At 34.6% G+C, this 288,358-nt stretch overlaps 6 protein-coding genes and 1 long non-coding RNA gene across 21 annotated transcripts in view; 5 read left to right on the top strand and 2 right to left on the bottom strand.

The window, feature by feature from the left end:
- Positions 1 to 64,038: 64,038 nt before the first annotated feature.
- On the top strand, positions 64,039 to 188,745 carry LOC128858937 (uncharacterized protein CG43867). Of its 9 annotated transcripts, none has more exons than XM_054095538.1 (11): positions 64,039 to 64,097; positions 164,045 to 165,265; positions 165,335 to 165,572; positions 166,828 to 167,219; positions 167,286 to 167,708; positions 167,802 to 168,084; positions 169,610 to 169,722; positions 169,809 to 169,988; positions 182,810 to 182,905; positions 183,173 to 183,514; positions 185,284 to 188,745. In XM_054095538.1, the coding sequence occupies exons 2-11, from the start codon at positions 164,054 to 164,056 to the stop codon at positions 186,604 to 186,606; spliced, it is 4,602 nt and encodes a 1,533-aa protein (XP_053951513.1). In that variant the 5' UTR covers positions 64,039 to 64,097; positions 164,045 to 164,053; the 3' UTR covers positions 186,607 to 188,745. The 9 variants fall into 9 exon arrangements, with proteins under 9 accessions (XP_053951513.1, XP_053951512.1, XP_053951515.1 ...); XM_054095537.1 differs by lacking the exon at positions 64,039 to 64,097 and adding an exon at positions 94,733 to 95,769; XM_054095541.1 differs by lacking the exon at positions 64,039 to 64,097 and adding an exon at positions 94,736 to 95,769 and having other exon boundaries at positions 167,059 to 167,219.
- A 9,438-nt stretch (positions 188,746 to 198,183) lies between these two features.
- Positions 198,184 to 245,396, bottom strand: LOC128858940 (uncharacterized). 7 transcript variants are annotated; one of them, XM_054095549.1, is made up of 17 exons: positions 245,162 to 245,396; positions 243,335 to 243,767; positions 238,550 to 239,507; positions 237,215 to 238,243; positions 235,594 to 237,130; positions 226,803 to 227,186; positions 215,504 to 215,915; positions 214,715 to 215,439; positions 214,298 to 214,430; positions 214,103 to 214,234; positions 213,848 to 214,012; positions 210,424 to 211,011; positions 208,645 to 209,046; positions 203,313 to 203,470; positions 202,265 to 202,776; positions 201,983 to 202,191; positions 198,184 to 199,278 (listed from the first exon to the last, which is right to left on the bottom strand). In XM_054095549.1, the coding sequence occupies exons 2-17, from the start codon at positions 243,734 to 243,736 to the stop codon at positions 199,231 to 199,233; spliced, it is 7,794 nt and encodes a 2,597-aa protein (XP_053951524.1). In that variant the 5' UTR covers positions 243,737 to 243,767; positions 245,162 to 245,396; the 3' UTR covers positions 198,184 to 199,230. The 7 variants fall into 7 exon arrangements, with proteins under 7 accessions (XP_053951524.1, XP_053951522.1, XP_053951523.1 ...); XM_054095547.1 differs by having other exon boundaries at positions 198,185 to 199,278; positions 238,517 to 239,507; XM_054095548.1 differs by lacking the exon at positions 245,162 to 245,396 and adding an exon at positions 244,562 to 244,788 and having other exon boundaries at positions 198,185 to 199,278; positions 238,517 to 239,507.
- On the top strand, positions 244,465 to 245,895 carry LOC128858946 (uncharacterized). The gene is made up of 3 exons (XR_008454075.1): positions 244,465 to 244,643; positions 245,438 to 245,497; positions 245,840 to 245,895. It is a non-coding gene; the product is annotated as an uncharacterized LOC128858946 (long non-coding RNA).
- A 1,068-nt stretch (positions 245,896 to 246,963) lies between these two features.
- Positions 246,964 to 248,411, top strand: LOC128858945 (vesicle-trafficking protein SEC22b). The gene is made up of 5 exons (XM_054095558.1): positions 246,964 to 247,328; positions 247,444 to 247,553; positions 247,730 to 247,985; positions 248,054 to 248,099; positions 248,169 to 248,411. The coding sequence occupies exons 1-5, from the start codon at positions 247,254 to 247,256 to the stop codon at positions 248,315 to 248,317; spliced, it is 636 nt and encodes a 211-aa protein (XP_053951533.1). The 5' UTR covers positions 246,964 to 247,253; the 3' UTR covers positions 248,318 to 248,411.
- On the bottom strand, positions 248,014 to 250,889 carry LOC128858943 (box C/D snoRNA protein 1). Its single transcript, XM_054095555.1, has 5 exons — positions 250,594 to 250,889; positions 250,006 to 250,521; positions 249,171 to 249,765; positions 248,948 to 249,113; positions 248,014 to 248,886 (listed from the first exon to the last, which is right to left on the bottom strand). Exons 2-5 carry the CDS (start codon positions 250,182 to 250,184, stop codon positions 248,582 to 248,584), a joined length of 1,245 nt encoding a protein of 414 aa, XP_053951530.1. The 5' UTR covers positions 250,185 to 250,521; positions 250,594 to 250,889; the 3' UTR covers positions 248,014 to 248,581.
- Positions 250,890 to 257,383: 6,494 nt separating this feature from the next.
- LOC128858942 (folylpolyglutamate synthase, mitochondrial) lies at positions 257,384 to 272,269 on the top strand. Its single transcript, XM_054095554.1, has 7 exons — positions 257,384 to 257,675; positions 257,936 to 258,115; positions 268,279 to 268,595; positions 270,865 to 271,045; positions 271,120 to 271,376; positions 271,470 to 271,547; positions 271,628 to 272,269. Exons 1-7 carry the CDS (start codon positions 257,400 to 257,402, stop codon positions 272,028 to 272,030), a joined length of 1,692 nt encoding a protein of 563 aa, XP_053951529.1. The 5' UTR covers positions 257,384 to 257,399; the 3' UTR covers positions 272,031 to 272,269.
- Positions 272,270 to 272,372: 103 nt separating this feature from the next.
- The window catches only part of LOC128858944 (homeobox protein B-H2), a 31,557-nt gene continuing 15,571 nt past the window's right edge, over positions 272,373 to 288,358 (top strand). Inside the window, exon 1 of the mRNA XM_054095556.1 lies at positions 272,373 to 277,079. Coding sequence (XP_053951531.1) covers positions 277,001 to 277,079 — 79 coding nt within the window. The 5' untranslated portion in view covers positions 272,373 to 277,000. The remainder of the gene's footprint in view (positions 277,080 to 288,358) is intronic.

Raw genomic sequence — 288,358 nt, forward strand, 5'->3', positions numbered from 1 at the left:
CCTTAGGCTGATATTATCCTTTGGGATAAGCAACTTGAAGAGCAACCAAGATTTCTCTTGTCTTCTTAGCAATTGCGTATTGTGTTCTTTGGATGCCTTGTAGAAAGACTATACTAAGCATCCTTAAATATTAAATCATATGTGTTGTCCAGATCAAAGGAACTTTATAGCTGCAACTGAGTCTTAAGATTAAAAGCCCAACCGTGCTCTCATTGTATTACCGGGCCATCGCATTGATTTTCCAGTTCGATGACTCTCAGGAAGTAAGGCTAAAGAACTCTGCGCTATCTGTTAGTGAAGTCGAAAAAGACTCATAGCTCTGGGTCGTGGGCTTGGAAAGGGCATACGAACGTGTGTTTAACGCCATGCATCCCATGCAGAAATTTGCTCCATAGTCATGCAGTTTGTATAGGTAACAGAACCGAGTGGAGCTGCACGAAGGATGATACACTATTCTCTTCGTCGTGGAGCTGAACTTTTCCAACTGCATTAGCTCAGTCTCGTAGCGAGGTGGTTCATGTACCACTCTCGCACTCGCCAAGTAGTACTAAACGCCGCTTTGATACCATCTCCAACAGGCAGATGTCTACAGCTAGCCAAAGCTGCCGAGGTAATGGAGAATACTGATGGGATTTAGGTTGAGTGACCTTGAGCAGACGCCACACCTGGATGCTTACAAGGAACGTGTTCAACAGTCGCCTTCTCTGAAAAGTCCCCACAGCTTCTGCAATAGGGATTAAAGGGTAAACTTAGCTTTTGCGCGTGTGTGCCGATCGTCCAATAAGTTGGAGAATAGAATGGCGTGGAGTCTCCTGCACTTTCTGACTCCTCAGAGAATCTCTCTTGCCAAGAAGTGTTTCTTTAGACTGAGTAAGGAATTGAGTAGAAAATTCCTCTCTGGACGAATTAAACTAACGCTCCACAAGGCTCTCATCATGCCAGTCCTACCGTGTGGCGCAGAAGCTTGGACGATGACAACATCCGATCAGGTGTATCTTGGCGTGCTTGAGAGAAAGATTCTGCGGGAGAAATCCAGCGGCTTCGTGTTGTCCGAATGGATATAAAAGCTCCAGTTCTCAAAGTACTCGATACGATAGCAGCTGGTGGTAGCCTGCAATTGTCCTTGGGACTCGACGCAATTAGTTTTTGCTATTGTTTGCAATGCTATGAGTGGATACCAATTCCATTCCGCTTTTGAGTCCAAGGAAAACCTGGAAAAGAACTATGGAGAGACAGAGACGCGATACAGCTCAACTCGGGTTAGGCTAAAAGTAGGTAAATACGTTATCCAGTAATTCGATGAGATGGCGCGCAGGTGTTGTTGGTGCCATATGTCCTGCTAGGGATTCAAGACAACAATGATGATAAAGACCGTTTTCAATGCTTGTAATTTCTTTCTATAAGGCTGTGGGAAATAGCACGAGTTAGTATTCTTGAGTGAGCCACGAGCGCTGATAAGACTAACTACGTAGCTCAGTCCATGGGGACGATGTATGGTCACCTTAGGCATCATTGGTGTTCCAATGTGTGCATCTTTTTTGGAGGATGTCGGAGGTAGAGATCATTTTCTCTGCCACTAATCAGTCCTCGCTAAGCTTAGATGGTATATTTTTGGTTCAGATATATTGAGAATGGACGAGTGGCATCCTATTTTCCTCTACAAACTCCGGAGATTCATAGAAGAGAAGGAGATATATTAAAGATCACTTACTACGCATCCCACCTGTATTTCCTTTCCATTTACCAGGTCTCGTCTCTAGTGAAATATTGCCTGGATGATTGGAAAATTCCGGCCATCAACAACTCCATTTCCGTGGAGTGGAATTTCCATGCGTTCGAATGGATACATTTGCGCTTAACTTGCTGCTGAGGCAATGTTTGAAAGCCCGAGACTGCCCCAGAAATGTGTTTTTTTGGAACGCCCATCTACTTTAGTTTTACTTCTTGACATTTGCTTATTCCACGTCTTTAGAGTCTTCCCTTTCCTTTCGCCTACTTTCCACTTTCATTATGAAAAAATGTTTACATTTAATAGCTTTTTGCTCTCTCTCTCTCTCATTCGCTTTTACTCTGCTCCCACTTCTTTGGCAATCAAAATAGCGAATCATTTGTGAGTAAAAAATCTACTACCAAATACAACCAGCATTAAATTACGCCACTCAATTGATGCTAAAGAGCATTATGAAGTTCAAAAAGTCATTCCACTCACCCCTAAAAATATTTCGTTCTGAAATTCTAAATATTCTTCCTACCCCATAACATGTTAATAAAAAAGTTATGCAGCTTCACTTGATGAGTTCCATGGCACGCAAATCCCTCAATTAACTCGCCTGCTATTTTTAAAGCTATTTCCGCAAAGCTGCCTAAATCAATTGCCGACATAAATTTCAATACTTTATGAGCCAATTTTCAGTTCAAAGTCTATTGCGTAATTTTGTTATTTTATACAGCTATGGAAAAATGAGTTTCTTGAAGCATGCAGGGATTTTTGAATATATAAAAGGAAGCAAGAAAAAATAGCAAAGATTTTGGTTAAGCGATTTTTTACGGTAGCGAAGGTAGATTTAGTTATTCGAAGAATGATTTTCGGCAATGAGATATTTTAACTAGAAAGTACGCACCTCGTAATACAGTATTTTGAGACATTCCCCAGCCCTCACCCCCCACTTTTTCAGACTTCCCAAGCGTAAATAATTTTTGATTTCAGTCAAGTTTTTTGTTCTCAACTCCTGAATGAAGAGAGGAGGAGCTAACGTCCGCGAATGATTGAATGCAAGATTGCGCCCATCAGAGAGGTGTAGCGTCACAATACTGCAGTTGGGTGAAGGAAATGTGAAAATGTGAAGAAAGATGCAAGAAGAAAATGAAATTATACAAACAACACAAAAATAAATTGCACAAATGTGACGTCATGCACACAGCGATTCCCTCAAATTCGGAATACCGATGCAAAGTGAACGGCATCTTTGACTTTTGTACACCTTTGCTGACGTCACTTCTCTAGAGGAGGCTGGAAAGGTTTAGGAAAGCTAACTTATCTCATCCCGATCCGGATTCCCCAACTCGGCTCTTTCTTTGGGCAGTTTTCAGACAAAACTGAGGTTACTTTAGCATCAGAATTTGGTTCAAGAAAAAATTACTTATCTTCAGCTATCTCTCTCTCCCTCTCTCTCTATCTCTCTCTCTCTCTAGTTCTACGACTTCGTTTATTCTCTCTCACCGTTCCTTTTTTGTGATTCTCTAAAGCTAAGAATGCCAAACAATAATTCCATTCACCATTATTTCTTCAAACCTTAGTCTCCTCCAAATATCACTGCAATTTGAATGGCTTCTCACTGGCTTCACATTCATAGAAGTATGAAGTTATATTTCTCTACTCTCAGCGACGCACTAAAGTATGCAATGCAACAATTGTTATGAATAAGAAAAAAATTCCCGGGAACAACAAATACTGCTTTTATTCTTTCTATTTATTTTAGTAACTATTCAGTAGCCCATCACAATAGTTTCTTGAGCAGCGCATTTAGCGAACAAAGCCAATGAAGTGTATACATTAAGGCGCACGGGACAGGGCGCACAACTCACCCATGCTTGCCTACATGCCAGAATTTCGAAAAGTGATATCTTGACGTAGGACACAGGACGCCTTTGTTGCAGTTGAAGTATATAAAAAGCGCAAATAGCAGCTAAAGAAAAGTACGTCAAAAGCTTTTGTAGGGCTTAGAAGCTCATTAAATACTCAAGAGAACTTAATGGAGGCTCACACAAAAGGCTCAGAGATTTGTCATTCATTTTTTCACAAACAGATTTCAATGCAAAACAAAGAGCTTTTTAAAGTAAAACTATAATTAATTTTTCAAAAATAGATTTCAATGCAAAAGCAACAGCTTTTCAAATTAGAAAATATAATTCTTTATCGTTTAATGGCTTTGAGAAGGCGCGCACACAGCATTTCAAAAAAACTCCTCCCCTATCTGCGCTTTGTAGAGATCATAAATTATGCGCTTGTATATTCGCCTCCTAAAAGTATGCTATGCTTTATGTGTAACTGCTTGCATGTAACCACGAATGTGACTTAATCTGAAGCCTCTGTTCACTCGCTCGCGTTCTCAGCATAGCGTTGAAAAATATCACAAATTCTTGCTTAACTACTAAACAATTAAGTTAATTAATGTAAACGCGCCTAAAAGGCGCATACAACTCAGAAAGCAACAAATATGTATCCTCTTAACTTGCCGAGTGCGCTGAAGAAATTTATTTATTTTTATTATTTGCTTGCTTTTCCACTGGTAAGTCCACTTATCGCGCGTTACACCTACTTTTGAACTTATACACGGCTATTAACTTGATTGCTCCTATAAATATGCCACACTTTGCAGTGATCATTGCTTTGCTGTAGGCTATTAAAAGAATTGCATAAAGTCTGGGTTTGTGTTAATTTTCTGTGTTTTTTGCAATTCCACTTTTACCTAGGCATATATTTTTGCATTGCACGCTCGCCAAAGTTAATGCCTACTTTTAGGCGCATCCCAAAGCCGCACTAATTGTACGCTAATCCTTTATTCCGCCACTTTCCGCACCGAAGGTGGCAAAAATGAAATGAGAACAAAAACCGTCAAATAAACATTTTTCGCACGCCTAAAAGCAAGCTACTGCATACGTAATTAGTTGGCATTAACATTTGCGCTAAGTGCTTTTCGAGGTGTTTCTCCCGAAAAAACACATGTGAAAGGAATGTCATGCAATGGCAAATATTTTCTAGCCTACTGCCAACAAAAGTTTAATTTTTAAACACCGCCTAAAAGTATGCCATGTACGCTTTCCATGCAGTGAAAGGGCTGCAAAAGGTCAACTGTCAAGCCGAAATTAAAATGTACAACGCATACAAGTGAATTCCGATGTTCTACGACTCTACACACACTTGCCATTTCATTTTCTGTCTCGTTTTCTCTTCATACGCTCCTACAATAGCGATAAAATATTTTTCTTCTGTCGCCAACAACAGCAAAATGTGAAGTTAGAAAAATCTGTTGACAACTGAGAGGACAGTTGCAACATTGATATCTGACCTTGACATGTTCCAGCGAAAGGGATAAAAGAAGTATGAAAACAACATGGATTGAAAATGAGAAAATAAAACAAATTTGGTAGGAAAGTAAAATTTAACGATTCGCACGTGACAAAAATTAATGAGGCATAAGATTTTTAAATTTGTATGGCTTTAAAAAATAAAATCAAAAGTGGGGCTAATTCTGGATTAGGATTTGTGCAACGCAATGTGGCAGAGAATGCAGAACCACTTAAATTAGATAATGAGAGAATTCGCAACATTAAAGGTCTTTCAATTTCGAACTCTTTTTTCAATCTGCAGTCAAAAGTCAGAGGTTTCAAACTCATCCTTTTTTTAGTACGTTACATGGTCGGTAGGATCAGAAAAATCAAGCAAGTCTCGAGTCTTGGGATGCTGAATCCCTCGTAATTCGTTAGGATTATTCGATGGACTTCTTTATCAGTAGTCGGGTAAGCTGCGATCTTACGGCACACTACTTTTTTTTAATATACAATATTACGTGGACGGTAGTATCAGAAAGTAAAGCAAAGCTCCAATCTTGATGTGATGTATCCTGCGTAATTCTTTCTGTAGTTAAGAGCCGAAAACCCGAAAAATTAAACACAGCTCGGCTGTTTTGATGAACTTCCTTATCTAATCCGTTCAAGAGTTGGTGAACGAGCATCAGAAAAGCTGAACACAGCTCTAACACAGCTCCTAATCCGTGCAATAGTAAGCACGTCAGGCAATGCTCGGATCTGAGGCTCTATTTTTCCTACTCCGTGCGGTATTTGGTACCCAAAGTTCAACAAAAGGTAAATTAAGCTGACTTCTTTCGGTGGCCTACATTTTCTTATTCCTTCCGTTTGAAACTTCGCTTCTTTTAAATGAACGGAAAAAGACAAATTTCCAAGGAGTTCGCGAGGAGAACGAGTATTGAGGTTGAATGGGTTGAGTATCCAGAAGCGCTAATAATCGTCAAGAGATCGTTAATTGTAGCTGTCATTCGCAGTTTCATCCACCAAAAGCCTTGAGGCACTAGCAGTAGTCTACCATATACTATCATAGAGAAATACTGAGCTCTATGGATTGATGACTTCATGGGGTCTACCCATAGAAGGCGTTAGTCTGAGTTGTGCTCCTGCAGCGTAGCTTTGTGCTTTGTGAAAGAGCCAAATAAGAAATTAGCGACTTTTCCCCTAAAACTTAGTAGAAAGGATCTGAGCGTACTGATCACTGTAGAGCAGTTTCTCTGTAGCTGTCCGACGTTCTCTAGAACCAACTTAGGCTGTTGGGGTGCGATGTTCTGAGCATGGATAAAGTTCATATTGTTCCTCTTCCTCATCTCTTAAAATTCATCAATGAATACAAACGATTCGCGGAAGAGTGATCGCTAACCAATTTCTCCGTCTTACCATCCATATTTTATCTATCCTGTCATTCAACAAATCTAATCTAATCTAATCTACTGAGTTCTAGAGTTGCTTACATTCGCACAAGGCTCCCACCTACCCTGAAAGAAATGGGATTTCGAAGTATTTAGAATTTTTATTGAGTATCTTTTCAGAGATTTCCTAAGCTTGCACAGATATGATAGTTCCTTCTAAGTGGAGAGCCACAAAATCGAAGGTGTTAAGAAAAACCTTGACCTCACAATATATTGCCTTTACTGAACAAGTGGAGTAACTGAAGAAGATCGTTACAGGAAGCTATTTCGAGCAAGAAAAGCAGCTGTAAGAAAGTTTCAAGCTTTTGCGGACTATGTACGTTTGAGCCCATTCATAAATTCACAGTATCAAATGAGCAATATTCAGCTCTGGCATTGCTGCTGTACCTCATGGCAGATGGTAATACTAATAGAGAAAGCCAGCTTTCGAAGAGATAAACAGAAATACGTTATCGTGGGGCACTTGAAATCACTGCAAGAGAAAATTTTCTCTGACGTATTTCGCATTGATCTTATATCGAACGTCTGCGCTTGCTTTTTGCCCTGTGACGTGATGAGTAAGAAATGAAAAGGATTCCAAAATATCTAAGACTTATTGGTATTAACGTCATAGAACTATTAACACATTTTACAATAATAAGTAATAGCAGAAATTAGATTTCCCTAAAAGAGGCTGGGGCAGAAAACGATGAGATACTTCGAGTAAAATGCAAACATAGAGGCCGCTAGTAGGCGCGCATTTCTCTCAATTGGGAGCAAAAGTTTATATTGACAGCTTTTGTATCTTCGGCAACACCCACTGAAATTTTCTGACAAATATTTTTCTAGAACAAATTAATACTCAAATATTCCATTTAAAATCAGTTTTTAGCCTTTTCTTAAAAAACAGGTGAAATTGACTCGCAAAAAAGGGAAGCTGTAGGGTTAGATTAGCTTAGGTTCAACTGGCTGGCTGAAAGCCATCACATAGACCTACTGGGTAGACTTCTTGTAATAAGCCTGCGTCCTTTGCGAATCTAAGTAAACACTGAAACTCAAGCCCAGAGGGTCATTCTAACTTCTCATTTTGTAGACCTCCTAGGCATGGGGTCAAAAAGTTCTACTATGGAACAATAGTAATAATATTTCTATTAGAAATCGACTTATGAAACTTATTTTGTATAACATATAATTTTATTAGACCAAAACTTGGAAACTTAAATCCACTATAAAAAACAAGTATGACATGCTAGACCATAACTTTGTTTTACAAAAATGGTCTACTTATGCTGCTGCTCTGAACAGTCGCAAACAAAAAATAGACTATTCTATTCCTAGAACTACCTTCGAGAAACTCTCCAAGACAAGTATACCGTCAAAAAGGGAGTGACAGACACCGAGGCCATGGGGAAGGGAAGAATTAAATTTTTATACAGATGGTTCCAAGCTAGACGATAAAGTTGGCTATGGAGAATTCTCGAAGGAATTAGGACTGGAACTATCCGTTCGACTACCAGACTACTGCAACGTTTATCAGGCAGAGGTTCTAGCTATGAAAGACATACCTAAATACTCATTCCGTAATCCATTAAGTCAATGAATGCGGCTATATATAGATCAAACGTTGCACAGAAATGCCGGGCGGCCCTAAATGATATTAGCGTCGTATTCAAGGTCAGCCTTATTTGGGTTCCGGGACACAGAGATATTGAGGGAAACTATAAAGCTGATGAACTAGCCAGAAAAGGTACTGTTCTTCAACTGTTCAGTGATAAAAGTATCATTGGAGTAAACTAATAATAAAAAACAACATTACCAAAAAGGCCAATAGGTCATAGGAAGATGAAGATACATGCGAAACAGCTAGGCTACTATGGCCGCAAATAAACCAGTAAAGGACAAAGGAATTGCTTGCAAGAGATGATATCTCGAAGGTCGTGGCTTGTATAGCCGGTCATTGGCTATTTGACAGGCATTCCTCGAGACTTAGAGTTTTCTCCCATGAACATAGCAGAAGTTGTAGAGATGAGGAAGAGGAAGAAACAGCTGAACACTTCCTTTGCCATTGTCCAGCCTTAGCTAAAATCAGAGCATGTTGTCTAGGTAAACACTTTTTCAATTTTTACTTACAGAACTATCTGGCACGGGGATTAGACCAATCCTACGCTTCATAAGAGTCTCAAAATGGTTTGATGAAAATAAATAAACAAGGATGTAAAGTATCAGTGAGTTGGTCAGACGGACCGACTACCACCATAACCTAACCTAACATATGCTTCTTTTTCATGGTTATACCAAAAGTGCTATAAGATAGTAGTTCTATTGAATTAGAAAACTCCGGTTTCATGGCTCTGCATCTGATTGATTCTTTTTTTCAGTTTCGAGACCCTCTCCATATAAGCTTCCAAAGAGAAAATTATTTTTCGAAAATTTTTAAATAACCACCAGATAAGCACCTGCAGCCGCTGCGCCCAAAAGCGAGCTACAAAAACTGTATGGCTGCATGAGACCTTTGTTAAGCTGACATTGCTCTTTTGGGCTTTGGTTGGTTGCCAAATTTTCATACGCGGCTTAACGCTAATACATACATGAGTACACACACACAGTTGCTTGTTTATGGGTGTGTATGTGTATGTATATGTCAGTACGCGCACGTGCGTTTGCACGCAACTTAAAATTATACAAACTCACTGCGCTCGTTAACGGTATTATTTGGCCATTATGGCGCAACTTTTGGTAATTTTCGATTTCTCTTGCTTGTTGTTTTTGGTGTTTTTGTTGTTGCTGAGATTTAAATCAGCGTACAACAAACGTGCGAAAAATTTTTGATTCGTTGTTTTTGTTTTTGTTATTGTATATTGTACGCTAATCTTTGCATAGACATTATCGGCATGAACATGAGCAAATAATTATAATAACGAGTGAATGGCAACAACAAAGTTATGCAACTATTCGATATTGGTTTTGCGCAAAAAAAGTCATTAGAGTGGGGATGGAAGCTATGGGATAAGGGGGAGTGAGGGGTGATGAAACGGTTTTAGCCACAAATTGTACGTGGGGATGTGTGAGTGCACATGTTTTGGTGGGCAAATGTGGGCAAACTAATCAACCAGCTCGAGGCCACTCAAAGTAATCAATATATGCCCGGTTGGCAAAGCTGCACGAGATCTGCTGTATGAATTTCTGGTGGCTTGGAGCTATGGGTTTGAAGAATTCAAGCAGAGCTTGGGTTTAAATAGTTTCAAGGTATGCAGTATAGGCTACTTCTAAGGCTTCTCTAAAAGAATGTATGCTTTTTACTTACTTCTCATTTCATTCGCTTATCACACATGTCTGCACTTCTCAACCGGCTTACAAGCAAAAGCTCATTGCATCCTGCGCTTCCCCTGTAAGCTCAATACTTTTCTCAAAGTCTGCGAGACTCAAGGCCCAATCTTTTGGGAATAAATGTTGAGTAGTCATAACATAAATAAATAAATAAATATTGGCATGTACTTACAAGCCATATGGTCTCCCATATCTTTCCTTTCTATAGTAAATAGCCTCGTATACCCAAAGCTTTTTAATTTAATTAAATTTTTTTTTCTTGTTGACTTCTCTCGGGAGCATAGGGTCTCGACAAGACTCGTTCTTGCGTTGGTTTCGTTAATATGTTTTGATTTATGATAGGGTAGGTGATTAGCCTGCCGCTACCAGTCCTAAGTAGCAGAATGCCCACCTGTCGTTGCTTAGGAACAACGCCTTCTTACTGCTTGGAGCGACATCTGTGTCTCACATTTTTCTTGCAGAAGGATCGCAAAGATGGTTGAGAACTTCGCTAAATTTGGTGTGTCTGCGCTATTCCTCTTGCTGGCGCCACTGCTGCATTGTTTAACTGAGTGGTTTCCTTTGTTGTTTTTTATTTTTGCTTGTTTTAGCAACCACAATGCAAATCATGCGCGGACTATTGTGCATGAGTAAGGATGGAAAGCATACGTTTTTGGTGTTGAGGAATAGAACTGGAGGAAGTTTTTCTATTTTTTTTATTTTTATCTTTTTTTTAGAAACAGGGAAAGTAGGTTATTTTGGAAAAGTGCGAGGGCTGTGCTTTACGTGGGACTCGAACCCACAACCTCTGGGATGGCAGGCTGGTGCCCTTTCGCTAGACTACCGAGGCCGAAATTCTTTATTATAGACATAATTTTACTTGTTTTTTATTTTGGAAAACTAATTTTTAACGAGTTTTTTCTGAAAAATTTTTGTAATTATTTTACGATTTTCGAAAATAATTTATGTAATTTAATAATTTTAACTAATAATTGATATTTCAATTTTTAAGAATATTTTTACAAATATAATTTTTTTTGCATTTTATTTTTAAAAAATAATTTTGCACAACAAATTTTTGATCGAGATCGCTGCAATTTTTTTAGTTTTTTCGAAAATAAGTTTTATTATATTTATATCATATAATACTATATTTTTTAATAATATTTTTTATGAACCTTTAGGTATTTGAAATAATTTTTTATTCTGTTTGTATATCTACTAATAATACTAACTAATAATTTATATTAAAATTTTGTATTATATTTTATTATTAAAATTAATAAAATTGTTTCCTTAAATTACTATTTTTTGTTTTTTGAAAATGTGTTTTATACAGAAATGTTTTTTTTTGTTTTGTTTTTCATACCTGGAAAACTATTTTTCCAAAATTTTTTTATCTTTTTCAGTTCTGAAAAATTACTTTTCAAAAGCTTTTTTTTCGTATTAAAATTGTTTTTCATTTCTGGGAAATTATTTTTCCAAAAAAAATTTTTTTTTATCAAAAATGTTTTTCATTTCTGAAAAATTATTTTTCCAAACATTTTGTTTTTGTATCAAAATTGTTTTTCATTTCTTTCATTTTTTTTATCAAAATTCTTTTTCACTTCTGAAAACTTATTTCTGAAAAAATTTTTTTTAACAAAATTATTTTAAGTTTTTCGAAAATAATTTTTCTGCCAAAATTTCCAACAATAATATTATTTTTATATTTCATTGAAATTAGTACTTATTATATTTTTTAATAATACTTTTTTGAGGTTTTTGTTTTGAATTTTTTGATAATATTTTTTCATTACTATTAGTAAAAATGTTTCACACATTTTTTTGTTTGTAAATATTTTTTTCTGTTTTTGCGTGTAATTTTTTTTATATTTTATATGCATACATAAATATTAAATAAAAATTGTACTATAAACAAATGAGTTATCTTTCATAAGCTGCGTTGTTTAATATCTAAATTTTTCCAGTATTTTTGTATTAAAATTAACCCTTTAGCGCATATGAGCCCATAAGTGGTATTCCAGTTTTGATTCAATTTTATTTCCAAACTAAGTACTACAGAAAAATTGTTTAAAGCTCTTAGATTTTTTTATATATATTTTTAAATATTTTTATTTTTCTAAATTTATCCGCCTTTTCGTCTCCTTTAAGCTGATATTCTAACGCAGCAACTGTATTTATTCTTCATTAATTTTGCCCCAGATTTATTTCTTTTCAACCTTTTTCTCTACAATTGTTTTCTTTTTTTTTTGTCTACAATCCCCAATTTTTCTTATTTCTGCTCTTCTCGCTTTCGCACGTAACTCACAATTTATCGATTTCTATGTACGATGCTCAATTTCACAGCATTTGTCATTTATTGCTAAATTGTAGGTAATTTGAAGAGACAGACAGAGCCGCCCATATGCAGGGCAGCACACGCACACATGCAAGCAAATGACTTGAATCCTTGAATCACAGAATTTCGTAGTCTGCGTTATTCTCTCAAATAGATAAAACCTTTTCTTGTTATTGCCTTTTTTGTCATGCTAATCCCTGACGGCTGTACAAATTGCTGTCACATGCGTGAGATTAAGGCTGACTTACATTGGGCTGCATACACATACGAGTTTATATGTCACAGTGTATGTTTTGAGTACATACTTTTATTTGTTTGAAAAAACGTAAATTCATATATACACACACACTTACCAGTTCACGAATAATTGCCATGCTAAATATGTAGTTGCGCACCATAAACAAACCACCTTTACTCACTCTAGTGCCAACAAATAGTTAGTTGTCGGCTTAAGTTTAGCATACTTTTGTGTTGCAGCTTTTTAGTTGACTTTGACAACTTCATTCTACACAGCGCAGCATCTCCTTTGCAAAGCGCATAAGTTTATGTGTCGATTTGGTAGAGTAATACTGTCGGCAACTAAGAGAAGAAGCTTTAGTATGATTGCAGTCTGCTTTTAAGCTCTTAAAACGCGACAGGTACAAACTCTTCTTAAACGAGAATACCCAACTTCAAGCTCGAGAAATAATTTTGTTCCGTATTTACTACTTCTTTCTTACGTTTAGACGCTTCCACTGAAAATTGTCCATAAAGCAACTTTGCCTCCATTCAACATGTAAAGTTAATTTTACTTCTCTAAGCATCTTCCAAGCCAATCTATGCGAATATTTTTGATTTAAGTTAAGTTCTGTTAAACTCTCTATATGGCACGTGTGAGTTTTGCAATATGCTTTTAGGCGCATTTACCGATTTTATATTTTTAGCCATACAATTTTTAAAAATTGCATATTTAATATTTAAAGTAGCAAGTTGACTACTGCAAAAGCGCTTTCTATTAAAGAAATTAAGATATTAATGCAAATTGCAACAGTAAATTTTTCCATAATCTTTTTGTCCATTTTTCTACGCTTAATTACAGCTCACATTACCAAATACACAAGCTAAAATTAATTAAAAACAAAGCAACTATGTAAATATTTGCATTTAGTACAACACGGCGTATACGCAACGCATAATTAAGCATTAATCAGGCTGCACAAGCAAATGTACGAGTAGACGTGTAATTTTTGTGTTTTTAACGAAACAATAATACATTGTGATAAATGAAAAGCTGAAGAGAGTGGAAAAAGTAAAAGAAGAAACACACAATAAAATAGTTAGGTGAATCAAACGTTAAAAAAATATATTACATTTTTTTTATATAACTTCGTGTGCATATGTATATGTGTCCATTTTCGAAGCTAAAAAGGCACTTTAGTGTAAAGCGAAAAATAGTTTTCAATTATTTCACTTAGGAAAAAAGTTGCATCCTATTTAAATTCCCCTTTTTCGAAAAACCATTTTGTACTTGGACAAATGTCCAACTGAACTTGTGGAACGGCAAAAAATAGAAACATAGAACTAACAGAAATTACATAATTGGGCTTGTGAAGCAATAATAGCGGGCTACAGAACTTGCCTGGTAGCATAGAAAGCTATTCAGGTCACAATTTTCCTCAATTTGTATATGCTGCTGTTCAAGTTTACAGGCCCACAGTTTCAGTGCACCCTTTTCCATTTATTAATGGAATACAAAAGTATCGAGAGGATCTCACCTTTTCTATAGCCCTTGTTCCGCCAACCATATTGCAAAGTTTTGAGCCGCTAAGGATTTTGATAATATACAATAGATATAGTTTCTTCATAAAGTATCTTTTCTTGCTTTTTCACAGCGCATCTTACCTCGATGCTGGCTTTCAGTCACTTTTCTTCTTCTTATCGAGGCAGAAATGCTCTACAATTTGCTATTACTATCGAGACACTCTAATAGTAGACATTTCAATATAAATATAGGAATCTGTGATATATTGATGTAATATAATAAACTACTTTAACATAAAACTTTGCTAAAGAAAAATGTTCCTCGAAGGCTAGTAAGAGCCTCGTAATTTCCTGGTGATTTCACATGATTCATTCCTCTCACATTTAGCTAACAATTATGGAGCTGATTTTCTGGCCGGTAGGTACACACTGCTGAACTTGTGGAATAACAAGAGCAACACAACCTAACTTATGAAAATTTCATAATTGAACCTGTGGAACGGAGCAGTTGCTTTGCATATTATTACCTTATTTCTGCTGCGTTTTTTAACCAGTTTGCCAATTATTACTCAGTTGAACTAAGGAAACACTTCCCTTTTTTGTACTTCGATTTTTAACTCACTCACTTCCCCTTTTTCTTCCGATGTTTATGGTAATGGCAATGGTAATGGTTGTACGGGTTAGGCTAAGGCCTTTATGCACTGCGACCAGATTGGTCTGTTGTGCGCCCCTAATTACTTAATTATAATTATTTCGTATACCGAGGAATCGAACCAGCTCCTTTGAAGGGAGAAATTGTAGGTCTTGCTCCTCCAGTACGAGCGCAGGATTATGAGTCTCCTGTGGCCTAATGCCTCACAGTTGGTAATAAAGTGTTTAATAGACTCCTCTTCGTCACAGCAGAACCTGCATAATCTTTTATTAGATAACCCTATTGTGTTGAAGTATTTAATACAGGCAAAGTGACCTTTAACTTCGCCATAGAGTAATCTGGGGCCCTTTTTATCTATGGTTAGAGCAGATTTTGCTCTGTTGGCATTGAAGTTCAAAAACTTTTTGGAGTGATTAAGTCCGCTTGTGCCGTTCCAGTGTTACCTGATTTTATTGGTTTGGTTTCCTGTGTTATATTATTTTTGTTAAAGCCGAAAAATTAGGTTGGTCCAATAAATAGCGCTTCTGCCCCTTTTTTGGCATAAAAGTGTGCCTTCTCGTTTCCTTCGTGTCCCTCATGTCATGGTACCCAAATTATGAGTGGCCACTTTGTTGAGGGCATTGTTACACTCTATTAGGACTTTTGACTTGAATGTGAAGCTATTCAAGGCTTTGAGAACCGATTGGTTGTTCGAAAGTATTTTAATTTTTTCTTTCTGGAACCCTCTTTTGGATATAATTTCCACTGTTTCCATTATGGCGAAAAACTCCGCATGGAAAATTGTGGCATCTGTCTTTAGATTATACTTGTTTTTAATATTCATTTTTTTTTTTTTTTTCAAATAGTCCGTTGTATATAAAGTCTCACAACTGAACTTGTGAAACAGTAAAAATCCTCCCAATCCAATTTATAAAAGCGCAAAACTGAACTTGTGAAACGGCAAAGCTCCAACAATTATTTCATACAGCTGAACTAATGGAACACTTCTCATTTATTATTAATATTATTATTTATTATTTTATATTAATTATTAATAATAACCAATTCACCTTCCTTTTGCTTCTGAAGTTATTTCCCAATACTTTTAATTTTTCGAGTGGATTCAACTTCACTGTATTTCACGCTTCTAACACTTTTTCAGACAGTGGATGTGTTTTTTGTTTCTTTTTTTTTTGAAAACCGTCCATTCTTTTTTTTTAATATTTCAACTTTAATAGCAAACGCAAAGCCCAGTCCAATTCGTAAAATCACACAAGCGAACTTGTGAAACGACAGAGCTCCAACAATAACATCCCACAACGGAACTAGTGCACTATTTTTCCCAATAAAAAGATTATTTTTAATTGCACATTTTTATTCGTTCCTAACTGGTACGCAACACATTTCTCCATTTTCTATATTGCCATCAGAGTACATCATTTAATTATGCTAATGCTCGCTAAAGCTAGCAGCAGTAGTAGCTCCACATTAAGGCAGCCGAGTGCGCATTGTCACAATTTCGCAACTATCACCCCGCCGCACTGCCTCGCCTGCTCGTAAACCCCTCACTTGCCATCACTCTACGCTGGATTTGCTACGCAAATATGCAATTTTATCTGACTATCTGTCTGCTGTTGATCCCTATGGATTATGTTAATTTTTATGCCTGCGAAATGTACCCCACCCCAGCCTATTAAATAGAAAAGCCGTTACGCGCTCGCTGTCATCCTTTTTGCATAAATTTTACGCATCCATTTGTATTATATCTGTATATATCTTTTTATATGCGCATAATAGCCGCACTGCATTGCAATTTTGTGGCAAAAAATATAAATGAATGCAACAAATTGCAACATCAACAACAGCAAAAAACCCACCATCGTCAACACTGCACATGCCATCAACAACATCAACAGCATTTGCACGCACAACAAATGCCACCGTTTAAGTCAGTTTGGCTTGTAAATTATAAATCATTTTCTGTGTCGTTTAATTTTGCCATAATTAATTACGCACACACACACACAATCGCATACTCACAAAGCAATTAAACGAGCGCTTAGCGCAATTGCAGTGGCATTTGGTGTAAATTTGCGGCAACTCGTTCGCGTCCTTTCATCGCTCGTTCGCCTTTATGGCGCTACAGCGACACTCCGAAGTGGGTTAAGTGTCGTTTAAAGTGTATTAAATGACTTGTTTGGATTGTGCACAGAGTGGCGGTGTGCAATAACTCCTTGAAAGAACTCGCTGCTGGAACAAACGAGTTGCAGAAAATAAATTTAATGAAGTTCAAGATAATTAGTAAAGAGTTAATATACAAATAGTTCAAGGAATTATTGTTAATAGCGAAGTGTTTTGAAATAATGAAGTAACTTTATGCACTCGCTGAAAAGTAGCGAGTATCTACACTTCAGCAATGCTTACAGATAACTAAGTAGGGATAGCAGTAGCAAGCCCTAAGTGATGTCCTTAAATAAGCTAAACACATTATTTCATATTTCTTTCCATTAAATACTAATCTAGTATTATTCCCTGATGATCCAACGAGCAGCCAGCACCAAGATATTTGCGAGCATTCCAAAAAGCAATTGTAAATAGAAGAAATGTAAAATGCTTAAATGCCTAAATGGTAAAAGAACCTACCAGCATTTTTATAAAATATTTTACTTGGCGTACGATATACTTGTATCTCGCTACTCGTTGAAAAAGTGGCGAATCAATATACTACTATTTTTAATGAATTTTCAGTACTTCTGAGTGAATATTTGGGTCTTTAACATCAGTCAACTTTTAATATTGAAATTAAAAGAAAATGGTTCCTATTAAATCGCTCGTTGCAAATATTTTAAATATTAGGTATTAAGCAAATTAGACTTATTTAAAGTGCAAATTTTTGATTAAAAGTAATTATTCATTCTCATTCTCGTTTTTAACATTAAAAATATGCTTTCAGTAAATAACTCGCTGCAAGAACTAACGAGTAGTGATTGCAGTAAACAATTCATAGTTGTTTAAAGTTCAAATATTCCATTCCATGGCATTAAACATAATTTTCTTAATAAGGAACTCGTTACAAAACTAATGAGTAGTGAATAGCCAAATAATAAATAACTCGTTCCAGAACTAACGCGTAGTAAAATATTTGAAGCAATGAAGCATATAGCGAAGTAAAAAAATTAATATTTATTCCTATTATCATTTTAAGCTTTAAAAATATGTTCTTAATAAGTAACTCGGTGCAAGAACCAGCGAGTGGTGATAGTAATGCAATTTATATTTGATCAAAGTTAAAATCTTCTGTTACATTCTCATTTTTGACATTAAAAATCATTTTCTTAATAAATAACACGTTCCAGAACTAACGAGTAGTGAATTACTTTAAGCAAGCTAACGGGGTTGAGAGCTGTGAAGCATTTAGTGACGTAAAGAAATGAATATTCATTCATATTGCCAATTTTAGCATTAAAAATATATTCTTAATAAGTAACTCGCTGCAGGAACTAACGAGTGATGAGCAATTTAAAATTGTTCAAAGTTAAAATCTTCGCTCAATAATAGTAGTCTACTCTAATTTTTGACATTCAAAATCAATTTCTCAATAATAAAATCTAACTCGTTCCAGGAGTAAAGAGTGGTGAAATATTTTAAGCAATGCAGTGTTTAGCGAAGTAAAAAAACAATATTTACTCTCATTGTTATTTCCAGCATTAGAACATATATTCTTAACAAGTAACTCGCTGCAAGAACTAGCGAGTTGTGAAATTTTTAAGCAAACTAATGTCGTTAACAGCGGTGAAGTATTTAAAGCAAGTTACAGATACTTAAAGTGCAAATTTTTTTGCAAAAAATAATAATAACAAGTTAAAATGGCTATATTTTTTATCTAAATTTATACTTGCCTTCGAGTTATCGTCTTGAACAAATTTGTTTTGCATTTTTATTGATGTAAAAGGAGATCTTTAGCATTTATTAAAATATAAAAATAAAATTAACACTCATATATATACTAAATAATATCGAAATTCACTCGTCACTCGTTACATGGAAACTATTTAATTATTAAAAAATATATATAATCACTTTTTATAAAATTTTGCAGTCATAAATTGTATGAAAATTAAGGCAAATTTACTCTCAACTCACTATAAACTATAATAAATAAATAAAATAAATAAATTTTCACCCGTATATTTAATCACAATTTAGTTAATATGTTTCAAAGCACCTAAAAATATGCAGCTTTATATAGTTATTGCAAATGTGTACCTGTCAGCCGCCTATAATGTATTTCATATGCTTTCTAACAGCCATATCAGGAGATACAAATGTCATTTGACATTGACAAAGCACCGACTGAATTTGATATCAACATGTTGTTGTTGCGCACGCTCTTAGCTGAAATTTCACACTTTTTCTCACACTTCCTCCTACCAACTTATTGATATCTATTATTGTATTTTTTGTTTTTGTTGTTGCATTGTGAAATTACTCCTTACTGGCTAGACATTACGGGCGAGTGAGCACAAAGCTCACATTTGGTAAGCAGGCGCTCCGGTGATTTACCGCCTGGCTGATACCGTTATGGGTTCAAGAGAATAACGATTTATAATTTAAAAAGCCGCAACCAACACATCAAAAATCAAGTAGTTTTTTTTTTTTTTTGAATATATTAAAAATTAAATGCTTGTTTCGAAAAGACCTTCTATAAGGTGGAGTATATATGTATAAATGCTCGCTGGATTTCCAGCGAGTAGTCAGAAAACATGCCTTTCTCCCATAAAAATGTTTAGTTCTAGGTGTCCTTGTCTGGGATTTTTTTAAAAGCTAGCATAAGAGTGTATTAAATGAAATAAAAATAAAACTCTTTGGCAATTCTAAATATTCGCTAGATTTTTCTAGCCAGTGCAGCGAATAAGAGCTATACATTTCATTGCTTTACCTTTCATTTTCATGGCTTTCAAATTTCTAGAAAAAACTATAAATCATTATTTTTGATCACACTCGTTAGTTTTGTCTAGCGAGTACGGCAACATTTTTCTAAACGTCAATTTACTATCGTAATTGAAACAAAGTAGTTTGTAATATGGTAAATGCGGAAAGTTTTTAATATTTCGAGCTCTACTCGCTACTTCTTTTCGGCGAGTTTTCGTAAGTTTACAAAATTGCCTAATTCAGCACTGCTTGCTTGAACATTCGCATTTATTAGTTGCATAGAGATTCATATTATTGGCATAGTAGAGTGTAACGAGTGAAATAAGCGGGTTATTCACGTTTTGAATTCAGTTGAAAAAAAAATTGGTATCTGCTTTAAATTCAGTAATAATAGCTATTAAGTAATATAAGCTCTTAGATAATTGTTTGTTAGGTAAATATCAGACTAAAACTTATAGCATGCGGAGCACGTTACTTTTTTCACTCGTTACTTTTTTCACTCGTTACTTTTTCTGAGCGCGCTCTTTAAGGTTTAGCTACTTAAAGTTGAAGAACTTTCACTCCACCTTTTTTTTCTTTAAAGTTAAAGTAAATTCATTAATTTACAGCAAAATATCTAAATAAATTTTATTCCTTAAGCCACTCGTTACTTTTCCACATGGTAATACCCGAAAATTTAATTAACTCTCTATGGGAACAGTCGGCTGTGTCTGTTAGTATGAAAAAGTACGTCAAATTGTTGAAATATTCTGAGTTTAGTAAAAAGCAGCGAGTGAATTTAGCGAGTACGATACAATTTAGAATTTTTATTTAAGAGTTTCTTCGGCCAAAATTTTTAATTTATTTGCCGCCTGCGGTGTTCACCGATCACTAGCTTATCGGAATTCATGCGGAGTAGCTTGGACTTCCGTACAACCCCATTGCAGAAGCTGTAAGGATCCTGCAGCGAAAGAGGTATCAAAACGTCTCTTTAGTACTACTTTCAGTGTAGCTATGGTACTCTTGCCATCGAACCTATGTATGTACCTTACCTCCTTATATGAATTAAATAGTGAATCCTAAAATTTAGTTCCACTTTCAACTACATAGAAATATTTATTTTTAACAGCAGCAGCTTCTAAAATAAATAAAAAGCTACTCATTAGTCGCTTAATTAGCATGCGGTAAAAGTATTTGCTCAACTTAATAAAAGAAAAAAATAAATAAAACAACAAAGTCTCAGCTTCATTTAGATGTCCTCCAAACGCTTCTCGCTGCAGCGTAAATGATATACCTTAAGCTGTATGTGATTTACGCATTCGGGTTGCTTTTTCCTCACCACCGCTGCTCTTGGTTTCCCCCATTTCTGCTTACATTCCCTCACCTCTACAGTTAATTAACTTTCTCAAACAACAATTAAACTCTTTCATTTCCTTTTCCTTCGGACACTTCCTCTTCCCTTACACGATTCCACATTTCCTTGCATTTGCTTGAAGCATAATTTAGTGGCATTTGTCACTTTATAAGCTATCGAGAAAGCTACCCAGTGAAACACGCCCATCACTCAATTACTTGAACCCCTGCTCACTCACTCCCTCACTCACTCTCCCACTTACTAGTTTAGTTAGCACTCATACGATTGACTTCTCCCTCTCGCCCAATGCCTCTACTTACTTCGCCTCGTTTATTCACACTCACTCTCTTTCTAGCACTTTTCATCTCGCTCTCTCGCTCTTCATGCCTTCCCACCTTTTTAATAGTGATTACCCAACAAACTTCAATTAGCTTGCGCATACATTTCGACTTCCATGTAAATCCACTTACCTATTTCAAATATCCACTTTACCTATATCAGCACGGCCTCCATGGCCTCTCCCACGCTCGCTGCTCACTGCTCATTACTCTTCTCAACCAACCTTTTAAATATTTTGCCAAAACGTCAAATGTTCAAATGCGCGCTTTGACTGTTGACAGTTACAATAATAATATTAGCACAAGTCCCCAGCCTCCCTACACTTCCCACTCCTCTTTTTTGCACTACCCATCGCTTGCCTTATTTACTTCCAGCAGGCAGCAAGTAACCCTCTCGCAACCATCTCACTGCTCATACCAATCACTCATACATTTAATTCGGCATTGTCAAGTTCCATGGCAACCGCTTTGATGAACTCTGCCCTTTTTCGCTCAAGCTCAACTCTATTAATTGCTGAGTTGTGTGTGTCTTTTTCTACGAACGGAAGGTGGCTGCTGTATTCAACGCTTGGTTGGTCTTTTCATTCTGTATTTGTTGCTCTTATAATGTAAATATATATGTATGCTTGTTGGCGTACTCGTTACTATTGTTTTGATTTCTAATGCACAGCTGAAAGGCAACATGATATGTCTATTTGCTGAGAGCTTTCAAAAATTGATCCCTCAAATTGTTCGCGGAAGCTGTGTTGGTTTTTTGGTATTTGAAAAAAAAAAAGGATTTCTACATTTGTAGGTCACTCGCTATTCGTTGGAGTGGGCACTGTATGAGCAAGTAATCAGTAAAGTATGGGACTTTGAGGCTTTAATGAGTCTGGGCATTTTTTGTATACTGAACAAAATTCAAAATTAAATTATTTGTATATTAAATTACCCAAAGTTATTACGCTTTATTCAACTCTTCTAACAACTACGCTCAACAGGGTTAAAAAATAAATAACATAAAATAATTACCCACATATTCTGAGGAAACTTCAGTTTAGTGGCGCTTTCATGCCAACTCTCACCGCTGGAAGCTGAAAGTTTGGACTAGAGCTGCTAAGCCACTGAACGCAATCTTAGTGTAATTTTTAATTAAATATAATTAGTAAACATGCAATTCATCATTGGTTTCTGTTTCTCTTACTGGAGGATGGGCCTCAGTGAAACACCTCCATCTGATTCTATTATATTTTTTTCAAGGAGCTTGATTTCCTTCCAAGTTTTTCCTGACGTTTCAACTTCCTTCTGGACGGTTCTCTTCCAAGACATTTTTGGACGGCCAACCTTGCGAGCACCTTGCGGGCTCCAATCCAGTGCTTGACGACAGATTTTATTTGCGTTCTTGCGAAGCGTACGCCCAATGCACCTCCACTTTTGCAGTTGTTGCAACTACCACTCCGCTAATTTGCGCGTAATTAATTTTCAGTCTACCGGAAACTCAATGCTTTACAGGCACATGAAATATAAAATATTTTTTTTTTTAATATCGGCAGCCCCTCGACAGTCACCGGCAAACCATCGAAATTACTTCTGCCTTGAAAAAGAAACAATTTTTCAATTTTTTATAAAAAGTGTTTAGTTAAATGCTCTACCGTTCAAAGGCGGCATAAATTATTGGTTTCGCGCTCAACTACGTCTCGTAGAAATCCAAGGAATTAAAATCTTCGAAATTTGGCGGCCATAAATTCGGTGGCCTCAGGTGCTTCAAGGTGTATAATTTTGTTCTGACGGCGTTTCGATCGGATAATTTGCTATTCTCGGCTTTGCTCCGGCATAAACTGTCTTCGGCGTAAAACGTAGGATTTATACCCGAGACCTTCATGGAAAACTCGGCGGATAAGACCCTCAGAAACATTAAGCTCGCTCGCAGGTATCGTCATTGATTTTGAAGGGTCCTCCTTAATGATCGCTTGCACTTGTTGATAAATTCTGCAGATCGGACAGGGTCAGAACTTTCCTCGTGTTTCTTGCGTTTTGTATCAGATTCTGCATTGCCGTCTGTTGTTTCTAATTAACGGAAAAGCTTATGAACGGGCGCTTTAAAGAAAATTAGAGGTCTTTAAATCGGTAACGCCATGTCTCTTCATTTTTTGAGTTAAGTTGTAGTCCTCCATGTCTTATCTGAAAAAGAGCGAAAAGAAAAATAATGGTTTCGGGAAGTTATAGCCACATATATGCATGTCGTCAAATACCTTTCGCACCCTGTATATACAAGCCACTTATCATTTATTAAAGGCATTAGACTGCGATTTAGCTTACATTTTTTCTATATTATTAGTCGGCTTGCAAGCGCAATTTCACTTAGTCGAATTTCGAACAATGGAGAAAAATAATTTTTTGAAATTCACAAACAAATTTTCAACAAACTACTCTTACCCTTAAACTAAATTTTACCCAATCCGTTTATGAGATAGTCGCCATTTGTGAGCAACTGTCAGCGGAGTCTTAGAAAATAGTGATTGATGGTATGCTTGACTGCAAGGCCAGCAGAAGCAGCAGGCCACCGTAAGCAATGGAAATATTTACGCTGGCTAATGGCAATAAAATTTATTTAAAGTTTTAAGCGGAAATATTAGCTGTTTGCTCAATTAATTCTTCTTTTTTGTTGTTGATTTTTTTGTCAGAATTAAGTGCATTAAAAATTACTCAACCACTAACTACATAACAGTCAACCGTTGATGAGTTCCTCACATTAATGCTATTAACTATTTATGTAAATGCATATACAAATATGTTCGTGTATGTGTTCAGCTGCGCACATGCTTTATAAACAGATATCTCTTTGTGCATTTCCGTTATTCAAATGGGCTCACAACAATGGTTGTGTAATCAGCATACGCTTCAATGCCTCACCAAATTCGCATTACATCGCATAACAACAACACCAAAGGCAAATACAATAGCAACAGCTTAACAGCAGCAACCAATTTTCGGGCAACTTTAACAGTATATACATTGCAGCAATATCACATAAATGGTTTTAGAAGTGAGAAATGTTTAGAGGAGGTAGGGTTGTACAGGGCGTATGAGTAACATGCGAATCCCAACATATGTTGACTATCAACTGCTGCTAAACAATGACAACTGAAGCATCACACATTTCCGTTACAGCGGTGTAATAAAACGCATAGCGCGTGTAAGAAAAGCAGCAGCTAAAGTGTTTGTAAAAAAACGGCAACAACAAAAGCTACTCACTTAGGCGCTGCAGTCAGTGTCACTTGAAGTGCCTGCGATGCCAAACAACATTGCCTGTGCAAATATTTTCATTGCGGCTTAGCAATTCCGGTTGTGTGGCAACAGACAACACTTAGCCAGACAAACACATGCGCGCGCACACTCACATACAATCACACATGCACCCCTAACGAATTTCTCTTATCACCAAGCACCAATGCAACTTGTCAGACTGCCCGAAAGCCAACGGCCAAGTGCTTGTCATGCATTGTATTTGCTCATATTTTGTTAGTGTCCAAGTGCAATGGACACTCTGATTGCATTTGATGGTGAAGTGTCCTTTTCGGCCAGAATTACGCATAGTCGCAGCTGCTGTTGCAAATTCACTTATGTTGTACTTGTGGCACTGTCGCTACTCGTTACTCGCTGACATTTAAGGCCACTTCACGGGTACGCAGAATGAGCAGAATTGTCTGACGAGGTGGGCATAAGGATATGAAAACCATTCGAGTGGGCACAGAGCCCACTTAGACACATACTCGTGCATGGCTTGTCATCCTCTCTGTCCAAGTGCTTTTGACACTTTGAATGTGTTTGGAGTACTCTAGAATTTTTACCAAACATGACTGCCAAATAGAAAATAAAGAGTGGAGGAAGTGCCTAAAAGAAAAAAATTTTACTACTCGCTACTCGTTCATGTTACCCAAAATATTTTTTAGCTTGGTTTTATTAAATTATTCGCACATCTATATTATATGTATAAGAATGCAACTTTCAAAAGAAAATGCCTAGAAGAAGAAAAATACAATATTATTACTCGCTACTCGTTTATATTACAAAGACATCTTTTAACTTGCTTTTGCTGAATAGTTCTTACATATATAAATGTATAAGACAGCCTTCAGAAAGAAGCGCTAGAAGACGAGAAATATTATTATTCGCTACTCGTCCATATTACAAGGATTCAGACTTAACTCGCTCTTGTTCAATAATTCATACATAAATATGTATAAGACAACAGCCTTCATAAAAAATTGCTTACGAAACGAAAAGAAATATTACTTGCTACTCGTTCGTATTACGAAGATATTTTTTAAACTGGTTTTTAAAAATATTTGTTGAAACAATTTCGGCAACATAAACTTCCAGAGCAAAGTGCATATAAGCCATCATAATATGTTATAAATATCCATTTTTATTCTTTCTCCTAACTCGTTGCTCGTTATTATCGAAGTTAGGCTGTTTTTTGAAAAACTGATTGATGATCAGTAATTTAAATAAGAGAGAGATTTTTATGTTTGCTTTTTTACTCGTTACTAGTTACTCGCTGAAAATATTTCTTAGCTGGTTTAAAAAAACTCAATTCGGTCATGGAATTCTCTACAGAAAATACCTCGTTAAACAAACAAAAACATTTGGCTACCGTAAAGTTTGATTTTTTAGCTATTATCTTTTTGAACAGTTGGTTTAAACAACTGACTCACGTTTCGTGTTTTGTTTCACTGTCAAACATCTTCAGTTTGGTCTATAATTTAACCATGAATCGTTTTACAAACGAACAACGATTGCAAATCATTGAATTTTATTATAAAAATGCGAGTTCTGTTAAGAAAGTTTAAAGTCGAAAAATTGTGTTCAGCGACGAAGCTCATTTTTGGATCAATGGGTACGTAAATAAGCATAATTGTCGATTTTGGAGTGAAGATCAGCCAGAAGAATTGAAAGAGCAACCAATGTATCTAGAAAAGGTCACAGTTTGGTGCGGCTTATGGGCTGGTGGTATCATTGGACCGTACTTCTTCAAAGATGCTGCGAATCGTAACGTAACTGTGAATGGTGAGCGCTACCGTGAAATGATATCCAACTTTTTTTTTGCCCAAAATGCAAGAGCTTGACTTGCATGGCATGCGGTTTCAGCAAGACGGTGCCACATGCCACACAACACGCGTAACAATGGACTTGTTGAGAGGCGAGTCGGTGAACATTTTATTTCACGTTCGGACCTGTTAATTGGCCACTCAGATTGTGCGATATAACGCCTTTAGATTATTTTTTGTGAGGCTATGTTCAAGCTCATGTCTATTCAGACAAGCCTGCTTCAATTAACGCATTGGTAGACAACATTAAAGCATTTATATGTGAGATACCGGCCGAAACATTAGAAAGAGTATTCCAGAATTGGACTACGCGGATGGACTATTTGAAGCGCAGTCGCGGTCAACATTTGCATGAAATAATCTTCAAGCATTAAATTATATGGACTGTACTATCGATTTAAATAAAAATTTCATGCATTTTTCTGAATTTTACGTGTGTTTTTTTGAAAAACTTTCCTATAGCTCTTAAAAAATCACCCTTTAGTTACTCTAGTTCTAGTTACTCGTTGATTTTACGCATTTTTACGCATAGCTAAAACTATTTCCAAATTTTCCCAATTTCTTCAAAATATATAATGCTTGGATTTGTTCTTCATACTCGCTGAGAATAAATATTAAAACAACATATGTATTTGTCTTAAAAAGTTCAAAATTTCATACCTAATAAACTAAAACTTATAGAACTCCTTCCTCTTTAGTTGTTGATGTTTGATTAAATTTCATGTAAAGATTTAAATGTGACCTTCTCTATTTACTCGCTACTTTTAGAAAGCCTTTCAATTGTCCAACAAATTGACTGCAACGCTATTAAAAATAACTACTAAAATCAAAATAACTCTTAAGGCAAGTTTTTCGAGAAGAAAATTTTTTTTGGAAATATTTCTTATTCGTTACTATTTGGCTACTGCTTTTCTTCACACAAATTCTCGGAGCACACAGTTGTTAGTAGTTTTTGCTCAATCTGCAAAATCTATGTCTACTTAGAATAAAAATATTTGTAATATCTACTCGCTACTTTTTCAAATTCACTTTAATGCGTTCTTTAAATATTTTAGATGTATTTTTACTATTATTTATTAAAGACAAGTGAAGTTTAAGCTTAACTACTCGCTACTCGCTGCTTTCATAAATTCGCTTAAATGTGTTTTTGTAATGTTTGAGATGCAATTCTACTACTATTTCTTACTATTTATTAAAAACAAGTCCAGTTTAAGCTGAACTACTCATTACTCGTTACTCGGAGCTTTCACAAATTCGCTTAAATGTGTTTTTGTAATACTTCAGGTATGTTTCTATTACTTTTTATTAAAAACAATTTAAATGTTGTACATTACAAATGTTTGGTGCCAAGGTTGCAAAAATCTATGCTACTCGTTACAATCAATATCAACTTACGCTGCCTTTTTTCTGCAAATCGTTTTAAAAATTAGACAAATTAAGCGCTTTCGCATGAAAATAGTTGTTGTATGCAAAATTTACTTTCTTTTTATAAAATTTCTCACAAATTAAGTATGAGTTACTGGATATTGTACTTGAGTGCCATTTCTTCCACACCACTTTGTATGTATTTTATCAATGAGTAAGTACCTTGACTTCCAATTTTCAAATCTATATTTGTTCACATTAAGTCTTCATTTTGTTGGTACATTGCACTTACACTTGCCTTTCCAGAACACCAAATCGTTCAGCCTCTTACCACTAACGAATCGCAACTATTTGCAAGTCCAGAGACGTGGAAACAAATAAATATATCACAGCGTTGCAATTAAGTCATTCATTTGTCCAAATAGTTGGCATACCATATGCCATGTTGACCAGTAATTACGAATTAAATTAACTCGCTACACAACACATAGCAACGAGTATCGCTGTCACCGCACTCACATAAACTCACAACATCAGTTGAAATATAGGAATAGTTGCTAGGTTGCTAGCTGATGTGTGTTGCTGGTGGTTGGAGAATTAATGAGCTGGTGTTAAGTTAACACACATTCACACACACACACAACATACTCACAAACTTACTCGCTACTCGTTTGTGCTGGCTTTTGTGGTTGACAAACGTAATTTAGTGTCGGCATTGCACCTTTTTCCATATCATTTAGAATTTCGTTTTGTTGTAAATTGTTATTCGAGCGGAATTTTACACAACACAATACAAGCGCAGTCAAACGTACACACAACGTATCCATATATGCGAGTGCTACTTGAATGCATACCGCTGCATACTTGCAGGCGTCCTACTGCGTAAGCCACATAGTTGCTTGCATGCAATTGCAGTTGGGGTAGGAGAGGTTCCGGTGAGCTATACCGCAGAATATATTGGATAACACAACGACAGTTGCTTATTGTTGTACTCGCTCGCTTTATCTCTAGTCCCAACAACCATATTTTCACCTCTTTAGCCACATCAAAGTCGAAACCAAAATTGAATGTGGCGTTGATTTGATGGAAATTTGATTGAAATTTGTCGGTTTGCTTTAGTCGTCAAATTGTGCAATTTTCATTTGGCCCTCTGCATGACAGTCGCTTTATGTAAGGGCGGTGAAAATAGTTATTTATGGTTGCGATTTTATTGCAATGCGCCTCACTGACGCTCAATATGTCATTTGTCAACATTTTCAATACACAATTTTAGTATCGACTGATTGGTGAAAGTTACTAGTTACTCGTTATTGGAAAAGTACTCTAATTTGAGCATTTTGGATACAAAAGTATTACTCATTTTTCCTTAAATTTCTAAATCATTTTCCCAACATTCACTAATTTTTCCTTACATTTTTAGTCGTTGAGATTTAATCATTAATCAAAGCCGATAGTTCATGAGAAATTTTTCTAACTAATAACGATAACTTTTCAAAAATATATTCACTTCACTGGCATTGCAAATCCCTTACTAATGATTGGTCTTTCTTAGTTCTCATCAAATAAGCAGCTAAACCAAGATATGTTGTATATTTTTATGTACTCGCTAACAGCTGTTATTCTAAACCTATGTCTTCTATTTCGAAGAACGTATGAAAAGTAGTATTTTTCCAAACAAAGTAATTAAAAGTTCTTATATTTTGATTCAGAAAGACGAAATGCTTTCCTATTCGCTACTCGCTGCTCTCAAAGGACTAAATTTAGTACAAGAATTCATGTTGTTATAAATGTTTGATTTGGTGACAGTGTTACGATACCATATGTTCCTATATATAGTACCTCTTAACTGCAAATTTTCAAATCACTCGTCACTCGTTGTAAAAAAAATAATTTCTGATAAAATTCAAATTTGTATATAAATATATTTAAATATATTCTTCATAAACAACACTATTTGTGGTTATAAAAGCATTTAAATCTAAAATTTGTGTTACTCGTTGTTTTTTCACCCCTCGCTAAATATCACTATTTGCCTCAAAGAAAGGTTTTCATGCCTTAAGAAAACCATCTTTTAATTATTCACTCTAAGAAATATCAAATCAAATATATTGAACAGAGCAAAATTAGCAACTCGTTACTCGTTGTTTCTAGAAAATGATTTCCACACTTATAGTAAGCATTTTATTTAGCTAATTGTAGTATGTATATTGATTTTTTTTTTTTGTTTTCAATCAAAAAGCATTCGTCGCTTCATATGCTCTTTCTCGCCACTCGTTACTGGCTATTATGAAATTCAATGCTATTTTACTGTACTACAAAAATTTGTTTCCAAGAGCTTCATTGTTTATATCTATCTCCTACAGCTACTACACAGTTTTCCATTATGATACATTTTCCCTTGTTTTTAATCTTTTATGCTACTCGCTCTTAAATGAATATATTTATACTCATATTGAGTATATTTAGCTTCTTAGACCTACGGCAGTGCTTACTCGCTACTCGTTGGTTTTGAAAAATGCTTACCATTGTATATTTTTATTGATCTAATTTCTAACTGGGTAGTTTCGCTTTCATTTTTAATTAGCTGTTTTCACAGTGGAGTCGATATTTAATTAAATAAATGATCTCGCTACTTTTTTACTTTCTGGCTACTCGTTACATTTGCATGCATTTCGTTATTTGTTAACTAAGTGCAAAGCATAGAACAAATAGTTTATAATAGAAGTTATAATGGGTGCCCTTGTATCTGCAAGATATGAACTCATTTACTCGCCACTCGTTAATTCTGAAAAACATAATACTCTTTTTAACTTAATATTATATATTCGCTTTCCATTACCAGTTTTTATTGTTCATACCAAACATATTTTCTTTTCATACGCCTGCCTTCGCTGATCGTTGCTCTCCACTTGTTAATTCTGGAAAGCGTAGTTCAAATTTTAACTAGATATATTCGCAAGTCATTGCTAATTCCTTATTTTTATTTATACAAAATATATTTTCTCTACATACTTCTTCGTTCTCGCTGCTCGTTCCTCTCCACCTAGAATTTGAGACTAATTACAAAATAAATTAAATTAATAATTGCAAAACCTTTTTACAACAAAAGTGTGTTTTCAGGAGTATTTTCGGCTTTGTACAAACTCGGTTTTCCAATTAAGTTTTTACTCGTTGCTCTTGACATACATTTGCTTACTGTAATGTTAACGAGAACTTTTTGCGACAATACAAACATTTGTTACCTATAAGAATTAAGTGCAATGGTCATATTGAACTCTGAAAAGCAACTACACTACTTACTCGCTACTCGTTGATTCTGAAAAGCGCTTACCGTTGTGGAAAAAAATAATTTACTGCTTCAAAATACTTTTTTCTTGCACTTGTCATGTAAAATTGCACTGGTCATGCAAATGCCAATTATTAACAAATTACTCGTTACTCGCTACTCCCTGGTGCTACAAAGTCTATTAAATGCTTATGCAAAAGGTTTTAATAACATTGTGCGCAACAAAAAATTTTATTTTATAGCTTTTATATGAATATTTTGTTAACCTTTGCTTTTTACTCGCTACTCATAAGCTGAAATTTAGATATTTTTATTTAAAATAAAAATAATACGCTGCAAATATGTTTAGCTTAAAGTATTCAGTACACTGCTAAACTTAGCTCTGAAAAGCTACTAAACTACTTACTCGCTACTCGTTGATTCTGAAAATTGCTTACTGTTGTGGAGAAACAATACTTTATTGCTTTAAAATACTGTATTTTCCTGCGCTGGTCATCCAAAATGCTAATTGCTTGCCAATTATTCGATGCTTGCTACTCGTCACTCGTTCCTCGCTGTTACTACAAAGCAAAATTTTCTTTAAGCGACAAGTTTTTACTGCCAACTTAAACAAAATTCAATTTCATGACTATTATATAAATATTTGGTTCTGCTTTTGCTTTTGCTCGCTATTTCCGCTCTGAAATTGTAAATTATTATTTTTTAATTGCCCTGCGATATACGTGAATTTATTTTGTAAATTACAATTCGATTACAATTACAATACAATGCAACGAAAAAATGTCAAGCAAATTAATCACTCGCCACAAAGGCTGCTGAGTTGTTAGCCTTGGCGCGGCTGTACTTTTATTAATATTTATGTCATATCCTTTCTTTTGTCACATGTGCTTGTTGTACAATTTTTTAATTTCACCAACAAACTTATCAATAAATTTAATTGGACTGCAATTTCAACAGCTCGCTGATCACCACTCACATACGGAACATTTTTTTTGTTTCGTTGTTATTTTCATTTCAATACATATGTATGCACGTATGCGCCACAAACCAACGGGTAAAAATTTTGTTGTTTTTTTTTTAATGTGCGTGTATTTGCAAAGATAATTCATTGGTCGCTTTATTGGTACACGACCTTCCCCATCCAGTGTCAGCTACAGCTCGATTAACTGGCTATGAGCCACTCGCTCTTTCGCTACCACTCGCCCTCCCCCACATTTACTCGTTGCACACATTTAATTAATGCATATTTTTATCTGAACATATTTGTATGTGTCCCCAGAAACGTAAAAAAAAATCAGCAACAACATATTCAAAATGGCATGCCATTAAAAAGTGGCTATCAGGCGCACTGTCCCTACCTTTTTTTAAGCCTGTGGAGCTTGCCTTGACCACCCACTGCTGGGTACAAGGAATTGTGAACAAGGAAAATGCATCAACAAAGCAGTTTGTGCATTTCCATCTTTTGTTGCTCTTTTGTGGTCAACGCCGCCGGCCTCTAGGGAGCTGATGATGGTGCGAGGATGCGTAGGAGAGAATTGTAGCCTTGGTGGTTGGCTAACAGCCCGATATGGCATTGGCCTGACGCCAATGAGTTCATTAGCGCGCGCCGCCATTTATGTGAGACAAACAAGTGGCATAACAATTAGTCTACTGTTATTATTGTGTTATGACTACTTTTTGTTTTTTGTTGCTGCACAACTACTCCGTATTTGTATGCCACTGCTGATTTCCTCGGTTTTGTTTTCTGTTTCTCTACTCTTTTAGTTTTGTACTCATTGTTTATTGGATTTTTTAATTAACGCATAATGAATAGGGATGCATTCTCTGCTGTGCTTGCATTGCTATTACTGCCGTTACTCTACCCTCTCGGCCATTGCATATTTTTCTTAATAAAATTTCATTAAAATTCATAAAAGTTTTCAATTTATTTTTTGCTTAGTCTTTGAACAAACTTTCTATGAATATTCGATCCGCTGATTTTTTATGTGCATTTTTATAAAAGTGCATATTTTAGTGTAGTGATTGCCTATAAAGACGACTTTAATTATTTATTATTATGTGGAAAATTTATCTCGTTTATGAAATTAGTGGCAAAATTATGTTCTGTAGAAAAACTTTAATTTGCTGCTACACGCAAAATTACATTCATGAAATTTCATAGAGCTTTCACATTGCTTTTATAAAGCTTTCATTAAAGTTGTACAGAGCTTCAAATATAGAGCTTTTCCAAAAAGCAATGCAAGCACTTAAATTAAATAATGTAGTTAATTTTTCTCTGGAAAGTTGATGCTTAAATCGTAAATAGCTTTCTTATAAATGCCACTCGTCTGAACTGATGAATTTCGCAGTATTTCGAGCAGAGAATGCATACGAAGGGGTGCTACTTCGAAGCGTATATGGTACGTATTTTCTCAGATATCCAGTGAACCCTCTCTGCAATGCAGGATCACATAATAGCATAAAAGACCGTTGAGGAATGCTTCACTGTCGTCAATACCCTGAGAACCAGGAACATCATCTTGCTGGTCTGGGTGCAAGGACATGAATGACATGGCGCAAAGAACATGCGGACTGCCTAGCGTAATTAAACTCCGGTAATTACGGTACTGGATGGAAAGTCAAGCACAGACGCAGGCGAAACAATTTATCGTTTCTTCTAGTGGAACCTCAAGTAGTATCTTAAGTCTGGATAGAGAGCACTTACGAACTTTCATTAATTACTATTATAGTCATCGTTACCTTTTCGGGAAACTATGATAAGTAGAATCTAGTGTCTGTCGTGTTCCTCTGCAATAGAGATCACTTAGGAACTTTCACTGGATACTATGCGGGACCTTGTAGTCTTCTTTGGTATTTCAGAAAACTAGGATTATTAGAAGTGAATATCTGCCGAATTTCGAGCTGGGCTATGAAACACCAACGTACATCCTCTGCGAATGTGCATCTCTCGCAAGACTAGGACTCAATCAAGCACAATAGACCACATCAGAGGTCACATTGCACTATGAATTAATAAATCTAACTAACTAGCAAAACCCCAACCCTGCAAACGAAATAAGGAATATGATTTGAGGGCATGCACCTGGAATGTCCGGTCCCTTAATGGGGAAGGTGCCTCTGCCCGGCTGGTTGATGTCCTCGTGAGAGTAAAGGCTGACATCACTGCCATCCAAGAGATGCGATGGACGGGGCAAGGTAAGAAAAACATAGGACCTTGCGACGTCTACTACAGCTGCCATGTAAAGGAGCGCAAATTCGGTGTCGGATTTGTTGTGGGAGAGAGACTTCGTCGCCAAGTACTGTCGTTCACTCCGGTGGACGAGCGTCTCGCAACAATCCGCATCAAAGCGCGTTTTTTTAACATATCGCTAATTTGCGCCCACGCCCCGACGGAAGAGAAGGACGATGCGACCAAAGACTCCTTCTATGAGCGCTTGGAACGGTCCTATGAGCGCTGCCCCCGCCACGACATAAAAATCGTGCTTGGCGACTTCAACGCCAGGGTGGGCAAGGAGGGAATTTTTGGTCCCACAGTCGGAAAATTCAGCCTGCACAACGAAACATCCGGTAACGGACAGAGGCTGATCGACTTCGCCGGGGCCCGAAACATGGTAGTCTGCAGCACCAGATTCCAGCATAAAAAAATCCACCAAGCTACCTGGCTGTCTCCTGATCGAAAAACGCGAAACCAGATCGATCATGTTGTGATAGATGGAAGACACGCTTCTAGTGTATTAGATGTACGTACGATCCGAGGACCCAACATCGACTCGGATCATTACCTTGTTGCAGCCAAACTGCGCACCCGCCTCTGTGCAGCAAAAAACGTACATCTACCTGCGCAAAGAATGTTCGACATCGAAAAGCTGCAATCACAACAGACAGCCAGAAGATTCGCCACTCGACTCTCACTCCTGCTCTCGGAGAGCACTGCCCAACAAACCGGCATGCGCGAGCAATGGAGCAACATTTCTCGCTCCCTACGTACCGCCGCCGAAGAAGAAATCGGATTCCGGCGAGCCCGAAAAAACAATTGGTACGACGAGGAATGTCATGCTGCCGCAGAAAGAAAGAATGCAGCCTATAGATCCACGCTGCGATCGGGCGCAACGCGAGCCATGTGGGATCGCTACAGAGAGCTGAAAAAGGAAGAGAGACGTATTATCCGACAGAAGAAACGAGAGGCCGAAATACGTGAGTGCGAGGAGCTTGAGATGCTGGCCAATAGGAACAACGCCCGAAAATTCTACCAGAAAGTTCGGCGGCTTACAGAAGGTTTTAAGACCGGGGCGTTTTCCTGTAAGAACAAAGACGGTGACCTGGTGACTGACGTACAGAGCAATCTTAAATTATGGAGGGAACACTTCTCGAACCTGTTAAACGGGGACAGCTGCGCATGTCATAGAGAATGTGAAGATCCCGATACCCCAATCGTTGACGACGGAATTGTCGTTCCGTTACCCGACCATGACGAGGTGAGAATAGCAATATCACGGCTAAAGAACAACAAAGCCGCGGGTGCCGACGGACTGCCGGCTGAGCTATTCAAACATGGCGGCGAGGAGCTGGGAAGGTGCATGCATCAGCTCCTATGCAAAATATGGTCGGATGAAAGCATGCCTGCCGATTGGAATTTAAGTGTGCTCTGCTCAATCCATAAGAAGGGCGATCCTGCAATTTGTGCCAATTACCGTGGGATTAGTCTTCTAAATATCGCCTATAAGGTCCTAGCGAGCGTATTGTGTGAAAGGCTGAAGCCCACCGTCAACCAACTGATTGGACCTTATCAGTGTGGCTTCAGACCTGGAAAGTCTACCATAGACCAAATATTCACAATACGCCAAATCTTGGAAAAGACCCATGAAAGGAGAATCGACACACACCATCTTTTCGTCGACTTCAAAGCTGCATTCGACAGTACGGAAAGGAGTTACCTGTATGCCGCTATGTCTGAATTTGGTATCCCTGCAAAACTAATACGGCTGTGTAAGATGACGTTGCTCAATACCAGCAGCACCGTCAGAATTGGGAAGGACCTCTCGGAGCCGTTTGATACCAAACGAGGTTTCAGACAGGGTGACTCGCTGTCGTGTGACTTCTTTAACCTGATGTTGGAGAGCATCGTACGAGCCGCAGAACTTAATCGCTCAGGCACAATATTTTATAAGAGCGTACAATTGTTGGCGTATGCCGATGATATTGACATCATCGGCCTTAACAACCGCGCTGTGAGTTCTGCCTTCTTCAAACTGGATAAAGAGGCAAAGCGAATGGGTTTGGTGGTGAACGAGGACAAAACGAAGTACCTCCTGTCTTCAAACAAACAGTCGGCGCACTCGCGTATCGGCACTCACGTCACTGTTGACAGTTATAATTTTGAGGTTGTAAAAGACTTCGTTTATTTAGGAACCAGCATTAACACCGATAACAATGTCAGCCTTGAAATCCAACGTAGAATCTCTCTTGCCAACAAGTGCTACTTTGGACTAAGTAGGCAACTGAGCAGTAAAGTCCTCTCTCGACGAACAAAACTAACACTCTACAAGACTCTCATCATGCCCGTCCTAACGTATGGCGCATAAGCTTGGACGATGACAACATCCGATGAAGCGACGGTTGGAGTGTTCGAGAGAAAGATTCTGCGTAAGATTTTTGGACCTTTGCACGTTGGCAACGGCGAATATCGCAGACGATGGAACGATGAGCTGTATGAGCTTTACGACGACATAGACATAGCGCAGCGAATAAAGATCCAGCGGCTTTGTTGGCTGGGTCATGTCGTCCGAATGGATACAAACGCTCCGGCTTTGAAAGTATTCGATGCGGTACCAGCTGGTGGTAGTAGAGGAAGAGGAAGGCCTCCTCTGCGTTGGAAAGATCAGGTGGAGAAGGACTTGGCTTCACTTGGTGTGTCCAATTGGCGCCGGTTAGCACGAGAAAGAAACGACTGGCGCGCTTTGTTAAACTCGGCCAAAATCGCGTAAGCGGTTATCGCGCCAATTAAGAAGAAGAACTAGTATGAACTAATCTCCAAAAACGTGAAGTTAAATTTAAATAGACAGGCAACATTTTCGCTTATAAAGAGCTATTGAAATTTGATTTTCTTTTAAAAAACTTAACTCAAAAAAATCGGTTATTTGAACGAACAAGATTTCCATTAGAAAGGAGCTAAATCTCAAGATACAAAAAAGCTTTCTCTAAAAATATAGGTGCTGAAATTGAAAACATAGCACAGCTTTTTCTTAAATAGTAGAGCTTTCATTTCAAAATATTGTTTTTGTTTTACAACTAAGAACTTTGCTCTAAAATTTCCATTTCTTTAGGAACTTGTTCGTGAAATATAAGATGCTTTAAAAACATGTTTGCTTAAAAAATATTGGGTTTAAAAAAAAAATGTTGAAATTAATTTAAATAATTTTTCTGATACTCGCTATAAAATTGGGGCTAAGTTAGCATAATAAGGTTTACTATTTAACCGCCATTGCTAAAATTGAGCAACCCAAATATCATCAATCTTCTCCACTACATCAACAGCTCTGGCTGACTGTAGATATCTGGAAGTTGGAGGCCTCATAATGAAACCAAAACGGCGGTTTAGTGCTACTTGGGAAATACCAGAGTGGTACTTCAACCATAAATAAATATTTTACATAAAATAAAACCCAGCATTTGAGTGAATGAGCTTTTTGAAATTGAATACATTTGATGAGTTTTCACTTGGCTGGTAGAGCTTTCACATAACAACTTTTCTCTTCAAAGAGCTTTCCTCTCTCATGCAATGAAAACTTAAGAAAGTCCTACTTAAATAATTTCATATTTGTCATAGCGGGTTTGAGTAACCTTCAAGCTTTTACTAAAAGTATATTTTATTGAATTATAATCTGCTATAAAGCTGAAATAATTTAAATGTTGGAATACTTGCTTTTGTTTTATTTTTGAGTTTTTTTTTTGTATGCAATTTTTATGTGAAAATAGTGTAACATTTTCATGATACTTCTTCTTCTTTTACTTGATTGGCGCTATAACCGCTTACGCGATTTTGGCAGAGTTTAACAAAGCGCGCCAGTCGTTTGTTTCTCGCGCTAACCGGCTCCAGCTGGAAACACCAAGTAAAGCCAAGTTCTTCTCCACCTGGCCTTCCTCTTCCTCTGCTACCACCAGCTTGTACCGCATCGTGTACTTTGAGAACCGGATCCTTTGTATCCAATTTGTGTACAATTTTCCTAATATTAAAAATTGGTTATCCCTAATGATAACTACGAACAACAGCTGTAGCGCTAGCGCCTGCAGATAGGCTAAAATTTCTTTCCAATCTCCTAAAATACAAACGAAATAGCTTTGTTTCTGCTCTTTTTCAGCTATTACTGAAGTCACTTAATGCCAAAATAAAAATAGCGCCTGCAGATAGGCAACCGTATTTTTCGAGTCTACTAAAAGGCATGCTAATACAAATTTTGCAGCAGCTTAGCAGCTTTGCTTCTGCACTTTTCAGTTATGACCGAAGTCGTTTAATGTCACAAAGTACCAGAAGAACAAAATTAAAAGATTAGAAAAAATTAGAAAAACAGCAAAAGAACAGGATAACTGTCAGAACAGCTTGACGTTAATACACTTGAAAGCGCTTGAACTCGTCAACCAAGCAGGCTAGTTAAAGTATTTGCATGCAAAGATGTGAAACAGCGAAATGGTTCCGGAAAAGGGCGTAGAGAAGAGTAGAGAGAAGGATAATAACCTAGAAATGGGAGTGCGGTGAAAATTGTGAACTGAAAGCTATACAGCAAAACATAAACCCATGTTGCAACTTGCAACATATGATTTTGAGCCATCAATGCAAATGACTTCATGCAGCTGCTAAAGGTTGAGCTGCCCTATACACATGCATATGTATATATGTACACTAACACACACGCATGTGCGCACTAATATACAGAGCTTCGGCTTTGACTAGTCGATAGGGTAATGCACAAAAGGCACTGAAGGAAAGATTACACAGCCAGAGTGCCGTGTCAATTTCCTCATCATCAAACAGGCAAATACAAAGGCAGCTTGCAGTCGAGGAGATGCGTTGAGGAGCAGCCTTTAATGTAAATTGAATGGAAGTTGAGAGCTGTGAAGCTACCTCGATGTGTTTATAGACAGACGAGTCGTTGTTGCAGCAGCAGCAGCAGCAGATCGCAGCTGGCAGCTCGCAGCTCAAGTGATGCCAGTTGGGTAAAAGCATCGTTTATCGTCAACTTTGTTGTTGCCCCGCCACCATTGACTGCGGTTAATTTCGAAGTGCCTTCATTGATACGACGGCATGCGAAAAGAAGCAGCCTACCAAAGGCAACGCTTAGCACTCGACTCTGGTTAAGAGATTTTTTTCTTTTTTGTTTCCCTTTTTTTTTTGAAAGTTTAATGCCTATACATGGCGCATGTGGCTTTGTGTGTGCGCGTTAACGTGTTTTAAAACTCTTCGAAATGTTGCATAAAAGGTCGCTCGACTGGTCGGAGGGTCGGTCGTTGGGCTCAAAGTCGACGTGTGACTAAATGAGCGTACGAAGTGAAGTGTCTTTTGTGAAGGCACAAAGGCGAATGCTCATGGGTAGAAGCATACGTGAGTGTGTGTGTGTGTGCAATACATGCACAGTCACATATGTAACTGTGTGTGTGTGCTGCCTTAATGTCTTACTAACTGCACTTGAACGCGATTTTCAATTTATTGTTTTATTTAATTTTGTATTTATTTATGCCTACTTAAGTATTCAAAAAGCTGTATTTTCAACACTTTTGCGCTTTTGATGCACACAAAACAAAAAAATAAATAAAAATAAATATCACGGCAAGGCAAAGTCTGTGATTGGAAGAGCAAAAGTAAATTAAAAATAAATAAAGCAAATCGAAGTATGTTGCATTCCTTTGCCTTCGACTTCGGAAAAAGTAAATACCTACGGAGATATGTAATCGGAATAATTAAAACATGATAAATAAATTCGCAGGACATTCTTGATATTAACTGGAAATTGGATTGAGTAGGCCGAGAAATGATTAATGAGCATCGAAGCGCTAAGGCTTGGATTCGAATTGGAAGTAGAGAATAGGAGAATATACAAGAGTCGTTTAAAAAGTCCGCGAAAGGAGAGGGAGATGGAACTACAGGTACGTATCGAGGTTATATTTAGATACCAGCATATCTTGGAAGAGCATAGACCAAGTTTCAGGCAGATCGGTATATTTCTTTGCCGAGCTATAGAACTTCAACTGATAGAATTTAGCCAGAGCAACGTGGTACGAGTAAGGTTTTGGGCTCATTTGACCGATTTTTTTTAATCGATTTTCGCGTTTCTTGCATATTTGCATATTTAAAAAGGTTAGCGCTTCCATAATTTTATGTAAACATTTCAAGAGGAAAACTGAGAGAGTTGTGGAGCTTTGACTGACAGAATTTGACCAGTGCAGCTTGGCACTAGTGAGGCTTTAAGAAGTCGAGTGATTTTCCTTTTCCTTCACGACAACGCACCAACTCACGCCTTAGCAGTTGCGGTCGGATCCCTCGGATCACTAACACAGTTAACTCCTCGTTAAATTCCCCTGACGTCTTGATGAAACTAAGAAGTTTGAGGGATGGGAAAGGCCGAGGAATATAAAATGTAGCTGATCATTCAGCGGATGAATTCTTTCAAAAATTACTCTCCACAGTATAGACCAGACAAATGCCGGAAAACAAAACAGCAAAAGAGCTGCAAAGTATCAAACTTCTCCCTACAGGAGACAGATATTTGGTTGTCGGGCCATACGTTGGACCCATGGGTTGCGTCTCATGACGAAACTAATCAGCAATCGTGGCGTATGCCTTCTCAGGTTGATAAGGAGTTCCTTTGCTGCCCAGCTCGGCTCAAAAAATACACTCGTAGTTTGGCATGGCCTGCCGAGTTGCGACTGATATTAGAAAAACCTTTTTTTTTGTAACATGCTGGTGTTTCATGCATCAAGATTCGGACTTAAGCACTCCCGAATGGGCGTCACCCACCAGCCCATTCAGCTACAGCTGCCACCGTTAAACCATACTTCAATCAAAACATCCTCAAATTGAAATTAAGGTATACTTTCGGGCGGTTCGCTTTTCAGAACCTTTGATTTTCATTTGCAGTTCATTTCCCTTTATCGCTTACAGCTACTGTATTGCTCGTTGCAAGTATATCTAAAGTAAAAATAAAAGAAATGTAAACTTATTTGAACAACGATATAAACAGCCGAAAAGTATGCACTAATTTTTTAAATTTCGTTTTAAGGTTGTAAATTTATAATTTTATGCATTAATAAAAAAAAATAATACGAAAATGGCGGGCATTGAGTGCGTTTTGTCCAGCTTTTTAAGAATTTTATTAAAATATGTTTAATAAAATATGCAAAAATACATAAAAATATGTACAGACATAAAAATGTAATTAATTAAAATTCTTAATAACGTAAAGTGCCCCTCATTCCCGAGCTACAACTCTTATATTACCCAACTTACATCACAAACTTGTTCCCATACACATTATGCGCCTAGAAGTAGGCTACTCTTCGCTTATAACTGTAACCTTAAGCCCTCCAACTACCTTAATTATGCATTTCTTCACTTTACTTTTCCTCATCCTTACCTTACTCATCCCGGCTCTCCTTTGGCGTCTGTGGCTAGTTTCGCACGCCCAAAAGTATGCTATTTATAATGTTTTGCACACTTCAAATATTTCCCCAACAACTTATAATATTTTACGTATTGAGAACTTCAAAACATTTTAGCTCATACAAGTTTTCCTACATAAATTTGTTGGTTTAGCTTAATTCATGAATTATTAATGAACTTTTAGGCGCATCGAACAAAATTAACATAAAGAGATTAATTTGTGCACACCGCGTGTGCTAATGTATGTGGGAAAGGGCGACTGGAGTCAGTTACACGATTTTCTCTTATTTGTTTTCTTCTTCTTTTACGGGTTGATGCTGATGAAGAACTCAAACGCTTGCTAAACGCGCACTGAACCGACAGTTAAATGTGAAGTCGATGATGTGCTGTTGTTAAGGTTGATTACTTTGTTGCTAAAGTATGCAGAGCGCTAACAGTAAATTTATGTAGGCTAGCACTACTTTTTTGCATCATGAATGTTGAAAGGGATGACTAAAATATTAATGAACGAATTGGAGGCTTTACACTGAGTTGATAACTGAAAAAGCGGAGATCGAAGAGAATTTGACAAGTAGGCGCATGCTTTTATCGTATTTGAAGTCAATACGAAGGAGAAAAAGCGATCGAATATTAATGAGGTTTGCGTTAATCGATTTTGATAAGCAAATGAAATCGTTCAAAGGTACTGTTGCATAGTTTTAGGTGCTATGCAAAAACCCATAAGGGCTTTAAAAATTGGATGCTTGTGGGCATGTGAATAAAGTAGGTTTACAAATGATTGCATACTTTTGAGAGCTAAAGAATGATGATGCATATTAAGCACATTCGCTGCATTAAATCAAATTATTTAGGATTTAATACAACTAAATTCGATTGGAAAAATCTTGAAACTTTCACTAACGCATTTTTCTGCCACTTCCTACCTCTGGTTAACGCACTACTTTCATATTTTTAGGCGCACAGACCGTAAATAAAAGAAAGCGCAAAGTCTCTGAGCCATTTTATTTATGTTAAACGAAATTTAAATTCAGTCATTACTATACAAAGCTGGTAAAGCAATCCTGCAAAATGCCTTAATTATTTTTGTTTTTTTATTTCCCGCATTTTTTCCATTGAAATAAATCATAGCTGCATTAACCGTTCAACCATTATCAACAAAGTAGTTCAAGCACACCAACATAACCTACTTCACATTCACGCACACGCACATGCACACATACGAGCGCAGACATTATTTCCACATAGATAGCGATAGCCCAAGCAACGACTAAGTTGTGTGCTTTCAGGCGTAATCGTGCATGCACATGCCGTTATGAGTATGTAAATGTTTTTTTTTTTTATATACCCGCATGCAATTACTGTCATTAACCTGCTTTTGTTTTCACTTTTCGCAACTGCACTGATTTTTATTTCTATTTTTATTTTAATTTAGCGTCACTCTCTGCACCATTGCATACTTTTCGCTGCTTTTATTTCTATTTTTTGTATTTACTACCATTGTGCAACTTTTCGTACCACTTGTGCGCTATGCTTTAGTCAGAGTTGTTGTTTGTCAACAAAACTTCCGAAATGACGTGCAGCGCGCGCGCCACAAATAGCCTACTTTAAGGCGTAACTAACAAGCAAAAAATAGAAAGTGACTACAAGTGTGTAAGTACACATGGGCATGTCACTCTTACCGCTCTAACTGCGACTAGGCAACGCTGTTGTGTAGTTGCTTGTGCGCAACCTGTGGCTATGTGTCTAACTGTAGGCTATTTTTTATTTATTTTCATTACATACTTAAGGGCATAAAGCGAGTTTTCAGCGTGCAGCGTGTAGAGGACACGAGTCAATGAGTGCAAATAAATGAATTGTTTTGACAAACGGCATAGATGCGAAAGACACTACTCTACAACGCCACCCCATCCAATTTTCATTGCATGTCTATTTTGAACGGCTCAGTTAGCATTAAGGGTCGTATTTTGAGTGCGGAAAGTATATCGCATTGTGGCGTGCCGTTTCAAGTTTCAATGACTGACAGTTGACCGCATTTCGTGTGTGCGACAGACGAGCGGTGCAACTGTGCGTAATTGACACAGTTGTCATTAAAACGCTTAAAAAGAAGTGATTCCGCATGCGAATATCAGTGGATGAGTATCTGTGTATGTGTGTGTGCGAAGAAGTGCAAATGAAAACAGAAACTACAATGAAGTAATTCAAATGGAAACAGTGTCGCATTTCCGGCGTCAAATGTTGTGATGCCTTTAATAAGCTTTTCAAGTTTATTGTTATTGACACTTAAGGTCTTCTTTGTCATATCAATTGAGTGAAAAATTGGAATATGCGTATGTATGTCACTAACTACATATATGACAGCTGTCAGGTATTAAAGAAAATATATAATATAAATATTGAGAAGCAGGTGAACTCAGTAATCAAATTGGTGATTTAAAGCAGGCTTCAACTTGCGCTGCGTTTAAATAAGAATTGTAGTTGTTTTAAGGACACAGCAGTCACAGCTACCCGTAAGGACATACAAAGTCATCACATTCAGCTAAAATTGCACAAGACCTTACTTAATTTAAGGGTTTCAGTAATTTTTGATAAGGGTACCAAAACTCCTCTAAATACCTATGCCTAAAGGCCAAATGGAATTATTCAAGCCAGAACACAAATCAAGTTCTCCACTCCTACTGAAGACATTTTATAGTGAAGACGAAGCTGCGCAAATACTCCTGGCTGATGCATTCAGGTGGGTAGATAGGTGAAATAGTTGAATCTCCAGAATTACTGACATCCCCCAAACACCACTAAACCGCCGTTTTGATACCATTTTAAGACTTCCAACGGGCAGACAACTACAGCCAGCCGGAGCTGTTGATATAATGGAGAAGATTGAAGTGAGTTAGGTTGGCGCACTGCCCTAGGCTGTCGAAGAAAGAAGCACCCAGTGGCCGGAATCGTCTGGCTGCCAAACCCGAACAGTTACAGAGAAAGTGCGCAACATACTTTTGTCTGAAAGGTTCCACAACTTCTGCTATTGCATTCAAATGTTTTTAAAAATTTAAAAAAATAAAATAAATCCTTATTCTTCAAATTTTATACTCAAAAAGTTGATTTTTAGAATACGCCAATTACACTCTGGAACAAATTCAGGTTAGCAAAACTTAGGTCCATTCTGAGAGTGGCGGGTGAAAATAGAGGCGAAATGAGAAGACCCGTATCGCGCCGTTTTTTTATGTTAGTTCGAATTTTTTTTTAATCGGCCTTCGAAGTTCGAAATCGGAGCAAAATTGTTTATATGGTTTTTTGGCTATAACTCGTCGACTAATTGATATTTTTTCAATCTGTAAAAGCCAAATTATTGCTAGAGACCTGTGCAACAATTACAATTTTTGAAAAAATTGATTTCGAAAATTTTTGTGGTACTTATGAAACAATATACTGAAAATCGGCATTTGACTGCAAACTTCGAAGGCCGATTAAAAAAAAATTCGAACTAGCATAAAAAAACGGCGCGATACGGGTCTTCTAATTTCGCCTCTATTTTCACCCGCCACTCTCAGAATGGACCTAAGTTTTGCTAACCTGAATTTGTTCCACAGTGTTATTTAATTTGAAAATTCACTTAAAATAATTTTCTGTATTAATTTTTTTAATAATATTTTAATAATTTTAATTTTTGTTTTAGCACACTGAATTTTCTAAATTATATAATTATATCTATTTACTAGCAAACCCGGCCCCCTTCGCTGGGCACACTAAAATAGAATAGATATGGTTTAGAACAGAAAATATATGGTTTTCATATTATTTATTTCTTTATTCTTTATTCAAGCGCTTTGGCATAAACAATATGTTTTTTTTTCTATTTGTTTTTGAGTAAATATCTATATATATAAAAAGAAGTTACATTTCCTTGGTAATCTTATAACTCAAGAACGGGCTCACCTATCCAAACCAAATTTTTAGGCTTTGTTTGGCCTATTCAGTAGATGGTTTGTGTTTTGAAATTTTAAGAACCGGATACCAGGGTCTCGAGAAATGGGACAAAACGTGAACCCGGGTAACCCTAGGATGTGTTTGTACAATATGGGTAGCAAATGGGAGCTGTTGATGATTGCTATAGCATAGAGTATTTTTAATGCCCCTCCGTAACTAGGGTCTCGAGATATAGATCAAAACGTGGACCTGGATAACCCTAGGATGTGTTTGAACCACATAAGTATCCATTGTAAGTTGTTGATAAATGCTAATGAAAGAGGACTTTTCTTTTCGCTGGGTAACTAAGGACTCCAGATATAGACCAATTGGGAACTCGCCTTCAGGTTAAGAGATTGCATTCTTATGTACTACAACCAGTTAAAATGTTTTTAAAAATTCAGATCCGTTATCTACATATATTTCTCGAACTTTACGGATTCAAGGTCAAATATACCATAGAGCTGGGTCTTTGCTACCATTCTCAGATGGTGACCATCAATTTTTGCAAATATATTTTATTGGTGATGAGAATCGTGAATTAGATCAGCGCTCTGCAATTTCGACGAATACGAGAAGATCAATCGTGAATGATTTGCAAACAATGTTCCATCAACACAATGAATTGGTGAAATTGTTCAAAGTGGCACTCGATCTGATACCCACCGATGGCCACAAAATCATAATAAAAGCCGATAAAACACAAATTGGGAGCACGCCAGACGATTCAATGTACCAACGATTGATGAAGTAGCCATTGTTGTGGTTGGTGAACAGTTTCGGACACGAGATATTGTTTTGTATCGTAGAAATGAGCAATTACAGCGTATTTCAGAACTCCTTCGCTGTTATGATGCATTGCAATACCCCATTTTGTTTTGGAGAGGGGACGATGGCTATCATATCAACAAACAAATGATAAATCCAACAACTGGTACATACACATTTTATTTTTGTTTAAATATGATTTTTAAATAATTTTCATACGCTAATTAATTTTTGCATCGCAGGTCAAAAATCAACGAAAACCGTCAGTGCGATGAATTTTTATTCGTATCGATTAATGATTCGCCCTCAAGAAAACAATTTTATTTTGCGATGCAATCAACTTTCGCATCAATTTTTTATCGAATTGCAAGTCATTTTGGACGCAAATATAATAAAAAATTGAATGCTCCAGGAGGAACTGGAAAAGCATTTTTAACTTTATTTATTTTAGCATAATTTATTTAGCGTAAAAAATTAAAATGGAAATTAAAAAATCAAAGTTTAATTACAAGTTTTTATCGGCTCTTTCACCTTACCTGTATATATGTAGGTGCCCACCACAATCAAATTTTAAAAAAGTACAGAAAAGGCTATTGTGACATCTTTAGAAAGTATGTTGAATGAAAAAAATCAACTAATTCAACTGTTTAAACATTTTACGAGTTCTATAAAGAAAACTTAATATGAAAAATTTCTTGCGATATAAAAAAACATTTTATGTATGGTGGTGCGAAGCCCACTGGGTAAAGCTAGTAAAATATAAATTGAAAATCAGGAAAAAAGAAGATTGTTTTTAAATTTCAAATCAACGCATATGAATAAACAATCGTCTTTTTTCCTGATCATCCATGAATTTTTCGTTTCAATTTATATGTTTTATTAAGCATTGGAGCTTTTTTAACCATTATCCATTTATATTTTTCAAAAAAAAAAAACGAAAAAAAATTTTTTTTCCACGAACACATAATTTCATTCGGATTTCACATTAAATTCTCAATATTCACTGTTCCAAAATCCACTCCAAAAAAATGCACAAACAATTTTTACATGTTGCACTTACGTTTTTTCCTTATGGCATCCAAATCAGAAAGAAATATTGACACATTGTAACTCACACTGTCAATTTGACAGTTCAGTTCCGCCCCAAGCGTTAAAAAAGTAAGCGACATTATGGCTGGTTCAAAAGAGCGCTGTACCCGTTGCCAGTGCTCCGAATTACAACCAAACTTTACGAAACCCATTTTCAATACTTACTTAACAATGTACGTAAGTTTGGTTTAATTCGGTGCAAAGACACGGCGGGTCCACGTTTTGGCACATATTTCGAGACCCTAGTCATCAACATGTAGGTATGAAAATTACCCCGTATTAAAGCACTTTCATTTGATACCCATATTGTACATACACAACCAAAGGTTACCCGGGTCCACGTTTCGACCTATATCTCGAGACCCCAGTCACGGAGCGGCATGAAAAATACTCTGTACTAAAGCAGTCACCAACAGCTTCAATTTGATATCCATATTGTACAAACACATTCTAGGGTCCACGTTTTGGTCTCTATCTCAAGACCCTAGTCACAGAGCGGTATGAAAAATACTCTGAACTAAAGCATTCACCAACAGCTTCCATTTGATACCCATATCGTACATACACATCCGAAGGTTACCCGGGTCCACGTTTTGACCTATATCTCGAGCCCTATCCACCAATAGGTATCCAAACGATACGGAAACCATCTTCAGTACCTTCTTAACAATGTGTGTAAGTTTGGTTTAATACGGTGCAAAGACACGGCCGGTTAGCGAACACACACAAAAAGTTGACTTTATTTTATATTACAATATAAGATTTTTTTCAGTTTGTGTCCGAAAAATCCAAATATCTTACGGAACCCTATTTTTTCCAAAATAAAATATAATCCATGTTACTCGTGGATAATGTAGCTTTCGAATGGTGAAAGAATTTTCAAAATCGGTCCAGTAGTTTTTGAGCCTATTCATTACAACCAAACAAACAAAGAAACAAAGTTTTCCTCTTTATAATATTAGTATAGATAAAATTTTTGTCGGAAATATTTTCAATTTTAGCTATTCGCAATTTACATTTTTTACAAATATTATTTCCACAAATATTAATAAATACGAAATGCTAATTTGCATTCAAGCAGAAAAGCACAGGAAATTCCAAATTTTGCGCTACAAATAATGGCCGATATTCCAAATATTTTCAAGTACGCCATAATGTCATCTAATTTGAATAAAATTACCCCAAACTATGCATTTGCATAGAATGAAAATAAATTTACCAAATAATTGGTAGTTTGCATGTTGAATTTTGTAATAAAAAGAATATAATAGGACTATGAATAAGTTCGTGCGGTTTTTTTCGAAATTTGAAACTTTATTGACGTAAAATGGTTACAAATTTAATATTCAAAATATTGTCCATCGCTTACTACTACTTTTTCCCATCTTTCTGGCAATTCACGGATTCCCTTTGTGAAAAATTCGGTCGGTTTTGCCGCAATCCACGAATCGATCCATTTTTTGACTTCATCGTAATTACGGAAGTGCTGGTCAGCCAGGCCATGTTGCATCGATCGGAAGAGATAGTAATCGGATGGCGCAAGGTCTGGACTATACAGCGGGTGGGGTAGGACATCCCATTTGAGCGTTTCTAAGTATGTTTTGACCACTTGTGCAACATGTGGCCGAGCATTGTCATGTTGCAAAATAACTTTGTCGTGTCTATCGGCGTATTGCGGCCGTTTTTCTCGCAGTGCTCGGCTCAAACGCATCAATTGTCGTCGGTAGACATCCCCCGTAATCGTTTCATTCGGTTTCAGTAGCTCATAATACACAACACCCAGCTGGTCCCACCAGATACACAGCATAACCTTCAGGCCATGAATATTCTGCGCCGACGTCGATGTTGAAGCATGGCCAGGGTATCCATACGTTGCCCGACGTTTTGGATTGTCGTAATGGACCCACTTTTCATCGCCAGTCACAATTCGATGCAAAAAACCCTTTCTTTTGTGCCGTTGAAGCAGTTGTTCGCATGCCATAAAACGGCGTTCAACGTCTCTTGGCTTCAATTCATACGGCACCCAATGGCCTACCTTTCGGATCATTCCCATGGCTTTTAAACGTTTGGAAATGGTTGATTGATCAACTCCCAAAGTTTTTGCAACCTCTTCTTGCGTTTGAGCCGGATCTTGATCGAGCAATTCCTCCAATTCGGTATCCATGAACTTTGGCGGCGCACCCTCGCGTTCTTCGTCTTCCAAGCCAAAATCACCACTTTTAAAGCGTGCAAACCACTTCTGGCACGTTCGCTCAGATAGAGCATGCTCACCATAAACTTCCACCAAGATACGATGACTTTCGGCTGCTTTTTTCTTCATATTAAAATAATGAAGAAGAATTCCCCGCAAAAACACATTATTTGGCACGAAATTCGACATTTTCAAGTGTGGTAAAAATATTGTTGTTTACGCTTCAAATAAAAAACTTATACTGACGTTTGTGCCTTACGACAGTAGCTCTCCAATGAATGTTTGGAAATGTGGATCGATGGAATAATAATCAAGTTACGCCATCTGTTGTAAAACCGCACGAACTTATAAATAGACCTATTAATAAAATAAAATAAAAGGTAATATTTAAAACAAAAATTTTAATTAAAAAAATAAAATAAAAGCAAAATAACAAAGAACTAAAGCACTCAAAATTGGTAAAAAATAAAAATGCAAAACAGGAAATTTGCATGAAACCAATTTAAACTAAAAAAAATAAGTCGAAAAATATTTTTTTTAAGTAAATTAAAGCCAAAGAAATTTAAAAATTATAAATTTCAAAAATTTGAAAAAATCCAATCCAAATATGACAAACATATAACAAAGGGAATAAAATGAAAAACGAAATCTTATTTTTTATCAATTTAAAGAAAATTAAACAATTCTAAAATTCTATAAAAATAATAAAAGAAACAATTGAAAAACTTAAAATTGCGAAAAATTAAAACATAAATACTAAGGGGTGTTTGCAATTGAAAAACCAATTTAAAAAAATATTGAAAATAAAAAAGGAGCAACAATTTTTTTAATTAAATTTAACCAAGCCCAAAAATTAAAGATTTCACAAATTTGAAAATTTAACAAATATATAATTAAGAGAAAACGAAACGAAATTTTTTTATGACGATTTTTTCAATTTAAAAAAATTAAGAAAATTTAAGAACAAAGAAAACTAAATAGCAAAAAACTGAGAATTTGCAAAAAAATTAAATGGACGACAGAAAGTGTTTAGCAAAACAATTGTAATAAAAAGGATTGAAATAGAAAAAAATAACAAATAATTCAAAATAATAAAAACTAGAACAAAATTTGAAATAAATTTAACTAATCAAAAAAGTTTAAAAATTAAATATTGCAAAAATTAAAAAATGTCCATGAAAATATATTATGATAAATATATTACAAAGGGATGCAATGAAAAATAAAATATTATATTTTTAAAAAATTTTAAAAACAAAAAGTTTGAAAAATAAATAACTTAAAAACTGAAAATAGCGAAAAAACTAAAACAAACAAGAGGAAATTGGCTGCGAAGTACTGATAATAAAAGTGGTTTAAATGAAAAAAGAATGGAAGAGTTGAACTAAATTTAGCAAATCAAAAAAATGTAAAAGCTAACGCCAAAACTAAGCCAAAAATTAAGGCTACACGGTCATATTTTCCTTGATTTTCATTAAAATTATTTAAAATGAAGAAGTCGATATATTTTTTTCAAAATTGGCGTACAGTTTATTTATACATTAAAATAATATAATTTTTTTTATTTTAATCATTTAAAATGGCGGATGTACACTCAATTCTTCCAGGAAGGTCGCAGCGGGGCTTTTCAATCGGTGGGCATTGCAGCATCGGCGACAGTGACCTGAATACAAAAAAACAATTTTTTTTTTTGTTTATTAATGCCATAACTCATTCTATATGAATTAGCAATAAATGGAAAAAATGCGCGGAATAAAATGCATAAAAAAATGAATTTTGGGGCGAATTTTCCTACTAGTTTTGGTTCGACAAAATTAGTTTTTTGAAAAATTTTACAAAAATGGTAAACTCACATAGAAAGTAATATCATAAAAAAGAAGAGTGCAAAATTTCAAGGAGATCGGTATATAACTTTTCGAGTTAACGTGTACGCCAATTCGAAAAATATAATATATATATATTATATAATTGGCGCGTACACCCTTTTTGGGTTTTTGGGCGAGCTCCTCCTCCTATTTGTAGTGTGCGTCTTGATGTTGTTCCACAAATGGAGGGCCTACAGTTTCAAGCCGACTCCGAACGGCAGATATTTTTTATGAGGAACTTATCATGGCAGAAATACACTCGGAGGTTTGCCATTCCCTACCAAAAAATATAGTTTTGAGAAAAACGCGTCTAAAGTCGGCAACATAACTATACTTCTCCTAGCGCTCGAACGCAAAGAATAGAGTCGTCACGGTTGACGATCTATAATATAAGAAATACTTAAATTTACGTTCTAAAAATTTTTTCACATCTTCTCAAAGAATTATATTAACATTTTATGAAAAACAAATTTTTTTTTTCGAAATTTTACAGGTATCCCCTTAAATAAATTTAAAAAAATAAATAAATTTATTAAAAAACTAAAACAGAACATTGAAAATATATTATGTCAAGGGAATAAAATGAGAAGCGAAATATTTCATGTTTTTTTTATTTATTTTTCTATTTTCGTTTTAAAAATAAAAAAAAATTGAATTCCGTTATAAAGATTTACTTGAAAAAATTAATAATAAAAGTAACTCCTCATAATCCCATGCTGTCGAATTTTTACTTTCTTTCAAACAGAAAGAAAATTCATGGTATAGCTTTTGTAAAGGAAAATAGAATGGATTCACCTGAACTATCACCGCTTTTGCCTTTTAATATTTCCCTCTAGGAAATAAGTCCATATTTCATATAGAAAATACCATAGAACAACTTGAACAACAACAAGTGGCTGAAATGAGCCGATGCGAAAGTTTAAGACGCTGTTTGATGGTACTCGTATTTCGGCACGAATTGATGTTGAATCAAGCAGAGAATATTTCAATAAGTATTTTTTTGGTTTTTTTTTTATTATTCGTTTTTTTAATATTTCAAAATATTTTACAAAGATTTTTGTTTATTTATTCCTAAAATACATTTGCTTTGATATTTTTATAATTTTTTTTTAAACAAAACCTAAATTAAATTAAATTGATTCCAAAAAAAATGAAAAATTTTTGGAAATATTTTTACCAATTATTTTTAATATATTTCAACATTCTTGTAATGATTTTCTAAAAGCAAATATTTTTAAATTTTTTTTAACAAAATCTTTTTAATTAAATTTTTTACAAAAAACAAATACAACAAATATTTTGTTTTTAATTTATTTCCCTTTTTTTAATATATTTCAACATTTTTTTTATTATTTATTTTATAAACATTTTAGACTTTTTTTTTAATTCTCGAATACATTGCTTTGAAAGCAAATATTTTTACATTTTTTTTAATAAAAATAAATTATTATTAATTTAAGTTAAATTTTTTACAAAAAACTAAATTAAACTAAATTGCTTACAAAAAAAAAACACTAATACTATTTGCAGAAATGTTCTCAAAATTTTCTTTCAATATTTTTCAACATTTTTATAATTGCTTTTTTGGTCATTTCAATGCATTTTATAAAAGTTTTAACCTTTTTTAAATTCATAAGAAACATTTCCTCAACATTTTTAGATTTCTTATAATTTTTATTTATTTCATAACATTTTAAAGTTAGTTTTAATTATTTTTAAATTCCTTAAATTCATTTTTTAACCTAAAGATTGTTTACAAATATTTTCTAACATTTTATTTTAAATTGTTCAGAAAATATTTTTTTAATATTTCTTCAAATAAAATTTTTCCCAAATATGCCAAGAAATACATTTTTTCCAAAATATTTTTATATCAAAATCATTAAATTCGAATATACGTAAGACTAAACATTAACTGGAGTAGTTTTCACTTGAATCTGTGAGCGTCAAGCGCGATAGATTTACTTAAGTCAGTTAATAATTAAAATGAAAAAATAATAAAAACTAAAATATCATCCAATCCGTCAGGTGTTTGGCCGAGCTCCAACTCCTATTTGTGATTTGTGTGTTTGATGTTGTTCCATAATAGAATATTAAAAAAAATAATTAAAAATTAAATGATGTAAAAATTGTAAATGCGTTTAGCTACAAATTATATTAATAATAAATTTGATTTGTCTAAAGCAGATTTCATTATGGATTTTATTAAATCCAAAAAAATTGTAGCAAAAATTGTTATTAAAAAAATTCCTTCATATTCCATGTACGTACACACAGCTATGAATGTTTTACTTCAAAATTTATTGCGCTTTGCTTATTTGCTCATACGATTTTTAATTAAATTATGGATTATCCCTTTTTCAAATTGCATGGGCTTTTTCATTATAAAATTCTTTGTTTTTTTACAACACTTTTCTTTTTTTTTGCAACAATATTTTGTAATCACAAATTTATAATTAATTTCGTTTTTTGTTTTGGTATTCAAATGAATGCTCGCGCTCTGCTCATTTTAATAATTTAATAGTCAATATATAATAGCAAATTTACCAATAGCCAATTGTGCGCACAAACAATTAGCAATCATGGGCGCCTTCCAAATAAAAGTTGCATTAAAAGAACAATAACAACAAACAATGCCAAATGTAATTAAGAATTAACGCGAAAATTGTGCGCACAATGTAATGAGATTTTTTGCTTTTTTTTTGTTTTTTTTTGCCTGCATTCAAACCCGTTATGACATGCATTATTAAATATCAATAAATATTCAATAGCAGTGCGTACGAAAAGTATGTTTACAAGCCATTATAGTGAGATGTTGTAATAAAGCATTATTTACCTGGTAAATATTGATTGAAATAATGCAGAAAATGTTGCTGATACTGAGACGATGTATGGAAGGGCGTCAAAGGCGAGCAGAGAGAGAAAGGACAATAGCTGTAGGCATGGCCACAAAAGCTCCTAGGCTTAAAGCGCAAAATTTCATTTCATTTATGCTTCATCGAGTCTTCAGTCACTCCGCACCACTTATGCTTAGATTAGTTTGAGCGGTTATCCTTAGTCACACACACTTAGGCTCCTCTCAGAACAGACAGAATGTCTGCTCACTAAAACCAATTCCGCGCTCAAATAGAATTATGTCAGGTTCTTAAAAATAGTGACCCTAAGATACATAACTTCGTTAAAGAAGAATCCGTCGAGCGTTCAAGCGCTTTGGCTAAACAGCTTCTGACAGATTGCAGCGAAAGTAGACTCCTGTGAAGGTAGACACTCTGCCTCCTCATTGCGACAGCTTCAGTGGAAATCATGGACCGTCAAACATTCTACTTTTCTGGGTGGTAGACAGTTAAGCAGGTGTCACTAAAAACCTGGTTAGTTAAACTAATATCTCGTCTACTGACGGCGAGTAGAAATTGTATGCCTTGAATAGATATTGGCAGCCGAAGCTGTCGGTCAATGTTGAGGGATAGGTTGAGCACACTAATTTTGCTTCGAAATTGCCAAAACTTCTTCGCTAATTAGTGCTTCGCCCCGCGTTTGGCTGAGTTGCTCCTCCTATTTTTGGTGAGAGTCGTCATGTTGTTCCACAGAAGAATGGTGAAGGGTATAGCTAAAATAAAACCGCTGTCAATATCAGGTTAGGAGCTACAATGACAAGGAGCTGGCTCATCAACCACGCTGATATCCTCTGTGTCACAGTGTCCCCGAACCCAAGAAACGGTCCATGGAATGCGTCCGTCATCTCATTAAGGGATTAACTACATTTCAGAGTCACTTCTGTAAACAGGAACTTTTTTTTCAGCCGTCTGGTTCTCGCATGAAATTAATCATAGAAGGTCCCACTAGTGACAAGGTATTTAAAGTAATCATCAATACAGCCTGAAAGCCACTGTAATGATGAGGCAGATGCCAATATTTTTATTTGAGGTTGTAGTTACCAACATAGTGATATTTGAAGGTCTGCCGTTCAGACATTGATCCCAGACCCTCGTGTTGAGCTAGAACCGATCCAGTGTAAAAATGGATTCGCTTCCTCACTTCAGTCTTCTCTGAAAGTTTGTCAGTTCATGAATTTCCAACTTGTAGACGAGTTAAAGAGGATGGCTTCATGTGTAGAAGTCCACACTAGTGGAGAAAGTCTCTGATCGACATTCACTTGGTAGTGGTCAGGACGACGATTAATGTGCAAACGGCTCTAGCAACTCACAGCTTCCGGCTTCGCCCAAGTATCCTACGGGTAGCTTCCGAGTATCTGTTTGAGAGCGAACTAATGTGAGAATACAAAGCACCCTAGGATATCTGGTTGTGCGTTTGGTTTGGGACCCCTACATAAAAATAAAAATCCTCCTCCAAGGAAAAACAAAGCAAAGCCTCGGATAACGGACAAAATCACTTAAGCGCTTATCGCTCCAATCAAAAAGAGAAAGACGAATTAAGGAGGCACACAACTGAGCCGAGCTGAGTAAGAGTGCACTTGCAAACACTTACGATAGTCATATCCTTCTCTGAATTGAGTCATTCCTCTCAGTCGTAATTGAAAGAGGCTTTTGATATTTGTCCAATCTTCCTGTTCTTCTTAATTGGCGCGATAACCGCTTACGTGATTTTGGTCGAGTTTAACAAAGCGAGCCAGTCATTTCTTCCTTGTACTATCCAGCGCTAGAAACCAAGCTCTTCTCCACCTGATATTTCCAACGTAGAGGGGGTCTTCCTGTTCCTCTGCTACCACCAACTGGTACCGCATCGAATACTTGGAGAGCTGGAGCGTTCAAAGAGACGCCTCATCAGATGTTGTCATCGTCCAAGCTTCTGGGCCATACAATAGGACTGGATTGATGAGAGCCTTATAAAGTGTGAGTATAAAGTGAGTATAAAGGTAGCAGTAATAAAATTTGAGTACTGAGGGCGGCATGAATGATGAGAGCGGTGACTTTATGACGGCGGCCATTTTCTGACTCCGTAGCCATCTCTCGCGCCGCTGATCAAGCCAGAGTCTGTCAAATGCTAGATGTGCTTCACTGTGATCCCCTATGTGTTTTTCGCTCGCGTTGGTTAACTTAATATGAAACTACGTGACGTTAGCTGAGCGCCTTTTGTAAGTCATACAACCAAGAGCCTGAGGTCTTCTCTTTTGGGTCATAGCAACAAGCAGCTAAACTCACACACGATTTGCAGTTAGATTGAGAAAATATGCCGCTTTGTATTTGTTTCCAATATAGAATTTCCTTTCTTCCTCCTACTTTCTGAACCACCCTCGTGTAAGCTATCCTGTATCAGCAGTGAGGCATTTATTGACCCAGTTAAGATGCAAATTCAGCGAGACAAAAAATGCAGCTTGAAGGCTATGTGATATGGAATAAGCAAGAGCAACAACAATAAGCCGCAATAACAATAACAACAACAATAGAAATCCAAAAATAGTTACTTGCGCCGAAAAACTGGCACACAACCCCACCTTCTCATTTAAACCTCAACAGAAAACAACCAAAAGAAGGCAGAAATCATTCAAAAACGCACGACAGGAAATCCAAGCAATAACGTAAACGAACAGGATATTAGGACAACATTTAAGTGGCATACTAAAACGGAAAAAATAAACTGAGGGCAGCAAGAAATGAAGTGTTGCGAAAACGTAGGGTTGGTTGATTGTATTGCCACTTGCGTAGCCAGCCCGCCCGAACCTCGGCATAAAAGCACTTGAAAAACGTGTGTATGTGTCGATGTGCCACTACGAAAATGCTAATCTACTTCGTTTTCAAAATGTTAATGCCATTGAATTTGGTGAGCAACTCAATGGGCTCTATTGGCATTTCCTTTGCAAACTGTTGGCTGGCTGGCTGGCCGGCTGACCTGACTGCTGCCACCGCGCTTAAGCGCCATTAACCTGGTCATAAAGGAAATGTCTTTACGGTCTTTCCTTTGCCTTTTTTGTTGTTGTTTTTTTTTTTTGCTTAGGCTCTTCTAAGCCACCGGTTGGGCGTTAGAAATTGTGCCTAAAGCTCAGTGCCATCAAATTCCGTCAATTAATCACAGTAGTGCTTTGCATACGCTGGTCGTCGTCGGTCTAAATACGAGTATTTGCCTGGATTGTGGATGGTGGTAGGCGGACCGTCTGCTCGCCTACTCGCCATATTTTCGGTAACGTGACAGTTTAACATTCTTTGCCGTCACTCCCAGCGATCCATTGCAGCCACTGCTGCTTGTAGTCGTCTCGTCTCGTTTGGCCTCGCCTTGCTTCTGTTTACCTTTCTTATCAGCCAGCCGTTAGCCTATTTAGCTGTTTATTTGTGTGTGTGTGTGTGTGTGTGTGTGTGCGCGTTGTTTTGCCCTTTAAAGCGCACGAGCACTCAATGGATGAATGATTTTTCGCTTATTCTGCCTCTTAATCGCTTTCCACGTAAGTTTGCTAGAGCAGTTTGTGCCTCCGCCTCTTTCCTCGCACTGCTGCATGGATTTCTCATTTACAAACTTTAAATGGCTTTGTGCGCTCTCAAGTGCACACCCAACTTCTTTCCTTTTTTTGTTTTGTTTTTGCCCATCCTACTGCAGGTTTTCTGTTCACCCCACCTCACGTTTCTTTCCCCTCTCCACTGTGCAGGTGTGCGTTTATATTCATGCGCTTCAGCCAACTTTTTTGTCGTCATTATTGGAGGTGTGTCAACTCATTTCTTTTAAGTGCATTTGTATTTGGCTTCAAATGGCCCGCATTAGCACGCACATACAGACACATATATTCACACGTACCTACAAGCATTTGTTTACGGACTCAGGTGCATGACGGTGGGAGTTTGGATGTATAGCGCGATTAAGCAGACACATCTAAAATACCATCAATTAATAAAATGTTACTATATATATCTATAAGAAGCTCGTCATGTACTTGAGAACTCGTCTAGAGTCATTGGATAATCATATCATATACTTAAAACTATTGTTTATTTTAGTACATAACATTATTAATACCAAATAAATAATCAACTTAAAAAAAAAACAAGCGATTAAGGTTAAGGCTTTCGATGCTGCTTCCTGTGAAAGCAAAAAAAAAATACAAAGCAAAACAAAATTGGTTATCTGTTTCTGGTCTTTAAACTTTATTTAAACTGTATGTGGCGTAAGGCGAAGAACCTGAAATTATGAAATTAGCTTACAAATTTTGTTTTATGAATTCAACAAAATTTAGAAAAAAATTAAATTTAAAAAGCAAATGGATTTACAACCTTTTTATTAGTAAATTTGTATTACTTTTCACAATCCATACATTTATTGCAAATATAAATTTAAACTATTCGTTAAAACACTAAAAATCATGAAATATTTATTTTCACACTAGATAATATATATTAAAAAAATTCTTTAAGTCGTTTTTCAAACATTTTACAATAGATTCATATTTTAAAAAACGATACCAGCAAAATATGTTGAAAAATTATAAAAAAATTTTAAATTTATTTCTAAAAAGAAGAAAACCAAAATGCAAAAAAATACAAAAAAATATTATATAATACTAGAGAAAAATAAATTTCAAAAAATATTAAAATTATTTAAATAACAAAAAATCAAAAAAGTCAAGTTCAAATTCATTCAAAAATTTTAGATTCAAATATTAAAAACATTTAAAATTAATTAAATTATTAAAAATTTTAAGTTTATTTCTCAAAAAATCAAAGAAATTTTAAAAAATACAATGAAAAATAATAGAGAAAAATAAATTTAAAAAAAATCTTTAAATTATTTATTGTAAATAAAAAAAGTATCCAATCCATCAAAAACAAACTTCACAATTCATCCGAAAATTTTAGATTCATATATTAAAAACAAAAACAGCAAAACAATTTAAATTTATTTCTGAAGAGAAAGAAAAACGAAATTAAAAAAATACAATGAAAAATAATAGAGAAAATACATTTAAAAAAATATTCAAATTATTTAAATAATAAAAATACCCATTTCATCAAACAAAATTTTAAGTTTTTTGTAAAAAGGAATATTGTTAAATTTTTGTTTTTAATACAATGAGAAATAATGGAAAAAAATACATTTAAAAAACTCAAATATCCTTTAAGTGATTCATTCAAAGATTTTAGATTCACATATGGCAAAAACTCTATTTAAACAGACTTTAAATTAAATTCAAGTTTTATTACTAAAAATAAAACTAGTTAAAAATTTTTTTTTTAATGTAATCAAAATACAGGGTGAACGATATGAAGTGTTACCTATTCAAAACACCATAACTTTTTTGTATGAAATTAGTTTTCATTGATTTTAAAGACAAAATTGTTCAAAAAGGATTGCAATTTTAACATATATTCACTTTAGCTCGATATAACCACCTTTTGCCTTGACTATAGCCTTCAAAGGTCAAAAAATGAGTTGCATGCTGCACGAATGTGATCTTGAGGTATTTTGGCCCATTCTCGTATAATCGCTTTTTTCAGCACATCAATACTGGCATATTTTTTAGTCCTCACCTTGTTCTCTAAAATGGACCAGATGGAATAGTCCATCGGATTTGCCTCTGACGAATTCGAAAGCCATTGTGTGGTCGAAATGAAGTGTGGAACATGATTTTTTAACCATTCTTGGTTCACACGAGCTTTATGAGATGGTCCCGAGTTCTGTTTGAACGCCCATGGTCTACGTTTGCGTGTCCACGGCTCTAAAGCAGCTTCTAAAATATTTTCCCGATAATAAGTCGCATTCACTTTGACGCCAGGCAAAACGATTGTAGAGCGTCCGTCAGCGGCCACTGCGGCCCAAACCATTACTTGCGATGGGAAATTGCTTCGAGTGGCCATACGTAGGCTCAAATTCTCGTATGAGCGTTCGGTCAAGTAAACACGATCGTTTTGAGTGTTTATGAACTGCTCAATTGGGAAATTTTTTTCATCAGAAAACACAATGTTAGAAAATTCGCCAAGTTCGTGCAAGCGCAACAACTCCTTTGCTCTTTCGCACCGAATTTCTGCTGGGGTGAAAGATCGTGTGCTTTTTGGAACTTGTAAGCCTTGACCTTGAGCTCATTTTTCAATATGCGTCGAATGTTGTCTTGCGATATTTTCAGTTCTTTGGCCATTTTTCTTCCACTTCGACGTGGATTTCATTCAAGTCGAGCCTTCACTTTCCGAACCATTTCAGGCGTTGTTGCAGTTTTTTTGGTTCGCCTCCATAGAGTTTTGCAATGCTACCAGTATCATTGTAACGTTTTATAGTGCGATACACAAACATTTTATTCATTCATTGAGGTGACTGAGCTCACGAGCAATGGCTGGTTGTGCTTTTCCAGCCAAATATAACGCAATCACACTATTACGTTTGAATTCCATCACAGAAAAAAAAAATCAACAAAACTGAGACGCAAATGCTTTTGATGGCTTATAAACAATATATTGAACAGTCATTAGAACCATTTTGACGTTGATGTCATGAGCTTTTTTACAGATACAAGCAGTGTTGCCAACTTACACTTCACATCGTTCACCCTGTAAGAAGGAAAATACATTTAAAAAAATTAAAATGTATTTTGGCTTGTATCATATTTAGTTTTTTATTTTATTTTAAATTATTCATTCAAAAATTGTAGATTCACACTTGGCAAAAAAGTTGTCAGCAAAAAATAGTTAAAAAGAATTAAAACAAAAAATTTAAGTAAAACTCAAAATTAATTTTTAAAAATTAATAATAAAACAACAAATTTTAAATAAATAAAGTTCTCGTTTAAAAATTTGATTTTCAAGAAATTTGCAAATATTTAAAAAATTTTATTTATTTTAGCAAAATAAAATGAAACAAATCGCAAAGTTATAACCAAAAAACTACAAAATTAAGGGGAAAAGTTAAAAAAAACAAAGGAAAATTAATACTAAAAAATATTCGAATAATTCTATAATTGCGTATTATATTAATTTATTATTAATGTTTAAAAGAATTATTTAAAAAAAAAAATAAAATATTGTAAAAATTGATTATTTATGAAAATCGGAAAGTTATAACCAAGAAACTAGCAAATTTGGGGGGAAAAGTTTGCAAATTAGTACTAAAAAATACTATAAATATACAATATATAAAAAAAAGCAAATATGAAAGAAAAAAGTTAAATTTAGAAAATATAAAATATAAAATATGAAGTATTTCAAAAATATATGTATTTTTTGATATTAAAATGTAAATTAAAAAACAACAAAATATCGAATAAAAACTACAAAATGGGGTGAATAAAATTTACAAAGTAATATTAAAAAAATATTTAAAAAATACGATAAAAACATATAAAAAATAAAAGCAAATATTATATAAAAAGGAAAAATAAAAAAAATAGAAAATACTAAATATTTCAAAAAATAATAAAAAAATATATTTTGAAATTAAGATGCAAAGTAAAAAACAACAAAATAATGAGAGCAAAACTACAATATGACAAAAATAATATTTTAAATAAAATAAGGTTGAGACTTTGACTAAACTTTTTTTAGTTTTTTAATTTTTTTTTTTTTAATTTTTAAATTTTTTTAAAGAATTTTACCGCCTCTTATAAGAAAAACATGCGTATATATATTAGTTATAGGGAAATATATGTATATGAAATATTCTTCAGCATCATCAATCCAAAACAGGCAAAGCTGAAACGTATGGGGTGTTTTTTAAGAGCTTAAGAACTTAAAATAATAAATCAAAACAGAAATATTGTTGGAATGAATTTTTTTATCATAATCTTATGAGATCAATAGTTCTCATACAGCTTAAAGTACAAATTTTTAAATACAAACCAGATATCATCCTTGAAGTATGCTTTACACACTTCAATTATTGCTATTATTTAAATAAAGAGATTCTGCACCCTACCTTTTCTTGTGCCGCTTAAAAATTCCGGTCACTCTTAAATTCCCAATTTACGACCTTTATAATTTCCCATTATAAAATATCCCATAATAAATTTTCCCATAAAAATCTGAACCTGCTTTGCGGCGCCATCTATCGGTCGTGAGCAACAACTCTGCTCGTTCTATAGGAATTCCTTGCCAGCGCTGTAGGAAATTTCATACTTCCCTTCACGGAAATTAAATTCATATTTTAAGCAGGACACTTTCTCATTTGTCCACAAGAAATTGCGGAATGTCCTCTCAGTGGTTGTTGCACTCGCTAAATTCCCTATAAAAAGGTATTATCTGCAAATTATAGCAAAGGCCCTTTGTTCCTCCCTGGGACCTTGCGAAATAAAACGAAATGTTTTAAATTAAAAATGAAAAAAAAACTTATTTTTAATTTAAATTAATAAAAAAGTAAATAAAAAATTATTTTTAAATAAAAAAAAATGTAGTTATGATAACATAATTTTCTCTTTTTTTTTAATTTTAATTAATTTAATATGTTTACTGATTTCTCTCATGCAAAAGTTTTTAATGTAAAATTACTAAATATTATTATTTCTTTTTTGAAAATTTTCTATATTCATAATGTTTTATAAAGCAAGTAATTTCAAAGTTTTTCTCTCCACCGTTTTTAAATTTATTTACTAACTTTAATTAGAGTTTTAAATTAAAAAGTTTTTTTTTGAAAATTTTAATTATGTACTTTTAAATTTTTACTAATTCCCTACTATAGAAGTATTTAAAGCACAAGTTTCTATTATGATATTTTTTTCTTGGAATTTTAAATTTTTGCTAATTTTTTTAAAGCGAATTGCATTTAAAATTTTAAAGATTAAAAATAAATAAAAAAAATAGTTTTACATAAATTAAAAACAAATATTTCAAATTTAAAAAAGTAGTAGTCAGATGATAACTTTTTTTTTCTTTTTTGAAAATTTTTATTTAATTTTAATTTGTACTTATTTCCCTTGTTTTTTGAAGTATAAATTACCATCAATATATTTTTTTTTGGGCAACAATTTAATATTTTCATAATGTTTTATAAATCATTTAATTTTAAAATTTTTGTATAGAATGTTCTAACATTTTTTTTAACTTTAAGTAGAAAAGAATTATTTTTTATTTTCCACTTTTTTGGAAAATTTTAATTAGTTTCAAATTTTTACTAAGTTTTCGAAAGCAAAATATATTTTAAATTTTAAGGATTATTCATAAAACACCTATTTTTAGATAAAGTTAGTAAAACGATTAATAAAAAATATTTTTATATGGAAAAAAAATTTTAAATTTCAATTTTAAATTTTAATTTAATTAAATAATTAAAAAAAATATTGAATTTAAATTTTTAACTTTAAGTTTTAATTATTTTTTTTTTAATTTTTAATTTTAATTTTTTTTTTTTTAATTTTTTTCTCTTCTCAGTTGAGTTCACATTTCTAAGTTTCGAAATAATTTTTTATTCAAATGCTCTCCGATGCTATCCCCAAAATTAAGCCTCTTATGATTTATCAACGAGCTCGGTCAGAAAATCATTAAATTAACTACATAAAATACCAGAGAACATTCCTCATAAATTCACTCATAGGTGAACCGCTTTTCGCATTTTTTATTGCATACCTTTCAACAGCATTTTATTAGGTACACACACATTGGCGCGCAACCCAACAATCTACCCTTATGGCGGCTATGTATGGCGGCTGCGAAGGCAGAAAATATCAAATGCCACTTATCTAATTCCACATCATTTGACTTTTATTATGGAAACTTTTCTAACCCACCTCTACGATTTTTATTATATTTGCAGTTATCCGAGTTGGAGCAGCGCGTCATCGAGGCGGAAGAACGTGCCGAGGAGGCGGAAGATAAGGTAAGTGAAAAATGCGTTTAGCAGCAACTAAAATGATGTAATGTAACTTAAAAGGAGGGCGACGAAATGATTGAAATAACGAAATGGAGGCGGTTATGGAACATTTTTTAAAATTACAACAAAAATTTATATAAAAAATGAGTACACGATTCATTTGTTAAGGCTATTAAGAGGAATATTAGATTTAAAAGAAATATTACAATAATTTTTCAATTTCGAAATGTCTTACAGTAGCTTAAAGAACTGCTGTTTTTCTTTCTGCAAATATTCACTGTCTAAAATTCAACCACCCATTTTTGAAGCTTAGACCAAAAGTATGCTTCGCTACATGTAAGTCTACATGAAACCACTTTGCGGAGATCCGGCTAATGCAACAACATCAAAACATGCTGCCAGCTTACTTTTAGGGTGAATTTCTCATGTCTTGTAGTTGGATGCGCAAAGTTTCAAAACATCAACGACAAAACCACAAAGAAATAAATCAATTCGAGTATTTGCCGAATTTTACATAAATTTGTACATCTTTTAATACCCATTTCATTTTCACCCAGTGGGTGGTGGCAAAAAAAATGTGTACGGCCACGTGCCTGAATGAGTGCTTAGGATTTGTACTTCGTCATTAGTAAACACTTGAAGTCTTAGAGTAATCCAAGTAATTTGGGTGACTGAAGGGAAGAGAGAATACAAGGAAAGTTATGAAGCATTTTTAGGACAAAGCATGTGCTTGAACAATTTTTTTTATTATATTTTAATTAAGAAGCTTGAAATTGAAATGTTAAAGTTTTAAAAAATTTTAAATATTTTTGATTTTGGCAGTTTCTATTTTTTTAAATAAAAATTGTACAAAATTTCGAAATTTTAATTTGTTTAATTTTTTAATTCAGCCGACGGCATCCTTCGTTGAATTGAGTTTGTAGGATATTTCATTTATAAACACAAATAAATTAAAAATAAAAATAAAAATAAAAATAAAAATAAAAATAAGTACAAGAAATATGTTTTAAATTTAAAATAACTAATTAAAATATTTTATTTGTTGAATTTAATAAAATATGTAAATATTTTCTCCTTAGCAAATAACTCCTCTTCGTGTACAATATTTATAAAAAACCACGGAAAGTGAAATTGTGAAAAAAATCTAAGAAATATGAAATATGGAATAATTTTTTTTTTTTCTTGTTTTGAATAAATGTTTTTCGTTTTCTATTTGCTTTTTTGAAATAAAGTTTTTTGCGATTGTTTTTTATTTAGGGAGTAGGGTTTTACAAATTTTACCATTTCGTGAGAAATCATTTTCAAACTTTACATAAGAGTTTACGATTTACAAAAATTCACGTCTTCATTGTAATAAAAGAATAAGATTTTAGACTTTTCAGCTTCGATTTTTTTAATTCTCAAAAAATTCACATCTTTATCTTGAAGAGATTCGATTAGTATTAATTTCTAGCTTAGGACACACTTGGACAAATATTCAAAAATTCGTCCGTTTTGATGCCATACAGGGTAGAGGAGAAAGGAGATGGGAAGGAAGAAGGAGCCTTGTGATTAGAGACGATGATGACCATGCATTTTACGACGACTCCGACGGTGGCTCATATACGTTCGTAATTAGCCGTAACAAGCTACTGATGAACTTCACCAAATTTAGACCCGCTATATCCGCAGGCGTAGCGAAAAAATGAGAGCCCAGATGTATAAAAATTTGCCAGACGAGAGCAGGGCAGCTGAGAAGAAGGTGCTGAGAGGATTCCACATCGTCCTCAAGTTAGCTTCTGCAGAACGGACTTGAGGCAATCCCAAGTTGCACCGCATAAACACCTAACGAGAATGTCCGGTAAGGATACTCATCAAATTCGAGAGCTGGCGATTTGTTAGCCTTAGGAGTTCCCTCGAGCGTCCTCGATCTACTCGTGCCCAGAAGGATTTCGCGACCTTGTACGTTTGCGCACTAAGCCAGCGCTCGCTGAGTTGACTGGAGGTCCATCTTTCCAGGAGTAGACCACAGGTTCTTAGGGGAACTCCAATCCTCTCATTTCGCGACGAAACCGTCTCCAAAGTTCCCTGTCTAGCCAGCTCATCAGTCCAGCAGTTTCCCTCTATACCGCTGTGACCGGGAACCCAAATGAGCCTGATGTCGAAGTAATCGGATGCAATCGAGAGAGAAGCCAGACATTCCCCGACCAATCTCGAACGCACAAACAACGAGCCCAGGCCCTAATTGTCGCTTGACCGTTTTATCGATAAGCATCATGTGGATAAGCCTAATAAGTTCAGTTCCGACTCCTAGTTTACCGAGAGACCTGGTGATTGCCTCTGGGAGGGCGTTGTTAAAAGCCCCCTCAATGTCGAGGAAGGCACCTACAGTGAACTCCTTCTGATGGAGGGACACCTCGATGTCCTTAACAATTGTATGCAAAGCAGACTCTACCGATCTGCCTTTACAGTAAGATAAACGCCCCCGAGGAATTTCACTTCTTATGTGCAGATCAATCAGCCTCTCCAGGGTTTTCAGTAGGAACGAAGAGAGACTGATTGGTTCAGACCATCCTTAGGGAATACATGTGAGATCTTACCTGATTTGGGTATGAAAGTAACTTTCACAGCCCTCCAAGATCTGGGTATGTAGCCCCTATATATGGAGCTCGCGTAAATAGGGAGAAGCCAATCACGTTAATCAAGTCAGAAAAATGTGTTAAATTTTGTAAGAAACTGGATTAAAAAAATTTGCTCAAACATTAAATAAAAGTAACTTTTAGATTAGTTCAGCTTAAAACTTTTGAAAAATAGCTTAAAACTTGCAAAACTAACATTGCGTTAAAAATTTTGAATTTGTTTAAATGTCCGTTTTTTCTTAAAATGAAACTATTTTCGATTTCTTAATATTAAGTTTTAGAAAAATGTGTTAAACTTTGTAAAAATAATTTTTTTTCATATTTCAAATTTCAAATTTTTGAATTGTCAATTTTTTTTTATCAAGCATGAAGTAAAAAATTTACAATTTACCAAAAATTCACAATCTCATCTTGAAGAAAGCATAACTTTTTGGAGTTTTCAGTTTCACGTTTTAGATAAATAGCTTAAAATTTGAAAAATAAGTATTGCACTAAAAATTTAGAATTTTTTAAAGTCTTATTCTTATCTCTCAACTAAAATTTTTTTTAATTCTTAGTTTTATCTTTAATTTTTAGAAAAATTAGTTTAAGTTTATAAAAAAATTTGATTGAAAAAATTTGTTCACAGATTAAATAAAAAAGTATAGTTTTCAAAAATTGTAAAATTCAGAATTATGCCTTGAAGAAAGCGTAAGGTTTTGGATTTCTCAGTTCAACTTTTTAATAAAATAGGGTGTTAAAAAAATTATTTTAAAACATTAAAAAAACATTACCTCCAAAACGGCCACATTTCGGGTTTTTAACTAATTTGTTTTGGATTAATTTTAATTGTATTAAAACATGATTCGCCAAATTTAAGCCAATTTCTAAAAAATTTATCATTTTCCAAAATTTCACAATCACATTTTGAAGAAAATCTATGTTTTTGGACTTTAGATACGTCAGTTTTTTACAAAAAATAAGTAAAAATTTTTTTACACAAAACATATAAAATGTTAAGCATAAAAAAAAATAAAAGCTCAAAAAAAATTGTACTAAAGAACTATTTCATAGAATTTGATAAAAAAATATATTGAATATTTTTCTGATGAATTTTTTTTAATGCATTTTTACAGTTTCAAGATACTCGTGTTTTCATACTTTCTGTCTTTAAAAAGATTTCGGGTTTACAAAACAAATATTTCAAAAAATTAATTAAAACATATATTGAAAATTCTCTTAAAAAAATTTTTTTATGCAATTTTAAATTTTCAAGACATTCATATTTTCATACTTCTAGAGAGTAGAAAATCATTTTGGGGTATTACTTCGAATTTAAAAATAAAAGGCAATAAACCAAGCAAAATTGGTTAATTTAATTTTTGAAATACAAATTTTTCAAAATTGAAAATTAAAAAAAAAAAAAATCTTGGCATTTTTGACATTTGACATTAACAAAAAATGTATATTAAAAAAATATATTTCTATCCGTCCATCAATTTTTTTTTAATACTTAAACTTTTTTCTAAAATGTTTGAAATTTTGAAAATTTCAAAAAAGTCATTAAATTCACCTATTTTTATTTTTCTTTTCCCTACAATTCAGTTAAATTTTTTTTTTTGTAATAAAATAAAAAAATTTACATTTAAAAATTTCGTCTTGAAGGAGGAAGCGATTTTGGATATTCGTCGAGTTAGTTTTTTTGATTACAATTTTTCAAATATTGTGTTTGGTCACTTATTGTCTTTGATGTGCTATAAAAGTTCAGTTCATGATCTTTCTGTATTAATAAATTTTTAAATATTGTAAATAAATGAATTAAAATAAAATTAGAAAAATGTGTTTATTATAATCTCTAAATTTTAAGCTGGCACTATGCGCTCAATGATCGGCTCGATAGCAATTAATCTTCATCATCATAACTGAGTCTTAAAAATTATAATTTACGTCAAAAGCATTAATAATTCAGTATACATTTTCCTTTCTCCTTAGTAACTTTTTTGTTAAATAAAATTTTTTTCATCCATCGAATATAAATTTTGAAAATTTAATGTAGGGGAAAAAATCTTGAAATTTTTGTTAAAAAAATATATATGAAATATTTTAAAAAATGTTATATTAAGAAAATATATTTCTATCCTTCCTAAAATATTTTATGATACTTAAACTTTTTCCTTCAAATTTCCAACTTTCAATTACACTTCTTTAAAGTCTCATTTTCTTATATCCTTTCACCGATTATTCATAGCAAATTTCACTTCAATGCTCACCATCAGCTTCTCGCGGGCTTTAGTACCACCGGCAACTTTATATCACAATATTTAATAATGATGAAGTTGCGATAATTATCAGCTCCCTCAACGGCGTCAGCTATTCTCCCCACCACAACCATTTTCCGTCCACAAAGCGCCCGAGAAATGCAAGTAATAACTTCGTATTTCGACGGAAGCATTGCCATCGACCACATGGCATGCAGCAAATAAGCAACAGCTAGAAATAACAAAAACAACAACTAAAATACTAGCAGCACAGCAACGCAACAATGACATAAGAGCTATAGCTGACAAACAACCGCACAGTCAGTGCTGCTTTTTTATACTTCCGCTTTCGCTGCTCTCTCTCACTCCGCTTCTACTCCCGCTCGCACCCTCGCAGCTTAATTTTGTATTGAGAATAACAACGCGCAGCAACAAAAAATAATTACAACAAAAGCATTTTGCATTTTGTATTTTGCGAAGCTGAGCACCCCTCCACCACACACCTGCACTCCACCTCTCGCTGCTTACTCTTAAGGGACGTGGTTGTGGTAGCAACTGTAGCAAACCGGAAATACGCATTAAATGCAAAGTGACTATGTTATGAAGGTGTATGGGTGTATGGGTGTGTGTATTCGTGTGCCTTGCGCCATGTGAAGGTCTTATGAAAGTCCTCTGAAAGCGCAGCCTGCGATGGGAAGGTATGAAAGTGGTGCGGGCATTACCGGCGTTGCGGTTGTGTTGCTGCATAACATTCAGGGATTTATGGAAGTTTATTTGTGCTGTTGTTATTGTTGCAGGCTACTACGGTAATATATAGTAACCTTGTAACGTCGTCAGCATCCCTGCCTAGGAATGCACCCCGCCTACCACAGCTCAGCCCTCAACATTGCAAACCAAGCGCAAGCTATTCCCATTCAACCTTGGCTATACTCAGCCACACAGCTTTCGCTTAGCCATTGATGCTGAAACCACTATCTGGGTGTGCGAGTGTGCGTTTGTGTGTGAAGTTGCAGTATGGGTGTGTGGGAAACTGTAGACGGAGTATAGTAGCAACAATGCTCCTGCATTAACACGTCCCCAGGGTATTTTTCATTATGCAAACAAACACCGCTTACTTGTGCAACTTCCACCACCACAGCAATAGCAGCAAGCATCTCGTGACTCGTGCGCTTTCGTGCGAACTATGCTTTAAACCATGCAACTTTGTATGAGTAAATGTTTGTGTGGTGTTTGTTTTTAGCATATGCATGTATGAATGTGTGTGAGTGCTTGTAGATGTGTGGCTGGGAATGTCCAGACAAAGCGGCCCACGGTCATTCACTTATCATTTTGGTGCCCTTCGTTTATCATATGCTGCTGCCCCCGTTTTTCTCAGAATCGGAGACTCACTCGATGTTCATAGCGATAACGCACCCCTTCCTCACTCTCCGCACATTTCGCCATTCACCTTGTGACCCTTTAGATAGGTAGGTACCTACCCGTTAGCGAACTTCTCTTCAGCTAGTCTTCCTTACCTTATCTACTTGCACTCACTTGCTGGAACTTCGCCTCTCTCTCGGCATACATGTCGCTATCTGCATGCTCAGTCACTGCGTGTGGGAATGGCTGCCTGTTGTGCAACAAATTGAATTTACCTTATTGCATTCATTAAAGTATTTAAGAATTAAAAGCAAATACTCTTGTCGCCACAAGGGAATAAACAAAGGCATAATCCCTTATTGCTCAAAGCATTTTACAGTTTATGGCAGCAAATCCACCATACGCACAGGCGGAAATGAGTTCATTCATTCATCATTTTTACTCACATCACACGCTCGTCATGTGCATAGCACACTCACACGCTCTCTCACTCACTTTGAGTGCTAATCTCAGTCAGTTTGAAATAAACTGAAAGACTCCCTTGAGACCTTAGCTAAATGCTTCAAAAGTTATGCGAACTGAATGCAAGATTATTGAACCTTTGCAGGGAGAATTTAAATTTGTTGTCTTTAAATTCGCTCAAAAATACCGAATTTAAGAACAAAAACCCTCCAAATGGTTACGTAAATCTTCAAAAATCAAATATTGCAACCCTATTATAGATTAAGTCGGAGTTAAGACTCTTCAAACTAAACAAAAAATCATTGTCCAGTGAAGACGGATTCAAAATAGAAGTATAATACAATAATTTATTGTGAAGTGAAAAGCAATAAAGAATTTTTTTTATTGATGCTAAATCTAATGCCTCAGTTACCCAGTTACCTCTTGAGGCTTTCATAGAATGTCGGCTATGCATTACCATTAAAATTTGTGGAGAGCATCCTGATATTTTTCCACAAATGGAGGGACTGACGAGGGAGGTTCAATAAGTGCCCGTGTTGGAAATGAAGACACCATTGTTTCAAAAAAAAATTTTTTTTTTTTTTCAACATAATCCCCTTTTAAAAAGATACACTGCTTCCATTTTTAACCCCTCAAAAACAAAAAGGATTTGTCAAACTCTCCAAAATACGCCTCTGTTTCGGCGATGTCTTCCTCGCTTGAACTGAATTTTTTTCCCGTGAGTAGTTTCTTCATCTTAGCGAACAAGAAAAATTCGCATGGAGCTAGACCGTGTGAAATCGGGGAGTGCGGCAGCAATTCATAACCCAATTCATGCAGTTTGGCGGCAACAATTCTGGATGAAAGTGCTGTTGTGTTATTGTAGTGAAACAGCACCCTCTCTTTTGCCAAAAGCGGTCGTGTCTCCTTCAATTTTTTGTGAAAGCGATCTACTAACTCATCGTAGCATTGTCCAGTAATCGTTCTTCCTTTTTCTAAAAAATCCATGAAGATGACGCCGTTCGCTTCCTAAAAAATCGTCACCATGACCTTTCCGGCCGATGGGACTATCTTCGCCTTCTTTGGAGCAGATTCACCGGGAGAAATGCAGTGTTTTGATTGTTGCTTAGTTTCTGATGTGTAATGATGAATCCAGGTTTGATCAAAGGCGATAACGCTTAAATTGCTCCAAACACTGCTTCGAAGTTAACAGCCGCATCTACATTTTGCTGCTTGTGAGCAATCGCGGCACCCATCGGTCCTACAATTTTTTGATCACCAACTTATCATGTGAACTATTAATTGCCGTTCCGTTCGACACACCTATGGCATCTGCTACTTCACGCACTTTGATTGGTCGATCTCGCTAATCATGTTGTGGACTTTTTGAGTGATTTTCTCGGTAACCACGTCTGCCGGGCGTCCTGGTCACTCCTCATCAAAAATGGATGTTCGCCCACGTTGAACCAATATCTAAATGTTGTCATAGATGCCAAAGCGTCATAGCGCCATAGACAACATCCAACTTTGCTTTTATCCGCTCGCATTTTTTCCCATCCAAAAACAAAAAGCGAATACCGAACGATACAGCTCTTTTTTCATCTTAGCGTAAATCACGAAACACGTCTTAAATTTAATTTGCACCTAATTTCACCTCTTCTATTTACTCACTTCATTGAGTAGTAAAAAAAACAGATTCCAAGCGCTCAGTTCTTGAATCACCAAAAAGAAGTGGAGTTTAAACTTAAATTTCACTCACTTCTCCTTTTTACTAACTATATTCAACAGTAAAAAAAAACAGATTCCAAGCACTCTTATCTACTCAGTTTATAGCTCACTGTGTTGAGTAAGTAATTAAAAAATATCTAAATTACTCACTTTTTTCACTCATATTTCTTGTTTACTCACTTCTAGACTGTTGAGTGGGAAAGAAAACATATTCCAACCACTCAGTTCTTGAGCCACCTAGAGAAGTGGGTATTCAACTTCATTTTCACTCACTTTTCGTCGTAGTAAAAAACAAACTCCAAGTACTCAATTCTTCAAGAGGGAGTGGTACTTAAACTTCATTTTCACTCACTTCTCCTATTTACTCACTTTGTAGCTCACTGTGTTGAGAAAGTAATAGAAAGTATGTAAATTACTTACTTTTTTCAATCACATTTCTAATTTACTCACTTGTTGACTTATTTATTGAGTTCATTATTCAATCAGATTCCCATAACTCAGTTATTCAACCACCAAGAGGAAATAGATCTTAGATCTTCATTTCATCCTTTTTGGTCACACATTTCTGCCAACATTCCACACTTTCAATCACTTTATTGTTTAGGTATTTATTGTCCTGAAGATGGATAAGCGTAAATTAATTTTTCTGCTCCCCACGCCAAACCTTCTGTCAGTCTATTTAGCTCAATACTCTTTACAAATTTAATAAAAAACTCTTAGCTCTATATTCATTAAATAGAAATGCCTCGAAGTATATCTCTGTGGGTAGCCATACGAACGATTTAAATTTCAAAGGTTGCTTTGGCAATAATTTCACAAATCTGAAATTCTCGCATTACTCCCCTTTATTAATAATGTTTTTTTTTTTTTTTGTTTTGTCTGTGCTAATTGGTTACCCATTCAGTTGATTGACTGACTGTCTGAACACTTTTGCATACTTTTTAGGGTAGTCAGCGGGAGATGCGCCTTTGATCTACCACTGCCAACCAGCAGCGGGTGTGGGTGTAACTTGTATACGAATAAGAAAGACTCTTTGTGTTTGTGTGAGTTGTCGCTAAGTGTGATTGTTTAGGACACAAATTAATTTTGTCTTTAAATTAGTTTTTGAAATGATTTAAATTCAAATTTTTACCGAACTGCAATTTCTTTATCCAGACAAGACAAAAAAAGCAAGTAACATAAAGTTTAAATACTTTTATCGAAAACAGACAGCGACTATTTTTGTATAATTCCATGTCATGCCCATTCTCAATATTTTGTGCACAATAGCTGCTACTTTGCTTATATGTACTTTGTGAGCGAGTATTCATTATCTGTCAGACACAATCGTACAACGTCTTTTGCCATTTCCTAATTGCACACCGCGCCTGCCTGCGTTCAATGTAGCTTTTTATTGTTCGACATTCTTTACTTTACAGCTGACAGGAATCTCAACTTTTAATCTCTGCATTTTTCCATTCTAATTATATCATTTTCTAGCTAGTAATGGGCTCCGACTATTTCATTCTTTTTAATTTGAAATTTTTTTTCCTTTTATTGCCTTTAATTTTTTTCACTTAGATTCTAGTAGCCGCCATTTTCTTTTTATTACTTTTTCTGCTACACTCCACTTTCTTATAGCCCGAAGTTTTCGTTTTTAAGACTTTGGTATTACTTTATTTTCATTGCTTCACATTTTCTATCGTGAAGTTTTTGAATTCGCTGGCATTTTTTGCGTCTCATTTCTCTTACTTTCTCTTACGTCCTTCACCGCTGCCAATCTTTGTCTATAGAATTTATTCAATTGTTCTGAAAGTCGTGAAATTATTTGCATTCGATTATTACTGAAATGGCCTCTGCACTTAGATGTCCTGTGGAAAGTAATTGAAAAAGAGATTTCGTCGATTTTTAATTATTTGATAAATTATTCTAAAACTCTTATCTAACTTATGCATTTGAAATATTTAGAATAGAAATATTTAGAGAATATGGAAAGACTGCAAAATACGTCTCCACAGCTGTTATTACCTCATCATTTGATGAAAAACACTTTTCACACATGAATTTTTTTATATCTTCAAACACTTGAAAGTCGTCGCTAGGGGTCAAATCCGGTGAATACCGTGAACGCTCCAACAACAATTCATACTTCAATTTATGGATTTAAAAATTCTCTTGTCCTGATGAATTTGTGCATTGTCCTGATGAAAAATATTTCTTTTCTTTTGCAAACTGGTGTAAAAGGTTACAATAATTTATTGCCTTACAGTTTTCAAGTTACACACAAACGAAATTCCTTTCGCATCCTAAAACAAAACTGTTGCTAGCACCTTCTTGTCCGATTTCTGGACACGAACTCGTTTCGGAGTCGAAAAGCCAGGTTCACACCTCTCTTTAGCCCCTTGTTTTGATTTGAGGTCATGATGATGGACGCAAGTATCATCCATAGTGATGAATCGACGCACAAAATCCAGCTTAGCCTTGTGAAAACGCTCCAGCTGTTGCTGAGAAAGTCGCATTCGAATGTGTTTATGGTCCACTGGTGCACACATCTTTCTGAAACCCTATTTGAGCGTGCGCCTTGATGTTGTTCCACAATTGGAGGAGCCTACAGCTTTAAGCCGTCTCCGAAAGGCAGATATTTTTTATGGGGAGCTTTTTTATGGCAGAAATACACCCTGCATTTTGCCATTACCTGCCGTGGGGTACTACCGAATACTTCAGTCAAAATATTACTCACACTGCCCGATGAAATGCCTAGGGCTTCTACTAAATCTCTTTCAGTCACTCGACGATTTCTGGTGTTGTTGCTGTTTTTCCACGTCCTTGACATGCATCGTCTTCAAGGCTTGTACGACCACGTTTAAATTCAGCAATCCATCTTTCTAATACAAATTCATATTCATTCATAAATTTCCTTTGCTTTTAAACATTCCAAAAATAAAAATTCCAATATTGCACGAAACTTGATTTTTTCCACTGTAGAGAATACTGTGGCACGACCTTACTAAATGGCTTGTAAACAAAGAATGAATTAACGCAACGAAGTAAAAAAAAATTAGGCTGGTAGCAACCTGTAGTAACCCTCTCTTATCGAAACGCAAAACTTTTTGAACAACCTCCAGTAGGTTCACGCTGCTGTTTGTTGAAGTACCTTTGTTGCTATTTAAGTTTTGAGATAGACAAGTGAAAAGAAACTGGCTTTATTATTTTTCAAATATAGTCCATGCATACCTTTCAATGCGTTTAAACCCATTTTCGAAACACTTTTTCCACTTCTACTGAAGTAACTCCAACTTCAAGTGATTTTAACCCTTGAATTGCTGCTTCAGGAGCGTATTACTATGGCGTAAAGAACTGAGAAAAAATTATTGGTTCAAAGATATAGGTCTGCATGGCTAATGGCCTATCAATTAAATGTTTTGGACGCTCAAAAGTGCGCTTACTTGAGCTCTGATGTGTGTGCTTGCACCCTCGAGTCTTAGAAAGGTTTCTCTTCTCGGAAAGATTTCACTTATTTTTTCGTAAGCTTCTGGTATCATCTGGTGATGCACCATCCAAAATAAAACTGTCTACATTGCTGTTGTACTTCTTGTAATAGCACAAAATATTTTTATCGATTCATCATTCACATTGACTTCCTCTGACATAACAATCAGCTTTAGACGACCTTCACGAAACTCATAAGTTTATTCTGAAGAGTGACTCTGATTGAACTCTGAATTGTGATTGTTCTCGGAATCCCAACGATTGGACTAGGAAAAGCAAAAAGTGTGTCATCATCAATAGTCGAAGAGAGTTGTTCGGCACACTGCTGCTGGCTTAGACCATTTCAAACGCCATCGCATTAAAATGCCTACGCTTAAGCTCCATATTTTTTTCAACTACCTGTGAACACCACAAATATCGCTCATATGAAAAAACGTACCGAGCACGATTGTCATTAAAAATATCAAACCTTACGATAGCATTGCCAGATTTCACGTATTCGCGCCGGTACTGCCACATCTATGAACTTAAGTAGCAACCCTTACAAAAACTCTAAGAACTTTTGAGTTTATACTTTAAAACTCCATATGGCTCTTTAAAACCACGATTTCTTCTAAAAAAATTTACTTCCAATTTTTTCAGACAGAGCCACTAATCCTGACTCAATGAGACATAGACCGTGTCTGAGCTTGCCAAATTTTTCATTCAAAAGGCTCGTCAGTAGCTGTTCCAAATGTTTCATATCTACGTTCAGAAGTGTGATAAGAAACCAAAGGGAACAAGTGTTCTCTCATCACCATATGAGAATTTTGCCCATCCATCTTATACAATATATATATATATATATATTCCCTTGGTTCCTAGGTGAAACATAGAGCCTCCGGTTTCCGTAATCTCTAAATTAAAAATGAGTAGAGGATTGGCCTTATGCATCTGCACCTGGGTCCGGGGCCACAGCTTAGCCACCAGACTGGCAAGGCGGAGGAACTCCTTCCTCGCTAATGGAAAGGTTATACCGCTTTGACTCGGTCGACAACGCCTCGTTCGCAAAAACAGGTGCTACCAAGTTCAGTACAAGAAGTCTAGGATATTGGATGAAGGTTGGCGTTTAGAGAGGCGGTGATGTGTTATTACCACCGCTTTCCCAATAAACCTCGTTAATTCATGAGAACTTCGAATTACCTATAAATTAGTCACAAGCTCCATCGGTTATTGTCGTTGTAAAACTTCAAAAACTAGTGGGTGGAGCTTGTTTAGGTTTCTAGGGAAGCATTTCTTCGAACAACTCACTAGTTTGCTAATAGAACTGATAGCATTTACCAAAAAGTCGGTGTAGCTTAAAAACATGTAGGGATACGACCAGCGATATTTTTGCTCTGTAATGCAATGAGCCTCTTTGACTACCGAGTGAATACCTTCTGAAGAGCAGCTCATCTAACTTAGACTCATTTTATTTTATTTTCGATTGCTTTGGCTGTCTGAGAATAAAAATGTTGCATCTCTTTTTTTCCTATACCCCAGTGATATTTTATAGTGACTGATTAAAGATATTATTTCATCAATACTTTTAAAGTTATCAAATCATCAACCAGTACCGCCGCTACTAAAGCCCATCTAATCTCATCGATCCCATCACTTAAGTCCATATATTTAATATTCTTTTAAAGGGTCCTTCCCTACAACTCTTTTAGTTGCACCAACCTCCCTCTTCCACTCTCAAACTGACCCACCCCTGAACCACCTCCACTCCACAAAGTATCAACTAAGCCGCTGGCAAACTTTCTCTTACCTCTTCACAAAATCGATTTAGCTTAGCTCGCCAACTTTTCCAATGCATTTCGTTTTCGCTTTCCCATGCATTAGCGCTGCATTGCTAAAACGAAAACAGTTTTCAGTTTCTCACACTTTGCACATTTCACTATTTTGTATGCATTTGCATTGTCGATTTGTTCTTAAGTGTCTTTGGAAACCGGCAGCCTTTTTTAGTCACTTTCAAAAGCGCCTGAAGTCGTTAAAACTCTCAACGACTACAACATTTCAAAGCAGCGAACTCCACTAAAATTCGCTGCTCGATAAACTTTTTTAGTAGTCACAGCAGCTGCTCAAGTTGATGATGTAACGAATGCTGATGCTTTGTGTCTCAAGTTTTGCAAGACGAAGCAAAGAGTTGAAAGGCATTAGGCGGGAATTGGTATAGTTTCGCGCTTAACTGAGCGCTAGCGGTAGCAACTTTTCTAATTGGTAACCGACACGGATTACACTTGGATACGTCATAGCATCAGGTATTTGGTGGATAAGCTCACACAATTGGGGCTCTAAGGAAATTAGAATCCGCCTGGTGGCACCAGTTCAACGGGAAAATGGATTTAGCTGCAGGGTAAACTGTGGAGAATAAATTATATTTGTTACATTTCTTTAAGAAACGAAGTTTCGGAGTTCGCAGTAGGAACTCCAGTAAGACCGTCCACATTCTACAATGATTTCATTAATAACACCGCGTTACACACATCCTGTCCTATGAACCAAATATACTTTTTCGGAAAGGGGATAAAAAATAAAAATACACGTGTATCGGCGATTTTCATGTACACGTCACAATTTTTTTTTTTTTTGTATTTTATAACTTTAAACGAGCAATTCTTGTATGCATATCTGTATAGCCACACGATCTCAGGATTAGCTTAACGGATTTGAATGAAATTGGGCACACAAATAGTGTATCACATTTCTAGACTTTTCACCTAGGTGTTGCCACTGACAATGTTTCACAGGGTTGCCACCTGTTCGAAATTAAAAAAAAAATTGCATGAGATATCCCAATGTGGGTATCAAAAGAAAGGTATTTCACTCCGCATTACAATAGAGATATAAAATTAAAAATTGTTACCTTAAAAATTTTAATGCTTTTAAAGAAACTTAGGCTCCTTATTTTTGCGTTTGTAAGCATTTGTGTCAGTATCGCGACAAATAGACCAACAGTTAAAATCAGCCGCCACTATATTCCACTGCTTAAAGCGTGATGCAAAGAGTTCGGCTGTTCTCTTTGACAAATTTCCTTCTCGACAAAGTCATTGAAGTCGACTTGCGTTACTAAATGCGGCATTGCAGTCCCAAGTTCACTGGGTGTTGGTACAAATTCCGGTACTTCTGGTTCCCCGCATTTCGCATTCGATGCAAGAAATGTTGATAGCATTGTTGGTGCTACTGTTGATTCTCCATCCCTTAATTCGGGAACATCATCAAAAATCTCCATTGAAGCCGCTATACGTTCTTCTGGTGAGTGCAGAACCGCTGGAATAACCGATTCTACATTAGCGTAGCGAATTTTGTTGCGGCGAAAGTATTGGTACCCTTTAATTTGAGTAAAAGTTACGCAAAAGTAGCACATTTCACTGCAGTGCTCCGTACGTGGTAGCCAAATTGTTGGTACAGAGTACTTTATTGTTGACCTTCCATCAGTAAACTTGCATACATTTCTATGGCAATAGTCGCACACGACTTCCGGAGTATACCACAAGTAAGGAACATAAGCAGTCTTGAATATTTTCTGAAACGAATTAACCACTGTTTTCGTAATATTTTTAAAATTTGTACTTGGTGCGAATAAGCCATAAACGTAACAAAAGTTATTTCGAGTCGAGCACTGCATTTTTCGTAAGATGAAATATACAGAAAGACGTTTTCGCGCAACAGAAGTTTTAAGTTCAATTGTCAAAGTATACGTCTCCTAGTAGCGCAACTGTCAGATGATCGGAACTTCCGGAACTGGAACAAACACACAAGCGGCACAGAGTGTGTTGTATGAAATAATAAATTAAAGGTTAATAAGTTGTTTAAAAATTTGGAGTCCCTTCAAGTTATGCCGAAAATTTAGAAAAAACATTTTTTTTTTAGAAAAAAAAATTCAAGGAAATCTGAGAATTGATAAGATTTTTTTTTTTTTAATTTTACATAATAAAAACATTTCCACGAGAAATTCAGCGCGATTGGATCACGGAAAAAGTTTTTCACACAGGCGGACTACGAGCTCTATATTTTATACATAAAAAAAAAAATCTGACGTGTACATGAAAATCGCCGATATACGTGTATTTTTATTTTTTCTCCCCTTTCCGAAGGTTCATAGGACAGAAAAAAAGTTCGTTTTTTGTAACGCAGTGTAATGAGCCAAATTCGAAAACTAAATAGTCTCGAATCTTACTTGAGTATGAGGCGCAGTGCCGTAGCAACGAAATTTTGATAACAGAACTACACAACTTTGATCACTGTAAAGCTAGCAGGCGTCTTAAGACATACGCTCTGACTGAGATCTGACGGAGATCGTTTCCTAAAAAGCATGTGGATAAAATCTAGTCCACAGGCATGTTACTTAAATACTCAGGAACTCTGAGTAGCTGTTAAATATGCGATAAGTACTTATGAGCGAATTGTGTATTCGAGTCAAAAGCATTCTAGTTGTTGTTGGGTAGCTGTAGATATCTGCCAGTAGGACGTCTCATATTGGTATCAAAACGGCTCTTTAGTGCTATTTGGAGAGTATCAGAATGGTACTTTAACCATTTCACCCATCTATGTATCTGTAGCTGTTGTAAAAGTTGACGTAACTCCTCTTCCTGCATACAACTAATTCGTCAGCCTTCTCTCTTCTTCATTGGATGAGTTGGAAATCCGCAATGTTCATAGAAGTGTTCCAGGATCATAAGACATGAATTATGTTTAGTTGCTGACGTGAGGAGCCTCTTTGCAGGCCGAACTGATTTTTACAAGAGAAATCTCGATTCCTGATGGGCAAAACTTTAAACACTCACACCATCGAAATCGAAGTTAGGCAAATACTGAGATGCCTACCCTCATCAGTTGAAGCTTATCGGAAAAATGTTGGAGCCTACCCTATACGATTGGAAATGAGACGAAAGTTACGCAAATTTTTTCTTAATGATTCATTTCTATTCTCACTTGTTTTTCGGGAACGGTTTTGTTTCTGAGATGGTCATGTCTCTCAAGAAAAGTGTTTCGTGTTGTAATAACAATTGAGGGTTCTTTCTTCTTATTGGTCCGCATCGCACTAACTAACTAGAGATCCGTAAAGCAGTTTACAGTGGTGTACTAGAGCAAATTTGAAGCCAGTTGTGTAGGAGTAAGTTGAGTAGATGTAATCGGGTGCGGCTCAGAAAGGTTGGCAGGAGATTCCCTCGCCTCGATTGATCTTAAAAACATAAAACATCCAAATGTTTATACAGAGAACATTTTCTGACGCCTACTCCTTTCTCTTTTCATCAAAAAGGTTTCAAGGTTTCTTTGAGCAAGCGCAGAGGTTGCCAAGTCTAGATCGATCCATAAGTCGAAAATCTAGATGTTCACTCCGTCCAGATCGTGGCGCAAAAATGTTCCCTGATTTCCACAGTACTGAGATTCTCCAATTCATTAAAAAAATTGCTGGATAGGGTAAGTCCATGAAGATTATTTCTTTATCTTCCTTTTCTAGACAACTTCTGCAGAAGTCGCGTGTTTGCATGCCCATCCTCTGGGCATTTCTACCTTTTAGGCTGTGCCTCGTTTTGAGGGAAATTTGCTAAAACTATGCTTATTTTAGCTCAGGAGAGATTCTTTGTTTTAGCATTGAAAGTCGGCCACAATTGTCTGGCGATTCTGCAGGTGGTTTCTTTACACCATCTTTTGTTCGCTACTCCTACATTTTTCCCAAAAATAAGAAGCTTCCAAGCCTGTAAGGGTGTATACTAATCAGTCTCGCTAGTTCAGCGGACCTATAGTTACCTTCAATGTCAGTTACCCTGAAAGGAACCCATGTTACCTTCAGATGAAATGACTCAGCCATCTCCTTAAGAGATGTGTGACATTTAATAGCTACCTTGGAGGTTATCGACTATTCAATGGAATTGTGGATATCATCTCTAGGTAACGCATAACCCAGCACCAGTATCATGGATTTTTGTTGTTGTACAACCTGAAAGACACTGCAGTAGTCAGAAAGCTAAAGGGGATCTCCAGATGTTCTTAATACCTGCAGATGTTCGAGTTTTGAGCCATCCGTGTACCCATAGATGGACTCGCCCTCTCTTATATCGTCCCGCTCTCACTCATTCCTTGAGAATAGGAGGGTCATGAACGTTGTGATGGCAGTTGTAGGCGGAAGTGCCTAGTCCACCAGTCTAGAAGATCAAGTCTGAGTCGTTCCCATGACAGTCGGTTCTACGTTACCGGAACGACCCGGACTTATATCCGGCCAAGGACTGTCACTTCAGCAGCATTCCCCATATATGTATGGGGAATGTTTATGCTGCTACAACAACAACAATCAAGTCTGAGTCAACTGCACCTTCATATTTTTTCATTATAGTTCTTACAGCTGCAGTGGTACTTATTCTTCTCTCAGTCGTGTTTTTCATACTCAGCTGACGTGAGCATCAGAAGATGACTATATATGGTTAGGTGTGCTGTATTATTTGAGCTTTCATAAGGTACTTCTCTGTGGGCAGATGAGAAGTTTGAACGTTTCACGGTATATCTTTTTTGTTTTCGAAAGCCACACGGGCAAACAACTTATTAAAGAAGTTTATTTTCGAATAGCCTTCGCTCCTCCGTAGTCCATGGTAAAACTCTCAGTTATTTCTATCACACAAAAACCTGCTTTTAAGAATAATTTAACGTTCTGAATTGGCATAAAACAGTAAGTCGGTACACAACAACTAATAAGGGATCTAAGCACCAATTACTTACTCATTACAAATGCTTCTAAATGCTTTAAATTGCTGTATTACGCATTTTACATTTCACGCTGGCAACACCTTTTTAGCCAACATTTTACTATGGGAGAAAATTTCCCTTTTCACTGCTCGGACTTTAAGTAGCTCTCCAATGATTCAGGCTGGCTCTCAGCTTTGATTGTTTAAAGGATATGAGAACTTCAGTCCACATGAGCGCACGGCAGCGTGTGTAGTTCACAAAACATTGACTGAAATCCCATGGAAATGTCAGTTACAATAGAAGAAGAAGAAGAATTACATTTTAAGGGTTGAATGCTACATATCCACTCGACAAATCAAGCACATGGAATAAGATAACAAAGCGCAGGCCAAATGATAAAAGTAACCAACATGTGTTGAGGGGGAAAAAACGATGTAAAGCGTGGAAAAGAAAAAATACGAAAATATGATTGAAGATAAGAGGTGAAAAGTCAAATAGCAGCTTGTGAAGCAAAGGTGGTGGAAAGAGTGGTGGAAAAAGTGGTTGTGGTTGAATAATAGTTTCCACTCTCATATGTAAAATTGCAACAAAAATCGTGGTAGAAACTGCAGTTGACATGAAAAGCAAGCAGAGCGGAAGAAGTGGCTAGTCTGCATGCAAGAAAGTAGTAGTGGTGGCCTCGTAGCATAACACACAATTTTACACAATACAAACTAAGCAGACAATCAGGCAGTAACCGGACAGTGTGGCAGCATAAAAGAACTCATAGCTATAGTTTTTATTATTTTGGAAATTATTAATTTATAGAGAAAAATCAAATTACTCTGCAAATATTCTGGTGCATGAATTGGTATTTAATGAAAGAACTTGTACTAGTACGCGAGAGTATAGAATTTTACTAGTTACTAAAAGGCCAATTAGAGATGTACCCAAAATATTCCTCCATTAAAATGTGGCTCAAAATTAATCATCCAATTTAGTTTTAACAACATTTTTGCAAAAAAAAAGCATTATTTTGAGTGATAGAAATGTTTATATTTTCTTTTTCCATTGCTAGTTTGTATGTAAACTGCAGCGACCTCGTTCATAGGTGTCAAATATGATTGACGTACGACGCCATTTGAAAAAAAAAAATTGTACATTTTTTCATCAGGTGATTAATTTTGCGCCACCTTGTATTTGCTGTTCTTATTGTTAATATACTATACTTTAAAACAATTAAAAAAAAATGATTAACCTCAAGGCTCCTTGAACAGGTACTGATGATGATGAATTTTGCTACATTAAGAAACTCAAATAACTTTTTTTTTAATGTATGGAATTCATTTTTTTTTTTTTTTCAAGTTGAAGGTCATTAAATTTTATTAAATGTAGCTTAACTAGTTTTAAAAATAATTGAATTTAAATGCCCCCCATGCTCGTTGACACAAGTGCGGCATCTTAGTAAAAAGTTGTTCATTGCTGCTTTGAGAGTTGCGACAGGAATAGCCGCAATTGTTGCCCGAATGGATTGTTTTAGTTCATCCAAATCATAAACCCCACAAGAAAAAGTCAGGTGCAGTAAGGTCAGGCGACCTGGGGGGCCAACGAAATTCGGAGTTTCTTGAAATCAGTTTATTGGGAAATTTTCGTCGCAACTCTGACATAACAGTCTGGGCTATGTGAGACGTTGCCCCATCTTGTTGAAACCACACAGAGTTGAAAGGAATTCTCTTTCGGCGTAGTTCTGGATAGAAAAATTCTTTCAGCATTTTCAAATAACGGTATCCAGTAACCGTAGCGGTGTGACCATTTTCTTCAAAAAAATAAGGCCCGACAATACAGCGTGAAGAACCCGCACACCACACTGTCACGCGAAGAGGATGCAATTCCGTCTCGTGGAGTATCTGTGGGTTAGAAGTACTCCATATTCGACAATTTTGTTTGTTCACATTGCCGTTTAAATCGAAATGGGCCTCATCAGACATGAAAAGGCAGTTTAACATGTTTTGGTCTTCTTCCACCATTTGGCAAATTTTGGCAAAATTCCAAGCGAATCGGCAAGTCTGCTGCATTCAGTTTGTTAACCATTTGAATTTTGTAGGGAAATAAGTCTAAATCTTTGTGAATTATTGTTTGCAAAGACTGTCGGCTGACACCAAGTTGAGCAGATAAGCTTCTTGTTGAAACCCTTGGATTGCTTTGTATAGCTGCAGCTACAGCAGCGATCGTTTCCTCCGTCCGAACTGGTGGGTTTCGATGATAAGGCCTTCTTGCGACTGTTCCTTGCTCAGCAAAATTATTCACCAGTCTCATTATGGTCCATCTGCTCGGGGGATCGCCGCCAAACATCCGCCTGTACTCTCTCTGTACCAAAACTACGGACTCCAGTGCGTGATAGCGGCGGACTATCCAAATTCTTGTTTGCTTGTCCCAGTTATCCATTTTAATAAATTTTAAAGATCAATCTGCAAATTAAAACAAAAATGGAACAGATAACTTAAAAAGAAAAAAAGTTATTCAATTTTTTTTTGGTAGCGGCTTTCATCAGCCACCCTGTAGTAGAAGTAGAACAACAACAACACACGCAATGTACATATTTTGTTTTTTTTTAAATTAAAATTTCGAAAAGTGAAGTGTTTTGAATTCAAACATTAAATGGCAAAAATAGTGACGTCTACTATTAAAGGTGATTTTCTAATTTTAATTATTAAATTAATTATTATCTCTTGTGTTAATTAAAAGTTTTGAATTTTTTTTTCGTTTTGTTTTTATTCGTTTTGGAATTTATAACACGAGATTATTTAAAAAACAAAAATTATTATTTAAAAAGCTTAAGAATCTTTTTATAAAACAATTTATTTCTGAAATATAAGGTTGTAAATTCAAAGCTTTTGTGCGATATAATTTCTATTAATAATTTTTTTCAATATACGTTTTTTTGCTATTTAATTTTTTTTCATTATTCGTTTTTAAAGAAATGATTTTTGTGTTTTGCAATTTTTAATAAAATTTTTGTTTCTTTTAGTGATATCTACTATCGATAGAGTTTTTTGAAGTTATTGTTGAAGTCATAGTTAAAATTATTTGGTTGTTAATAATTTTTTCTGCATATTTTTTTATTTACTATTTAATTTTTGAGTTCATAGCTCGTAAATTATTGAAATATATGTTTCATACAGTGAATAAAAACTCAATTCTATTTAATTTAATTTCTTTTTTATGATAATTTTGAAAAAAAAAAATTGTATTTGGTGTACTTGTAGTTGATATATTTAAAAAAAAATTTAAATTTTATTTCGCTCAAAGGAAATTTTTTTGTTTTTTTCTTGCATTTTATCCCTAGAATTCCAAAATCTATTAACAAAGTTTGGCCGTTTTAAGTAATAAAAAAAATTTCACAATTTAGAGACCAAAAAAGAATTGGAAAAAATTAAAACAGTTGTTCTACTGCTCCTTCCCGTTCAATGTGGCTCGATTAAGTCATAAAACATAAGTATAAGAAAATATAAAAAAAGTACTATTAAACGTTCATTATTTATCAATTTTTATTTTTCAACTGATCCAAAACTGTTTTGTACTATCATAAAAAAATGATACTCGCGTGGTGCCAGGTTTAGACTATTGGGCAGATATACCAAACTTTGTGCGCGTCATTAAAGTTAGGCGCACCTCAAAATTTTCTTGATTCACCAAATTTTGCCATTTTTGTTCGAACGCCTGCTTCAGTCTGGTTAGTTGTTGAAAGTAGAGGTCCAAATTACTGGATGGGAGCAGCAGATAGTGAATAATTCCATTTAAATTCCACAAAAGTATTTTGGGTGTTGATCCCAGCTCGGCGATCGTTTGAGCCAGGATTCATAAATAAGTTGGAACAAAAATTAGTAAACATTTTCCAGCCACATGAATAAAATTTGAGGTTTACACTTCGACCTCATGGCCTTTTGTGCCCTCTACTCAGTCCCCTTATTAACTTAACCCAAGCTGGGTTGAGCTGAGCGTAAGTGCCTTTCCTCATACCCAATGCATCTGCTACTTCGTTCCCAGTTATACTCCTTCGTTTTTTGTTCGAAGTAAAGTAGTTGATAGAAATGGGCGTCAGCTCCAAGTTAACGCGAGAGAGGGAAACTCAAGGTAATGAGTTCAAGTTTCACATTGCAATGAACTCGAGTTCAAAGGTCTATAAAAGCATCAAAGCTAAAATCTATAAAGAAGTGCAGGAACACCATTCCAGAAAGGTATCGGGAACTACAATTTTTTGTTGTAATCTATAGTAAAAGACTTTAAAGAGAAACAATTTTTCAAATGACTTTTTATTTACTACGTTACATTTCACAATTTTGAGCGCAAGCTCGCTTTGGCATACCTCAAATTACTTGAACCAACGCGTAATTAAACTCCTAAGTTTCTTGCAAAAGCTGCATTGCATTCCTAGAGCCCAAACTTTTTAGCTCAAGGAATGAAATGAATTTTACATTTTTTAGGAGGAGCTCAGGTTCAAGATATTTTGAACCACAGCGCAAAATTGTGAAGCAAAGCTTGAACCCGCATGCGAGTTTGACGGCAAATTGGTGTCAAATAAATATTTCTATAAAATATGGCGGCGATCACCTGAGATATTTGTATTTAGCATTAAAGGGAAAACTAAGCAAAATCGAAGTACCCCTAAATAAACGAAATATCGTTAGGGACCTACCAAAAATTATTTACATTTTTTTGCGCACATTAGCCCACTGTCTGCCGTCTCTGCTCACGGGAGTTCGTTGGCGTTTACTCTCTCCGTTTTTTTTCCTCATATATGGCAAAAGCATGAGTTATAAAAAACACAGCAACAAAAAGAAATCTTGTGGTGTATTTAGCATACGAAAAGAAACAAAAAAACAACAACAACAACAACAACATGGATAATACAGATGAAAGCAAAGGTGAAATACTAGCAATGAGTGGCAACTTAATTCGAAAGCCTTCCTGTTGGTTTTGTTGAGAACACAACGAAGGCTCGTGTTGGATATCGGGGCAGTGGAAGGCAGCGAAAGCAGAGACAAATAATTAAATACTAAACTGCAAAGAAGACGCGAACGTAAAAAACTGTTTGTGCCGTGCTTTATAATTTTTCGTTTTCCTATTTTTTTAAATTAAATGAAATCAAGTATGTGAAAATTGGAAATTGAATGAAATTTATTGTAATGTAAGAAAAATGAACGCAATGGTTTTAAAAAAGTTAAAAAATGGAAAAATTCTAAGTAAAAATGCTAAGCAAACTCGTGAATGAGCAATGCAGTGGCGCTTGTGAACATTTCTGGGGTTTATTGGCGCAGACAAAGCCAAAATTTACGAAAATTATGTAAAAACAAGTTTGAAAAAAATTTTGTATGGGAATTTTCAAGTGAAGAAATTTAGTGGTGAAAGTTGACAAAAAAAAATTTTTTTAGGTACAAATCGCTGCTTCAATAATAATCAAGGCCACATAAAAATACTGGAATTAAAAAAAAAATTGTTTAAATAAAATTTTATAAGCTACAATTTTTCAATTGCTTCCAAAAACCAAAGAAAAATATTTATTAAAGACTGAGACAGACGACATACACACACATGCACAAGCAAGCAAACAAACATACTTTCATATAGATGCAAAGCAAACATCCAAACAAACTCCATCCCTATCCCTTTGACAGCCCACTTTCAACCCCTCAAAGCGAGTGCCACACACACACACACGCACATGCATTCAATAAACAACTGACAGCACAGTCAGCCGATAAACAAGCAAACAAACAGCCAGCAGCAGCGGCAGCAGTGCAAGAATTTCAACAAAAAACAATAACAACAACAAACAGCGCATAAACTGACATTTCGGCTGCCACAGCCTGGCCAAAGGGAAGCACCCACACGCACGCAAACAAATAGAAATGCCTGGCGGCGCATTGAAAGTAGAAGAGGAAAAAACAAAAAAAGAGTATCAGCGCTGTCGCGAGCGCACATACATACATACACACATAATATACATTCATAGCAAACCAGAAGGAGAATATGCAATTGTGAAGGCAGTTGAAAGCAAAAACTAAAATTGCAACCCTTTTTTTGCTTTCTATTTTTTTTTATTATGTTTTCCACCAATGCAACTGCAGCATAGCGCAACAATAAAAAGCCAATGAGATATTTTGACATTTTTGCAAACTCCAGCATGAATTCGACAAATTTACGCATTATCGAGCTGCTGCCTAAGAAAAAATGGGGAGAAAGTGGGAAATAAAAGGAAATGCATAAATCTGTCTTCCTGTGTGCACTGACCACACTGACACATGTCATTGACAGCTGACACATTTTGCGCGATGGTTGTTGGTTGTTATTGTTGTCACTTGAGTTTGTGTTATTTGTTATTTTTTGCTACGTTGCTGTATTGACTTTTCGGCTGCTGGCTTTGGTAATTGTGTCATGCTGCGACAGTTTCGGATAGTTTTGCATAACCGAAAAAATTAATTATAAAAAAAGTTATATTTTAAATAAAAGTGGATGATAAGCGAAATATTGGGAAAACAAGTGAAGAGGGAGTAAATTTTAATTCATAAAAATATAGTTGTATGAAAAAAAATAAAAAAAAATAAAAAAGAGTATAAGTTTTTTCATCTGCTGCGTTGAAAATTTAATAAATTATTAAAATTTAATTCATAAAATATAAAATAAAATAAATATTATTGCAAGTGTAAGAATCATAAAAGTGCAAAGTTATTAAACTCGAAGGATGAATACAGTGCTCTGAAAATTATAAACATAAAACATCGTTTAATAAAAATATAATAAAAAACTTTTAATTAATAAAGAACATTTTCTTGTTATTAATTTAAATTGTAAAAATTGTTATTAAATTGCGAAACACATTTTTAAGCTTTTATTATTTTGATAAAAAAAATTTATAATTTTTTCACATTTTTATTTTAATAAAAAAAAAATTATTATTATTACACGATTTAATTTTAATAAACAAATTTTATTATAATATTTTTATTTTAATAAATATAATTTTTTCACGATTTAATTTTAGTAAAAAAATTTAACAGTTTTATTTTAATAATAGGACTATGAATAAGTTCGTGCGGTTTTTTTCGAAATTTGAAACTTTATTGACGTAAAATGGTTACAAATTTAATATTCAAAATATTGTCCATCGCTTACTACTACTTTTTCCCATCTTTCTGGCAATTCACGGATTCCCTTTGTGAAAAATTCGGTCGGTTTTGCCGCAATCCACGAATCGATCCATTTTTTGACTTCATCGTAATTACGGAAGTGCTGGTCAGCCAGGCCATGTTGCATCGATCGGAAGAGATAGTAATCGGATGGCGCAAGGTCTGGACTATACGGCGGGTGGGGTAGGACATCCCATTTGAGCGTTTCTAAGTATGTTTTGACCACTTGTGCAACATGTGGCCGAGCATTGTCATGTTGCAAAATAACTTTGTCGTGTCTATCGGCGTATTGCGGCCGTTTTTCTCGCAGTGCTCGGCTCAAACGCATCAATTGTCGTCGGTAGACATCCCCCGTAATCGTTTCATTCGGTTTCAGTAGCTCATAATACACAACACCCAGCTGGTCCCACCAGATACACAGCATAACCTTCAGGCCATGAATATTCTGCGCCGACGTCGATGTTGAAGCATGGTATCCATACGTTGCCCGACGTTTTGGATTGTCGTAATGGACCCACTTTTCATCGCCAGTCACAATTCGATGCAAAAAACCCTTTCTTTTGTGCCGTTGAAGCAGTTGTTCGCATGCCATAAAACGGCGTTCAACGTCTCTTGGCTTCAATTCATACGGCACCCAATGGCCTACCTTTCGGATCATTCCCATGGCTTTTAAACGTTTGGAAATGGTTGATTGATCAACTCCCAAAGTTTTTGCAACCTCTTCTTGCGTTTGAGCCGGATCTTGATCGAGCAATTCCTCCAATTCGGTATCCATGAACTTTGGCGGCGCACCCTCGCGTTCTTCGTCTTCCAAGCCAAAATCACCACTTTTAAAGCGTGCAAACCACTTCTGGCACGTTCGCTCAGATAGAGCATGCTCACCATAAACTTCCACCAAGATACGATGACTTTCGGCTGCTTTTTTCTTCATATTAAAATAATGAAGAAGAATTCCCCGCAAAAACACATTATTTGGCACGAAATTCGACATTTTCAAGTGTGGTAAAAATATTGTTGTTTACGCTTCAAATAAAAAACTTATACTGACGTTTGTGCCTTACGACAGTAGCTCTCCAATGAATGTTTGGAAATGTGGATCGATGGAATAATAATCAAGTTACGCCATCTGTTGTAAAACCGCACGAACTTATAAATAGACCATTAAAAAAAACTGTATTAGTTTTTAATATTTTTATTTCAATAAAAGAAATTTATTATTTTTTAATATTTTTATATAAATATTTCATATTTCTATTTCCATAAACGGCGGCCGCCGTAGCCGAATGGGTTGCTGCGCGACTACTATTCGCAATTCACAGAGAGAACGTCGGTTCGAATCTCGGTTGAAACACCAAAATTAAGAAAAACATGTTTCTAATAGCGGTCCCCCTCGGCAGGCAATGGCAAACCTCCGAGTGTATTTCTGCCATGAAAAAGCTCCTCATAAAAATATCTGCCGTTCGGAGTCGGCTTGAAACTGTAGGTCCCCGCATTTGTGGAACAACATCAAGGAGCACACCACAAATACGAGGAGGAGCTCGGCTAAACACCCAAAAAGGGTGTACGTGCCAATTATATATATATATATATATTTCCATAAAACAAATTTAATATTTTTTAATATTTTTATATAAATCGAAAAAATTTATTATTTTCCCACATTTTTAAATATTTTAATAAAATAAATTATTATCCAGTATTCAAAGTTTCAAAAATTATTTCAAATAAATTATTCTTAAAATTTAATAGATTTTAAAATAAAATTTCAATAAATTCCATAAGTTCGCTCTTAATTTTGAAGTGTTTATACAACAAAAAAAAAAAAACCATTTGAACGTAAATCACAGTTTAAGAAAAAGTATTTAATTTTCTATTAAAAGTAAAAAAAGGATTCTTAAAATTTAATATACTTTAAATTAAAATTTTAATAAAATAACTGCACACTAAAATTAAAATAAAAAATAAATTAAATTACATTAAAAAAAAATTAAAGTACTAATACAGTATTAGAACAAATTTAACCGAGAATTACAACTTGAAAAAAAATTAAATTTTTTCTTAAAAGTAAAAAGTATTTAATTTTTTATTAAAATTAATTTCACTTTCTATTAAAAGTAAATAAAGGGTTTTCCAATAACAGGTGTTATTTTGAATAGCCCGCTATTGGGGTAGATGTCACTTTTGAAGCTGTCATTTTTTGATATTTGACAAGTAGAAACTACGCCATTAATGAAAATGGAATGATACACGCTTAAACAACGCATTGAAGTTATTAAAATTCACTATAAAAAGAGACGGGTCGTAAACCTAGAACATTTGTGGGTCTTCGTGAAGCACCTTGTCGGACCGCAATACAGAAATTGGTGAAAAAATTGGAACTGTTGGGACAAGTTAGTGATGTGAAGTATAAAACCCGTGCACGTCGCTCAAGAACAGCCGAAAATATTGCTGTTGTAGCCAAATGAGTTGAAGAAAACCCAGGTTTGTCCATTCCTAGTCGTTCTTTGGAATTAGGCATTCCACAAACGTCATTACACCTCATTTTGCATAAAGATTTGGGTCTTAAGGCTTATGAAGTCCAGTTAACACAATAACTCAAGCCGGCCGATCATCAACAACGTCGTGTCTTTGCTGATTGGGTGGTTGAAATGCATGAAAAAGATCCAGAATTCCACCGAAAAATCATCTTGAGTGATGAGGCCCATTTCCACCTCGGTGGCTTCGTCAAGAAGCAAATTTGTCTTATCTGGGGCTCAGAAAATCCAAGAGTTATTGTTGAAAAGCATCTCTATCCTCAACATGTGACTGTTTGGTGCGGTTTATGGTACAGCGGAGTCATTGGACCTTCCTTTTTCGAAAATGAAGCTGGAGAAACAGTTACAGTGAATGGATTGCGCTAGTGAGAGATGATTAACGATTTTTGATGGCCGGAATTGGATGGTATTGATTTGGACAACGTTAATTTTCAACAAGACGGCGCTACGTGCAACACAAGCAACGAAACCATTGATCTTTTACGGGAATAACACCTCTTGTTGGAAAATATTTACATCATTTAAATAAAACAAAAATTTCTTTATCAAAAAAAGTTATTTAATTTAAATAAATTCAAAAAACAATTAAATTTTAATATGAAAATATATCCGATTAAAGTACTTTTGTTGTTTTGACCTACTGTACATCCAATGGAGATAAGAATAATAGAAAAAATACTTACTGTGAAAATTTTCGAAACCTTAAATTTCACGTTTCGTCTTGCACACCACATTTTTGGGCATGACATATTCGGTGAAATTTTAACACAGAACACGGCCACCAATTTTCCAGGGATAGTATGAAGTGATGTTTTTCAAATTTTTCAAAAAATAAAATATATACATACCTATATATAATATAATTAGCGCCTTTTGTTTGATGTTTGGCCGAGCTCCTCTTTTATTTCTGGCGTGCGTGCCACAAATGAAAAAATAAAAAATAAATAAAAAAAACAAAATAAATAAAGTGAAGCAAAAAATTTTAGTGAAATAAATAATAAAATTTAAATTAAATAATAATATCTAAAAATAATATTTAATCTTTTTTTTTAATAAAATAAATGTATTTACAAAATTACTAAACTTTTTTTTTAAATATTAAACTTTTTTTTAAATACAATATAAAAATGACTGTTTTCGAAAAATAAACAAAAAACAATTCTAAATTTTAAAAAGCTAAGTATCTATTTGAAATTAAGCCTTCCAAATAGAGTTACGTTAATGAATATTAAAGTTTTTTCATTAAAGCTTTTTTAGTTTATAACTTAAGTCTCGAAGTTTTAAAATGTTTTTGTAGGCTTGCTTTTATTTTGTATTTAAAATTTAATTAAACAAATAATTTTTCAACTAAATTATTTGGTTTCGAAGTACTAAATTTTTTTTAATTTTTTTTTTATTTTTTTAATTAATTTTGAGGCTTATATCCTGAGGTTGTTAACCATATTTACTGTTTTTTGTTTTTGTTATATAATATTTAAGAAGTTTTAAAATTTTTTCGTTTCTTTTTTTGGGTTTTTTAATTTTTTTGAGAATAAAATAAATCGTTTTGTAGGTGCCTGGTATTGAGTTCATAGCTTTTAAGATGTGTGAAATAAAATAACTAAATTTTTAATAATTTTAATAAAATAATTGTTTGTTATAATTTTAGCTAACATCGATATCTATAATTATTTAGTTATTAATAATTTGTATCTCCATATTTTTTATTTAACTGTTTAACTTTTTATGATTAATATTTGAATTCAAAGCTCTTTATTTATTTAAATATACATTTCGTACAATAAATCAAAACCTTAATTGTATTTAATCTAATTTTTTTTGTTTTTTTTTTGTTTTTGTAATTTGGAAAAAATCTAGCCCAAATATTTTTCTTATTTTATTTTTAAATTTTTTTTTAATTTCTAGCTGAAATTTATACTTGTTAACATTTTGATATAATATTTGGTTTTATCGTGAATCTCCCTATGAGCAATTACTCACATAAATTGCAAAATATTACAATACAAAAACAAATTTTCCCACTTTCCTTATTTAAGGGAATATTTCCCACATGAAAACTCACGTAAAGGTAGATTAATTTTAATTTTTATATTTTTTATTTTTAAATCGTTATAACAAAAGATTAAGCAATTGATCAGGGCTACTCTGTTTTACAATTTCAATATCCATTTTATTTTCATAAAAAAACACTCTCATAATCCGAATTTGGCATTGAAGTTGATTAACGAAAAAAATCAGTGCCTAAGTATTTCAGGAACAACTTCAAATTTCGAGACTTTGGGACTTACCCACTTTTCTGTTCTGTCTTTTGCTACATTAAGTAACTGCGTGATTAAAAACACATCTTTTTCTAATTCCATCAGATTATATCATAAAATGAAATGAAATGTTTAAAAAACTCAACATAATTTCAAACTAAATTTAGCATAACAACAACAACGAAAATTTTAAATCGAAAAATCATATCATTGACAATCAATTCGGTAACTCATTTGAATGTATGTATATCAACCATTCAACTGTGACATATCAGCATTGCATGACTGTCAACTGGAACAGCTGATTGAGCCTCAAACCGGTGGCTGCGAAGAAACAGCACCAAAAAAAAAAACAATCTAAAAAAATATAAATAAAAATTCGTCATAAATTCTCATAAATTTTTGTAACTAATAAAATTATAAATATAAGTCAACATTCACCTGGCTTGAATGCAAAAAAGTAGACTACAAAAATATGAAAATATCAGCGCACGCGCCTCAATGCCAAAGCGAATAGGCAGCATTGCCAACTGAAACATAAATTCAAATGTCAAAAGCCGAAAAGTGAATGTACGTAGAATGAAAGAGTTAAAAAAGTGTAGTTGAAATGTCAAAGTGAGTGAGTGTGAGTGCCTAAAAGTGCGCTGGAGAAAATTACTCCACAAAAATGTCAATTTTTACCATGGAAAAACGGCAAGTGAGCGCCTAAAAATGCACCACATTTCACCAATGCAAAGAATATTGAATAGAACTTTGGCAAGTCGTGGGAAAATTGCGAAAAAATACGCGTGTGAAAAAAATGCGTGCAACACTTGGCTGTGCATAATGAAGCCCTACAGTTAGGCGCATTCCACCGCCCCATAAAAGCAGCACGGCAAAAGCAAAAACAACAGCAACACTTACAAAAACAACAACGACAACGAACAACAAGCATAGCAGCGATACGAGAAACAAATACTACAATATTAACGAGGCAATAGCGATAGCAGGCGAGCGAGTAGCCGACGCGCTTAATAACATCCACACACTCGCTCAAATACGTTCCACATTGCACGCAACGCACGAGCGTACTTATGTACCACTGCAATAGCAACAACCAAACACAACAACAATTGAGCTGAGTGTGATAAAAATATTTTATGAATGGACAACTACAGGAAGAAGGTGGGTGTTGAATTTAATGGCTTCTCGGGTTTATTTTTAATTGCCGGTGGCGCCTGGAAATAGGTTTTGTCAGTCGGGGTGGGTAATGGACATAAAAATAGGCATATATTCGAAGGCGCGCGTCTAATGTAGATTTTTCAGTTTTCGTGAACTTACAACCCACTAGCGTCGAATAATCTATTGAGCTGTGAGGAAATCCCCATAAAGTAGGCAATATAAGTAATATATTTATTTATAAGTACATTTCGTTGTAAGAAGTGGATAATATTAAATAAATATTTGAACGCTTTATTCAATTCTGAAGAATTTAAAAGTTTTAAGTTTGCGTATGCGTTGGTATGCATCCCAAAAGGGTATTTATGTTGCATACTTAAAGGGGGTTTGGGTAGATTTAGCTTTAGTCTTAGTATCTATTGTGCCTTATGTAAACAATTTGTTTTAAATAATTTTAACTTCTTATTACCTAAAGGGTGCTTGCTTGTGCTAAAAAGCCTTAAAGTATGCTTTGATATTGGCTTATTAGCCTCACTGAATTTGAAAAAGGTGTTCATAGCTGTATCATGCCTTTAAATCCATTTTTGAAACTCTAGTTGCCACATTTTTGTATACTATAAATTTGAGTAATGCCCGAAATTATGTAATATATTCCTGGGGAACCCCCAAGCCTTGAAAATATTTATTTTCATATAGCAAAAGAGATATAAAAGAAAATGTTTGTGAAAAAAATGTGAAAATGAAAAAAAATAAATTAAAAAAATGTAAAAATGAATACTTCCGCTGTCAGAAAATTTTATGTAATGTCCTTAAAGTATGGCAGCTTCAAGTGGTATGGAATTTTGTATAGCCGAAAATTTTGACCAAGCACAGGCAATATTGGCAATCGCATTTACTGCCAAGAGATAGCATTTAAAAGTGAGAAAGGAACAGTTTATTAGTTTATTTTGTATAATTTCTAACCCAAACGTATGCAACAATTTGTATATACATCTGCTCCCAAAAGTATGCACCATTACTTTCATCAGCAATTTTTTGTGGTACAAAACCAATTTGATTAAATTTATATTGCATTTAAAAACAGCAAGTGATTTATATTCCTAAAACTGCTATGCTCAAAAGTATGCAACAATTATTTCATACACAGTTTTTATTTAAAAATTCCCATTTAATTATTTTCAATTTTTTATTGTAAAATACCAATTCATATTGTGCAATAAAAATAGCACAGAGAGTTCTTTCAACAACTGCGCTCAAAAGTATGCAAAAATTTTTACACAAACGATATTTTATTCAAAAGATCTCTTTTAATTGCTTTCAGAGGCACATAAAATTAACACCAATTAAATTTTTTATAGTTTTACTACCAAAAGTATGGAATTTTTTTAGCAGGCTCTCTATAAACATTCACACATCGGAACCGTTAAGGCTTTGGTGCTCTTTACGAGTCGAATACTAAGATTCATGGGCTAAAAGATGTGCGTAAAAGTGCGGGGAGTTGCACTCTCCAATTTTATTTTGAATCGTTTTCTTATTTTTCAAAGGGAAAGAAAAGCAAAATATACCCGCATTACCGGATGAAGTAGAAGCTTGGCGTAAACCAGAATTATTCATATACAGTGTACTGTCTGTTAAGCGGACACCTAAGGACTGAAAAATTTTGACTGCTTATGGGAGGTGTTCGCTTAAGAGAGAGCTCCTTTAGGATATAATTCACTGTATATATTTATAATTTCATTTAATTCGTATTGAAATCAGTTCGATTGACAGCAAGTCGATTTAAAAAATTCAAGGTTGTACTTGAGTTTGATAAGTCCACATTCACCATGCGCCTGGAGGTTATTGGTCTTCCACAGCTTCTCAGACCTTATTTTCTCCACCACTGAACAAATCCGCATACTTCGCCGGCATCTTAGCGCAAAGTGTGGCCTATCCAGCCAAATCGTCTGTGTTTGATGATTAGTTCGATTGGGTGTTCGATGCCCGGATTAAGTAACTCATGACTTGACATTATGCGAGGTCGTTGACTAGTATTTGCAGCCTTCTGATATGCACGAATTTAAGCGACTAGGATTCGCAGCCGTATAGCAACATTGATTTCACATTTGAATTCAAAATTTGTAGTTTAGGGAAAACGTAACTGGGAAAATCATGCACAAGGTGTGTTGTTATGGTTTGCGATGTCTTCAATCGTTCCTGCTGTTGTTATTTACTCAGGAAGTAACAAAATTTCGTCTTACGACTGATCTCTTTTCCAATATACAGTAAAACGGAGAGCCTCGTTTTGTGTGCGAATTTCGTCCAAATTCAGTAAGTGCAATGGTCTCGAGAGTGATGTCTCCCCAGCCGAAAAGGTCGAGAGTGAGCACCGTTGCTAAGAACAATCCATATAGCACAATTCTACGGCAGGCAGAAGGGAGCATCTATCCACAGGCTAGTGGTGTGTACAGAGGGCCCCTGTCGAGGGAACCAGGGCTAATTCGATATCTTTTCGAAATACGTCGGCGAATGTCTTTAATATGAACCCGAATGGGATACTGGAAAGCGCAAACTATATACGAAACTTTATACGGAGATTCAACCTTATTATCTTAGGCAACAGGGAGTGCAGATGGATGGGCTTTGCAGAGCTATTACGACAAACGCCGGACAAACTCAGGTCAACAAAATTATCACATCTTAGGTGAAAACTAAGTTCGAATCTCTGTACAGTAACAAACAGTAAACTGATGGAAACAGTCAAATCTTTTCCAGCTACAATACAGCTATTCAGTCTAGCTTTATTCAATTATTTCCATTCAGTCAATTTATTTCTTCATCTAGAGAGACCTTAAGGTTGGTCGCTCTGAACTTCTGTACTCTATCCGTGCGAGCTTTGCTGAGCTGGAGTATGCTAGTAAACGGACTCTTCTGCACTGAAAATAAGCTTTATGGCTCGTTTAGGGTTAGAGAAGACCCTTTGAATCGCTTGGAAGTCGTCGTAAGTGGCCCCAAGCGGGCATATCAAATTCTCCGATAAAGGCAGATGTCAACGAAAGGAGAACTCGAATATGTCTGTAGGGTTCTTCAAATTCAAACGGTAAATTAACCACGAGAAAATATACATATACGAAGCATTCTTATATACACAAAGCAATCAACACCTCTGACAATTATCTCATTCAAGAATACTCGTACAACAAATCAATTTCCATTCATAAAGGCCAACATCTAAAAATCACAGAAAAAAAAAGTGAAATAAAAGCAAAATCCAATAGAAACCAAATCTAATCTATCATTTAAAAGTTCCTCATGAAAAGTGTGTGTAGGTGCGCGTGTACTTGTGTTAGTTGTTAACTCAAAATGCACAAATGTACTAGGAAATGATTGAAAGTCAGAACTCATTTCATTCTCGGGTGCTGTGACCAACACAAAAAAATGGACGAGCTGACGAGTCAACTAGCGTACAAACCGATATGTCTGACTGACAGTCTAACTAAGCGATGAGTCGGTCGACAGGCTGACCAAGCCGGTCGGCATATGTGGCAAGACTCACAAGGCGAGGAGTGAACGTTTGCTATGCGCGTTTGCTGACGACAATCAATCAGCAGAACCTGCACCTCCCCCTGCCCCTTAAATAAGACAATACGCAGAGCATTGTATGCTTCTGCCGCATGCCAACGGGTCAGTCACACAGCGAAGAGCAAATGGCATAACCCAATGGGAAATGTTATCATTCTGGTAAATCATCGTGCAAAATTTCCAGAATCATTGTAAAGCTCTATGACTCTAAGACAAACTCTATTAAAAGTTTACAAATAACGGGTGATTTTTTAGCTATTATCTTTTAAAACAGTTGGTTTAAACAGCTAACGCACGTTTCGTGTTTTGTTCCACTGTCAAACATCTTCAGTTTGGTCTATAATTGAACCATGAATCGTCTTACAAACGAACAACGCTTGCAAATCATTGAATTTTATCATAAAAATGCGTGTTCTGTTAAGAAAGTTTATCGCGCGCTTCTTCCATTTTATGGTTAGTTTAATCGACCCACTGAAGCGGCTATTCGAGCTATTGTGACTAAATTTAGAACCAAATTTACATTATTGGACATCAAACCACCAACACGCTTACGTAGAGTGCGAACTGAAGAAAATATCGCAGCTGTATCGGCCAGTGTTAATGATGACCATCAATTATCGATTCGTCGCCGTTCGCAGCAATTGGGCCTCTGTTACTCAACAACGGGGAAATTTTGCGAAAGGATTTAGGTGTGGAGCCTTTCAAAATACAGCTGGTGCAAGAATTGAAGCCGAACGACCTACAGCAACGCAGAATTTTTGGTGAATGGGCTCTTGGAAAGTTGCCCGAAGATCCGCTTTTTTATCGAAAAGTTGTGTTCAGCCACGAAGCTCATTTTTGGATCAATGGGTACGTAAATAAGCAGAATTGTCGATTTTGGAGTGAAGTTTAGCCAGAAGAATTGCAAGAGCTACCAATGTATCCAGAAAAGGTCACAGTTTGGTGCGGTTTATGGGCTGAAGGTATCATTGGGCCGTTCTTCTTAAAAGATCCTGCGAATCGTAACGTAATTGTGAATGGTGAGCACTACCGTGAAATGATATCCAACTTCTTTTTGCCCAAAATGCAAGAGCAAGAGGCGAGTTCGATTAACATTTTATTTCACGTTCGGGACCTGTCAATTGGCCACCCACATCGTGCGATATAACGCCTTTAGATTATTTTTTGTGGGGCTATGTTAAAGCTCATGTCTGTTCAGAAAAGCCTGCTTCAATTGACGCATTGGAAGACAACATTAAATGTGAGATACCGGCCGAAACATTGGAAAGAGTATGTTAAAATTGGAAATACAAAATTTTTCGGAAATTTTTCCATATGAGTCCGAACTCAGTATTTCGCACAGGTATGCATTTAGCCGCAATATAACCCCGTTGTGGATTTTTAGCAACTAGACACAAACTACTTTCAATCAGACTTGAAAAAGCACTAGTGTAGAACTTAAATTTTTGCTTAAAAAAGCACCGAGAAATTAAAAAGTAAGAAATGGGCGGCATGAGCTTAGAGAATAAAATATAAGCAATCAAACATGTTCATAAAAAACAAAAAATTAAAAAAAAAAAAAATAAAAATAATAAAATAAAATTTTAAAAATAAAATTTTAAAAATAAAATAAAATATTAAAATAAATAATAAGAACTATTTACAAATATTTTCAATATAAACCCCTTTTGGTTATTTAGCAACTAGTTACAAACGATGCCCAATCAGACTGGTTACAAGAGAATTAGTTTTGAACTTGTATTTTCTTTACTTCTCGCATGATTTTCGTCCAAGTGTGTGTTTGTGTGTGTGCAATTGTATGTATGTAATACGATATCACTATAATTTGCTTCAAGCATTTGATGAGGAGCTCACATTTGCACATACATACCTACTCACAAACGTTGTATATGCGCACATCTGTAATATAAATTACCCATTCTGCCCCACTTTAAGACGCCTTCTTATTGTTTTTCTCCCTATTTTTCTTTTCTGAAAATAATCCACAGCTTTTCACTTGTTGGCGTTAATTGATTTTGTTATTTGATTGTCTATTTTATGTATTTGTTTTCATTTAGTATAGAATGGCCAGTGAGCGCTTTGATCAATCACATATCACTATAGGATATATCTTATTTATTTATTATTTTGTATGTATGCGCTTGCACACATACATATACATACATATAACCAGATGAATGTTTACCCACCTATTTCCATTACATTTCCATTGTCTGCGAATAAAAGTTCATATTGAAAAATTCAATTTCGCTATTCGTTGGTTGCTGAATGGAAATTCAAAAAAATAATAGTTTAAAAGTTTAAAGAAAAAAAATTAAATGAGAAGGCAATTATAAAGAGTTGGGTGAAGCCTAGAAGGTAGTACAGAATCAGTTTGTCAACTGAGGATGCCTATGCCCGACCATTAATACTCGAGTTCTTCGTCTACGATGCTAGTAGATGCCTCTGAATGCGGCATTCTTGAGGCGGGGCTTGTGAAGATATTATCTGTCTATCGATGGATTTTGCCTGCAGATGATCTGTCGGGTGCAACGACTAGGAAAGGCTTGATTTAACCACGACAGCGATGAGAATTTTGCTAGGCAGGCCCTGCGTTGGTACCCCTGCCAACAAGCTGGTCGTGGAATGGGCAGACCACATACCACCTGAAGATGCTCAACAGAAGTTGAAATGCACTCTCTTGGTCTTACGTGGGACGAACTGGGATCTGTAGCTCAAAACCGTGTTCGTTGCGAAAAGATGTAGTTGATATCCTATGCTCCAATAGGAGTTAAAGGAAAAATATATTTTACCTCAAGCGTACGTCTGAGCGGCTTAGCTTGTAACTGTGGAATGATCTCTACAGTAGCAACCCAACAGAAGCTGCCTACAGCGCCTAACCCATGGCGGTATCCCATAAGACATCCCACGGCCACCTTAAGTGCGGTATTCTGGCAGATTTGCAGCTTCATCCACGAAGTCCATTTCATTCCAGAAGCCCAAATTAATGCTACAAAGTTTAAAACATAGCCAGCCCAGTAATTTAAAGCTGCTGCGCTCAAAATTTCTTTGTCATGTAATGTAGCTGTCTAGCGGTTTGAGAATTCATTTTATTTTGTTCTTTGATTTTAAATGCGGTCGTACGCGATGAGGGAGAGAGTACAGGCTGTTGCTCCTTTAATAGGAGGTTGATATGCGAAAATAATATCAACGATTGTTGAGCTCATATCGGATGTCAAATGCGCACTACTGTGAAGTATGAGCTCAAATATGAGAATGGTTAGGCTCCAGGACAAATCTGGTTGTCCTTGCTATTCAACTCTATGCTTGAGAAGTATTCTTGCAACGAGAAATCTTCTAGATTACATATTATGGGGGGTAGAAGGATCTGCTACATTCTTATTCAGTAACCTTCAAATTGGCAAAGACAGGCACCCAGCTGAGTTAAATTAAAATTCGGTGGATTATGGTGGCTTAAGGAGTTTCTATTCACTGATCCTTTTAGTCATAGAATGATAGCGTAACTACTTTTTTTGGATAAACCATATATTTCCGTACTCTATAGCTGCACGGTGGTTTTAATCTGGGAAGAACAGCGACTGCAGACGAATGCCACTGCAGACGCCCATTTACGTCCCTGTGTGGAGAATAATGTAGGTTAGGTTAGGTTAGCCAGGTCTTGCACAAAACACTGGGTGTCTCTGAGGCCCATTGTAATAGAAACATTTAATTTCCATTCCCTAAGTAAGTAGATGAAACCACTTAGATCTTTTTAAGAAGATACCATAATTAGTCCCTCCAGTGAGACATTTTGCTAATTTCCCAGCTCTTCAAAGAAATAATCGCCAAGATATTGAGAATATCGTGAAAGGGTCCAAGAAACTGTGTAAGCCGAGCAACGAGAGACTATTGAGGTCACAGGTATCTCATTTGGTCCAAGTTTCCTTGCGATGGATGCCGAGAAAGTTAGCGGCGAGCAAAAGTCTATTATCATAAAGATTATCTCTTTCCGCGGCCTAATGAACAGAGGCAGGAAATTAGATGGTGATAGCGGCTCGAGAGTTCTTTTTTAAGATATAAAAAGAATAAAAAAATAAAAGCGGTAGCAGAGAAGAACAAAATATATTGAAATTCGAGGAGTTAATGTAGAAAAATAATTTTTTTTCAAAGAAATTAGTTTTGTATAAAATATTAGCTATCACTACTTTTTGATTGTTCCTCCTGTATTAATATTGGCTCCGTAGTCGAAGGGTTGGTACGTAATTGACATTCGGAAGTGCCCGAGCTCGATTCTCCGGGCATGAAACACCAAGGCTAGGTTTGGTTGAAACGGTGTTTCTCAATGGACTCACTCAGGCTCATAGCCCATTGCGATTCCGCGTGGGAAACTTGTCCCTATCTCTCCTAAAACTAATGTTTACTTTTCAAATATTTCGAAAGGTCCCTGATTTCCAGAGTACTGAGATCTTCCAATTCATTAAAAAGTTGTCTGCTTAAAATGGTAAATCTAAGTCTGGATAGGGCGGAACAATGGCACAGAAGGTATGAGATCGTCTACTCTTCTTCCTCATTTGGGCAGATTCTGCAGAAATCTAGAGTTTTGCGCGCCTACCCTCTGGGCGTGTCTGCCTATTTGGATGTGTCCTGTTATAACGGAAATCCGCGTGCTAAGACTTTGCCTAGTTTGGCTTAGCAGAGATTCTGAGTGTTTAGCATTGAAAATCGGCCACGATCGACGGGCGATTCTGCAGGTGGTTTCTTTCCTTCGCTACCCTAGAATTTCCTCAAAAATAATTAGCTTAGCAGTCTGTTGGGGTATGCCTATGTCATTAGCTGTGAGCTCATCAGTCAACTTAGTGCCGAGTCGCGCTATTTTATCAGCCCTACAGACTGTCAGAATGGCCAGGAACCCATGGTACTATGTTTTGAAACACCAAATGACAGACAATTTCTTTTTTTCTAACTCTAAGTAAAAAACCATCTGCCGTTCGAAGTCGGACCACAAACAGGTGGAGGAACTCGGCCAAACACCCAATAAAGAGTGTAAGCGCCCATTAATATATACAGTGAAACCTCTCTCCAACGAACACTCACCGTTAATCAAATTTTCTCCGTCCAAGTCGGTGTCCACTCCATAAGAGTGTAACTTCTTTCGATGCGCAAGATTTGGTATAGAAGAAATATTCACTCAAAGGAGGTGGGCGGGTAATAGAGCAGAGGTTACACTGAACTTCTATATGAAATGAATACTAAAAGTCTTTCAAACACTCTAAGCAAGTATTTTATCAGCAACTTCCATGTAGCCTGTACAAAAACGCATAGAAAAAAACAATAAACATCTAAAGCTTTTTCGAATTACAAATTTTCACCCACTTCATCTCTTCCTCTCACGTCTTCCGCGGAGTTTCCAAAGTATTACCAAATCAATTAATTTTTTTTTTTTTTTTCTAAAAAAAGTATACAAAAAGCGGATAATACAAATACACATTTCGCGCTTAAGCAAAACCTAAGTAAAGGAAGCATGCACGCATTCTGCATTCATCTCCATTTGGAGTTGACTGCCCCGCTCCTCATTGAAGGGCAACTAAGAAGATGAATGTATCCAAATGCATGGACTGACAACTAATCCGACAAGGAACAACTAACTGGCAGGCGATCCAAGTAGGGAAGGAAGTTATGTTAAGAGCAAAGCAACCCTTACCAACACTTGCACATAGACTAATTTGTGAATGAATAAAAGAAAAAAACACGAAATAATACGAACTTTGCGTGCAAAGACATTGGCGTGCAATTTTACTACTTTTTTTGTACTACTAGAAGTTTTTCTTCAATTCCTCTACTTGCACTTTTCCACTTCGCTATCTTTTGCGGCAGCCAGTGAAGTCGTTAGCTGCTATTTATTTATTTTTTTTTCGTTTGCTTTTCCTTTTGTTTTTTTGCTTGCACTGTTTCTACTTTTTCCATTGTATCTTTTGATTTTTCGCATTCTTTCACTACTTTGATACTCTTTTTAGCAGTAGTTTATCATATCCACTCACACACACACACACACACACAATGTCCCTTTATGTGCGCACGCATTGACTGCCGGAACTGTCATTGACATTGGTCGGTCGTTAAGCGGCCGACATATTTGTTTTGGTCTTAAATTGCCCATCCTTTCAATTTCGGAAAAAACGAACTATTCGTCAAAAAAACTCGCTGCGTACAAATTTCTTCAGTCAAGCAAAACTTGCAATAGCTATATAATTTTTTATGTCTCTATAATCGTTGGTTGTTTTTGTTCTTGACAAATGATTCATGCTACACGCATGGCGCCTAAAAGTTGACTCAATAGTCGCGGAGGTGATTGCCTTTTCTGGAAGTCTTGGAAAGGGAAATTTCGTATACAACTCGTCCACCAAATAAGACTTGAAGATAAAAAAACGAGTGGCACTGAGTCATAGTTTTTCCGAACATTTTCTTATGGCTTAAGGTCCATCCTGAACTCCAGAAAAGTTTTTGCTAAGGAAAGTACGGTTGAATACTTCAGGGAGAGTCGTAGAAGACTTCGTCGGTAGAAATCTGAACTTTCTAATTATTAGAGAGGCTTATGTTCCTACATTTTTTTTTTAATTTTTCCTTCTCCATTTTTCTGCAATTTAAGGCCACCCCTAATAACCAAGAGGTTTTAAAAGAAGTTGTTCCACAGTAAAAGGAATAGATGAATTAATCTTCCTTGCTTCACTTTCCTTTTCTCTTCTTCACTTGGGAGCAAAGGATCTCTGCAAGTCTTTTCCATCTGACTCGGTTCCGGGCAACTATTTTTGCAGCGCTACACTTTGTATTGCCTGTGCAAGTTCGTGGAATGTTGATCTTCTCCAAGTGTTTTTTGGGCGACCGCAACTTCTGCTTCCCTGTAGGTTTGTTTAATATGTTTTTGATAGTCCCACAACTGCTTATGGGCTTCCGCTTAATGGCGCAGGAAGGAAAAAGGAATAATCACACTCTGAGAAAAACAATAATCACAATGATAATAATAATCTCACTCATGATAGGGCTCTGACTGACTTCTAGAAATTAAAAGATTAGATAGGTTAGTTAGGTAGTTAGATAAGTTGATTTTTAATAAACTGTTTACTCTGTAGCCCCAAACGTCTATTGTGATGCTCAGGGAACTTACTTGTAAGAATCTAGGCAGACTTCCTGGTTTGCTGGCAGCACACTGCAGGCTACGGAACTATCATAGCAAGATGTAATCTGTTAAAGAGGCGGACTAAAATTTGTGGGTTGGCTGAAAAAGTTTCAGAACATATCTGATGTGGTTCGTGATATAATTTATAGACTCGCATATCATGAAGAACGACTATTATATCCAAACAAATTCTTAAGCATTGCAGACTACTTCTGCCTATATATTTTTTGAAAAGTTAGTTCTGAGCTAAACCTGAACAAGTTGTCTTACTTGAACGAGTTCTATTACTAGGGCAAGTTCTCCTACTTGGAGCAGGGCAGCTGAAAAGAAAGTCCTTAGAAGATTCTACCTCATCCTCCAGACAACTTCTACAGATCGGACTTGAAGCACCCAAGTCTCCCCACATGGACACCTAACGGCCAATCTCCGGTGAGGATACCTACCAAATTCGAGAGCTACGGCTTTGTTAGCGTTAGAAGTTCCCTCGGGCGTCTCCGATCTAGCCGTGTCTCGCGATCTTGCACATTTGCGCAGCGCTTGCTGAGTTGACGAAGAGCCCATCATTCCAGGAGTAGATCACAAGTTCTCAAGGAAACCCCAATTCTCTCGTTTTGCAATGAAATAGTTTCCAGGATCAGCTATCTAGCCAACTCTTCAATCCAGGAGTTTCCTTTTATGTCGCTGTAGCCAGGAACCCAAGCGAGCTACAGTACTCGGATGCAATCGAGAGAGAAGTCAGGCATTTTCCGACTAATTTCGAACGCACATATAACGCACCCAAGGCCCCAATTACCGCTTGGCTATCGGGGAAGGTATTTACGTTCTTTACAACTGCTTTGCTATCGTCGGGCAAGGATTTAAACATCTGGTCTCTCACTCTTTTGCTAAGCCTGCCGATATTGCGGGAATATAACACACACCAGAAGAAATCATCAGTAGCTTAAAGCGGTTAATACGAACGTTATTAGCCACTCTTGGTCGCCTTCCTCTAATCCAAAGCCCCTTCTTCCTTTTTCCACCTGTTCGATTATTTCCCTTCTGTTGACTCTCCCTTGAAGAAATATTCAGGAAGCAAAATCTTTGTAAAAGTAGCAAACTTAGGAACACAAAACATCTTGAGAGAAAATACCCCCTAAAGGAAACAACAGCAAGAAGAAAAACTTCGAAAAAGAGAAAAATCAAGTAAAAAAAGCTATCTCAGGAACAGAAAACTTAGTAGAAGAAAACATCTTATCGAAAAAACAACCTCAGAAAGAAAAAAATGGTAAAAATAAAGTCAAGTAGAAGAAAGAATCTCAGGGAGAAAACACTTTGAAGAAACATACTACATCAGGAGGAAAAAATTATTAAAAGAAGAAACATTGTAGAAGAAAAAACGTACTAAAAAACCACCTCAGGAAGCGAAATTCTCATAGAATAACCAATCTCAGGAATACAAAACCGTTTGAGGGAAATAGGTTCAGAAGGGAAGACATCGTAGAAGAACGCTCTTCACTCTTAGTAGAACAAACAGCTTCGCAGAATAAATCTAATAGAGAGAAAATTTTTAGGAAGAAATCGCATTGGAGATGAAAAGAAGAAGAAAATACTTTTAAGAGAAAAGAACGAAAAGAAGAAAAAACATAGTAGAAAAAACCACCTCAGGAAGAAAAATTCTTGTAGGAGAAAGTCATAAAAATAGGAATAGAAAAAAAGCCGTGTGCCAGAAATAACTTAAGCAGGAAAATAAATCGTAGAAAAAAAACTTAAGTAGAAGAAATAACTTCGAAGAAAAAACTAATAGAGAAAAATATTGCAGGCAGAAAAAAAATCATGAAAAGAAAAAGAAAATACTACCAAAAGAAAAACACCAAAGCAGAAAAAGACCTAGTAAAAGAGACCACCTCAGAAGAAAAAGTCTATTAGACACAGAACTTCAGGATGAATAAACGTCGTAGGAAACCAAAGGCTTAAAACCTTGAAGTAATGCTACTTCTGTCTACTTGGCCAACATAACTGGTCTTCTTGGCCACTTTGGTAGAGAAACCTCTACACCTGGTAGACATAATTCTCCAATAGTGATATTGCTATCTCATAGAGCTATTCATATTATGGGGTTTCTTCCAACAAAACACAGTAGTATCTTAACCTAACGGAGTACCAGAAAAGCCTGGGAGTGTCTATGGTTACTCGATTGACTATGGTAGCTTAACTAGACTAAGCAGGTCTGAAAATAGTTTCCGTACAAGAAACGACATTAATAATAAAAAAGAACTACGCATATAATGCGCAGCCGGGGCTCTGCCTTCTTTTCTTATAAAAACTACTTCAAAAGGCGTATATCCTGTCCAATTAAAACATTTCATCACAAAGCAGCTAACAGACTCGTTTTCTGCACGTTCGTGCGGCATGAGTAATCATTTTGACTATGTTTTTTTATGTTTACTGCCACGACTACCGTTTGTACATACAAGTAATTTTCGCACTTTTTACCACTTAAACCGTGATTACTTTTGCTCGTGCTATGCTTACGCCTTCTGCTGGATGTGTCATCACGGAACGTACGAGCCACAAAAATGCACCAAAGCCAGACGTCGAGACTCAGTGGCAGCCAAGTGGCGATTTGTGAACTTGGCACACAGCAGCCCGCCTGTAGTATGCATGTATTGGCTTTTTATGAATACGTCAGGGGTATGGTGTGGGTGAACGGAAAGTGTATTGCATACTTTTGATTTGATATGAATAGAAATTGAGCTCAGCTATGGATAAAATTTGTTTCCAGCATTTCTTGCTGAGCGGGTTCAAGGAAAGGTAGCAGTGGGATCCTCGAAGTGAGAATATATTAGTTATAGGCAGACTTCTCTTGAAGCGAATTCCCTTGAATTTCTTTAAAACTGACTGCCTTCATTCACAGTCTAGAACTAGCTCTGGACTTGTTATAGACTCAAACAGATTTAAGGAAATAAATAATAACTGCAAATAATTAAAAAAACTGATTCAAGACTTTAAGGCAACTAAATTCGCTATCAAAAGAAGCGGTCTGTTTAAGATTCCGAGTTCAAAGTAAATGTTGTTAGGGGGCGTCCATAAATTACGTGAGGTGTTTTTTTCAATTTTCTGAACCTCCCTCCCCCCCTGATGAGATGTCGTGAGATTTTATTCAACCCCCTCCCCCATCCCCCAATCTCACGTGAGATTTTTCAAAATGTGGGTTTCTTATGTAAACGCGTTGGATTGTTATTGTAAAAAGAAAAGACTAGTAATCAATATTGCTGAGAGTTATAAGTGTAATAAAAATTTAACAATAGAAGACTTAAATCGTAACTACTGCGATTAAAAAAAGAATATCTACTCTAATTCAGTCCATGGAGAATCATGCGCGGTTTCAAGAGAGACTATTGGGACCAACATGTCCATATGATTTTCAGTAAAATCATGTGCTCCTTCAACTTCGTTCTAATCTAGCCACTCTAAGCCGTTGACGCTTGCGCACAGTAACTCATTAGCTCGTTCATTAGCTCGTCTTGTGACAATCCGTGAGGGTCGCACTTTGCGGAACATACGCGCTTGCTTAGCTGGTGCAATGTGAGCTGCTCTCCTGTGCTCTGCAGCTCTTGTGATAGATGCGAAGTAAATACCGCATGTACTGCAGCATATTTTCTCTAAATCATCACGTATACTTGGGCAATGGAGATCAATAGGCGTGCTGATGAAGGCATTCAGCGGTTGAATCGGTACGCGTATTAGAAATGGAGCAAATGATTTTCCGTCATGTTCTTTAAAGTCCGGAATTGTCAAACGTCAACCTGAGTGATAGGGCGTTCGGCTCATAGTGGCGCGAAAACAACCGACGGGCTACACTTTACCGCAAATTCAGATTAAATTTAGCTATTTGGTATAAAACAAATATGGTGGTTTGACAGTAGTAATGTATAACGTCGAAGTATGAATGAAATTATTTTCTTTCGAACGAATTAGTAAATGATCTTAATCATACTACGATTACGCTTGAGATTAAATCTTAAGCATGTACAATTTTTTTGTTTCAATCAGAAAAAAAATTGCGTGATATTTGCCGAGACCCCCCCTCTCTCCAACGTAAGATTAGATGAGATTTGACTCGACCCCCTCCCCCCCTTAAACATCTCACGTAATTTATGGACGCCCCCTTAGTCGTCAGTGGGTAAATTTTCCTTATTTTTACTATACATATTTTTTGTTTTTGTGCAATTCTTACAGTTTTTGATTCACATAGTTGACGGAATTGCCTGGTCGTAGTCGTATTGTTGTTTTTTTTTTGTTGGAAGGTTAAATTTTTTTTAGTTGTCAATGGGTTAATTTCCTCTTTTTACTATATTTATTTCCTTTCATACAGTTCTTTATTCAAAAAGTTGGCGGGATGTTGATTTTTTTATGATTTGTGTTATGGTCATGGAAGGGTTAATTTATTGAAAACTAAATAAATACAATATAATATTACTTTTCTTTATGACATTTCTACAGTTTTTGATTCAAATAGTTGGCGGACCGTTAAAATGTTTAGATTTGTATTAATGGTCGTCAAGGGGTTAATTCTTTTTTTGCTCGTGAATGGGTTAATTTTAATTTGTTTCTCATATTTATATTCCTTGTGCAACTGTGACAGTTTTTGATTGAAATAGTGGACGGGATGTTGAAAAGTTTAGATTTGTATTAATGGTCGTGGAACGGTTAATTTCTTTTTCTACTATAATTACTTTTCTTTATGATATTATTACAGCGTTTGATTTAAACAGTTGAAGGAATATTGAAATCTTTAGGTTTGTATTAATGGTCGTGGAAGGGCTAATCTTTTTTTTTTTGCTAGTGAGTGGGTTAATTAAATTTTTTTTCTAATACTTATCTGTCTTCATGCAACTTTTACAGTTGCGGATACAAATATTTGACAGTGTATTGAAATGTTTAAATTTATATTAATGGTCGTGAATGGGTTAATTTAACTTGTAGGCCTTTTATATATTTTTATTTATGAAATTCGTTGAATTTTTGATTCAAATAATAAAATAAAAAAAATAAAAATGCTCAACAGAAATGGACATTTGACCCACTGTACCTTCAACTTCTTTGTTTTTACATAACATAACTTTAAATTTTGAAAAAATATTCATATATAGTTAACCAAGAAAAAATTTTACTTTAGATAGAACTTTCTAGAACTATAAGTTCTACTTCAACTCAAAATTTCCCATCACAGAAAGTTTTTCTGATCTCTAATGATTTTTCTCAATTCTCCGCAACTCTTTCGAAATACCAAAAAAATTGCCAATAAAGTATGCGATAACAAGGAAACAAACCATATCTCCCACAACCAACTGCTCTCAACCACATTGCCTCCACTTCTGTCTCTCGTTCTCTCTCTATCTCTTCCGCTCTCTCTGTATATCCTACATATAAGCACTTTCGCTCCACAAGTACTGAAAGAAAAAAGTATCTATGGCTCTTCGGAAAAATTAAAAACTTCCCAGCGTCAGAATATCCCTCCAGACACACACATACGCATGCATCACTCATCGTATGTATGAATGTATGTAAGCGCGGGTGTATGTGTGCGTGCTTTTATACCCAAAATATCCAACTCACTTACATATTACTTTCCCACCTATGGAGGAAGTGGTAGAAAAGTGCACTACGCGTACTTGTGTGTAGATACTTGCCAGCCGGCGTTGCTGCTATCACTCTAAGCTAAGCCAATCCAATTGGAACTTCAACGAATCAGTCTGAAGTTGTTAGTCGGCGTGTTGAGTTGTTTCGTGCGCGACTTAATTCAAATTGGAACACGTTTTGGGCAATCCAGTTTAGTGATTTGGAAAACATAAATTTAAAAAATACTATTATTTACAATTTAGTGAAAAAATCTGATGAACTGCGTGCATTGAAGGGCGCATAAATTCCCAGATTAGTGAATTGAAAAGTGAAAACAAGTTTGTGAACATACATCAAATTTGAATATGCGTTGGAAAATGAAAGTGTGAAAAATTTTTTGAGAAAATATTTTCGAGAGTGAACAAAAAAAATATGAGACTATAGATTATTGATTTAAAAAGACAAATTGGGGATTGAGCAAAAAATGTAATAAGAAAATTTTAGTAGAAAAGAAATTTGGTACAGAAGTAGATTTCCGTTAACAAATTTCCGCATTTTCATTAACATTTTTCATATCTATATCTGACTACAAGAAAAACTAATCACACCGCACTTACAAGCCCAATATTCATTTTTATTATTTGAATTAATATATTTTTTTTAATATCTTCTTATATTATTATTTGTGTGTATATGCAATTTATATTTTCCATTGAGTTTTAAAAATTGGTTTGATATTTTTTATATTTACATTATTTATTTTTATTTGTTTTTTTTATTTTATATTTTTTTCACAATATTAACAAAACATATAAAATAAATTTAAAATTGGAATATTGAAAGTATATCTACTTCAAAAAAGCTAGAAATAAAATACTATATATTAAAAATATTAACTATTAAAAACATTTTTCAAAATATTGAAAAAATATAATTTTTTATTTACTATATAAAGAAAAATATATTCAAATCATCTACAAGAAAATGATTAAAACTTTAAGGAAAATAATAAAAATATGCATAAAAATAAAATCTTAAAAACATACAATATTTAAAAAAATAACAAAACAATAAAAATATTAAAATTATTAATTAATTAAAATTTTAAAATTAATAAATTGAATATTAAAAATATATTTCAAAAACATTAGAAGTATTAAAATTATTAAGAATAAACTTCAAACTAAATATTAAAAACATATTGAAAAAAATATTAAAAGTAATAAAACTACTAAGAATAAACTTTAAGCTAAATATTAAAAATATATTTAAAAAACATTAAAAAAAATATTAAGAATAAATTTGAAAGTAAATAAAAATTTATTTAAAAAAATATTACAAATATTAAGAATAAACGTGAAACCAAATATTAAAAATATTTGATTTAAAAAAAAACTGCATAAATGTTAAAAATATTTAATACTTTTTTGTACATAAAATAATAATATGATTTGATTTGTAAGAAAATATTTTTGTAAATTCTTTTTTTATAAATAAATATAGTTTTTAATCATTAAAAATGTGTATTTATTTTTATTGCCTTGTTACATTTTTTTCATGTAATAATCTTTTTTCGAGAATAAATAACGAATAAATTATATTTTTAAAATTTGGGTATGCTCTCAGTTGCACGAATAATCAAAGAATAAGAAAACATAAATATAATATAATTTTTTTTGGTTAACATTTTTTTCTAAAAAATAAATAACTTTTTTTTATAAATTTTTTTTATTATTAAAATTTGTTTTGTTATGCATAATCCTTTCTTCGCAAATGAATAATGAAAAAAATTTAATTTTAAAAATTTTGACCTATTTTTTAGTTGCACAACTAAATCAAAAAATAAGAACAAATAAATGTAAAAAAGTTTTTAATCCCTTAAAAATTTTTTTTTTTTTTGTTAACACTTTTTTTCTAAAAACTAAATATAATTTTTTAACATTTTAAAATATAATTTTTTTTTAAATCTAACAATCCATTTTTCCGAAATGAATAATGAAAAAAGTATATATCGAAAAATTTCGCCTACTCTGCAGTTGCTCAACTAAATCAAAGAATAAAAAAAAATAAATATAATTTTTTATTATTTAAAAATAAAATTTGTTTATTATTAAAATTTTTTTATTATTATAAAATTTTTTTTCTTGTGCAAAAATATTTTTTTCGGAAATGAATAATGGAAAAATAAATACAAAAATATTTCGAAAAATTTGGCACAACTTTAGTTGCACCACAAAATCAAAGAATAAAAAATAAAATAAACTGCAAGTCATGACAACCAACTGTTCATTAGAAATGCCAGAAAAGGGACGAAAAGCTCACACTAACGCGTAGTCACCCCACTGGCATGCGTTCAAACTCACCCACCCTCTTTCAAGCTTACTTACTACCTACATATAAATGTATGTATTTGTGCACACACACATATGTAAAGTCGTATGTAAATAAATTTATCATCAGCACACATTAGTCTTTGGCCTGAGTTTAGCCTAACTTTAGTTGAAATTTAGCTTTGCGCTTACTTTCATTTTCCGTCCGTCCAGCCAAACCAAAGAACGCACGCACCCTCAGACATTGTGTGTTGTGTTGCACCCCGCATAAGGAGTCATAAATGACACCTGATACGATATTCTCTATTAGTCACCTCATTTTTGGATTTTTCCCAACCATACACTCACCCGCCCCTCAACCACACTCAGTTACGCGTCTTTGCATTTTGCGTAACCTACCCCCAACCCTTGAAATCAAGACCGTCGAGGCTTCTAATCAGCAGTTCGCCATTACGTCTTTGCGATTATTATTTTTATTATTATTTTTTTATCAAATTGTGTAAATTTCATTCAAATTTTGTTTACTTCCTTTTTTTAATTTTGGTTCTTGTTGGCCTGTTTGTCATTGTTTGCAGGCTTCGCAGTGGAAGCGCGTTTTCCACTTGGAAATCAGGGGTGTTCGTTTATGTTTGCGTTTGTTGTCAAATGTGGCTTGTTGTCACCCTGTTTTGAGTGTATTTGTATAGCCTGCAAGATGTGTTTCTTAGGCTCTCATTGAATGATAGGTATAGTGCATAAGTAAGGTACTTCCCTTGTGTTGTTTTTTTTTTTAATTTTTTTTTTTGTTTTTGTTTTTTTTGCCTTTTTTCTCCTTTTGTTTTTCTGAGTTAAATGTATGCGGTAATTTTTGTTAATCTTTATTTACTTGTTGTGGTGCTTGTTGGCTTAAAATATCTCCTATTGTATGCTATATTTTTAAAAGCTTTCTAAAAACAAAATATTTTTATTGTAAATACCTGTTTCACCTTATTTTAGGAACTTAATACTTCTAATAATTCGAAATAATTCAAAAATTTTTAATGAAATCTGCGCAGTAATTCGAAGAATACAACTCAAAAAAGCACAAAACGCTCAAACTTTTTGAAACCATATTTAAAAATACGTACAAAAAAGGTTAGCGCTCACAGATAAATGATAAACAAATATCGCATAAACTCTTATAATTACAATACACCGCATATCTCTTCCAAAATATAAACTAAAGAACAAACTCATAGTATTCCAAAAGCTCGGTTTTCGTCAATATTAAGGTGCCCAAAAACACTATAAAAATCTGGCAAAGCATCATCTCAAAACTCACGCGCATAAAATTCTTTGAAAGTCGTGTTTTATCTACTCAATCTATTATTCAAAAATCGCTATTCCACGAGTTCAATTATTGGATATCTATCTTAAAAGTGTTTCGTAATAAAAGTGTTTGCTATCTATAAACAAAATGTTGCAAAAGTCTACAAATGCGACTGGGCTAAAATGCCAAGAAAATGCCGAAATAATTGGAAAATGTAGGTAAAATATCAATTCACTAAAAATGGTATATTTCAATAAAAATATGTATGTATAAATATAAATTGGGCAATGATAGAACTTTAAAAAAGATCTTCGAAACAAATCCACAAGGATTGATCGATGGAGAGATGACATCGAAGGCGACTTTGTAGCTTCGGGCATTCAGTGGCTCAATAAATAAATACATACCTACATGACAAAAAAGAACTCGGAAATTTACATAAAGTAGAGTTAGGCAAATAATATTTAAGAAAAAACAATATAAATAATATTTAGTCGGCAAGCCATTATTTTTTCCAGCAACTCAACTTCATTAGGTCTTCTCCACACATATGATTGTCGATCTGACCCAAATATGTTAAACTTGCTTTCATGATTGATTCCATTATAATTATTCTTTCACAACACTTTACGTATACTTGTGAGGTTGAAGTTAATATTAATGTGTTGCGCGACTTCTGTTGCGAGCTTAGGACCGCTCAAATTTGGATTTTTCTCAATTTGTTGCTTTATCCACTGTTCAACTGCAGCCGAAAACAGTTTTGGTAGTCCCGATTTCTTTTTATTTTCCACGGATTTTGTTTTTTTGAAACTTTTTATCACGTCGTATACATTCGAACGCGGTCTCTTCACTATTTCCGTGATTTCGCAAATGGTTTTATCCTTTTCATGATGACTAATAATTAAATTTCTGACTTGAATTGAGCTTTGTCCACGCTGTCTACCTGTGTCTAAAATTTCGATTATTATTAAAAAAAACCCGACTGAAATTTTATTTCAATTTATTACATTTGGTTCTTTCTTTGCACTGTTCCACCGAGAGCAAATTAATTGTGGGATTCCTCGTTTTAAAGTGACTACTAATCGCAATAATGTCAGATGTCCGACTTCTGTTTTGATATCAATTTTGCGAATGCTGCATAATAAATTTTTTTATGTCATCAGATTTTTAGAATCCAATCTGAATACCTAATAGCAAAATATAAAAATCGCTCGCTCGTCGGGTTGGTGGAAAAAAGTGTATTAGACATAGATTGCACCTTTTGGAGTTGAAACAAACGTTGTTGCCCTAATAGAAGCTACTCTAAGCAGACAGGTCTGCAAGGGCACACCTTAAGGCGGAGTCTCCCTTTTTTGAGTTTTGCCGTTGAACTCGCTGTTGCTGACTCTGAAGAGTGGGGGTGGCCACGTCACTAACGCGACCACGCTTAGAAACTGGACAGAGAGTAGATGACTCTACATAAACGTCGCCAAAACTGTACTAATTCTCTTTAGAAAGAAACATAGACTTCCGATAATCTCTCCACTAGTTTTTAAGGATGTGGGGATACCCTTGAGCGAGAATGTTAATTACTTAGGACTCATATTAGATAGGAAACTGACTTGGAAACCTAATATTGAGGAAAGAGTAAAGAAGGTCAACGTTGCTTTATATTGTTGCAAAAAGGCAGTCGGTATTAAATGAGGTTAACACCTCGTGCTACACATTGGCTCTATACTTCTGAATTTTTTTTTTTTTTGGTTATTTTGCGGATGAGTTCAAAATGCCTAACGCAACATCAAAGCATCAGTCCGGTATGTCCAGGGACAGAAAATCCCCCCTCGTTTGGAACCGTAACCCGCCTTGCAACCATTTTCGTATGACTTCAGAGTGGCGTTCCAACCTCCTCATTACAAGATCTATGCCTGTGTTCTTATGCGCCTGCGTCCAGGTCCCGCCTTTTGTCGATTACATTTTCAGTGGTTATGTGACCGACCTTTCAACGTTCGACGTTCTTGTACTACTTCTACTACAACTACTTCTGCAGTTAGGCCAATCAAGACGAGTTATGCTAAACTCATGAGTAAGGCCCAAAGAACAGCTTTTTTATGCATTTCTGGTACTTTAAGGACTACCACAAACAAAGCGCAGGAAGTGCTAATCAACCTGCCTGCACTAAATCTTGTAGCGAAACACGTGGCCCTTTGCCTCGGCGCTTAGACTCAAAAGTATGGTGCTATGGAAAGACCGGCGGTTTGGTCACGTCTCTATTTTGCACACTCTGAATAGTCATAAAAAATAAATGGACTACTTTATTCTTACACTCAACTTCGACAGACTCTTAAAAACGAGCATACCGTCAAGAAAAGGGTGGCAAATACCAAGGTCATAGAGAGGGGGGAATTAAATTTCTATACAGATGGTTCCAAGCTAGACGATAAGGTTAGGTTGAATACTCCTATGGTAGTTTCGAAGAAATTAGGACTTGAACTATCCGTACTACTGCAGCGTCTACATTTTGAGTCATGTACTTCACTTTGAAGAAAATATATTGTATAAATAATAATTTATTTAATATATTTTATTTATTTATCATAATTTATATATTTTCTGACACGTGCAGTAAGAAACTTTTACAGAATATTTATTAATTTTATTGTCCCACCACCGTTGCCTAACCTCTGAAATCCATTCGACTTTAAATTCACTGAAATCTACACTCACCTTAATTTCAGAATTGCTAACACAGCAAGGAAAAAGCAAACTACAACAGTGCCAACACAAAACTTGTCACTCTTCAATGAGTTTTTTCACGCTTAATTAGACACAGTGACAATAAGTCACAACTCCCCAAACTAACGGTCTTACTTTCATACCCACAACACAGCAAAAATCCAATACAAAACTGGAAAGAACAAAGAAAGTAGGCGAAGACGCAATAGCAGTGGCAAAGAGGAAAAGCCAGACGGACAGACAGTTATGCTGGGCAGTTGGCGCACCCCAAAAAATGCAAACTTAATGGAAGTAGAAAGAAGCAAGAACTGTGGCTGGCTGAGTTTGTTGGCATAGAAACTGCTTTGCCTTTGAAGATAATTGCTTAGTTGAAGTTTTTTCTTTACATTTCTTAACTTTATTTTTTTCTCAAGCAGCTTTACAGCGTCCATTTTTGATTTTGCTAACTTTTCTTGCTGCAAAGTTTGTCTTTGTATTTCTTTTATTTCAAACATCATCTTTAGTATCCCTATTCAAATTATTTTGCTACTACTGCGCACTGCCGCTTGTGTACAACCTCTTTTAATTATTTGGAATATTTGCAATATTTTTTTTTTCATTTTGCAAGGCTTGGCAATTAACTTTTACGCACACGCCACGCGAAATGCTACGCAAAAAGATAAAAAGCTCTTGTTGGAGGTAAATTCTGCGCAGTTCGGTTCGTTTATTGTAGCCACAACATTCCGCAATCCTGTCCCCGCAAATCACAGCTTTTATTACCTTCTCTCAGTGCTATTTTTTATTCGCCCCTGGGTCTGCCACTTTGTGTCCGACCATCACTGCGCCGCCTAGCCATTTTAATTACACTCGACTGCGCTCGTCTATCATAATTTTCCAGTAGCTAATGTCCATTTTCATACTCTTTTTATTATATTTTTATTATTCTCAAACTTGCACATTTTTTTTGCACGGATGCTTTATCATCTAAAAAACCAAATATTTATAGCCTCACAGTGCACAGCGTCGCCGGTCTATGCAATGCTCCTACTCGCAGACAACGTTGTCTTTTTCGCGCCACGAATGCCCAACACGTACGCTTAGGAAGGCAACAAAAACTTTGCACACGCAACGTTGCATTTTTATGACAGCAGTTTATTTGAAAAACATTTTTTTTATGTTTTGTTTTCTTTGTTGCATTGAAAGTGCGTCGGAATCTGTCGATGTGAAGTTTTTCACAATTTTTGTGTGAATTTTTTTATGACCCTTTGTTGTCCAACAAAAAAATATATGACTTTCGCTACATAGCCACATAACGATTTATTAGTCTCCTAAGTTTAATTTGAAGAAAAATACCATATTTTAAATTAGTTAAAAATCCATAAATTTGGCAATCCGTTTTTTTTCTGTTACATTCTAGAATATGTTTCGATTAATTTTTGTTCAGCTTGGCTCACATTTCGACGCCCTATGCTCCAACTACAAGTTAGAGGATCATATGTATATTGATTCGCAGTTCAAGGTAGGGTAAGAGGGATTCTCTGGTAACAAATAGAATACCCAAAGCTATACCTGAGTTGAAGCGAATCGCTGAAAGGGCTTAGTGTAACCGAATTGCTGACGGAACAACCATAAAACATTTGTTTACTTCCATGTCGGCTTCCAAGGCTTTACCTGAGCTGAAGCGAATCGCTGAAGAAGCTAAGTTTAGCGGAATCGCTGAAGGAACAAACATGAAAAAATTTCTTTACTTCCATAGAGGAGCACATAACAGCGGTTATTAGAATTAAAGGGTGTTCCCTGAACTAATCAATATCTCCCTCTTATTCCAACTAACTAACTTTACTAACAACTTTCAATATAATTTGAAAGCTCCTGTAGAATATTGTGGAGCAACTGCGATGGAGTTAAAGCAATAAAACTTTTGCTTGCTTACCCAACGTCTCATAATAAAATAAACATAAATAATTGGCGCGAACGCTTCTGTTAGGTGTTTGGCCGAGCTCCTCCCCATATTTGTGGTGTGCGTCTTTATATTGTTCCACAAATGGGTTCCCGGCCACACACATACATCATACGAATACACCGCCCCGCGATGGCAAACGAATTGTCCAAGACCTTCATCTCTTTAGTGATTCGAAGTAGTGAAACGGCGCAGTCTTATACTTCCAGATAGACCTAGCCTTCCAATACAGAGTGTGCTGAAAAAAAGAGAAATCAAACCCCAAAAGGCCTCCGAAGAAGTTCAAGAAGTGATATTTGCAGACTAAAATCCTTGTGAACTTACGGCTAAAGTGACTCTCCCGCACCACATTCGGTGCCAATCTTTCGACGATTTCAACTTTTTGCGGAATTTGACTATCTCTAATGCCCCTGAAGTATTTTATTTGATTTCCTAACATATAAAGACAGTTTGGAGACAATTAGTTGTACGCTTAGGAAATATTTCTTCTTCAGGCATTTCAAAAAATACTAAAGCCCTAAATGGGAACAACACTTGCAATCTAACCTTAGCTGCTCATTCTCTCTTAGTTCTTCCTACTGAGATATGTGTTCTCGACATGGAATATTTTTACTTTAGTATGGTTTCCTTTCAGCCAACTATCAAAACCAGATTCATTCACCTTTCAGTCTAAACCACGTGCAGAGCCTAGCTGGTAGGTTAGATTAGGACCCCCGGACTCCGGTTCGTCGGGTACTGAAATACTTGGAACAGTACTCTCTCACGCTTGCCTTCGAAGTCATCTTCTTCAACACAACGCAAAAGATTTGCGATCGCCTTCAAGCGCAGACGGCGATTCCCATGAATACTCGTATTACTTGGGTGTTTGGTAACTTGGGTACTTCGGATACTGGAATACTTGGAACAAGACTCACTCAGGCGTGGCTTCAAAATCACCTTCTTCAACACTAGACGCCAGATTTGTAGCCGTCTTCAAGCCCGGCCTGCCATCCACGTGACTATTACTTGGGTGCTTGGGTACTAGAATACTTGGCACAATAGTTAACCCGATGCCACATAGCACTAAGAATGCTAAGAAGAGCACCTGCATGGAGGTGATTGTTGCGAGAAGCGAAAACGAGCTGATTCATGCATATAGGCGCCTCGGTCCGTGGCTGAAGCAGTTATTTTAGCTGATGGAGGTTGCATTGACTAATTTCTTGCTGAAATACTATAATAATCCAAATCGAGAAGCCCGGGTTTGAAGCTTCTATGTAAAATTAAAAGCACTTTCTTCTAATGAGGCAGTTCGAAAAGATGCCACAATGAATTTTGTACACAGCATCAAATAAGTGCTGGCGTTCATGTTGACACTTCTTCCACGCAAACCACAACTATTTTTCGCTACATATAATGAACCCTTCCGTTTACCAATCCTTTTATCTAATCACAAGTACAGAATCTTATCTCCAAGATGTGCTTATCTTCTGCGCATTGTAGCATTGCATCTGTCAGCTTGTCTATTACCATTACCCAGTGACGTTACACTTATCGCTACATTATCGACTCACTGAAAGTCTTCTGCCAAATTTGCTTGAACGAATAACTTTTTGCACCCTTCCTTTGTTTGCTATAACAATTTTGTTTTGTTTGCTTGATTTTAACTCTCAACGAGCAGACGAACACTTGGCTGCATTTCTTGTAGCCGGTTACGCCTTTCATTTCGAATTTCCAAATGCGTTTCCTTTCTTTTGCCCTTCTGTTTGGCTACTCATTCAAGCGTAGAATTGTATGGAAGCCGTTGCTCATATCACCATCATTTACACTATATTTAGCTGCCATTAACTGTCAGAAACAGCGAAAAGTGCTGGAAATTCGTTGGGGGTGAACGAGCGAAGGGAATTGAAGGCGGCAATGTTGAGAAAGAAAATTAGTGAAGAGGTTTTTTAAGGTCTTTAACACGATTCAATAATAAAAGGTTTGCTCAGTAAGCAGCTTTCTCATTCCCTCTTGACAAATCGGCTCCCTTAGCAAGACACTGGGTTGCTAGCTCTAGAAACTTTGACTAAAAGTGGAGGAAAAGTAAAATTTGTAGAAAAAACATTTCATTTTCAAAATAAACTGCTTACGAGCAACAACTCGCTCAAGAGTTTTCATCGGTATGTTCAGGACTATAGTAGTATAACATGGAATACATACCGCTTAAGTCAGGACATGATAGGGTATTTGACGCAATCCGAGATCTAGATGGAGAATTTACAAAGCTTTATTTCTTATGATGTGGTAATTTAAACGGAACTCATGTTTTGCAAAGAGTTACAGCAGGGAGAATTACTGAATAGTCCCGACGCAATCGATTACATTGCACACCTCATTATAAAAGTTGGCAGAACTTGTTTCCAATGAGCCCACCTTCCTATGGATGGATGAAGTGTTCAGAGGAGGCTTAGAAAAGCACAGTACCAGTATGAAAGAGCTTCTCATAAAAAACCATCTACCGGAATCGGTTTAAAACTGTAGGGCCCTCCAATTGTGGAACGCGCGCTACAAATAGGAGGAGAATCTCGGCGAAACTCCTAACAGAATTGTACGTGCCAATTATTTATTTATTTTTAACAAAATAGTTTCATATTGGCGAAACTTCGCAATTGGTTTTAAATTTAAAAATTAATTCATAAAATAAAATCTTGGATTATGTGAAATAATTTCTTGTTTTAATAGTATTAGACTTGGCAATTTCCGCTAATCACTTCTATCCAAACAATTATTTACATTCAAATATTAATTAAAATTTACTTTTTAAACCGTTCGCAGTTTGTTTCCATTCAAGTAACAAAATACGAGTACTAATTTCTACCATTTTTCCCAAAAATGATTTAATTTTTTCCTTTTTAGGCACCTTCTTAAATACAACCTTTTGTAAGGGAGTGTCAAAAATCGAATGTCATTAGTGAGCAAACCTTTAATAATTGAATCATGGGTCTTTAAAACCTCGATTATGCTGAATTTTACTATATTTATTTCTTTATACTGATTGCCAAGCTAGAAAGTTCTCTGCATACGGGGAAATAATTTCGTTGACACATATTTTTATTTTATTTTCTTTTTTTTTACATTCAAACATAAAATTCCTTTTGAAAAAAAAAAAAGAAAAAATAAGAAGGAGTGACTTATCTTCTCCCGTTTTTATTTTTTTTCAAAATTGAATGCGTCACTTTAAAACAGTTATCACATATTTACGTTTGGCCTATTGACCATTGTTTACCACTACTTGGTCCGCCATCTCTTGCGTAGCACTCGAAATCCGCACCAAACAAGCTACTTGTCCCTTGAAGCGATTCATAAACCGCAACCCAATTTTTTTTGTTCTTCATATCAGAGAATATGTATGCTGATCAGCCAGAGCAGGTGCGGAAAAAATAATAATCGCAGGAAGCAACTTCTTGAGAGTACGACGAGTGAAGTAAGGCCTGCCATTTCAGGCTTGCTAGTCAAGACAGCGACACGATACGAAACGTATTCATTGTATTGGATTATCCAAGTCAATTGACTTTGTTGTATCGAATGTTATTTTAGCTGCATGAGAAATATCGATATCGGAAACTAAGGTTTGACAGCCGAAAGTGACAAACTGTGTTGAGATTTTCGTTCAGTAAGGTTTGACAAGTCATCATGAATCGTTTAACGCCAAAAACAAGCGCCAAATTGTGAAAATTTACTTAAAAAGAAATTAATTTATTCATGAGGTTCATAGAGCGAAGTGTTGAAGAAGACACCGATACACCGATTCGACGTCATTCTCAACTTGTAGGCCTTTGTCTTCAACCACGTGGAAAATTCTACGTAGAGATCTGGGCTTGCGTGCCTATAAAATACAGCTCGTGCGAGAATTGAAGCCAAATTACCATCGTTTGCGTCGCATTTCTGCCAATTGGCCTTATTCAAATTTATTATTAAGATTTATTGGAAAAAGTAGTCAAAAATTGGACTAGTAGAGTGGACTATGTAATTCGTAGCCGTGGTGAAGATATAGCGGAGGAAATTTTGAAATTTGAAAAGTCGAGCCAAGAATCACCGAGAGGTTTGGCAACTCCTAAACTACTAAGGCTAAAAAAGCCCATTGTATTTAAAGCTCTGAAAATTGAAAGGGGATAGTCAAGGAGAAAAGGAGAGAAGTAACAAAAGGAAAAAGATAGGAAAGATTAGAAACATAGAAGTTGCCAGTCCTGTGAGAATTTCTTTGATAAATCTGAAAATATCTTCCAGTTTGAGAGAACGAATATTACACATTCTGATGACATCGGAACCCGAAATTCGCACCTTGCTCTAACAAATGCAGGATATTCACAGAGAAAATTCTCAGTGCTATCCGCGTCCTCTAAGCAAGACAGGCAAATCGGGTCCAATGGTGGTCATTTGCTGAACCCGTATTCGACCAGATTTATTGGAAAAAGTAGTCAACAATTAGGCTGACCGAATGAACCATTTAACTGGTAGCCGCGGCGGATATACGCCGGATATCACACTCCAAAAATAAATGCTATGGAATTATCTTTAGAATTATAATAAAAAAACGTATTCCTATAATATTCCTGTTTTGTATTATCATTTTAAGTTCTCAAGCTCTTAAAAAACACTGCCGCGGCTTTACCTCTAGTGCTGGGCTCATCAAGCGTTCACTACGAGCGATACCCGGCCCAGTGATGATTTTACTCAACTTTTAGTTCATAATATGAACAGAGTTGGACTCATCAAATACAAATATTTGGCGCAGTGAATATTCGGTTCAGCCACTTTTGCAGCATTGGAATCACCCACGACTGGTCTTTCTTATTTCCCTCCTTCACACAATCTACCATTTCATATTCTTTATGATTTCCACTACATACCTCAATCACTTCTTCTTATCGCCATATTTGCGCTGTCCCGTGCTCACTTTTTTTCTTTTTATTCCATTTATATTTTTCCTTTTCCAAACTCTCTAAAATTTGAGCTGATGAGTTTGAGGAATCACACCAATCATTTTTGCTGTTTGCCCCGCACAATCTTTGCTGTAAATTTTCCATTAACATGGAGTGTCAATATTTCTTGAGCAAATATTACAAATGTAGCGTGTTGTGACATTTCCGAAATTGAAAAGCATACCGTTATCTAGAGTTGTATGTCAATCGCAATTGAGAGTGAGGAGTGTAGGAGAGTGTGTATGTAAGTGTGGCGCTGCAGTAGCAAGGCTGTATGGCGGCCTGTCACTCGATCGATGAAACGTGATATTTTCGCGAACTTTTTATGCTGCTAAAAACTGAATAATAAGAAAAAAGTACATTTGAAATTAAAGAAAAATAAGTAAATGAAGTAAAAGGAAAATGAGAGAGGGTAAATGAATGGAATGCGGTGAAAAAATTTCTTGTAGTGGAAAAGGAAAGCATAAAGCATACATAGATGCATTTATGGATGGGAAAAATTCTTTGAACAAAAATTATATAAATTTCTGCGATTTTTTGGAATTTTTGGGATTTTTTGATTTTGCACCTTACCATTAATTTCGAAGTTCTTAGACCATTTTTTGCGCAAATTAGGTTCCAGCGTCTTTGTGAGATTTTCGAACTTTAACATTAAATTCTGAGTTCTTTGCACATTTTGCACAAAAATTGAGGTTCTGCGTCTTTTGTGAATTTCGAATTTCGCATTGCAACATCAAATATCTGCCGTAGGTATCAAAGTGCACAAGAGTAAGGTAATGACTGTTCTTGCGATTCGAATTTATGCAACCCCAATTTCAAATTTAAAGCGCTTCACGCATTTTGTGCAAAAATTAAGCTTCTGCGTTTTTTTTTTTTTGTGATTTTCAAACATCAACTTTAATTTCGGAATTAGTTAAGTTCATAAAAATTAGGTATCATCTGCCTTTGGGATTCGAATTTATGCAACCTCAATATCAAATTCGAAGCGCTTTACGCATTTTGTGCAAAAATTAATATTCTGCGTTTTGTTGTGATTTTCGAACATCAACTTTAATTTCGCAATTAGTTAAGTTCATACAAATTAGGTATCATCTGCCTTTGGGATTCGAATTTATGCAACCTCAATATTAAATTCGAAGCGCTTCACGCATTTTGTGCAAAAATTAAGATTCCGCGTTTTTTGTGATTTTCGAACTTCAATAACCTCAACATAAAATTTTGTCTTATTCAAGAATTTTGCTATAGGATGCACAATTTTATAGCTATTTTCAAGTCTCTTTGCGCATTTAGTGCAAAAATTAAGTTTCTGCGATTATTTAAGTTCGCGATTATTTAAGTTCATAAAAATTTAGCATGGTTTGCTTTTGCGATTCGAATTTATGCAACCCCATTATCAAACTTGAAGCTTTTACGCATTTTGTGCAAAAATTAAGTTTCTGCGACTTTTTGTGATTTTCGAACTTCAATTTCAACGTAAAATTTTGGCTTATTTAAGAATTTTGCTATAAGATACAAAATTGTATAACATATTTTAGGTTTCTGCCAACATTTTTTTTTTCGAAATATTTTCGAATATAAGGAGAATCATTAATTTTACAAAATTTCAGCTTCCTTACTTACCGAATTTGGAATATGCATTCATGAGTTACTCATCTTAAACCGACTTTCGGAGTTAGTGTCCAAAATTGTATATCAAATGGTTTAAAAAACGTATGCGTGTGAAAATAAAAAATTTCAAAACAATACTTTTAACAAGTTGTTTCAAAAATAATTTCTAATAGGGTTGCCAACAAATTTTTGCACGCAGTGTAAAAATGGTTTGCTCATTTACAAGGTTAGATGAATAAATTGTTAAAAGCACACTTTCCTGAAAAAAAATCAAATTTTTTTACAGGGTTGCCACCTACATTAATAATAATAATACAAATTTTAAAAGTTAATGCGAAATGGCATTAAATGACAAAGTCCTTGAAAATATTTGATATGAAAAACAGAGTTGCCAAGTAATATACACCCAGGAACAAAGCGACAAAAAATTTACAAAAGTGAATACGAAATGGCATTAAATGAAAAACTGCTTGAAAATATTTAATATAAAAAACAGAGTTGCCAAGTAATATACACCCAGGGACAAAGCGACATAATTAAAGAATTCAAATGGCAAAAACAAAATTATGAAGAATAAAAACAAAAAAAAAAATATAGTCAAAACTGGTCAAAGAATTGATGTTCTATCATTTGTCGCGCGCACCATAAACGAAAAAATGCCAAGTAAATATTTATATATTTATTTATTTATTTTTATTACTAATTTTCTTATGTTAAACAACAAAGTAATGATTCCTATAATTCCTATGAAATTAATGAAAGGCAATCACTGTCAATATTTAACATCTTGTAATTAGATCATAAATTTCAATAAATTCTTAAACCAGCAATTTTTAAAAATATCACCCAACCATCTTCTTTGACCAAGATCCGCACACAATTAATTTCCACATTCTTTCCGGAAATGCATTTTAATTAAAAAATAGCTGGCGCTTATGTGCGTATAAAACCACCTTACACACACACACACACATAAACTAGCTCACTTCCTCTCACACCCCCTTTTTTTCTTTTCCACTTTAAGCCTATTCAAACATGTACTAGTACTCCCAACTGTCAGTCTGTTTGCCAACTGTGTCTGACCATCTGCCAGCCCAGCCACGTCGAGCTGCCAACTTCCAGCCGACTCTTTAGGTACCGGCATGGCTTTTTACCACAAACACTCACCCTTTGCACAGCACCGCACTTATCGCATCGACCACCCACGCGCTTATCACAAATTGCTTTGGTCTTCCTCACCAATACTCGCCTGCGCCTGTGTCATCTCAACTGGTGTGCTCGTCTGCTTGCCTTGACATTTAAGTTGACGTACGTCACATGTTGGAGTGCCTGAAGTGTCATATTCGCCATAGAGGGGGCATCGTCTTCAATGGCCTCTCGCTCGACTTTGTCGCCCTTCGCACTCCATCGAACTCACACACTACTGCCCCTTTTCGTCTTGCTCTTCCTCGCTCTTTATGCGCGCTGAGCATGCTTCACGTCCATTCAGATTTTATCGAGGCGACTTTATTTTTATTCTCATTTTTATTGCTTGTTGTTATTTGTGTACATACGAGTAGGTGTGGATATTATTGTTTTTGTACGCTTTAGTATTGCTTTATGCTTTTGTAGCACTTAAAAGTCCTGCCTTTAATTAGCAGGAAACATTAAAGTATTGTTTGGCAAGTAGCTGACTTAAATGTATTTTTGTTGCGAAAGTGCGCCTACGAGACATTAAATCTGTCCATTGCTTGGCCAGGAAGTGATACAAGAATAAAGCGAATTGTCTAAAGAAAGCCGTTAAGGTTGCTTCGCAAATACTTTTATGCTAAGCTTTTTAGTTATTGCTGGGATTAGAGTGCTTTGCTTTCAAGATGAAGGATAATGGGATTCAGCAAGGGGTGCTTCAAGAAAATTTGAGGGGAGTGATGACTCATATATGCATATATAGGTGTAAATGCCGCGTACTATAATTAGCCGAGCTTCTTGTCCAATTAGTGGTGTGCGACTTGCTGTTATTCTACAAATGGAAAAACCCACAGCGAAAAGGTTCCTTTTTTCTTTTTGATAAACTCTTTCATGGCAAAAATATACTCGGAGGTTTACCATTAACTACCGAAAGATGATTGTTATTCCAATAAACTTTTTTCTACAATATAATTTGACGTTTCATGTCCATAACTAGTTTTGAATCCTGATCCTCCGAAAAATAGTCACGCACAATACAAATAAATTCCATTGGGGTCGATTTGCAGCTCTTGAGTTTATCTGCGGCCAAGTGACCGAGTCTTCATATGTCGTAAGGTTGCGCCTCCATGTTACTTTCAGCCGTCCCTTTCGGCGAGAGCCTTGCGTCCAGTATAGTGACATTATGGTGATGCCAGTCGCAGGTTTACGGATTGTATGTCCTATTCATTTACACTTTCGTTCGTGTATTTAAATCTTAACCTGACTTTGTTTGCTTTGAGCAAGGAGCTCGTCATGATGGCTCATAGTTACAATTAAATCTCCACACTGCAGCAGCACCTCCTAGAAGGGGGCCACTGAATGCAGGAAGGCCCATAAAGGGCTGAATACGAATAGAGTTCCCGGACGTAGAGGCATTCTCTGGAAATACTTTGCTAAATAGAGAAGCAAGGACGAGAATCGAATTTTGCAGATCGCGAAAACTGACTTGATTCTGTGTTTCTCCTCTCATTGACAAATAGCGCGTATTTGTGGATCAGAAATCTACTTGAGCTTGCCTCACGAGTAGGATGTGAAGCCTACGTCTCCATACACCTTCTCCTGACAAAATTAGCGATCGAGTTAAATTAACCTCAACTGAATTAAAATTAATAGTAACTAAAGGGTTTTTTTTAGAGGTTAGGTTTTCAAGTTGGCACTACTTTTTTCGTAGATGGTCTTTTTGACAGCTGTCACTTGATTTATGCTCAGTTTGGTTTGCCATTTCATAATGAATAGACTTACATCTGAACAACGTTTGCAAATCGTGCAAATTTATTACGAAAATAATGGTTCACAAATAATGGTTTTCACAAGAAAATTTTGTTCAGCGATAAAGCTCACTGTGCTCTATGGGCAGAGGGAATCATTGGTCCATATTTCTTTAAAAATGAAGCCGGCCATAATGTTACAGTCAATGGAGAGCGCTATAGAGCCATGATTAATGACTTTTTCGTGCCTGAATTGGACGATGTTGATGTGGACGACCTTTGGTTCCAACAAGACGGCGCTACATGCCATACAGCCAACGCAACAATCGATTTATTGAAGGAAACTTTTGGTGAGCGCATTATCTCGCGCCGTGGACCTGTGGCGTGGCCTCCAAGATCGTGCGATATAACACCGCTGGACTATTTCTTGTGGGGCTATGTGAAGTCGCTTGTCTATGCAGATAAGCCCGAGACGATTGACGTCTTGGAAGAGAATATTCGGCGCGTTATTGTTGACATACGGCCCCAATTGCTGCAAAAAGTGGTCGAAAATTGGGCCTCTCGGCTGGAATTTATTCGAGCCAGCCGCGGCGGCCACTTGCCCGAAATCATTTTTAAAACATAATGGCAAACCCTTATCTTTATAATAAAGCTAAATTCTTGGCCATAACATTAAATTATATACGTTTTATTTCATCTTGAAAACCTAACCTCTAAAAAAACACCCTTTACATTGGTTTAGTAGCGAATGGGTTTCACCTCAAAAGTTCTTTAACGCAGCTCCAGAAATGAGACTGAGACCGAGGTAGAGACTGCCGAAATCACATCAAACATTTATTTGTATGTCAAGTATGTCCGGACTCAATGGACAATCTGTTTTTCAAAGTTTCATTAAACAAATGCAGTGACTCAACCACGGAGGCAAGTAAAAAAAGGAACTACATAGAGCTCGGTCTCGCCCTCACAATAAGTTGCATGGCCTAAGCGTGCTTTTCTGCACCCCGCGGATTGACGAAAGTAGCAAAGTAGCAGCCACCGAAATCTATCGCTCGATTTATGTATCATTAATTTCCAGCTTTCTAGAATAAGAAAAGATCGTCTAACTCCTAGTTGGAGCATAGGGTGTCGAAGAAGAACTTCAATATCAGATTTACGGATTGTTAAATCTTTTTTATTTAATCTGGAAACTAGATTTAATTTTCTACTTTAGCTCGTTCTTCAAAAGTTCTCAAAAGACATTCCAGATACAATTTCTCTACCACCTAACCCGTTGCATTATATGACCTTTTTTCTTACGTGAACCCATATTCTCTATTACTCCTTGTAAGCTGGTTCACAAATTTCATTGGAAACAAAAACAAAACCGTATTTGTATTATTCATTTCCCAACCTGTACTTTTTGACCATTTTTCTGGCATTAAAAATACGAAATTTATTCAAGTGTAAAATTAAGCAACTTTATATAAAATTTTGGTTTTCTTATTCCTATTTTTCGCAATCATCTACCATTTTCCAACATAGCAAAATTCTTTTACCAGCAAAGTGAAATTCACATACGCAAGCTTTGCGGCTAATCCGCTCATAACTCCTGCTAAGCGTCCATAAAAATGTATTATATTGCCAGCTTCATATTTTATTACACTTTTAAAGTGCCATTTAGCGGGAAAATGAGGGATAAACCTACAGAGCAATAGAACGCACAGCTGCATTGCTCAGAGCGTATTTTTCGTATGTGGTTGAATTTAGAGATTTAAGCATTGACATTACCCACGAATTGTTGGCAGCTTAGGGCTGGCGATAAAAATTTCTGCAGTTCAGGGAATTCAACATTTAATAATGTTATCTTTTTTAAGAGTTCGCAATAGAAAGAAAATAAATTTTACAAAAATATTTTCTTCATTATTTCTCTATTTCCATTTAAAATCCCTGAAAAATTTTGTTGAAAACAGATGATAAAAAAAAAAACTATTTTTATTAGCAAAAAATTATAATTTTAAAATAGATGTTTGTATTGATTAAAAATATCAAAATTGGACAAATATTGGAAAAAATCATAATAAAAAATGTTATTCCTCAACTTCTCTTTAAAATTTATAAAAAAATTATTTGAAAAAGTAGGATTCAAAACAAAGAACAAAATCATCCAAAAATAATCAGATAAAAAAAGAATTAAGCAAAATATTTTTATTGAAAATAAAACAAATTATTATTTAATATAATAGTACATCTCATTATCTCTCAATTTCTCATTAAATTTTACAAATAATTTAAGAAAAGAAAAAAGTTAGAAAAATATTAGAAAAACACTTTATTTAACAAAAAGTTTATTGAAAAAATTACAACAGCAGGCAAATAATTGAAAAAAAAATTATTTCATTACTTCTAAATTTTTCTTTAAAATTTATAATAATTTTGATTAAAAAAATATAATTACAGATTTAAAATAATTATTGCAAAATAAACAATTAAAAAAAATAATTATGAAAAATTAGTCGGATTTAAAAAAAAAATTAAATAAAATAATTCTATTAAAAAAAGTTATAATTTAAAATAAAATGTATCGGCAAAAAATTTCCAAGTGGGAAACAGTTAAAAAAAATCTTAATTAATAGAAATTCTATTGAAAAAATTGCACAAAAAAGCAAATAATTAAAACAAAATAATTTAATTTTATAATTAAATTTTAGTAGAAGAAATTATAATACTACATATAAAATAAAAAATAATATTTTAAAATTAATAGAATTTAAAAACAATTACCTAATCAAATAATTTTATTAAAAACAATTATTCTGTAAAAACAGATTTTTTTTTTAATAAAAAATACCAATGTTGGAAAAATAGTAGAAAAACAGTTCTTAACTAACAAAATCAGGCGATAATTAAAAACACAGGCAAATAATGAAAAACACAAACAATAATTTCGTTTTTTCTCAATTTCCATTTACAATTTATAAAAATTTTATAAAAATTAAAATTTTTTTCAATTTGCATTTAAAATTTTTAAAAAACTAAGTTGAAAAATATGATTAAAAATAAAAAGAATTTTTTAAGAAATAAACCAGATTTAAAAAACTTAATTAAATAAAATATTTTCATTAAAAAAATGTTAATTAAAACAATATTTATATACAAGTTAAAAATGCCAAATTTGGAAAAATATTATATTAGAAAAAAAGTGTTTAATTAAAAAAACGTTTATTGAAAAAATTATAACAAAAGGCAAATAATTAAAAAATAATAATTAAAAAACAAAAAACATTTTTTCCCATTATTTCTCAATTTCCACTTCAAATTTACAAAAACAAAATGATTGTAGTTGACAAAATATGATTGAATGAAAAAAATAATATTTATTGAAAAACTAGCTGTACCCGGCACGCGTTGCTACGCCAACAACTAAAATAAATTTAAGAAAAATAACTTTAAAGAAAAATCAGTACACAAATATTCAATTCGTTCTAAACCATTTTATTGATTTTTTTTATTTCGAAAAAATTGTGACATAACAAAATTTAGTTTCAATTCGATGTTTATTGGAGTGCTGTGGGATACACAATATTTCTTGTTTTTCCATCTGGTGTGTAGACGAATAAATCAGAAGGTTTTCAGACACATGAGCAAGCGACATAGAGCTGTTCATGTGAGAAGCATGAATTTTCCAAATTTAAGCCACACACTTGTAACGATTGTCCTTGTGCTTTGTTAATAGTCATTGCGAAAGCGAGTCGCACCGGGAACTGTAAACGTTTGAATTCGAATGGCATATCTGTCGGGATCATTGGGATACGTGGCAATAGTACGTCTTCACCTTTGAATTTTCCAGTCAAAATTGTTGCCTCGATAACATTGTTCATCATTTTCTTGACTGAGTGACTGGTTCCGTTGCAAAGTCATTGTGGATTTATGTTTCGAAGAAGAATGATTGGTACGCCAATTTTCAATGTAAGAACGTGCGGCGGCACGCCTGGCAAATCAAGCGAATTCAAGAATTGAGTTGTATAGGTGACAAACAATCGTCTTGATTCTCCACAATATCGATGGGCTTATATGTTGTCGCTTCACTGGGTATTCCATGCTGAATGGTGAAGTTGATGGTATTGACATCGATGTTTTTGGCTGCTAATACTCGTATAGCACGAGTACTGAGCCACTGATGGTTTTTCTAGTTTTGTGCAATGCTTGGGAAAACTTTTTGCACCAATTCGTCGATGCTTTCTGTGATCTTACATTTCATTTCTCAATTTCCATTCGCCCATTTCCAATATCCAATAATTCTTTTGCAAAATTTCCAGCCCATGCATCCCGTTGTAGTTATACACGCATGTTATTTTTCAAAGCCAATTTCTGTAAATGACGCCATAGAACTGATGATTTAAGACAGCGGGTGTTGAACGTGGTATAATGGGCACTGTTTGTCGAAAATCACCAGACAATAAAATGATTGCGCCACCGAAGATCCGTCTGTTTCCTCTCAAATCTCGCAGGGTACGATCAAGCGCTTCCAATGCTTTCTTGTGAGATATTTTACATTCGTCCCATATGATAATTTGATACGTTTGGAGTACTTTTCCCATTCCAGATGTTGCAGGTTGGTGCCTCAGTGTTTTGCAAATTCAACGGCAGTTTCAATGCTGAATGCGCTGTTCGGCCACCATCCAAAAGAGTTGGCGCAATTCCAGATGATGCAATAGCCAGTGCAAAATTATTTTGTGATCGTGCGGTTGCCAAAATTAGTTAAAGAAGAAAAGTCTTGCCTGTACCACCGGGCGCATCTATGAAAAACAGTCCACCGCTTTGTGTTGTGATTGCACGCATAATTATGTCAAACGCAATTCGTTGTTCTGGAATCAACTGCGGAAGATTTGTTCTAACGAATGTCCCCAGTTCGTCAGAATCATAGTGGGTTTCTCGTTGCAAATCACGATCGAAAAGGTTGTTTGCAGGTCGGTGTGAAGCAGGCATTCCCAGTTGCACCAGTACCTTGTTAGCGATTGTCAAACATATGTCTTCAATCGATATCAATGCCTCATATATGTACATGTTTGGTGGAAATTGAATGTCCGGGTTTCGATTCGCAGCGTGCAATCGATGTAGAATATCTTCACTCATGTAGTTCATAGGTACATCTATGGACATGTCATATTCGTTTCCTCTGTGTAAAAATACATGGTCATACTAATTTTTATGACAATCGGTTGAACGTGGCAGAAGTTGCTACTCTGCAGCGCCACATGGTGGGGAGTGGCATCAATGAGCATATTCTACAAACCTTCTCCTTCGAAAAATACATAGGTATATGGTATAGACCAATTTTTATAATAATCGGTCTAGTAGTTTTTGAGTTGATGGATGACATACAGACAAACATTCATTTTTATATATTATAATATATATAAATAACACTAGTTTACGAATTCTCACTTTTAAAAATGGTTCTTGACCAAATAGGTTTTTAAGCTAATTAGAGGTCGCTGAAACCAAAAATGAATTTAATTTTTTTTTTCAAAGAACGGTTTCCGAGATATTCCCAAAAAACCTGTTTTTTGGGCAATAGTGCAGTTATTACCAGCAATCTCGAAAACAGTGCGCGCCATTTCTTTGAAGTGCATAAATTTCGAAAGGCACACATATAACCTACATGGCAATATATAGTATAATTCGTGTCAATGGAAGTCGTAGTTTTCGCAAAACAGCTGTTGAAATTAAAAAAAAGCCATTTTTGACGTTTTTTACTAAATTATCAAAGTTTATTACCTTTTTTCTGGAACAAAAAAATTTTTTATATCGATATAAGATAGGTTTTCTGAAAGACAATTTTGTCACCTACATTTTAAGTCTAAGTTTGTCTGAATCGACGAAAAATTGTAGAAGTTATAAAGTATTATGTGAATGAAGACAATTTCATCGTCTGTCGTATATCCTTTTGATGTATACAATACGGTTTCGAACAAAAGTAAATCATGCCAGCCTGTGTATTGAGTCACGCAAAATAATTGTTCTTAGGCTCACTATAATTAAAAACAATATTTATTTCATACAAATAAATATATATATATATATGTCGCAGAATAGGCTTATTTACCCATTCTACCAATTCCAGCTTAATAAGAGCTAGGTATGACCATTGTACGTCTGTGTATATTTTTCGGTGGCGCCATATTTCTGCAAGTATAAATGTGTGCACGACGACAGAGGGCTAATGAAGAATTTTGTGAAAGTTTTGGCAAAAAAACCGGAAAACACAGCCCTTAAATACTTGATAACCAAGTTCTCAAGATTGTTAACAGAGAAAATCAAAACGGGTATATTCGTCGGTCCACAGATAAAGAAATTGTTTACGGACACAGAATTTCAGCAATGCCTTGACAGTTCCGAAGCTAAAGCTGGGAAAGCTTTCCAAAAAGTTATTCATGGATTCTTGGGAAACAACAGGAACAACAACGACCTTCAATTGATTCATACAATGATGAAATACTTTAAAACTATTGGTTAGTATTGTAAAACGTACATACTCCAAAATATATTTATCATATAAATTGATTGGCAAATTATTGAAAAATTTACAATTAACTTTGTTTTTGTTAACAGGTGCTCGCATGTCGTTAAAAATGCACCTACTTCACAGTCATTTGGATTTTTTTCCTCAGACTGTGGGGGCTGAAAGTGATGAACAAGACGAGCGATTTCATGAAGATATTGCTACGATTGAAAAGCGTTATGAGGGATTTTGGGATCAAGGAATGATGAGCGACTACTGCTGGATGCAACTTCGTGAAGATTCCGTGCAACATAAAAGAAGAAGTTTGAGAGTAAAAGCGTATTTTCGACCTCAAACATAGCCAAGTCAAAAGCTGCAAAATCACACGTTTTGACTTTATGGGTCATAACTTCTACAATTTTTCGTCGATTCAGACAAACTTAGGCTTAAAATGTAGGTGACAAATTTGTCTTTCAGAAAACCTATCTTATGTCGATATAAAAAAATTTTTTGTTCCAGAAAAAAGGTAATAAACTTTGATAATTTAGTAAAAAACGTCAAAAATGGCTTTTTTTTAATTTCAACAGCTGTTTTGCGAAAACTACGACTTCCATTGACACGAATTATACTATATATTGCCATGTAGGTTATATGTGTGCCTCTCGAAATTTATGCACTTCAAAGAAATGGCGCGCACTATTTTCGAATTTGCTGGTAATAACTGCACTATTGCCCAAAAAACAGGTTTTTTGGGAATATCTCGGAAACCGTTCTTTGAAAAAAAAAATTCATTTTTGGTTTCAGCAACCTCAAATTAGTTTAGAAACCGCCTTTTGGTCGAGGACTATTTCTGGTGTAATCTTGTGTAATCTGCTTAAAACATATGTAATTAAATAAATATTTTTACTGATAACAACAAAAAAATTACAATTAAAATTAAATCTTTTCCAATATTTCTCAATTCTTCTTTAAATGTTTCCCCTTAACTTGCAATGCACCAAAAAAGTCTAATAACTCCAATTCCATTTAAATATTTTTGCCATCTTCACACTCCTCTCCCTCTCCCACTTTTCACATCATTTCTTAATGTAATACATATCAAATCAAATTTCCTGCCAATATCATTTCAGCCAATTGACAGTTGCCACAGCAAACAGCTGATGCTACTCGTGTACATATTTGCTCATAAGGTTGCATTACGCTGTCATTTGCACGAATGTAATTTCCTGTGAAGCATTTTTCGATGGAATATAAAATGAAATTGCAACATTTCCGTTAGCTGTCATCTAATACGTTCGAATTTGTGGCCGTGCACTCGTAATATGTGACAATTCAATTCAATTTTTGTTTACCAGATACGCATTAAATAAAATACACCGAGACAGGCTATCAAGTACCATAGATATGTATGTGTGTATGTGGGCATTTACGAACACATGTACGCAAACATGTTGACTCCAGTGCTCGCAAGTTGGAGGCGGAGTTAGGTAAGAGCAATTTGACAAATGGTTCTTGCTCTTGTTGACTGAGCAAATACTCGATGGTAAATAGAGGGAGGATAGGGGGAGTTGATGAAGATGAAGATGAAGATGAAGAGAGTGGAGTTGAAGGGATTTAAAAAAACGCAGACGAGATATTATATGCCAGTGAGCTGACAGCTTTTTGATGCTGATCAGTTACCCTTTTTCAGTGCTAGCGGCAAAGGAGCTAAAAGGATTTGTATTTGAAGGTTTTAGTTCAAACAAGTAGAGCCCTATCGGAGAAGAGACACTTAGTCTCTTAGACAAGGTGCCGCAAAATTAATCACCCTATCGGAAGATTTATAATTTTTGCATATGGCGTCGCACTTGCATTTGCCACTTGTAAAGTAGACACCTGCAGCATACAAACAATGGACTATCAATGCAGCTCGTAAAGGTCAAAATAAAGATTTCCATCACTCAAATCATTTTCTTTATTTAGTACAAAAGTTATTCACAAAAATTGGATGCTGTATTTCATTTAAAAAATTTTATTTAGAACGTTAACTTTTTTCGCACAATTTCTAAATCAATAATAAATAATCCAGCAATAATTATTATTTTTTTGTTGTTGAATTTTCCGCTTCAAAAAGTTCTATTTAATGGAAGCCCCCCATTAGCACGCAGCAAATATTTTTCCCCAATCATCGAGCATACCAAGAATAGCAGCACACACAGCAGGAGGATCATAAGCAGCACAGGCAGCTTGTTACACTTACACATACTTACACACATACATTTACAAATACGCTGAGCACAACACACAGCGCAATCCACAAGCAAACTTGTCAATCGAGTAGTGTGCGTTGCAATTAAAATTCTAAACCTCAAACGAAATGACAGCCGCAAAGACTTTCTTCATGCTTTTTTTGTTACCACTTTTTTTCCTCATTTTACAAAAACAATAAGAAATATAAAGGAAGCTTCGAATTAGTAGTCGAATATATAAGAAAATTTCTGTCGAATTTTTAAGCGCAAAGCGCTCTAAATGTCTTCAAATGCCGCTGGAGTCTTTTCCGCCCCTTTTTATTTGAAGTTTTTTATTAGATTAATTTCAATTTTTCTTCTTATTTTTCATGTCAATATCCACATATTTCAAAATATGCCACTGCTACTGCTGCTGTCACTTTTGTTATACGATTTTCCAAAAGCTAGAAACATTTATGTAAAGAAAATTTCACTTGGCGTCGAGTCGTTTGTCGTTTTTGCCATTGCATCGCTGCGCTGGGTTATTTATAGTCATCAATTTTACTCAACATACATACATACATATACTCGTACAGATAGATTTAAATGCATACTTAAGCGCTTACATGCATGCATACACACACACTTAGATGCATACACTCATACACACATGGCTATCTACGTATGGATGTACTTATATATTGCGTTATTAATGGCACGCGTCCGCACTCGCTCTGTCATGTCAACGCAGCCCCGCCTGTGCACCCCTCCGTCACTGGCTGCTTCTTTCCTTTCCAGCAACTCAGTAATGCTTAAAATGTAATATACCTATTAGATATATTTGTGTATGTATGTGTGCGTATGATATTTTATTTGTACTACATACTTCATAAATTTTATTTATAATTTTGCTCTTCTCACTTGAAGTGGCTGAGGGATAGAAGTAAAAACAAATTGATGCAAAGCACTTCACCAAAGCGACGCATAAGTAGTGGAGTTTTTACTTCCCTCAAAAACAAATATCTCTGGTGGAAGGCTAACATTTGTAATGTCTCGCTCTTCACCTCCCTCAGCTGAGGCGCAATTGATTCTTATTTTTTTTAGATTTCAACTTTATAACAAAATTTGTTTTTTTAATTAATTTAAAATTTAAATTTAGAAAATTTAAAAATTACATAAATTCAAAATTTTTCTAAATTTAGATCTAAAAATTAAAATCCAGCGCTCCTCAGCTGAGGGAGGTGAAGAGCAAAACATTACAAATGAAATTACATAAATTCAAAAATTTTCTAAGTTTAAATTTTAAATTAAAAAAAAACAAACTATTAAACTTTCTCAACTTAAATTTTAAATTAAAAAAAACATTTTTGGCAAGTTTTATTTTTATGACTTTTTTAAACGACTATAAAAGTAGGAAGAAGAAGGAATTTTAGAAATTTACAGTTTTATAGTTTTAATAAATTCAATTAAATTCTCTTTTCTTTGATTTTCAATATTACAAAATTTTGATTAAATTAAAATTAGCCCTCGTCGCGTCTTTACCTTTTACAGAAGATTGTTTATTATTTAATTAATTTCAATTGAAAAATCTTGACTTTGGATTTTCAGCTTTTCAAAATTTTATTTTATTTAATAAATTTGGTCTCGAATTTCAAATTATTTTATTTTCAGTCAAGTCGCCTTGATGTTTGTTGTATAATTTTCACACTTAAAATTAATATAATATTTTGGGTTAATATAAATTCTTGTACATTTTTAATTTTTTTTTTAATTTTTTATGTTATTAAAAATTTTCGTTTTATTTATTAAACAAAAAATAATTTTAAAATAATTTTGTGCTGGAATTTGAAATTGTTTTATTCTCGACTAAATTCTCATGATTTTTCTTATTTAATTTTTTCAAAATTAAAATTATATTTATTAAAAAATTTATATTTTAATACTTTTTACAGAAAGAAATTGTAACTGTTTCAATATTTTCATTCATAATAAATTCTAGTAAATTTTTAATTCCATTTATAAAAAATTTTCATTTCATTTATTTAAAAACATTTAATTTTAAAATTCTTTTGCTCTGAAAATTCCAATAATATTATTTTCAATTAAATTCTCGTGATTTTTGTTATTTAAGTTTTTACAATTAAAATTTTACTTATTAAAAAAAGAAGGAAATCTTTACAATTATATTTATAAAAAATATTATATTTTAATACTTTTTAACAGAAGGAAATTCTAACTACAATGTATAAATATTATCAGCTATAATAAATTCTAGTACATTTTGAATTTTATTTTACTCAAAACTTTCATTTTATTAAAATTAATTTTTAATTAAACTTCTAATCTAATTTTTGATTAAATTTTTTTACTATTTTATTTACATTGTTTTTTTTTCAAATAATCAAACCTTTTAAAGGAAGAAAGTTTTATTTCTTCTGATATTTTCAGTCAAATTGTCATAGCTTTTTGATTTCTTCAGAGTTTTTTGGAAATAAACATTACGACTTTGAAATTTTAAGAATTTAGACTTTATTAAAAATAAATAACAAAAAATTTTCAGACTTTATTTAACTTTTGTTTTTTAAACAACCATAGAGAGTGGGCAGAAGAAGTAATTTTAGCCGTTCTAATAAAAATTTTAATTAAATCCTCGTAATTTTTTACTTTTAATTTTTCAAAATATAATTTAAATTAGAATTAAATTCTGAAATTTTTTATGCATATAACCATTGCTTTTAACAAAAGTAAATTCAAACTGTTACAATATTTTCGGTTGGAATCCAATTTTATTAAAAAAAAAATTATTTTAATTTTACTTTAAATAAAAAAAAATTGAATATAATTTTTTCTCAAAATTGTAACACTTTCATTTTATTAAAAAAAATTAATTTTAAATTAATTTTGCCCATAGTTTCTTTATTAGAAGTAACAATACATTGTATTAGAAGAAAGTTTTAGCAATGAAACTACTTTTTCAGCTTCATTGAGAAAACACTATCTCTGACTTTACTGTTAAGCTTTTTTAATTTCGTAGGTATCTATATACCTATATTCCGCAAAAAAACATACAATCTAAACTCGGGCATATACTTCCAAGCAAATCTTTAATTATTCTTTTAAGTCACAAGTTTTGCACAACATTTCCCTTTCTGTAATTTTTGGCCGCAGCGGTATGCGTGTGTGCATGTAACTCCACATATGTGCACATAAATCCATGCACGTTTATTAGCACTAATTGCCAGTTAGTGCGGACGCAAGCACAAACATGCACTGAACGCCATGAAATATGCTACTTATTTGTATCTTAAATGAAAACAAAAATGGTAAAAAGTATATGAAAGTTCCCTTGACTAGACTGAACTCATCGCAACATTAAATGTTACCAAAGTGAGGAATATATTTTTGGAATTATCTCTGCCATGCCAACCTCCCCTCAATCGTTCACTCTCCCACTCCCACTGGGTATAAAAATATTTAAGCACACGAAATTGTCTGCTTAAGAAGCCATAAAGACGCAAGCAAAGCCTTGCTAAAAATATTTATTTTCCTGCATGCATATGCATGTGTATGAGTGTATGAGTGTATATATGTTTGTGTAAAAAAATATTTTCCCATTAAATATTTGCGTACATATGTACAGTTGCAGACACATACCCAAACACAAATAAAAGCTACATATTCGTATATTTATTTTTAAATGAATTGTAAGTTTCATTTCATACATGCTTACATATGTACATACATACATATATGCACACATACTTACTCACATACATGCTCATTTGTAATCTCAAGCCATTGCTAGCAATTCTCGATTTCATTCTCCTTCGAGTGTCGCCACTCTCATCATAGCATCGTCGCATACGCCCCTCGCCTTAGCAGTTCATTGAACTGCTACTTCGTTCATAATTTATTTGCGTGCGGATTTTCCTACGTTTGCGATTTTCCCTTTTTTCATTTCAAGATTAATAAAAGTAATGCGAACTTTGTCATTTTTGTTTTTTTTTTTTGTTTTGTTGATTCATTTGAGACTTTGTTTCTCATTTCTGTAATATTCAACCACATTCAAGTATCTAAAAGCTCTAAGATCTTACCGTGAAACGAACTAGAGCTAAGTGGAGATCCTCTTAGCTCTCACACAATTAAGTATGTTGCCAAAAGCAGATCGCAATCTTGGTTTTTTTAGACACTGATTTGAGTAGAATTTCGATTGAATTGAGTCGATTTTTGAGGGTCACTCTATTAAGACTTAAGGGTGAATACTAGAAAATCAGCAGTAGGCGGCTCAGTTTCTTACTCTCTTTTCAAACTGCGCAAAATACTTAGAAGAGAAACCACTTACTAAGAAGCCTGCGAAATTTGTTCAGAATGAGGTGTAACTTAGCCACTATCCAAAAATCTCAACTATTCTCCAAAAATCTGGCCCATCTCTACATATCTGACCCACTTTCCATACACCTAACCCAAGTCAAAACGCTTACCTCTTCAAAGAAATGCCTTGCGCTGTCGGCCGTCGTTGAAATTTTGGTGATCTTAGCTCAAGCTTCTACTCCAGCTTCTGGAGTCGTGAATATTCCTTCCTTCAATCTACTACTTTTCGAGATGCTCTAAATACTATTGGATATAAAATAGGAATGCTCTAGCCAAAGCGCTGTATACTTTTAAGTCAAACTTGGAATCAGCTTTAAAATAAGTTTTGTGTGGTTCATACAAACTTCATAATTTTAAGCCGAGCTTATTCTCTCAATTTTAGTGAGTCATAATTTTTTTCACTAATGTTTGTCGGCTGTTAATTGAAAGCTTGTGATTTTGACTCTGGAAAAGAATTTAAAAATATTTACATCAAACTTTAGTTAATGGCAAATAAGTAAGTTCGATTTCAATTATGACGAATCAAGTGATTAATTCAGTCGGTTCTGATTTCAATTTTGAATAATCAAGTGATTAATTCAATGAACTTAGATATCAATTATGATTAATTAACTGAGAAACTCAGTCGACGTGGCCTTCAATTACAATTAAACAAATGAGTAGCTCAATGGGTTTCGATTTCTATTATATTTAATCAAATGACTAATTCAGTCGGTTCTTATTTCAATTATGACTAATCAGGTGATTAGTTCAGTCGATTCAGATTTTATTTACGAATACACAATTGACTAACTCAACAGACTTGATGTCAATTATGATTAATTAAACTAGAAATTCAATAGAATTGAAGTCAGTTAAGATTAATTCGATCTATTTCAACTGTGCTTACTTAAATTATTAATTAAATCGACGAGTATTTGGTTGGTTCAGATTTCCATTATGATAAATCACATGATTAATTCGGTCGACTCAGATTACAATTAAGAGTAACCGTGAGTAATTCCATACACTTAGATTTAGATTGTGACTAATCAGATGATTAATTCCATTGGTTCAGATTTCACTTATGACTAATCAAATGATTAATTCAGTTGGTTCAAATTTCCATTTTGAATAATTAAGTGATTACTTCAATCCACGAGGATTTCAATTACAATTAAAAAAATTAGTGGGTTTAGATTCCAATTATGTATAATCAAATGATGAATTTAATAGACTTAGATCTCAATTATTATTAAACAAATAATTTATTCAATATATTTAAATTCCAGTTATGATTACTCAAATGATTATTTAAACTGGCGTGGATTTCAATTACAATTCATCAAATGATTAATTCAATCGCCTTATATTTCAATTAGAAATAATCAAATGATTAATTCGATTGGTTAGATTTCAATTACGATTACTCAAATGATTAATTCAATGGACTTAATTCTCAAATACGATTAATCAAATGATTAATTCAATACATTTAAATTTCAATTAAGATTACTCCAATAATTATTTCAACCAACGTGGATTTCTATTACAAATCAATAAATGATTAATTCAATCGTCTAAGACTTCAATTATAAGTCATCAAATGTTTACTTAATTCAATAGCTACTTTTAATGCCAGTATCGAATTACTCAATTCTTATTTGATTTAAATTAACCGTAGCTATTTTATCCACCCGGCGGCTGCCATAGCCTAATAAATTTATGCGTAACTACTAATCGGGAATGCGTAGGTTCGAGTCTCTGTGCATAAAACATCAACCTGATAAATTTTTTTCTAATAACGGTCGCCCCTCGGTAGGCAATGGCAAACCTCCGAGTGTATTTCTCCCATTAAAAAGCTCCTCATAAAAAACCATTTGCCGTTCGGAGTCGGCTTAAAACTGTAAGTCCCTCGATTTGTAGAACAACATCAAGGCGTCCATCACAAATTGGAGGAGGAGCTCGGCCAAACACCTAACAGAAGTGTACGGGCCAAGTATTTTTTTTTTCCCCCCTAATACCGAATCAGAAAAATAAATCAATCAAATGAAATTGGATTTGTGTGTGACTGTACAGAAAATTCAAGAACTTGAATTTAGTTTTTATTCATGTACCCAGCCCCTTAACTTCTAACTCTGCATTTTACTCATTGGAAAGTCATGACACTAAGGCAGCATTGGTGTTTTGTTGGAGGCAGAGAAAATAAAGCTTGAGAGTGATAACTTTTTCTCAGTAAAATATCCCTATAGGAAAATCTCGCATCATAGAACTGGCGAACTTCCAGTGAATATAGATTTATGACTGGTTCGCGTTTCTGCCCTTTTCCATTTAAGCAACCGGTGAGAATTCCAAGGTGATGGCCTAGCAATGCGCTTATAAAGCCAAATTCCTTTAAGGAAATCTGAGCGCCGTGTGATTTCTCTCAAAAAGCAGGTCGCTACTAATTAGCGCTGGAAGAGAGTAGCACAATGGTTTTGAATTGGCGAAATTATTGAAGAATTAGTACTGAACCAGAAATTTTTTCACAATTTCAGGTTTTCCCTACAGGTGGAAATAAATTTATTACACGTACATCCACATTTATGTACGTACGATTTCATTTGTCGAAATCATGTTCCTTTGCCAGTAGAGCCAGCGCAAGTGGATAACTCATACATTATTTAGCAGTACATGGGAAAGCATCAATCTTGTTGAGAATGAGGGTACCTCCTCAGTGCCAAAAAGTGCGCATTTAGTATGACTTTTGTAAACCATTGTATATAGTAAGTTGCTTAGTTGTTGTTTAGCTAGCGGTAGCAAGGAGATTTACGTGATGTGTTTGAGAAAAGTACAAGTTAATATATCAAATGTAAAAGTACTTTGTCTTTGAGGAAATATCAAATTCATGGCAATTCGTATACTTTTTTCTTTTTTCCCTTCACTCTTTTGCATACAAAAAAACATTTTCACCACAACTGCACGCGAAGTAGCTCCCCAGAGAAACATTTGCTTTAATAATGCAGCTCGTTCTGTAATATGCTAAGTAAGTTTATGTAGGGAGAGGTAGGGGAAGGAAAGGTATAATAATTATTAACAATAATCGGCCTTAATGTATGCTACAGTATTTCAAATAATTAAAATCTGTTAGGTTTTTGTATATACAGGGTGGCTGATGAAAGCCGCTACCAAAAAAAATTGAATAACTTTTTTTCTTTTTAAGTTATCTGTTCCATTTTTGTTTTAATTTGCAGATTGATCTTTAAAATGTATTAAAATGGATAACTGGGGCACGCAAACAAGAATTTGGATAGTCCGCCGCTATCACGCACTGGAGTCCGTAGTTTTGGTACAGAGAGAGTACAGGCGGATGTTTGGCGGCCATCCCCCGAGCAGATGGACCATAATGAGACTGGTGAATAATTTTGCTGAGCAAGGAACAGTCGCAAGAAGGCCTTATCATCGAAACCCACCAGTTCGGACGGAGGAAACGATCGCTGCTGTAGCTGCAGCTATACAAAGCAATCCAAGGGTTTCAACAAGAAGCTTATCTGCTCAACTTGGTGTCAGCCGACAGTCTTTGCAAACAATAATGCACAAAGATTTAGACTTATTTCCCTACAAAATTCAAATGGTTAACAAACTGAATGCAGCAGACTTGCCGATTCGCTTGGAATTTTACCAGAAGATCCTGCAAATGGTGGAAGAAGACCAAAACATGTTAAACTGCCTTTTCATGCCATTTCGATTTAAACGGCAATGTGAACAAACAAAATTGCCGAATATGGAGTACTTCTAACCCACAGATACTCCACGAGACGGAATTGCATCCTCTTCGCGTGACAGTGTGGGGTGCGGTTTCTTCACGCTGTATTGTCGGGCCTTATTTTTTTGAAGAAAATGGTCACACCGCTACGGTTACTGGATACCGTTATTTGAAAATGCTGAAAGAATTTTTCTATCCAGAACTACGCCGAAAGAGAATTCCTTTCAACTCTGTGTGGTTTCAACAAGATGGGGCAACGTCTCACATAGCCCAGACTGTTATGACAGAGTTGCGACGAAAATTTCCCAATAAACTGATTTCAAGAAACTCCGAATTTCGTTGGCCCCCCAGGTCGCCTGACCTTACTGCACCTGACTTTTTCTTGTGGGGTTTATGTAAACAAGAAGTTTATAAAACAAAGCCAACAAATTTGGATGAACTAAAACAATCCATTCGGGCAACAATTGCGGCTATTCCTGTCGCAACTCTCAAAGCAGCAATGAACAACTTTTTACTAAGATGCCGCACTTGTGTCAACGAGCATGGGGGGCATTTAAATTCAATTATTTTTAAAACTAGTTAAGCTACATTTAATAAAATTTAATGGCCTTCAACTTGAAAAAAAATAAATGAATTCCATACACTAAAAAAAAAGTTATTTGAGTTTCTTAATGTAGCAAAATTCATCAGCCACCCTGTATGTATGTTACAGGACACCAAATATTTAAATGGAAACGCCCTAAAAGTATGTTGCAAAATCGCAAATAAATAAAGAATTATAGCTTATTAAAATTGTAAGAGTGTGAATTAGCTGCATATCATACTTTTTGGAAGCAAAAATCCTAAAATTATGCTTCTTTTAAGTCAGCGGAGCTTCATTTTAGCTTTGTGAGATGCCATCTCAAACAATGCTGCACAATTTTGCATAAATAAAAGCTGATTACTTCTTGAAATATTGTAGCATACTTTTATGAGCTGTATCTTTTGGAGTGCGTCTAAATATTTCTAAAAAGTCTAGGCAAATCATAGACTGCGACTTTTATAGACTGCGCTTTTGAAGTAAAAATCCTTAAAATATGCTATAAACTACATCGCTTAGATTTCTTTTGTCAAACGTAGCTTAAAAGTATGCTACAAAGTCTCACACTATTAACCCTTTGCGGTCGTATGTATACTATCAGCCACCAAGGCGAGGAACCATACTAATGTTTATACTGTTTTTATATATAGAATTAAGAAATCCTTGAAAACCTAGCATGTAATTTAATAGTTTTCCTTCAGCGACCAGTACGATACCCATGTCCAAATTTAATACGACCTCAAAGTGTTAATAACCAATAAACTCTTCGCATATTGTGGCATACTTATGAATCACCTTTTTTAATTAAATGTTTGTAAATTTCTTGAAAGCCTTGTTAAAATAGCGGCAAGCAAGCATCCTAAAGATATGCCACAACTTCTTCAGATGTTATAGCATACTTTTGTGAGCCAGGGGAAAATATTGCAGGCACTTCAAACCAATCGAAGTTCATTTTAGATTTTATTTGAAGTTTAATAGAGTTTTAGGTGGTATCGCCAAAGAGCCAGCGAAAAATATTCCAGTCGCTTAAAACTTATAGAAATTTATTTTAGTGTTTAAATTTAAATTGAAATGTATTTCTGGAATTTTAATTGATTTTTAGGGGAAATCGCCTAAAAGTATGCTTTAATATTTTACACGATTAGAAGCTGATATATTTTTCAGATTTTGTAGCATACTTTTATGACTCTCCATAGTAAATATGAGCATTTTTTAAAGTCTGAGTAAATTATGTACATAGTCTGCAAATTTTGAAGAAAAATAAAATAAATAAATAACTGTCGCGTACACTTCTATTAAATGTTGGCCCGAGTTCCTCATCCCATTTGTGGCTTGCGTCTCGTTGTTGTTCCAAAAATGGAGGGGCCTACAATTTTAAGCCGACTACGCACGGCAGATATTTTTTATGAGGAGCTTTTTCATGGCACTACACTCGGAGGTTTGCCATTGGACGGCGACCGGTATTAGAAAAATTGAACAAAGCTACTATCTTATAGCAAGAATGATAGATTATCAGGTTTGGCCTTCAGCTATGGTAAAACACGAAACTGAGCGAGTGACTTCGGCAGTCACGTCACTAGATACTCGGCAGTAGAATTCTGCTCACTCATTTCACATGCATTCACACACATGTCCAATCAGTTGTTATTTAGACGGTGAAGACTGCGTTGATTTGTTTTTCTTTTTTGTGTTTTTGTACAGCACCAACGCAATCTCAGTTTTATGATAAACAAACCGCTGTCATTACCCCGGTTACGTCAGCCAATCAGCTGACTCTTTCAAATTCGCTTAGAACCGGTTAACGGTCTGATATTGGTCACACCTTCTGAATTTTTGTTTACTACAATCTGGTAAGAAGACTCAAGGCTTGGTTAACTTTCATTCTATATTAAGAGTTGACAGAGAAAATCTCTAGGTATTCAAGAATATTTATTTAGCGTTTGAGGCTATAAAATACTAAAATTTGGTCTGCTCTGCGCAATTTAATAGCGCATGTATATTTCAGCCTTACTCTTTGTATTTATTTTTGCTTTCCTTTCTCTTCTTCATACTCACTCTTTCTCTCTCAGGTTTTGCCTTGCTTCATGTTGTAGCTATTACCTCACACACTTCTCATTCTCCACTTTCTTTTCATTTACGTTCCAATTCTAATTCCCCTGGTGCAGCAATAAACTAAAATCTATCGAAGTTCAACTCCTGCAATGCCTAAAAATAGGCTATTAATTTTGAGCGTCAACAAAAGAAATCTTAAAATGCCTTTTTGTCGACAGCCGCCACGATAGAGTTCGCAATGTTCGAAATGTGCAAAGTTTATGCTTTCCAAACACTTACTTGGCTTCTTTCTCAATTCTACGTTTTTTCTTGTGCCCACTCCTGAAACTTCCTATAAGTATAGCGCAACCAAACTACTGCAGCAAGGCGATTCAAACAAAAAAGTCACTTCCTCTTCGCTGCAAACCGCTTGAGTGCCAAAGTGGCATACAACAAAGCCGACGGGGAATGCCGCTTCTCTGCCGCTTGCTTTCAAGCCAGCAACTAAGTTAGTCCTTGTCATTGAAAATGTTGTTGCATACTTCTGTGCATATAATTATACAATAGGAATAAATGGCTGGGTCGTGGAATGGTGCTGGTGCCGACTACGGCGCCTAAAATGTCACCACGAACTCCTCAAGTACAACTTTTGCTGTTGTGCTGAGTATTTGTTTACGAATACTTCCTTCACTTCGGCGTGTATTCGTATGTATTTGTGCGTGAAGTGTTTTTGTCGCCAAGTTTGTCGGCGGGCGCAATCTCACGCGACTGTCACGGTGGCGCCATTAATACTTTGACAAAGCCTTAGTCGCGTAAGAGTTTGCAGTGCTAAACAAGTTTTTCTTTTTGCTCATTTCACGCTTCAGCGACTTTTGTTGCATACTTTTTGGTGCTGCATTTATTGCCGGGTTTTGTGCATGCTTATTGGTAGCCCCAAAGCTTTGCACAATCGTTTTCTGTTGCAACAAAATCGTGCACCACTACTTTTACAATTGTAGGAAGTGCACTTTGGGCTATGCTATTTCTTGCTTACTCTCCCTTACCTCTTCCTGCTTTGCGGCGGCTCTGCACTTTTTATTACGCTTAATATTCTTCAGCAATTCTTCTTGCAATGCAATTATTTTCGTGTTGTAACGCCCTTGACTTATGCCGATAGCCATTTCTGTTTGCCCAAATCCATTGCATACTTTTGTGCGCATTCAAGGGGAACCAAGAACTCCTAAATGTTAACTTTTGGTGGATTTCCGGCTGTTAAAATAAGCAAAATATATTTTCGAAAAATGTGCTTCTCGTATATTTTTGGACCGCTCGATAACGCCAAACCACCGGACCGTTGTATGAATATATTCTCGCATGTCCTTGCATAAATAAAGTCACCCGTACCCTCATAAATGCCTATAAATAACTATGTATTTACGCTTGTGCATGTGTATTTGCATATTTATCGCTGTCTGCGCATATTGGCATATAATTTAATATCCTTTGCCGTTAGCCAAATTTGCCGAAGGGAAGCGAAAAAGTTATCTTGCTGACTGTGCTCGCTGCAGCGCCGCCACCTCTGCCGCAGGCTGTTATGTTGGGGCATGTGTTCATGCCGTGTTCGACAATATGTTTTGCAAATTCCTTCCACTTTCTCTTCCCTCTCTCTCTCTCTATATATATATATATATATCCCTCTTTCTCGTAAATATGCCAAAGATTCTGTCACTCCTTTACTTGAACTCTCTTATCTTTATCACCTCCCTTACCATTCAAGCTCCACTAGTCCGGGCCCATTTGGCCATTTGGCAGTTTTAATGTTTATTACTTGCGCAAGCAGCGGCAGCTGAGGTCTGAATATTCATATGCCGTTAGAAAATTTAATTTTATGTGTCGTAACATTGCCAGAATTGCTGTAGATTAAATTGACTATTTGAAATACTCCTCCCTTGATTGTTACTTTAATCGCTCCTGAGATTTTGCCAAAATATGACAACTTATACTCTCTTTAAAGATGCTATATACTTTTAGTTTAATTTTTAGATTCACGGACGATCAAATAGCATCACAAGCTCTCCATATCAAAGATTCTCATTCTTTCTCATTTATCCAATGACGCACTTTAATTCACAAATGTATCTAAATAAAAAGCGTCTAATCCGAAATTATACTTATAAAGTCGTTGCTTACATTTCCTCCCTGAGGGATGGTTCAATGGCTTATCTTATACACTAAGCTTAAACTCTCTGACATTCCTAGAAATCTCCGCATATTATCACGTCCTCTAGACAAGTAATCAAACGCCTGCCGAGAACTTTGACTAACAGAGTTGCAATGCATTTCTAGCTAAAAATTACACCAGAGGCATTCTAGAGAGTTCCCGAGACTAACAAGGACGAAGGCCTTATCCGAAAAGTTACCGCTGGAAATCCATGTGATGAGACTCAACATAAATTTGAGTACCTTCTCCAGTAGCTGCTTGGGGATAAAGAAGCGAAATAATGTCAGCACCTACTTACTACTAAACTCCTCTGCCTTTGTGAAGCAAAGACTCGCCCATCTGGCTTATCACCTTCTACACATATCTGCGAAGCACTTTACAGTTTCCCAAGTATGATAGATTTACCAGCTTTGGCATTAGCAATGGTGAAAACCAAAATTGTGGGAGCAATTTCACCTGCCACGTCTCAGGGCACTCGGCAGCTGATTTCTGGCCGCTGATTTCGCAAGCATTCCCACACTCGTCCAATCAGTCGTTGTTCAGTCAGGCAGCGAAACAACATACGCAGAGACTGTGTTGATTTTTTTCGTATATCACCAACACAATATTAGTTTTTTTTTTTTTAATTTTTGTAAACATACCCCCTGTTTCGCCAGCCTATCAGCTGATTCTATCAAATTCGCTGAGAGCCGATTAACGGTCTAATATTGGCAACACCTGTAAAAATCTTTTCATCATGAAACTTTCGCATCTTTCTTTTCAATTATTCACTGTTTAAACACTTTATTTGCACCTCTCCTTTTGTCCTTTTTTAGGCCTTACATAGTATTTTTTTTCTATTTTTTAATGGTACCACAATCCGCTGTTCCCTTATCCATATACCTAAGTAAGCCTATTTGAGACACCTAACCTATGTTAGCCTCACCATGATCGGAAGCAAAGCTCTTATCCACGGATCACTTTCTGATGGAAGTACGCGAATGCTCAGACACAACTTTCATTGATGAACTCTGGTCAGCTATAATCCATAGACACTGCTACCATTTCGAATTAGACAGAATGTTTTTCAGTTCCTTCATACAGACTTAGCAGGAACTCTCGATAATATTTAAAGAAAATGCGGATGGTGATTGCTGATGAAATATGGATCACTTACAGCAACGGAAAGCGAAAATGGTCGTGTTCGAAACGCAGTGACCAGACGCAAGAATTAATAGTCAGAACGTCTTTACTGGGTGTATAAGCGGATTCACTGGGAATAATCGGCTATGAGCCGCTCCCGCTCTTAATTTAGATTTGTATTATCAACAATGGGACCTTTTGAAGAAAGCAATCACCGAGAAGCGACCAGTTTTGACTAATAATAGAGGAATTTTCTTCTATAAGGACAACACAAATCCACATAACGATCGATTGTAGCGCGCGAAAAGCACCAGGAATTTTACTGTCTCTTCAGAAAAAAACACAGAGCCTCACAACGATCGATTGAAACTCACCAAAAGCACCCATAGCTTGACTGGAAGTTTCTTATTCATTCCCGCTCTAAGTGATTACTATCTCTTACTCTTTCTATGGTGAATAATTTTTATGATGAATAATTCGCCCGGAAAACCGGTTATTGAAATAAAATGTCCCAGTTTTTCGCCAATAAAGATGAGGGTTTCTATGAGAGTGGCATAAGAGAATTATTTTCAAATTGTCGAACAGATGTAAGCAACCTCATAAGGTTTATCAATCGCACAGATTCGATATAGTCATGAAGAAATAGTCGTCTAACTTATTGGTAGCGAGGATGGGGAAACAAATTGGTGCGAAAGCACTTATTAGATTATTAATGAATGACCACTTGATCCAACCAACCAATCAACCAACAATCCAAATACTTTTCTTTAACATTACCTTGGGTAAAGTCTTACTTGCGCACTCATCTTAACCCGTACGAGTTTTTCCTTTTCGGAGACCTGCATTAAAATTGTTTGCTTTACATTTCTGTAGAACACTTTAACTCGCTAACTGCCCATTTTAATGTACTTTCATTATACATGTTTTGAAAAAGGTCAAAAATGCGCACTTAGGTAGGAGGTGGCGCGTTAAAATGAATTACATAAAAATTTCGTGTTAAATTATACAATAGAAGTCGACGGGCAAAAACTATATTTGAAGTGGTTTTATACGCAATAATATCGATAAACTATTCGCACTTTCGCGCTTCATATTTTAAGGCTTTAAATTTAAATTATTATTATTAAGCTATTAAAATTTTAATTTTAAAAATAAATTAATTCCATAAAACGAATTCAGACCCTCGGGACTAGTACGAGTACTAACTTCGGCAGAGTACTATTTTCCTAGAGATATCCCCTTTCGTAATTATTATTTTTTATTCGTGTTGAGCACCCAGTGTTGCACTGTGAAATAAGCCACTTACTTCAATCTCTCATAATTTTTCGGTTTTTGCTGCATTCCATAAAATTATTGCCGCCTACCTCTATGTATTTATTAAAAATAAAAAATAAATAATTGGCGCGTACACTTCTGTTAGGTGTTTGGCCGAGCTCCTCCTCCTATTTGTGGTGTGCGTCTTGATGTTGTTCCACAAATGGAGGGACCTACAGTTTGAAGCCGACTCCGAACGGCAGATATTTTTATGAGGAGCTTTTTCATGGCAGAAATACACTCGGAGGTTTGCCATTGTCAGCCGAGGGGCGACCGCTATTAGAAAAATGTTTTTATTAATTTTGCTTTCACCGAGATTCGAACCAACGACCTCTCTGTGAATTCCGAATGGTAAGCACGCACCAACCCATTCGGCTACGGCGGCCGCCCTATGTACATATTTATTAGCCTGGGAATTTTTAGCGCAACTGACAGCTGCATTTTATTTCTGCCCAAAAATAGAAGAGATTCTGCTGATGTCATACGAAAATTGCATTTCCGTGATTTCTTTCAAAAATAAGCAATTTGATTGCCAAAAAAATAAAAGTATTTTACCTGCAACAGGATTGCGTGGCATATGAGACATTATTGTGCAAAAAAAAAAATTATAAAATAAAATATAAAAAAACAAGCCACTCTGCCAAAGTTTATCAAACAAAAAAATAGAAAAATAAAAATAAAAATAGAAATAAAAATAAAGAAGAGTTTCAAGCTACAAAATAAACTGTTTTTGCTCATATTTTCTGTTCTACTTTATTGCTTTTCCTTTATTTTCGTCTTGACAAGCAAAATTATTTCCGTGCTGAGTATTGCAAATTTGGCTGGCAGCTACCTGCGGAAATAAGTTTTGTTGTAAAACATGTCACAGGGCATTTCCGTTTCTGGCGATGGCGGCAGGGTGAGAATTTATTGGCGCTTAAAATAAATTACCGAAGTAGGCAGTTAAGTGGATAAATTAGCAGTTCGAAGAATAAGGCGATTGGAAATAAATACAGGGTGAAGCATTTATAGAATTTTCTTATTGGAAAGACTAAATTTTGGTCACAAATTTATTCAAATGACTTCCACGATGGTACGGGTTAGGCTAAAGCCTTTATGCATTGCGACCAGACTGATCTAATGTGCGACTCTAAGTGCTTCATTTTAATTATTTAGTATTGCGAGCAATCGAACCAGCTGCATAGGTGGGAGCATTTGTAAGTCTTCATCCTTTGGTAGGTATGAGCCCGTGAAGCCGTCAGGGAAGACAGATGTACCAGCTTCCGTGCAGATTTCCTCCCCGTTCCAATCCTACCTACTCGGAAAGATTGCCTACTCCAGTTTGCGAATAGAGAGATCTGCTCGAAGTTCAGAGAAATACGGTGTTAATTGCCTGAAAATGATACCTCAAGGGACATGAGAGATAGCCTCCAGAGGCCAAACTCTTTTAACCTGATTGCACTTTGAGTCCATCGCTGCTATAACGTAAAAGTCGATAGGAAGTAAGTGCAAAATGGCATTCAGTGCAACATTTTTTTGAAGCGCGAAAAAAGGTTGCCTACGGGGAAAGGTCCCTATCGTTAACTCAACTAATCCTCAACTGCCAATTCAACTAGTGATTTGAGGCTCACAACAAAAAATTCCATACCTAGTTGTGCATTATTAACCCGAAGCCAAAGTAAATTAAATTGTGTGAGAAAAAATGTCTAAGAAACTATTGGCTTAATACTGCAGCCACTAAAAGTAGAAGAGAATGGAGATAATAGTGGAAATTTCAAAAGCATACAACATTTGTGGTGGAGGATGAAGGCGCAAAGGTGATTGCATACACTCTTGGCGTATACTCACATCAGGTGTGAAAGAGGTCTTAAAAAGTTACAGCAGATATTCGTGAAGTTATAAGCCCTTTTACGAGCGCATGGACGCTAATAGTTTCATTAAAGTTTTCTGCTTTCTATTTTCTTTTACTTAAGTGTAAAATTAGCAACACTTTGCTGTTTCCGATACAGATATTTACACTCGTGCATATGTGAATTGGCTAAGTTGGTAAAGGATTACCTGCGCCATTTGTACATATTAATTATGCCGGCGCACCGGCTAGAAGGAGGTAACAATGGATGTACGAGTATGTGTGTGAGTAGACTGCTAAGTGCAGTTATAGCATAAGAGAGGCATTGATGTATGTGCGCACTATAGCAGTGGTTGTGCATGGAGCAGGAGCAGATTTAAAGATTAAAGCATTGACTGGCGTGCAGACAATGATTTCATTTATTTGAGTAGGGTGTGCAGTGGAGTGGGCTAAATAGGTGAAGTGAGCGCATGATGGGGAAGAAAAGCGCTGAAGATGCTGCTTTGCTTATGTGGAAATGTGATAAGAAATAAATCCGCCTTTGAAATGAGATGTCTTTTGCACAGCCTTAATACAGGAGTATCCTGTTAATGCGAGTAGTCTGAGGAATAGCACCTACACTAGCGTTCATAATAATAACAGAAGGGCGACATATTGCAAAGTTTTGGATATATATTTATATTTTTATAAAATTTTTTATTTTTATTTTTTATTTAAATAAATTTTATTTATTATTTTTATTCAATCTGTTTTATTTTTATAAAAATATATTTTACCTTTTTATTTATTTTCTATTACTTTTTTTTAAAAAAATATGTTTTATATAACAGAAGCGCGACATATTGCAAAGTTTTTGAATATTTGTTTATTTTCTATTTAATTTTTTTTTAATGTTTTATGTAATAGCAGCGTAGCATATTAATTAATTTTTTTTTATACAAATATATTTTGGCTACTTATTTCTTTTTTCATTCTTTTTATAAAAATATGTTTTGACAATTTATTAATAGGACTATGAATAAGTTCGTGCGGTTTTTTTTCGAAATTTGAAACTTTATTGACGTAAAATGGTTACAAATTTAATATTCAAAATATTGTCCATCGCTTACTACTACTTTTTCCCATCTTTCTGGCAATTCACGGATTCCCTTTGTGAAAAATTCGGTCGGTTTTGCCGCAATCCACGAATCGATCCATTTTTTGACTTCATCGTAATTACGGAAGTGCTGGTCAGCCAGGCCATGTTGCATCGATCGGAAGAGATAGTAATCGGATGGCGCAAGGTCTGGACTATACGGCGGGTGGGGTAGGACATCCCATTTGAGCGTTTCTAAGTATGTTTTGACCACTTGTGCAACAACTTTGTCGTGTCTATCGGCGTATTGCGGCCGTTTTTCTCGCAGTGCTCGGCTCAAACGCATCAATTGTCGTCGGTAGACATCCCCCGTAATCGTTTCATTCGGTTTCAGTAGCTCATAATACACAACACCCAGCTGGTCCCACCAGATACACAGCATAACCTTCAGGCCATGAATATTCTGCGCCGACGTCGATGTTGAAGCATGGCCAGGGTATCCATACGTTGCCCGACGTTTTGGATTGTCGTAATGGACCCACTTTTCATCGCCAGTCACAATTCGATGCAAAAAACCCTTTCTTTTGTGCCGTTGAAGCAGTTGTTCGCATGCCATAAAACGGCGTTCAACGTCTCTTGGCTTCAATTCATACGGCACCCAATGGCCTACCTTTCGGATCATTCCCATGGCTTTTAAACGTTTGGAAATGGTTGATTGATCAACTCCCAAAGTTTTTGCAACCTCTTCTTGCGTTTGAGCCGGATCTTGATCGAGCAATTCCTCCAATTCGGTATCCATGAACTTTGGCGGCGCACCCTCGCGTTCTTCGTCTTCCAAGCCAAAATCACCACTTTTAAAGCGTGCAAACCACTTCTGGCACGTTCGCTCAGATAGAGCATGCTCACCATAAACTTCCACCAAGATACGATGACTTTCGGCTGCTTTTTTCTTCATATTAAAATAATGAAGAAGAATTCCCCGCAAAAACACATTATTTGGCACGAAATTCGACATTTCAAGTGTGGTAAAAATATTGTTGTTTACGCTTCAAATAAAAAACTTATACTGACGTTTGTGCCTTACGACAGTAGCTCTCCAATGAATGTTTGGAAATGTGGATCGATGGAATAATAATCAAGTTACGCCATCTGTTGTAAAACCGCACGAACTTATAAATAGACCTATTATTTTTTTTTTTTATTTGATGTTTTTATAAAAATATATTTTATGTAACAGAAGCGCGAGATATTGAAAAGGTTGGTCTAGTTATTTATTTTTTATTTAATTTTGTTTTATGAAAATATATTTTAGCTATTTATTTATATTCTATTTTTTTTAATATATTTTTTTTTTTTGGCTACGTTTTAATTTTTTAATTAATTTTTTTTATAAAAATAACTTTTGGCTATTTATTTATTTTCTATGTTTTTTTTTAATATATATTTTAAGGCTACTTATTTTTTTGTTTTTTTTTTTATTTATAAAAATATGTTTTGGCTATTTATTTTTTTTTTTTTTGGTTTTTTTTTATGAAAATATATTTTAGCTATTTATTTATTTTCTATGTTTTTTTTTTAATATATATTCTTTGGCAATTTTTTTTTATAAATTTATGTTTTGTCTATTTATTTTTTTTTTTTTGTTTTTTGTTCGATTTTTTTGTTTGTGAAAATATATTTTATAATACAGAAGTGCCACATATTGCAAAGATTGGACTATTTATTTATTTTCTGTTAAATTTATATCTTTTTTAGTATTTATTTTATAGAACAGAAACAAGAAAGTTTTGAATATTTTTATTTTTTTTTATGAAAATATATTTTATGTAACGGAAGCACGACATATTCACAGTAATGAGTATTTATTTGCTCTTTATTTCATATTTAAAATAAGTAAATAATTGGCGCATACACTTTTGTTAGATGTTTGGCCGAGATCCTCCTATTTGTGGCGTGCGTCTTGCCGTTGTTTCACAAAGGGAAAGACCTACAGTTTGCTCCGAACGGCAAATATGTTTTTATGAGAAGCTTTTTCATGGCGAAAATACACTCGGAGGTTTACCATTGCCTGCCGACGGGCGACCGCTATTAGAAAAATTTTGTTTTTTGTCTTTTACCGAAATACGAACCTAAGTTTTCTCTGAATTCCGAATGAATTCCGCACTCATAATTATAATTTTTTTATATTTTTTTTTATAAAAATATATTTTTTTTATACTGCAACAAAAAGTTTTAAAGTTTCACACTTCCTACAAAATTAAAAAATAAAAAAATATTCATCAAAATTTTAAACTTTGTAAAAAAAATTTGAATGTATAACAAAATGTAAATTCAGAAATGGCTCAAAAATTGATTTAAAACGGAGACGTCAATTGGCCGCCTAGAAACTACGATTTGACTCCATGCGACTATTTTTTGTGGGAAGTCATTAAGGATAATTAACCAAACTGAAACTATTCAGGAATTGAAAAACGAAATCGTATTTGTTATGATTGAGCTAAGTGCTGAATCTCCCGAAAATCTACTGAAAAAAGGGGTTCACGCTTTACGCTACTGTCTATAAAGACAGCTGTGGAAGTAATTTGTTTGGAATTGCGCGCCATTTAGAATGGAAAAGTTAATAAAAAAAAGGGATTGTAAAATATTCATGCTTGCTTCACCACCTTATCATTACCGCATTCTTGCCTGCACAGCAGCAAACTCCTTTACGTCACCTACTCTGCTCAACTCCAAAACTAGACGCGTATACTTAAACTCATTCAGAAGTTTCAATTATTTTTCGCAAGCATCACTTCCAATGCTTAAACTTTGTGTTAGATTAACACTTTTCCTGTGTTCTTTAGCTCTGCCTTTCATTTTTAACCTGTTACCCGCGCTTTTCACATAACAAACTCTTTACTAACCCCTCTCACAACCCTCACTTGGGCTCTTGTTAAAATTACGCTCAAACACGATAACTTAATTTGTCGTATGCGTGGAATCGCGGTTCGTGATTTTATGCCCTCCAAAGTAGCTGTAAAAGTTGGAGAATGGCGTATGCTCAACTTAGTTCTTGTTCTCACTGCTGCTGCACTCAATTGCAAAAAAGCATAAAATCAAAGAAAAAAACTTAAATATCTAAGTTTCACGCCATGTCGTTCGTGTCTGCTTGCGTGCTGGGAGTTTTAGTGTGCGTCTTAGACAAGCCACAGCTGTGAGGGTATTGTCTCGTCTGTCATGCTATAAAATACTGTGGTGACGTCACTTACACATGCACGCGCATACACCCTGCAGTGAAAATCCAAAATATGCAGCTAACATTCTAATACATGAACTGGTATTTGGTGGAAGAAGCTGAGTAGCTTCAGAGTGACTAGAATTGTACCAGTTGCAAAATGGCCAATTAGAGGTGTATGTAAAACAAGTATTCTTCTACTATGTATGTTGTTTTTATTGATTTTATGTTTTTTTAAAATAGCAATATTTAAAACTTATGTGCATTTAGTTTTAGACTAAAAACTATAATATTTTATTTAAATTTTAAGTTTTAAATAAAAACTCATGTAAGTCAAAAAGAATATTTGAGGATAACAAGCATTTTTGTGTACTAAAGGGTCTTTCAAAAGTGATGGCTAGATGTCAGTAATGAATTCCTAAAGGTACCGCTTTTTTATAGACTTTTTATATAATCTTTTGACATTTGTCAAGTAGACAGAAGTACAATTTTAGACGATAGAGCAACGCGTTAAGATTATTGATATTGATATTTAACCCACCGTTGCACACCTTTTTTAAAATCTTCGCTTATGCACGCGCATTTGGCCTTTTTTCGTCCTGCTCGAGGATCCTTTTAAAAGGTTATATCCATAAATCGATGGAAAATTAAATTTTAAGAAGCTACCTGAGTGCTCAAATCGTTAGCTGTAATAGAAATATGTTAAATTAACGTCCAAAGTCTAAAAAGTCTGGTCAAACCCGGGTGCCCAACGGAGAGTTAAGAAAATCATAACGCAATATTCGTAATTTTTTTGGTGGAAATAATCATTCGAACAAATCGACAATTCAAAGGTTAGTGAAAATATGTCAAGAAACTGGTGCTGTCATGAATAAAAAAGCTCTGGCACACGAAAAACTGGGCATTCTGTTGCGAATATTGCTGCTATAGCGTTAGGTGCTGCTAAACAACCTTCAATTTGAGAATCGACTGTTTGGTGGAGGTGTTAGAGAGGATTTCGACTCATTTGAACGTTTTTATTTAGACCGATTTTTGTGTTTTTTGCATATTTAAAAAAAATTAACGCTTCTGTAATTATGTGTCTACATTTTAAGCAAATTAGAACAAAACAGGGATTTATAGAAATTTTACTGAAAGAATTTAGTAAGCGCCACTTGGTACTAGTGAGGCTTTAGGCTCATTTGACTGATTTTTTTTTTAAATCACTTTTTTTGTTTTTAGCATTTCAATGACATCATTTCTCACATATAATTGTTAACAGCTGAATTTTTAATAAAAATTGTGAGTCCTGAAAGAATATAAATATTTACCTGTTTTATTTTAAATTATCACCTGCGCACGTCTTTTGAAAGACCCTTTAAAATATAAAAAATAAATAAAAAATGTAATAAAATATTTTTGAAATGTTCCCTTATCAATTTTTGATTACTTCTTCAACTGGTCCCAAACTGGTGATTTTTGGACTACTTTTTTTAATGAACTAACTTAACATAAAGCTGTGGCAGCGGCGTACTAGTTTATTGAATGGTATAATTCTGTTGCAGAGACTGATAAATCGCATTTCGTAGGGCATCACTACGTTAAAAATAGCGGTTGCCAGCACTGAAAATAAATAGCAGCTGATAACTGTGCCTGCATGGAAAGTAGTTCAGAACGGGTAGTAGGTTTTTCTACAGGGTAAATCCCAACCGTTACTATTAAAACGCACACCAACTACCCACCATATTAACTACTATATGTACATATGTATGTATAAGCAGTAAAAGTGTGCGGCACTTTCCAAAGTATTTCGCCAGGCAACCCCTTTCAAGTAATTCGATCTGGGCATTTCTTTGACACAAAACAAATTTATGCGTTTGGCGGTGAATGTAAAGAAATGCTCAAAGTTTTAAATGAAATTAATTTCATCGCAAACTGGTTTCGGGTTTGTTAACTATTAATTGGTATTAGACGATATTCAAATATGCTTAGCCTTTTGCGGGCGAGTGGACGCCTGGGATTGAGTAAAAACTTTGCAGACAACCACAAAAGAAACGCTAGCAGGTTGGTCGGCGAAAAGTACGTTGATGTGCGTGTTTGAACAGAGAAATGTTGCATGAAATTATTACTTATGCTTGGCAGTAGAGGGAGTTGCAGTATGGACTACGAAAAGAAAAAGTAAAGATATGTTGGGTAATAAGGCATTCAACTGGGAAATTAATTTAAAAATAAATTTGGGCCGAGCCGTCTAGAGACAATCGGGTTATGATGGTAAAAAGTGTAAACCCCCTTCAAAATTTTTTTTTTTTGATACTTAAAATTTGTATATTTAAATTTTATTAGCGAAAGTCGTCAAATTAATAACACTTAAAATTTTAGGTTGCAGTAAATATCAGATTTTCCTAGAAATACTTATATGTAACATCTTCAGCCAAGCATCATAGAGCTCCCGAAATGCGAAGCTCAACTTTTTTAGGTAAATGCTAATCAACTTACATGCCACTTGAGCTCTCGATCTTAGATAAAAAATCTCGTAACGAAAATGAACCCTACTAACTCATCCCTCATCCCTCTTTCCTCTCGCCCCCACATTCATCCTAAACACCCTGTTCAGTGCGCCAGTTAGTCGGACAGCCAAGCGTTGTTACAAAAAAATGTTTTCCAGGACTCATTATTTCATGACCCTAAGAGAAGCACTCGGGCGAATGCAAACTGTATGGGCGAGTTCGCAAATCTCCAGGCGCTCCAAACTGCGAATATTCAGCTCATTTGTGAAGTCAGTATTACTGTACGGAAGTGAAATACGGCTGGTCTCTAGCACCATTACACAGAGGCTACAATCTTTCGTCAACACATACCTCCGCAAATACCTCTATCCTCCCATCCTATGGCAAATCACACACAGAAAGTGAAAGAAAGCAATGAATAGGTCACACGCTTAGAAAACCACCGGATGATGCCATCGAGAATGACACTGTACTGGAACCCTCAAGGAAGCAGAAGTCGCGATCAGCCAGAGAATACTTGGAGAAGGTCGATGTTGCGCGAGCTAGCAGATACCGACGTCACATGGCAAGGCGCGAAAACAACAGCCCAGAACCGTGTGAACGATAGACAAGTCTTGTCGAGTCCCTATGCTCCAGAGCGGAGTGAACAAGGGGAAAAAAGTATCAACGTCGCCTTTTTCAGATCTATACTACTTTTTTCTGGGGTGAAATCGATTTGAAAATCAGGCTGAGCTCCATTTTTTTACAAATTTTAATCTGTGACATTAAACTCCCTCAACTGTCGTTTTCCAATGGAAGAGACATCCTCAATAGCTGAGCAACAGATCCATCGTCGCATCCTTTTTTAAATACTACCACTTCATTCATGCGCTGTTAAGTTCATCCGGCGAGTATTTTATTTTCTTACCAACTTTCTTTTTACTGATTTTTTTAAGTCACTCGTCAACTGTGAATCTTCTAAATTGTCTTCTTTAGCCTCAAAGATATATATTATAAGACCGTTATTTTAGCTAATTTGGCGTAAACTTACCAGCTTTTTCTTCGTTGAAGTGATTCTTCCATTACTGGTTAGCAAATTCCTTTAAATATCTCACTTCTTTTCTAAAAATAATCATAAACTCCTTTGGACAAAGGTTGCTAGATCCGTTCATAAAAGTATCCCTTCACTTTCATTTCAAAATTCTTTCTTTAAGGGAAAAGAATCACAAAGTATTTCTTTATACAAAAGATCTCTATTACGACTCTTTTAAGCCCGACTCTGCCTGTAATCTCATTCAGTAAACGTCTTCAACGCTTGCCGATTATATCAGGGTCAACAAACCAGCGATTAATCGACGGTTGCCATTTTATCGCTGTAAATTTTGAGTATGTGTCCAAATTTCTCGGAATATAAGGCCCACACATGCTCAAACGTCTCGCTGAAAACTGTCTAGAGAGAGAGTCTGGTAGTAGCTGAAAAAAAATTGACGATATACTATAAGAAATAAATTTTAAGGTTCATTATCTCAATTCCAAGCCTTCACTTTTCCACTGTTGCATTTTAACTCTCATTTCAAATACTTAAATTTACTAAGACTCTGGTCTTCTTTTGTCTTTTCCAGGTGCGGGCTATGGAACAGCGGCTGAGTGAATGGCCCAAACCACCACAATCAGCCACAAACTCGCCGATCCATCAGAGCCAACAACTGCAGCAGCAGCAACAGCAACAACAACAATCAACAGTAACCGCACAGCAATCCGCTAGTCTTCCCACTAACGAGGCTGAGAAAACCATAACCTCATTGGAAATACAAGTTGAAGAGCAACGTCAATTGCGTCTACACGACGCTCGACAAGTCGAAGCGAAAGCGGCCAAAATCAAGGAATGGGTCACCAATAAGCTACGCGAACTCGAAGAACAAAATCAATTGTTGCGCGAACAGAATGTCAAATGTAATCAGCAACTGGAACTGCTGAAGAATCATATTGCCAATCAATCGAATCGGCACAGTATCGTCGGTCCGCATCCGGTGCGTAATAGTCTGAGTTTGGACGTGCAAGAGTTCGCCGACTCAACAGAGGGGCGCCGGCGCAGCGAGAGTTTAGATCCACAAGAGATTATCAATCGGCCATTGACTGCTTCATATCCACATCATCAGCATCGACGGAATCTCAGCATGGAGCCGCAAGAGCTTGAACGTAATTTGGTAGCCGCAGTGGATGGTTTAACGCTCACACCACTAGCTAGCATCACAAAGGCGTCCACGACACGTCCTGATAGTTCCGACACCGACACAGCACACGATTATGCGGAGATCTATACACCTTCGTGTGAGAAATTACCCGCCTGGATGAAGAACAATCCCGCGCTGATGGCTAGTGGCGGCAATTCGAGCACCACAACTACAACCAGTGATTTAGGCGTGCCACGTCCTCCAACACCACCACTGCATCGTTTTCCCAGCTGGGAGGCGAAAATCTATCAGGTGGCCAACGATGGGCTGACAGGTGTGAGCGAGGAGAGCCTATCGCAGCATCAACCGCAACCGCAGCCGCCACCCGATATACAAGAGTCCACAAGCGGCGCAGCGTCAGCAGGCAGCAATAGCGGTTGCAATACGTTGGCGAATGGTGGTGGACATGGACGTACAACGCCAGCGAACAATGGCACATTGGGTAGTACGCGCTGCGGTGAGGGTGTTGGTGTCGGTAGCGGGGGCGGGGGCGTTGGTTCTGTTGCTGGTGGTACACCTGGCACGCCACAGCTGCCAACGCGTCAGCAGCAGACGGCGAGCGGAGGTTTCTGTGATATATCGGTGCCCGTTTATGCCACCGTCAAGGGGGTGAGTATTGCGCGCGCATAGAACGAGAATTTCAAATTAATGTTTTCATTAACCCTTATGCACCTGTAGCGCGCTTCCCAAATACGTTCCATGCCCTTTACGGGCGACTCCAGCGATGACTCCAGTGATGGCGAGGATCACGCCGTTATGCTAACGCACAATTCACACAACTCATCGAGCACAGACAATACGGAAACATCCACCTCGGGTAGCGCTTCGAGTCCATCAAAGAGCCTAAAGACATCATCGAGTTTGAGTCCGGCCAAACGTAGCGGCTCGGAGAGTCCAAAGAATACGAAAGCGCGTGGTATGTATAGAAGCATGAATGTATGGAGCCTGTGAAACCTGCGTAGTTGATTGTGCCTGCAGACCTAACGATAACACCCATTCCATACACCAGTAAAAATACAGCTATTGTCCTAAAAAACGTACCCACTTACATCCCTATCGTAACTTGAATGCACTCTGCTCTGTATCTCTCTCGCTATCTCTATTTATATTTTTATTTTAATTAGAGAAAGTTCAACTAGAAGCTCTGTAGTTTATGAGCAAGTAAGATAGAAGTTTTTATTTTAATTTCCCATTTTTTGTTGAAACTTTATTTCTAATATTTATTTAATCCAGTTAACCTCGTTAGTATCCTTGAAACCCTCAAAGCTGCTAAAAGCTCTAGTCGTACTACTGTAAATCTTTTAAGCTTACAGCACTCGCAATGATGTAGTGTGGGAGGGCGTAGCGAAAAGGATGGCAAACGGCACTGCTCGCTCCACTCTCTTCACCATCACAAGCTTGTATGTAAAGAGAACTCAATTTATGAACTGTCCAATGGGCGAATGGCAACATTCTCTTGATACTCACACTGAAGAAAAATTAAATTAATTTGGTTTTCTTTAAGTTAACTCGAATAACTTATAAAAACTGCTGATGATTTGCTCGAAGCTTCTTTCCATATCTTTTTACGAGGCCCATACGAGTTAATGTCAAACTTTCAAAACCTGTGGATTTGCGGACGTAATAATTGTACATTTGTGTTAATTTTATTGTTGTATTTTTTCTTGTTCATTTACTTATTACACACCCAGTAATACTCTCACGAATGTCGCAATCTTTCAATCATCACTCTTGGTCAAGAGGTATTCACTTTTCAGCCGCCATAAAGCGAAACATTTTTTTTCACTCCACTCTCTAATTTTCCAATTGCAAGCTCTCTGCCTACTCTCGCGTATATGCGAGCTGCTTCTTCTGATACACTCACCTTCGATTTGCCAAGCGCTCTCGCTCTCATACTCGTACAGTTTGTATCAAATTCTCATTGCCTCTCGCTCTTTATTATTCTTCTAATATCCAGTAGATTAACCTCTCTCTATATTTTATCCACTGAGTAGAGATTTTCTAAAAAATTAATTTTTCTAATAAAAAAATAAAATCGAATACATAATAATTTACTTTTTATATGCACCCATTAAATGTCCCTACTCATTTACCTTTCTGAAATCAAAATTCAAAATATTTGGCTCTCATTTCCGATCTCTTTGCAAAAATAAAAAAATTCCCTTTCGAAGCTCACCAAATGCACATTTCCTCTACACAACTCACCAACACCAATAATAAACACAACAATCATTACAACACATTGCACTCATACAACAATACCAACAACACACAACATTTGGGTCCTTATTCCATCACACAAACCCTACCATTACCAACTCACAATAATAACACCGCCATCTCCACCAACAACCACACGAATACCAACAATCATCTACGTCTCCCCCACATGCGTGGAACAGTAATTTCAGATATTTCCTTTGAATCAGGCCTATCGGATGATTATGCTTTACCGCCGGATGCGGTGTCGGAATCCACATGCATGGATGCCTCCATGCCGTCGTTGCTAATGCGACAATCTTATGTGGATTCGCCCAGCAAGAAGATCGAATCACTAGAAAAGGTAAGAACTGGTTACAATTCTTTAAGAGCTCTATTTTATTCTCCCTCATTCTCATTCTCTCCTCAGATGGGTCACCTCGCCAAGTTAGGTGGCAAATTGAAGACTTGGCGTAAACGTTGGTTCGTGCTGAAGAATGGCACACTCACCTATTGGAAGAGTCAACATGATGTGAATCGTAAGCCGCAAGGTCAGATAATGTTAGACGAAGCGTGTCGCATTAATCGCGCAGAGGGTGCTTCCACTTTTGAGATTGATACAGGCAAGAAGGTTTATTACCTCACCGCCGACTCGAATGCTACAATGGACGATTGGATTCGCGTTCTACAGAATGTGCAACGTCGCAATGCGACTAAGCTGCTGTTGAGTCGTGACGATCAGAAGCCCACCATACAGGGTTGGGTGACCAAGGTGAAGAATGGGCATGCGAAGAAGTGTTGGTGTGTGCTATTGGGTAAAATGTTCCTCTACTTCAAGGCGCCGGGCGAAACGGTAAGTAGTTGTTGCTTGTTAGTTCTTCAATATTTCTAATTTTAACTCTCTCTCTCTCACTCTCTCTTTCACTTGCTTTCTCGTTGTCTCCAGAATCCGCTCGGTCAGATTAATATGCGCGATGCGCGCGTCGAAGAGGTCGAACATGTTTCGGATTCCGATTCAGAGGAACGTGAAGATCCTACACAGAGTCAAGCACGTCTGACCGTTGCCATTTATCCAGCCCATCAAGGTCCTACATACCTTATACTACCCGGTAAACAGGAACGTGATAATTGGTTATACCATTTGACTGTAGTGTCGGGTGGTGGCCCGAATGCGGGCACACAATACGAGCAACTCGTACAAAAACTTATGGAGACTGATGGAGATCCAAGTGAGTATTGGTAGAGAAAGTCTATTGTTATCACAACTGTCGGATATGCGCTGTCCCAGTGTTACGCATTTCTAGCGAAGTGACATAAATTTATAACCCGTAAGAGGTTGTGTAGATAGAAGTAATTAAACACAGGACCTCCTTCTTAAACTCTTAAACCCTCAAAGATTGTAGGTATATCATTTATTTTATAGAACATCCATAGTTAGGTGTTTGACCGAGCTTGTCCTATTATACATACATAGTTCTATGTCAACTCCGAATGGCAGCCCTTTTTTATTATGAGAAACTTCATCATGGCAGAAATTACTAAAATTTTTGTTCGCCACTGACTGCCCAGAAACTGCCGCTATTAGGAAACAACTTATACCACCACTAAGTGGGTAATTATAAAATCTCTTTGTGCTGGTAAGAAAATTCCAAAGGCTACTGGATCTTCAGAAGGGTGAATGAAGTAGAATTCAAGATATGCCTAAAAATCTCAGCCTCGTGAGATGATGAGTTCATCGCTTCAGCTTTCAAATAAGTTGTACAATATGGAAATGATATGCAATTAAATAAAAAGTTCAATAAGGGCTCTACTTAAAACTTACAGCTTTGTTAGCCTGAGGAGCCTGACCGATCACCTTCGATCTACTACTAGTCAAGAAAGATTTGTAACTTCACGTATCCAGCGCCAGCTGAGTCAATCCGAGGCTTCTTGGTAAAAGAATTCATTTCGAGATTGTTTTGATAAGCCAATCAATCTATCGTTCCTACAATTTCCTGGAATATCTTTATGACGTGATCCCCATATCCGTTTAATATGAAGGTATTTCGAGACGATCGAGGGATAAGTCAAAGTTGTTGTTGGTTGTCTTATTTTGGCTATCGGAAAACTCCTTACAAACTCTACTCTAAATTGTTTGCTCTATCTAAGCTGATGGGGAATCATGTTGTTTTTGTCATAGCAGCATAAACATTCGCCTTACATATACGAGGAATGCTGCAAAAGTGACAGTCCTTGGCCGGATATAAATCTGAGTCATTCCGGTTGCATAAAACCGACTGTCGTGGCATGACTTTAGAGCTGGTAAAAACTTGCTCACAAGTGGAAGCCTGCACCATTCCTTTCTTCCACTTGCGTACATATTATTTGGCTTTCGGTTTCAAATTCTCCCACGAAGAACTGATCGGGATGTACGTTCCGTTCTAAGCTGTCACAGGAACGCAATTGCCAACCTTGACTGATTTGTAGTACAATTTATTCAGAGTTGCCGGCTCGTTAATCAAACCGGGAACAGATACTTTGGCTCTCGGTTTCAAATTCGCATTCATTGAACAAAATATTTAACAATACATTCGAAGATTCTAAAAAATCCCCTCGCAAACGTCCTTTTCAGTTTCTCGAATGCCTAACCAAATTGACCTTTTTTGTTAAGCTCCAGCGAACGTAGCCAACAGCTTATGAATTTTTGTGAAATATTTTGTGCTGTTATAATGAAACTGGGCATTTATATATACAACATTCAACTCTTTCCTACAGATTGTGTTCTATGGCGCCATCCAATTTTATTGCATACCAAAGACGCCATCACTTCACCGCTTACCTCGCTGCACTCGGAAGCCATGCAACCAGAAGCTATTAAACTGTTTAAGGTAAGTTCGGTTTATCGAAATTTCGCAAAACTTTCCGCTTATGCCTTTGGTTATTTTTTCCTCTTCCTTTCCCTCTGCATACACAGAGTATTCAACTGTTTATGTCGGTCGCTGTAAATCAACCCGGCATCGATTATCATGTCGTCTTGGCACAAAATGCCCTACAACACTGCCTCGATATGCCCGAATTGCAAACGGAAATGATTGGCATTCTCGTGAAGCAGACATCACGGCACACGGGCCAAAAGCTGAGTGTCGGCGTCCAGGTAAACAAGAAACTGGGCAAGCAAACGCGCGTAAGTTTTTTAAGTTGCAAAAGCTTTTCATGTTTAGTTCCCCGTGTTTAGTTTGATTTTTTTGAATTGTGTTTCGTTTCGGTTTTTTTGTGTTCATTTTAATTAGCAAGTAGTTTCACTTAGTTTAAAAATTAGTGCATTAGTGGGTACTCGTGGTATAGTTTGCCGATTTTTACTAACCCTAATTGAACTAAACCAAAGCACCGAATTAGTCCACTAGATTTGGTAGTTGTTTAGCTATTTTAATTTTTTATATAAGTTTTTGTAAATTTTTTATTCTGTGTTTTTAATGGTTTTCGGTTATTGGTATAGAGATTCGACGATCTTAGTTTTTCGGCTTAAAAAAGTCTTCAATGATGGTTTACTTAACGAAAGATTTCTCAGAGTTCTCTGTATGCCGCTAAAATCTAGAAATTACTGGAATTTGTATTCGTTTTGAAAAAACTTACCCTAACGTAACATAACCTAACTTAAAATAATGACAGTCAGTTTGGCAGCTACCGCAGTTGAGCGGTTTTTGCGTGACTGCCTTTTGAATGACCACCAATAGAAATCTGACCCCAATTCTAGACCTTCTATAGATTGTATAAACAAAAGCTCTGCTAAAAAACAAATATGAGATGGTGACTGGGAATTTCACTGTTGAAACATATCTGTCTTGCCATCACTGCCTTATCATTAGCTATAATTCCGTAGCTTGACAACTCAATTTTCATTTTACCGATCCGATTTGCTTGATGCCTTTTTGGAAATGAAATGTTAAGGCCGCAAGCTGCTCGGAGATGAAATGTCTTGTGTGTGCAGGTAACATTTCTCTGATCTGGGTTCCAGGATATAGGAACATAGAGGGAAATGAAATTGCTGATGAACTTGCCAGGAAGGCGGCCGAATTGGCCTCAGAGACCCTGCCTATCCGGTCATCAGCATCCCCCTGACAGTTCTTAAAGGGGAACTGCACAAATTATTTCGCAGAAAAGCGCAGAAAAGATGGAGCTCCATTTCTTCATGTGCGATTTCGAAAACCCTTTGGCCCCAGGACAATATACGAAAGGCTCAGAAAGTCCTTTAGCCATTCAATTTCCAATTTAGTAGCTGTGTTTACCAGTCACTGGATGATCGACAATCGGCACAGACGTGGAAAAACTAGGATTACCATTTAACCTCCATTGCAGAAACTGTGGGGACCTTTCAGAGAAGAAGACTGTTGAGCACTGTCTCTGTAAATGTTCGTCTTTGGCAGCTAGACGATTAAGTTCACTGGGTACTCCTTTCTGCGAGTCACTGGGTGCTCTAGCCTGGCGCAGTGCGCCAACCTAAATCCCGTCAACCATCTCCATTATATCAACAGCTCTGGCTGGCTGTAGATATCTGCCTGTTGGAGCCAGACTGGCACTTCAACCATTTCACCTGCCTACATAAGCCTGTCACATGAGAAAGCGGGGCAAAGTGAAAACAGAAATTTGACAGATGTTAAGACACATTTAGTAGAAGATGTGGGGAAAGGTATTTTAATGTGGAGGTATTGGAATATGGAGAAAATGTGAGAGTTGGATCGCAAACGCTCTCTTAATCCTCAGCCCAATTGGGTGCTCGTTCTATGAGCAAGAAACGTGAAAATATGACTTCAACTCCTGGCATATGGATCAAAATGGTGCATTCAGGTCATAATTTGTTTTACATAATTTTAAAAAGAGGTGGCAAAAAGTGCCTTAATACTCGAGAAGGAAAATTAAGGTTAACTTTCACCCGAAAAAATGAGCTAGGAAATGACCCTGTGAATAGTTCTTAAATAACCATTTTGTCATTGTCCACATGCCCCATTTGGAATTTTAAACAGAGCTACAAAACATTTGCTGCACATAGGGAATTCCTGAGTAATGTCTGGATCATACGATCTTACAGAAGGTATGCTGTCACGCGGGTAGAGTGATTATAGGTAGCTTCAAAAGTCTATCAGGCAATACCATGCCTGCCAGTGGCTTGCTAACTTTAGAGCTTAACACATGCTCAGAGTGCAGAGAGAAAAAAAATATTCTATCATTTTCTCTTTGATAGCCTTTTTTGGTATCGGTAAATGGAATAATTGACGACGTTGGAGAATACGTTAATTCGGTACGCTCTTAGTTCTTGTTTACTCTTTCTTCTTGTCCCAAATAAAGAACGATAGCTTTTGAGATTGCGTCATCTGTGAGAGTATTTCTGGCTGTGACGTAACAATTGTTGTAAGGAAAATTCGCTCGTGAGTAACAATAAAATGAATACAAGTACTCAGTTATTTCGTTAGCAAAACAGCTGATTCTGTCAAATTGGTTGAGATATAGTTAACAGTTCGCTGATGTCGCCTCCTTTTGTACACTCTCCACCGCCACTCCAAATGATGCCAGTGGTTAGGTGTCTAATTTTCTAGCATAACTTTTTTAATTTCACCTCACCCTCTTCCCTTACAAAGAGCCATTTCAGGTACTCCCAAACTATATTTGGAAGAATAGAAAAATGTGTAGATTAATTTGATTTGATGTTTACAAAAAAATATAGTCAGACCTGCACTCACATTTACGAAATTTTATCCGAACTTATCCCGATAGCATTTTAACTTACAAGAATTGTAATCAGTGATTACCAAACCGTTTTTCAAATAGTTGGTTTACGTTCAGTGTCTCTCAAACCATTTTCTAAAGAGTTAGACTAAATTCAGTGCTTCCCAAATCCTTTTTCAAATAGTTAGATTACGTTCAGTGCTTCCCAAAGTATAATATATTTAAAGAGAAGTTTTCAAAATGTTCACACAAATTTTTCATAAAAATGAAAGCGACAGAACTCTTCTAGAACTCACGAAACTTTTTTTCCATTATAGTCAGAACACTCCTTGTACAGTCCACGTGACCAAATACTATATTTTCAATGACTCCCAACCGATTTTAACAAGAAATTTTCAAAATATCACTTTCACAAAACAAGAAGTTTTAAAAAATGGAATAAAAGAAGTTTTAAATAATAGAAGAAATGCGCTCAGAAATCGAATTTTAAATATTTTTTACAGATTTTTGTACAAATATTTAGTTTTTAATTTTTGTGTTATAATTTGCATTTTGCTATTTTAATATTTTATTTTACACTATAAAAAATGAATAGGTTTCGCTTTTGAATTTTTGAAATGCGCTTTTAAAAAGCTTGCTCGCCTGAGTAAAAAACCGAAGTGGTGGTGTAATTTTTGATTGTTCTTAAAAAAGGTATAACTGAATAAAACTGGCAACACAAGCACATAAATATACGAGTATACGATGCACGGCACATTCTTAACATAATAAATACAAAAACAACACAAAAATTAAATCAATCGTGTTTTTGGAGAAAAATTTAGTCAATAGATTTACAAAAAAACAATATATAGTATTTTTACAAATCTTGGCGTGCAGATATTTCTCAAAAAAATTCTGAGCTTAAAGCTACAAGCAAAGAATTAATTTTCAAAGTTTGACAGAGTTTTTGAAATAAAACAATCTGAGCTAAAGTTGAAAGAAGCAATTAATTTTTTAAATTTTATTTCTAGAACTAAAAAATACGAGAGTGAAAATAACAAAAACTTTTTACTTTATTAAAAATTTGCAAGAATATAATTTAAAAGAATTTACAAAAATATTAAAAAATTTGCAAAAATATTGAAAACTTACAAAAATTATGAAAATTTACAAAAATATTAAAAATTTACAAAATTATTAAAAACTTCAGGCCTAACCTCACTTTTGCTGCACTCAGTTACAAAATACTTGTATCTGCATTTTTAGACAAATTTTTAGATTTTTTGAACAAAATATAAAACAATAACAAAAAATAAAAAATTTTAATATTTCTGTGAGCAGAAACTAACAAAAATAATTAAAATTTCTATTTTTTGTATTTTTGCAATATTTAGGCAATTTTTTTTGTAAATAAAAAATAAATCAATAATAAAAGTACTAAACAACTAAACTATTTCTTTAAGCAAACATTTAAAAAAGTATTTAAAATTTCTATCTCTCACTTAAAAAATCTGTTTTTGTAGCTTTTAGGCTTTTTTTTGTTTTGTAAATAAAAAAACAATTCAAAAATAATATACTACCAAATATACTATATTTGGGGGCAAAACTTAACAATCATATTTAAATTTCAATCCTGGGGTAAAGAATATTTTTGTTCGCAATTATTAGACAAGTTTTCAAAAAACGTAATTAAACAACATTAACTAATTGTTTAGGATATACAATAATAAAAATAAAATAAAAACTGAAAAAGCATATGAATATTTTATATTTTTTTAAATAAAATGAAAACATTTAAAATTTCAGACATAACCTCAATTTCGCTACGATTAAAGAAATACTTATGTTTGCAGGTTTTTGGCAATTTTTTAAATTTCTGAAATAAATAAATGACAAAAACACAAAACAATTTTTTTTTTTTTTCAAATAAAATAATAAAAAACTTTTATTACTTAATACCTAACCTCACTATTTGAATACTTACTTACTTACTGCTGTCCTGATCTCCTCCAGGAGCATAGGGCCTGAGTACGCCTTGAATACACTTAGTTAAAAAAGTATTTTATTTTCTTTTTTGTTGCATTTTTTCTTCAAAAAACTTGCCAGTATGCATTCTAGTGTTGCATGCCCAGTAGTCAAATAAACACTTTAATAATTTTGAACACTTAGGATAACAAGCCGTAGTGTATATTTGTTATAATCATTAACTTAGCTTTTAACAGCCTTATTCATAAAAAGCCTCACTGGTAAAAATAAAAAAAAAATTAATTAATTTTTTTTTAATAAGAAAAGGGTCAAAAATAGCATGCAAAAAAAAACAAAATATGTATAAATAATAAAATAAAAAAAATATATAAAAATAAATGGCACTTGAGAATATTTTTTATTTTTGTTTTATGAATAAGGCTTAGACTAAAATATATTAATTTTCCCTCATAACTGTCTTAAAAATTAAAAAAGCCACATGCATACGTAAATATGTATTATATTTTTTTATGTTTTTGCAAAAAATATGAAAGTATTGTATGTATCAGTTATATTCTAAAATAATAATAAAATAAGTCAGAAAAAATCAAGTGCTGGTAAAAACAAGGGGAGTCTAACAGAGGTGGCTCATTTTGAGATTATCAGTACTGATTTGCAAAGTTTTTGCCATTTTTCTTGTAGCAGAAAGTAAATATGGTACACAATATTCGCTACTATTGGGTTGTCAACTAAGTAATCGCGGATTCTTTTAAGAAAATCAAAGACAATTTTTCATGGAACTAAATAACTTTATTCTGTAATGTATTGCCCATTTTGATCAATGACCTTTTGCCATCTTTCAGACAGCATCATAATCCCACGTTCATAAAACTTCTGGTTTTTATTAGCAAAAAACTGAATGAGGTACGATTTGACATCATCATCATTATTGAAATTTTTACCTTTCAAGAAGTTGTGTAAAGATCGAAACAAAATCAGATCAGGTAATCAGGTCAGATGGAACTGGAAAAATATCCCAACCAAGCTCCAATAATTTTTGCCGAGTGGCCAAAGATGTGTGGCCTGGCATTGTCATGATGGAATACAATACTTTTTCGATTTGTCAATTCGGGTCGCTTTTCTTCAACTGCATTCTTTAATTTCGTTAGTTGTTCAATGTAGACATCAGAATTAATCGTTCGGTTGTGTGGTGAGAGTTGAAAGTAGACAATTCCTTTGTAATCCCAGCAAACTGATAGCAAAATCTTCATTTGATGTATATCAACTTTTGATGTTGTTTGAGTTGGTTCACCTGGCCTACTCCAGGATCTTTCCCGCTTGATCTTTTAGTAAACAACCCATTTTCATCCCCAGTTATCAATCGTTTTTAAAATGGATCATTTTTATTACGTTTCTTTAGCAAATCGCAGCTGTTAATGCGTAGCGTTAAATGCGTTTATTTTAGTTCGAGAGGAACCCATGTATCGAGTTTTGGAACATAGCCAAGTTGTTTTAAGTGAATTTCAATGTACTATATGTATGTGATACAGGAAGCTTCTCTGCAATCTTACGTTTTGTACTTTGACGATCCGAATCGATTATTGCTTTGCGTCATCAACTTCAACTGGACGACCAGAGCATTTTTCATCTTTCTGGTTCTGATTGAAAAATCACCAGAAGGAAATTTGGCAAACCAATTTTGGCACTGCCGTTCTTTTAAGGCTTTGTCACCATAGGCCCCACATAACTTTTTATGAGCTTGCGATGCGATTTTCTGATGCTGAATTGCCAACTAACAAATAACAAAATGTGTTTTACATTTCTACTACGTCTGCAAACCTAAAAATTCAGCTGAAGCCATCTATGAGTGAAATCCGCAATTACTTAGTTGCGAACCCAAATTGACAAAATGGCGCGGTTTTAAATTTGACACTCTGAAAATCGGATTTTTTTCAGTTTTTTAAACAAAAAAATACGAAATAGTTAAAATAATAATATGATTCTAGTACGGGCGATAGCCATTGATGTTGTGAACAACATAATAAATTTCAGGCGATTCAATTGAATAGTTTTTTTTTTTTTGACAACACCAAGCTGAAAAAAGTCGTTTCGAGATAAATGAGTTTAAAGTAGGAGATACAGGAGTGCGCGGACCGCTCTCTACCTAGTTAATGGGCTATAGAAGCTATTATATTGGGAAATTCCGCATGAAATTAAGATACTATACTTTCGAAATATCGAAAAAACAAAATTTTGTTTTTTTTTTTTCATTTATAGACCACCGACTCCCTCCTTAATAGTCTCCTTGTGAGTCGAAGATAGTCCCTTTAATAGGCAAATCTCTTCTAGTTTTCAGTTCAAGACTTATTTCTAATTTACTGGCATACACATTTTCTTTCATAAAATGCCGAAAATAGAATCAAAAATAGAACAGAGTAGATCATCACGAGTCTTTTCTTAAAATTTTGAAAACAAAAAAACAAATGCGTTTAAAAGAAGAGCCTTTGCTGCCCGCACAGCCCATTCCAAAATTGATAAGAGGCTATTGTGTATAAAATAAATGGGTGTGATCACTATTTGCGGGGTATTTCGCTTGGAGTTGACGTTTATTAAGACGCACTGCACAAATTGGCAACAAAGCTCCGCCGAAGACCTTCTTTTACGAGAAGGCAGCACATAAAATGCCTGTACTCGATCAATGTAGTCCTTTAACACGAATGGAACTCCCTTCCGTAAAGAAATATCGACCCTCTTGAGGTATTAATGCTAAGTCTTTTCGTCTGGAGATGGTTTGAGTACTAAACTCTACGTTCGTTACTGTTCAGATGCAGTCCATCGAAAGTAGCGTCAACTTGGCACTAACCACTGTAAATTTAAAATCGCCACACCAGTCGTATTTGTACGCTCATCCGTACCATATTATGTTATGTTATTCCCAAGAGCTCGCTCCTATACCGAGTAAAGTTTCTTTTTCGGCTACTCTGCTAAACTCTTTGCTTAGTTTCGCCATGAGACCGAAACTGAGTCGTCTATCACTACTTCTACTCTAAAGAAGGCTACTCGCGACTACTTACGAGAACCGCTCTGATTTAGTTAGACTCTTACCAGATACAAAACGGAGATTTACCTTAAGAATACGATTTTTTTCTATCATTTGCAATTTGCTGTACACACAACTGAGTCGCGTGTACAAAGCGGCTCGCCCATTCCATCTGCCTTTTTCCTATTTCCCTTTGAAAGCGACAAAAATACCCATCTATAAAGGAGGTAGAGGGTTAGGTAGGTAGATGAAATGGTTGAAGTGCCGGTCTGGCACTCCTCAAGTAGCACTAAAGTGCCGTTTTGATACCATTATGAGACCTCCAACAGGCAGATATCTACAGCCAGCCAGAGCTGAAGAGGTAGAGGGTTAGTATATTCCAAATGAATTATCCTCGCAATATTCCACATAAAATTACTGAACATATTTTATGCCTCAAATGTGAGGCTATTGAGACGCTATACGAAGTTTCAACCTGAAGGGGAGTGAACTGACCACCACTAAATAAATTTAAGCGTAATTTGTAAAAATTGTGTATGACAGATAGTAGCCACTGGTTCACATAACCAAAGGACGTTGTTAGAGTAGTGTTCATTTTGTTGTTTTTTTTTGTACAGTGTGACTCAACATGAAACCTCTGCTGGAAATACGTTGTATATATTTATAAATACTTAGTATTCAAAGAATAGTGTGTTTTTTATAATTTAACATTTTTCCAAATGATACCAAAATATTTATGCATTAAAGATATACATACATGCATTCGTAAATATCTACAAACATACATATTTTTTATAGTACTTGCTGTAAATTTTTATTACATTTTCGTCTACATACTTTTAGCATATTCGTACACTGCATAGCTCAATTCTGGTAGTCCTATTTACTCACTTACTCTTCACTCCTTCACTGACACTGGCTCTAATAAAAGTTAGCACACATTTACTTTTTTTTTAATTTTAAAAGTCTCAATTCCTCAACTGTTATGATTTAAATTGAAAAAAAATCAAGTATTATTGTTTTTCTCACTACACACACTGGAATACAGCACTTTCACTCAAACACTTACTCATACACATACTATACACAATTTTACTCAACTCAATTGAAATAACTGCTGATTTCAATTATCTAACTCAGTCAAATACTCAAATGCATTTTTTCACTGAAATAATTTATTTTTTTTTTGGGTTTTATTTGTTTATCTCACTGGTATTTTATTCAGTCTTGTTTGTTCACTTCACCCAAAAAATTACTCATATGCATTTCGTCACTCAAATAATTTATTTTTCTTAACCTCACTCAAAAAAAAACACTCAAAATTAATTTTTTTACTCACATGTTTTGTTTCCTCAACCTTTTTGTACCTAATTTGTTTATCTCACCTAAGAAAAGGCCCAAATGTATTTGTCACTCATTCCAAAAAATACTCAAGCGAATTTTTTCACTCAAAGATTTTTATTTCATTCACTCTTATTTATTTATTTTTGCCAAAAAATTACTCAAATGCATTTCACTCAAATAGTTTGTTTTCCTTGACTTTTATTTGTGTATCTCAATCAAAGGAATACTTAAGTACATTTTGTCACTCAAATAATCTGTTTTAATTGAGTTCCATTTGTTTACCTTACTCAAAAAAATACTCAAAAGAACACTCGCGTATTTAATTTCTTCGGTCTCTTTGTGCATTATTTGTTGAGCTCACTCAAGAAAATACACCAAGAGTTTGTTCAAACCCTCATTCTATCTATTTTGTTTGCTTCATTCCAGAAATACTCATATGCATTTTTTCACTCAACGAATTTTTCTTATTCAAATTTATCTGTTTCCCTCACTCAGTAAAACACTCAAGTAAACACTGATCTCAAATAGTCCTGTACTCCATAGCTTCGCTGGCAATTTGTCTATTTAACTTGCGCTCGTTTTCTTGAGCCATAGAGTTCGCATAATAGATATATTTATCTATAGCTTAAGGCCACAAATATGATACCTATACCGGAGCATATTCTGAGCTATCCTGCCACTCCATTAGGCTCATTCACGGTTCATCAACCGCCATTTGCCACGAGCCATCAAGTAAATTCTTAGTCATTGGAGAATCGGTAGCCTTTCGTACGTTTTAGAAAGCCAAACTTTTTACAACAACATATTTACTTAATATAATATTCAAAGGCGCTCATAAATAGTACCTACTCTACTCAAAACCATTCACTCAAATACGTTTAACAACTCTACGCAAAAAAACGTTTATTCTCTTTTTCCAACTAACTCTTCTGTCAATGCAATTTATGTTCTTTCAACTGTTGTTTAATATAAATGATTGCATAGTTTTTTTGTCTAAAGTGTTTTAGTGCTTTACTTATGATTTTTAAAACAATGGGAGATAATATTATAAAATCTTAAATTATTTTTTCAAGGAATGCGAAGAAAAATGTATCTTTAGAAAAACTTGCTGTTATGGGTCTGCGATTTAGCAAACACTTTTTAGCTGTTATATTAGTTGAGACTTAGTCGAAACTAAAAAAAAATAATTTTTTTTTAAATGTTATATTTTAATGAAAAATTTTAACCAAAAAATTTTAGTTTGAAATGTTTTAGATATTCTTTTTTATGGAGCTTCTACAGAGAGAAATGAAATTTCGAAATTTGCATCTAATTAAATTTTTTTAAAATATTTTCTAAGAAACTAAAATTCCTGAATACCAAATTTTAATTGAAACTGTTTGTAAAGCTTGGTTTTGTTGGTAATCTTAAAAAAACTTTTGTAATTTTTAAGCACAGAAACGTTTTGATTGGAAATCTTGATCGAAACTTTAAAAATATTTTCTTCCAAATAATAATATAATTTGGCCAAAATTTTCATTATAGAACTTGTACAGAGGAAAAAAATATTTAGTGATCATAGTTGACATTTTTGAAACATTGGAAAAGAATTTTGTTTCTTGTTTTTAATAGCAAATAATTTTTAATAAATTAAAAATAATTTATAATAAATTCATTAATAAATTAAAAATGATTTTTTAATAAATTTAATAAATTAAAAATAGTTTTTAGTAAACTAAAAGTTAATTAATAAATCAAATATTTTTAGTAATAATAAATTGAAAATAATTTTTAATAAATTTTATTAATTTAAAATAATTTTTAATAACAATAAAGTTTGAAAATATTTTCTAAAAACAAAAAAAATAAGTGAAAATTCTTAACCACAAAGTTTTAGTTGAAACTAAACATTTGTAAATATTGAAAATATTTGTAGTCACAAATTTAAAAATTTTCTTGAAAACTAAAAAAATATATTTTTTTTGGTCGAAAATTTTCAGAGAAAATTATATTTGAAAACTTGCACAGAAGGAAAAGAAATTTTCTCAACCGAACAATTTTTTTAGTAAAAATTTTAGTCACAAAAAATTTCTAAAAGTTTGTCATACAAATTGAAATTATATTTCAACACTTCTTCAGAGGGCAAAGTAATTTCTTTAGCGATTCTCATTAAAATTTGTATACAACTAAAATTTTTGGATTCAACAAACTTTGGTCGAAAATTTGAAAATATTCCAAAAAAATAATATTTATTTCTGGGAAAAAATAAGCCAATAAATTTTCATTAATTGGCAATAAATATTTGTAAATACTGAAGATATTTGTGGTTGAAAATTTAAAAATTTTTTGAAACCTAAAAACTTTTTTTTTTTGGAAAAAATTTTACTACCAAATTTTTGTTGGCAATTTTTCATAGAAACTTATATTTTAGAACTTCTTCAGAGAGAAAAGTATTTCTTTAGCGATATTCAATAAAATTTTTAACCAACTAAAATTTTTACATTGAACAAACTTTGGTAGATTTCCAACGAAAGTCAAAATTACAAAATAGGGAAAAAAGTAATATTTGTTTCAGTAAAAGAAAACGGGTAAAAATTCGTTACTTCAAAATAAATATTGAAAATGTTTGTAGTTGAAAATTTAAATTTTTTTTTTAATCTTAAAATATTTTTTTTTTTTTGCAAAAATTTTAACTACCAATGTTTTTTTGGTAATTTTCATAGAAACTTATATTTTAGAACTTCTTCAGAGAGAAAAGTAATTTCTTTCTTCTTTCACATTAAAATTGTTTGCCAATTACAATTTTTACATTCAACAAACTTTGGTGGGAAATCTAAGTCGAAAATTTCAAAATAGTAAAAAAAGTAATATTTATTTCAGTAAAAAATAAACGAATAAAATTTCATTACTTCAAAATAAATATTTGTAAATATTGAAAATATTTGTAGTTGAAAATTTTAAAATTTTCTGGAAACCTAAAAAATATTTTTTTTGAAAATGTTTGTAGTCGAAAATTTTAAAATTTTCTGGAAACCTAAAATATTTTTTTTTTGTTTTTGTAAGTGACAAAAATGTTTCTAAAAAATTGCCATATATTTTATATCAGCAATTCTTCAAAGGGAAGAGAAATTTCCTTAGCGATACTAATTGAAATTTTTGGCCAATTAAAATTTTACATGCAACCCAATTTTGGTTAGAAATCTTAGTCGAAAATTTGAAAATATGAAAAATAAATTTTTGTAAATATTGAAAATATTTATAGTGGAAAATTTAAAAATTTTCTTGACACCTAAAATGTATTTTTTTTTTGTGGTAAAAATATAAACCAATAAATTTTTATTAATGAAAAATAAATATTTGTAAATATAAAAAATTTTTGTAGTTGAAAATTCGAAATTTTTTTAAAACTTTTTTTATTGGAAATCTTAGTTGTCATTTGCGTTCTATTTGTAAATATAGCAAACACAAACATTTCCAAAACAATGTGCGTGCTCTTTTAAAAATAGGTACACTCAGCAAAACATGTGACACATACATATACAAGAAATACTCACCACCCGCACATTAGTAATTCCGCTACACCACAAAAAATATACCTAATCTTTAGAAAATATGTACCTAAATATATTCAAAATTTTGTACGCACCAACCAAACTCAATGCCTCTTTTTCTCTCGCTCTCTTCGTTCTCTTTGTTTTCTTTTTGTTGTTTTTTTTTGTATATACTATATATGTGCGCTAACATGCCTTATCCAATCCTTCAAAAAACAAAACTCCAAAAATTTGTGACGCGCCCCCATCCAAAAAAAACATGACAAAAAAAAAAAACAAAAATGGCTACTAACCAACCTGCACTCCGCCACTCGCTCGAATATGTTTAACGAATGTGCGAGAAATATTGAAAAAAAACCCCTGGTATTCGAACTTGTAAATCGAAATTTACAGCAACTACTATTGTGCGCCACGCAGAGTCTATTTACTTGTGATACCCAACAAGGTGGCACCGCGCAGGCCAATGGCAGTTCACCAACATCCATACAGGTATGGGGGGAAATTAATTTACTAACTACTTAATTAAATATAAAAATTAACTATTTAAAGAGTTCTTTTAGATTTTCGATTTTAAAAACGCATGTCTTTCCATCATTAATTTTTGAGTATTCACATTTTTGCTCAATTTGTGCTCACTGTTACTTAACTGAGGCGACTAATTTGTACTCTTTTCATTTTTTTTACTCTCTCACTCTCTCTCAATCTCTCTCTCCCCCTCTCGCTATCCATTTTTATTGCTATCTTTCTCTCCAACAGGCACCCGCTCCACCACCTATCATCGATTGTAAATCCAATCCACCTGCCTATTCGTTCGTCCAAGGCTGGCAACTACTCTCACTTGCCGTCTCTCTATTTGTACCCAAATCGAGTCGTCTTCTGTGGTACTTGAAGTTACATCTTTCACGTAATGCAGATACCAAAACAGAGACAGGCAAGTATGCGGCGTATTGTGAACGAGCATTGGAGCGCACATTGAAGAATGGTGGACGCGAAACGAAACCTTCACGCATGGAAGTTCTATCAATTTTGCTGAAGAATCCATATCATCACTCACTGCCACACGCCATACCGGTGCACATGACGAACTCCACCTATCAGGTAAGAATATAGTGAATTTGTACCGGCTAAAGAATGCCACTTTAAAGCTTAAAACAGTCTGTTCGATGGTATTAGAAAATATCTTTAGATAATACAAAAACAAAGATTTCCAAATGTTTTATTGCCTTATTTAAACTGTAATGAAGCTAAGAGGCATAACAATGGGCTATGAGCCTAAGTGGGTCCCACGGTGCACAACCGCTTCAGCCTAACCTCACCTAAGAGACTAGCGCAGAACAGATCTGAATAGAAATAATTTGTTGCGGCCCTTTGTTCCTCACTAGAACCATAGGAAATAATAATATAAAAATTGTCTTGAGAGTTTGCAGATGGAAATATCTCTAAAGCATTCGTCCGTGGAGCACAAATAGTGTTCCGATATACCTGAGCGAATTAAGAATTTAAGAATGGTTATATATAAGAATTGTGATAAGACATCTGGGTAAGATAAAATCGCTAAGAGGCATCAGCCTATTTCAAATCCACGAATTGTTAGCTAAAACCTGCAGCCACTCATTTATCTGCTTTGCCGCGCTGCATTTTAATTTACTTAACAGCATAAGGACTGTGCCTCAGTGCAAGCGCTTTAGGTTACAGAAATTAATTGTCTGTTATTACTCACCCATTCGTCCTCAGCTACTCCCTACCGCGCTCCGAATAGACCTGGAAGACCAGACAATCGACATCGTTGTGTCTGCTCGTTCGCGCGACAGTTGCGGGCGTTACCGGAATGAACCGAATTTATATCCAGCCAAGGACTGTCACTTCAGCAGCCTTGCCCGTGCATATATGGGGAATGTTTATGATGCTACGATAAAAACAACAACTGTGTCTGCTAACTTCGAGCTGCCGAACTTTCCTTTTGCCTCTGCTAACAGTTCGTCTACCCTGCTTTCAAGTTCTAAGTTCTCATCGCAAGGCAAGTAATTATTTTCTACTCGCTTTTTGAAGCAGGAAGTAGCCAGAGCTCTCATTACAAGTAGGCTTTTTCGTCATTTGCAGTACTTTCCTTTCTGACTTGTAATTCCTTGAAGCCGAACACCAAGTTTCAATTTGATCAGTCTTACGCTATTTCGTAACCAGCCTTTCATTCAAGCTTTTAGAAGAGTTGGTACCGCTCGTAGATGTATAATATCTGATAACAATAAAGGATAGTAACAAAGCCCAATTTGTATCCGTGACTACACGCTTATTATCCGAGATCGCAGCCCAAAAGGTTGTCCATAACTGAAGCATTGAAGCTCGAATTTACACTAAATCTACGCCCTCCCATTCACCGAACTGACCATATTTTCTCTCAGCGAATATCATATCTGTGATTTCATAAACTGAGTGATATGTCAAGCATCCACCGCTAATGAGATCGAGCAATTCTCCTTTTACGAATGGATAAGAGACCAAGAACGCGACTTCATTGCACTTGCGAGTAGTCTTTCGTCCATCTATTAGACAAGCTAACACACACCAAAGTTGAGCTATCACGTGGGGTTATGAATAAAAAATCATATCTTATCAAAATTAAGACAGAGGTAAGAACTAGATCATGATTTTTTTTTCAAATACACCGGGTAATACCGGCTAACACGAAATCCATATATACGCAAATTCTTTTACCAGAAGTTTTATCCCTTAAAGTGCTCCCAAACTTTAAGGTTTATAGAAACTTCTAAATAGAACTTTCAAATAACCAAGCCAGCTGAATTGCTCTTGAAAATCTGTGTTCCATTCTTATTATTCACAATTTGTATTTTCCCCCGCCTCTCTTGCAGGTCGTCTCCTTCGATGGCTCGACGACGATCGAGGAGTTCCAAACCACACTCGCCCAGGAGATCGGCACACGCGATGCCACAAATGGTTTCTGTCTCTTCAGCGACGACCCCATCGAAAAAGACCTCGAACACTATCTCGATCCATTAGCCAAGCTTTGTGATGTCATTTCCAAGTGGGAGACTGCTTTGCGCGAAAAAGGTTCCGGCAAATTCGAGAATACGCGTGTCATACAATTGACCTACAAGAATCGTCTGTACTGGCGACACACAGTCAAATTTGAAACGGACAAGGAGCGCCTCTTGTTTTGCTACCAAACGAATGCACAAATAGTGCAAGGACGTTTTCCGTTGTCGCGCGATCTTGCGCTCGAGTTGGCTTCGCTAATGTCACAAATCGATATGGGCGACTACTCGCACGAAAAATCGCGCGGCACGGGTAGCAATGTTGGACTCAAAGCGCTCGATAAATTCTATCCCTATCGCTATCGTGATGCGCTCAATGCCGAACAACTCAAAGAGGTGCAAGAGTTGCTCATCTCAAAGTGGATGTTGCTCAAAGGACGCTCAACACTCGACTGTGTACGCATATATTTGACATGCTGTCGCAAATGGCCCTACTTTGGCGCCAGTCTCTTTCAAGCCAAACCGCGTCACTCCGATCAGGCAATGGCCTGGTTGGCCATCTCCGAGGATGCGCTCAACGTGCTCGAACTCAGCTCGATGACACCAATGGCACGTTATCCCTACACTTCGGTGATGACTTTCGGTGGATGTCAAGATGATTTCATGTTAGTCGTCTCCAGCGAGGATACGCTAGCAACTTGCGGCACACAAGAACAGAAATTGCTCTTCGCCATGAGCAAACCAAAGATACTCGAAATTACGTTGCTAATCGCCGACTACATGAATGCGCTCGGTCACACAGTGCCCGGCACACCACAAATGAATACGCTCACACGCAATGGCTCACATCGTTCGCTACGTTCACGTCCGGCCGGCGGCACTGGTACCGGTACCGGTACTGGTACGGGCACGGGCACCGGTGTAGGTGGTTGCGGCACAACCACCGCCGGCATGTCTACCAATGCGACCACAACGGCGCACAATACACTCAATTCGCATGCCACACACACGCTCAACTCCACACATTCACATACGCTGAGCTCATCCCATTACAGTGGCGGCGGCGGCGGTGGTGGTGGCATTGGTACGCATACATTGGGCGGCAGTCATCAGGGCACGATGAGCTCTTCACACGGACATGCACATCATCATCAACCGGATATATTGAAAAGCACGCCCGATCATCAGCGCATCAAGTAGAGAGTAAGTGTATAACGGTATAACGGTATATGTAGCAAATAAGCGATTTACGAGCGCCAAAAACTAAATTAAGTTTAATTTGTAGAACAAAACAGGTTGAGGGAGCAGAGATTTCCGCTGCTGGTCAACAGATTTGATTTTTTACTGAATTAGTAATTTAACCAAAGAGCCGATTTACAACATTAGCCTGCGGGCTGCACCCACTTTCCATGCAAGTAGTTAAGCAGTAACTAGTTTGAACCAGGTTTCGATAGAAAACAATAAAACTTCACTTCCACTATAAAGATTTTTAACGCTTGCGACGGGCTCTTCATTTCAAAAGTATTTCAAGGAATAAGAAATTTTTTTTAGTACAAAAAGGATCAACGATGTTGGGGCATATTAGGTGTTGTGCTCTACCTATTTTTAATTTTATTTCATGGTGTAAGAATTCTGTTTCTCTGTACCATTTTTGCATCTCCTATAAAGAAGTTGCGTCATTTTTTCCTTCGAGTAATTATTTCTGTTAAGTCTTCCACGAACTGTCGAGCCTATTTGTTGCCCAATGTAACGTTTCCAAATTACTTAAAAATTTCTCTATGCTAATTAGCGCTCCAAGCCTAACCAAGTTGAGCTCACGAATACCTTTTTTAAAACAAAAAAATCTTATTTCAAACATATCTTCCATCTTTAACGTTTCAAGTTCCAGTGTATCATCCGTATCCTTACTTCTGGCCCAAACATGAAAAAACGATGCCTCATTTTATGCTGTAAATTTTTCATATTCTTTTCATGGCGCCTATGAGTATAATTTTTGACATCAAAACTATTTATTTTTTAAAGAATGGCGAAGTGTTAAAACGAGAAAATTCTATATAAAATTTATTTAAAACCAAATATCTATCTAATGATATGCATTGAAATGCGTTTTATGTCTGATAAGAACAAAATCAAGAATCGAGAATCGAAAATCGAACTGCTATGTTTCCTATTTAAAATACAATAACACGAGAATGTTGACGAAAAAAATGAAAATGTTGAGAACTAACGGTAGTTTGGTGCTGCAGTGAAAGCCAGTTCAAATAAAAACTGCTGAGCTTTCGAACTTCAGTGTTTTTGAAAAGTAAAAGCTATAAAAATTTTACTATTTTTTTATTATTATAAAGAGCTTTAATAAGCTTAAAAACTTTCTAAAGAATTAGTGCCAAGTTTTGAACAAAAATAAAAGCTTAGAAGCTTTACAAATAAACACTTGGGACCAACAAGAATCTTTCAAAAAGCAAGGAATGTAAAGCGAGCAAGCCATTGTCATTTTTCGTTTGTACTTAACCTGTGCAGTAAAATGTGGCCTAACTTTGAAAAATTAAAAAAAAAAAGATGAATATTCGTCTTCAATTTCACTTTAATTATTTTCCTTTCAAAAGCTTTAACTAATTTTGTATAGATATTATCTTCAATTTTACAGAAAAAAAAGTTCCTATTTACGGAAGCTTGTAAAATTTTCGAACCGCAAAAGTCTCTCTTAATTCCTGTGCTCCCTGGTAGGACATAGGGTCTCTAGCAGCAAAACTAGCGCTGATTTAATTACGAAAAGTTGCCACAAACTCACAGCTCTTTGCAAAAATTTTGAAATGTGAGCTTTAAATGTTTCATGAAAGCTTTTTAGTGTTTGGCATTCACTGTTTACCTAAAAGTAGCACCGCCAATATTACGAAAAAAATCATTTGTTTGTCTTATTAGCTTACGAAGGCCTTTGCTATGCAGCGCTAATTTACCGTTAGTGACGAATGTATAGTGAATTTAAAATCAAAAAAAGCGAATTACAAAATATATACAAAGTGTATCTAATTTAGAGCTAAGTTGCACTCATTGTTATGCTGAAAGTCACAAACATTATTTGCTTAATATTGAAAAGAAAAATTCGTCTACAAACCTATTATTATTATATTTATGTATGTAATAAATTAATATATTCTAAATGTAAATTTTAGCGCGTAACGGATAGAAGTATATACTCAAAAAAAATATTGATTGATAGAAGACGGCCAAAAAGTTCTGCGAAAAAGTTCTGAAAAACACTACAAATTTAAAAACAAAAACTAAATTTTTTCAAAAATAAAAGTTTTGGAAAAAAAATTATTTTTTTCACAATCTAAATTTTTTTTTTGAACTCAAAACTAAATTTTTTTTGGAAAAAATTTTTTTTCAAAATTTAAAATTAAAAAAAGATTTTTTTTGAAAAACAATTCAATTTTTTCAAAAATTGAAATAAAAAAAATTTAATTACAAAACATTTTTTATCCAACACAAACTTCAATTTTTTCAACAATAATATTTTTTCAAAAACAAACTTAAATTTTTACAAAATTTTATAAACAAATAAAAATTTTTCAAAAACAATAAAATGTTTTCAAAAGAAAAATTTTTGTCAAAAAACTTAATTTTTTTCAAAATAAAATTTAATTATTTATAAACTTAAATTTTCCAAAAATAAAAATTTTCTTGTTTTTTTTTAATATTTTTTTTTTGAAAAAATTTAATTTTTATTTGTTGCTAAAAAATTTATTCTAAAACCAAATTTTGTAAACAAAACTTAATTTTCTCCAGCTTATTTGCAAATAATTAGGTTTTTTCTAAAATGTTTATTCCTAAACAAATAAAGCTTTTTTGCTAAACTTTTATCGTGGAAAAATTAAATTTTTTGTACAAAATTTTAATGTAGATTTTGAAAAAATTAATTTTTTAAATTAATTAATTTGATTTTCTTTTTGAAAAAATTTAATTTTTAAAAATATATTTTTTCAAAAATACAAATTAAAGAAAAAAATAACATTTTCCAAAAACAAAAAAAAGATTTTTGAAAAAAAAAACAAAATTTTTTCACAAACAAAAGTAAAAAATTTAATTTTAGGGATTTTACAAACTTTTCTAAAAAAATTAAACTTTTCCAAAAACATAAATTTTGTAAAACAATTAAATTTTTTCAAACAAATTTATTTTTTTTCAAAAACTTAAGTTTTTGGTATAAACACTTAATTTTTAAATGAAAAAAACTTAATTTTAAACAATAATTTTTATGAAAAATTAAATTTTTCCAAAAATATAAAATTGTTTCTGTAAAAATTAAATTTTTTTACAATATTTTGTGTTTTGTTTTGTTTTTGTTAATAAAATTTGTAGACCAAATGTAGTTTTCTCCAGCTTATTTTCAAAAAATTAGGTTTTTTCTAAAATTTTTATTTCTAAACAAATAAAGTTATTTTGTAAAAATTTTATATTTTGTAAAACAATTATATATTTTCAAAAATAAAATTTTTGTAAAACACCTTCATTTTTTTTTTTTAATATACATACATATATAAAAAAAAATTTTTTTTTCAGAAATAAAAATTGTGTGAAAAATATAAATTTTATCAAAAATAAAAAAATTGATTGTTTGAGAAATAAAGACAGAACAAAAAGATTTTTGTAAAATAAAATTTTTCAAAAATAAAAGTTTTCTAAAACAAAAAAATATTTAAAAAATTATTTCATTTTTATTTTTAAATTTTTTTTTTTCTCAAATTTATTTTGTGGAATAAATAAATTTTTTTCAAAAAAAAAAAATTAAAAAAAAAAAAAATAAAACTAAAAATTTATTTTTTCAGAAATAAAGACACAAAAAAAAAGATTTTTGTAAAAAAAAATTTTTGTAAACCAAAAACTAATTTTTTCAAAAGAAAATTTTATTTCATTTTTATTTTTAAATTTTTTTCTGAAATTTAATTTGTGAAAAAAATACAATTTTTTCAAAAACATTTTTTTCCTAATTTAATAAAAATAAGCTAATAATTCGTGTCAGCTATTTGTATGGCATTCTGTCGAATTGCTTGTCATGGAGATATGCATACATATTTACCAGCTTGCAAACTTTCATACCAAGCATTGTAAATACACATATACATACATGCGTATGCATAGACGCAAACTGAAATAAAAACAAATAGAAATTTTATGCAACCGAAGATATGTGAAAATTTCGCAAACACGAATTTGTCCTTACACTTAGTGCGTACGAGCCTATACAAAAAAACAAAAAGCAAAATATGACTCAAGGCATTGAAACTGTGGTAGAAGTAGGCGTCGAGCAAATATATTTATACTTTAAGATCGAGTTTCTAGTGCATTCATACAAGCAAAGATACAAACAAGCGGCGGTTCTCAGCCAAATTTTAACTAACCAGATGATGGCACTTCTCCGGCTCTTTTTTCACTTCTTGTGCACACTCACCGAAAAGTAAAAAGTAAGGAAATACATAAATAAAAAAATAACTTAAAAATATGGGTGTTTATTTCTTTATAAAATTTATTACTTTTCTGTGTGTATTGGTTGCACTAAAACTAAAAAATACTCAGCACTGGATTTCTGATATCTGCAAACTAAATTTTCTCATTTAAACGAAAATTTTACCCTAAGCAAATAAAAATTTATTTATGAAAAATATGAATATACCAAAATATATACACACGTACATACCTATAAACATTGTATAACGGTATTACAATACATGCATACATATTTGCTATTTACCATGTACGTACGTATGTAGTTATAATAAATAAATATTAAGAAATGATCGAACAATGAACGCGCGTACTCCACTCGCAACTATTATTATTATGTGTTGTATGATTATGAGAGGATTATTGTATAATTTTTTGTATGTAAGTAGCAGGGCAATAAACCAAAATAAAACCAAAAAATAAATAAAAATATATATATATATATATTAAAAAGTAATAAAAAATAAAAATGTTTTATTACTTTGAAATTTGGCACAAAGTAAGTATCCTGCAGTAAAAAAAACCAAACCATCCAACCTACAGCCCCCGGCGGGATTTTCCTAAGATGTTAAAAGGAACTCTTGATTTTATTCTACCATGGCTAGTGGAATTTTCAAAACGTGTCGTAACCTAAGGTAAATTCCAAATAGCTGGAAACTTGTTAGAGACGTCTTCAAAAAATTGTTTAAGTTTAATTTTTTTATTACCACCACCAGTGGTAGGTGGAGAAGGCATGAATCAGTGAGCATTCCAGTGCAAGAACTTGTAATTGATGGAGAAAATTATACTAGTTCGAGAGTGACGATAATTGCACCAGTTGCAATGTAGCTCGTGAGAGCTGCATGCAAAACAAATATTTTGTTTTAGAGTATAGTCGACTCTCGTTAATTCAAACCTGCGATATTTCGAGCCTCTCATTAATTCAAAGTTATCATGAGTCCCCTATAAAATCTCTTTATATTTCGAATTATGTCCATACATGTTTATGCACTCGGTTATTCGAACAAAAAAATCATTGCTACGTCGCGGTAATTCGAACTCATACTCGACAATTCAAATTTGTAAAGTTTCTCGGTGTGTTAGTAAGAACTTTGAATTTTGGGACTCCCGTGAAAATAAATAGCTTTACTGTCCATGATTGCGTGTTACGCATAAAGCATAGGTACATTTTGACGCACGCTTCGCACGAATCGCTTCGTTGGTATACAGATAAAAAATGTGTATTAAATAAAGGGTGATTTGTTAGTTATTATCTTTTTAAACAGTTGGATTAAGCAGCTGACGCACGTTTCGTGTTTTGTTTCACTGTCAAACATCTTCACATTGGTCTATAATTTAACCATGAATCGTCTTACAAACGAACAACGCTTGCAAATAATTGAATTTTATTATAAAAATGCGTGTTCTGTTAAGAAAGTTTATCGCGCGCTTCTTCCATTTTATGGTCAGTTTAATCCACCCACTGAAGCGGCTATTCGAGCTATTGTGACTAAATTTAGAACCAAATTTACATTATTGGACATCAAACCACCAACACGCTTACGTAGAGTGCGTACTGAAGAAAATATCGCAGCTGTATCGGCCAGTGTTAATGATGACCATTAATTATCGATTCGTCGCCGTTCGCAGAAATTGGGCCTCTGTTACTCAACAACCTACCGCAACGCAGAATTTTTGATGAATGGGCTCTTGGAAAGCTGGCCGAAGATCCATTTTTTTATCGAAAAATTGTGTTAAGCTACGGAGCTCATTTTTGGATCAATGGGTACGATCAATGTATCCAGAAAAGGTCACAGTTTGGTGCGGTTTATGGGCTGGGGGTATCATTGGACCGTACTTCTTCAAAGATGCTGCGAATCGTAACGTAATTGTGAATGATATCCAACTTTTTTTTGCCCCAAATGCAAGAGCTTGACTTGCATGACATGCGGTTTCAGCAAGACGGTGCCACATGCCACACAACACGCGTAACAATGGACTTGTTGAGAGGCGAGTTCGGTGAACATTTTATTTCACGTTCGGGACCTATCATTTGGCCACCCAGCTCGTGCTATTCAGACAAGCCTGCTTCAATTAACACATTGGAAGACAACATTAAAGCATTTATATGTGAGATACCGGCCGAAACATTGGAAAGAGTGTGCCAAAATTGGACTAAGCGGATGTACCATGTGAAGCGCAGTCGCGGTCAACATTTGCATGAAATAATCTTCAAACATTAAATTATATTATATCAATTTAAATAAAAATTTCATGCATTTTTCTGAATTTTACGAGTATCTTTTTGAAAAACTTTCCTATAGCTCTTAAAAAATCACCCTTTATGGGTCCTAAAAAGTATAAATGTTTGACGTTTGCTGAAAATAAGAAATTAATTGAAAAAGTAGGAGGTGATAAAAAAAGCGATGTTGTAAAAGAAGATCAGGAAAATTGGTAAATAATTATGGATGATGAAGAACCATCAATGGTACCAGTAGTTGACATCAGCGGTGTGAGTTTTTCTGACTATGTTCAAGTGGATGAAGATGTTTCTGTCTCAGCATCACTAACAGATAGCGAAATTTTATCTGCGAGAGATACGAATGAAAAGAGCAACGATGAAGATGAAGACGATACATCAGAACCTTTGGCAGAGATGTCAGTGAAGGTAGCAAGAGCCTCATTCGATAACTTACAAAGCTTTTGTCTACAAAACGAAACTGCTGAAAGAGCATATCAGGCACTTTTTCTCCTTAAAAACAATTATAGCAAACCCATATAAATGAGCTCTTTTCAAAGATAACACATAAAATAAAATAAAAAACGCTTGATAATTCGAAGTTTTACCATAATCAGGTAGCAGCGAATGAATCGGTGGTTTTTTTCTTATAACTTAATTACGAATACTACTATAGCGATTTGGGTGCCTAACTGGTTACTAGGGGCCGTGATATTTACAAAGGAAAAATTGCTAAACATAAAATAGTCTACCTTGAGCAAAAGCAGCGGGACTCTTGAAAAATATTACAGGGTCCGGCACTCGAAGTGTAACCAATTAAAAAGGCCATAAAATTAGTTTGGAAAATTCAAAGTAACAAATGTGTGAAAATAATACAAAATTAAGAATCAATTTACTTTTGCTCGATATGACCACCTCTTGCCTTGAATATGACCTTGAGATGGCCCAGTAATGAATCGAAAGCTGCCCGAATGTGACTTGCTGGTATTTTGGCCCCTCGCAGGCAATGGCTTTTTTCAGCGCATCGAGACTGGTGAATCTTTTAGTTCGGACTTTGCTCTCCAAAGAGAAAAATCCGTCAGATTCGCGTTTGGCGAATTAGAGAGCCATTGTGTGGACGTTATAAAATTTGGAACGTTGTTTTTAGCCATTCTTAGTTTCCTCGGGCTTTGTGAGACGGTACCGAGTCCTGTTGAAACGTCCATGCTCTGTCACCGATATGTTTGTCTGTCCAAAGCAAACTCCAGAATACTTTCTCGATAATATTTCGTATTTACCCTGACGCCAGACCCGATGAAGACGATTGGAAAGCGCCCATCGGCGGTTACAGCGGCAAAACCATTACCTGTGGCGGGTGCTGTCACCTGGTGACCAATGGATGACTCAAATTCTCATATGAACGGTCGGTGAAATAAGCCCTATCGTTTTGGGAGTTTACGAGTTGCTCAATTTGAAAATGTTTCTCGTCAGAAACCACTGTTCGGAAATTGACCGCTTTCGGCCAAGTGAAGCAACTCCTTCGCTCTCTCAAGTCTGACTTGCTGCTATCATATTTTGGTATGAGATCAGCGCCTTTTGGATCTTGTAAGGCTTGACTTTGAGCTCATTTTTCAGTATGCGGTGGATGCTACGGTCGGATATTTTCAGTTCTTTCGCCATTTGAATGGCACTTCTCGGGGATTTCGCTCAAGTCGCTTCTTCACTTTTTGAACCATTTCACGTGACGCTGCAGTCTTTTGATGACCACCTCCACGACGTTTCGCGTTTAAAGTATAAAAATGAAATCAAACAAACCCCGTACATATGTATTTGTGTGTATAATTTTTATTTATTTAATTAATTCACGCTAACACATTTTCTTTCACATTTCAGTAAACATTTGTTTTCTATATATTTTATTTTTTATATAGTATATTTGTTGATTTTTTATTATTTATATTTTTTTTTTTAGTTTTATCTTTATAACCATTTTCAATTCTCATTTTGATAAATAAATATTTTTTGCACATATCCGTGGTGAGGAAATGTTGTACAAGTATTTTATATGAGAAAATTTAGAACTTTTGCTTTCATACAAAAACTATACCATGTAAATGAATTTATTAAATTTTTTTTCAAGTATTAGTTTGAGTAACTTGTAATTTTTTAATTTTTATTTTTTTGTTTTTCAAAAAATATAATTTTTATAGTCGCGCCGTTCATATCTCACTTTTTGCATAAACCCAGACTGAAATGGGATGAATGGCGGATTTGCTGTCAATTTCATAACTACAGATTTTTTTAAATTATAGGAATTTATAGGTCTGCATTTTAAACACAAAAGCTGTGGGAAATTTCAATTTTACCAATTTTTTAACCAACTCAAATAAAAACGGCGCTTTAGTGCTACTTGAGGAATGCCAGACTGGCACTTCAACCATTTCACCTACCTTAACCAATTCAAACTTTTTGAACGTTCATATTAAACTAAAATTCTAGAAACTATATTAGTAAATAGTCATCTGTAATTAATATCATATATATACATATAAAAAAAAAATAAATTTTTAGATGGAACTATACATATATTTTTAATAATATATATGTATATATATACATTTACGTATATATTATTAAAAATATATGTATAGTTCCATCTAAAAATTTTTTTTTTTTTTTATTATCCGAAAACTTCAAATTTATATTAACTAAAATATTATTAAAATATAAAATCAAAATCAGAAATAATTAATTGTTTTACGATATTTATTTTATTAGGTACAAATGAGCACAAAACACCAAACAATAAAATTCAAACTAAAGCCGTTACATTGAAAATAAAAAATGTAATGGATAATGGGATTTAATTAGCTTGGGTAAAATGCATCGCTAATCTTTTTAATCTCAACACAGCATAAAGCAACACTTCTTCTTAAGTGCCGGCCGCCGTGACCAAATAATTTGTGCGCAACTACCATTCGGTAACGCCCGGTTTCGAAACACACTAAGGGCATGAAACACCAAATAAAAGAAAGAGATTTTTCTAATGGCGATCGCCTCTCAACAGAAAAGCTCCAAGTTTGTTTTTGCCATGAAAAAGCTGCTCATAAGAAACCTCATAAAAAATCTGTTGTTTGAGGGTGACATAAAATTGTAGATCCCTCCATTTGAGAAACGACATCAAGTGCACTCCACAAATTGAAGGAGGAGCACAATCAAACACCTAACAAAAGATGTATGCGCTAAATTGTTTTCCCTTGTTCACTGCTTTCGGGAGCATAGGGCCTCGACAAGACTCTTGTCTTGCGTTGGTTTCGTTAGTCTACTTGATTTCTGACAGGGTAGATGATTAGCCTGCCGCTAAATATACATAAATATAAAAATTTAATCAAATAATCGTTGCTTCCAAACCAGTAATAGATAATTTTGGTCTCCTCATACCAAGAGCCTGATATTAGTTTTCGCTATTGGTTTTTGGCTATCTTTTTTGTCATTTGATTGACCAAATCGCCATAAGAAGCCTGATATTTTTGTTCGATATTTTTAAATCAGAACCGATATACAATATGTTGGATATTAGAAATATCGATGTAACAGAGTGTGATTTTTGTTTTCGAATATTCATAACTTTTAATCAGCACCGATATTTGGCCGAATATTAAAGACGGAATTTCCGATGAGGTGTCCCTTTGGGTGTTTGAGAGAAAAACTCTACGGAAGATTTTTGGACCTTTGCACGTTGGCCAAGTTACGCAGGCAATGTAACAATGTGCTGTACGTGCGCAACGACTAAAAATTCAGCGACTTTGTTGGCTGTGTCATGTCGTCCGAATGGCAATAGAAAAAATAATATTAAATTTTTTTTTTTAATCAAATAGAAACAATTCAAAAAACAATAAAATAATTTAGAAAAAAAACAATAATTATAATAATTTAGGAGGAAAGCTTATTTAATTTTTATTGTAATTTTTATATATTTAAAAAAAAAATATTTTTTATAAATGAAAACAAAAAGATAGTAATAATAAGAAATAAAATTTAAAAAAATAATTAAGAAAAATTAAATTAAAAATTTTTAAATAATTTAGAAAAAAAAATAGAAAAACAATAAAATAATATAATTGATAAGAAAAGTCGTTTATTATTTTTAATTGTTCATATATTTTTATATTTAATTTTTATTTTTTAATAAAGATGTATTATTTTTGATAAACTAAAACATAAAATAGTAATAATATGAAATTAAAAGAAAATAAAATTAAAAAATAAACATTAGGAAAAATCAAACTAAAAATTACATTAAAAAAAAAATTAAAAACTAATTTAGAAAAAATCAAATCATTAAAAATAATTTAGCAAAATATTATAAAAGAAACTCATTAAAAATAATAATTTGAAAAAAAAAATAAAACAAATTAACGAAATGCTTTCTCACTGTTAGTTTAAGAAATTAAATTTAGAAAAAAAATTAGAAAAACAATAAAATAATTTAGAAAGGAAACTTGTTTATTTTTATATTTAATTTTTTAATTTTTATTTTTTTTTAATAAAAAAATATTATTTTTGATAAATAAAAACAAAAAATAGTAAAAATATGAAATGAAAAGAAAATAAAATAGGAAAAATAAAATTAAAATTTAAATGTAAAAAAATTAAATATAATTTAGAAAAAAATAAGATCACTAAAAATAATTTAGGAAAAAAATCATTAAAATAATAATTTCTAAAATGTAAAACAATAAGTTTTTTAACGAAATGCTTAGTTTAAGAAATTTAATTAAAAAAAAAAAATGGAAAACAATAAAATAATTTAGAAAGAAAACTCGTTTATTATTTTTTAAAGTTCATATATTTTTATATTTTATTTTTGAATTTTTATTTTTTTAATAAAAAAAATTGTATTTTTGAGAAATAAAAATAATATGAAATTAAAAGAAAATAAAATTTAAAAAATAAACATTAGGAAAAATCAAATTAAAAATTAAATTTAAAATCATTAAAAATAATTTAGAAAAAAATAAAATCGTTCAAAATAATTAAAAAAAAAAAAATAAAAAAGTATCAAAATAATTTGAAAAATGTTAAAAAATATATATCTACGAGTTTTTTAACGAAATACTTTCCTAATGTTAGTTTAAGAAATTTAATTTTTCTGTTTTTGTTTTTTTGTTTTAGTTTTGCTATAGCAGATAATTGTAGATTTTATTTAGTTTTCGTTTCGTTTCGCATTTGTATTTGTTTTGTCTTTAAGAACTAAAACTATTTAACAATTTCTTTAAGCAATGCTGTTCACAAACAATTACAATATTTATAATAATCATAATGAGAATAATAATAGTGATAATAATATGTAGACATTTAATTATACAAATTTAAAAGTAATTGTAACGTTAAAATATAATCTGCAGTAAACATATAGGCATCAGTATGTGTATATGTAAGTGTGGATGTTTACAACATAAACTTACTTTTGTGTTTTCGTGTTTTCTTTTTTCTTCTTTATTCAAAATTACAAATCATTACAAGCACAAAAGGTATTTAAATGTCGCATAGTTCTCGTCGTCTGCATTTATTTCGCACACGTGTGTTAGTTGTTACTTTTCTCTTTAAATTTTTACAGTTCCACGCATACATATATATGTTCTTAAATCAATCTACCAGTTTCCCGTTACATATATTTTTATAATTTTCGCCGGCACTGCCACTTTTACTGTTAAATATTTATGTAAATGTATTTATTTTTTATGATTTTTCGTCTTTCTTTCACTTGTTAGTTCTTTTGCACTACCACACACATAGTTTTTGCTCCGCTCACCGCTATTCACCAACACTAACCATTCCATACAAGCTGCTTCTAATTCAATAATCTATTTTTTTTTCTTTGATTTTTGATATATCTTTTTTTTGCTACTATACATACATACATAAATTATAATTATTCATCAGTTTTAGGCTTATTTTTGCAGTTGAATGAATTTTTTGTTAAATTTTTTAAATCGGCAATAAATTGTTTTAAGGTATTTCTTTACGTCTATTTTCTTTCCTTTATTTTTTCGTATTATGTAAATTAAGCTTTATGTGTATGTATGTTTATATGTAGGTGTATGTGTAAAAGCCTGACTTATCTAGTAAGCACCACCGCCGAATTGGTTTGGATTGTAGAATTGTGGCACCTGAAATGGAAGAGCAGAGAAAAAAAGCGTAATTAGAAAAAAAATTTTAAGTGATAACGAAAAAAATGTGTTTCCAAATATTATATAAAAAAAGGTACAATAAAACTAAAAACTAAGAATTCTACTTTTTTGCTCTCGCATTAGACATAAAAAAATTTTGAATTTACATGGAAAATGATAGAGAATTTTGAGCTCTACCAAAAATATAGCAGCTCGTGCATTTAATTTTGGCGGCACTTAGTGGAGTTTACTGTATATACACATTTTATAAGAATTCATTAAGTTGCAATGTTGAAAAAATATTAGATGTGGGAGCTTCTTCTTGCTAAAAATTTCTTGGTTAAAATCAAAGTTTCCGGAAATTGTGCTAATCAGTATCTAAGTCCGTATATTCAAGTAACGTAAATCGGACTGTCGTGACAACGAAATTTGCTATCCGACAGAGACAACTACAACAAATTAAGGGCTGTAAAGTTTCTTGGCTGGGTCATGTCGTCCGAATGGATAAAAACGCTCCAGCTCTGAAAGTATTCGATGCGGTGTCAGCTGGTGGTAGCAGAGGAAGTGGAAGGCCTCCTTTGCGTTGGAAAGATCAGGTGGAGACGGACTTGCCTTTACTTGGTGTGCCCAAACGGCGCCGGTTAGCACGAAAAAGAAACGACTGGCGCGCTTTGTTAAACTCGGCCAAAATCGGGTAAGCGGTTATCGCGCCTATTACGAAGAAAGAGAAGAAAATTTCTTCTAGCATGATCACTTTTTAATTGCTCTGTTAGGATACATTGATATAAGCAAGTTTTTAGTCAGACTCTTATCAATTTAACGGTATTCCGAAAGTATTGTATATTTACATTGGGTCTCTTCTTTTCGCCAAGACTTAGCAAGTGGCGAATAGATGAAGCAAATGAACATATGTCGGCAACGCGGAAAGGGAGCTGCCTTAAATTAGATGTGTTGGTATGGCAGTGCGGCCTAATGAGCTATAGCCATACTCGCTAGCGGCGAATCTTACTCGATAACTTTGATGTTGCTTTCGTATGCAAATTTTTCGTCAATTGAGCATAGGAATAGCGAGCGGTGAAATGGCGAATAGTAATTTTTTTTATTTATTTTTTTTTTATTTATTTTTTTTTTATTTCTTTTTTATTTTTTTTTTTATTTTTTTTATTTTTTTTTTGTAATTTTTTTCTATTAATGTTTTTTTTGGTAATTTTTTATAAATAACTTTTTTTTGTAATTTTGTCCTTCTTTTTTAATTTGAAACATTTTTTTTGCTTCTATATTCTTTGTGTTTTAATTATTTTGCATTTTTTATTTTTGTTCTGCACTTTATTTTGAACATTTTTGCTTTTTTTTATATCTTTTTTAATTTTTGTAATTTTTCCCTCTTTTCCTATTTTTTTATTTATATTTTTTATGTGTTTGGTTTTTTTCCTATTACTATTATTATTATTTTGTTTGTTTTAGTTTTTACTATTTTTTTATTTACTCATTTTTTACATTTTTCTTACCTACTTACTTGCGTTTTGTATATTAAAAAGGTTCTATTATTTGATAATTTTTTATAAAATTTTTTAATAATTTTTATATTTTACGGACAGTTTTATTATATAAAATTCTATTGGTTTTTCTATTTATAATTTGTTTCTTTTCTTTACTTTTCCCATCTTTTTCTATTTTTTTATCCTTTTTTTTTATTTTTATTCTTTGTGTTTTTTTTTTAATTTTTACTATTTTTTTAATATTTTTTGTTTTAATATATTTTTTTTATTAGCTTTTTTCAATTCTTTTTGCTTTTATTTAATTTCTTGCGTTTTGTATATTAAAGAAGTTTTTTTTTATTTGATCATTTTTATTAAATTGTTAATACTTTTTGTATTTTAAATATAATTTTTTCAATTTTTTATTAGTTTTTCTATTAATAATTTCTTTGAATTTTATTGAAAAAAAAATTTACTTAGTTAATTTCTGTTAATTTTTCTATTAATAATTTTTTTGTTATTTTATTATTATTTGTTATTTCATAATAATGATAATTTATTTTATTTACGACTTTTGTTCATTTATTTAATTTTTGTATTTTTTATTTTATTATTTGTTTTAATTTGCTTATAATTTTTATTCACTTATTTAATTTCTTAAACAGTTAATTTTTAAAATTTAATTAATCTTTAATTTAATCCTGTTAGTTTAATTAAATTTTATTCACTTAATCCTTTATTTTGTATACACTTTTTTCAACCGTTTATTATTTTAAGTACATAAACTTTTAAATTTTAAATTTACTTATTTTTATTCTTAATTTTTTTTACCCAAATTAAATTAAAGCAAATTTAATTTTTTTATTTAACTTAAGTTTTTTAATTTCATTCAATTTTTTTACAATATTTTATTTAGTTTTTTTAGTATTTTGTTTATGTTTTTTCTTCCTTTAATTTTTTTATTTTATTTAATTTATCTTCAACTTACTTTAAACTTCTTCAACTTATTTTCAACTTACTTTTAAAGTTTTTAATTAATTTCAATTTTTATACTACAGTAGAAAAACTGATTTTTGTGGTGAAAAAGTGTCTATGATACTTTTGTCGGTTCAGTCTATATTCGAAACTCCTCCGCCTAACCTAACCTAATTTTTATTTTCTACTCAACCCGCTTCTTTTTTTTAACTCAAATTGCTTTCGTGATTTTGTTTTTAATCTCAACTTACATCTTGTTGTGGCATTTGCTGTTGTTGTTGCTGCTGATATGCAACACCATCATTATTGTCCCCTGTAGCGGCCACAGGCGCCGGTCCCGGTATGAAAAAACCGCTTTGAGGCACCGCGGCTGGAGGCAGTGCCGGTGCCAGCACATTCTCCGTCGCCTTCATGGGTGCACCTGAGGGATTGAACACATCAACGTAAGAGTTCTTTAAGGCTGTAATGAAAAGCAAAACCGGTTACAGTTCGATACAAATTATTAATTTTTAACTTTTTCGCTTTCAACTCACTTCGATTGCGTTGCATTTTGAACATATTCGACTGCAAACTAGGCGTTTTGCTTGCACCTGCAGCATCGGCGCCGGTCAGCGCATGCGCACTGTAGCCAGAGACCGGCGCTGGTGAAACTGAGGACGCCGGTACAGGTGCCGGCGAGGGGACAGTGGCAGCAGGAGCATATTGGTGAGTGTCGAGCAGTGGTGAAGGTTGGGGTGCTTGCGTTGGTTGCTGTTGTGGCTGTTGTTGTTGTTGCTGATGTTGCTGTTGCTGTGGATACGGCTGCATTGGGGGGGCAGCTCCCATTGGTGGCGCTTGTGCCATTATATCGCTCATTTTTGGTGGCGGTTTAAAGCTTTCCTCTGTCGCTTCATCGCCATCCGTATTTATCCAGCGTTTATTCTCCGGATCCCAGACAATACTCGGATTTTTGTCATCCGGCAGTATCATTTGGTTTTTAGGCTTGAGTGAAAGCTTATTCCAAATACCACCGAACCAACCGGAATTTTGATTACCTTGCAGGGAACTGTGGCAGAGAGATGGAATGTAATTAAATAATTGGAAATCATTTAAAAATGTTGAAGATTAACTCAAAAGCGCGGTGAAGCTTTGCATGTTCTTAATCGAGTATTTTAACACAGTTTATAAAAAATTATAAATGCAAACTGAAAAGGTGTGTAATAGTTTTAACAACTTAGAAGAGGATAGACATTTTCACGTTCAAGCAGATTTATTTCGTGTTTTTTGCAAGGTATTAGATTTTGAAAGAAGCTTGAGCTTTCGCAAAGAAGTCCGAGTTTTTGCGAAGAATTCAAACGATTTGAGATATAACTGTAGCACGTATCAATAAGATATTTGAAGTTGTATGCTCTTTATTTAATTTTTTATTTATTTATCCTTGCCTCAGCAATTCAAAAGCTGTTAGTAGAATATGAGCTGAAAATTTCAAGGTGTAATTTTTTTTCAATTTATTAATATTTTTATATATTTTTTTCACTTGGAAACTTTCACTAACACCTTTCAATTAACACCATTTCCTACTCCAACTACTTGTGCACCCACCTCTTATTCGCCTCTTTCCCACCATCACTTTTACCACGCTGCTGCTTGTTGTTGCCTGCGTTGGCGCCACCTTTCTGCTGAGCTTGCTGCTTTTGTTGCTTATCTTCATCTGAATCATAGATTTTCGATTTAGGCATCGATATGGTGGGGCGCGCATTCTAAAGGTTATTGACGAAGTTGTAAAGTTACATTTTTGTTAAGGAAATTAGATTTACAAAAAAAAAACAATGTACATATTAAAGCTATAAGAAGAGCTGAAAAGCAATTGTATTTTGTAAAAAAAAAAATAAGAGAGTGAAAAAAAGTTAGTAGCATAAAAAAATCTCAAAAACCAAAAAAATTTGATGCTAAAAATTCGTAGGCTGAAAGCTTTTGTATGCAGTTTAATTGCGCGTACATATTTTGACGAAATTTATTCGAAAAAATGCAGTTATGTTCGAAGCTTCTTAATTCAGTTTTCACTTCCAGGCAGCAGCTTTCAACGAGCGTTAGGCGCGCTTCCAGCACTTTCGTATATCACCGATGCTGCAGCCTTTTGAGTTGAGCTTAAAATTCTGAGTTGAGTGCTTACGGGTGTGAAAGCTTTCGTCAAAACCGTAGCAACTTGCAGGCCACAGTGTAGCATGTGATTTAGCGTTAGCAGTGCTGCGATACGAAGGAGCTTAGGCAGCAGAGTATTAAACTATAAGTAGCAAATGCATTTTGCATAGCTTACAATAAATTTTTTTGGCCGCATTACAATTTAGGTTATAAATGAATATGTGACAAAACTTTTCATACTCAATTAAAATTCGTGAGTTTTTATTCAGAATAAATTTACAAGGGTAACAATTTACTTCAATTTTTTTTTTTTTTTTTTTTTTTTTGTGTTTTGATTCTTACAATGAGCACAATCAGTTACAGTTTAGTATTTCAAATTTTTATGATAATGCTTAATAAAGAAATAAGATTTCTTAAAGACAAAACAAATACTTCTTAATAGCGAAAACTTTATAAACAGTTTAATTTTTGTGTTTTTTTTTTCACCAAAAAAAAGTAGTAAAACAAATTTAAGTCACTTCATTTGGGAAGTGCAGCATTTTCAATTTCATTTGCTGATAAGGTTGATAAAATATTTGTGGTTTGTGTGATTGGAAGTGTGCAACGAAATCAAAAAATTGTTCAGAAATGCAACAACAAATAGTAAAAACACAACAAAAACATTAATAAAAAATTTAACCTAAAAAAAGTTTTGTTTTTCTTGATTTTTTAATTATTTTTTTAAATTTAAATTTTTAAGTTCAACCAACCGATAAATGAACAAGGAAAAGCATTTTTTATGCAACATTTTTAGTTTAATTTGATATTAGGTTCACTCGAATTGTTACCGTATTTATTAATTTTCATACAAAACTGATAAAAAATATTTAATAGCCAAGCTGTGTAGGACAGCACGCAGCATTCATAGGACAGCAGCATTCGATAAACATGTATAGAGGGAATTTTTTATGCTATTACAACAAAAACTACATGCTGTATTTGGTTCTCTCAGAGAAAAAAGAAATGAGAATGCAGAAATTCTTATTTTTATTATTTAAAAATTAGAAACTTTTTTAACACAGGGCTGATAGAGACACACTTATAAAAAAAAGCAAAAATATTACAAAAACGTCTCATTAAAGGTTGTATTTATTTTTTTTTTTATTTTATTATATTATAATTTCGATTACTTTTTAATTTTCTTAATTTTATATATTTTTTGTGTGATTTTTTTTAAATTATTTTTTTTTTAATTTAATTTTATTATTTTTTTTTAATTTAATTTCATTTTTTTTTTATTTGCTTTTTTAATTTAATTAAATTTTTTTTTTTTATTTGCTTTTTTTATTTTTTTTTTTTTATTATTTTTTTATTTAATTTGTTCATTTAATTTTTTTAATTTAATTTTTTTTATTTTTTTTTAATACTTTTTTATTTGATCACTTTTTATTTTATTTCTTTTTTGTTATTTTTGTTTTATTGTTTTATTATTATTTTTTCTTATTTTATTATTTTTTGCTTATTTTATTACTTTTTTCTTATTTTATTACTTTTTATTTCATTAATATTTGTTTTTATTAAAAAAAAACACTTTTTAACTTTTTTTATTTTATGAATAAGTTTTTTCCTATTTTTATTAATATTTGTATTATCTTTTATTAATATTTTTATTAATATTTTTATTAATATTTTTATTTATTTTATTAATATTTTTTATCTTAATATTTTTTTGTTTTATTCTTATTATATTGTTTTTATTAATACCTATTGATGTTCATTTTTTATCTCACAAATTTTAATCTTTTTTTTTTATTTTGTTAATTTTATGATTTTTTTTAAATAGATTCTTTTATTTTATGAATTTTGTTAATATTTTTGTCATTTTATTTATAATTTTCTTTTTATTAAGAATTTTCTTTTCATTTACAATTTTTTTTTATTTTGTTAAGTTTTATTAGTTTTTACACTGATAATTTTTATTTATTTTTTTATTTTTTAGTTGAAACAAAATAGAATAAATTTCAGGTTTACACTTCAACTTCACTGTATTTTGTAGCCTCTACTCATCGCAGTACCTTATCCAAACTCAGTTCTCTCATTAAACTTAAGGCAGAGCTGGATTGGGCTGAGCGTATATGCTTTCATCCAGCTGCAATTGGCCGAGATGTCTCACCCTTCTCCGAGCTATAGCCTCACGTTCAAGGAGAGAGTGTTTTGTAGTCTCCGGGGACTGATAACTGAAACGACAAGAGTCAGTGGACCATATTCCGATTTTGTGCAGGATTAGGACTCGGATTATTATTAGTTATTTTATTTATGATTTTTATTCATTGGATTATTAATTTTGTTTCATTTAATTATTTTTTTTTATTTTGTAAAGATTTTTTTTATTCCGTCAATTTTTCTATTTATAATTTGTTTATTTTATTATTATTCATTTTATATTTTTTTATTTTATTATTATTATTTTATTTTATATTTTTGTATTTATTTTATTATTATTATTTTTTTGTAAATAATTTCTTTTAAAAATTAAATTTAAATTTTTATTTTATTAATTGTTATTAATTTTTTTTTAATTTTTATTAACTTTTTATTCATGATTTTTTTTTATATTCTATTTTTTATTTTACCACTATTAGTTATTTTATTTATGATTTTTATTAATTTTATTATTATTTTTTATTTTATTACATTTTTTTATTTTATAAATTTGTTTTTTTCAAATACCTAAAATTTTAAAATTTCAAATCATCTAAAAGATTAAACTTTTTCAATCTGTTTGTTAAGCTGCACATCTGTCCCAGATAATTTGCCAAAAATTTAAAATTTTTTTTAATTTATAAAGCAGGATATGGCAAATATATCGTTTTTGACCATTTGACAAAAGCCATGGATTTTTTCATAATAAATAATTGGAAAATTACAAAAATTACCAATTATTACCACAAAAATTCAAAAATTTTATTATATAAAATAATAAAAGAAGAAATATTTTTAACCCAATATTTAAAAAAAATTCGGTAAAACACAGCTAATAATTTAAAAGTTTGATGGCAAGTTAGGTAACAATTCGAGCGATCCAAGCCCTATGGATTCTTTCTTAATATTCGAAATTCGAGATCTTGTAATAGTTCCAAGTAGAGAGAGCTACGCTTTGAGATCCAAGAAATTATATGAAAGGTTTTAAAATTTTTAAATTCGGTTCAATTATGAATTATGTTATGTATGTATTCGAGATACGATTTAATACGCAACAGGGCAACCAGTTACGTAATATAGTACAATTACCAAAAAATACAAATATATAACATCCACACATATGTATGTATGTATAAGCAGTAACGTATAATATAATATTTTTTTATAAATTCTAGGTAAGATACATATGTGGCTGTAGAGTGGAGTTCCTCAAACCACCAAATAAAAATTCTATAGATTGCGTTAATAATTGCTGCCAAAATTCACTACTTTTGCTAGACAATAATGGACCTTCCGGGTTCTTCGAGGAATCAACTAAATAAACGCCAAATAAATTACTAGTCCCCGCCCCCCGTAGTTCACACGCTAAACTATCATCTTAAATGTGTTTCTTAACATGTGGATCGCCAATCGGGCCATCAATATCGAAGGTACGCACAGGCTGTTGTTGTAACTTGCGCTGCTGGAAGGTTTTCGAGTCTAGGTACTTTTCAAATGACGTCAAACTCTGCTCAACTTCGTGACACATTTTCTGATAGTTGAGCGGTATAGATGGATTGGCGATAAGCTCTTGCATAGACCAAACTGCATGATGTTTACTGCTGGTAGATACAGTGCCACCGCCACCATCGTCGACCAACGAAAGACTGCTAGAAGCGCATGCCTCTTTGATAACGCCCAATCTGCTGAGAAAACTGCGCTGCGGTCGTTCCTGCCGAGCAACAAGCTCTTCCAAATTGTATGGCATGCATTCCACGTCATCGTTAAGATCATCGTCATCCTCATCATCGTCGTCATCGTCGTCGTCCTCGTCTTCATCTTCTTCTGCCACATCGTCGAGTATGTCGCATTCGTCCAGATCACAGTCATTTAGCATGTGTGCATACTTAAGTCGTGCCGATTCGGCATTCGCCTCGGGATCGTAGTCGCGCGCTAGAGCTTCGAAACGCGACTGCAACGGCATATCGATGGGATAGGTGCCATTGTAAACGATTTGCTTGTAAGGCGAAATGTTGGCGTGCTGATGGGGCGCTCTACTGCTGTTTAAGCTGCTGCGGTTGGAAGCCTTCCTGGTACATTGTGAAAGTGAAATGGGCTTGGAAGTGTCGGCGTTTAACTGGTAGGTAGTGAGCGTTTTGTTGGATGATTGTGGTAAGCCCTCTTTTAGCGTACTTGCAGCGATGGAAGGGAAATCGACTTGAGCGCTGACACTTTCAGACATCGGCTTAGACGAGCCCGCCACTGCGCTTTCTGCCCTACTACTATTACTACTACTACTACTGTTTCTACTACTACTACAACTACCTTTAGTACTAAAATTGGCAACACTGGCAAGTGGTGGTGGTGGAATTTTCTTATTTGACCCCTCTACCCTCTTCGCACCCACTTCCACCTTCTGTGGTAGGGCAAAATTGACATGTTTCACGGTCGCATTACCATTCGCGTTTGTATTTGAATTTCTATTTGACTTTTCATTAAATGCATTAATATTTTTTGCAAGCGTTCGTTGCGGCTCTAGCTGTTTGTTTGGCATTTGTTGCATCGCCTGCATTTGTTGCTGCTGCTTTTGAAGTTGCTCTTGTTGTAGCAAATCATTATTTTGTTTACTTACATCTGGCGGCGAGCTTAGGAAGGATGTAGCCAACTTCGCCGGGTGAGGTTGTTTCTGTTGTTGCTTCTCAAAACCACTAGTGGATAGCTGATTATTATTATTGTTGTGGTTGGTGTTGGTGTTGGTGCAAACCTTCTTCGCAACACGTGTGTAAGGGCCATCATAGCTATTATATAATTTGGCTGCTGCTGCAGTTATTTTCAACGGTTGTTGTTGTTGCAATGTAGTTTTATATGTCTTTGTTGTTAGTTTTGATTTCACCGGAGTTTGTTTCAACGGTAGCACCTCGTTTGGTTTCAAATTTGCTTCGGCGCTTTTTCTTGAATCATCTAATAAAGATGCTTCTGATGTTTTTGTTGTTGCTAATGTTAGCTCATTGGCGTTATCATCATTTGTAGCGTGCTGCAGTGACGTAGTTCCAGCCAATTCCAGTATAAATTATGGTAAGCATGCGTACAAATTGGTAGGATTGTGGTAAATTCAAGATAAAAGTATGTAAATGTTTAGCAAAACACTGGTGGCCAAATAAAAATGGTCGGTGTGTCGGGAACTCGTTTCTAGTGAACAAACTTTCAAGCTTATATGCAAAACAACTATGTATATGCAAAAGTGTATAGTTCTAAAAACTTTATAGAACGCCAATTCAAAAAGCTATTCCTGAGATGTGCACAAAATCCCTAATTACAGTTGAAAAATTTAGTACAAAGCACACATTTTATAGGTATCGCAAAAACCTCAGAAATACTAATTTTTATAAAAAATAAAACACCTACACCGCATTTACAAAAGTCTCCAAACAAAAATCTGCAGAAATACTAACTTTCACTATAGAAAATTGTTTCAAAAAAGTCTACACGACATTTTAAAAAGTCTCCAAAATTTGAAAGTACTTACGTAAAGCAAAAAACCCCGAAACACAAATTTTTCTAAAAATAAAATGCCTACACCGCATTTACAAAAGTCTCTAAAATATTTAACCCTTTAGTAACACAAAAATCCGCAGAAATACTAACTTATACTACAAATAATTATCTACACGACCTTTTCAAAAGTCTCCAAATTTTCAAATTACTTAAGTAAAACAAAAATCCATGAAAACACTAATTTATGCCAACAAAAATTGTTGCTCAAAAGTCTACACGACATTTTCAAAACTCTCCAAATTTCTAAAGTACTTAAGGAAAGCAAAAATCCATGGAAACACCAATTTAAAAAACAAAAATTATTATGTTTCTAAAAGTCGCCAAACTCTACAAGCACTTATTAAGCAGCGCCCACTTTGCTAACACGAGTTTTACGAAAATTTTTTAACGCACCAAATGTTTCAAATGCAACTTTAATATTTCTAAACTTAGCAAACCAAATCTACAAGAGGAGAAAGAGCACCTCCGAAGGAAAAATTTTATAAACGTTGAGAATTTTTTATTTCTTATGCATTCGAATAAGAGGGACTTATAACAAACCGATTTGACACTTTCATTTCTTAAAATTTTTTCAGCTGCCGACCACATTTATTTAACCACTTCAGTATGCTAAAAGTGCTCCAATACAAAGTGATTCACCACCACGCTGTGCAAGCGCTAGAAAAAAGTGTGCATGTGTGCGCGTATTACGCAGTTCCAACAGTGGACATTTTCATACAAATAACAAATTATTTCGCTTCAAACAAAATATTCGCAGTATCGCATTTCTTTCGTACATTACTTTCATACATAAATTCTGCCACTTCAACTAATCCATTCAACAAAAGATAAGCATATTTTCAAGCTCTCTACTTACCTCATCACCATAACCGGCATGTGGCTGTTGCTGTTGTTGTTGTGCCCAATAATCATATGCGCCAGCATTATTTTGTGCATCCGCTACTTCTGGATAATGGTGGTGTTGTTGTTGTTGCGTTGGATCATAGTAGGGAATTGAATGTGGTTCCTGCTGCTGTTGCTGTTGTGCCTGTATGTCTGGTTGCATGTATTGGTGTTGTTGTTGCTGATTGTAATAGGCATACGCATCGCTTGCATCGACTGCTTTTTGTGCAACGCCGTCTGAGTAATTTGGAGCTTGCTGATCTGCGCTTGCTTGATGGCTGATGTAATCGCTAACGCCTGTTGGTTGTTGCTGCTGTTGCTGATTGTATGGATCAACGTTTGCATCGTTATGCGATTGTTGAGGTGCCTGCTGTTGCTGTAGTTGCTGCTGCATTGTGTCTGGATTATAGAAGGTAGGCGGCTGTTCAGCATTGCTAACACTATTATACTGCATATTCAGCTCATTGAATTGTTTATTCAGCTCCACAAATTGTTGATCGATTTGACTTTGTGTGTCAGCAATTTGTCCATAACCAACTGGGTGAGAGCTGGCGTAATCGATCTAAAAGGAAAAATCAAAATGAATTTAATAAAACATAAAGCAAATATTTTGAGGAAAGAAATTAAAAATTGAATGACAAAGTTTGAGAAACAATGAGACACTAAACTTGCACTATGTGGTGCTGAATAAATTTTAAAGTAAAAAAATGTGATTACAGGCCGCCAAGGCCACAAAAATACTTGGGAAATTATATAAATATAAATATACAATAATAAATTATAAATAAATTGGGTGCTTTGTTTTGGTTTGTGGAAGCCTCAGATTGCGCTGAATGGGAGTAATTCCTTGGTTTTTAGTTTGGCAATGCAGTAGTTTAAATTAAAGCCCATTTGAACACTTAAAGTAGAAAAGTTTCAAGTGCTGTAAGACAATGTAATTGCACGCTGAATAGTTAATGCTTCGCTTGTTAAGTAATCAAAATGTCGCTACGCATTTATTAACACAGGTGATAAGTAAATTTATGATTTGAATTGATTGCAGTTAATAAAATTTTCATTGATAAAAAATTATTGTAAGGGAGAGAAATTTTAATAATTTATTAACAAAATAAGCGCTCAACAATTGAGCAATAGAAGGGTAAAGGAAAAAATTATACAGTAGGTTCTGTTTTTATGCGGCTTTTTTTTATGCGGTTTTGAAATAGTGCGGATTTTTTTTTTTAATTAAAAAATGCATGTCGACCTATCGGGAATTGTACATATAAACAAGATTCTAAACCAGCTAAGCAAAAACTCATCACAGATTACATCAGAAATGCTAACCCTACAAGTATGGAACCGCCTGCATAACCATCCAGATCAGATGTGTACATTTCCTCAAGTGACGGATGTGATTTTACGCCAAATCCTAAACGAATGCGCAACATGTGGGTATTGTCTGATTCTATTTCTGACGTAAATTTATTTTTCGATTCTGACGTTTCTTAAATAAAGATATAATTTTCAAAAATACAATATTTTGTTTGTGCGATTTTATTTAATTATTTGAGATTCATGCGGTCTATAGAACGTATCTATAGTAATAATATGGGACTAGTGCCCTTTTTTATGCGATTTTATTACATTATTTCAGATTTATGCGGTTCTTAGCACTTTTGAACCGTATCTATAGTTTTACTATAGAACTGGTAGCTTTTTTTATGCTGTTTCTTGCGGAACGTATCTACCGCATAAAAACAGAATCTACTGTATTTTGATTAAAGTGAATTTTGGAAGTGGGATTTTTTATAGCGCAGAATATTTTTAAAATGAAATATATTGTATTAAGATAAATTGGCGCTGTCCAGCGAAAATACTTCATAACTGGTGTTGCGGAATTACATAGAAAAATACTTTTTGTAGCAACAATGGGCGCTGAATGTCAGATTGGAATTATTTGCGAATCAAGCGGTTCATTATTTCGCTAAATTGTCTGTAAACAAGTATTCTTGGCATCGCTTATCAGTTTTAGACGCTATATGGCATAAAAAGAATAAACAAAAGCGCTGAATTGCAAAAATTATACGATATATTACTTAATACAACAAATTTAAATTATTTGAAAGGCACCGAAACCAGCAAAAAGGCTAAAAAGGCGCTGAATTGCTTAATTATGCGCATAAAATGATTCGAACTAGTTTCAATAGCAAATACAATAACTTCACACTGCTTAGGTATAAAATACTGCATTGATCTGATCTGCTGAATTGGCCAAAATTGCAATAATGGTATCTTAATCTCATAATTGTAACTTTCGTTTTTTCATAATATATTTACTAATCAACCCACTTAATTTTATAAAAATTAATAACAGTACTTTCTTACGCCCTTAAAAATAGCTTTTACGGGTTAAATATGGCGCTGAATTGCGACTTCAAGCAAAGAAACCCAAAAGAGGTCACCAAATAGACGCCAAATGCCTACTAAATAAGTCAAGTAACTAAAAACTTATCAGCAGTGAATTAGAATTAAAGCGTTAAATATGCGCAAATTCTACGCTGAATTGGTTATTTACTAAGTAATCCACCGAATTTTATAAATATATAAATATATATTTATATAATTAATAAAAGTTAAAATAACTTTAAAGGTCGAATAGGCAGGTTCAATATGGCGCTGAATTACATAGATAAACCAAAATGCCTTAAAAATATTCAATTTCAATATTCTCAAGCACAAAAATGCAAAAGGGGTCCCCAAATAGACGCCAAATCCCTGCTAAATAATTCAAGTAACTAAACTTATCAACGCTGAATTAGAATTAAAGCGTTAAATATGTACAAATTCGGCGCTGAATTGTTTATTTACTAATTAATCCACTTAATTTCATAAAAATTAATAATAGTTTCGTGCTAAACCAGTTAAAATACAATAGCTTTTAAGGGCGAATAAGCAGGTTCAATATGGCGCTGAATTGCATAAACCAAAATACCTAAAAAATATTCAATTTCAACGTTTTCAAGCAAAAATAGATGCCAAACGCCTGCTAAATAATTCAAGTAACTAAACTTATCAGCGCTGAATTAGAATTAAAGCGTTAAATATGCGCAAATTCGGCCCTGAATTGCTTAAAAACAATAATTTCAAGCCAAAAGATGCAAAGAGGATGGGCTAGTAAAAAACCTGAGCCATAAAATGCAAAATAAAGATAAGCTGAATGTGGAGTAACATCAACTTTTTTTTATATAAGTATAAAATATATCAGCCCGCAGATTGCTAAACTTAATAAATATGAAAAGAAAATAATAAAGCCCATCAAATATTAAGAGTAAAATTTTTAAATTTACATTTCTCTCGGAGGATGGTGATTGCATTATAATTTTTAAAAAGTGAATTTTGCTTACATAAAAATCACTCACCTTATGTTGCACTGCAATGGCGCGCAAATCTTGCAACCACTTTTGGTCTTCGAAATTCGTTAACTGACTGTTATTCAAATTACCATCAGCATCTTGTTGTTGATCATCCACTGAACGCTCCAATACCGGATCGTAGTATTTGAGGCGATCCGCAAATTCGTAGATCTATACGATAGAAGAAAATTGAGCGAAGGTCAGTGAGAGGCAAACATTTTGCTATAGCTAAAAATTATTCAAAATTAAAAAAAAACGCACCTTATTTATAAAGCTCGGCTCATATTTGCTCGAATCCCGTTGTATATGCAGCGCTATTTGCTCAAAATACATTAAGCTACGTAAATGGTAGCCATAATCCAATAGCCGCGTGGCCAGCAAATATTTGTAAGGCTATAAAAACGAAATGCGTTACAAATTTGATTATTAGAGGGCACTATAAAGACTTCGGTATACCTGAAACTCCACTAGCGAGAATTTTTCATCATTCAGTGAGCAGGCATACTCATATATTTCGGTCATCATAATGGCTTCATTGGTCGCGAAATCGTTGAAAGTTTTATAATGTGATGAGCCGAGCAAAACCAACCTGGCAATAAGAGAGCAAAAGAGAGGATTGAGTTGGTTGCAAATTATTTAAAAAAATAATAGTAAGTTATTTTAAAGGAAACCCTTAAAAATGTTATTGCGGTGGCTTTCGGAGAACACTGCTGGAAGTACTAGAAATGCTTATACACTTAAATTTTCCAACTTTTTTAATCTATTTTTACTTCAATATAAATCCGCTCGAATCCGACCAGTGATTCTCAGCCTAACCAGTGTGATAATTTAGTTTCCTTTCCCCCCCTTAATTTATTACTCTCCACAACTTACTTTGGTAAATGCTGTTGCAGCGTGCTCTCTTGTGTGGCGCTCTCCTGATAGCGTCCGAAGCCCACTTGCGCCATTAGGTAACAGAAATGAGCGGCAAATAAATCGCCACGATTCAACAATGAATCACCGAGCGTGGTTATCGATTTGCGATCCAATTCTGGCTTTTGTGACGTATTCGACAGTATCATCGAAAGATGTGGCCGCCAATCACCCCATTTTTCATCCTGCACACTAGTCACGCTAGACGGCTGACGACCGCTCATTAGCTGGTAAAGTGTTTGCAGTGGATCGTTCAACGATAGCTTATTGGCAAACTTCATCATGACATTTGCATGTGAACGACGATCAACTTTGGAGGCCAGGAATAGCGCATGACCCCACAGGTTGTTGTCTGTGGCCCAGTCTAGAGCCTCATTCACATTACCGTATAGCAAATAATTACGGAACTTTTCAGTTATTTCCGGCTCAGTTAGAGCTAGAGGAGTGCTAATGATTGTGGTGGATTTTGGTGCTAGCGTAGCTGAAGCAACTGCATCATCGGAATTAACTTGCGCCTGCTCCGGCTTATCCTGCTCAGCAGTAGTTTCAGTAACAAGCGTCTCTTGCTCTTCCGCCTCCTCATCGCCACTGAGCGCAGACGAATCGCCATCAGAGATTTCTGCTTGATAAGGAAATTGTTGTTGATTTTTCAATAGCAACTCGGCAATGTCAGTGCCAACGACCATCTATGAGTGTGGAAAAAAGTGTTAGATGTAATAGGTGAAAATATTTCTATATATAGCAACTTACGCCATTTTGACGCAGCAACAAAATCAGTAAATTCCACATCAACGTGTAGGAGCCACGATATTTATCGATATTATTGCACACCAGCTGCTTGGCATAAATGGTGGTCTCCATGGGACCCAAACGTATTTGCTCTTCGCAAAACTCTATAATTGTCTTCTTATGCGTTAGGCCACGCACCAGTGGACCAGGGTAGGACTGGAAGAGTTGGCGTGTGGCATCGTTGGCACCCAAACGTTGCAACTTCACAACGTTACTAATGGCGCCATGCGAAGTGTACTTCGGTTTAACGGTCACGAGTATACCGGCCGATAGCGAAACAATTGTGTGCTCGTTGACGAATTTACGTGGTGTGAGTCGTTGTGGATCGGGTTCGGTGATGGCATCGGCATCGCGCAATGACATATGACCCGATCTAAAAGTGAAGTAAGAGTGTGAGTTAGTAAAATGTTGAAAATATTTGAAATTAGAAACAATAAGATTTGAAAAAAAAATTGATAATAAAAGAGTAAAAGTATATTTGAAGCGCTAAAAGAATATAGTTGTAAATAAATTGCTTAAAAGTATAAAAATTAATTGAAAATTTGTAAAGGTGCGCATGCGCAGAGTAAATTATATTTTTTTGCCCTGAAATCATGCATGCCAAGTATTAAGGATTGAAAACACATATTTTTCATAGTAAAAATATTTCATTATTGAAGTAAGAAATACAAGCTGGGGCAAAATTTATAACGCTATCGGAAGATTTATAATTTCCTAATAGCTGCTCCTATCGCGTAGAGGTGAAAATAGAGCTTTCCATCACTCAAAATTTTTTGTGGTTTCCATCACACATTTTTTTTTTTTATTCATTAAAAAATTTATTCAAAAACAAAATTGGACGAATAATTTTGTGCCACCTTGTATATATGTATGCATATAAATAAGCATATCGCAAAATGAGTTACGAGTTATTCCAGGGTTGCATAGGCTATAAAAAAAGTAAAACTTTTTTTGTAGAATTTTTTTCAATTTTTGGTGTAGACATTTGACAGAGAAAACCCGCTCAGTTTCGCGAACATCTCAAATGCATGATTAATTTGAAATTGGGGAATTTTCGTTCAAATGTAATGATGCAGTTTTGTGAAACCCCTTCAAAAAAAAAACGGCGCTTTCATTTCGAAACCTCCAACTGATTTTTTAAATTTCCTAATATTTTCTTGGAAAAAAGAAAACTTGAATTTCTCACTGGCATTAGTAGAATACACAAGCCATTTTGTTTTTCTATTACAAAGGAACTTTTTACTTAGTAAACAACTAATAGGTTTGTGAATCCACTTACTGCGCATTTATTTAAATATCTCTAAGACTTTTTATTTATCCATTTTTGATCAATTGGGGAGCTAAACTGACCATGACAGAGTTTATTTATACTCAAGCAGTTACATACAGTGACTCCCATTAAAAATCGTACAATTTAATTTTTTCAATATTTTCAAAGTTTTTAAACGTTTCTTTCTTCGTTAATTTCTTAAAAAATATAATTATTATTTTAGCAACAGCAATAGGTATAACTCAAACTCAAACAAAATATCAAAAAAATATAGAAAATTTTGCAATATTTTTTCGTATAAGCAGTTTCGTTGCTTATTTCATTTGAGTGGCCTTGGCTTTTCGTTGAGCTATAGAACGTATTATTTTTTTATTTAATTTAATTTTTATTTAATTTAATTTTTTATTTAATAAGCATTTTTTAATTAATTCTTTCTGGTTAATTAAATTTTTAATTTAATTTAATTTTTTTAATAAATATTTTTGTTTGAATTAAATTTATTTATTTATATTAATATTTTTTTTTATTTAATAAATTTAATTTTTTTGCTTAATTTAATTTTTTTTAATAATTTTTTTGTTATAATTAAATTTATTTATTTCATTTATGTATTTAGTTCATTTCATTTTTTTAGTTAAATACATTTTTTTTACAATTTTTTTGTTTTAATTAAATTTACTTATTTAATTAATTATTTTATTTAATCTAATTTTTTATTTAATTTATTTTTTTAATTTAATAAAATTTTTGTATGCAACTCAGTTTTTTTATTTAATTAAATTTTTTTATTTCACTTAATTATTTATTTAATTTGTAAATAAATTTAATTTAAAATTTTTATTTAATGTTTTTTATTTAATGTTTTTTATTTAATGTTTTTTTATTTAATCTAATTTTTTAATTAATTTTTTTATTTGGGTTGGTTGGATGGTTTTAAGGGTGACCCCGCATCGGAGTGCCACATAGACCGCAAGTTGGGTCCGTTGTGTTGCCCTAGAGCTCATTATATTATATGATTTCCCCACCTAACCGAGATTTTTATTATAGATTTTGGTCTAAAATATTAATTCGTTTCGAGAATTCAATGAGAGATTCAATTTTCAAGTCCGAGAGTACTGAAAGATTGTCAATTGTTGGAGAGCTTAGAAGAGCGAGTCGACTTCTGGCTAGGCCGGTACAACTGCACAGCAAATGTCTGCTCGATACTTCCTCATCTTCGTCCTCGCAGTATCTGCACAGGTCGTTTTGAGGAACCCTGAGCCGACGTGCGTGAGTGCCCAAAAGGCAGTGACCGGTGATAAGAGATATTATATGCCTTATTTCGTGTTTCGATAGACTTATAAGGGTTTTTGTCTGTTTCAGATTGTAGGATGGCCAAATTTGTCTGGTCGTAACGCAAGTAGTTTCCACTCGCCACCTTCGATCAGCAATGGTGTGAAATTCTCGATCAATGAGCAATTTACATGTTGAGAGCGGAATGTGGATTGTGGGTAAGTTATTAACATTGATTGCGCAGCTCCAGGTCTCGCGAGCTCATCAGCTTTGCAGTAACCTTCGAATCCACTGAGACCCGGTATCCAGATAACTTGGACAGAATTCTGAACACTTATCTCGTTAAGAGATAAGATACAGGATCGAACCACATCTGAGTGGGTATAAGAGGAGCTGAGTGCTCGAACGGCCGCTTGACTGTCAGTGAAAAAGCGGATATCCTCTAGTGATATTCTATTTTCTAAGATAGTTTTCGCAGCATACCAGATAGCGCATACTTCCGCTTGGAATACACTACAGTAGCCCGGTAATCTAAATGATAGATTGATGTGAGTGGAATTGGAAAAGATTCCAAATCCCACTTTGCCGTCTTGTTTTGAACCATCTGTATATATAATCAGAGGGACATGGATTTCGGTAAGATTTGTCTTCCATTCTTCCCTGGTTGGGAGTGAACAGGAGAATAGCAAGGGTGGTGATGGAAGACTTACATGATAGTCTATGTCGGAAGAGATAACAGTGTTCCTGTTCAGTATGGCCGAAAGGCCAAGATACTTTTTCCATTTCGATATGGCATTCATGCGTGTCGCTGCTTTCGCTGCAATCGCTGCAATCGCTTTGCCAGCCAGATCGATAGGAAACAAGTGAAGCAACGTATTTAGAGCCTTAGTAGGTGTTGTACTTAAGCATTCTGTTACCAGGAAGCAGGCTGTTCTTTGGACTCGATCAATTGTGACTACTCTACGCCGCTTTTTGAGTGCTGTCCACCATACAACCACACCGTAGAAGAGTATTGGTTTGATGATCGAGGTATATATCCAATAGATGATCCGAGGTGAAAAACCCCAGGTTTTGCCTATAGCTTTCTTACAAGTATAAAGAGCTATGAAAGCTTTTTTACATCTGTTTTCAATGTTCAATTTCCAACTCAACTTCCTATCTAGAATAACTCCTAGATATTTTACTGAATCTGATAGGAGTAATGATTCCCCTTTTAAAGTTATTGTTTGCAGTGGAGGAGATTGTTGTTTCCTATTGAAGAGAACAAGATCTGGCTTTGCTGGATTCGCATTTAGTCCGCATTCGGTGCACTATTTTGACAGAATATTGATTGAGCGTTGCATGAGCTCAGTGAGGGTATTCAGGTGTTTGCCTGACACGCAGAGAGCAATATCATCTGCATAGGCTACAACCTTGCAGCCTGCTTTTTCGAGATTTCGAAGCAAACTGTTTACAGCGAGATTCCAGAGAAGGGGTGAAAGTAATCCGCCTTGAGGAGTGCCTTTGACAGCGTACATTCTCATGCGGCTTAACCCAAGCTCTGAAGTGATTATTCTATTTTGGCGCATTTGTTCGATCATTAATGTTTTTTTTACTTAATGATTTTTTATTTAATCTAATTTTTTATTTAATTTAATTTGTTTCATTTAATTTAATTTTTTATTTAATTCATTTATTTTTTATTTAATTGAATTGTTTTATTTAATTTAATTTTTTAATTTTATTTAATTTCTTTTATTTCAATTAATTTTTAATTTAATTTCTTTTATTTCATTTAATTTTTATTAAATTTTTTTATTTCATTAAATTTTTTAATTTAATATTTTTTTTTATTTTAATTTAATGTTTTCATTTCATTTTTTTCATTTATTCATTTCTTTTTTATTTAATTTAATTGTTTTATTTCATTTAACTTTTTTATTTAATTTAATTTTTAACTCAATTAAATTTTTGTATTGCATTAAATTTTTTAATTGAATAATTTTTTATTTTTATTTAATTTTTTGTTTTTATTTAATATATTTTCTTCATTTAATTAATTTTTTTATTTAATTTAATTTTTTTGTTTATTTAATATTTTTGTATTTCATTTAATTTATTAATTTAATGTTTTTTAGTTAATTTAATTAATTTAATTTATTTATTTTATTTAATTGGATTTTTCTAATTTAATTTAATTTTTACTTTAGTTTAATTTTTTTATTTATTTATTTTATTTTTTATTTATTTATTTTTATTTAATTTTTCTTTTATTAAATTTTTTTGGTGGAAAATAGTTTTTACTCTGCGAAAAAAATAGGCAAGGTTAACAGCGAAACACTTCATAACTCCTAAACTGCTCATATTAGCCACTTCATTCAAGCAACATAAAATTTAATAGACTGCACACGCGAAACAATTTTACAAAATCTTATTAAGAGTGAACCATTTTTTTAAATCGTATTGAGATTTTTCTATTTTTTTTTTAATTTTTTCTTCGCCTTTGTTTTGGAGCTATTCTATTCTATTTTTCTTAGAAAATTAACTATATTTTTATAGTAATGGACTATGAATAAGTTCGTGCGGTTTTTTTTCGAAATTTGAAACTTTATTGACGTAAAATGGTTACAAATTTAATATTCAAAATATTGTCCATCGCTTACTACTACTTTTTCCCATCTTTCTGGCAATTCACGGATTCCCTTTGTGAAAAATTCGGTCGGTTTTGCCGCAATCCACGAATCGATCCATTTTTTGACTTCATCGTAATTACGGAAGTGCTGGTCAGCCAGGCCATGTTGCATCGATCGGAAGAGATAGTAATCGGATGGCGCAAGGTCTGGACTATACGGCGGGTGGGGTAGGACATCCCATTTGAGCGTTTCTAAGTATGTTTTGACCACTTGTGCAACATGTGGCCGAGCATTGTCATGTTGCAAAATAACTTTGTCGTGTCTATCGGCGTATTGCGGCCGTTTTTCTCGCAGTGCTCGGCTCAAACGCATCAATTGTCGTCGGTAGACATCCCCCGTAATCGTTTCATTCGGTTTCAGTAGCTCATAATACACAACACCCAGCTGGTCGCACCAGATACACAGCATAACCTTCAGGCCATGAATATTCTGCGCCGACGTCGATGTTGAAGCATGGCCAGGGTATCCATACGTTGCCCGACGTTTTGGATTGTCGTAATGGACCCACTTTTCATCGCCAGTCACAATTCGATGCAAAAAACCCTTTCTTTTGTGCCGTTGAAGCAGTTGTTCGCATGCCATAAAACGGCGTTCAACGTCTCTTGGCTTCAATTCATACGGCACCCAATGGCCTACCTTTCGGATCATTCCCATGGCTTTTAAACGTTTGGAAATGGTTGATTGATCAACTCCCAAAGTTTTTGCAACCTCTTCTTGCGTTTGAGCCGGATCTTGATCGAGCAATTCCTCCAATTCGGTATCCATGAACTTTGGCGGCGCACCCTCGCGTTCTTCGTCTTCCAAGCCAAAATCACCACTTTTAAAGCGTGCAAACCACTTCTGGCACGTTCGCTCAGATAGAGCATGCTCACCATAAACTTCCACCAAGATACGATGACTTTCGGCTGCTTTTTTCTTCATATTAAAATAATGAAGAAGAATTCCCCGCAAAAACACATTATTTGGCACGAAATTCGACATTTTCAAGTGTGGTAAAAATATTGTTGTTTACGCTTCAAATAAAAAACTTATACTGACGTTTGTGCCTTACGACAGTAGCTCTCCAATGAATGTTTGGAAATGTGGATCGATGGAATAATAATCAAGTTACGCCATCTGTTGTAAAACCGCACGAACTTATAAATAGACCATTAACTTCACACAAAAAGGAAACAAGTCCAAAAATATTAGTTGTACGATTTTCAGAGACACTCAGTGTATACTAAATGTATTCGATTTTCTTTTAGTATTTTATGAATCCGAAATAATACTGCTCGTCGACAAAACTATTTTTTAGTCGAATGAAAAGCTAAACCATTTCCTAAACTTTGTTGCTTACTTATTTAAAATTCACTGAAGTTTTTCCATTGCACAAAGAACCTTTCCTAGCTTTTGATTTAGAAGTAGACTATTGTAACGACGTGCACACGCATATTTCGACGATTTTTGAGGTTTAGAAATTATAAATGAAGTTCCATAATTTTGTTTTTAAGGTAAAAAAATTAGACTTTCACAATTGAAAAATGTTTTATCCGTATCTTAAATAATATGACATGCAATATGTACAATTTGCAAAAGAAAAAGATTATTCGTAGTAATACACATTGAAATATGCATACATACATAAATAGTATATTTACATAACTGTAAAGATAATGAATGCACATATTTACATAAAATAATATGCTTCCATATTCAATGAAATGGTATGAAGAATAACTTTTACAGGGTGGTCCAATTACAAATGTATGTTAGTGTTCATCATCATCATTTTTTACGTGACGATCCGGGTTGAACCTTAGCTTTCAATGCTCAATTTGTTCGATTAAAGCAGCTACCAACTGGAGCGAAGGTCACTTTTTGCTTTCAATTTCATCTCAATGTCGATGCTCCGTATGAGCTTCCAAACAACTCGTATTGGAAATCGAATTAAGAAGAAAAATCATCATTTCAGACCAGGCGTATTTTAAATTCATTAAAATGAAATGGAAATGTTATGTTTGATATTTTCAATAAAACTAGAAATGTGGTAAAACGGGTTTTATTCACCAAAATTAATTTTTCTACGAGACTTGTATTTCGACCACCCTTTACTTAATAATAATGAGGTATTGTAATGAATGGAAAAATACAAGAATTCATAATTAAATAATAGTAATAAATTGAAAAAAAAACAGGAGCCACAAAAGCACTGAGAAGTTGATAAATTTTTAAAACAGCAAAGAGAAAGGCAGTAAGCGAAAATCGCTTTCACAGCAGAGTTAGGCGCATATAAAAATTTATAAAAATAAATATATTTAATAAATATAAAATATATTTAAATTAAAAGTAGAGGTGTTCTGCAGAATCAGATAGAAAATTTAATAAAAAATATGTCAGAATTTTCATAATCAATTTGGTGCGAAAATCTTACACCGATTAGATGGAGTTTTAGGAGCAAAAAAAATCTGGCTATTAAAAAATTTGGATTAAAAAAAATTAAAAAAGAAAAATTAAAAAACAAAATACTTAAAAGAATACTTAAAAAATAAAAAAAATAAAAATACTTTAAAAAATTAAAAAAAAACTACTTTCAAAAATTAAAAAAAAATATATTTAAAAAAATGCTTTACAAAATTATTGTACTTCAAGAAAAGTATTTAAAAAATGTAATTTTATAAACTTTAATTAAAAGTTTTATTCTCTAAAACTAGGGGTATTCATTTTAAACTTAGTTAGAAATTCGTTTAAATAATATCAGCAAATTTTGCTCGATAAAAGAAAATTTTTTAACAAAATAAGAAAAAATATGGCTATCAAAAAATTTGTATTAAAAAAAATTTATTAAAACAAATTTATTTAAAAAAAATGCTTTAGAAAAATTTATTTATAAAAAATTATTTAAAAAAAATTATTAAAACAAAAGTTATTTAAAAAAAAATTTGTAAAAACGAATTTTGTAAAAAAAATTATAAAACAAAATGTATTAAAAATGTATGTAAATTATTAAAAAAAAATTTATAAAAAAAAATTTTATTTGGATTAAAAGTGTTGGTCCCTTAAAATAGAGGTATCCATTTTTAATAATAGTTGTATGCATTAAGTTTAAAATTAGTTAGAAAATTCGCTGAAAAGAGAAAATTTTTATAGTAAATTTTTCACGGCACTGACAAAACGAAAATACTGAGAGCAAAAGTATCCGCTTAAGAGAGATGTTCGTTAAGAGAGGATACACAGTATATAAAAACTAATTCACATTTTTCATAAACCACTTTGCACAGAAATTGTCCACTGATTAAAGATATTTTCGAGAGCAAAACACAATTTGGTCATTAAAAACTGTTTACTAAAAAAATCTTATTAAAAAGTTTTTCATTTAACAAAAATATCAAAAAAAAACGTTTACTATTAAAGTGATTGAAAGCAAAACAAAATAGCAATTAAAAACTTTCACTCTATGGATTGTGGTTAAAAAGGGTATTCACTAAGAATAGAGATGTTAATTGAGTGCAACATTTGTAAGAGTTTTAAAGAAAAGTATATATAACAGAATTTTTAAAGCCACAGAAGTCTTGCACCGATTGAATCAAATTTTGAAAGCAAAAAAAATTTTACATTTCTATTAAAATTAAAAATAAAAAATTTATTTAAATTTAAAAAAAAATACCTTTAATTTTTTTTCTTGTCTTGCACTATTAAATGAAATTTTTAGAGCAAAAACAATTTACTTTAAAAAATTTAAATATTCCTACTAAAATTAATAAAAAAAAAGTTTCCTTAATTTTCTTAATTTTTATACCAAGAAAAGTCTTGAAATGATTAAATTCAATTTTTAGAGCAGAAAAAATTTATTTTAAAAAATTTAAATTTGTGCTATTAAAATTTAAAAAAAATTATTTAAAAAATTTAAAAGCAAAAATAAATTTTAAAAATTTAAATAGCAAAATTAATTTTAAAAATTTAAATAGCAAAATTCAATTTTTAAAATTTAAATAGCAAAATTAGATTTTTAAAATTTAAATATTGCTGTTGAATTAAAAAAAATCCTTAAATTAATTTTTTTAATTTTCATAGCCACAGAAATCTTGCAATGATTAAATGAAATATTTACAGCACACCTTCAATTAATTATTTTTATTTTTTAAGCTTTTTTTATGAAAAATATTTTTACTGCCTTAAAAAAACATTTCATTAAATCTTAGCAAAATGTTTAAAGACTTTAAAATACTGAATTTATAGAATTTTGAAGATTTTTTATAAAATATATGATTTTGAATTTAATTCAAGATACATTAAATTTTTTAATCTCTTTTTAATGTTTAAATTGCATAAAAGGCATTTTATTAAAAAAAATGTCATATGCGAAATTTATAAAAAGTATAGCATTGCCTTCAAAATTTTTTTATAAATGAATGAGTGACAATTTTTTGCCTTTCATCAACTAGCAACTAATCCATTTAGTGTATACCCATAAAAAATATTTCATCCCTTCTAAAATCGAGTGTGTCAACATTTGTGTTTAAAGTAGTATGTATGTTTGTGTAGGAAATATCGAACACCAAGAATTGCAAGACTGAAAATATGAAAACAATTTCGTATTTGAACGCATTTCATATTATGAGATGCATGGCAGGCAAGAACATTTATATGTTTTCCATTACTTATGGTAAAAGATAGACCTTTTAGTTGAAATACAACCCATTAGTGAAGTACAATAAATATACATACATACATACATACATTTGATATCGTAAAACCATAAAAGAGGAAATTCCTAACAGCCAGCAGACCGAAAATTCATGAAGTAAGAAGTATATAAATAAGTAGATGTATATAAATATAAATTTAGTAGTTTTTTTTTCGTACGAAAAAATATAAAAATGGAAAAAATACCTTGACTTAAATTCGTATTTTTTGTATACATAAATAAATATGCATTTATGCATAAGAGATAGACCCCAGATATAGATTTCTGCTAACAAATACGTAACTACTCAGACATTCAACATAAAAATTTTGCCAAATTTGATGCATTAAATAATGTAACCAATTGTCATATATGTAAATATGTATGAAATATGTACTAAAATATCAAATATGCACTTATGTAATGCAACTAAAACTAATTTGAAGCAAAAAATTGTATGTAAGCCAATGTAGGTCAACCAAATGCACATACAGATGATTAGGGGTATTCACAGTGCACGATGTATATTTGAAAATGTGGTAAGCAGTCAAGATGGCTATGCAAGAGTACGAAACTCTATAAAAAAACACGTTTTAAATGTTTTTTTTTATTATATAAGATTTTAATAATTTTTTCCAGCTCACTGAGCATTTTAAGTGTGAAAATCACTGAGGAAAGTTGACTGAAGTGCTGGCCAATAAACAGTCAAGAAATTTAAATAAATGAGTGGAAATGGATTAGTAAAGGTAAATTGAAATAAATGAGTGGAAATGATGAGCAAAAAATGCTTAAACGACTTATATATGAAATGGTAAACTCGTGAGCCAAAATAATGAAGATGGAGTGTGAAAGGAATGACAAGTGAAGAGTCTGCCTGGAGGCCCGTACATGTTTATGGGTTTCACTGCTTTTGTTGTTATTGTTACGATTGATGATGATTTTTATCAGTTCGTAGCATCAAAATCGAGTTGAGAAATACTGATTTGTGATTGGTCAACGGTTGAATAAGGAGGGGAAATCACAACAAACAGTTAAAGAGAAATATTCGACGCCAAATTTCACATTCTCTCCATGCTGAAAAATCAATTTACGCTGCTCTAGAACACCCTGCAATTTAATTATCATATTCAGAGAGCGTCTCTCATGTTTTGTGGTTATACACGAATATTTATAAGCATGAAAACGTGTCATAAATAATACGTTTTTCGTCTTGACAAGAACTTGCTTACACTGTGAACACCCCTAACGCAGTCGACCAAACGAACGTATACGAATATAGAGTAATAAATTTTGTACGTATCATTTTTTACTAGCAAAACGAAACTAAAAAGCAGTAGTAGTAGTAGTAGAAGTAGTAGTAAAGTTGTTGCTTGGCAGCACCTGGACTCCGCATAATCTGAACGCGCATAGTAAGACGCAGCTACTCCACCAACGCCCGCGTAGTATGCCGTCAAACCAACGCCGCCACCACCAGCACCACCACCGATGCTACTGAAGCCACCGCCGAAACCGCTGCCGACTTGCGACAGATTGCTTGTAGAGCGCGCGGCACGTAAAGCTTCGCCGCCGACGCCAATACCACCACCGCCATACAGACTGCCCGTGCCATCGTCTACCATTGTTGAATTAAGCGATATATTCATATGTTGTTGATTGTAAATCATGTGTTGTTGTTGTTGCTGCTGCTGCTGCTGTGTTTGCAGATGCCGCTGTTGCAAATGACGATGGAATTCATTGGCTTGTGAAATGTATGCATGTGTATACCTAAAGTTAAGGAAGTGATTGATGATGATTGCATATTGAATTTCAACAATTTGTCTGCTATTTGTTTTTTTTTTATTATTTTTTTTTAATGTGCTATTACAATATTTCAAATTTTAATTTTTTTGAATTTTTTTCTTTTTATATTTCGTTTGCATATGAAAACAATCCAGTTCGGTTTATTTATGATTTAGTAACATTTACGGGTTCTCAGATACATAGATTTCAGGTATTAGCCACACACACATACATACATACATACAACACTACGTTATTGACAAGAATTATGCGTAGATAGTTTCGTTTTTTCTCGTTAGCTACAAATGAAATATTTTGGTGGCGTTGTTTTTTGGAAATATTCGAAAATTCTTGCATACTTTTAAGCGCAGTGCTTGTTAAGTGTTAGGCAGATAAAAATTACGTTAGTTTCAAGATTTTTTGAATCAATGTGGTGCCAGAGCGTGAAGCTGAAACTAAAAAAAGTTTTAAACAAATTTAATAAATTTGAGATTTATTCAATGTTGAAAATTGTCGGTGAAATATCTCAAGTTCTTTTGACATTTAAAAAAAAAATTTTGGCTGGGTTTGCTTTAATAATTTATTATATATTATATATTCTTATAACAAAATAAAACTATTTTATCAAGTGCTTGAGGAAAGAAAATTTCATAACTGAGGAAAAAAATTAATTAAATTTATCAAATGTTTGAGGAAAAAATAAAATTATTTTATAAAATTTTCGAGGAAAAAAATAAAATTTTCCCCAAAATCTTTGAGGAAAAAAATTAAATTTTTTTAGAAAATGTTTGAGGAAAAAAATAAGTTTTTTTTATAAAATGTTTGAGGAAAAAATTAAATTATTTTATCAAATGTTTAAGGAAAAAAATTAAATTATTTTATCAAATGCTAAATATTTTTTATAAAATGTTTGAAGAAAAAAAAAATTTTTTCATAAAATATTTGAGGAAAAAAATAATTTTTTTTATCAATTGTTTGAGAAAAAAAAATTTATTGTTTTATAAAATTTTCGAGGAAAAAAACAAAATTTTTCATGAGAAAAAAAAAATTTTTTTCATTAAGTGTTTGAAGAAAAAAATTTAATTATTTTATAAAATTTTGAGGAAAAAAAATTCTTTCATAATATGTTTGAGGAAAAAAATAAAATTATTTTATCAAAAGTTTGAGGAAGAAAATAAACTTTTTTTTATCAAATGTTGGAGGAAAAAATAAAATTTTTTTTATAAAAAGCTTGAGGAAAAAAAAATATTTTTATAAAATGTTTGAGGAAAAAAAATGTTTATAAAATTTTTGGGTAAAAAAATAAAATTATTTTATCAAATTTTGGAGGAAATAATACAATTTTTTATATAATGTTTGACAAAAAAAATAAAATTATTTTATGATAAGTTTGAGGAAGAAAATAAAATTTTTTTATCAAATGTTGGAAGAAAAACTAAAATTTTTTTTGTAAAATGCTTGAGGAAAAAAAGGTTTTTTTTTTTATAAAATGTTTGAGGAAAAAAAGTGTATAAAATTTTTGGGTAGAAAAATAAAATTATTTTATCAAATGTTGGAGGAAAAAATACATTTTTTTATATAATGTTTGACGAAAAAAATAAAATTATTTTATCAAATGTTTGGAGGAAAAACTTGAATTTTTTTTATAAAATGTTTGAGGAAGAAAATAAATTTTTTTGGATTTTTTTTTTTGTTGCATTTTTTTAATGTCTCTTAGACCCTTAATGAACTTTATTCAGAACTTTTACGAGATAAATTATTTGCGATATGCGCAGAAAACTTCATTGAGCGCAAAAACTTTAATGAAAAGCGCAAGTGGGAAATGGGGAAAACTTGGAAATTTGTGAACTTATCGTTGAAGACAATGATGCTGAAATGCAAGTTACTTTTCCTGAACTAAAAATTTTGAACAAAAAGATCTAATTTTTCCTTAAAAAAAATTCTTTACAAAGTACATTTTATCCTAAAAATTAAAACAAACAAATTTAAATTAGAAAAAATAGATTAAACAAAATTTTTGTTACAAAAAAATCTTTTCAAAGTATATTTTATCCTAAAATTAAAAAAAAAAATAACTTTAAGAAAAATTAAACTAAATTATTAAATTAAATTAAATTAAAAAAAAAATTTACAAAATTTAAAAAAATTGTTTGTTTTTATTTAAAAAAAATTTTTTTAATAGTTTTTTTTTTTATTTAAAACTTTTTTATAAATAAAATATTCGAGGAACTTAAAGACCAATTTTATTTATTTCCTCAAACATTTTATGAAAAAATTTTACTTTTCACCTCAAACATTTTATGAAAATTTTTTATTTTTTTCCTCAAACATTTTATGAAAAATTTTATAAATTTTTTTTTCCTCAAATATTTTATGAAAACTTTTATTTTTTATTTAAAATTTTTTTTAATTTTATTTTTTATTTAAATTTTCTTTTTTTACTTAAAAAATGAGATTTTTTGTTTAATTAAAAAAATATATGTAAATTTTAAAAAGAATCAAAGATATTTCACTTAAAAAGCTCAATTCCAAGCTTTCCAACATTGAATAAATTTAAAAATTATAAAATTGTTTTCAAGTTTTTCTCATTTTACTTTTTTTTCTACTCAAGCCTAGAAGTAAACCAATTTTTAGAAGAATTCACGATAATGTCGAAAATATCTACTTGAAGCACTTGACATAGAATCGCTCTAAACTAACAAAGAACTCTTCATCATTTCAAAGGTCTATGCCTTGAGATTCGATAAATGAAATTTTAAAAGAATAATAAGCGTATGCCTAAGTATAACTTAACTGGCCAGCAGAAGTGAACACATTTTTGTTAGTTTTCGACGAAGCTTTCAACGTAATTAGTTATTATTTATAATTTTTTAGCTAAACAGAGAAACAAAGCATTCTTCATTACATTCTTCTTTTCATCAAGGCAAAGCACCAATTTTTAAAGTGTAGCTTACGGAAAAAATGAACTATCAGACGCTGTTAAAGTTGGTAGTAATGACGTACAGATGCATCTAGAAACGGATAGTGAATTAAGTGGGTGAAGTTATTCATAATTAGAAGGTACAGCCTTAGAGAATTAATCATAATCATGGAAATACGACTAAGACTATTTGAACTCTGGGTATTTCACTCAAACTTATAAATCAGCTTTTATTGTATTCAGTAGAGGGAACTATTCTAGAATGCAGTTAATATAGTTGGAATAGGTATTATCAAGCTTAGAAGTTAGCTCGATTTATAGGCATAATTTACCAGAGTTTATTTGGCATTTGGTTTTATACTACGCTTTCAAAGTTTTTAAGAGAGAGTATAAATAATATTAAATATATATAGCGAATTCAACACAAAAGTAAAACAAAAAAATAGAATTTGCTAAAAAATTAGAAAAATTGTATTTATAAGAAAAAAATAAATTATTAATCATGATTCACTAAAAAAATTGAATTTGCTAAAATATTAGAAAAAATGTATTTAGAATTAAGAAATAAAAGTTTTTAATAAAACAAAACGTATTAAAACTATTAAAGAACAATAACAATATTTATAAACATAAGAATAAAACATAAACTTAAAAGGCAAGAAATAAAAATAAATAAATTTTTAAACAAAATTTAATAATAATATTTTTTATATAAATATAAAATTATCGAAAATAATGAAGTTAAAAAAAAATAAGTAAAGAAAATTAAAAATAAGTAAAAAACAATAAAATATAATGTAAAAAAAATAGAAAGTAAAAACATAATATTGAACATAAAAGTAACATAAAAAAATATAAAAAAATATTTATGAAAAATTAGAGAAGAATAAGAATCTTTCAACTATTCTTATAACATTAAGAATTTATTAAAAAAAAAACAGAAATTAAAAGGAAAAATAAGTAAACAAACTATGAAATATATAAATTAGAGTTAAAAAAGAAAGTAATAAAAAAATTTTGGAAAAAAATTAAAATAAACAAAAAAAAAATAAAAAATGGGGAAAAATAATGGAAATCAAATAAAATATTAATCAAATGAAAAAAATTCAAATAAATTACTTGAACTAAAATAAAATTGTTTATTAAAAGAAATTGTAAAAATACCGAAATTCAAAATACTTCATAAAAGTAATTATAAATAAAAACAACTTTAAAGGACATACTTTTTAATTTTTTATAATAAGTGAAATATAAAAAATAACGAAACAGAGGAAATAACGAAAATTTGAAAACATTTCAATTTTTTATAGATTAAATATAAATAACAAAAATTTTAAAATACTAAAAAATATTTAACAAATATAAAAATGTGTAGAAAAAATAAAATAAAATAAATAATAAACAAAAATAATAAAAACTAAAGAAAAGAGTTTCAAACATATTTGTAATAAAACCGAAAAGCTAGTTTAAAAAAAAATTATTCTGAAAAAAAATTAAATAATGAAAATTTGAATATAATTTAAATTTTTTTAATGACTGATATATGTATGTATGTATAACTAAGAAAAATTAAAAAATTAATAAAAAACTGAATCAATTAAAAAAATATGGAGAAAGAATATTAAAAAAATCAAAAATAAATAACCAAAAATTAAAATATATTTGATAATTAAAAACTATTTTGAAAAATAAACAAAATCTGAATAAATTAAAGTTTTTGAATTGAGTAAAATATAAATAATATATATATAAAAAAACAAAAATTTCCAAAAATTAAACAAATTAGAAAAAAATAAAGTTTTTTTAATTAAGTTAAATATAAGAAAAATTTCAAAAAAGTTACAACAAATTAGATAATATATAAAAAATGTAATTACAAAAACAGTATTTAGAAAAATTTTAATTAAATAAAAATTAAAACATAATTGATAATTAAAAACTATTTAAAAAAAATTTTAATTTATTGAAAATAAGAAAAATTAAGTAAAATGTAACAACTAAAAAAAAATACAAAATACATATATAAAATAATGAAATTACAAAAGAAAATATTAAAAAAAAAATTAAAAATAAATAAATTAAAACATATTTGATAAATAAAAATCATTCGGAAAACAAAATTCCGGAATTTCAAAACTTGGAAGTTTTTTTTAAATTGGACGAAGTATAAGAAAAATTAAAAAAAAAAATTTAATTAAAAAATTTAAAAAAATAAGAACAAAGTAGAAAATATATAAAAATTTTAATTACCAAAAAAAATTAGAAAAAATTAAAAATAAATAACATTTTTAATTATTAAAACCTAATTCCAAAATTTGAAATATAGAAGTTTTTTTTAATTGAATGAAATATAAGAAAAATTAAAAAAAAATAAGAAGAAAAAAACAAAGTAGAAAATACAAAAAAAGTCATTACAAAAAAATATTTAAAAATTATTTAAAATAAGTAATCATTAAAACATATTTAATAAATAATAGCTTATTTGACAAAATAAAATAAAAGAGCATTTAAAATTTTTGACAATATAAATAATTACATAATGAAAAAATTAAAATTTAAAAGTTTAAAGTTTTTTTAATTTAAATGAAATATAAGAAAAATTTAAAAAATAAAAAAACAAAGCGAAAACTCATGAAAAACCTTTTACAAAAAACTATTAAAAATAAATAAAAATGTAAACTTATTTGATAATTAAAAGCTATTTTAGAAACATAAAATAAAAAAAGAACATCAAATTATTAAATTGGTTTATAGACAAATGGAGTTTATATAATAAAAACTACAGGAAAATACAAGGTGGCGCAAAAGTAATTGCCCTATCGGAAGATTTATAATTACTATTTTTTAAATTTGATGCTTTCCATTTCATGTTCTTCGATTTCGATGTAACTCAAATATGTTGCTCTCTGCTCAAAATAATGAGACACGTATTTTTTTGTTCGGCCGAAAAAAAAATTTTTCAAGAGTTATCGGCAAATTTTGTTTTTCGGCTCAAAATCGATTTTTCTTAATTATATAAGAACATTTTTTTTTAAATGCCCATAACTTAGTCAAAAATGAACCGATTTTAATAATTCTGGGTTTAAAATGATCGTCATTAGATACACGAGCGACTACATGTAGAAACAATTGCAAAAAGTAGTTGAAAATTTTTTATTTAGCAAAAAAGAAAAAAAATTGAGATTTTTTCGAAATTCAATATTTCAAAAAGTGTATTTTTGTTTTTTTTATAACTTTTTCCAAATCAAGAGGATACCTCAAACTTCAATTGAGCTGAATGCCCAGTAGCTAAAATGAGTTGTTTTTGAGTAATGAATTTTTGAGTAAAAAACTTGTTTCGCACTTTTTGTTTTTTGGAAAATAAAAAATGTTCAACTACTTTTTTGCAATTATTTTTACATGAAGTCGTTCATGTAAGTAATGACGATCATTTTGAACCCAGAAGCATTAAAATCTGTTAATTTTTGACTAAGTTATGAGCATTTAAAAAAAAAAGTTCTTATATAATGAAAAAAAAATCGATTTTGAGCCGAAGAACTAAATTGCCGATAAATCTTGAAAAAAAACTTTTTCGGGCGAACAAAAAAATACGTGTCTCATTATTTTGAGCAGAGAGCAACATATTTGAGTTACATCGAAATCGAAGAACATGTCCCAAATAGCCCGGTTGAACTGAAATGGAAAGCATCATTTATAAATGGCGTCGTACGTCAATCATATTTGACGCCCGCGAACTACACAGCTGCAGTATACAAAAAGTCAAGCAATGGAGCGCATAAAGGACAAAATAATGTTTTTGAAACACCCAAAATCATTTGCTTTTCTTTTGTTTAGTAAAAAAGTTATTAAAAAAAATAATAATTTTTTGATGATTAATTTTGCGCCACCTTGTGTATTCTCGAACATTTTTTTCGCACAATCTCATTGGATGAAAATTATTTTTTTATTTGGTAAAAAAAGTGTTCAAAAACAGAATTGATAATTAATGTTGCACCACTTTGTCTCACACTAATAAATTAAATAATTGAAAAATATTCAAAAACTAACTATTATCATAACATATATATTTAGGTTTTCTATTTTTTAGAAAAATATATAAAAAAATATTATAATAATACTATAAAAATTAAAAAATAGATAAATGAAAAAAAAAAATATTTAAAATATCTTTACAAAAAATTTTAGAATAGTTGTTTTCACCAAAATAATATTTGGAAAAATAGAAAATAATTGGTAGAAAAAGAATATTTCTTTTAATTAAAAAAAAAATACAAACTTCTAATAATATTTACGAGTTGGTATCCTGTATGACAAGAATACCTACAAATATATGTATGTAAGAATAGCAAACGCTCGCTAATCACAGCTATAAACAACTGTTGCCAATCTACCTAAAGTACTGTAGAGATTTCATAATTGTTTTTGTTATTTTATTTAGCTGTTATCTACAACCTTTGCCGAGGTTTTTACTAACGTAAGTTAATATAAAAAAAAAATTAGGCTTTCTAGCGCCTTATCGCCGGAGCAGAACCAAGATAAAAGTTTGATGACTTGGCAATTGTTGTAATGAAAACCAGTTCGCAAGCGATTAGATATTTTTAAACATTTTTGTAATTTAACTACATTAATTGGCAAATTTTAAAGTATGTTTCGTACATGTTTTTCATGCGTTCTAATATTTTTATTAATTTAATAAAAAAAATAATAATTTTAATTTTATTATTTTTATTTTATTCTATTTAATTTTTAATGATAATATTTAATTTTTTTTATTTAATAATCGTTCATTTTTATTTATTAATTTTTTTTTTTATTTTTTTTCTTTCTAAAATTTCTTTTAGTTTTATCTCGTTTTTTTCTTCTTTGGCCTGTTTTGTTAATTTTTAAATTTGGCGAATAAAAAATTTTAGATGAGCTTTACCTTTCCTAATTTTTATGTTGATGTCATTACTCTTCACATTCGTGATAATTTTCAAGCTATTGACTAATTTGATTGCAATAATAACAGTGCTTCTAAACTTTCTTTTTATGGCAGAGAAGCTCTCGGAGACTTGCCATTGCCTAGAAAGCCTACCAAGGAAAATACATCCATTCAGTTATTTTCAGCGATTGTGTTTTAGTTGATTTCCCTGTTAGGAACTTTTTGAATTAGAAAAAGTTAGTACTAACTAAGAATTAAAAGCAAAAGCAAAGGAAACAAGTGAAAAGGAAACTTATTAGGGGGTTAAATTACTTGGATTATTACACAAGCTCTACTTGGGTGATTCTCATACGCAATTCATACTCGAGTTAGAATACTTCTCAGTAAATATTTACATTTTCAAGGCAAAGCATAACAACGTAATACAACTAATTGCTAAATAATTGCAAACTTAACTCAATTCAAACTCAAAGTCGTTAATAAAATAAAAGTCAAAACAAAAATAACTAAAAAAACGGCATTAAACATTAAAAACGTGTCAGCCAACTTACCTATCCTTGTCATTTTGCACCGAACTACGACCCGAATGCACCGACTCACGTCCGTCTGCCGTAGCTGCAGCCAAAGAGCTACTATTCAAGCTGGCATGATCGCCGCCTGTCGCAATTTGCGCACCCAAATTCGATGCTGTTGTAGCAGCCGCATGGCCATAGTACTTCTTATACCACTCCGAGTATGCCTGCGGATTGGTGCGCGCCATTTGCTCATAGTAATAGGAAGTGTACGGATCATAGCCATACGCGCCTGGCGGATAGCCATACATGGAGGCATGTCGTGGATCGTAGCGTGCGCGCTCCTTTTCCAAATCACTTTCACGTGCATTGCGTGAGCTCTGCTTACGGTACTCTTCGTATTCGCGTGCATCGCCACGTTCACCACGCGTTGGTTTGTCGCCCCCACCACGAGGTCGGCGTTCCAGTGTATCATAGTCAACGCGACGTGTGCGCCGATGCTCGCGCCGTTCATCATCCACATAAGTGCTACGGCGCACGTCGCGCCCCTCTTCGATGGATTTTTCACCGCGTTTAGTTGAGCCACGGTGACGACGATTGTAGTCGTCATAGTCGCGTTCACTGCGATCGCTGCGTCCGGCGCGATCTTCATTGTGATGACGTGTACCATTGCGACGTGATTGCTCTTTGCGCCGACCAGCCGTATCGTCTACATCCTCTTCGTATTGACGATTGTGACGCACACTTCGGCGCAATGCATCTGATTTGCCACTTTCACGTACATAATACTTATCGCGCAACTTTTCACGATCGCCAGCACCACGTTCGTCGCGCTTCTCACCACGATCACCACCGCGGCGCCGTTTATCCTTCGCATACTCTCGCTCTTCGCGGTCACGATCGCTGCGTACACTACCTTCACGATAGCCGCGACGACGTTCACGTTCACGCTCGCGCTCACGATCACTCGAGTATGGCTCGGACTCGTCGAGTTCGAGATCATCGCTTTCATATCGATCAACAGAGCTGCGTTGCTTGTCGCGGCGCTGTTGTTGCTGACGATCAATTACTTTCCGCTCCAACTCACCAGCTGAGTGTTTGCGCGACTTGTTGCTACCTGTGTAACGCGTCGCGTGAGGGTGGTGCTGATGATCTGCCACCGGATCGCTCTCATCATTGCCAGTCGAGGCATTGGATAGATCCTTTGATTTCATCTGATGATGATGGTGGTGTTGACCATGATGGTGATGAGCATCATGGTTGTCAGCGTTTGAAGGTGCTGGCGGTTCGCTGCTAGCAGCAGCGCCCTCCAAAGGTGGCTCATCACGACTGTTTACGGTGAGCAAGGGCGGATGCTGCAACTGCTGTTGATCCTCCAAGTTCTCACCGTCAAGCTCAATTTCGCGCTGGCCACTAGCGATTTGTGGCGGTGGCGCAGAGGCATTGCTCTCGGGTGACCTTTCGACTCCCGTCACAACGCGTTGCTCGTTGCTAACATTACTTTCGCCAGGCACCAAATACAGATTGCGATCTGTGGTAATATCTATAGTGTTGCTATTGGCGGACGCAGAAGTCGCTGTGGATAGTAGAATAGAAGATATATTAGTTTTTTCGCTATTTCATAGAAGCCTTAAAAATTAGAATAGAACAGATTTCTTACCTCCCAAGTTACCGCTATTGCTCAAGGCCCCACGCTGGGCGGCATTTAGCAGCGGGACTGGTTGCACCTGCTCCAACGATGTATCCTCGCCATCTGCATGACGCTCATCCATATGCATATTTGCCGGCTCCTCGGTGCCAGTCACCATGCGTTGTGATGCTTCCAGCAACTCGGGCTGTCCCAGCACCAAACGCGATAGGCCAGGTGGCGGTAAACTATCGACTTCTAAATTCAACTCCTCATCGGGGTTCTCCGATAAAGGACTGGTCTGCAAGTACTGATTGCGTTCATCATTGGGCGGCGGCGGCGGTAACGCCGTTTGTGTGGCTGTTGGAGGCATTGAGCCCATAGGAGCGCCAGGTAAAGTCATTGACTGTGTTGTCGGTTGCTGCAGCGACGGTGGTGGCGGCGAAGGCAAGGGCAAGCCTAAAACTTCTTGATTCTCATGCAATATTTCTGAATTATCAGGTTCCAAGTGGTTGAGCAACGGATTAGCAAAATCAGCAGGTGGTGGTGGCACCGCAAAGGATGCTGCTGTTGGTGGCGCGGTGTTGCTGGTTGCCAACAAGCCAGCGCGGTGATGCTGTACAGCACCTGCACGCTTAAAAGGATTGCCAGCAGCTACAGCGCCAGCACCAGGCGGTGGTGGCAAATTGTTTGGCGGTGTCATGGCTGGCGGCGGCGGAGTTTGCAGCGGTAAATTTTGGGTGGCACCGGCAAGCAATATTGCTTCGGGTTGTGCAGCAGCTATTTCATTTTGGAAAGCCTGTGGTGGTGCTAAGGCATTTTCCAACGGCTCGCTTGTGGGACTGGCAACGCCTGGTGGTGAGGCGTACTGGCGTGATGGGCGCGAAACTGGTTTGGCTTGTGATACGTAAACGGAGTTTGGAATGTTGCTATTGGTTGTGACGGCGACACTGGTGACAGTGGATGAGGGAGCGGAAGCGACAAGGCTAGATGCTGGTGGTGGCGCACTTGTATTGTAATTCTCATTGCTCGCTTCGGAGATTGGTAGTGAAGTGGGTTTGCCTGCGAAAAGAAAATGCGCGAAAATGTTAGAAATTACACGATTTCTAAATTAAATCGTCAAAAAAAACTCATTTAAATAAGAGCATACGCAAAATTATATAAGAGTTTGAAAGGAAAAATAGAATGCGTGATTTTTGAGTATCTTTTGTCTTATCTTCTGTAAAACGTAAAACGACAAGATCCTCACAAAATAATATCGTTTCAAATTTCAACACAAAAACTGTTCCTAACTACGCCTCCCATGAACTACCAAGTGCTTTATGTCGTACCAACCTAAAACAGTTGCTGCTGCCGCTTTCACCCCACCTGCATCTGTTACAGCAAATTCAGCCGCTTTCTGTTGAGGCACTTGAACGCTGTTTGCGACTTGTCGGGGCACTTGTGTTGCTTGACGGTTATTTGTAGTTGTTGGCACTTGAGGTGGTAGTGTGGGTTGCTTTTCGACACCTACAGTATTCGCATTCGCATTTACATCGTCGCCAAGATTCCAACTCCAGTTCTCATTCGTCGACTGTGTACCAAAGCTGTCCTCAATTACATTTGAAGTGTTGTAGTTCGTTGATTGTGGCTCCGAAATATGTTGTTGTTGTTGTTGTTGATACGTCGGCTTCTGAATCGGCAACTGTGTGGAATGCTGCTGCTGCTGTTGCTGCTGCTGCTGCTGCCCAGTTGGTGCTTGTTCAGCTTCACTACCAATCACATTCCCATTATCATTCCAATCCCAGTCACCCCAGCCATCGCTCTTGTTCGCATTGTTGTTATCAAAGAAATCAGCAGCGGGTTGAGCTTGCTGCTGCTGATATTGTGACTGTGTCTGTGGCTGAAAGAAATTCGACGTATCGTGTGCCACTTGCTGCAGCGGTTGTTGTTGATATTGTGCCTGCTGTGCAATGGGAGGCGGTGGCTGTTGTGGTGGCTGCTGTTGAGTCGATTGGTTTGATGTGAAATAATTATCATAAGTGGTTTGATGTGGATATTGTTGCTGCTGCTGTTGCGGTGGCGCGCTATTTACAGCAGCCGCCACTGGCAAGTCCGGCGGCTGCCAGATATTATGCGTGGCATTTGCTGTTGTGTGTTGTTGCTGCGGCTGAGTGGGGTACAGATTGCTGGCATGTTGTGGTTGCTGCTGCAGTGGCTGCTGCTGTTGTTGTTGTTGCGACCAATTACTGTTAGTAGCGGCAGCATTAGATTGCATCATTTTATTCGGCTGCCCGTAAGTTGGTTGCTGCCAAGCGGCTGATGCCGGTGGCGGTTGCTGCTGCAGCTGTAAAGAGAAAAATGAAAGCATTTAAAAAACTGGTTTTCAAAATTTAACAGTATCATAAAATACATGTATGTGGCGGTGTTAACTATTTGCTGACAAATGTGTACAAAAAAAGTGCTTCAGATTTTTCAGTTGGGCTTAAATAGATTGTTGTTGTAGCAGCATAAACATTCCCCATACATATATGGGGAATGCTGCTGAGGTGACAGTCCTGGGGTGAGGTGACAGTCCTGGGGTGGATATAAATCCGAGTCGTTCCGGTTAAGTAGAACCGACTGTCGTACAGTTTTATTATATACAAATTAGGCCAGGTCGATTTGTGGGGAGGCAAAAAAATCGCCCATTGCTCTGTGAAAATCATATTCTAGGGATCAAAATAACAAACTTTGCCGAAGGAACCATACCTCTAAAACGAATTCTGATGTCCCCCAATTTGGGTCGAACTTTTTAGTTTATTTTCTATAACTCAATTAAATTAATTTTTTGATGGCCTAGTCGCTAATGCTTTTTTAATTCTTTGTGATTGTAATTCATTACTTTTCCAATTTTCAAATAAAAAAAAAAAAATTTTTTTCATTTGCATATGTTCTGACTAAATAAATTTTTTAAGAGAAAAAATAGATATTATTATAAATAAATAATAAATATTATTATAAATAAATAGGTAAAAATAAAGAAAAAAACAGCCATTTAGCTGATTTTTTCATGTAAAGGCCAAAAATGGTGATATTTTGAAAAGATTGTATGGGGAACCCCTCGGGGGTGTTCCAGGGGGTGTGCCACTGGCATGGGTGGATCGGCCGTCCAAAGTTAGTGGGGGTCGGTCATACATTTGGACTCGATTGGAGCACTCTAAATGGGTCAAAGTGAGATTTTTCAAAATTTGCCCCTACCCAAAAGTTCGACCCAAATTGTGGGACATCAGAATTCGTTTTAGAGGTATGGTTCCTTCGGCAAAGTTTCTTATTTTGATCCCTAGAATACGATTTTCACAGAGCAATGAGCGATTTTTAAACCGACCCGCCCTAATACAAATAAATCAGTCATAGAAAACATTTGAAATATAATATTTTTATAAAAAACTTATTGTACTAGTGTATGTACGAGTATATGTGTATTTATAATGCGTTCACAACTTTTTTTTTTTTTTTTTAATATTTTATAGAAAAGGCAATTCCTAATATTGCTGAATGTACTCAACTTTGTATGTACTTTTCTTTATTATTACCTTTTTTACCTCTTCCTTATTTTACAACTTCAACTTTTTTACTATTACTGCTTCTTTATCACAACTGTAATTTAAATTTTTAAATTTTAATTTTATTGTTCATTTTATTTAGTCTAGGATTTAAATATACAGTAGGTTCTGTTTTTATACGGTAGATACGTTCCGCAAGAAACAGCATAAAAAAAAACAGCATAAAAAAAGCTACCAGTTCTATAGTAAAACTATAGATACGTTTCAAATGCTAAAACCGCATAAATCTGAAATAATGTAATAAAATCGCATAAAAAAGGGCACTAGTCCTATATTATAACTATAGATACGTTCCATAGACCGCATGAATCTGAAATAATTAAATAAAATCGCATAAACAAAATATTGTATTTTTGAAAATTTTATCTTTATTTAAGAAACGTCAGAATCGAAAAATAAATTTAAGTCAGAAATAGAATCAGACAATACCCACATGTTGCGCGTTCGTTTAAGATTTGGCGTAAAATCACTTTCGTCACTTTAGGAAATGCACACGTCTGATCTAGATAGTTATGCAGGCGGTTCCATACTTGTAGGGTTAGCATTTCTGATGTAATCTGTGATGAGTTTTTGCTTAGCTGGTTTAGAATCTTGTTTATATGTACAATTCCCGATAGGTCGACATGCATTTTGTAATTAAAAAAAAAAAACCGCACTATTTCAAAACCGCATAAAAAAAAAGCCACATAAAAACAGAACCTACTGTATAATCAATTCTTAAGGTCAATCATTGTAAAAGCAACCTATGGTTGTATGTTTGACTTAAATAAAATTAAAATAAATAAATGTCGATAGTTTTTAGGAATTAATTAATTTATAATTAACCAATGTTTAGCTAACTGTCAGTAGAATTTAAATGTTTTAAGAATTGCAGTGCTTTTCCGTAAATTCTGAAAATGTTTTAAGGTTTACCTTAATCTGCCATGGTAAAATACTAAAAAAACAACATTTTTCGACCACATCATTTGCTATTATTTACAAGATTTTCATGAAAGAAAACAATTTTCCAAAAAAAATAACTATTTTAAAATTATATTACAAAAAAAAGTCTAGAATTTTCAATGCACCGTGAAACAATAGATTTCTATTCGGTTGTTGTTGTTTTTGTAGCAGCATAAACATTCCCCACACATATACGGAGAATGCTGCTGAAGTTACAGTCTTTGGCGGCATATAAATTCGGGTCGTTTCGGTTACGTAGAACCGACTGTCGTGGGAACGATTTCTATTCAGTAAAAGGCTCTTGTTAGCTGGCACAACAACAACAATAAAATTTATTTATTTATTTTATTTTTTATTTTTAAAAGCTTACATGATAATAAAATTATAAGTAAACTCAAGCAAACGCTGCGCTAGCAGCAGAGGCTTTCGGCTGGCTGGTGATATGTGTTCGATCAGATACGACGGAGTAGGTCGGTGTCCTTCAGAAATTTGTAAATTTTTGAAGTGGTGATGCCTTTGAGAAGCAAGTTCTGGGCAGGATACCAGTAGATGATGTACACTGACTGTTGCTTGGCAGAAGGGGCAGGTGTAATAGGTGTACGCTAGTAAGTATGGTGTGCCCAATACGGGGACGTGTGTATGGTGTAATGCGGTTGGTGGGTATGGATGATGGATAGGCAGGTTTTGAACGTTTGGGGTTAATGCTCGAATAATGGTGTTTATAATACGACCATTCTCGAAGTAACTTAGTTTGCCTCTGTTCATGAATAAATCGGTATATGTCGCTAGGTAGGATGACAATAAAATTAAATCTAAATCCAAGATACAAAACTTTCATGTATCCTAATCTGTTGTATGTAGAACTAATCGTCGTTTACTAGACAGGGCTAGTATACTGGGGTGGCAGCCCTTGATCGGGAAAAACCAGAGTCATTCCGGTAACGTAGAACCGGCTGCAATAGGAATGAATCCGTCGTCGTGAAACAACATGCTTATAGGAACCAATCGAAAGCACCACCTTCTTGGGCTTACGCTGGAGGAGCTGGAAGTGATGAATGAGCAACAAATTTGAAGGCAAAAGAGCGCTAACATAACTCTTGGGTATATTTAAAAGCAATATCCTTCCACGTATTGCTATTTAGATTCCTTTTTCAGAAAATTTCCGATTAAAAAATATAAATTTTAGCATATAAACTAAATATGTATATCACTGTTGTTTTATATTTTCTGTAGACCCAAGAAGGAACTTCATTTACTTATACAATATATTTGTGAAATTATCGCAATGGCAGTAAAATGATAATGAGGTCGTGAATGCACAAAATTAATGTTCACTGCGTTTTTATGTGATTTCCATAGAGCAACAAAAAATACAATTATCAACTGCAAACCCAATAAGTGAACTTTATACATATAAACGCATTTACACGATTAAAATGACCGAAAATATCGCAATATCTGAGTGTTTTTCCCGTTTTTTTTTTCTTTCCTGTAGTTATGTATGTATGTATGTACATGCATAAGCTTACACCAGTAATAGGACAAAAGCACATGTTTCTGCGTATTCATCCAAATACAACTATACTACAATACATGAGCCAGGCCCTGTTAACCCAAATCAAGTTACCTGCTGTACGCCGCCAAAATGGCCAGGCTGCTGCTGGTGTGTGCCACCGTTGGCATGCATTGGCGAGCGTAAGGAGTTAGGCTGCTGCGGCTGTTGAGTGTTATTGTTAGAAGTTAACTGTTTGCTCAAATATGCGCCAGAGGAGGGGGGCAGGTTGGATGCAAGTGGCGGTGCCGGATTCGTGTAAGCATTAGTGGTGGCAACTGAATTGGCTGGTGCCAATGGTTGTGGTGATAAATGCTGTTGTTGTTGTGGTATATTTAATGATTGCTGCTGCTGTGCAACCGGTGGAGCTTGATGTTTTTGCTGTTGTGAATATGGGTGCTGCTGCTGCTGCTGTTGGTGCTGATGCGGTGGCAGCGTGGGCGGTAGCGCTGATGCATTTTGTTGCACCCAAGACATTTCTCTTACAATTTATACACCGAAATTGTAGCTGTATGCAAAAAAGATAGTGATGTGTAACAGAACTCATGATATGTTAACGAAACAACTAAGATGGTATAAATGTTTGAATTTATATGAAAGCTAGCAAGGTGATTGACCGTGTCGAATTGAAAAGAGAAGGAAAATAAAACAATTGTTGCAACGTGCCAATGAATGGGAATTGAGGGGGTACTATAACACATGTTTAAACAATTTTAAAAGGTATTATGTTATGAACATGTATTTTTCGATGAGTGCTTTTTCTCAAAAACTAATGCATGCAAAATACATTTGTAAATCTAACATTTAGCACTTGAATATATGTTCCTTTTTATTGAGGTTCACTTGCACTTTTTTAAATTGAATAGTAAGTTTGAAAGCATTTGAACAGAGTAAACAAACAAAAATAAATTAGAATAGAAAAACGCTGAATAATCCGGATTTTATACAGGCACACAACCATGCCGTATGCTCGTCTGCAAATAACCAATCCGCAACGCAAAAACACTAGACGTATATATATATGGGATATGTGGATGTAAAAAATCAAGACTCATTTAAACCACAGAAGCTACAACTAGAAAAAAAAGTAATTATATTGGTTCAATGAGAGCCCATTAAACATATGTATACATTTATGCATATTTAACGTTCTCTGCTTCAGTTGTGTTTTTTTCTTGTTTTTGTCACTACTCCCATACTGTGTCCATTGTTGTTGCGGTTGCGCGGCGTAAAGGAATAAATGAAAAGGTTTACGTGGAAGTTTTCATGGTTTCAGTAACCACCACACCAATAAAGTTTTACCTTTTACTTTCTGGCAGCACACAAATTTGAACACTTTCTACTATTTACAGTTATCTAACATATCCCGAACACTTTTACATGCGTAAGTGCAATAAGTTTTTCTGATATATAGTACACAAATTTCCAGATGATTTTCGTGAAAGTTATAAATTTTTTCAGTGAAAAATCTACACAGTGCGAAAGAAAAGAGTACAATGAACGAGTTTATAACACAGAAAAAATTAAATGTCAAAATTTAATGTTGACGTGTGGCAAAGCAAGTGAAAAGCAAACAAAACGAAAATGTAATAGGCAGGGTTGCATGCCGCAACGATTAGGGACTTTATGGCCTGGGCAAACAGTATTAGATTTATGCATGCTTAAGTTTAGCAGATTTCCAGTGCAAATTATAAAATGTAAAACAAAAACATGAAACGAGGTCAATAACACCTTTTTTGTGCTGAAGTAATACTCGAATGTCCGTTTTACACTACTTTGTTTATTGTATTTTACTTTAAACGTATTTCACTTGCTACTAGTTACAAACACTTTCACATAAAATTATACATATGCGTTTATATGACGATTTTCCAATTTGCATGCTTCTCTTTCTTAACTTACTTCTGTTTTTCAATTATGTACTGTCACTTTTCGTTTTCGTGCTTGCACACACGATAAAACGCATAATTTTACTTGGACTTTCTGCCCTAATTAATTCGTTTTCGTTTACACTCGATTTTTTTCGTTAAATGTGTGGATTTCCTACGAAACTGCAGTATTTTAATTGGTTTCAAAATGACTGCAATTATAAGGAAAAATCTCACTGCCAACTCAAACCGACCTTTTTCCTTTCTGACGTTTCTCATCTGTTTCTCTTTCTGCGTCTTTCCAACACAGGGTGAGCAGTTGGTGAACAAATTCGGGAAAGCGAGGAGGGCTATTCTAAAAACAGCAAAGGTATCATTGTTTCTGGTGCTTATCAAAATCGTAGGAAATTTTAATTTGTGCTGACGACACGATGCCACTGATGTTTTCTTTAGTTAAACCTTGAGACGTTTACTGAACTAGGCAATTAAGAGTCTAGGGAAGGGTTATCTAAAATTAAAATTTGAACCGAATTGAGGGGCAAGAGACCGCGGACCGGAAAAAGATACTCTGAAACGCTAGACAGGAACTCTAGTATATTTCCAGCGGATGTATACGCATTAGAAAGATGCGCACATTTTAGCCTTGATTAACAAAAGCACAGCTATCCTTGCTAACAGTTAGGTAGTAATTAAGGCTCTCAACTCTTTCCAGGTTACATAAAATGTCATCATTAACTGAATATCTTACGCCAAACCAATGAGGTAGGAGTCCCGTGGGTTCTAGGGTATACGCAAATTACTGGAAACGAAAAAAATTAACCAGTAAAGGGGCGGTTATTGTTGTAGCAGCATAAACATTTCCTATACATACACGGGGAATGCCGCTGAGGTGGCAGGTTCTGGCCAGATGTAAATCTGTATCGTTCTGGTAACATAGAACCAATTGTTGTAGGAACGGTCTCCCCATTTATAGCTTAGGAACAATTTTGTGGCGCAGGAAGACTAAATTCTCCTCTTTTTTTTCAGGAAAGTAAGGACAGAAAATATCGTATTGCATCGAACTTCAGTAATAGGAAGTTTTAACCTAAACAGTTTTAAAGGTTGTATGAAATGAAATACAAATAATTTTGATATCACAATAATTCTAATAGGGATTGTAGACTGAATCATCATCTTACTACAATGTTCGGAAATTTACCGCTTTCGGACAAGCGAAGCAACTCCTTCATTCTCTCAAGTCTGACTTCTTGCTGCTTTGGTGTTAGACCATACGCCTTTTCGATCTTGTAAGGCGTTACTTTGAGATCATTTTTCAGTATTATAACGGTACAATAAATAAAAACTTTATTTACGTTAAGGTGCTTGAGCTCACGAACAATCACTGGTTGTGATTGTCCAGCCAAACCTAACGCAATCACACTATTACGTATGAAATCCATTACTGATTTTTTTTTCGCATTTGCTCTCGCCAAAATGCTTCCGCGCGCTTGTAAACAATATTCCGGACTGCCATTTAGCCAACTAACAGAAAGCTGATGCCCGTGCATGAGTTGTGCGAGCGGTCTGAAGTTGGTTACACTTCGAGTGCCGGACCCTATAGATAGTCGCAGAATATTAATAATGTATTCCGAATTAGTATATAAAGATGGATATGCTAAAAAATTGAAAAATCCTCAATACATCTACGTATATTGTAGTTTTATTTTTTGCATTAAAAGCAGTTTCAAACAAATAAATAATGGCATAATTAAATTAATTTAAAAAATTATGGTAATCAAATATATACAATCCAACCAGCAACCCTGCGCTCTTCTTATTACAACAAAAATCTTGTTTGTTCGGCGATTTTGACATTTAGCTGACGTGTTCGGATTGCTCCATAAACCCATAAATTTCACCAATTTGCAACGAAACGGATTATAAATTGTTTCGATGCGTTTTTTGTTAATTTTTTAGATTAATTCTAAGCAACCACCATTAGCAATTCAGAAAAAAACAAAGTAGTTCCAAATAACGCAAAAGGTTGTAATGAGTTTAGTGTCTGCAATTTGCAGCAAATAGAGGAACAAATTTCCAGGACTTCACCAACATTAGTTTCGATATCGGCGCAAACACAATCCTAAAAGATGGCCCTGTTGACTTTGATTGCGCGTGTGATAGACGGACTTCCACTGGTGGGAACAATGCAAGATGACGAACAGGTACAAATACCCAACTTCAGCTTATTTATAATTAGCCACCCCCCAATAGAGTACGGGGGCGCAATAGCTATTCACGTACTCTAATTATAAAATCTTCTACATGATTTTTAAATAGTCTGGACGCACCATACTAGAATATCAAAATCAAGCGAAAATGTTATTCAGAAAATTGGGTTCACATTCACCGGCGCGTTGCAGCATAGAAACTGGACCTTATTTATTTCAGTAAGTGCAGCGCAATAAAATGAGAGCAAAGTGCAATAATTTAAAAAGCATTGAAGTGATTGAAATGTATATAAAGTGCTTTTACTTTTATTTTTACTTGGCCAACGCGCTTATCTGTGTCGTGTCTATATTTCAAAACTTTTCGATAAATTTCCGGCATTTCCTTTTTGTTTCAGCTATCTCATAGAAAATGATGTCTGCTATCTGGTGATGTGTGATAAAATGTACTCCAAACGTTTGGCCTTCAATTACTTGGAGGACCTAGCGCAAGAATTTCATGCCAACTATGGGCGTCGCGTAAATTCTGTGACACGTCCTTATGCATTTATCGAATTCGACGTTTACATACAAAAAGCCAAAAAGCAATTGACCGACCGACGACGAAATATAAATGCAATCAACACGCAATTGCAGGATGTGCAGCGAATTATGGTGAGCCAAATTAAGAGCACAAGTAAGGTCAAAACTAATGGGTTGTAATATTTTTATTTAACATTTAGGTACAAAATATCGATGATGTACTGCAGCGTGGAACAGTGTTATCAGGTTAGTTTTCCACATTTCTTTTGGTTTGCATGAAATGAAGGATTTACATTTCAATTCTTTTTTGTGCAGAATTGGACACTAAAACACAAAATCTATCGATGATGTCCCAAAAATACAAAAAGGATGCGACATATTTAAATCGAAAATCGATGTATTTGAAACTTGGCGCGGCCGGTATTGCTATAGTAGTATTTGTTTTATACTTTTGGGTTTTGTAATAATTGTTAAATGTTTATTAAAAAGAAAAGTAATATGAGAAAAGCTAACTAACCGTTTGTATGGCGATATATTATATTTTTAGTGACAAGTGAATGACAAAATGTTTATTTTTTTATTTTTTGATTTTTTCTAGGCAATATAATAAAAAGTATGTATTTAAAAAAAAAAAATCTTACTTTATGCTTTAAAAAAACATTTCAACAACATATAAAAAAATTACATCTGCACGCATATAAATTCCACTTACATATTTATATTTGTGACTAACTTTTACACGTTTCCTCCTCTGTTTCGTCACCGGAAGAAGATGACGATAGCATTTCCCACAACTGTTCGTCGGTAAATAGAAAATTACTTGGTGCTTTCTCGAACTCCTCGCGCTTTTGCGCACGTGCTTCACGCCGCTTTTCCGCTAAAACATTAGCTAATTTTTTGGCATCCGCCGCTTGCACCTCATCAGAGGCCACGTCAGTATTTTGGCCGTTTGCGGAATTCTCACTCAAACGTCGTTTGTGTAACGCTTCTATCGCAGCTTCATGGCACTTGGTTTCGGCTTCAACGTCTTCATCTAAACATTAGAACATGTTTGATTTAGTCGAAATACAAATTTATACTTTTAAATAATTTACCACTATCAATTATATCACAACCAGCTGGACTTTGCTCATAGCTTACGTAGATGCAGGGGAATTCTACAAGAGTTTTGCCTGCCAAATTCTCCCTCAGTGTCTTACGCACATCCAAAGCATAATAACGTGTGCGTGAGCATTTAATGCCTTCCGCTTTTAGCAAAAGCTGCAAAATAAGATAACTTAATTACTTCACCCACAATAAAAACACGCGCGCACATACCTTCAACCTATAGATTCCAGCACTTTGATAGTATGACAATGCTTTTTTTTGCGGCACGGCTTCTGCATTTTCTATGTTCATATATTTATCCAACAATTGTGCCAATGTCAAATCCTCAGCGCAACGTTCATCTACATACTGTAGCGCTCCTGCATTGACGAAAATCCATTCTATGCGCCAGTAAATTTTACGGGAATTCCAATCGTAGAATGTCGTATTAGTTTTGTGGCGCGAGAAATTCGGCAACAAGAAGCGGAGCACAGTGTGTCGTTCAGCGGCGGCGCCTCGCAAGCGAAACAAATGTATTGGCAACGTTTTATTGTAACGTGTAAACCGTTTAATTGTATCCTTTTTGCGAGCATCCACATAGCGCGTACACTCCTCCAAAAAGTAATAATCGTTCATGAAATCCATTTTAGTCATTTTTCGCAGAGGAATGAATTTGGTACGATCACGTATTCCATCGCAGTCGAGCTCCTTTTTGTGTATTTGCACGCAACGCAGGCAACATGTCTTCACTTCGCATTTAGGACAACAATAGCGTGCATTATCAGCGGCACAAACTTCGCATTTGCCAAGACGCGGTGTGAGGTAGCTGGAGCCAAACATAAATAAAGAGAAAAATGTGTAAAATTTGTATGAAAATATTTTCAAACAAGATAGCATGCTTCAAATTTATGAATTCATGTATGCATGTATGCATATCTTTAAAATTACTTCAAAACCATGACACTGCTCTAAGCGCATTAGCGTGGTTCAATTGTAAGTTCACTGCTTTCTAGCCTTATCAAAATTCATGCTATCATTTTGTTTGCCTTTCAAATAGCCACAGTACCTGCTGCTCAATGCTTCAATATCACTATCGCTATTGATGGCCTTGTCATCTTCACTATCAGCATCTTCATCCGAAGGGCCAGAGTCATCTTTCTTCGCGCGCTTCTCTTTATCAGCAACATGGCTCGCTAGTAATTCGGTGTCTGTCGTTGAAGCCTCTGTGTCGTGTAAACGTTTCATTATTGTGAAGTATAAATTAATTACTCTCAAAAGATTCCAACGCTTCTAGTCAGGGACTTTAGAAATAAATTCAACGGGCAATCAATACGGTTTTGACAGTGCGGTGCGGACAGCTTTCGTTTTCTCTTTGCTATTCACTTCATAGATAACTTCTGTATGAATTTACGTTCGCTGTTCTCAGGAGAAAGAGAGTTTCGCATGTAGTAATCTATGATTCGCTTATTATTTATTTTCTTTGGAACTTCAAAGTCAGCTGTTTGTGTGAATTTTGTTTCACCAAAAAGCAAGACGCAACAAATTATTTCAAGTTTTTCTTAAAAACACAGTTAAACAGTTGCTGTAAATAGTGAGTAATATTAGTGATTAAAAATAAATAAAATATTCAAATCATATATATGTATTTACTTACGGTGGTGGGTTTGACTGAGGATTCTAAGTTGCCTAGGCGCTGAATGTTGTGTTGTGATTACATATTGACGTAATATTTCACACACACACACGTATTTCCCTTTCTTTAAAATTATTGCATTACAATTTATATTTACATGTACGTAACAAACGAAAACTGCAATTAGACTTTCCCTTTTTGTTTATTTGCGGAGTTAATTATTGTCGTTGATAAACGTTTTAATGGATCTTCGAAGCTATTTGGAACCACGTGTGTTGTCAAATCTCACGGGAGAATTGCGAGATCTACACTTTGTTCAGCTTTCGTAAACATTTTTATTTTGTTGACTTGTTGTATTCAAACCCAGTAGACATTAGCAGCGAACGTTCTCTGTATTAGTTGAAGAGAAAAACTCATTGCTTAAAAAATGCAAATATTGTATAAAGGTAACCCAGTAGATAGTTAGTCACATACGATATAGTATGTACATGAGAAAAAATGAAAGAAAATCGATAGTTCAAATAAAATAAAATAAAATAGAAAAGCAAACAAATCAGCAAAAATGAAGGAAATTTTAGTTGAGAAAATTCTAAATTGATCAAAAAATATAAAAAAATTCTGATAAAAATAAATAAAATAAAATAGTAACTTTGGCCAGTGGAAAGTTAGACACACACGAAAAACATAAGAAAAAATTGAAGAAATTCGAAAGTTCAATTAAAATATGGGAATTCAAAATAAAATAAGATAACAAGCAAATCAGCAGAAATGAAAAAAAATTTTAGTTAAGAAAATTCTATATTGAGTAAGAAAAATTTCAAATTGGAAAATATTCTGGCAGCATTAAATTAAATTAAATCAAATAGTAACTTCGGCCCAAAAATAATATATTCTAACATAAGACAGATCGATTGAAAGCAATATTACTATAATGCCCTTTTAAAGAGCCACAAGTGAAAAGTGAGAGGAAACTGTTAAAAATGTCAGCTTTTGTGCAAAACAAAGAAGTTAATAGAGAGTGATAATTTGTTGTAAAAAAGACATCAACAGCAATGAAACCAATAAATTATATTAAATAAAATAGTAACTTTGACTCAAAAATAAAATATTTCCACATAATGTGCTACCTCTCCTTTCTCCACTATGGAGTGCATGAAAGGGTTTCACTCATAATCGGATGCATAATTGTCCACTGGGGGAAGCTGACGATGTTTAATGTTTCTTCAATGTCAGACTCCAAATATTTGAGGTTCATTTATAAACCTACCTAGAATGAGTTTCACCTCTTTTTCGTATTGAAAACCTTAGAGCATTGGAGCTCTAGTAAGAAATCTTATTGCAGTCTTTTTAGCCTTTTTAGTTCTACGACTCAACTTAAAGAAACTTACTAATTTTTCTTCTAACTACTAACTACTAATTTTCACAAACAATAAACATGAAAAGAATATGATTTTATTGTGCTGCGACAGAAAAATATATTCAATGCTCAACGCAAAATATTTAGAAAAATATATAAAAATTATACTTGCAATACATTATTCAAAGTTAAAGTTTGATAGCCTGCCTTTGTAAATAAAGGGTTTTCCAATAATCAACAATCTCTCCTGTTTAACACCTAACACCTCTTATTGGAAAACCCTTTATTATATCAGCTAATACCGAACTCAAGTGCCCATATTTTATGCGGTCACTTGTAAAAAAGAGAGAGAGAGAGACATTAGAATTTATTGTTGTCTATCGATAATTTTTCTTAGTTTCTTATCAGCATACGTGGGCAAAAATTGATCTGTGCTCCAGAATTAAAAATAAAACACATACAAATTGTAGGCATTGAGAGCCTTCATGAGATAACGCTTTTTTTCATGAAATACTTGCTGCTTTACTTATAAAGCTATTTTTTACAATGGATAATAAAAACAAACTCAAATTATTCGTATTGCGTACGGAGTATAGGTTCCAGACTCTTTCATGGCACTATTCGGCAAAAAAAAAATTGTATTAACGAAACTTAAACAAATACGAGTAATTGCGCATACTTTCATTATTTTTATTACCAATAATTAATTACTTTTAATTAAAATTATTTTGTTCTACTCACGAACACCATATTTTGTGATAATTATTTAAAACAGCAGGTAAACGAACACACCTCTCACTTCACATCTGACTTAGGGTTGCATTTATACGAGCATAAGTTGAATACCAAACTAGCGGAAAATAAAGTTATGGAAGTTTCAAATATACGAAAATGTAATAATCAAAAATTACTTATTAATTTTCATAAAACTGTTGTCACAGCAAAATTTTTGGAATATGCCCGAAATTGAGTTTCTTAAAAAAGTCTACAGATGTGGCTCTTTTTTTATTCATCATTAGCCCCTAATTTCAAAAAAAAATTATAGAAGCATTTCTTGAAAAAAAAAACACAAGACTTAGATTCTCAACAGACTTGCGTTTGCTAATTAAAACCAGATTTTTACCGAAAGTGACCAGAGTCGGCCAGCCAGTACGCTCAAGCCATACACTCACAAAATTAATAAATACTTCATGCCACACTACGGGCGGTAACCTACATACAAATATGGTCTACAACCAAGGGGAGGTGCTGACCTCAGTGGTTATCTCTGACTTTGCTAATCTCATAGGCGGTAAATAAGCTATTTAAACAGCAGCCAGCCCCTGAGTCATCTAGCTCAACAAACGGTGTTTAGCTAGAACTATCGTGATTGGATGGGTAGATCGTGATGGAGAGGCTTATAAGTATGTATGTACATATATAGTAAATATAGTAAGATTGATTTATCATACACAAATATGGTAGCATATTTATATTTAATTTAATGTAACTTCCACAACCATAGATTTGTTACAAGAATGATAGAATACATTATTCAGCCTAGTGAAGTGCCGTGGCGTCAGTACAGTAAATAAACTAACAAAAAGAAGAGGAAGAATATGTGAAAGTGAGTGAAAAGCCATGAATATAAAGGGTTTTCCAATGGGAGGTGTCATTGGCATTATTGGTCAATGGTTTCGTTGCTTGTGTGGCACGTAGCACCGTCTTGTTGAAAATAAACGTTGTCCAGATCAATACCATCCAATTCCGGCCATAAAAAATCGTTAATCATCTGTCGATTGCGCAATGCATTCACCGTAACTGTTTCTCCAGCTTCATTTTCGAAAAAGGAAGGTCCAATGACTCTGCCGGACCATAAACCGCACTAAACAGTCACACATTGAAGATAGAGAGGCTTTTCAATAATAACTCTTGGATTTTCTGAGCCCCAGATCCGACAATTTTGCTTATTGACGAAGCTACCGAGGTGGAAATGGGCCTCATCACTCAAGATGATTTTTCGATGGAATTCCGGATCATTTTCATGCATTTCAACGACCCATCAAAGACACGACATTGTTGATGATGGGCCGGCTAGAGTTCTTGTGTTAACTGGACTTTATAAGCCTTAAGACCCAAATCTTTATGCAAAATACGGGGTAATGACGTTTGTGGAATGCCTAATTCCAAAGAATGACGATGATCCAAAAATGTTCGAGATTTACGAACCGTCTCTGCCAAATGGTGAAATTTATGTGGTAAATTGTAATAATTTCAATGCGTTGTTTAAGCGCGTATCGTTCCATTTTTATTAATGGCGTAGTTTCTACTTGTCAAATATCAAAAAATGACAGCTTCAAAACTGACATCTACCGAAATAGCGGGCTATTCAAAATAAGACCTGTTATTGGAAAACCCTTCAGAATAAATCGTACACACATACATACATCTGCACATGCCTATATTTGCACTCAAAGGTTTGTTTATTTTTCGTCGCTCAGTTGTCAAATTTGTTAAAAATAAAGTAGCGGCTTTCGAAGGACGCCATTTCTACATCTTGAATTTGTTAGAGCCTAATAGTGAAAATGCTTTAGGCGTAAACTTAACTTTCTCAAGCTGTCGAATCAGAAGAATCCAAAATCAAAAGCTCTCTAAGATTCTTAAGGCTTGAATAATCATTTCTACGAGTTTCCGATTTTGCAGGTTGTTCATAAGTTTGTTAAGTTATGTTTAAGTGCAGAGTAATTGCACTATTATTAGTAGTTCTATCATTACATATTTTCTGCTACATTTGCCGCCTACAAGAGCTTTACAAAACACACAAATGTATGTATGCATGTATGTGCATTGAAGTACATTACAACCTCCGTTTCGCTGATTAACATTTTGCGTCAGCAATTACAATTTTGTGCATGTTTTTGCATGTTAGGCTGCGCAGAGCCATATATATATATATATATATATACATATGTATATGTGTGTGTATGTATATTATGCATATTTATTTCTGTTATTAACCATCGAAATTTGAGTATAAAGTGGCAGCTGATTTTGTCTTATATTTTGAATGCTATAAAAGAACATTAACGGTTTTTCATTAGATTCTTTCTCTAAACTAAAACAAAATTAAGCCACAAGAGAGATAACGGCAGGCAGTGGTAAGCCTTCGTGTATTTCTGCCATGGAAAGGCTTCTCATAGAAGACCATTTGCAGTTCGAAGTCGACTTAAAACTGTAGGCCCCTCCATTTGTGGAACAAAATCAAGACGCACGCCACAAATAGTAGGAGAAGCTTGGCCAAACACCTAACTGAAGTGTACGCGCCAATTATTTATTTTTATTTTTTATTATAAGCATAACATTTTTTCCGCCTCTCTTCTAAGAAATTTTTGCACTGCAGCTACTCCTCATAAAAAAACCCTTATTTGTGCAACTCCGGTTACGTCATCCACAGTATTTTGGGTGTAAATCCTTTATGAGTGACAAGACAAGGCTCTTAAGTAAAGCCAATCTAAGTTATACTGGATTTAGTAGAGATTTGATTAGTCCGTGACTCTGCAGGTAAAGACGCCGTAAGGGATGCGGGCTTTAATGGCTACCTTTAAACGATTCAATAATAAATTTTTGTCTAAAAAACTTACCGTTTGCACTAACGATTGCGCTATTCGCAAACTTATGTTAACTAACATTAAACAGCTGTATTCTTTTATTTATTCAAACTGACATACAGTGGCATCTCTGTTAAATTAAATATCAAAGTGAGGGAATAACTCAAAGAATAGCATAGCGAACCACAGCTTTACGCAAAACATAAAACGATTGATTTCGTCTGCTACACGCTGTATGCTGCGGCTGCTGGACCACTGGCTCATGGATATTACCAATTGCTCACCTACGGGTCGTTGTCAACATCCAGTTGCGAATAAACGTAAGACAGCTAGAACTTAGTAATTTATTTTTTTATATGTAAGTTGAAATCGCTGTTATTCTGTTACCTCTCACTTAACTGGCAAGCTAAGAAATTAAGTCTTCAGCTAAGTCTGGAGTTAATCGGAATAGTTTTTGGAATTCCTCTGCAGCCAAATGGAAAGGAATGTCCGGTGCTCAGAGCAAACGTTGTTTGCCCACTGTTTGAGGGCTCACTACCTTCTCTTCACACAATAAGTTATAAGTGAAATACTCGAGAGACATATTCGCGCTTTTTTTTTTTGACAACCTTTTGATAATGTAAATTCATCGTTATAATTAAAACTACTAATTCTTATTTTTTTGTTTGATTTAACCACACCAAAATTGTGGCCGTTTGGCAAAATCGTCAGAATTGTAGTTCAGGAAAGCTAAAAATGCGAATCTCGTTAAAATACGTTGGTGGGCTCCGCTATAGGACATTTGTAACTGTTTTTAATAGAGCGTGCCTTTTAACAGATCCATTACTCTGTATGCAGACTGGCCCTGACGGAAACTGAGGTTAATCATGGCAACTGTATAGGTAAACAAGCCGTAATCGAAAGGGAATTGAGGCTTAAGGGGGAGCAGCTCTTCCAGCACTTTCAAATTTTTTTAAAAATTATTTACTATCTAAAGAATATCTTTTCAATGTTTAAGCTTAACAGGAAGTCTAAAATGTCTCTATAAAGTCAGTGAAGTGATGAGCGTGGAACGAAAGATGAGTAAGAACGAAAACTTTAATCTTGTTTTTCTCGAAAAACGTTTCTTTCCGCGCTTTCCAATATAACTCGAAAAGTAATCAAGACATGAACTAAACATTTTACAGGGATATTCTTTAACATATTGACCATTGCGTGTACCTCAAATTTTATACTAATTATCACTAAAAGTATTGTTTTGATCAAATTGATAATAAATACTGTCAGTTTTTCGCAAAAAATGTTTGAAAAACTCGTTGGCGGAGATGCCCTGTTCGATCAGTTTAAACAGCTACTAATAACTGGTACTTATATTTTTTTTTTTTTTTTTTTGCTTCCCACATTTAATTTTCAAGCTCCACCAGTCAAGCGAATCCATATACTTAAGTGTTGTTGTTAGAGCAGCTGATTTTCTTTTTTTCGTGCGATTTGGTAGTTTGAATGTCAAACTGATCTGCTTTTTTGTTATTAGCTCTGTGTATTTTTTTACATTCTAATTGAAATTTTGACACTCAAACCTGCAAATTGCAAAAATAAAATACGAGTACATGTAAATGTTGTTGTTCTTGTGACTTCACCGCATTGCTACCACCTAAGTACATTTGTTAACAACTACACCTTATTTTGGGGTCAGCCAGTTCTGCTCAATGCCTAATGTAGCTGAATCGCCACTTCATTTACTTTACTCACACATAAAATATGTTCCGTATGCTTGGTTTTTTTTCCCCCATTTGTTTGTGTTATTGCTGATACGCTGCTGAGTGTATGCACACAGGTATATGAATGTATATACCACACATTTTTTTATTTTTTCATTTCACATTTCCAGCTGGTGCTTGCTTAAAATGGCTCGACGGGTGCTGCTCAGTCGGTTGTCGGCTACCAAGCGTCGAACTTGTATTTTTCGTGCTTCTTCTCCAACAGTTCTATTACAGTGGCGTGCTAACACCATGTTGAGTACAGAGAAACCCACATCAGTGGTTATGATTCCACAAGGAATCGCCGTAGCAACTACAGCCGCAGTAGCTGCAGCAAAAACTTTCAAACCACCGATGCCAACAGCAGCACGTTGCTTTGCAGTACAAAAACACGCAGAGCTCAGTGTTGAGGAGCAATACGAGGTAAGATAATGTGGAAAAAGTGCACGCATGCGTTTTTCTTAGAGAAATATGGTACTGTTTCGTGCAACGTATGACCAGCTATGAACTGCTAGCTTCGCCTCGCTGCAAGCGCTTCAAAAGCGTGCGCAATATTTTACACGTGTGAATTTTTACGCGGAAGCAGTCAACTTTTTTTTGTTTATATTGTACATCAATAGTGTTGTTGCTAAAATTGTTTGTTGGTCTTATATTCGCTTTTGTTGTTTCATTTGGTTTATTAGGAATGTATTAGTGATCTAAATACGCTGCAATCGAATGCGATAACGATACGTCGCTCAATTTTGCTGAATAATAAACAACTACCACTAACCGATATGTATAAGTATATGGAGCGAAGCGGCCTTAGTTTGGAAGAATTGGAGAAGCTACCTTTCATACACGTGTCTGGCACCAAGGGGAAGGTAAGTAGAGGGGATAACAAAATCAGTTAAATAAGTAAACATGCATGTAAGGTTTACAGAAGTGGCTTACAATGGAGTGTACTGCTCGCACGGGTAAGCTTTGCCGAACTCTGATGTAAACAGACAATACAGTTGCTCATAAAATGAATCTACACTAAATTTTTTGGAGTAATTGAAGTAAATTGAACTTTTTTACACATTAGATTAAATAGCAATATTATTATAAAAATTGGCTTGTTTACATTTTATATTCTGCTTATACATACAGCACAGATTAATGAATATAAAAAATTAAGTTAAATTTATGTCGCTGGCATACATACCTATGTTTCAGTTTAAATCAAAAATCGTATCATAATAATAGCAAAAATCAATTCAAATCTATTAAAATTCATTTCGCAAAATTATCTATTGCTAATAAATTTGGGGGCGCCATAGCCGAATGGGTTGGTGCGTGACTACCATTCGGAATTCAGAGAGAACGTAGATTCGAATCTCGGTGAAACACAAAAATGAAGAAAAAGTTTGCTCTAATGAAAAAGATCCTCATAAAAAACATATCTGGCATTCGGAGTCGGCTAGAAACTGTAGGTCCGTTCATTTGTGCAACAACATCAAGACGCACACCACAAATAGGAGGAGGAGCTCGGTCAAACACCCAAAAAAAAAAAAAATATATATATTTAATTAGTATGTCACGCGCCAGTACATGTCGCAAGTGGGGAAAAAATCACCAGTGCGATAAGAAAATTGCATATAAAACTGTGTTGTAAAAGTAAATAGCAACGAAAAATTGTTAATATTTTCAGAAAACCTCGTTCCATAGTTTAAAAAATTATTAATAAGTTAAAAAAATATGAGATTTATTCATATAAAAGTTATCCAGTAACTTAATTTTCGAGAGTTCGCTCTCAAAGAAAAAAATAATAAAAAAGAAGTACATGAACGGTAATTCTAGTAACAATTTGCAAGTTTTAGGAACAGCAGATTAAATTGTGGGCGGAAAAATCACAAAAAGTAAAAAAAGAAATAATAAAGCAAATAAAATGCGAAATAACGAGCTTAGTATCACATGATGTTTTTTTATTTTGCTCACAATAATTTGATCCATTTCATCATCGCTGTCAGATGAAAAACATTCCATTAGCAATTGCAATTCGCAAATTTTAATTCATGCTAATTTTTACTTTGCAATCAGCTGTTTTTCTCACTTGCAAATTCTTACAAGTAAAAATTTATCCAGTAAAAACTTGTAACCCCTCAGAATGAAATATCATTTTGCTCTCTCACTTTCCCCTACTTTGCAAGTTTTTTTTGGGTACATGAACACCAAACCGTGATAATTTGCAACAATTTTTTGATATCTTTACGATGTCAGCTAATTCTCGCAACTTCACCGATCATTCATTAGAACGTCCACTGCGTTGTGCATCATCGGTGTCTCTACGACTTGGTCATTGCTTTGCTTGAACGGTATTTTCCCCCTCAAAAAGCAGTGTAAAATAAAACACGAAATTCTTTTTGATCCATTGTTTCGAAAATAACATAACTAGCGCCACTCTTAGCACAATAACTCACGAACTAATAAATCGAGTATAATGAAGTTTTAGTAGCTGTCTTTAACTGAAAAAGAGGTGAATGCAATAAATTGGGCCCGGGACTTATCAGTCCATGTGGGGGGAAAAAAATAATAATATGTGAATCATTGAAATCAAATACAAAGAAATTGGTAAAATAAAAAAAAAAATAATAATTATAATAAATAATTTATTTTTTTTATTATATTTTTTGTTTGTTTATTTATTTTTATTTTATTCATTAATTTCTATTTTTTTAGTTTTATTTTTTTTAATTAATTTTTTTTTTTTTTTTTTTTAATTTTTATTGTTTTTTTTATTCGTTTTTATTTTATTTTTATTAATTTTTATTTTTTTTTTAATTAATTTTTTTTATTGTATTAATTTTTTTTTATTAATTTTTATTTTTTTTATTACCTTAATTCTTTTATTTACTATATTTTATTAACTGTTTAATGATTTAGAACGAACAGCATTCGCGTGCTGCGGTCATACTCTAACACACCAACCCGAGTGCTGCTCGCATGTTTCGACATGTTTGTATTACATACATACGACATAATCGTATGAACGAAACGTGCGTGCCAATCGCTACTTGTCATTTGTACCGGCTTCTGCATATGGTTTTTTCTTGTATTATATAAACATATGTATTTATATTTATAATATTTTATAAAGCTAAAATTGTGAAATTTGCATATATTTGGAGCCAGGCTTTTATATACATACATACATACATATACCTTACAAAATCAACTTCCTTTTTTTCCTTGTTCAATCCTCTCGGGAGCATAGGGCCTCGACAACACTTGTCTTGCGTTGGTTTCGCTAATCTATTTGATTTCTGACAGGGTAGGTGATTAGCCTGCCACTACTTACTAATATTTATTAGTTATTATGTTATATATTTAATATTGAAATAATAAAACTAATTATTGTTCTATTTTCAATTATTTTCATTTTCAAGCATTATAAATTTTTCAAACGGAAAAAAAAAATTTGGTGTTTTTGATTACATTTCTGTGAAAGAAACTCGAAACTCAAGTGGTTAAAATTATTTATGTAAATATTTCGTTATTTGGTTTAATTTATATAGTTTTTTTATTTGTATTTACTTATGTATCTGCTATTACTATTTTATTTTATTTTTTCTTTAAATTTCCAGTAGAAAAAATCTTTTTTATTTTACTTAAAATTTTTTTCGCCTAACTATTTATTTAATAAAATTTTCCATCAATTTACTGTGACTTATTTTTTATTCTATTAAATTTTTTTCATTCAAGCCTTGTGAATTAATTTAATTATTGAATTTGATGCTTGTAAAGATACATTAAACAGGTAGCAGCAGTGCTGAAATTTTTTTTTCTATTTATTTGGCTTCTATATTGTCAAATTTTGCTCTACTTTCATCCTTGAAGAATATTGCTGACAAAATGCGAGCCCAAATACATAGCACTGGTAACAGAATGGACGGACCTAAGAGATCTAAGTGAGATCAGCCACCGCTACCGAAATTAACCTAGGGACGAAAAACAATAATACATTGATTTTGTTTTTTTTATTCTAAAAAATATTTCTTAATTCTCATACATAAGTATTTACAGTCTGTGTCAGAAGAAAATAACTGTTTTTTTTTCTTGTAACTTCAAGATATATTTAGTTCTGCTTTTTGCTGCATAATAGTCCCACTCAAGGGCCACGACGCCAGTGCTAACTCAGATGAGTGTCGTTCAAAACTTTCCCGTAAACGCACCAAACAAAAAAGAGTGAGAACTACGGAAGCGTTTTGAGGCGGTATTTTTATGCACGCATTCGAAAGGGCGAAATTATCGTACGGCTGCAAAAGTAATTGAAAAATCAAAAAAGTTTGTTGTGATGTGGAAACAGCGGTAAAAGGTGTACAAAAATGTTGATGACTTTTCCAACCGCGGCTTGAAGCGAGTGACGACAAAAAAGCAGGATAAAGTGATCGTCAAACTTTTTAAGCGGGAGCCTTCTTTGCGACTACGATCTGTTCTTGCTAAAAGGGGAATAGATGTGAGTATCAACACCATCGAGCGACGACTAAAGGAGGCGAACATATCCTACCGTCGCACATCATCAAAACCCTTATTCTCAGAAAATCACTTTGAGAAACAACAAAAGAAGAAAATGGCGTCACAGTATTGGACTGGCCTTCCCAGTCCCCAGAGGCCAACCCCATTGCAAATGTGTGGGGAGCTATGACAATGCTTCTTGCCGGAAGGCCAGTCCATGATTTAAAGCAACTCATGCTTCAAGTTCGCAAAATCTAGTCCTGTTTGTCGACGAGCTACGCAGAAAAGCTGGTACAAAGCATCTTTTATATATACTTCATGAATAATCGCGGTTCCTTTTTTCTGGCAAAGACTGTAATTTAAATAATTGTGGCTTTTAAATTTTTTTTTCTAAAATTTTTACACCTTTAATACTTTATTATACTTAATTATCAATAATAGATTTCTACGAATGATTTTCACGTCATAGACACGTAAATTCCTATTAAAAAAGTGTAAGCTTACAAATTATTGGGAATTAATGACTTTCGTATGCACACTTATTTCATAATTTTTCTATAAAAACAAGCCCCTCCATTGTAGCGAATAAGTAAGTCGTAAATACCGGTAACCGCTAAAAAAATGTGGAATACATTTTCGATCGCTTACATGATTTTAAATACTTTTTTTTGATTCTGTTGCTGCTTAAAATTTTTTAAGTTAAAAACCCACTAGTGAAACACTTCTAGTTTTTTGTACAGATCTTCACTATCGTAAATATATTTTTTTTAATGAAATATTTCCCATGCATATTTATATAAAAAAGTAAATAAATCAAGTGCATCACTTGAAAAACAAATGCCACTTTAGATAGCAAAAGCTTAAGTGGTTACGAAATAGCAGCTAAGGCTACTATCAACGCATTTTTGCAATTTTATCACAAGCTGACATTAGCATCAAAACTATTATTGTCTTATCTAAGTAGGTAATTGCATCAAGTATGAAAACTCTATACGAGTACTTTCAATATGGATGCGCACGTTTCAAATGCCGTGCTCTTGAAAGTCACCAGGATTATAAGTACAATGCAAACATGTGTGTAGTGAAACCGCTAGTTTGCAGGCGAAACGGCGTACTCAAAAAATAAAAAATTCGAAGAGAGCAGCTACAGAATTTTCAATTTATTGGGTTGTTCGGAACGTAATTTCGTTTTTCCCGACAGAGGATTTAATTGTATTTTTTCACAGCTAACTTCACACTTAAGTCGCATTGTCATTATATGTTTTGACAGCTGATATAGCAAGGCTTGTGTATGAATAAGTTCAATTGATTTTACGCAGTAGTTTTTGGTCGGTGCCCTTTTAAATATGGAGAACAATATGCAGCATTGCCTCGTCATATTTTACTTTTTTACTATAGAAAAGGTAAAAGTGCTGTTCAAGCCAGAAATAAATTAACCGATGTGTATGGAGAAGATGTGTTGACAATACGCCAGTGCCAGAAGTGGTTTGCAAAATTTCGATCTGGCAATTTTGATGTCGAAGATGCACCACGTTCTAGAAGGCCGGTTGAAGCTGATAAAGACACGATAAAGGCATTAGTTGATGCAAACCGGCGAATAACAACACGTGAGATCGGCGGGAGGTTAGATTTATCGAATTCAACTGTTGATGACCACCGGTAAGGCCTGGGTTTAACCTCGAAGCTGAATATATCCACAAAAATTATCCACGAAATTACTTTCCAAACAACCCAATAGTATGCCTCTCCAAATATATATATATATATATATTATAATTGGCGCGTACACCCTTTTTGGGTGTTTGGCCGAGCTCTTCCTTCTATTTGTGGTGTGCGTCTTGATGTTGTTCCACAAATGGAGGGACCTACAGTTTCAAGCCGACTCCGAACGGCTCGATTCTAAAGTACATACATAAGTATGATCCGATGAGAATATTTTGTAATCGATTCTAAAAATGCCGCACTCAACGAGGGCTAGGGTGCCAAATCTTCTGTATTGAGAAGCTTTGTGAAGGCAGTTCGTTGCTCCCAAAATCAGCTCACTACTTGAAATTTTAATATTAAGCAACGCGTGTGAAAGGCAATGAGAGATACTTTGCTCGCAGTGTTTTCTGCTCTTTTCTGAGTACGCAAAAAACATACCTTTACAGGATTGAGGGCAACATTAACCAATTTGTACACCGTAGAAGCGCAACATTTTTTCGTAGAAACGAAAACACCATAAGTTTAGACGTCCAGTTTTACCGAGTTAAATTTTAGTTTAAAAATTCACAACAATTAAACCTGCACTGAAAAACTTCACAATAGTAGATAATACAGTTTGTGTCTTCATTAGACCGCCGTGGCCGCCATAACTTGAAAACTATTTGACGAATTCGATTCTAACAAACTGCATTGTATGGGCTTATAATATTTATAATACGCAATATATTCCAATAAAATGTATAGTCACCACCATTAGCTATAATGGCTGCACATCTTTCAGTCTTATTTTGTGTTGATTTCTGTGCAAGTGGTGAAGGCAATCGGCTTCAAGTCCGCCGAATTTGCCTTAATAACTGTTTGACTGTCCGTATTTGTTTTCCTTTGAGTTTTTCCGTAACTATTGCCCAAATATTTTCAATAGGGTTGGCATCAGGCGACTGTGAAGGTGAATCCAGCATATCAACCGCATTTTGCTGTTTCCACTCTATACACCTTCGGCTTCGATACTTGAGATCGTTGTCCTCTTGTAAAATCCAAGGTTGCCTATTTCAACCAGATATCTTCCCAGCTGATGGCAATGATGCTTTTGGGTAAATTTTATTAATCAAGACTGCATTCAAATTGTTGGCTAACACAAAGAAACGGCCACATGCTTTTTCGCAGAAGCAGTCCCAAACATGAACCTAAACTGGATGTTTAACAGTTCGTTGAAGTGGTCGATTATCAGCAGAACACCAGGACCGGTGAATCAATGATCTTCTGATCTTGCTTTCGATAGCTATATTTTTTTGGACCTCGTCCGACAAAGTCGTCAAGATTTTCAACTTCGGTATGGATTAGGTTAGGTTATAATGGTTGCCCAGAAAGTGGGCCTACTTGGACGAAGAAGTTTAGTTCATCCTTTGTGATACCATTGCAAGGCGAAAAGAGGTGTAGGAAACCGATAGGACGAAAGGAGAAGGGTGGGGGGAGGAGGGAGTTGAGTATTTGCTGATTACAAACGGTGACTAATTTGAGGCTGTCTTAGCCCCTTTATGCTGCTGATGAAGCTAAACAGATTTTTGATATCAATGCCTGCTATGTCAGCAGGCGTAGGAAAGAAGTGAGAACCAAGATGCTTAAACCTTAATCCCGCGAGAGCGAGGCAGCTAAGGTGCTGAGATAATCCCACCTTATCTTCCATGCAGATGTTGCAAAACGGACTTAAAGTAATTACGAGTTTCACGGCATGTATACCCCGCAGTTAGTGCCCCGTGACGACGTCCACGAAATTTGAGAGTTTAGATTTGGTCATCTTCAGAATATCCCGCGAGCGCATTCCATCCACACGAGGCCAGAAGGATTTCGCGACCTTACAAGTTTGTGTATTTGCCCAGCGCTCGCTGAGTTGACGCAAAGCCCATCTTTCCAAAAGTAAAGCGCAGGTTGTCAAGGGGATCCCGGTCCTCTCCTTTCGCGGGGACACTACCTCACAGACCCCTTGTCTGGCCAGCTCGTTCACTTCGCAATTTTTCGCAATGTCACTATGACGAGGTATCCAGATTAGCCAGATTAGTCAAAGAATTCGGATGCAATCGAAAGTGAAAACAGGCATTCCCTGACCAGGGCCTTAATTGCCGCTTGGCTATCGGAGTAAATAAACTTGAATATACGGAGACAAGCCAGTTACTACTTGCTTTTCTTTATGATCTTGAAAAATCGGAGCGCCATGAAGTGGTTTCATGCAGTGTTTGCTCAGGGAGCTGTTAATGTGCAAGCCAAAGTGCCGTCACTTGCGTCGTTAAGAGTAGTTGCGCTCAGGTCGATGAGCTTTTTTCTCTAGTGGCTGGCAATTTATTCTTTTGCTTCACGATTTTGTTATCAAGATTTTGATGGGTGCATCTCTTCAGTGTTCTTCCCTGGAGAAGGTGGGTTAGGGCCCTGACACTTAAAAACATAAATAAGAAAGATAACCTGACTACTCTAGTTACAACAAAACCACTACATATAAAGATTTGATGATAAATATAAAGATTTGTTCTGATCGAGTCGCAATTATGCCAAATTGGGCTTTTTTTTGACCGAAATATTTTTTGGGTGGCGTTGGAATTCTTCCCTTTTTTGTTTTTGGTGCAAGTACAGCACTCAGACTCAATTAAGTCCATTGTACTGCACTTGGATTCCCTTTTAATTTTCTTTAAATCTTCCCGACCTCCGAAGAAATCTGAGTAGATTTTGTGGTGCCAAGGAGCTAAGGTGGTCGCTTCTTAACACATCAGTGCCAAACAAAACCCTCAAGCCTGATTCGAACGAAGGCCGGGCAGATACACAGAAATTGGTCCACCGTCTCATCCTCCTCTTTACAAGCTGGGCAGAGTACACTCTCTGAGATGCCTACCCTTTCCATGTGCTTTGCCCACAGAATGTGTCCCGTCATCAGTCCAACCAGCTGTCTGCAGTCCCTTCTGCTTAATGACAGGAGGACTTGCGACAGTCGGTCGGACATGACAGGTAACATTAGTTTAGTCGATCTGCATCCTCTCTTAGCCTACCAAGCTCAGTTCCCTTAGTTGTAATTGAATGGCAGATGGCTTAAAATGATGGCTATCTCAGAAAGGCTAGCTCGTAATCTGCTCTCGTTGAGCAAAAGGTGGTATTTAGATAACTACTGAAAAAAATTGCTCCACATAAAACGGATGATTTCAAGGAAGGAAATAAGATTGTTTACAAAAAAAATTAGAAAGTGGGCATGTCACTGCCACCTTTAAGTAGTAATTTGGAAATTCAAAACCTTGTACACAGAGTAAATTTTGAACTCGTGACTAATGGCATGCGCCGGGTATACAAAGTCCGCTTCGGTACACCCGGTCTAAGTCCCTTCTTGCCTTGTTTTTGAATAAGGTTTTTTACACACTTCAGCTGATAATTCTGTAGGCCATTTGTGCTTGATAACCTCCTCGATTTTTCGGTGCAAACCAGTTCACAGCAAAGTCACCATTTGATTAAATCTAATTGAGCGCGCGGTATATAGATACATACATATGTATATGCTTAATTAGTAGATGTGGATATGTATGTCTGTATACAAGAGAAATACTTTTTTTCTATTTTGTAAATAAATAAATTCTAATCAACGTACTGACTATTGGATGCTTTTGTGCCAGTGAGCTAACGCTGCTATAATTAAAAATGAGTCGACTGCACGCCGTTCAGAGGAATTGCGAATCTCTCAGCTCACATTGAGGCGAACTTTGCCTCAAGATATTGGCTTACACCCTAACAAGATCAAATATTCAAAACTCGTCCGTTGGGATACCATGCAGGGAGAGGGGGGAAAGGGGAAAGAAAGGAATGAGACAGATGGAAAAAAGGAACAGAGGCTTTGTAGTATAAACGACCAACAGTGGCTATTTGCATTCGTAGAAGACGCTTCAAGCTACTGATGAATTTCACCAGATGTGTGATATTTAAACTCGCAATATTCGCTGAAAGGACTCGAAGCAATCCCAAGCCTCACGCGTGTACATTTAACGGGCAATGTCCGGTAAGGATACCTACCAAATTTGAAAGCTGCAGCTTTGTTAGCCTTAGAAGTTCCCTCGAACGGCCCTGATCTACTCATGGCTAGAAGGATCTTGCGATTTTGCACGTTTGCGCATTAACCCAGCAATTGTTGAGTTTACGCGATGCCCATTTTTCTAGGAGCAGACCACAGGTTCTCAAGGGAACTCAAATTCTCTCATTTTGCGATGAAACCGTCTCCAGAATCCCTGTCTAGCCAGCTCATCAGCCCAGTAGTTTCCCTCTTTTCCGCTGTGACAGGGAACCCAAATGAGCTTAATATCGAAATATTCGGCCTTACTTGCCGCTTGGCTGTCGGAGTAGATATTTACAGCCTTTGCAGTAACTACAGAAGTAAACAATCAATCCACTGCTTCCTTAATTGCGTCTACCTCCGCTTGGAAAACACCACAGTGGTCCGGAAGCCTAAATTTCAGCTTGATGGGGAGCTTCTCACAGAATGCTAACCCACTAACTCTTCGGTCCAAGCTCGAGCTATCCGTAAACATGTTTGCCATGCCCTGCTTCCAAATGTTGCACAGCGCCCACGCCTCCCTTGAGGGAATATGAACGGAACAAGCTCCGCTCGGATCTAGCGAGGGTATGCAATGATACGGCACCCTATGAATGAACTCAGAATTGTTAAGAGTACTAGAATGTCCGTAATTTAAGTGTCGTAACTTCTTCGAAAGTTATGTTATATCCCTATTGAAAACCCCTATATACTCTACTTAATATGTATGTATGCCTACCAAAAGCTTAATATCTAATCGAATTTTTTTCTTTTCATTTTACTTTATTTTAGGGCTCAACTTGTGCTTTAACCGAATCCATACTCCGTGCACATGGCGTCAAAACCGGCTTCTTCAGTTCACCACATTTGCTATCAGTGACAGAGAGACTACGGCTCAACGGCCAATCTATATCGAAACAGAAGTTTGTGCGTACCTTTAGAAGGGTCTATGATCGCCTACGCAACCGACAACAGTACGAGGGTGATATGCCGGCATATTTCAAGTTCCTGACGATACTTAGTTTTCATGTATTCCTCGAAGAAAAGGTGCAGGTCATCATAATGGAGGTTGGCATTGGCGGCGAATTGGACTGCACGAATGTGATAAGGTAACTAGACGAAAGGGAATACAAATACGGCAAACTGATGAAAAACATATGTTAAGGCGAAGTGAAATGATTTTGTAGGCAAAAGAACTTAACGAGTTGGCAGAAATTTAGAGCTTACGATGCCTTTTATCGGCATTCCTTTGAACTTAATGAGTTGTTAGAAATTTAGAGCCTGCGATACCCTTTACCGGCATATCCGCTTTAAGGTTGCGAGCAGTGGAAGTTGAAATGTTTTAAGAACCTAAAATAGAGTTTGTTAAAGTTTACATTGATGAAGTTGCCAGGGGAAGAAGTATTTTTCAATGGAAGACCTCCTCGTCTCAAAATCACTGCGATCTTTTCGTGTATTCCGATATGCCTAGCAGTGAGAGATTCTTTTTATAAATATATAATTGGCGCTTAATCCTTTTTGCGTGATCGGCCGAGCTCTTCACCTATTGGTGACTCGCGTCTTTTGAACTTTTCCATAAATGGATTGCCCTACAGTTTTATACCACGTTCGAACGGCGGGTGGATTTTTATGAAGTGCTTCTTCATGGCAGAAATGAACTGTTTTATGGAGACTCGAACCTACATACTCCGAATTTTGAATGGTAGTCACGCACCAACACGTTCGGCTACGCCGGTTCTTTGCAGTGCTCCACATTCGCACCTTCAACGCCAACTCGTGCGCTTGCTCAATTCTATTCATATGAATAACACAGGCCAACAAAATCTCGATTTTTCACAGCTTTTAAAACAGCTATAGGTGTTTCTTGAAGGTTTTTTTATGCTGACAACGAATATGACCTTGAAAATGCTCCAGCACGTCAGGATTTTTGGCAATTTGAGGTTAAAAAGTCAAAAAATGCAGATTTTGGCCATTTTTTTAATTTTTTTTTGGGCAAGGTAAAGTTTTGTTTTAATTTTCCACAACGGCATCGCAAAGTACTAGTCTTCAGCTTTAAAATCCATTTTTTTAAATATTTTTGCGATTAATATAAAAAAAGTTATACTATTTTGAATTCGCCCTTTACAGATTCGTTAGAGAGTTAGAAAGGTTGAATTTGCATATCTAAAAGTCTCCAATTCAAAATAGAATAACTTTTTTTATATTAATCGTAAAAATATTTAAAAAAATGGATTTTAAAGCTGAAGACTAGTACTTTGCGATGCCGTTGTGGAAAATTAAAACAAAACTTTACCTTGCCCAAAAAAAAATTTAAAAAATGGCCAAAATCTGCATTTTTTGACTTTTTAACCTCAAATTGCCAAAAATCCTGACGTGCTGGAGCATTTTCAAGGTCATATTCGTTTTCAGCATAAAAAAACCTTAAAACCTTAGTTAAAATTATCGAAAAAGTTTTTTGGTTGTTGGCCTGTGTAATTATCTAATATCTCTTTAGGATACCCGTGAGGGAGTCCTAGTTGTTGATAATTTCAGTCCCTGCAATTACATATGTGCATGCTCCAAGTGCAAGTTGACGCTATGCTGTCCAAAAAGCTGCAAAAACCCTCCGAAGTGTTTTACGCAACTCGAGTTGGTCCACAACAGAAGTAAGTTTTGACGGAACTGTAGGCAGCTGGTCAGACTGATGACGGGCCACTTTCTATTGGCGAAGCACATGAAAAAGGTAGGCATCCCAGACAATGCACTCTGCTCAGTATGTGGAGAGGATGATGAGATGGCGGACCACTTTCTGTGCGTCTGCCCAGCCTTCGCTCGAATCAGGCTTGAGGTCTTTGGCACTGATGTGTTAAGAAGCGACCACCTTGGCTCCTTGGTACCACAGCATCTACTCAGATTTTTTCGGAGGTCGGGTAGATTTCAAGAAAATTAAAAAGGAAAAGTGAGTGCAATGCAATGGACTTAATATTGTCTGAGTGCTGTACTCGCTAGTCTGTCCAAACAAAAAAACAAAAAAGTAGTTTTGACGTAGTCTACTTCAGTCGTCTAGGCGATTGTAAACTCCTATCGCAGAGCAAGTCCATTTTGGTTATTACTTAGATGTTAGCCACTTTAGATGGAGAGAGAGAGGCTCTACTATTGGAGCTAAAGTGGTCGTCCGAGATCTGATAGTTGCTACTGCTTTGTTCAGTCTTCGTCCTAAATCTAAGAACTCTCTTGGTAGCAGTTCATTTTAAATGTGTGCAAATCTATTTATAGTTTAAATTTTAAGCCACTGAAGAACTTTGTTTCGACTTTTGCTTCCGAGGAAAAGTTAGAGTTGAGAATATTATCCATATTTTTTCATTTGTTTTGAGAGTGTGCGTAATTTTTTTTTTTCAGAAATACCCAAACAATCGGCATTACATCACTCGGCCTCGAACATACACATCTGCTTGGCGATACTCTGCATGAAATCGCGTGGCAAAAGGCGGGCATAATCAAAGACAACGCAGATGTTTACACATCTGTAACACAAAAGGAGTGCCTAGACGTGATCAACGAGCGGGTGAAAGAGCACAATGTAAGAGAGAAAGAGAGAGAGAGAGAGGATAAATAAAAAGTTTAAATTCAAAATATATTCTCATATTCTTCTAGGCCAATTTACACATAGTTCCTGAATATCGAAAATATTTCCGCAGACCAAAAATTGAAGAGATGCTCGCTAATCTCAATGAGGTCATACAACTTAATGGTTCTTTGGCCATACAACTTGCCTACGATTGGTTACGCAAGAATGGCTATTCACGCTATAAACAAATCGAGCCTACAGAGCTAACAAGCGAAGTGGAAAGAGGTTTGCAGCAGTGCAATTGGCCGGGACGTTGCCAAATTTCATGCATTGAAAATTTTAAGTGAGTGCGCAATTTCGATTGAAGTCCAAACGTTGCTCAAAAACAATACATATTTTTTTAAATTTATAAATATTCTTTAAATCAAAATTGAAGCTTCCACATCGACGGCGCACACACCGTGGAGAGCATACGCGTTTGCTGTGACTGGTTTAAGCGTGTAACCGAGAAGAGGTAAGTTGAAAATATTTGAAATTATTTCATGCCTGCAATAATTATTCCATTTTTGTTTTTTCTTTTCGCTCACTCATCAGCACCAATCCGCGTATTCTCATTTTCAATACAACCGGCGAACGTGATTCGCGTCGCCTACTCGAGGTTCTGTATGCAAGCAATGAGTTCGCGATCGCTTGCTTTGCACCTAACATTTCCTCTGGCGCATCAAATCATAACGACAACACTTCGGTTTATAGCATTACCGAACAGCTGAAGCGTGCGCGTCTGCACTCGAGCATTTGGTATCAATTCTGTATGGAGTCGGAGGAAGCGGATACGTCGAAAACATTCGGTTCGATCCTCGATTGTCTGCAGCATTTGCGTGCGGTTTATGACACACAACAGCCAGTGGATGTGTTGGTTACCGGTTCGTTACATCTGATTGGCGCTACAATGGCGGCATTCAAAGATTTTCAGCACAGATCTGTTGCGCATGCGTAGAGTATGATTAACATACATTTGTAGTTTAAAAAATATTCGCGTATGCTCGGCATATCGATTCCGAAAATTTTGCTCTGAATCGTAGAGAAAAACGGGCGTCCTTTTGATTCCGAATCATACATTTTGGTTTCAAAAGTATTGCCGCTAAGTCGTCGGAATCGATTCGATCATACTTAGAATTTCAAAAAACCAACAGATAAAGGTGGAAGTGCTCCACAAGTTACATATCATAAAATTTAGCCTATTGATTTTGTTGGAATTTCAAATATTTGTCGAGGTAATGTAATCCCTTAAGACTTAAGGACTAATGCAAATTATTGAAGAGTTTAAGTGGATGCATACAGAAAAAAAAATTAGAAAAAATTGACAGCCAAAAGACGAACTGGCATTGAAATACTTCGCTGTCTACCTTTCTTCTCCACGCATCCGGACGTTTTTAAAAGCTCTTCTGCACCAGATAGTGAGGATTTTTAAGCATCAGGTGTTAACTGGCGCAATTTTCTAAGTTCGAACTCCGGAAATTCAGTCTTTCGAAAAACTGGAGCTAAATTGTTGCACTCGCCCCGTTCTTGATTTAGATCACAAAGACCACATCCTAATGATTGACACGTCTGTTTTTATATATACTCGTACTAGCACTGAGTTGGAAACAGCTTGCCCGGGTTAGTAAGGCCTGGTAAGCGATTAGGTCTAACAAACAGTACATAGACAAGCTCAAGGACGATAACAGAGACTATAACGATTTATTTCCCTAATTTACATCCTTTTTATTGGGTATTTGACGAGCTCCTACTCCTATTTGTGGTCTGCGTCTTGATGTTTTCTACAAATGGAAGGACCTACAGTTTTAAGCCGTCAACGAATGGCAGATGTTTTTTTATGAAGAGATTTTTCATGCAGAGGAGCGACCACTGTTCGAAAAACGTTTTTCTATTGTATTATTTGATGTTTCATGCACGGATATCAAATCTTCTCATTGGATAATTTGTTTGCTCCTATGAAGTTCTTTGTAAGTTTTTGGTTTTTTTTTAGAAGAACGATTTCTCTATAGATAAACCGACTTACGAACGGGAATTGCTCACCTGTTGCTTAGGAAATGTGGGAGAGACCCTGCCAACGGAACTCACCAAGAACTCTTATTCAAGTGGGTGTTTAGCTGCCAGAGGAGTGACCTCTATGAAAGTGGATGGTAGTAAGTAATTTTGTCTCCTCGCAGCGACTTTTGCAAACGAAACAACCCTCTTATGGTGAGCTGAAATTGGTCAGGTGGTTTTGCTGCTATTCAAAAACAATATGCACAGGCAAATAGGGGTCAAAAACTTTTCGCAGTCGAAATAATTCTCTAATGATAAGCTGAATTTGTTTAGAGCAGGAGAGCACCAGCCGAGAAGAATGTCTTGCGTGACTCGGTTTTGTCGTCGGAGCAGAGTTAACAAATTGACCAAACTAAAATTACTTGACTCTAGAGATTTAAATCCCATAAACGCTTTCAAGATATCCTTCAGTCGAATACTAACTGACAGAGAGAAATTGATGTGTCTGCCTGAAACCATCACTTATAGGTACCCCAACAGCTTCAATATGAGGCAGAGACTCTCACTATAACTCGCTGGCAGTAACGAAATGAGGTGGAGAAAATTCTTCCACCTGTCTGATTTTACGAGGTTTTTCCTAGAATAAGTATTTTCTGCCGCCTCTAAGGGGTTATACGCAGTTATGAAGCAAATAAAAGACGAGTTGTCAAGGAAACTTCAGAATATTTTAATTTGAAAATTTTTGGCGGTTATAAAAGCATCCTTCAAGAACGTAACAAAATTTTTTATTTATGAAAATGTTGATTATAGAGCGCGCTGCTGGCGATTTCTGGAACCTCCTTTAAAAAAAGACGATTTACGGTGTACATCGTAACTCAGGATTGGATTATCTGAAATCAAAAAACCAAACAAATTTTGTTAATATATTAGATTATCTAGTAATTAATCGTTCGGCTAATCCAAATAGTGAATTTTCACAAAATGGCAGCTTTTAAAAGAAATGATTTCGATTTTTACGTTAAAATTTGGCCGTAAATTGATTATAAAATGGAAAATAAGTATCAGATTTACAAAAGGAACAATTAATTACTAGAAAATGTATCTTTAAAGATTGAGTTAAAACGGTTGACCGATCAAACAAGCCGTTTTCGAGATATCGTGTACACCGACTTGAAAAATGCCGTTTTGAAAAAAAACACGTTTAAAGTTTCAATACCTACCTTAAGGGGTAACACCACTGTAGAAATTTCAAAAAAAATTTTTTTTTTTTATAAGCTTAAAAAATTCTTTGAACCTTTTAAAATACAGAACAAAAAGTTTTATACGTTACCGAAGTTTATTTCATAAATATTTTAAGCTTTTAACCAAGCGTTAGTGACTGCTACCTAACGACTTCTCCAATCTTCCAAACTTTAAACGCGTTTTTCTCAAAACACGTTTTCTGAAATTGGCACGCAGCATAACTCAAACAATTTTAAATATTTTTAATCAGGTTTTCCACTACGTCTGTATAATAACCTTCTTAAGAGAAGAGCGTAGGGGATTTTCGATAGATTTATTTAAACGACTGATAAAATTATTTAAGTGCCGTTTTTTTAGACCAAAATTGAGTTTTTTCCTTCAAATGCTTGCTAATTCCACAAAAATAAATATTTTTTAAATCCCCTACGTGTTTCTCTAGCTATTTTTATCTAGATTAAGAAAAAAAATGTTTCTTTGTTCCAGATTAAAATTTGCACCCTCTGTGCTGCGTGCCGCGGAGCTCCTTCAAGAGAAACCACATTACATAAATGTCTCCAATGCCGCCATTTTGTAAAATTTTTCGATCAAACTTTGTAGTTTTGTATTTTAGTATATAAGTAATAACTTCCCAAATCAGAGTGATTGTTTTCCCTTTCCTTCTATACAAAAAAATTCTTTAAAAATCGTGTTTATTTTACGCGTGTACAGTGGTGTTACCCCTTAAAACGTGCCGAGGCATCTCTACATATTTAGGTATAACTCCGAAAGTATTGCTTAGATCTACTTCAAATTTCGTGCGTATACTTTTGAATATATGTACATTACAAAAATCCAATAAAAAAAATCGATTTTTTTGAAAGTCATAACTGCGTATAACCCCTTAAAGCTTGGGCTGCCAGGACACTTTCAAGGCGTGCGCGTCGCCATGTTTACAAGTAGTCGATATCTGACGTATTGCGCCACCCAATTGAAGGTAGTTAGCGTAACAGAACTATTTTCAGAACTATTCGATACTGTTTCCCAACAGCTTTCGATAAACTTAGTGTGGGTGCCTGGTTATCGAGAACTTAAAACTTGTGGTTAAGAGCTTTTCCTACTGTAGTAGACTTCTGCAAACGGGAAATTTTTCAGTGCTCCTTCCATGGAGAAAGCATTTCCCACTCAGCTGAAAGAAATCATCTTCCTTTCCTGGGCGAGGTTTTTAACTTAGTCAAAATGGCTCTGCCACTTATAGAGGCAGCCAAGAAGAATGTTCAGAAGTTAAAAAATTCGTTTGCCTGTTTACGCTTGAAGAAGAAAGCTTCCTTTTGCCTGACCTCTAAAGTATTTCACCAAAAAAGTTAAAAATGAAAAACTTTTCAAGTGTTACACTCAGCACAAAATTGCTGCCTAATTAAGTAGCACGCGTTAGCCTTTCGAAGCCACAAAAAAGATACCGGAAATGCATGTTGGCAAAGCAAATCTTGATGTGATTTGCCTAAAATGCCAACAAATTATGCTAAACGCGCTCACACCACAGCAGCGGCAAAGTGAACAAGGAGCTTGAATTCAGAAAAAAATAGAAATATTTACAAAATCTGCAGGGGGTTGCTAAACGTGCGACCAATCAGTGAAAAGCAAATTTAATGTCTTCTAAAGGACGAGCGCAAATGATGGGTGGGTGAGTGGGTGGAGAGCGTAAGAAGCGTTTAAAGTAGCGGGAGCGAGAGCGAGAGTAAGAATGTGGCCGAGTAGAAGAGCTAAGCAAGCAATGAAGATGCAAAAGTGCGAGTGAGTAAGCGTAGAAAGTGTGCGAAAGTGGTATTTTTTCAAAAACAAAATGGCCAATATATGGCTAAAGTAGGTGGTGGAGAGCGTAAGCTAAAATGTGAATGGGGAAGAGCACGCGCATAAACATGCGATTGAGATGAGCACAGATGGCAGTTGTCAATTTAGCGCCGGTGGCAGGATGACAGCAAACAACATTTAGTGTAGCAAAGAGAGAGCGGTTCTGACAAATATGATAGTATGTCTGTATGCATGTGTGGCATGTGCATGCATTAAATAACGGTTAGATATGATAATACAGTGTACGAAGAGAGCGTATTGCAATTTTTTACTCATTTTTGGCCAACATTTTTTTTTTGTTTTTGTTTACACTCTCCTAACTGCCAACAATTTGCGTTAATTCATTTTGTCAGTCGAGCTGTTCTCATATTTTAGCTGCTGTTATCCTGCAAGTGTAACACTAGTGTTTTAACCGTTAAACGGATTAAACGACACATTCAGTTGTTCATTTGACTTCGTTTGTGGCGGTTATGCGTAAAAAGCAGGAAATTGGACTTTGAAGAAAACTCTTAATAATATAGAATATAAATAAGAATCGTAAGCGTTAAAAATAATTGAATTTCGAATTTAGTTTACATTAAAAAAAAGAAATTAAATTGAACTTTAATAAAAGAAGTTATAACTCGAAAGCATTTCACTAAAAGTGGGAAGATTACATTTAAGTGAAATACAAATTAAAAGTGAAGCAATAAAAAAATATTTAAAACAATCTTTGTGAAAGTATTCAAATTCAGAACACGTAAATAGCAAATGCTTACTATTAAATTGGAAAAATAAAAATACTAAAGGCATACAGAAAGAAGTGATAATTTTTTTTAACTAAATTTTTGAGAAAGAACGCAATTTAAGACTTACATACACTTCAAAATGCATCACCAGAGCGCCAAATCGTTTTTAATACGCGATCTGCTGGGAGATTTAATAAATCGACCGCCGCCGGACACCGGTAAGAAAAGTGTTAAAATTATTCAATTTTGCAGAAAACTAATTTTTGAGTGCTAAAAATGTGATTTTCCTAGTTTTCTGTTTGTTTTTGGAAATTTTTTGGAAAAAAAATTTCTGTTAAAAAAAAATGTTAGGCTGAATACTATGTTACTCTAACAGATTGAAAAAAATCATTGACAAATGCGTAACATAAAAATTTTGTATGCACTTGTAGATGTAAATAATTTTCCATTGTTTTTGTTTTGAAGACAGGATAATTAATTCTTCAAGCAATTAAAAAATATGTATTATGTTTCATACACTTTCCTTTTCCTAATGCAAAGTAAATCACCGCGCTAATCGTTAATAACAAACTGAAAACGTAGTCTACTTTTAGGCAAATAGTAAAACTCATTTAGTATTTCTTACCGAAAGACGTTTATTTCAACATTTTATTTTTTAAATTTTTTTTTAATTTTTAATTTCTTAATTTTTTAATTTATTTTTTTTAAAACTTACATGATAATAAATTATTAGGTTAACTGAAGCAAATGCAGCGCTAGCAACAGAGGCTTTTGCCTGTTCAACAATTTTATATATTAGCAGCACTGCTAAATTTCCAAAATCCAATAACACATGAAGTCATTCATCTATACAAACTGCGTACCCCACCTTTCTCCATTCTCCAATCATACTCTCACCTAAGTAGATAGTTTCAAGAGTCGGTAATAATATACGACTTCGTTCTACTGTTGGTGTGGAGTTTACAGTGTGGTCAGACTAAGCATGCGATTACTTGATTTTAGTATTATTAAATTCTACAAAAGCTTTTGGAAAAGCCGGAATCCCAGTCGCAAACTAACTGAGAAACGGTGTGGAGTTTACAGATTGGCCTGAATAAATATGCGGCTACTTTCTTTAATGATTATGTCGTATATATGCGTCAATTTCAAAAGTTCATTTTTTAGTTAATGTCGTATACCTATGTGCGTCATGTCGAAAAAGGAAATTGCATTGGCTATAAAATTTAAAGTTAAGCAAAAAACGAAAATTTCCCTGTTATTTTGACATTATAAAGTAAGCATGAACACTGAATTTCCTGATAAGCGTTATCATAATCGTTCAGCCAACGCGCACGGTGAATTCAATATTTGGCTGAAAACCGGTTTTGCATCTACAGACTTCGCTTGAAATTAATTCAGCACAGTAAATCGAGCTGTCTAAGAAAAACTAATCGCTTAACAGGTTAAATCCCACAAAAGCTTTTGACATAACCCGAAGTAACCTAGTCGTAAACTGACTGAGACAGTAAATTTGATATGATAGCCTGGAACTATGATTTATAGTTAGACCGACGGCTTCGAGATGGATCGTAGAGTTGAGGCAGAGACTTTCTGTGACCCTCTAGTAGCACGAAAATGCTTCCATTTTTTTTATTTATATTTATGATATTTTTTTCCTTCAAGAAGTATTTTCTGACGCCTTTTAGAGCGTGTATTCCCCTGATTGTTGTTAAAGGGGAATTGCCCGAATTATTTCTCGGCTCAATCTTTTCATGTGTTATTTCGAAAACTCTTTGGTCCAAGTACAATGGAAGGAAGCTAAAGAAAGTCCTGGGGACTGCACGCCACTCAATTTTCAAACCCCTGGCTGTGTTTACCGGACATTAGACGATCGGCACACACGCGGAAAAGCTAGGTTTACCATTTAACCCTCCATTGCAGAAGCTGTGGAGACCTTTCAGAGAAGGAGACCGTTGATCACTAAATGTCCGAGCTTGGCAGCTAGACGATTGAGGTCACTAGGTGCTTCTTTCTTCGACAGCCTGAGGCAGTGCTCCAACCTAAATCCCCTCAATCTTCTCCATTACATCAGCAGCTTTGGCTGGCTGTAGATATCTCCCTGCTGGAGGTCTTATGATGACATCAAAATGGCTCTTTTGTGCTACTTGGAGAGTACCCGAGTGGTACTTCAACCATTTCCCCTACCTACCTATTGCTGTATTTTCTGCCGCCCCTGTCATTTCATTCTTTAAAAATTGGTGGTATATATTTTGAGCTTTTACCACAACGGCGCATGCCCGCATCGCTATTTTTACAGATCGTCGACCTCTGATGCATCTCACAACCAAATTCAGGCTAGTTAAGCAAGACAGAACTCTATTCAATGGCGTCTCCAATCAGCTGTCGATAAATAAAGCGCTCGGTAGTTTTGATCCTCGGTTATTGAAGCATCGCCAGAAACGCGGTCGTCGATGAATTAGGCAGAGCGAATTCCTTGATGATTCCTCCAAACAAGGCTTGGTTTTCAAGTGAAAATCACCTTCTGTGTAAATGTTTGATGAAGAATCGGAGGACCACTTTCTCGGCATTCGAGTGCAATTACGCACCGATTTTGTCCAATCACCGACTGCATAATTGCACCAAATTTTATAAACTGCGTTAATTAGTTGAAGCCAACTGAAGACTGTGGTATCAAAAGGCCTCTTAGTTAGTTGCCACTTACCTTTTCACCGCCATCTTAATCTAATCTCACCTGGATTTATCTTAATCAAATTATTTATAACCTGCACGACTCACTAGGTGGCGTACCTCTGTTGGTAATTGATTTCCCCCACTGCATCATTTTTGGGTTTGGTGTGACCTGTCTACTATCAATTGTGCCTTCAAATATAGGTAGCAAAGCGTACACTTTGTGGTAATTTCCTATGAAGGGACAACATGGACTCTGGCTTACTCATTTGAAGAGATATTCGAGATACTTTCGAGCTGTCTTGTTATGAGTTTGCTGTGATTGAGGCGGCATTGATCCTGTGTTTTTTGTGCTCAGATGGTCATCTGAATAAAAGTTACCTACTAATTTCCATCCTTACAACTTTAGCCTCATTGTAGAGAATATTTAGTCGAAGTTTCATTAGAGTTAGGAACAATTTGCCTAGTTGTGACCAAGTAAGTTTGACTACGATTTGATTACTGATGGTATGCAAGTTCATTTCTCTTCAAATCGTTCCTACAGGAGGAACGTTTTTCGTGGCAATGTGTTCATTTTCAGCATTGCTTGAAGGATCGACGGCAATAATTCTGCCCAAAAAGCTGATTATAGAGTCGACTCCTCGTCAGAGTTACACTAAATAATTCATAATTTGAATGTAAAATATGTCAGAGCAATGGATTTCTCCCGGTGAATCTGCTCCAAAGAAGGCAAAGACAGTCCCAACGGCAGGAAAGTTCTTGGCGACGAACGGCCCCATCCTCATGGATTTTTTAGAAAACGGACGAACGATCCCTGGATAATACTAAAGTGAGTTATTGGACCGCTTTCACAAAAAATTAAAAGAGACAAGGCCGTTTTGGCGAACGAGAAGGCACAGTTTCAGCACGATAACGCAGCAGCACTTTCATCCGGAGTTCTCGCCGCCAAATTGCATGAATTGCGTTTTGAATTGCTGCCGCACTCCCCGATTTCACTCGATCTGGACCCCTGTGACTTTTTCTTGTTTCCTAACGTAAAGCGGGGAAAAAACTTAGTTCAAACGAGAAAGTCATCGCCGAGACAGAGATATATTTTGGAGAGTTTGACAAATCCTATATTTTGAAAAGGCTAAAAAAATGGCCGGAGAATTGGGAGAAGTGTATCTTTCTGAATGGTGACTATGTTGAAAAACAAAATTTGGAAAAATTGTGTCTTCATTTCTAACACGGGTACTTATTGAACCCCATCTCGTATATATTCCCATGGTTTCTAAGTGGAACATAGGACTTCTCGGTTTCAGTAATCCATAAGCTTATCATAAGTTGGAAATTGAACTTCTGCATCCGAGCCTGGGTCCTTGGATACCGGGTTTGCCAGCAGGCTGACAACGTGGGAATTTCTTGCTTGCTAATGGAGAGGTCGACAGAGCCTCGTTAGCAAAAACAGGGTGTACCACGACCAGAACAAAAAGTCTAGGATAGTAGGTGAAGGTTGTCGTTTGGAGAGCAGAGGCTGGGTTATTCGCACCACTGTCCCATTAACCCCCCCAGAAATAAAAGCCGGAATGTAGGCACACGTTTGCTCCAGTTTTTATGCGTTCTTCGTAAAAAAGAAATTTTTGTTTTTTTATTATGAATAAATTTTATTTGCAATCTACCAGTTGATTGATTGCGCTCCATTGAGACCAATCAATATATTGTAAAACAGTTGTATTCGCTACAAATCAATTATGTTTCTTCAAATCTGTTTGGGAGATCCAAAATATGAATGTTTTTAAGGCGTTTGACATCCATGCTATTGTGTAGAAGATTTCTTGCTAGTAAGTTTTCATGGTACGACAGTCTGTTTAGGTATCTTCGAGAGGCTTTGGTGATTTCATTTCTAACATAAGGTACATTTAAGTCTTTGTGAATTTCGAAGTTAGTTATATACCAAGGGGCACCAACAATGCTTCGTAAAGTCATAGCCTGGTATCTTTGCAGGATTTCAATGTTTGAGTTACTCGCTGTTCCCCAAAGCTGTATTGCATATGGCCATACTGGCTTTAAGATAGCTTTGTAGAGCAGTACTTTATTTTCGAGACTAAGTTGTGAGCCAGTACATTTTTTTCGTTTTAAACTTGAGTTGTTTCTGTTTCTCTTTAATGTGGATTTTCCAGGTCATTCTTCGGTCCAAATGTACTCCGAGGTATTTGACAGTTTCACTTTCAGGTATGGTAGAGCCAGTCAAAAATACAGGAGGAAATTCCCGGTTCTCAAAGTAAACGTTATCTGAACAGACTTCTGAGTGTTAACCTCCATCTTCCAAATCATTAGCCATTTTTCAACCATATTCAGTTGTTGTTGTAGGTGAAGTGATGCGTCATTTAGATTACAGTTTGTGGCAATAAAAGCTGTATCATCAGCATATGTTGCAGCATCTATGTTACTGTTAATCGGTAGGTCAACGGTAAATATTGTGTATAGAACGGGGCCTAATACGCTCCCTTGAGGGACTTCAGCATTAATTGAGTACAACTCTGAAGATTCATCTTTTTCATGGACATAGAACGTACGACCACTAAGATATGACTTTATAATTAAATAGTAAGGAGCTGGAAGCCAATTTTTTATTTTATAGAGTAACCCTGGGTGCCAAACTTTATCGAATGCTTGCTTGATATCTAAAAATACCGCAGTGCAATACTGTTTATATTCCTAAACCCAAACTGATGTTTAGGTATTATATCGCAGTCCTCTAAAACAGGTAACATTCTTCTTAAAAGTATCCTTTCAAATACCTTAGAGAAGGTCACCAGCAAGCTAATTGGACGATATGAAGACGGACAGTGCTCTGGTTTGTTAGGTTTCTGTATCATGATTACCTCGGCGAATTTCCATTGACTTGGGTAGTGGTTGAATCTAAGCATCGCATTATATATATAGGTAAGAAGTCTAATACATTTTGGAGGCAGGTTCTTTATGGTAAGTCCATCAAATTTGTCAAAACCTGGAGATTTTTTAAGCTTTATTTGCTTAATTTCATTCGCTACTTCCTTAATAGAAGTTTTGCGAATGGGCAAGCTTAACCCTCGAGAACACGCGCCTCGTAAGATAGCACGGACTCTCGCGCATGAGCATTTTGCTCACTTCATGTAAGAATGTAACTTTTTAATGGATTACGATTTTTAAACATTTCATTTTTAACATAGTTATAATACCAAGTCATTTTTTTGCAATTATGTCTTTATTTAAGAAATTCACACTGTAAAATTATATAAATTCATTCAATCAAGACATAACCAAAAATTTTACATTCATACTTTAGTATTTTAACAAAAAAAACTCCTTGTAACAAAATAAATAAATAAAAGACAAAAATCAGTCTTCGATAAGATTGACATTTACGTTGCTTTCGAGGCAAGATGGACACATATACTTAACGTGTTCCGTGCAAAGTAATTTTCCACATAAAGTGCAGCCTTTTTTCGAACGTCTGTTTTTACTCCTGGGGCAAAGCACGCAAAAGCCAGGTTGTAGGTGTTGGCTTTCAGGTTCTTTTGCTGGTACAATGCGATCCATAGTATTTCTTAAATCACGAGGTAAAGTTTTTATGGCCTGCCGATTAGAAATATGTGGCTTTATTAGCTCCAGGGCAATTTCCTTTAGAAACGTCCTCCTCTGGGTTAAATTGCATGTATTTGATTTGTAAATTATTTGTGCGTTTATGCCAGTAATGTCAATAAGCGTGAAAAAGAGGCGCATTGGCCACCTGCAGGTTATCCTGGAAACTGAATATGTGCCTTTCATTTGATCAACAGTGCCTACACCCCCTTTCGTCTGGCTGTAAAAGGTTATTACTTCGGGTTTGTTCTCAGATGTTTCATCATTAGCTTGGCCATCGGCATGAAGTGATGATAGCATAAGTACAACTTTTTTCGTTTTTTTCACTGGAACGTAAGAGACAAGAACGTTATTTTCGGCAAATGCAGTCAGTGTATGTGGTTGCGGCCTGCCTTTTGCTGAAATAAATTGAGGTGGAATTTCCTTTTTATTTTTTCATATTGTACCCACAATGGTCGTTTCTATATTGTTTGTATAGTTCATCTGCTAAAGGTATTGAAGTAAAATAATTATCCATGGTAATGTTTCTGCCACTATTCAAAATTGGGGCAGCAACCTTTTTCACAACCCGAGGTTTTCAACAAAAAAGATAAATCAAGAAATACTTACATTGTTTCTCGCGCAATGAGCAAAATGCCGCTCTTAAAAATCAACCGTGCCTACACGTCCGAACGTGCACTAATCGAAAAAAATGCTCGTCAAAGTACGAAGCACAACTACTAGCGAAGGTACTCACCACAATTAGTGCCAGAATTACATAGAACATAAAAATTTCGCGAAATGAAAAATAACTTGAGCAAAATGGTCATAGCGCGTGTTCTCGAGGGTTAACGACTCCAGAAAGTTATGTACCTGAGTAGTATTTTCGTTATAGGGAATCAAGTTTGGTTGAAAAACTGATTAAAAATGTTGAGCAAATGCTTCAGCTTTTTCTTTATTTTCTCGGCACCGGTGGCCGTTACTATCTTCTATGACAGTGGTTCTTCTAGTGGGCCTCTTTAGATATTTGGTTGCCTTCCACAGGTTGTGCTCAGAATTATTTGCATATTCTTTTTTCTTTGACGAGTCGTCTTATTTCAATTGGAAGAAATAGTTTTTTTACATCGTTTCTGCTTGATTCAGAAGTAAGAAGAAATCCCGCTTCATGAATGGTATTTGTAAATTTATCAACTGCTAAGTCAATCTCATCTTTCGCTTTTAGTGGTATATCCAAACTTATTCGATTCTCAAGCCAGTTTTTAAATGCAACTATATTAGTATTTTTTGAAATAATTTTATAGGGTTTTTGTTTGCTCGGCACAGTTGCCCCGTAAGTTACTATTATTGGAGAGTGATCAGAGCTTAAATCGAAATGAAAAATAAACGACACCTTTAACCTCTTGCCGTGCTTTAGCGAGTCTGAATCGTGATGAAAATTTTCACCCAAACATGAATATGACGAGCCAGGCTCGTTAATAGATCGTCGAGCCAAACGTAAGCATCACGAGCCGAGGTCGTGTACAGATGTCGGATCAAACATAAACATCACGAGTCTGGGTCGTGATTGAATGTTAGTTTCTATCTATATGTCATAATTGATGTTGCATCATCTCGCGCATCAGTCTGATCTGTTTACCACGCGTTGACGCGTAACAGCACCGAGTTTCGTCGAGCTAAATGGCACGGCAAGGGGTTAACGGATACTCCGCAACAAATCATGGCGTACTCGTATGCTGGATGATGAACTGCCTGAACTGCTTAGTGGTTCTTGTTTTATTCTGGCAAAGGGCTTTGTTATTTTGTTTATTAACAACTTTTTCCACGGTACAAATGTTTTTATCCGTAAAAATAATATCTTCATGGCCGTTGCTGGTGCCATCTTGCAGCTTTCCAAACTTATTTGTTTTAAAGCTTTAAGTTGCAGGTAAACATTCAATGCAAAATTCAGAAGCCTAAGAGGTTATGATATCCTTTGAAGTTAGAAGCATTGCCTGGGGTGTACCCGTGCTACTTCCGTTAACCAGTCTAGGAGGCTGAGAATAAGATTTCCATTGAGTTAGAAGCAATTATTTTGTTGTGACTCCCCTGGGCACTTATTATTTTTCACTTAGAACACTTGCCCCAGGTGTCGATATGTAAGGTCTATAGGGATATCACTCAGCTCACAGTTCGCAGCCAATTAGCGACGTATTGTTTGAAAGTAACCGCATACAAAAAGCGCTAATAGGCCAAAAATCTTTTTGACGCAAAAGTCAAAAAATACAAAAACCAACAAAACATGCATAAAACATTACACAACTCACAGAGGCGCAATCACGCTAAATACATACGAGTACATAGAAATGCGAAACGCTCGAGGTAATAATTTAATTTGTCGAATTCAAAATGTTAACGTGTTCATAAGCAATTTGTCACGTACAACCACTTTTCAGTGCTAACAATAAAAACAACAACAACCAGCATGCAGCAAAGACCAAAGCACACACACATTCAGTTGAATCTGTTTTGCAGCAAGGATGCCAAAAAAGAATTCACAGAGTAGCTGTGAATTTGGAGAATGCAAGAGACGGCGGGGAAGCTGGAAAACTAGAGAGCTGTATGCAATTTTGAAATGAATGCAACTTATGCACTCGCAGCGCTATGCGTTCGTGTATGCTGGTGTCTCTGATATTTTGTTGGCAATTAAAATGTAAACTAACCCCACACTCTTTCCCCACTAACCAATTACACAGTTGCGTGTATATGTATGTACAATTATTACCCATATGCGCTGTTATATGTGCATGTGTGCGTAAAAAATGAGAGTGCCTGTGTGTTTGAAAAGTGTCATGATGGTAATTATGAATAAAACTCACATGACTGATATCAGGCCAAGTTGAATGCGCTTCGCTTTTTGCAACGAGTGGCAACATTACCCATTGTTCAGGCAATTAAAAAACTATTTATGAGTTAATTGCAAGTTTAACTGCGAATTATATCCGTTGACGAGTGCTTGCTTTTATTGCGATTACATATAATATTTGCTGTCTAACGAAAATGAATTCGGAGTGACTTCCGTTTGAAGGACTCAATGTTAAAAGTTGTTAAAAAGACAAGTTAATTAAATAAATAAAAAATGCACACATACATATTTGAGGTAAATGACGATTGTGAGGTTTGTTAGGAATAGAAGATATGCATGAATACATATGTATAAGGTTGAATGCTTTGCTAGAAAATAAAAGTGTAGAGTCTAGGCTTAACTTTAAAATTCACAAGCCAAACTGAGTTGAAAAAGTTTTTAAAGTTAAATTCTTCGGAAATGTACATTTCATGACAAAAAGTAAATAAATAAAAGATTTAAAACAATTTAAAACTGAATTTTTAAGAATTTTAATTTGCATAAAAAGGTTTTTATTGCATTGTATTTACACGCAAAAATGATTTTTTTAATTTTTATAAAAAAAGAAACTAAAGAAAGTTTACTATTCAAAATTATTTTCAATAATTACACTGGAAATACTCGTTCAAATACACACGGCGGTCGCGGTAGCCGAATGAGTTGGTACGTAACTACCATCTCGAAGTGCGTAGGTTCGAATATCCGTGCATGAAATACCAAATGATAGCAAAAAAGTTGTTTCTAATAGCGGTTGTGCCTCGGCAGTTAATGGCCAACCTCCGAGTGTATTTCTGCCATGAAAAATCTCCTCGTAAAAAAAAATTATCTGTCGTTCGGAGTCGGCTTAAAACTGTAAGCCCATCCCTGGACGGCCATTTGTAGAACAACAACGCACACCACAAATAGGAGGAATAGCTCGCCCAAACCTCCAAAAAGGAAGTAAGGGCCAATTATATAAATTTATATACTCCTTCAAAGAAATTAGGGCACCTCTTTTAATTTGTTTGTCAGTGGCAAAATTTATGGATATTTTTCTGTTAAAAAATAGGTGTTGGACTAAGGTACATACTAAGGCACATTAAAGCCGACGCCTTTGTTACTTTTGAACCTTTAGATTAAAAAATATAAATTTTTTTAACTCTTATCATCGAGTTTTCTGTGGCCGAGACCCTACTCAAATATGTGAGGTGCGTCTTTGTAGATGCCCTACAACCGAGGGCGGCCGAAAGAGACAAACATTTTTCTATCATTTTGAAAGCCTTCAAGCGATGACGAATACTCTTCATCTTTTTCTTCTTGATTGGCGCGATAACCACTTAAGCTATTTCGGCCAAGTTTAACAAAGCCCTCCAGTCATTTCTTTCTCGTCTTTCTCGTCTCGTGCTAACCGACGTCACTTGGACACACTAAGTGACTTTGGGACTTTGCTATTCAGTTGGCTACAGCAACAATTTACAATAAAGACTCATTCCTGACAAAAACAATGGAACTTGAGAGCTAATATCCGTCTTGTAGATCGGGCCCGGAACCTACTGCCAGTACAGTCCAAATACACTTAGCTAGACCAGACAATATTAATTACTTTTAGACCAATAACTATTGCGTACTGATTAGCAAAAGCATAGTTCCGCCTGCAGAGAGTAGAAAGAGAGCTCCCGCTAAAATAATCCGCCTCATCAGAGCCCATTACGAGAACTCCGAACTAGCAGTGCAACAGCAACATCAGCGACCACCAACGCAGGCTTAAGCCACAATTGTCTCCTCCTCTTCGGCATCGTCCTAGACGACGTTATGAGCCAATTGACCCTGCACAAATGAGGCATTGTACGGAGATTCACCAGACATCTTGAGGACCTGAACTTCGCCGATGACATCTGTTTCCTCTCTCACAAACTCACTGAAATGCCAGCGAAGGCCTACAGACTAGTCACGCTGGCACATCGCCAAGACCAATAAAGCAGGACCTATAATGGTTGACAACTGTCCGATGGAACTTGTCAAAAGCTTCTACTACCTCGGCTGCACTGTAACTACAGGCCGCGGAGCAGATGAAGATGTCAACTGCCGGCTAAACAAAGCAAGGGCGGCTTTCGGGCGAATGTATACAATATGGGCGAGTTTGCAAATCTCCAGGCATACTAAACTGCGAATATTCAACTTATGTGTAAAGTCTGCATTGCTGTACGGAAGTGAAACATGGCTGATCTACAACACCATCATACAGAGACTACAATTTTTCGTCAACAAAGGCGTTCCCGTTATCCGTAGAATATTCTGGCCAAACACCATTAGCAACGATGGAGACCAACGAATGAGGTACCCATCCTATAGCAAATCAAACGCAGAAAGTGCCGATGGATTAGTCAC

Source organism: Anastrepha ludens, chromosome 3 (genome assembly GCF_028408465.1).
Source record: "Anastrepha ludens isolate Willacy chromosome 3, idAnaLude1.1, whole genome shotgun sequence".
Taxonomy (NCBI): Eukaryota; Metazoa; Arthropoda; class Insecta; order Diptera; family Tephritidae; genus Anastrepha; species Anastrepha ludens.

Coding starts and splice junctions, on each gene's coding strand:
- LOC128858937 (XM_054095537.1), top strand. CDS start 95,749: ATGGACAACTACAGGAAGAAG. Junction 95,770..164,044: donor TGGACAACTACAGGAAGAAG/GTGGGTGTTGAA, acceptor TGTCTTTTCCAG/GTGCGGGCTATGGAACAGCG. Junction 183,515..185,283: donor TGACGAACTCCACCTATCAG/GTAAGAATATAG, acceptor CCTCTCTTGCAG/GTCGTCTCCTTCGATGGCTC.
- LOC128858940 (XM_054095547.1), bottom strand. CDS start 243,736: ATGTCTTGGGTGCAACAAAATGCATCAGCGCTACCGCCCACGCTGCCA. Junction 215,916..226,802: donor TCAGATTATGCGGAGTCCAG/GTGCTGCCAAGC, acceptor CTTCACTTTTAG/ATCGGGTCATATGTCATTGC. Junction 202,192..202,264: donor CAAAATGCAACGCAATCGAA/GTGAGTTGAAAG, acceptor TTTTCATTACAG/CCTTAAAGAACTCTTACGTT.
- LOC128858945 (XM_054095558.1), top strand. CDS start 247,254: ATGGCCCTGTTGACTTTGATTGCGCGTGTGATAGACGGACTTCCACTG. Junction 247,554..247,729: donor ACTGGACCTTATTTATTTCA/GTAAGTGCAGCG, acceptor TTTTTGTTTCAG/CTATCTCATAGAAAATGATG. Junction 247,986..248,053: donor AGGATGTGCAGCGAATTATG/GTGAGCCAAATT, acceptor TTTAACATTTAG/GTACAAAATATCGATGATGT.
- LOC128858943 (XM_054095555.1), bottom strand. CDS start 250,184: ATGAAACGTTTACACGACACAGAGGCTTCAACGACAGACACCGAATTA. Junction 249,114..249,170: donor CTGGAATCTATAGGTTGAAG/GTATGTGCGCGC, acceptor CTTATTTTGCAG/CTTTTGCTAAAAGCGGAAGG. Junction 248,887..248,947: donor TTGTGATATAATTGATAGTG/GTAAATTATTTA, acceptor TCTAATGTTTAG/ATGAAGACGTTGAAGCCGAA.
- LOC128858942 (XM_054095554.1), top strand. CDS start 257,400: ATGGCTCGACGGGTGCTGCTCAGTCGGTTGTCGGCTACCAAGCGTCGA. Junction 271,377..271,469: donor TCATGCATTGAAAATTTTAA/GTGAGTGCGCAA, acceptor TCAAAATTGAAG/CTTCCACATCGACGGCGCAC. Junction 271,548..271,627: donor AAGCGTGTAACCGAGAAGAG/GTAAGTTGAAAA, acceptor CTCACTCATCAG/CACCAATCCGCGTATTCTCA.